This window comes from Syngnathoides biaculeatus, chromosome 4, assembly GCF_019802595.1.
Source record: "Syngnathoides biaculeatus isolate LvHL_M chromosome 4, ASM1980259v1, whole genome shotgun sequence".
NCBI classification, from domain to species: domain Eukaryota; kingdom Metazoa; phylum Chordata; class Actinopteri; order Syngnathiformes; family Syngnathidae; genus Syngnathoides; species Syngnathoides biaculeatus.
The window spans coordinates 17,451,562-17,739,919 of NC_084643.1; the positions used below are offsets into that span (position 1 = coordinate 17,451,562).

The window sequence follows — 288,358 nt, forward strand, 5'->3', positions numbered from 1 at the left end:
TCATAATTATCATACATTTGCTTCCAATAAAGAAATGCTTTGCTGTGCCCTAGATAACGTGGCAGCCTCCTAGCCGGAGATAGCAAGAACAAAAACATCTAATCATCAGAACTGTTAGAACTGCTGCCTGTTAAAGAAATGACGACCACACATGTATTCAGCAATCTTCCACACATGCACATGCACATGAACAAATATTTACACCTTGTTTCAAACTGTTTTGCTTGTCGTCTCCTTTTTGTAACATTCATGTAAATAAGGGGCGTCTCAAAACTAAATAAATAGAGATGCCGAGGAGAGGATAATCAGAGAGTGCAGTGGTGAATTGTACGAGACAGTTCCTCTCCTCTCTCCTCGTGAGACTTGAACTGGTGTCTTTGCTTCCTTTTTTGTCCTGTTTAATGAATGTCTGATTGGTGAACCTGACATTTAATTGGTCCTTCGAGCCGGATCTCAAGATACCTGAGGTTTCCAGGGGCCGAGTCGACGTCCAGGCAAAGACCGTGGTGGTAGGTGAACCACGGACTCCAACAGGGGAAAAACAAATAGCAAAATAGTTGATAAATAGCAAAATAGTTGAAACACAACATCTGGAAAAAAATAATAATAATTATGTGTAAGGACTAGAAGTTTGTAGAAAGCAAATGTCCTACTAAAACAAAACATCTAAATTTGTGGATAACACAATATGACTTTGCTGGCCAGCTCAACATACACACGAAAAATATATAGAGTTAATCTGCAGGATAAAATAAGAGAAACACACACACACACAAAAAAACAAAAAAAAACCAAACAACAACAAACGAAAAAAAAGCTGGACTCAAGATGATGTGAAAACGGCCATAAAAGGTATCACATCTCATAAATTTGATGTAACATAATTCGTCCAGGGAACGGAAGACTTGAGAAAATCTTACCACTTAAATGATGTGAAAGTACAACAAATTTGGATGACAGCAAAGTACTACAAATTTGGATGACAACAAAGTACTTTCTCAAAGCAGCAGGGAGTTCAAGGGTTAATATCGCGCACTTCTACAAGATTTAAAAAAAAAAAGAAGCAATTTTTTCTGCCATTGGAAGAGCAAAATAAAACAATGAAACATTTGAAGAATATAGAATTGGAATAAATGCATGTTTTGAAGCAAATAGTGGCATTCCTGAAGATCACACTCCAGGGAGTGTGTATCAAAGGGCAATTAAAAAAATACTTGCATGTGAATTCAAATAATCCTATAAAACAATGGATTAAAAAACATCGGGTTGACAAAGCGACTGGCAACCTGTAACAATATGTTAACCAAGCACTACACGCAGAAAGAGTGCTACAAAATAAGAAAAAGAAAATTGACACCTTTCTGACAGAAAAAGGAGAAATTTATGGAGCTTTATGCGAAACATTTAATAATTGTGGCAGCAGATGAGGAAGAGAGCAGCCATCTCCCCATCAAAAATGTCAACTAATTCTCCCAAAATGCAACTTTTTAATTTGTCCCATACGTTTTTTGGGAAGAGATGGCTTGCTGGAACTAGGACTGCGCTTAATTCCCTCTCTGACAGGAAAAATAGAAGTAAAAAGAAAAAAAAGGAAATACTGGGAGGACAGTTAAATATCTTACAAAATAGGATTCCAGCGCTCTATTATTACACCTTAAATATTCCAAACAAACCTCCCACAAGAACAGGAGATTTCTTGCTCCAAACAGCTCAAGACGTGATTGAACAACCACAAAATGACATAGGAAGTGACTCATTGCATGTGACAATGTAGTATAAGATAAACTTATAACAGCCCACACCAGACAAAATCATGATTATCTGTACTCAGTTGGAATATCAGTCGTAGTGACAGGAACAAGACTGAATGACAAACTAAATGCACTACACAAGGAATGGACACCACCACACACCCCATTACAACAGGAGTGGGAGAGTTTGGGACAATTTGTTTTGGTAGTACGAAATGTCCCTGATTGGACAGAAAAAGAACCAGATTTGGATTGGGACGACTGAACTGTACAGACAATATATTATTGGACAGTCTTAAACAATAGGAGACCAGATGCTGCTGGATTCACGGTGGTATCACAATCTACACAAACAATACTGGAAAAATAGAGGAATAGCGACAACTACAGGGAACACATATGACATATGCAGAGCTACTACAAAATTTGCTCATAGCAGTTCAATTACCAAAAGAAATAGCCATATGTAAATGTGCAGTACACACATCAAATACAGACAAAGAATCATTAGGAAATGGATTTACAGATAAAACAGCAAAAGAAGCAGCAAAACCTTTATGGGATTAGCTGACCATGTAACAAATGAAGACATACTTTGAGATGATGTGTTAAACAAAATGCAACAACAAAGCTTACCAGCAGAACTAAAAATGAGGAAAAAATAAGGTACTACATTACAAAATGGGAATTATGTCAGCACAGATACAAAAAAAATTCTACCAAAAACATTTTTTAAGTGGGCGGCAATCTTGAGCCATGGGAAGTCTCAGGTCTCAACTGGGGGAATGGTAGCCCTGATACAAAGGCTTTTCATGATCCATGGATTTAACTTGTATGCAAAAAACTTTTTTTGTCGGGCTTGTTTGATCTGCGTGCGACATAATCCACAAGGGAATGTGTATACAAAATGTGGTCAGTTTCCTCAAGATACACATCCATTCATCCCTCCATCCATTTCTTAGCCGCTTATCCTCACAAGGGTCGCGCGGAGGGCTGGAGCCTATCCCAGCTGTCAACGGTGAGGAGGCCAGGTACACCCTGACCTGGTTGCCAGCCAATTGCAGGTCACATGGAGACAAACAGCCGCACTCACAATCACACGTAGGGGCAATTTGGACACAATGATAGATTTAGTCAAACTATACATACATTACAAGCACATAAGGGTCTCATTCCATTCAAAACACTGTTTGCGAGACCATACAAATTACCAATAATTTCCACACAATGAGAGATAGACGAATGATCAAGAAAAAAAAAACACAAGTGGGTCCCTTTCAGGAGTTATTAAGAACCCCAAACAGCTTAAAAAAATTGCAAAAAAGTGTACTTGAATTCATTTGTTGATTGTAGGAAAGTTATTGCTTTTGAAACCATTGTTAACACAAACAAAACTAATTTGTTTTTATTGGCCACTTGTATGATAGCTGTTCTCATTCCCACTGCCAAGCCATGTAACCGGACTACAGCGAAGTCCGGTTACACATGGGAGTGAGACTGCTGTCATAATGGAGACTAAACAGTGAAATTTTGCTGTTGGGTGTTGGATGAAAACGCTATCCATTATTTTCATTTTTCTGTTCGAGTGGTACCTGTGGGAACCACTCAAGGTCCCACCCCCCAAAAATAAATAAATAAATAAATAAATAAATAATAAATAAATAAAACAAATTGGATAACTACATACAAAAAACGTGTCCAAAAGATTGTAGTGTTTGCACAGATCCAGAGATAATACCAATGCTATTAATTGATAACGAATGCAAAAAAAAAAAAAAAAAAGTTGTGGGATTCTGTGTATCCATTAACTTCTTTTGAAAAACTAAAAAAACATTGTTTTCCAATGGCGTGTCACTAGGAAATTTCACATGCATCAATTCGTTAAGACTAGAAACAAATTGGGAATTTTATCAGCATTGATGTGTGAAGCCATTTTTGTGCCCCTGTCATGGTGGTGCGGCAGTAACTGTCTTTTTGATTTTTTTTTTACGCCGGATGCCTTTCCTGACGCAACACTTCTGCATTTATTCGGAGAGAGAGCTGAAGCCAATCCCAGCTAACTTCGGGCAGCGGCAGACTACACGCCGAATTGGTCGCCAGCCAGGACAGTGCAGATGTCGACACCATCACTGAGCGGGAATCGATCCCACACTGCTTTCACTCGAAATGTCCCTCTGAGGCAAACCCGAACTACAACGTGGCCTGCAAGAGAAATGAGTTTGACATCCCTGCACTACATCAAAAAAAAAAAAGTAACAAGTTACTGTGCTTTAATAACTTTCTTACTGTCATTTGTTTATTCATCCTATGTCTGTTTACGAATTAACATCTACTGTACATGCAGTTTTATCCGAACACTGGCATAGACTGAGCAAGAGCTGAATGACATGGACAAAATAGCAGAAAGAAACACGTGGATACACCTTACACACTGTAAAAGGTCATCTCAGCTGAGTCACCCAAGGGGAAAGGTGAGCAAAGACCAGCATACGGTGGGTGCAGATTTATAGTATCTGAAAATACCTGAAGGCTGGTGAAGATTTAAAAGACACTTGACTCATTTAGGGGTGACTTGGTCAACATGACTTCAAAATGGCTAAATAATATGATAGCATGTTGGGCTGCAACATTGACAGCCGTAATAATATTTTTCTTCATATGCTACTTTTGGACACCTGTAAAGCTGACAAAAATACATAACAACAGAACCAATAATTATACTCAGTCAACTATGCCTACCACCCGATAAAGAGGCGCAACCTCATTTCAAATAACTTTGGTAAACAACTATGCGGGAGGCATGAGGCATGAGAGGAGGACTCCATGTGTGCCTCCCAGTGAATCAGTTCAGCACTTTTTCAATTCCTTGGCAGAGTCTAATTGCTGGGGATTCCATCTTTGGGCTTATGCTAAATGAAACCCCCACTTTCTTCTCACCATTTGCCAATTTAATGCTACCTTAAACCTGAATGCCATACAAAAGAGTACGCATACTATGGAGGGAGTATTTTAACCGAAAAAGCCTGAGGAACATTTTTTCATTATTATGATTATCTTTTTTTTTTTTTTTTTTTTTTACAAATAGGAAACAAAACTGGTTGTTATTAATGTAGAATGCAGCTAACAAGGTAAACTATAGTTACATCACATGCATGGGCCCTAGGCCACTAATGCGTGTCATTCCAACAGAAATCCCAACACAATGTACCCTGGAGGTAATGACTAAAACAACTCCTAACACCACTTGTCAGAAATGGAAAAGTGTTTATCACACAACTAAGGCAGTAAATGATAAACTAATATTTTCTACTAATGTTGGAAGTCTCAACAAAACATGGTGTCATGATATCCATCTGCAATCTGCCCCACTGCTCCCACTGCTCCCATGCAGCGATTTGTTGTGGTGGTGTGTTGGTCAAAAATTGTATGACACACTGATAAATGCAGCAGGCACGTGTACACTGGTATCATTGCTCTTATCTGTGACTGTGTTTCCATCCAAAGCAGAGGATATACACTTGGCCGCATCCATTTTTGGACCTCCCCTTGGGTTCTCCCGAAGGTGAAGGTCCTCTTGGAAAGATGGAGATCTGACATACATTGATGCAAATGGCATCCCAATTGCATACCAGATGAGTATAAATTGGTTAACGAGATTGCTGCAGGATGGGAATCCATCTTGTTATGGATAACTATGAATAAAAACGTTGACAGAATCAACTACATACATTACAATGTACAGAAACTAGGTAATTATACGGAAGCAGGCTTTATTGCCATAAGGGAACAACCAGCTGCAACCTCATTCATGACGTTCCAGAACCGCATAGCGGTCGACATGCTCCCGGCCAGTGTTGTTTATTCCAAATATCACAGCACCTGATGGGTCACGCACAAGGGCCATTGCAGCCCTCCGCACCCTGAACCACAAGATGAAGGAGCACTCTGATGTAGACACATCAGCCAGGTCTGAGTGGTGGAAAAAAAAAAAAAAAAAAAAGTTTGGCAAATCTAAAAATTTGGTGTTCTCTGTCCTAGTTTCTATCCCTGTTTGCAGCTATTCTTGCATTGTGTGGATGTTGTTGTATTCCCTGCATAAAGGCATCACTTAACCAACTTATAACCACTGCTATTGCCCCGACAAATTCAAAATTGGCAGAAATATATCCACTATTGGCACAACAGGGTAATGACAGTGATCTTGTTGACCACGATGATGATGTTATGACTTCTCTTCCAGACCTGTTCTCTGATCCAGAAGATCACAAGTAATTAGTGCTATATTTTCCTCCGAGTGTAAGCCAAAAGGGTGAGCAATTAGATGATTTAAGGATTTGAGCAAATGTAGGATAAACAGGAGGTTAATGTAGAAATAATTCTAAATAGTATTAAGTAACTGCTTCTGACTGCAATGAAGAATACTTTGCTCTGCTCCAATTCAGTTACTGCTCTGCCTGCAATGAAGAAATGCCTTGCTCTGCTCCAATTCAGTTGCTGTTTCTGCCTGCAATGAAGAAATGCTTTGCTCTGCTCCAATTCAGTTACTGTTTCTGCCTGCAATGAAGAAATGCTTTGCTCTGCTCCAATTCAGTTACTGCCTCTGCCTGCAATGAAGAATGCTTTGCTCTGCTCTAGAAAACGTGGTAGCAAATGTGGGATAAACAGGGGGGAAATGTAGGAATAACTGCGATCATAATTATCATACATTTGCCTCCAATAAAGAAATGCTTTGCACTGCCCTAGATAACGATGCAGCCTCCTAGCAGGAGATAGCAAGAACAAAAACATCTAATCATCAGAACTGTTAGAACTGCTGCCTGTTAAAGAAATGACGACCACACATGTATTCAGCAATCTTCCACACATGCACACGCACATGAACAAATATTTACACCTTGTTTCAAACTGTTTTGCTTGTCGTCTCCTTTTTGTAACATCCATGTAAATAAGGGGCGTCTCAAAACTAAATAAATAGAGGTGCCGAGGAGAGGATAATCAGAGAGTGCAGTGGTGAATTGTACGAGACAGTTCCTCTCCTCGCGAGACTTGAACTGGTGTCTTTGCTTCCTTTTTTGTCCTGTTTAATGAATGTCTGATTGGTGAACCTGACATAAAGGCATGGGGTAAAGATTGCTGCAAGCGGTGCTTCACTGCCCGGGAGGACGGGAGGATCCAAGTCGCACCGCTACGGCTAGAAGAACTGAGAACCGTCTCGGAGCTAACCACGGTGCCCTCCTGCTATCATGACTCGAAGGACTTGTTCTCGGAAACTAAGGCGAAATCCCTGCCCCCGCATCGGTCGTATGACTGCGCCATTGAGCTTCTCCCAGACACTTCACCTCCTGAGGGAAATTATTTTCGTTAACAGGACCGGACTACCAGGCCATGAGGGAGTACGCCGAGGAGTCGCTGGCCACCGGTCTCATTTGCCCGTCGTCCTCACCAGCCGGTGCAGGGTTCTTCTTCGTCAAGAAAAAGGACACTACGCTACGGCCCTGGATCGACAACAGAGGACTTAATGACATCACAGTTAAAAACAGGTGTCCTCTGCCTCTGATCGCTACGACATTTGAACTTCTTCAGGGAGCCCGGATCTTCACCAAGTTGGACCTGCGCAGTGCTTACCATCTGGTGCGGATCTGGGAGGGAGACAAATGGAAGACGGCGTTCAACACCCCCACTGGACACTATGGGTATCTGGTGATGCCATTCGGACTGTCAAATGACCCGGCCCTCTTTCAGAACTTTATCAACGACGTACTTCGGGAGTTTCTGAATAAATGTCGATGACATCCTGATCTTTTCGTCAGACCTGACCTCCCACATCCGACAGGTTAGAGAGGTGCTCCAGCGTCTGATGCAACATCAGCTGTTTGTTAGGATGAAAAAATGTGAATTCTATCGAGCTTCCGTGTCCTTCCTGGGCTTCATCCTGGCGCAGGGGAAGATACAAATGGATCCCCGGAAGGTCGACGCGGTGCTGCGGTGGCCCACTCCCGCCAGCAGGAAGGACGTGCAAAGGTTCATCGGCTTTGGGAACTTCTACAGGAAGTTTATACGAAACTTTAGTTCCATTGCCCCCCCCCCCCCTCTGCACGCTCTTACATCCCCACACATCACCTTCGAGTGGACCAGGACCTGTCAGGAGGCTTTCGACAAGCTCAAGGCAAGTTTCACCGCTGCGCCTGTCCTCATAGTGCCGGACCCGGATCACCAGTTCGTGGTCGAGGTAGACGCATCGGACTCAGGGATCGGAGCCATCTTATCGTGAAGGAGCCCCAAGGACGGAAGGATCCACCCATGCACCTTCCTGTCAAAGAAGCTGACCCCGGCAGAACGGAACTATTATGTAGGAGACCGCGAGCTGCTGGCGGTCAAGACGGCAATGGAGGAGTGGCGGCAGTGGCTGGAGGGTTCGCAAGTCGTGTTCGTGGTCCTCACCGATCATAAGAACCTCGAATACCTGAGGACCGCGAAGCGCCTGAACACCCGTCAGGCCAGGTGGGCCCTATTCTTCACCCGTTTCCATTTCACCTTGTCTTTCTGCCCAGGCTCCAAGAATTGGAAGCCGGACGCTCTCTTGCGGATCCACGAGGGGGATCGCGCGGAATCTGCAGCCGCCTTGATCCTATCAGAGGCGTGCTTCGTGTCTGGCTTGACTTGGGTGGTCGAGACTCGGGTGAAGGAGGCACTGAGGAAGACGCCGGGCCCCGCTGGTTGTCCGTCCGATCGCCTCTTCGTCGTGCCATCACTGCGGGGAGGCATCATCAACTGGGTTCACACCAACAGGACGGTATGCAACCCGGGCATGGTGAAGACGCGCTCTGTAATCGAACAATGGTTCTGGTGGCCCAACCTAAGTAAGGACGTCAACGCCTGCCAGGTGTGTGCGGCCAATAAGACGTCTCGCTTGCGGCCTGTTGGAGAGTTGCGGCCTCTGTCCATTCCATCCCGCCTGTGGTCGCATATTGCACTGGACTTCGTCACCAGGTTACCGCCCTTGTAAGGGAACACAGTGGTTCTGTCCATAGTGGGCCGGTTCTCGAAAATGGTCCACTTCGTGCAGGCCCTGAAGATCCTATCGGCTAAGCAGACTGCCCAGTTGTTGCTAGACGAGGTCGTTCATTACCAAAGGTTTCCACGGGACATCGTTTTGGACAGAGGTCCGCAATTCGTCGCCCGGTTCTGGAAAGAATTCTGCGCCCTCATCGGCGCCTTGTCAAGTCTGACATCGGGCCATCACCCAGAGTCCAACGGCCAGACAGAGAGGGTCAATCAAGTCCTGGAGACTGGGCTTCGCTGCTTGGGGTCCAGGGACCAGAGCACTTGGAGCCAGCACCTCAAATGGGTGAAGTACGCTCACAACTCTCTGCCCTCCACCTCTACAGGTATGGCTCGATTTCACATCATGCACGGCTATCCTCCCTCTCTGTTTTCTTCATTGGCCACAGACTCTGCGGTGCCATCACCCCTGGCTGTTGTACGACGCTGTAAATGGACCTGGGAGGCAGCACGGAGGACGCTGCTGCGCATGGGCAGCGCCTACAAGTCCGCAGCGGGACAGCGAGTGTGGTTCTCCACCAAAGATCTCCCGCTGCGCATGGAATCTCGCAAACTTGCTCCCAAGTTCGTTGGTCCATTCCCGGTCAGCAAAATTGTTAACCCTGTCGCCGTGTCACTTAAATTACCCAGGTCATTGAGGGTTCACCCAACCCGACTCGCCCATCTCCACCGGTTCCTGCGGCCAAGCCCCCCCCGCATGGTGGACGGCGGCCCGCTGTATACTGTGCGCCGGCTGCTGTCTTCTCGCTGCAGAGGAAGGGGGGTCCAGTACTTGGTAGACTGGGAGGGATATGGCCCGGAGGAGCGCTCCTGGATCCCTTCCTGCTTCATTATGGACCCTACCACATCAGGGACTTCCACGCGGCCCATCCTGACGCTCTTGGGCCGTCAGGAGCCAGCCGTTAAGGGGTGGGGGTGGGGTGGATACTGTCATGCTGCTGGATTCCAGGCTGGGCTGGACGTGGCCAGCTAATCAGAAGCCGCACACCTGCGCCTCATGACCACTGATTAGACCCAGTACATATGGGACCCGGGGGACGACTAGTCCTTCGCCAGATCGTTGCCTCTCATGCCTCATTCCCGCACTACCGTATGCCTGACGTCTACCTTCCGTGTACCGACCCACGCCTGTTCCCCGACCAACCTCGTAAGCCTGCCGCTACTGCTACTTCTGCTTGTTTGGCCTGACTCACTGATTACCGACCTTGGAACGAATCAAGGCTTCCTCTGTACTGCCTGCTTGCCTCTGGAGTCGTGCTTTTGGGTCCGCCCTCGAGTCTCGTTCGTGACACAATTGTAGTTTTGGAAATATCCAAAAACAACTGGAATTTGATTACAGGTCAGACGGCATTCCAGTCACCAAAACATTGCTTGAGTCCAGAAAATAACTCTTACTGTCCGGAAGGTAACTCTTACTGTTTTTCCTCCTCTACTTAAATTACTTATCTTCGTTTCACCTGTGGAGTCTATTTTGAATATTTGAGAGGTGAGGAGCTTTGTTTTGAAGGCTTTGTGAGTGTCTTTGAACGCAACTCACATTTTAAGCATGGCAACAATGCCTGCCTACACTAAATTGAATGCTCAATATAACGTTGAGCGCTCATCTGAGATGTTACGCTGTGGCGACCCCTAACAGGACAAGCCGAAAGAAATTTACTATCTTCAGACATGTGAATGTTTGTGTTTCCTTGTGCACTTTTTGGACTGTTTATTGTGCTAGTTTAACTTCATCAACTTTTGGTGGATTGAGCAACAGGGGAACACAGGAAGTTTTGCTTTTGGTCCTTAACTCAGTTTCTGTTTCACAGGTGTGACTATCTGAATGATCCCCCATGCTGAAAAATCTCCTTGTGATTAATGCGCATGCGTTCTTAACAGGGGAATTGTGGGTATGTAGTGAACACGTACTGGGAAATCCCCCAGTCTCATAGATCCCCTTCTCCTACATAGAGGGAGCTAACACATTATCTCCTAACTCTAACTCTAACATTAACCTAACCTTAAAACATGGTTGATAAAAAGATATACACATATACTGTATATACGTGTGGGTTTTATGTTCCTTGAAGTAATACACACACACACACACACACCACACACACACACACACACACACACACACACACACATAGAAAATAAAATTTTCGAATTTATTTCTGAATTCTGTCATTCGCTATGTTTGTAATTCTGAGACGTCCATAGCGAAATTGAATACGCACAGACAAGATGCCGAATGGCCATGTTTAAGAAGCATAGATGGGGATGTTTCAGACTGCCCGGAAGTTTACAAAATATACGCTGTTGGGATTTGCGAGTTTGGACCTTACGCGTGTTCACGGATCAAGAAATGAAAGGACCAATGATTAAACAAAGTTAGCATGAAATGAATTTATTAAAAAGGAACGTGCAATACAAACATCCGGGTCTTATCTAGGTATCTGCCGCACACGAGATGTGTGTCTTCTGGCAGGATAGCCCAAAGAAGAAGACAAGAGCTGCCCGGTAACACAAGGTTTTGATATGTATGGGTCCATGGTAAAACTGGCTGCCCCCCGCAGTCTGGTCCTGGGCCGAGATAGTAACTTTCCGCTCCTTATCTGGTGTCGTTTGTCTCCACAGCAACGCCTGGGAGAGGAGGATGCCACCAGCCAGTTTTCTGGGCACAAAGATCAAGGACAGCCACCGTGCTCCACAACACGTCTGATTAGCAAATGGACAACACTTTATCTGTTGATTAAATGTATAAGGTCATATTGAAGCAAATAATGAAAGTACAATAAAAGTAAAACAGTCTTCATGCGCATTAATCATAAGGAGATTTTTCAGCACCGGGGTTGTTCAGACCGTCACACTGGCACTAAATTCGATCGCCAAATATAGCATTTATACACCGACATAGCAATGTTAGTGTACCTTTCAGCACTTTTTGGACAGTTTCTTGTGCTCGTTCAATTTTACGCTATTTTGAATTATGCGACGGGATTCGGGACGCCTTCACTGCTGAATGATCTAACTAGGCAAGGTTTTTGCCATATTTCAATATTTTCTGATACTCTCTCCATTACATTAACGCTTCACGCTAATTAACACGAGCCTGCTGAAGAAATGTCATGAATGCTGTCTCTCCTGTTAAAACCAAGATCATGTTGACACGACCTAAAACACCATGGAGGAGCACAATGATTCCACCAATTGCAGAAATACTCATTATAAAGGTGATTAATCATCCCTTCCTATATCAAATGCAATACCAATTGGTAATAGTAAAAGGAACAAATAATTGACTGAATTAATATTTATAAAGTTGATATGGTAGAACATCAGGTTAGAGCATTGGCCGCCTCACAGTTCTGAGGACTGGGGTTTGAATCCCAGGCCCACCAGTGTGGAGTTTGCATGTTCTCCCCATGACAATGTGGATTTTTTCCAGGCACTCCATTTTCATCCCACATCCTAAAAACGAGCATTATTTGGAGACAAAATTGCCCCTGGATGTGATTGGGAATGCGACTCTTCTCTTTCTCAATGTGCCCTGTAATTGGCTGGCAAGCAGTTTAGGGCGTACCCTGCCTCCTGCTCGATGACAGCTGAGATAGACACCAGCACTCCCGTGACCATCGTGAGGATCAGCGGCTCAGAAAATGGATGGATGGATGGATGTGTCTTCCCAGCGATTTAAATTAGCCTTTGTGCTCATTAACACTCTCTGGGTAGTGCAAGGCTCCAGAAAGGAAACTCAATTTAACATCTCACTTTCATTCTAATCTAACAGGCCATCTGATGTCACAGATGTGCGTCAGCATTGCAAATTTGGTCTCACTGAGCAGAATTTAATTACATGCCCCGAAATGTCTGGAGGCAAAATGCCCAGCACCAGGTGCAAGGATTTTATTATGTGACTTTTTATGATGGATTTTTGTTGGGCTACTGCCTTTTGAAGACTGCTGATAGTTGGTTGATGAACGGACATTTTGCATTATATTTAATTGAGTCCTAACCAGTATTTACAATATATACTTTCAAGGCTTTTCTTACTGAAGCCAAATGTTATGCAAATTTACATCTATGCTTTATTTCATATAAAAGAACATATACATTTTACTTTTTTTGTAATAATTGTTGGGTCTCTAGAATACCTGCCCACACTTTGTGTGAAAGTACACAGCCAAGTAAATTTGTCCTATCATTTTTGTGTGTGTGTGTGGGTCTATGAGTCCACTGTTCAGACCTTGTGCCTTATTGTTACCTAATAGTGGGGCTAATTAATCTATGCACGTATTTATGTATGGTGATGTCAAGGATATGATTTAAGAGCAAGGTAAGCAGAGGTACATGCAGTATTGATGAATTCACATTGGCTTTAGCTTCTCCAACCAGTTCAAGGTGTAGCCCGCCTCCTGCCCGATGAAAGCTGGAATAGGGTCCAGTACTACTGTGACTCTTGTGAGGATAAACATCTCAGAAATGTATGGATGGCTTTTCCAAAGCTTTTTCAAACTGCCATGTAACAATGAATAAAATATAAAACTGTAACAAAGGACATATGCACTTTGTTCTAAAAAAAAAAAACAACTCATGCCGATTGCAGTTTAAATTAAGCACGTACCATCATGATTTTGTTTTCAATAGAGTATGCATTTTTTTACACTGCTTTTAATGCAGTGTGGGTGGTATTCATACTAGCTATTGGGGAGCCATCAGCTCTGGTGTAAAATAATTGTTGGAATCAGCCCACAGCATTCTTCAAAGTCTGAAAAATGATTGGAGCATGACACAAGTTGTAATGCAGTCCTACTAATCTCACACTACACATGCAGAGTAGATGACGTTCAACATTTTGACATGAGTTGGATTAACGCAATTGGTGATGCCACTCAACTGTGAATAATTTTATAATAATCGAAACAAAGGCAGACAGAAGAGGACAGGAAACATGAACACCAAGGGTCCAAAAGATGGACTAATGTATTGATGGGTAATTGAATTCAGGGCTTCTTTATGTCAGAGACTAAACAGATTACTTGGCACATTGATTGAGTCCCTGCAGAAAAACGTGCCTTGTCGTCACATGTCTGATGTCTCGACAAATGATAATACTTGACCATGTGGTCAAACCGGAGGGAATAACGACTTCAGCTGTGCAATGACCCACTTATCTGTATGACCTGTTTTTATTATACATTGGAAATAGTGGCACAAAGGGCTAGAGACTCTTAGAGGACAGCTAAGAAGTGCCAAGATAAAATGACAAAAAAAAAAAAATACTTTGAAATAGAAGTAGATGAGTGACACTGACTGAATCTTTAATTTGTCCAAGGGCAAGTTGGATTTAGAGTTAGGTCCGAAAGGGTTAAGAGAATGACAGCAAACAGAATATGGTCTTTAAACTGTATAACACAGCAATATACCACCCCAATTCCAATTTAGTTGGGGTGTTGAGTTAAGCAAAAATGAAAAGAGAATACAATGAGTTGCAAATCACATTTAACCTATATTTAATTTAATACACTACAAAAACAAGAGATTTAATGTTCAAACTGAAACCATATTTTTCGCAAATCATGAACTTAACTTAATGAATTCCTAAGGGGGTCACAAGCCAGTGCAATTTGCAGGCCGGTCACAAGACCAAATAAATGCAGAGGGTTGCGTCAATCGAGGAGGCTCTGACCTGCAAGACCGTGCAATAAATAATTCCTCCGTAATTTGGACCAAATGTTGTGAATACTCGACGTAGGACGCCCCTGGTGATGACTCCTGTGAACTAAAACCACCATCTGTGTGATTTCAATGGACATGTTGGCGAAGGAAACAAGGGTGATGAAGAAGTCATGGGTGAGTACAGCATTCAGCAAAGGAACTTTGAAGTTCGGGAAACGCTCGAATGACGCTCAATGGACGCCAAATGACATTCGTTTCACTTTGGTTACACGCTGTGTGCGCTAGGGAATTGTTCAGTGGCCGTTGACAGGTCGCCAGTGAGTCGTTCACTGCAAATCAAACGATTAAGTAACAACCAAGTAAAGCTAGAGTTATGACTGACAAATGATAGCCAAACGCGTGCGACGCTCGGCGAACCTGAGTAAAACGTTCCACGGAGGTTCTTGAATTTTCTGCAGCGTTTAAAATTAAACGTTGATGAACGCTGGTCTCGGTGAGAACTTTTGTGCATGTTCAAAACTTTTTTTCCGGACCGGCGTTCTCCGCCGATTCCAAGCGATCATTGACGTTCACTAGCGTTCAAACAATGCTCTTCTGGAGCTATCCTGGCTACTATGGGCGACTACCAACGTTTCCTCAAACGCTATAGAACGCTCACCAGAACGCCATGGTGTGACGGGGCCATAAGGGAGAAGTTAGAAAGGCACTGAACAGAATGAAAAATGGAAAGACAGTAAGTCCTGATGACATACCAGCAGAGGTATGGAAGCAATTTGGAGAGGTGGCTGTGGAGTTTTTGACCAACTTACTCAATAGAACAGTGATTCACAAACAGTGTGACGGGAGCGGTCTTCATTGGCCATGGTAAGTTATCCAATTTTATGTAATTGCTAAAAAAAAAAAAAACATTTATTTCCAAGAAATGTATCTTTATTCATCTATGTAGGCGAGTGAGCCACAGTGACAGACAGAACAAAAAAATCCTCTTCTATTAGATGGCAGGAAGTACATACAGTAATTAATCTATCCATTTTTGGTGACATTTACTTTTGTTGGTGTGCCGTGGGATTTTTTAATTGTAAAATATGTGCGTTGGCTCTAGGTTGGAAATCACTGCAATAGAATACTGACGGGAGAGAAGATGGCAGAAGAATGGAGGAAAAGTGTGCTAGTCCACATTTTTAAGAACAAAGGCAATATTCAGAACTGCGGAAACAACAGAGGAATAAAGATGATGAGCCTAACAATGTATGGGAAAGAGTAGTGGAGGCTAGAATCAACACAGAAGTAAGTATCTGGGAGCAACAGTATGGTTTCATGCTTAGAAAGAGTACCAGAGATACATTATTTGCCATGAGGATGCTCGTGGAAAAGTACAGAGAAGGTCAGAAGGAGCTACATTGTGTTTTTGGAGACCTAGAGAAAGCCTATGACAGAGTACCAAGAGAGGAACTGTGGCACTGCATGCGCAAGTCTGGTGTGGTGGAGAAATATGCTAGAAAAGTACAGGACATGTATGAGGGAAGCAGAACAGCGGTGATATGTGCCATAGGTGTGTCAGAAGAAGTTAAGGTGGAAGTGGGACTGCATCAGGGATCCGCGCTGAGCTCCTTCCTGAACTGGAATCCCCTCGGGCCATTATGTTCGCAGATGATATCGTGATCTGCAGTGAAAGCAGGGAGCAGGCGGAGGAACAATTAGAAAGATGGAGGTACGCACTGAAAAGGAGATGAATGAAGATTAGCTGAAGTTAAACAGAATATATGTGCGTGAATGAGAGGGGCGGAGGAGGAAGAGTGAAGCTCCAGGGAGAAGAGATGGGAAAGCTGGATGACTTCAAATACTTGGGGTCAACAATACAGAGCAATGGTGAGTGTGGTAAGGAAGTGAAGAAACAGGTACAAGCGGGATGGAACAGTAGGCGGAAGGTGTTTGGTGTTCTATGTGACAGAAGAGTCTCCGCTAGGATGAAGGGCAAAGTTTATAAAAGAGTAATGAGGCCGGCCATGATGTACGGATTAGAGACGATGGCTCTGAAGAAACAACAGGAAGCAGAACTAGAGGTAGCAGAAATGAAGATGTTGAGGTTCTCGCTTGGAATGAGCAGGTTGGATAGGATTAGAATTGAGCTCATTAGAAAGCCAAAGTTGGATGTTTTGGAGACAAGGTTAGAGAGAGCAGATTTCGATGGTTTGGACATGTTCAGAGGCGAGAGAGTGAGTGTATTGGTAGAAGGGTGCTGAGGATGGAGCTTACAGGCAAAAGAGCGAGGGGAAGACCAAAGAAAAGGTTGATGGATGTTGTGAGGTAGGACATAAGGACAGTGGGTGTTAGAGAAGAGGATGCACAAGATAGGCTTAGATGGAAAACGATGACACACTGTGGCAACCCCTTATGGGACAAGCCGAAAGAAAAAGAGGAAGGTTGCATCAGGAAGGGCATCCACCTTAAAACTTTGCCAAACAAATCTGAGCATTCATCTAAAGAATCCTATCTTAGATTGGTTGCGGCCCGGGTTAACAATGCATGCCCCCGGCACCTTTCATCTTCAGGGCATTGGTGGAAATTCAGCGACTGTGGGTCGAACACAAAGAAGAGGAGGAGAGCGGATTCGGGGAATGAACAGAGCCTACAACTGAGTGTAGGGATTTTGAATGTTGGGACTATGACAGGAAAAGCTCAGGAATGGTTGACATGATGATTAGGAATAAAGTTGATATTGATACACAGTAATCCTTTATTTCGCGCTTTATCTATTGCGGCTTCAGTCCACCGCAAGTCTCCCCCATCACCACCACCCCCTCCAAAAATGCCAGTTCAGCTTTTATAGCTGATTGGGCTGCACATCATTGAAGCCCCACCCAGCAACTCTCTCTCTCCCTCCCTCATCCCTCCCTCTCTGCCATTTTCTACACTTTTAGAGTGTGTGCGTGACAACCTCTCTCATTAACAATACCTCCAAAGGGCTGTGGTTGATGTTAAAGCTGTCCCTGAAGAACCCAAGCCAATGAGGAACATGTAAAATAAGAGCATCGTTCAAAAAGGGACCTGCGTTCACTTTGTGGACAGCAGATTGCAGAAAAACGGCCCGGTGACTGATGAAGAGGAAAATGACGATCAGCAAAAAAGTCAAACTTTTGGATATGATCAAAGATGGCAGAAGTTACACTTTCGTGGCGCTATTATGGCATGAATGAATTAGTGACACACTACATAAAGAATGATGTGGTAAAAAACCGCAAAACCGCTTCAATAACTTTTCATTAGGAAGCAAAATGTGTGATGAACGTCAAGCTGCAATGAGGGATTCACCCCACGACGACGAGGCTTTTCGGCAAGCAAAGGTTGGTTTGAAAAATTTCAAAAGCATGCCACAATATGGCACAAGCTATCGAGTTTAGCGATTGTGTTTATGAGGTTATGTCCTTGTACACGGTGTTGGATTAAATGGATTAATTGTGCATAACGTTCTCATATTTGCTCTCATGTTCTGCTTTTAATGGGATGCCTCTTAGCTCAGTGGTAAGAGCATTGGTTTGGTAAACCAGAGGTCGTGATTTCGTATCTCACTGGGGCTTCTATTCCCTCAGAAGGGTTGCATCAGGAAGGACATCCGCCGTAAAAACTGTGCCAAACAAATATGAGCATTCATCTGAGATGTTACGCTGTGGCGACCCCTAACAGGACATGCTGAAAGTAACTTACTTACTTTTTGCTTTTAATGCTCTTTTGATATGCTTAATATGCTTAGGTTGGAGTGGAATCCCCTTGGACCATGACGTTCGCAGATGACATTGTAATCTGCAGTGAAAGCAGGGAGCAGGTGGAGGAACAATTAGAAAGATGGAGGCATGCACTGGAAAGGTGAGGAATGGAGATTAGCCGAAGTAAAACAGAATATCTGTGCATGAATGAGAGGGGCGGAGGGAGAAGAGTCTACGGACATCGTGTATGGATTAGAGATGGTGGCGCTGAAGAGACAACAGGAAGCAGAACTGGAGAAATGAAATGAAGATGTTGAGATTCTTGCTTGGAGTGAGCAGATTGGATAGGATTAGAAATGAGCTCATTAGAGGGACAGCCAAAGTCGGATGTTTTGGAGACAGGGTTCGAGGGAGCAGAGTTCGATGGTTTGGATATGTCCAGAGGAGAGAGAGTGAGTATATTGGTAGGAGAGTGCTGAGGATGGAGCTGCCAGGCAAAAGAGCAAGAGGAAGACCAAAGAAAAGGTTGATGTGAGGGAGGACATGAGGACAGTGGGTGTTAGAGAGGAAGATGCACGAGATAGGCTTAGATGGAAAAAGATGACACACTGTGGCGACCCCTAACGGGACAAGCTGAAAGGAAAAGAAGAACAAGAAGAAAAATGTTGAATATATGGCATGGTAATATTTTTTATTTTAATCAGATAAGGAAAATCATCCTAACAACAAAATATTCTTAAACTGTAAAGGAGATAAGTGGTGCCACAAAAGCCAACTCACAATTTATCCATACATTTTTCTGTACTGCTTATCCTCACTAAGGTTGAAAGCATGCTGGAGCCTATCCCAGCTGACTCTCTACGAGAGGCTGTGTACACCCTCAACTGGTTGCCACATCAATCGCAGGGTGCATAAACAACCATTCGCAGTTACATTCACACTTATGGGCAATTTAGTCTTCAGTCAACCTACAATGCATCAGAATCAGGATAACTGTTTTGCCCAGTGTGTCAAAAACACACGAGAAACTTGTTTCCAGTAATTGGAGTTGCTCTGGTATGACAACAATTAGAGACATAAAGACATTGTGAGAACAGTCACAGAGCAATAAAAGGTTGTTATTAATCTGGCAATGACAATACACTTTTGTTTGGGGCTGTGGGAGGAAACCGGAGTGCCTGGAGAAAACCCACACAGGCACAGAGAATGTACAATCTCCACACAGGCAAGGTTGGATTTGAGCCTTAGCCCTCAGAACTCTGAGGCAGATGTGCTAACCAGTCCCCCACCATGCCACCTCAAACAATTCAATTAAATGTAAATGTGCACATTAGAATTCCAAATGAGCCTGCTGGCATGAACAACACACATTCAAAATGTTGACATCTGCGGCTTTATCTAATCAGATGGTTTCATCTCAAATTAAAAATGAAAGTGCAACCAGCAAATCCACAGTAAAATGTCTCACTCTGAACAATGCACTGGTGGTATTTACTCTCTCTTCAATACAAAGAGCCCTTGTCTCAGATGTTTCTTGAGGTTTCATGATACTGAATGTCAGCAGAACACTGAAGCATAAGCAAAGGCTGTTGGAAAACATTTTCTGAGAACTATATAGGAAATGGCAATTAGGCCCAGAATTCCACTTTTAAAGAGAGAATGTTGAAATAATTTCCTGGCGTCGCATGTTGATGTACGTTCAGAACAGCCGCAGCTGTCTTATCAAGGCTCTCAACAGGGAGATGCTTTCATATAATGTCACCCACACTTTCTACAAAGCCTCAAGCATTTAACAATAATTGAACATCGAAAGACAGGGCAAGGTAGTGAAATTTGATGGCTCAGAGTCCTGCTTTGAAAGCAGTAGACACGATGAAAAATTTCTCATCATTCATTTTAGCACGTCTTAAAATAATATACCCATGTTTTCAAAACATGCAAATAAAGCGAAGAAAATAGGTATTTGAACACTGTGCTATACTGCAAGTTCCCCCACTTTGAAATCATAGAGGGGTCTGAAATTAACACCGTAGGTGAATGTCCACTGTGAGAGAGATTATCTAAAAAGAAAAATCCAGAAATTGCAATGTATGATTTGTGTTACAGCTGCAAATAAGTATTTGAACACTGTCGGTCAGCTAGAATTCTGACTCTCAAAGACCTGTTAGTCCGCCTTTAAGAGTCCACCTCCACTCCATGTATTATTCTGAATCAGATGCACCTGTGTGAGGTCGTTAGTTGCATAAAGACACCTGCCCATCTCATATAATCAGTAAGACTCGAACTTGTAACATGGCCAAGACCAAAGAGCTGTCCAAGGACACCAGAGACAAAATTGTACAACTCCACACAGCTGCAAAGGGCTATGGAGAAATTGCCAAAAAAAAGTTCCACTGTTGGAGCAATCATTAGAAAATGGAAAAAGCTAAACATGACGGTGAATCCCAATCTAAGTGGAGCCCCATGCAAGATATCATCTCGTGGGGTCTCAATGATCCTTAGAAAGGTCAGGAATCAGCCCAGGACTACACGACAGGACTTGGTGAATGACCTGAAAAGAGCTGGGGCCACAGTTTCCAACTTGACTGTTGGTAATACACTAAAACATCATGGTTTAAAATCATGCATGGCACAGAAGGTTCCCCTGCTTAAACCAGGACGTGTCAAGGCCTGTCTTAAGTTTGCCACAGACCATTTGGATGATACAGAGGAATCATGGGAGAAGATTTTGTGGTCAGATGAGACCAAAATTGAACTTTTTGGTCATAATTCCACTAACTGTGTTTGGAGGAAGACGAATGATGAGTTCCATCCCAAGAACACCATCCCTACTGCGAAGCATGGGGGTGGTATCATCATGCGTTGGGGGTGTTTTTCTCCACATGGGACAGGACGACTGCACTGTATTAAGGAGAGGATGACTGCGGCCATGTATTGTGAGATGTTGGGGAACAACCTCTTTCCTTCAGTCAGAGCATTGAAAATGGGTCATGGCTGGGTCTTTCAACATGACAATGACCAGAAGCACAGAGCCAGGAAAACCAAGGAGTGGTTCCGTAAGAAGAAGGTCAAGATTCTGGCATTGCCTAAGCCAGTTTGCAGACCTAAACCCCATAGAAAATCTTTGGAGGGAGCTGAAACTCTGTGTTTCTCAGCGACAGCCCAGAAACCTGTCTGATCTGGAGAAGATCTGTGTGGAAGAGTGGGCCAAAATCCCTTCTGCAGTGTGTGTGTGTGTGTGCAACCTGGTGAACAACGACAGGAAATGTTTGACCTCTGTAATTGCAAACAAAGGCTACTGTACCAAATATTAACATTGGGATTTTTCAGGTGTTATTTGCAGCTGTATCACACAAATAAATCATTAAAAAAAAATCATACATTGTCATTTCTGGATTTTTCTTTTTAGATTATCTCTCACAGTGGACATGCACCTACAATGAAAATGTCAGACCCCTCCATGATTGTTAAGTAGGAGAACTTGCAATATAGCAGGGTGTTCAAATACTTATTTTCTTCACTGTATGTACATCTATCCATTTTCTTAGCTGCTTATCCTCACAAGGGTCGCGGGGAGTGCTGGAGCCTATACCACCTATCAACCACACTGGTCCACCTCAAGCTAAGAATTGACAACCTAATGAACCCGTCTGCAGAGGCTCTGTCCTGGATGGCCACGTGATGTCGTAGAAGCCTGTCAACCAGGACAGCCCCAAATCATCCAAAGATCACTAATCACCTGTGTTCCGGCTTGCTCTCAAGTGAATTGTTTTGAAAAGCTAAAACAGTGATCTATATTTTGAGCAAGAATAATCGGACCTACCTTGTTAAGGTGAAGGCCCTTTCCCCTAATCAAGATGGGAGTCTTCTAGAATGAAGGCCAATTACCTACAAACTCCAGTCCCTAGTCGCTGCAGAAGCTTGCCTGCCACCGGTGAAGTGAGCATAATTTGTAGAACCTCGCATCATTGCCTCTCATAGGCAAGGTGCCAGAGACAATTACTAAATGCCGACATCTGCTTTAGATAAGTCCTGGCTATGCTCCTCTTTGTAATCTCTGATTGCCTCATTCTTGTATCCATCCATCCATTTCCTTCACCACTTATTCTCACAAGGGTGGTGGGGAGTGCTGGAGCCTATCCCAGCTGTCAACGGGCAGGAGGCGAGGTACACCCTGAACTGGTTGGCAGTCAATCGCAGGGCACATAGAGACAAACAGCCACATATCAAGGGGCAATTTAGAGTGTCCAATTAATGTTGCATGTTTTTGGGCTGTGGAAGGAAATCGGAGTGCTTGGAGAAAACCCACGCAGGCACGGGGAGAACATGCAAACTCCACACAGGCGGGTCCGGGATTGAACTGGGGGACCTCAGAACTGTGAGGCCACCCAGCTGAGCCACCGTAGCCGACCATCCTTGTATCATTATAGCCAATATGTATCATTATATCAGAGTAGCTAATGTTATTAGTCCTACGCTGGTGTCTAGCCCTACTGTGAACCAGGTCCCTGAAGTTAGCTTCAATATCGTATGCCGTTGTCCCAGAAATACACATTACAGAGGCTACATTTTTAAGGTGGATGTTGTGTGTGATGGAGTCACCTATGACAAATATACAAGAGGCAGTGGACTAAGTAGGAATAGGACTAGCTAAAGGAGTGAATCTCATATGCATCTGAACAGGTTTGGTGTGTTTATCGAGCCGCTTGGGGCTAATGCTTACAGGGTGGTGCAGCTGTGGCTAGAAGCCTTGAAAATGGGGGTACTCTGCTGTCAAATTTTCAAAATAGAATAGAGGGAGAACATGCAAACTCCAAAAGCAAAAGTAAAATGCAAAAATATAAATAGATCGGGGTGCGGCAAAGTGGATCATCTGGAAAGCTTTGGCCTCACAGCTTTGAGGTCCTGGATTCGATCCCGGACCCGCCGGTATGGAGTTTGCATGTGCCTGTGTGGGTTTTCTCCAGGCACTTGGGTTTCCTCCCACATCACAAAAACATGCAACATTAATTGGACACTCTAAATTGCCCCTAGATGTGACTGTGAGTGTGGCTGTTTGTCTCTATGTGCCCTGCGATTGGCTGGCAACCAGTTCAGGGTGTACCCAGCCTCATGCCCATTGACAGCTGGGATAGGTTCCTTCACTCCCGCAACCCTCGTGAGCATAAGCGGCTAAGAAAATGGATGGATGGATAAGTAAATGGGGGTGAATGTGTTAAGAGTTTGTCTCTCAGATACAGACAGTGTCGCATAACTGGAGGAGCATCTGTAGCAGCGTCTGACATCTTGTCCTCCACAGATTCGAGATACCTGTACCAGATGTAACAAAGCAGCCCCACAACATAACATAGGCCTCTCTATTTTTTTTCACAGGAGACAGTGTCCTTTTCTTGGTATGCTTCTTTTTTTGTGTTTGAACATGGAGGTGATTTGCTTTGCCAAGTTCCAGTTTTTTGTTGTATGTCCAAAGGATATTACCCCAGCAGCTTTGTGACTCATTATTTGTCAACAGGCATATCTCCAAATTCCAGTCTCGCTTTTTTTTATTCTTGATTTTGACTGTTGTGATGTCCTCCTTAGTTGTCTCCTACAAAGTCTGTGCTCCCAGTATGTTTTGAGAGCTCCTATCATGCTTTGCAGCATTACAAAGGATAAATAATGTTTAAAGTGCATGTTTTGTGTCAATTCCTTCAGTCATCCTTTAGTTTTATTATTTGCTAGTTATGATATTCTGTTTGCTGTGGCGTGATCATTTGAATTATGATGTGACACCGTCTGAACAACATTGACTAATGACTTGCCAACACTGTCAGTGTGTTGAGGAATGTAAGCTTCTTCTGCTCACAAATGTAATGTTGAAATTGTTCCTCACTGCCTCATGAGTGCCATCATATGGTAGCCTTCATGCACGCTGAAACACACGCTAGCATGCGTGCTAACAATGCGATGAGCACATGTTGGGTTGTATTTCATTGGAGTAGTCTCACAACCTTGACAGATATTGGAACTTTGTGTGCACACACAGCACACAGAAGGTGCCCCATCTATTTAGGAGAAATTTTAAGACTTTTAAGTACAACTTATCACCGTGAAAATATGGTACATTGTGAAGAGGGGAGGACAACAATTTTGATAGCAAAATCTGTGACTATCGGGAGGAGGGACACAAACAGTGAACCGCGAATGGGCAAGCACATACTGTACCATCATTTTTGTTTGGTTCAAGATTATTTTACCAATCCCATTGAAGCCCAATTCAAAACCATTGTCTAATTTTCATTGGTTAATTTCTATTACATTTTTATTTTTTGTTGTGCTATTGTCAGATTCGAGTTATTTATCTGACTACCGTGGGTTTTTCTTTCACTACCGGATGGGTAACAACAATTTTATCCACGTTTGGATGTACCCATTCATCCAAAATAACATTTGTGAGGTCAGAAGTGGTCTATTTTAAATTCCTGTAGTAACTGTCCTTCATATCCATTCTTGACTGTTGGTCATCTCCAGGTAAGCTCGAGCCTATGCCAAATATAACATACACTGTTAGCTACAAGAAAAACTTTCAAGTGTATATTACTAGTTCTCTTTTGGGAGTGATCTTTACAGCAAAGTACTCATTAATTCAGGTTATTTACATTTCCTATGTGATATTTTTGTGGAAATGTGAAAGCAGCCACTGTTTTCTGACTGTTTTTTTTTCCACTGCCTGCATGTTGACAGAAACCGTGGTTGTCGCTCCTCCACCCACCACATTTTACTTTGCTTTTCATACCTGCCTTTCAACAGTATGCAACAAGGAGTGCTATGAACGAGAAAGTATTTGCCTAAAATTTGATATTGTAATATTGCTGGAGAGAAAAGGTTTCAGGTGAGCCCTTGCATAATTTATTACTTGTGAGTCATCATCCAATTTTGACTTTGAAACAGCAAATACTTTTTGGAGTATAATACAATATAGAAAAGATATTAATTAACATGGGAATGCACTTGGTGTTATATATTCAAATAGTAAATGTACATTTTCTTGCCAACTGCTTTTAACACTGCAATATTAAATTAATATTAAATGTAGACAAAAATAGAATATTGTGTAACTTGGCACAATATGGTCAGGCTTTCATTTTTGGTGTCTTACTCTGTCGGTATGCTTTAGTATTGACCTTTACATAGAACAAAGTCTTAATTACAAATTCTTGTGTCTAGCTGACGGGAAATTTGAAGCAAGTGAAGTACTTCTCACAGTTACATGTTTAGTGTCCTCAGACTTTCTGAAGGAAGTTGAAACAAACTGAACAGATAACTCAAGGCATAATGTATGACTTGAGTCTGAATAGGTCACAAGTTCTCATGGTGCTAGTGGCTCAGTGTCACCATATCAAACACTATTGTGATGTAAACACAGAGCGACCAAAAGGAGCAATCTCTTTTTTTCCAACTGATCTCTGTCGCTCTAAGTAAGTTAATGTTATGTGCATATGATACTACAGAAGAGATGGAACGCTCCTGTGTGAACTGCCTAAAAAACCTGATGGTGTTTCTTAACTTCCTGTGTTGGGTAAGTGTCAAAGATGGCAAGTTAATCTTCTGATACACATCAACGGGGTGCAAAACCCAGCATTGTACAGCCAGAATGATAATACAAGGTGTTGTGTCCCGTCTGTGCTGGAGCTGTGTGGTGCGTTTGTCGTTGCCTTTGGGATATTTCAGGGCATACACTCCAAGTTTGCGTCGCTCATCACAACTTTCTGGCCCATCTACCCAGCCAACACTTTGGTGGTCACTGGTACCCTTGTTACATGTGTGTGTTATCTGGGTGTGCTTGGAGCAATGAAGGAAAATCGTTGCCTACTCATCAGCGTAAGTATGAATCCTGATGACATAACCACACTAATCACAATATAGGGTGCATTTTCACGAACACAAGATTCAACATAAAATATACTTTACAAAAGTGCAGTCACTCACATTTGAAAAATGTACGGGTGTGGTCAGTAATGCCCGCAGATATAAAGTTACGGGTGTGGTCCACCAGTCAAGCCCGCAGATATAAAGTTGCAGGTGTGATTAGGAATGGAATCTCAAGACCTTAAAATAACTTACTGAGTTTTTATACCCCAGTATGTAGTTGTTACCTAATACAATAATCAAAATTTAATGGCACTCCACAGAGTGAGACAGACATTTTTAAAGAGGTCAATAAACTCATTATGTTGATGACTTTCGACGTAAATGCTCTCGCAATACATAAAGCAGCTTGGAACATGTGCTTTTGGCATCACTTCCAAACATGCTCAGTACGGTTAACTTGCATTTCCTGTTTCCGGGTGAATACTGATTGTTTAGGATCAGTGTACATTAGTAACAAAACATGTTACTAATGTTTATGAAGTAAACACATAAATTAATGTCGAGAATCACACAAAATAAGCAACGTCTTTCAATATCTATTTTTTCTACTTGTAACAAATTTTACGCATGAGATTTTTCGTGCTCGACTGTGCAGATTTGCGAGTGCAATGGCGCGTGAGCGTGATCACGCCCATCGAATGTGAGTGACTGAAAGTGATAAGACATAATTTTGAAAATGTCATTGAGATATTGATGCAGGAATATGGGCATTATTGTGTTGATTGGTTGCATCCAAGAATGTTTTGATGATGGCTATTCTCTTGATTGGCAGATGTTGTAGGTTTTGATGTATAGTGTATGCTTAAAAAAATAATTTGATTTATTTCTAAATGCTTATATTATAGTGTAATTTTTTTGAATTACAGTTTTTTGTCCTGCTGTTCATCCTGATGCTGGTAGAGCTGGCTATGGCGTGTGTGTTCCTGGTTTACAGCAGAGAAGTAATAAAGTGTTTCTATTGCACCTCTGCAAACATGCATACCTCAGCTTGACTGACTGTAGCCTATCATCGTGAAGATTAACGTGCATCACGCATGATTTATTTTATTTTTCTGGTGATAAAGGTCCATGATGTTGTCAAGTAGCAATTGTATTACTTAGGGCTATAGACTATCTTTGTCTGTTCACTGTCCAAGACCTTGGGATATTGCAGATGAAAGAGTTTCTGTCCATTATACAGCTTGACACATTTTTTGGCAAAGACCTGAATAAAAGTTTGGAAATCTACAGACAGTCGGGTACCAGAGAGAACGAGATCATTAAAGATGATTTTGATGCTGTCCAGCACTTGGTAAATAATGCCATTCATTTATTCACTTACATTTTTATCACATTTTCTCTATTCTTGTCGACGTTAAATATCAAGTTCCCTTTGCCTGAATCAGTGGTGTTGCTCAGCATTAGATTTTATACTTTTTTTTTCTCTCCAGTTTAGGTGCTGTGGAGTACATGGCGAGGCAGACTGGATGGGTAAAGTTCCCATTTCTTGTTGTGTACAAGATCCCTGCACCTCCCCCATCCACACCAACTGGAAAGAGGTGACCCACTCTCAAAAGAATTTTGTAATCTGCACTATCCCATTTTACTTTACGAAACATGTACATTAACCACTGAGCTCAGATATTGACTAGACTACTTTGGAAAAGCCTCGATATGAAGTAACTTTGTTTCAAGTATCGGGTTTTGAATTTAGACTCAAAATGACACATTACCTGAATGTTTCAGGACTCCAAAACACAATAGCCAATCTTTTCACAGAAGGATGAGACATTTGAATGCCTCTTTGCTAAGATATGTGATGGTGGGTCTCGATAATGAGGGTGCCCAAGGAACACCTTGATAAGACAGACTGATGAATATTTCCAAGATTCATGCACATCCTCCCTGACCTGAATCCACTTATTCATTCCTAAATTTTGACATTATCATTCATATCTTGGAATGGTTGTGAAGTCCCTCACACATACACACCAAGCCCTGCCACAAATTGCAAAAAATGCAAAGAAATGACCCTCAAACCCCTCCCCAATATTTTTGTTCAAATAATTACACCGAGGCACGGTAGACAAGTGGTTGGCAAAACAAACCAAAGCAAATTTATTTGTATAGCGCATTTCATACACAAGGTAACTCAATGTGCTTTACAAGATTAAAGACATTTGAAAACAAAGAGATAAACCATTTAAAACAGCACAAAAACAATAGAAATGACAAACAAAATATTAAACAGAAGAATTAAAACCGCATACAGTGCAAGTAACATGATCAAAAAGTGTATATTCTAAAATGCATGAGATAAGAAGAATTTTCAACCTGGATTTAAAAACATTTATACTTGGGGCTGACGTCACCTCTGTTGCAACTTATTCCATTTGTGTGCAGCATAATAGCTAAATACTGCGTCACCATATTTGCTTTGGACTCTGTGCTCCACGATTTGACCTGAGTCAGTCGATCTCAGAGCTCTGGTGGGTTGTATTCCGTAAGCATTTCTTTCATGTATTCAGGACCTAAATCATTTAGTGATTTATAGACCAGTAGCAGAACTTTAAAATCTATTCTAAAGTTGACTGGGAGCCAGTGCAAGGACTTTAGGATTGGAGTTATATCCTTTGACCGCTTTGTTTTGGTCAGAACGCGAGCTGCAGCATTCTGAATGAGCTGCAGCTGTTTAATAATCTTTTTTGGGAGTCCAGTCAGAATACCATTGCAGTAGTCATGTCTACTTGATATAAAAGCATGGATGAGCTTTTCCTGGTCTGCTTGACACATACAAGATTTCACTCTAGATATGTTCTTCAAATGGTAGAAGGCAGTTTTTGTGATTTAATATGACTGTTGAAAGTCAGGTCGGAATCAATCAGAACACCAAGGTTTCGGATTTTGTCGTTGGTTTTTAAAGATAGAGAGTCCATGTATTTACTAACAGCAATTCTTTTTTTTTTATTGCCAAAAACAATTGTCTCAGTTTTGTTGTGATTTAGTTGAAGAAAATGTTGGCTCATCCAGTTATTTATCTGATTTAGACAGTGGCACAATAACTCAATTGAACTGTAGTCATCTGAAGACACTGCTAAATATAACTATGTGACATCTGCATAGCTATGGTAGTCAAAATAAAAGTTTTGAAGAATTTGACCCAAGGGTAGCATATACAGGCTGAACAGGAGAGGTCCAAGAACTAACCCTTGAGGGACCCCATAGGTCATTGCCTTTCGCTGAGACCGAGCACCTCCAATAGTCACAAAGTAGCTCCTTTCCTCCAGGCAGGACCTAAACCATTTAAGGACCGTAAAATTTAGTCCTACCCACGTTTCCAACCTGTTTACCAGAATATTGTGATCTACTATATCAAAAGCCGCACTGAGATCTAACAAGACCAAAATTGACACCTTTCCTGAGTCAGTATTCAACCTTATATCATTTAGCACTTTGATAAGAGCAGATTCTGTACTGTGATGAGTTCGGAAACCTGTTTGAAATTTGCAAAAAAGTCCATTTAAATTCAAGAAATTGCTGAGTTGATTAAAAATAACTTTCTCAAGAATCTTGGCTAAGAACAGGAGATTTGAGATGAGTCTATAGCTTGCTAACATGGAATTGTCCAGTGCTCTGTTTTTTAGAAGAGGCTTAACAGCAGCTACTTTAAGCGCTTTGGGAAACTCGCCAGACTGAAGTGAGCAATTGATTATTTGCTTCAAATCAGGTAGCACTGACTTCAAAATAGTTTTGAAAAAGTCAGATGGTATTGAGTCGAGACAGCTTATTGATGGTTTCAACTAGTGAACAGTTTTTCTCTACAGTTTTTTGGTCAAGTGTGTCGAATTCTGACACGTTAATAGAGTTTTCCCTGAGTGGCTTCAAATGTAAGCTCATTCTATCTTTTTGCTGATTTGTGCTGACCTGATGGATTGTATTTTTTTCACTAAAATAACAGGCAAAGTTATTACATTTGCCAGGTGTTACAAGTTCTGGATCTATCTGATTTGGGGGGGGGGGTTGTAAGGTTGTCAACCACAGAAAATAGAGCATGAGTATTGTTGTGGTTCCTACTGATGATTTGTTGCTGTCTAGCTCTAAAACTTAGTTAGTGGTTAGTATATCTTTCTCATAGTTAGCTTGTGTGGAGTCTACATGGACTTCGTGTGCCAACGTTGTTTTTGTTTGTTTGTTTTTTATATGGGTACTCCCTCCCTTCCCTCCCCCACATTCCAAAAATATGTGTGGTAGATTGGAGACTCTAAATTGCCTGTGGTGTGAATGTGAATGTTTGATTATTTCTATATGGTCTACGATTGGCTGCCAATCAGTTTAGGGCATACCCCACGATCTGCTTGAAAGTAGCTGAGATAGTCTCCAGCACTCCTGTGACCCTTATGAGGATAAGCAGTTAGGAAAATCTGTGGATATCTTCATCCAGAGATAAATCCATAAATACACCACAAGGCAAAATATTTTATCATTTTTGCCTGTTACAGAGGGCCACAAAATTCACAGATTCTGAAAATAGGTGAGTTTTTAGGTCCCCCTGCCCCAAAAAAAAAATCATCAGGGTTTAATCCATCAATCCATTTTCTGAGCCGCTTATTCTTACTGTACTTAAAATGTAATTACTGCTTTAATCGGGAAAACAGATCACACTGGGTCTTTAGGCTTGGGTGTCCTCTGGGCCTGCTGCTCTTGGGTTGGATGCCTTGGGTTCACATGTAGGACTGCACAGGTAGACATGGACAGTGTTTTGGTTTTTTGGAGGGGTGCACATCTAAACAGTATAAGGGCAGTATTTCCAGGAAAAACAATATAAAACACGAGCCTAGAAATTACATGACATTTAAATAATTTATGTAAACGTACCAGCATTTAGTTGGTGACCATGCCAGACCATACACGGCCTTTCCCCTTTATCAGCTGTGATAGCCTCCAACTCACCGTCAAACTATTGAGAACAAGGGGTAAAGGCAAATCGATGGTTGGATGTAATCATTTGGGCAAGAAACTCACCAGGTTGTCAGATGCTCTCATACTTTTGCTGGCATTAAAATGGGTGGGTTTAACAAAAGGTTTTCTCTCTCTCTCTCTCTCTCTTTCTCTCGACACACATATACTGTATGTATGTGTGGATGGAAAGTATGTGTGTGTGTGTATATAATTTAGGCATACAGTAATTATATAATTGTATATGATCATTTCATTGTATTCAGTTCTTTAAATCCTTAAGCCAGGTTGTGGAGGTTAAGGGTTTCACGGTTTTCTGTTATTTCAGGGTTGTCTCATTAAACTGAAGAACTGGTTTGAAGGAAATTATCGGAGCACTGGGGCAGGCGTCGTCACACTCTTTATCATACAGGTGAAGTGACTTCAGGTTTTACTGACCACGACAAACTTTGCTGCACTTTAACTAAAATGTCTGTTTAAACATCATACATTTCAGACAGATCCCTTTTCTCATGAATTACTGAAATTAGTGATACAGTTATTAAAAACAAGTTTTTCTTTTATTTCATGTTTTTTAATGTCATTGAATGTTTTATACAAGCCAATTGTGTCATGTGTCTCATTTTCTTTCAGTTCGCTTGTCTGTGTTTCAACATCCCTCTGTTTTGCCACTTCAGTAGAAACGGACTGGGATACTTGTGAAAATTATATCGCCAGTCACAATTACCTTCTGGATCTTATCAACATACCAGTCATGAACAAATGTTTGTAAATGTTTCAAGAGGTATTTTTTTCTGTTCAAGCTGTGTTCACACTAATTCTTTCACTTTTGAGTCACATAACTTTTAATTTATAACATTCTAAATTCATCATTTCTCTATTTGATTGCATATTTTTTTTCTTGTATGTTATTATTGACCGTTGATTTACTTTTCCAAATGCAGAAAACATGCTGATCAATGTTCCATAATTCAAACTGAATATATAAATTTGAATTAAGTTGGGATGTGTTAAATAAAAATAGAATACAATGATTTTTAAATTATGTTCAACCTATATTTGAATGCACTACAAAAACAAGATACTTAGTTTTCAAACTGATAAACTTTGTTTTAAGAAAATAATCATTCACGTACAATTTTATGGCTGCAACACAATCCAAAAAAAGCTGGGGAAGGTGGCAAAAAAGATTGAGAAAGTTGAGGAATGCTCACCAAACACCCATTTGGAAGATCGCACAGGTGAGCAGGGTAATTGGGAACAGGTGGGTGCCATGATTAGGTATAAAAGGAGCATCCCTGAATTGCTGTCATTCCCAAGCAAAGGTGGGGGGAGGTTCACCTCTTAGTGAACAAATGCGTAAGAAAATAGTCAAACGGTTTAAGGACAATGTTCTTCAATATACATTTGCAAGGAATTTAGGGATTTAATTATCTACAGCCCATAATATCATCAAAAGTTCAGGGAATCTGGAGAAATCACTTCATGTAAGTGGGAAAACCAAAAACCAACATTTAATGCCTGTGAACTTCGATCCCTCAGGCAGCACTCCATCAAAACTGACATCACTATAAAAAAGGATACCGCCACACGGGCTCAGGAACATTTCAGAAAACCAATGTCAGTAAATAGAGTTCGGCGCTACATCCATGAATGGAACGTAAAATTCTAAGCAAAGCAAAAGTCATTTATCAACAACAACGAAAAACACCGCTGGCTTCTCTGAGCCCAAGCTCATCTAAGATGGAGTGATGCAAAGTGGAAAAGTGTTCTGTGGTTCGACGAGTTTATAAAGTTCCTAAAAAATACTTTAGGAAAGTTTTTCATGGGCTTAAAGTATCTGTGTTTTTTTCTCCTACTTTTCTAAATGCAGTTTTGCAATCCTTACCCTGTACCGTAATTTCTCGTGGATAATGCACAAAATTGTCCAAAAATATTTTCAAAAAGTAAATAGAGTGCATTATATTTAGGTATAGATTAAAAATAAAAAGAAAATCACATTGTATAGTCGTATACATGTAGATAGGGTGGTAAAAATAAAAAAGAAGTATACATTTACATTTGGGATTGAATATCTTATGTTACACATTGCCACCACGGTGGCGCAGCTGTAGAGTATTGGCCTGGGTAAAAATCCCGGCTCCCCCTCTGTGGAGTTTGCATGTTCTTCCCGTGCCTGTGTGGGTTTTCACCGAGCACTCGGGTTTCCTCCCACATCCTTAAAACGTGTTCATTGGAGACTCTAAATTGCTCCTAGGTGCGATTGTGAGTGGGACTGTTTCCATGTGCCCTCCAATTGGATGGCAACAAGTTCAGGGTGTACCCCCTTCTTGACCGTTGACAGCTGGAATTAGCTCCAGCACTCCGATGACCCTTGTGAGGATAAGGGTGTAGAAAATGGATGGATGGATAGTGTAGCATATTTGTTACTACTTCACCAAATATCAGAAACGGCTGCCCATGAGTTTGTTTTAGCTTCAACTAAGATAAAAAAAAATGTTGACTATAAGGCCCAGTTATGCAGCCACTTTTAAAAGAAGTCTCATCACCCCTGCCAAAGGAGTGGGCAACCCTGTAGCAGGTTGCAGTTTAAAACAACGAGCTCAAACTACGTAGAAATGAGCGTAATAGGCACATTAAAAAAAAAAAAAACAGGGCGCACACAATTAAAATGCTCGCTTTTTTAAAAATTATTGTAGACGAACGTAGGGCAAGAGCCTTAGCTATCAGCACTGTTGATTCCAAAAATGTTTCCTCATGTCATGATCCTGCCGCTTCAGCACGAGCTGTGCGGGTGTCCGCGCAGGTGCGTTGATTGGAGGGTGCACACCTGCGCCTCATGCAGCCTGATTATGCTGTGGATTTATATGACCGCGATGACAACTGGCCGGGGCCAGTTCGTATGATCTTCATGTCCCGTTCGTGTGCTCCGGTATCCCTGATCGAACCTGTGTGTACCGACCTTCGTCCGTTTTCCGACCAACCTTGTAAGCCTGAATCCTTTGATACTTCTGCCTGCGTTGATTGTTCTCCCGTGTACCGACTCCTGCTGCACCGGACTGCCTGCTCGATCCCCGACCTCGGCATATAATAAACGCGTCTCTTCTTGAACTACCTTGCGTCTTCCGAGTTCCTGCATTTGGGTCCTACTCTCGTTCCGATGGGACGTGACAGAACGAACTGGCCATCACAGGACCCAGCAGGAAAGACCTGGCGTTGCCGGGACCGACGCAAGGTAGACCGTCTGCCGGAGAACCAAGCCTGTCCGATCCGGGTAGGCTCCCTGATGTCCTCCACTTCTGTGTCTTACGCTCCACCAGCGAGGTATGAATTCGTCCCGAACACGTCGCCTTCGGCTACTCATATTCTTCTGGACTCTGACTTTTCGGAATATGAGGAGGACCGTGATTTGTATGACCGGCTGCCTGAGTACGACTCCGATGACTTTGATTTTGAATCTCTTTGCCCGGCTTTTCATCCCAGTCAGTTTGTTTCACCTCCCCGCGTTTCCAGCACCCGAGCGACTTCGCCCTGTAGGTCCAAGTACACCAATCTGTATGAGGGAACCCGCTTGGCCATCTACCCGGGACCTGGTGCTTGGCGTCCGGGTCGTCCTCCTGACCTGTCCACCCGGACGCCTTGTGTTTGGTGGCCTGGATGGGCACCAGACTGGGGTTCGGGGGGGGGGAGCGTGCCCTCCTCCGGACACCCTTCCGCCCACCCCTGCCTGTGTTAATTATTGTCTGTTTTTTCGTTTAGGCACGTCTGGGAGCCGTGCCTTTGAGTGGGGGGGGGGGGTACTGTCATGATCCTGCCGCTTCAGCACGAGCTGTGCGGGTGTCCGCGCAGGTGCGCTGATTGGAGGGTGCACACCTGCGCCTCATGCAGCCTGATTATGCTGTGGATTTATATGACCGCGATGACAACTGGCCGGGGCCAGTTCGTATGATCTTCATGTCCCATTCGTGTGCTCCGGTATCCCTGATCGAACCTGTGTGTACCGACCTTCGTCCGTTCTCCGACCAACCTTGTAAGCCTGACTCCTTTGATACTTCTGCCTGCGTTGATTGTTCTCCCGTGTACCGACTCCTGCCTGCCCGCTCACCTACTCTCTTCGCCCGACGTCCCAACTACCGCTGCTGCACCGGACTGCCTGCTCGATCCCCCGACCTCGGCATATAATAAACGCGTCTCTTCTTGAACTACCTTGCGTCTTCAGAGTTCCTGCATTTGGGTCCTACTCTTGTTCCGATGGGACGTGACACCTCACATATGCCATGGATGGCACAGACGATGCCATGTTGTAGAGCAAGATGGGATCACTATTCATGATGCAATGCATGAGGCACTGGAACTGGACCATCAATGTTCCACAGCGATGCACCAAAGGTGGCTACCATGGATCTTTTTGAGATTGGAAATGAGTCAGATGCTGCTTTTGAAGGCTTGGCCCAAGGATGTGTAATGCAGTGGACAAACTGCACTATGCAAAAATATTTAATGCAAAAAAATGTTCCTTCACAAAGTTCAACTTAAAGTGTTAAATTGTTTATTCATGCAAGACTGTAATCCATGTTATCAACAGTATTAATAAAATGTTATACCATCATTGAGCATTTATTTTCGTTGAGTTGGTTGAGGTGTTCTGTTCTGACAATTACAAGGACCAGGACAAGCGTGTCCCGTGGCCTGTTCCGAGATATATATTGCCGCTACAAGTTGGATGTCCTATTGACCCTTGTATTATGTTGAAAAGAAACCAGACAAGATATCATGAGAAATGTCTCCAGAGACATCATGACTTGAAATATTTGCCTTTCATTCCCTTCATTATGTAGACTTGACATTGCTTCTACCTTTGACCTGTATGCTCCAGCTAATAACAGAATTCCAGTACACACATGCAAGTCAGTCAGATCGAGTGGATTCAATTTCTCTTGAAATACAACACCTCTCTTATAAGTTGGTCATGTCCAGTAGGGTATTACTTTATTGGTGGCCATATGAAGAGTTTAAGTACTGATTGAAACTGACTAAATTGTGTGATCGGAAATCTTCTTGGACCAAGAGTCATTTTGATGAGATTGGAAGATGACTTGGCTTTGGTTTGGTGACGGTGACCATTTTATATTACCGGTACATATTTTATGTTTCCATCTTGATGATTGCTGCATTCCTTGGTTTTCATCTGATGGCAAGATAAAGGCAGAGTCCTCCTTTGAATCTTCCTCCTCATAAGACTTCTCATCATGGGAAAATCGATAACATAGATCATAAACAACATTGTCCTATGCCTCTGAAAGATCCTTTGTCTGTGACATATCTTCATCTGCATCATTATCACCATTCAAATCTGTGAGAAAGCTTTTTCAGATGTAAAACCTCTAGAGCTAATTTTTAGTGTGTACGTCAAAGGTGACATGAGAACAGTGACAAGGCAGGGGAGAGAAAGTTCCTCCTTTACACACACCTGGGTCTGAATGGGTATGTAGAGGTAATCTAAATAAAGTGCCATAATTTCTCGAGTATAATGTGTCCTGAAGTATAACGCGCACCCACAAAGTTGACGTAAAAAAAAAAAAAAAAAAAAATCAGGAAAACCCTTCTACCAATGAATAATGCGCACCACTAATTTGCTGCAATCCATTTACTCAAAATATTAGGAATTATCTGTACTTTTATTTTGCTAGGTTTGGACTTTTTGTTTATTCTTGTATTGTTCTTCAAAAAATCGTCTGCACAACAATCATTAATAATAATCGTTGTGCATGTACTGACACAGTGGTAATATATATCTTGGGACAGCCACAGGACACGCTTGTCCTGGTCCCTGCAATTGTTATAACAGAATCCCTAAACCAACCAACCAAAATAAATGCTCAACGGTCTCATAACATTTTATTAATACTGTTGATAACCTCCTTACAGTCTTAAATAAACTATTTTACAGTTCAACTTAAACATTTTTTTCCATTACATATTTCTACTTAACTATATATACTATACTTAAAAAGAAGCATCTGACTCATCTCTACTCTGAAAAATATCCATTGCCCTTCCTCTCTACCTATTCTACCTTTGTGCATCACTGTGAAACTCCTCATTGATGAATTGGTCCACTTATGATGCCTCCTGCATTCATGAACAGTGATCCCATCTTCCTGCCATAGCATGTCATCTTCTGTGCCATCCACGGCGTTGGTGAGGAAACATTTTTTGAATCCCAAGAGTTTTGGTTCCTTTTATTCCTCCTTATTGTCAGCGCTTTGAGGCGAAGATCCACCGTGCTAACACTTTTAAAAATGAGAGCATTTAAATTGTGTGCGCTATTTTGTTCAAATGATCATACTACGTAGTTTCATCTCATGTTGTTTTGCTTCCGGTTTGGTTGCATCATAGGCTGGAGTGATGACATTTCTTTTAAAAGTGGCTACAAAACTAGCCCTTGTAGTCAACATTTTTTGTCTTCGTTTAAGTTAAAACAAACTCACAGGGTGTCATTTCTGATTTTTGGTGCAGTAGCAACAAGTATGCGGACTAACGATCGTAAAATGCAAAGGTCCCCCCCAGAGTTCAGGTTGCTGGCGCACATTACCGTAACATATAAATGCGTAACAAGACATCGAATATTTTATCAAAATCTATATTATACCTTCTTTTTTTAACCACTCTATGTACCTGTATGCAACTATACAATGTGAAAGTATTTTTTTCTTTTTCATCCATACCTAAAAATAATGCGGTCTACTGACTTTTTGAAAATATTTTTGGAAAAAATTGCGCATTATTTTGGATCTCAACAAGTACTTTCTTTACATTAAAGTATGCAGGTCAGAATGACATACAACATCATCTTTGCATACAGACATTCCAGTACACATCACGGTGTCCAGATTTTGTACACTAACTCATTACTCAAGATGGGGAAAAGTCACGAAATACCATGAACGATAGCCACTTTGGCCCACAAAAAAAATGGAAAAGGGTCAAATTGACCCAGAACATAACATAAGGGTTAAGAAGAGGGAGGGTGTCGCTCTCACATCTGAATCAGTTGTCAACCTTAGCACTAGTCCAAACATTAACTTTAAAACATATTAAGCTTGTGTTATGCCACGTACAATACCATTTCTGTTTATCTTGCAGTTATCTACTGCCCCGTGGGCAGAACTGGGTACTTACTGATTTTTTTTATAGATGAATTCTCAGAATTTATCACGGACAATATATAAATAACGTGTGACTTTAATATTTTTATGAAATGCCTGTCAGGACCTCTTAGTACAGCATCTCAGAAAATAATTGCGCTTTTGGTTTTGTGCAATTAATCAACAAACCGAACCATAACAATATTTTAGATGTTTGTTTTACCCGAAGCATTACGACCTCAAATGTAACGCTAATTCCCAAGACCACTGGTATGTCGGATCTGCACTTGCTGGGCTATTAGCCTCATTTCATTCATAGTCTCAAAAGCAGCCTACATTCAACAGCTCCTCCTTTCCAGCTCCTGATTTTATGGAATGTTTACTAAAAAAAAAAACATCATTCGGAATGAGGGTTAGGTTGTCTCTGATGTCTTTGGACAGCTCTTTGGTCTTGGCCATGATACAAGTTTGAGTCTTACTGATTGTATGGGGTGGAGAGGTGTCTTTATGCAGCTAACGACCTCACACAGGTGCATCTGATTCAGGATAATACATGGAGTGGAGGTGGACTTTTAAAGACGGACTAACAGGTCTTTGAGGGTCAGAATTGTAGCTGATAAGTGTTCAAATACTGATTTGCAGCTCGATCACACAAATCGTTAACAAAAAAATCATACATTGTGATTTCTAGATTTTTCTTTTTAGATTATCTCTCTTACAGTGGACATGTACCTACGATAAAAATTTCAGACCCCTCCATGATTTCTAAGTGGGAGAACTAGCAATATAGCATGGTGCTCAAATACTGATTTTCTTCACTGTATTGACCAGTAAATTGAGATCCTCGCCTTTCAACTTACCTTCTTCTTCACCACAGCTGACAGATACAAAATCCGTATCAATGCAAACACTGCACTGATACACGTGTTTATTTTTTGTTCCATTATTCCCTCACTTGTGAATAACCCCTAAGATAATCCTCCACTTGGGGCAGGATATCCTCCCCAGTCTGGAGAGGCCATGCTACTATTTTCTAATTCAGGACCATGTCTCAGATTTGGAGGTGCTTATTCTCATCCCAGCTCCAAATATTTTCAGCAAGAGTTGGAGATCATGGCTCGATGAAGCCAATAGAACCACATCATCTGCAAAAGGCAGGGATGCAATACTGAGGACATCAAACTGGACGCCCTCTATGTCTTGGCTGTGCCTCGAAATTCTGTCCATAAAATTTATGGTCAGAGTGAATCAGCGACAAAGGGCAGCCCTGAAATTATCCAACCCTAGCGACAAATAAGTATAACTTAGTGCCAGCAATGTAGACGATTCTAACACCGATCATACAGGTTATACAGCCCTTATCAGGGAGTTCGGTACCCCGTACTCCCGAAGCACCCCCGACAGGACTCTCCTAGGAATACGGTCAAATGCCTTCTCCAAGTCCACAATCAGTCACTGATATTTGAAAAATGTACAGGTGTGGTCAGTAATTCCTGCAGATATAAACTTGTGGGTGTGATTATGGATGGAATTCCAGTTTTATGAAAGAAATCATTCATGAGTTCTTATTTCGTAAATCGTTGGTTACACATCACCACCTAGCTTGTACCTTTGAACTTATTGCCTTGGAACAGATGTCATCAATCAGACAGATGTAATCAACCTGACAGATGTAATCAGTCACACTCACACTCTCATCATGTGACTTACGTGAATAAAAATAAGCTGCAACGGGACACGAGTTGGAGTTGATTGGTAGCAGGGAGAGGCTCTGGTCGCTTCCCTTGCAGCAAGTAAAACTTGAAGCCTTGTCTGTTCGCCTTTATTTAATAGAGAGTTACACTCTTAAACCAGGGCAGCGCGGTGGATCAGCTGGTAAAGCGTTGGCCTCAAAGTTCTGAGGACCTAGGTTCGATCTCAGCCCTCCCTGTGTGACGTTTGCATTTTCTCCCCGTGGCTGCGTGGGTTTCCTCCGGGCGCTCTGTTTTCCTCCCATATTCCAAAACCATTAATTGGACACTCTAAATTGCCACTAGGTGTGATTCTGAGTGCGGCTGTTTGTCTCAATGTGTCCTGCGATTGGCTGGCAACCAGTTCAAGGGTGTACCCCGCCTTCTGCCGGTTGACAGCTGGGATAGGCTCCAGCACTCCCTGCGACCCTCGGGAGGATAAGTGGTGAAAAAAATGGATGGATGGACTCTTAAACCTGACAAGTATATTGCTAAATTGGGGGGAAAAAAACATCATTTTAAAACTTCTTGTTACCAGATTAATATAACATAACTGTAAATTAAAAATAAAATAAACAAATACATAACTAAAATGGAAAACAACAATTTCAAACTCAGAAATTATCATTTCCAATTTCAACTGATATTAGTAGAACATGATACAAAATGGTATTTAACATTTTTCGTCAATAAAAATTCTTTATCTGACAAACTTAATCTGAAGAAAAGTTAAATACACTGGCCTGTCAAGGAGTAAACACGAACGGTCTATACCCGCAAAGTTTTGAAAATGCTGAAAGATAATTTCAACATAATCGGTGTTAGTGGCAACAAACTACCGATGCATTGAAACAAACATTCCTGTCGACAATCGTGATGTATTGTTATCATCTAGCGTAATTTACGGTGGTATCTATTGTAAATCCACTGATGAAAGCTCGCAGTAGATGATCTATATCTTCCTGAAGCATGTTGAGGGGAAAAGTTTTAAACTTCAAGATAACGTGGTACCATGGGAGAAAATGACCGTTCGCATTTAGATATATGGACAGACTAGTCTAACTTTAGAAGTTAGATCAAGTCAAAGTAAATCACAATCTCATACTGATTTTAGTTAGTGAAACATCACCTGTGTTATATCCCAGAAATATTTTCAGTGTAAGTGAATTTCCTTTGACATGGCTCATGATGTTAATGACTTTCGACGTAAATGCACTACGTGAAGAAGCTCGGAACATGCCTTTGGCATAACTTCCGAACATGCTCAGTACAGTTAACTTGCATTTCCTGTTTCTGGGTGAATACTGATTGTTTAGGATCAGGCTTGTTTTGTTGTTGGATTTTTTGTTCAGTGGTTTTGAGTTCAACAAAATGTCAGTACAAATCAGCAAAAAGATAGAATGATCTTACATATGAAGGCACCCAGAGAAAACTCGATTAACTTGACAGAATTTGATACGATTGACCAAAAAACTGTAGAGAAAACTGTTCAGCAATTGAAAACATCAACGAACTGTCTTGACTCAATACCATCTGACTTTTTCAAAACTATTGTGAAGTCAGTGCTAGCTGATTTGTAGCAAATAATCTATTTCTCACTTCAGTCTGGCGAGTTTCCCAAAGCTCTTAAAGTAGCTGCTGTTAAGCCTCTTGTAAAAAACAGAGTACTGGATGATTCCATGTTAGCTAGCCATAGACCCATCCCAAATCTCCCGTTCATAGCCAAGATTCTTGAGAAAGTTATTTTTAATCAACTCAGCAATTTCTTGAATTTATATGGACTTTTTGGCAGATTTCAAACAGGTTTCCGAACTCATCACAGTACAGAATCTGCTCTTATCAAAAGGCTAAATGATATAAGGTTGAATACTGTCTCAGGAAAGGTGTCAATTTGGTCTTGTTAGATCTCAGTGCGGCTTTTGATATGATAGATCATAATATACTGCTATACAGGTGGGAAACGTGGGTAGGTCTAAATGGAACGGTCCTTAAATGGTTTAGTTCCTACCTGGAGGAAAGGAGCTACTTTGTGACCATTGGAGGTGGTCGGACTCAGCGAATGGCAATGACCTATGGGGTCCCCTCAAGGGTCAGTTTTTGGACCTCTCCTGTTTACCCTGTATATACTACACTGCGAGCCTTTTTTCACCACCGCCGTGGTATTAACAGTTCAGGTGAGTTTGTCTGTGATGTAGGCTCCCAGAAATTTGAAGGAGTGGACACTGTCCACACAACTCCCCATTGATAAGCACTGGGCCCGTGTCCATGCCGCACTTCGAGAAGTCCAGGGTGATTTCTTTCATCTTTGTGGTGTTCAGTGTGAGGTTGTTTGCAGAACACCACTTTGACGATTTTCCAATCTCGTCTCTGTAGGCAGACTCATCTCTCCTTTTGAGATGAGTCCGATCACGGTGGTACTATCAGCAAACTTGATGATGGAGTTGCTGGGTTGGGCTGGTATGCAGTCATATGTTTACAGAGAGTATAGCAGAGGGCTCAGTACACAACTTTGGGTGGACACAACTCCCATGTCAAGTATTAAGACTGAGGTTAGAACAAAACACTGCAGCAAGACTTTGACAAGGATGAGAAAGTGCAATCATATTTCCCCCCATTCTGACCAACTTCCATTGGCTCCTGGTCTACTTAAGGTGTGATTTATTTTTTAAAGGTTCTCTTACTTATGAAATATGACATGAGTTAGCTTCCTCTTACAGTAGCTCATTGACTGTGCTGTACCTCATCTTCCGTCCAGAACCCTACATTCGCAAGGCCCTACTCTTTAGGCGACTCCAGCAGCCAGAAAAAAGCCTGCATGCTCTTGAACATTTTCCATTAAGGCTCCAGTACTCTGGAATGACATACTCTGTGGTATTAGACCTGCTGACTCAATAATGTTCCTACTTAAGACTTACGGTATTTGTACTTTTTGACGTTTAGCTATATGGTACATGGAAGGCTGTTATACTGCTGTTTGTCCTTTCTCCTCCCCTTCTCATCTGCTCGAAGTGAGAGCTAAGTGACATTGACCGAATCTGAGGCTGTTGCTGTTTGGTGGACCTTCGTCATTGCCAGTGGGGAAGCTGCTCCGACCAACCGGTCCAGGACCTTAGGTAGAACTACCGAAGGAGTCTACCCTGCAGCACATTTTTTTTCTGTAAATGGACTCCTACGCAATGTTCATTAACATTGTACAACACCAGGTTGTAATAAAAAGACCTCTCGACATCCAAAACAGCCTTGTCATTCAAGAAGTGTGAGCCAAAAACCTGCTGAGGTGCCAACTCATGGAGTTACAAAAATCATTTTATTGCATTGATTGTCTTAAAAAGTTGTGGAACAAAATATTAAGATACTATCATTTCTGTCCAAGACTGAGTATTTAAAGAAAACATAATTCTGTCAAACCATTTTTCTAAATTACTTTTGTTAGATTCCAGTTATTTTGAGGACAACTGTGTTTTTCTTTTGTTAACATAGTGGTACCAGCTATTTTATCATGCACAAAACCCTACTGACAAACAAAAGTGCTGTTGTAACAGATTACAATATAGTTTGACAGATCAACATGAACCTTTTACACTTGTTCAGTTCCATGATTTTATTACACCATTGTGACAGTTTATAAAGACTGAAAATGGAAAAAAGTGCACAGAATTTGAAATATCACCACAAAATTGAAGTGCAAACCATAGCATGGTAAATCTTTTCATGATACACACTACAATTTCACATGATACCAACTGCACATACTGTGCTACAGAATAGTGGTGCGCTTTTCACTATTGTCCGGCAGAGAGCACCATTTTAACAGCTGAGTAATTGAGTCTCTTAATCATAGCATTAGGAAAGCTGAATCTGACATTCTGGTGGAAATTGACCCACTAAATCAGAGCTCTTTGTTGTTCAACAATAATAAACATCCTTCATATGGTTAATTTTTTCAGTGTGAGTTAACAGTACAAAAAAAAAAAAACAAAGGTAAATCAAGTTATTTGCTTGTTCTCCCTAATTAAATCAATATAAACATACAAACGTTGTGGTGGAATTATCAAATTTGTATCCTTTTAGATGAATCGACAAGTCAATTAAGTATTACAATAGTTATAAGGATGCCAACTGCAATGTGTGGATTAAGTCGGGTATACCAATGCCACGAAGAGATTAATCTGCATTAGAATACAAGAGTTGGTTTAAAAAAAAAAAAAAGACCTTTACAACATTGTATGTCAACAATTAGGGCTGTATAATATAGAAACAGTTCCTTAAATGTCTTACTGATTGAAGCTAGAGACACAGTCTACCATAATGTCCGGACTATAAACCACGACTTTTGTCACACGCTTTCAACCCTGTGGTTTATGCGGTGATGTGGCTAACATGATTTTTTTTCCCCCAACAGCTTCAAGGGGGTGATTGAGCAGAAAAGGTAAGCGTGAGACAAGTGGAATATATGTGCAGAGGAAGACGCAAGTTAATGTTTTTGCTTTGTGTATGAATAAAATTTGCATAAACAGACCCTCATCATGGCAAATGCAAGAAGAAATCCATATGACGCAGCTTTCAAGTTAAAAGCAATCGAGTTGGCCGATAAAGAAGGAAACAGAGCTGCTGCTTGTGAAATTGGCATGAATGAATAAATGGTGAGACGCTGGAAACGGCAGCGGCAGGAAAAACTGGAGCAATGTAAAAAGATGAAAAAACCTTTCAGAGATAATAAAAGCAGGTGGCCCGAACTAGAAAATATTCTTGAAGACTTGGTGAACACACAGAGAGCAGATGGCTGAAGTGTTTCCTCTGTGCAGATCAGACTGAAAGCAAAAACAATCACCACCAGAAAGAAAAATTCAGGATTTCAAAGGAGGACCATCGTGCCAGTGACATTTACCGGTATGTTTTTTTTTTTTTCCCACCAGCTCTGTTAGCGCTGTGCTAGCGTGTTGCTGCTGCGTCACAGGCACTGTTTGGAAAGAAAAGCAAGGTATGCTTTTCAAACTTTGAAAACTCTCTGTGTACCGTCTTTCTTTGTAAATATCTCATGTTTCTATGTGGACACATGTGGCTTTTACACAGGTGTGGCTTATGTATGTACAAAATAGTTTTTCCTTTAAAAATGTACTGGGTGAGGCTTATAATCAGGTGCGCTCTTTTGTCTGGATTCACCGTCTATAAAAAAATTATTTGTGAAACACTCCTATAAGTCTGATCATCAGCATTAGTTACTAATATTTGAATCATAGATATTAATTAGTTCTTGTAATGGCCAAGTAAACATTGTGAAAAGTCTTAAAGATTAAACAAGACTGGCCTGTAGTACTTACAGAAGCAGTACCAGGTTAAACTGGAAAAAAAAAAAAACATGTAGTCAACATTTAAAAAAAAAAAAATGGTTCCCACACAAAATAATTGATCCCAACTACATCAAAAATCAATGGAAAGTTCTCACATAATCATTACCAATCAGTTTGAAAGATTACAAAAAAATAAAAAACAAACGAATCCCTGAAAGTTTAAAGCCAGGGGGCTCATCCTTGGTCATTTAGGATATTAGGATTCCAAGGTTTCATCCTAAATAGAATATAATGTATAGAAAATGGACAGTGCAGAATGAGGATGCAGTTTTTGCAAGGAACTTCAAGTATACGTTTCATGGAATTGTCCGTGTATGCTACAATACATGTTTGCTTTTACATTCAAATTCAAGGATGACTGGTAGACAAAAAGCATTGACAAGAAGGGTCTATAAACAAGGTGGACATTTTTTTTTTTTGTCTATGACACGCTGTGGGAACCCCTAACTGGAAAAGCCGAAAGGAAAAGAAGAAGATCCTTGTTGGGCCACAATGTCTGTGATGATTGGCTTATGAGGAATATAATTCTGATGTGTACAGCAAGTGGAGGAGGGAAACATTTCCCAATGCAGCAGTAGCTCATTTCTGCCAGCCAAAACAGTAACAAGCATTCACAGAAACCAAATAGATTAGAGGGGGTCCCCCATTTTCAACAGGCATATGTTTTCAGGTTACGATTGTTTTCATTCTAATGGTCTGAAATTGTTTTTATTCAGACTTCTTACTTTATGACTTTACTATTGCATTAGCATAGGTAAAATGATAGACTATGGCACATGCCATTGTACGTACAAATTCGGGTTACGATTCCACTGTAAGAACGTAACTGTCAAACTGTGGAACCCCTGTACATACTGTACCTTAAATGTAAAATACATAATGGCAATAATACACAGCTGGTGTTACACTAAGTTTAAGACAATATAAAAAGGTTCCAAAGAAAACTGAGTGGAAGAGTAGTGTGACAATGTAAAAAAAAAACAAAAACAAAAATTTCCAAATACTAAGGACAAATTACATTTAATTTGAGCTCGGCTAAAATCACTCGCATGTGCTTAGTGTTCAAAATAGCAGTAGTATTCAAAATACCAGTCCAACGTGACGAACCAGATCAATCCACGTTTTCAGTATATTTTTTGTCGCTGCATGTCAATCAAGTTAGCAGTAGGTGCAATAGATTCTCCGAAAACCCAGCATTGATGATATCCTAGAAACAAAAGTATATGCAAAATAGTTTTGAGTTTGTAAAGGCAATGGCAGACTATTTTTTTTAAACACATCCCATTCAACAAATTACCCAATTACACAGCCTTAAGCACGGTAGCTTGCAAGTGCAATAGAAGAAAAACAAAAGATGAAACACAACAACAAAACACAAAAACTAACATTTCTCAAAACACAAAAACACAGGGATGAGAATGCCAAATGAGAAAAAAGTCTGAAAATTAGCCAGGGGTCTGGGGGCCGCGAAGCCCCCGGAAGCTAAACGATTTTAGCAATTTGTTAGCCCCAAAACCATTAATTTCAACACTGAATTTAACTGTATTTGTGGAAAAAATGTTCCTTGTTTGGTGCTCTACCAGTACAACAAAAATTGAAATATCAGTTTAATTTCTTCAATGCTTGAATTATTGTATTTATTTGAAGCACATTATATATGAGTTTCATCATTTGCCAAACTTCAGAATTAATTTTCAATCTCTTTCACTATTTAATATGGATACACCATTATATTTTCTTTTTGATATGCAGTCAGTTATTCATAGAATTAGTATAGAGATGAAGCTCAAGTTTTTAGAACAATATGAATAAAAATTACCTTACCACATATGTGCTGTAGGCTGCTTTATCCATATTTCTCTTCAATAATTTAATCAATTCAAAGTTTTTATTATTTCAATGAATAGTTCGCTTGATCTTCATCCTTTTTTTCCAACACTTTCGCCATCGTATAACTTTGAACACTGTCACTCAGTTCGCGCTAAGTCCCACGCGCCATTACTTGGCTAACTAACAAGTCACACTGTGATTTCTGAGAACCGAGAACACATGTACATGGCAATGGTGAAACTCGATTAACCACTAACACAATTGTATCGTTATACTGTATAACTCTATTGTCCAATCGAGTAATCTGCCGCAAACAAGTTTTAATGTTTATGTCGCAAAACACAAATATTTACACTACCGAGCAAGTTAGAACGGGATATGATAGTCGTACTTGTGCTAGCACTAAGCTGAACTAGCAGCTTGAAGCCCACCATCGAGAGGCAGGCGCACGATATCCCCCTGAAATTTTCTCAACGAATTTGCGTTTATCTCGAGAATGGTCATTTTGGTCTGAAAAAGTCGGAAATCCGCCGATCGGCGGAAAATTCTCATCCCTGAAAACAAAACAGGAAACAAAAAAACAAACAGGCAAGACGACACCAAAAAAGAAATCATTCCCAACATTTCACGAAACTCAAAACACCGGAACAACCGGAAAGGGAGGTTCCTATTTTGAACTACCAGACACCGGGAAAGGGCTCGTTTGTTTCAGGATAAAAACCTTTTATATTATATAACCGAATCATGGACTTCAGAAGCTAAAAGTCAAAAGAACGACAGTTGTTTATCTTTGAACGAAAAGAAACCAAAAGATTTCAAGGTAAGGGGTTAAAAAAAAGTCAAGGTAAAGACTATGACAGTAAGTAAGTTTCTTTCGGCTTGTCCCTTTCGGGGTCGCCACAGCGTGTCATCTCAGATGAACGCACATATGTTTGGCACAATTTTTACGATGACAGTACTATTAGTTTAATGTACTGTTAGTTTAATGCACATGTTGAACTCAAGGCCCGCAGGCAAAATGTGGCCAGGTTTGTCATTTTATGTGGCCCATGAGAGCTTGAAAGGCCTGAATGTCCAAAAATAAATAGTTTAAAAGCATGCTTAGAACTAAAACTACATTTCCCACAATGTATCCCTGTAATCCCTGACGACTGTTACTTGCGAGGTGGCGGCTCAGCGACACCATGTGTCAGTGTTTCCACATCAATGCTAATGAGTGGAATCGGGAGAAAATAATGACCCCAAAATGTCAAAGAAGAGAAATGTTGATGCAGACGGAAGAAAGTTATGAGTTAAGATATTGCTCTCAAATTAATGTGACAACATTTTAAACGGATTTCGTTCATTAAAATCTTTGTGAAATTATACCAACTTAAACTGTGAACTATGCTATCAGCTTCCGTGCGTTTCAGTGCAATAATAAGCAAACCTTGAGCCCACAAAATAGTTGTTGCGGTTGCCGCGTACCAATTTACTAAATACACGGCATTTGCATAATTTTAAAACAGGACCGAAAACTTCGAATATACATTCAGGATATCGAAGCATTTACAAATTATCAGTTTATGACTAAATAAAACACAAATGCTTATCAGTCTTTGTTTGCAAAACGAGCCATCTCCTCCCTGCGTCTGACAGATGCAGGGAGGAGATGCCTACATCGGCACCTTCATCGCCAACTATTCCGTCTGCATTCAAACAAGTGTGCTGTCTAACTGGCTCAAATTGACAACCTTTATTTATTTATAAAGCTTGTATTCTTTACCGTCTTCATGGGACCCTTCAGAATAGTGTTAATCGTTCAAAATATCGGAAAGTTCGTCGCTCTTAGAATGGATTCCTATGGCCGTCATGATGTTGTCGTCGTCACGTCGCTCCTCAGGTTTTTCCGCTTCGTTTCCGTCTTTTTCCGGCAAATCCAGCAATGTGGGATCATTTTTTTGCCGATAATCGAAAAATAAAAATGTTTCTTTCATAAAAAAACTGTATAATATTAGCAAAGGGTGCATTGAAGACCTTACATACACTAAAAAAAAAAAAAATTGAATCATTATTTTAATGACTGATACATATATTCCACTAATTGACTTTGTTAACCAGTCAGCTCTGATGTAATGTTAAGAAATTTTGTTTTAGGAGAAGATGTTTCCTCAGACTTTTAAGGTAAGTATGCTGACTACCATCTTTTTTCATATATACTGTTACAAAATTACTGTCAAACTCAACTGTAATATACAGCCTTTTGTGAGAATGAACAGTAAAATGTTTTTCATTATTTCAGCCTGCTTTGCTAATTTTCAGCAAATTGTCACATTTGTCTTTCACATTTAAATGAATACAGTGCAGACTCCGTAAATTCCACCACAATGTTGAAGCTGTTCTACTAAAACACAACCATCTTCACCACTTTGGAGCAATCTGGCCTTACATTCATCACGATTGCCTGTGCAGAATTCTGGACTTTTCCAAGGCAAGAGAACTTGACATCTCACTGCTGGTTTTATGAATTTAGGGACAAGTATGCTGACTACTGTCTTTTTTGTTATGTACTGTCATGTTTTTGTTATGTATTTGATGTCAAAATGTATCAAATAAGAAATAATAATAGGGTAGTAAGGCCTATCAAGCTCAAATGATGTGAGAATGATTTGGAAGGGGTTTTTTTTTTTGCCTGCTTTTCAGCAAATTGTCACATTTGTCTTTCAGATTTAAATCAATCCAGTGCAGATTCTGTAAATTCCACGACAGTGTTGAAGCGGTCCTACTGAAATACTACCGTCGTCACCATTCTGCAGCAACTTGGCCTTCCATCCATCACCACTGCCTCTGCAGGTTACGAACCCTTGGTGCTTTAAAGTCACACCTTACATGATCTCATAGGACTGTTCCAAGGCAAGAGAATTTGACATTCCACTGCTGGTTGTGTGAATTTAAGGGCATTTGCTGCAAGAGAAAAATATTAATTCATTTGCACTATCACCTGAGAACAAGAGAGACGGTGCATGGTCCATTCTCGGGTTGTAACTTTTAAACCAACCACCTTAACAGCTTTTCAGGTCATACAACTAAGAACGATAAAAATCATACATTGACAGATTTGGTGATGTCAATGGTAGAAGTGAGTGATTATCAGTCGAGAGTCAAACTTGTGACAACGTGGCAAGAACTGAATCGTCCCTCACAAGTAGTCCTAGTTTAGATTCTTCATAAAAAAAAAAACGAAACTGACTGTGCAGTCATTGTTGATTCTTAAATACTCAAGCACAGATTACCTTTGTTTATTCGTCATATGCAAAGTCTATTACATGTTTCAAAACATGCAATACAGACAATCCTAGAAGGTTTTAACAATATTTTGTCCCTTTCCCAGGTTCACACGTCTGCAGCTCTTTAAGAGGTCCTTCAAAAACACAATATTGATATCAAAGATGTTGTTCAAGAGTTAGTCACGTGTTTAAAAATAATCAATTCTTTGTTGTGACATCAGAAAAAGGTGCATTATCCACTGATTACAGAAGAAATAAGTATTTTAAGGAGCATTTCTCCATAATTTAACCAGTTGAGTTCTTCCATTCATCCATTTCCTTGCCCGCTTGTCCTCACGAGGGTCACGGGGAGTGCTGGAGGCTATCCCAGCTGTCAATGGACAGGAGGCGGGGTACACCCTGAACTGGTTTCCAGCCAATCACAGGGCACATAGAGCCACACTCACAATGATATCTAGGGGCAATTTAGAGTGTCCATTTAATGTTGCATGTTTTTGAGATGTGAGAGGAAAGCAGAGTGCCCGGAGATAACCCACGCAGGCACGGGTAGAACTTGCAAACTCCACGCAGTTGGGTCTGGGATCGAACCTGGGTTCTCAGAACTGTGAGGCCAATGCTTTACCAGCTGATCCACCGTGCTGCCACAGTTGAGTTCTTATATGACCAACATTAAAAAAAATAATAATAAAAAAAAAGAAAAAAAAATCAAAACTTTGTGAATCAGGTTATTGAGCTTTTACTGAACAGAGTTGAGTTTCTGGAGAAGCTTGTTTTCAGGGAAGAGTCCATTCCTGAGGTTTACAAAACCTTTCAGGACAGTTAGTATTTTAAAGAGAACAAAACTTTTGGAGATCATAACCCTTGTATTTTTTTGGAGCTTTACGTCAATGATTTTGAACTGTGTAACCTCTTAAAGAAAATTAATAGAATTACTTCAGTGTATTGGTTGATTCTTAACTTGCCCTCGAAGTTTAGTTCACTTTATATTCAATTCATTTAGCTGTCCTCAGTAAGAGTTATAATGCAAAGCAGTTTGATTATGACAAGTTTCTAGGTCCTTTAATCAAAGATTTAAAGTCACTGGAGCAAATGGGTGTTTATGTTCAAGCTCTTGATAGCTATATAGTTTTGTTTTTTGTGTCAGTCCAGACATTTAGGAGCTCATTCACTTGCTGGATTTCAGGAAAGTTTCATTGTAAATAATTTCTGTATATTTTGTCTAACTAGTTGTGGTGAAATTGCAACTATTGCATTATCTCATTTTCAGTTAAGGTCCAGAGAACAGCATATTTCTTTTACGACTTCAAAATGAAAATGTTCAACGTGTATGGTGTAAGAGCTGATTGTGCATTGAGTAAGCACTTGTCATATTTTCACCCTGTCACTGGATTTCCTCCAGATATATTACATGACTTCTTTGAAGGCATTATTTCTACCGATTTTTTTGTTTGAAAAAGTTCATTTCAGAAGGCTATATTACTTTGGAAAGACTGAATAGCTTAATTACTTAATTTCCATACAAATACCTAGACTATTTCAAAAGCAGGTCTTTCAAAGGGCAGTATAGGTGGCAATGGCCATGAAAACTGGACTCTTTTACGATTCCTTCTGCTTATTATTGGAAGGGGGCTACAAGAAAAATAACCTGCATAGGAGATTCTGATGAACTTGAAAGAAATTGTTGTATTACCTGTTTATTCTGAGCAAACATTGCATTACCGAGAGACCAAGTTGTATAAGCACAGAAGGCTGCTCACAGACACTTTTCCTGATTTTAATCTGTGACCCAAGCACCACTTTCCTCAACATTATCCTCACCTTCTACGCTGCTTTGGTCCTTTGGTGGAGTTATGGATGATGAGGTTCGAATCGAAACATACCTTTTTTAAAAAAAGACCATGCATGATGTTCAGAACTTTAAAAAATGTGCTCCTTGCACTGTCATTGAGGCACCAGCAGATGATGGCTTGCCAATTTGATAGCCAAAGTCTTTTTAAGCCTAAGTTACATGTGGAGAAAGTAACTGGCATCAAAATCTACTTGTTGGATACTCCTCTTCATGCAGTAATTAAGAAAACTTATCCAAATCTGGCAACTGCATCAGTCTCTAAAGAAATTTATTTGCTTGGGATTCAGTATGCATAGGGTATGATTCTGTCAGATGGACAATACAGTGTTTTGCCAGAATTCCATAAGATAGTTTTTTCTGATATTAGTGGCTAATTTGCACATGAGCAGCATAGTTCTCGTGATTTAATAATGCTACAAAGATAGAACTTCCACAGAATATATAACCTTGGTTCATAGTTTACAAATTAAAATGTCAGGAATGTGTGTTCTTGTGCATCCTAACTTTTTTATCCTTTTTTATATTTTTCTGTGTAATACTGGCCGGATTGCTACTGCTGGTTAAAATTTCTTCAAGACAATCCCATAAAGTTTTGGTTCCTGAGGTTCTTGAATCTGCTGAACACTTGCAAACCATCCATAAGGAAATTGTTCAACCAATATGAAGACACAGACTTTAAAGCCCAAGTGTCATCCCTATAAACATTCTAAAATAGATATTGTAATGAAAAATACATATAACATTATTCACTTCAATGTCCATACGAAAAAATAAATGTGAGTGAAGAGCGCGTCATCCATGCGCAAAGTTGCAGAAGTGTCATTCTACAATATCCAAGTGGTCACCATATTGGCTGCATCCTCCGTCTGTGACGTCACCCAGACATTCGCCAATGAAAACACGCAGTGCACCCAACTATGGGAGACGAACACGCCCCTTCTGACACGGAAGCTCTTTTCGAAACGGAGAACACCACACAACCGAGCGAAGTTACCGGGGCAATATTACCCTATTGTTTCTAGCCATATTCAGATGATATGCGATCACGGCCAAACCGCATCCCCGTCAGATCCACTTCCGCGGCGGAGATGAGTCATCGCGGCTCATCGCAGCTGGCCGGTGTGGCTTATGACGGAGCCAAGCCATGCTGCTTTAGGAGGTTGTTCACAGCCGCCGCAGTACACGATGAGCACCACTGCGCGCACGCGGCTGAGTGAGGCATTCTCGGCTGGGTTCTTCAGAGTCGCGCCCATCCGCAAAGCCCAACACGCAGCCTTCGCAGAACCCGTGACCGCCGAACGCGGCGCCTCAGCCGGTGTGGCTGATTTTCAGTGCCGTGGTGGCATATAATGGAGCCGAGCCATGCTGCTTTTCGGGGGATGTTCATAGCCACCGCAGTACTCGATGAGCACCATCGAGCCGGGGCGCGTTACTACGTGCACGCGGCTGAGTTAGGCATTCATGACGCTGTCGGAACCGCACATCGACATATTTCGTATGTGGATCTTTTATGTTATGTTATGAGAGACCGATTACGTGGTCCGCCCCAAACTATTATTTATTTTTAGTAGCTGTATACACATCTACCTGTCATTGGAACCCACAAAGCTTTTGTCCTCTGCACCCGTGCAATCCATTTTTCACATTTTTCACTCTTGCAAACTTATGAAGGGTAAATCCATTCTCCTGTGTGATCAAGCAATGTCCAGCAATGCAATGAGCCGGCATTTTGGCTAACACGAAGGAACAACGAGCTACCTTACCGGAGGTAAAACTAATGGAAACAAACGAGTTCACTTGGGAGTGCCGCTGTCCTTTACGTCACTTCCTGCTTATTCTCGAAAACAAATCCCTCAAGAGGATTTTCCTGGCGGGAGTTACAAAAAGCTGTATACGTCAAAATCATGTTTTGTGGTGAAAAAACACGTGGGCCCATATTGGCTGATGTTTTTTTATTAATAACATACTAAAAATCATCCATTTCATGACAGTAGCCCTTTAATAATGCATTCTGTAATTTGATATTGATATATTTGATATTGAATTTCGTGCCACCTGAACGTGCAATCTTACATATTCTCTGGGATGAGCCACCTATAATCTGCCTGCAAGAGTTGGATTCTTTGGATTCAGGTTCTTCCCTGGCCATTGTGTCCACCAGAGAGCTGCCTCTGAGTTCCTCAGTTTTACTAAGGAACTATCTGCGAAGTGTAACAGAGTGCCTCTCACCGTTTCCAATTCCATTTTTTTCTTATGCTGTAGAGCTGAGGCTACGTAACGGAAATGAGGAATATGAAAAAAGTCAAAAAGGTATCAACATAAGAGACATGAAGATGGACATTTTGGACAAGATTGCTTGGGCAGTGTTTGAAGTGAAAGCCTATCCTGATCAAGACCAGATTGTGTCAATTGCTTCTGCTCTCATCAGCACACATTCCTGCTTTCGAGAACCAGGCAGTAGAACATGGTATGATGGCTGGAAAATGAGCATAAAATATAAACTTGGCAATTACAGGTCCAAACTACATCAGGCAGGATGTAATGAGGTTAGCATTAACCGAAAGAGCGGGAGCCATGGCTATGATGTTGCAAGTCCTGTATGTGAAAAGAGCAAAGTGAGGGGAGATTAATCATGTCCCTGACTATCCATCTAACATAGTGTAGACTCTTTGTAGGATGAAAGAGTGACTTTAGTCGATTAGTTCAAGAATAAGCATAAAGATATTGGACTCATAGGACAAAATAGGAAGCTGACCTTTTCCCTGAGGCGTAAGGAGATTGTGGAGATACAGCCTATGGTGTCAGAGGTTCTGGAACAGTAGCCTGGTCTGTTTTGGGAGGCAGAGGAAGCCAGCTGAGCAAAGGATATATGTCTTATATGTATTTATACATGTATTATATATGTTGTGTTTCAGATTTGACCTTTTATAACATCAGAATCTAGAGTGATTTATCTGTTGGTTAAATTGCATCCATGAAGATGGTGTTGTTTCATCAAGGACCTAAAATTACTGTTAAAATTTGTCAACAGATCAGGGAAGAGTTTCAATGCATCACCAACAAGAATCTAATGGGCCACTTCAGAGCAGGCATTAGTCACCACACTTCAGGGCTCATTAAACTCTATCAGCCAAGAAGGACTGTTTTTCCACCAGAGATAGATCAACTTTTTAACAGACTGGATGAGGAGGTGAGTCTTTGTTGTAGAATCATATGGCAGCTTTTTCTGGATGTACAAAAGGGGTTGGTCACCTCAGGGCTAAGGTCTGTTGTTGTAGGAATCTTTTTAATGTCACACACTTGGTATAACAATCGGAGCCTGTCAGTGGCACAGAAAAGCACTTCAGTCAGCAGTTTTCAGAGGGTCCAGGTTGAACAATGCCAGTTATCCTTCAAATATAGTAAATATGACCTCCATTCAAAAGATGCTTTAGGATACAGAAGAAAAAAGTGTTTGCCCTCAGCTTACTGTATGTCAGTGTCAGTATTCGCCATCACAGCACACTGCCAAACTGCAGCCTTGAAGGTCCTTCCCTCGTATTTTCGTGAAAGTCATGACAAGCTCTTCAGAAACTGTCTTGTAAGTGGGTAGAGAATGTAAAAAACCTGGCTATGCTGGGCATGACTTTGTTTCCAATTACATTTGTAAGTTAAACGTCCAGCTGTAGGGGATAGGATGTGAGTATTTAATTTGGCATTCTAGTTGAAAAAAAAAAACAGTAAATGGGTTTATTTGGAATTTTTACAGACTAAATAGTTTATGCCAAGTCATTTTATGATTAATGTGTTGCCCATCTGTCTTTCCATTCTTCTGTTGTTTGTCTGTCATGACAAGGCCACTGACACAGAAGACGAACAGACCAAAGGCCTCATTGATGGTATCCTCACAGTAATGGAGGATGATCGTGCTGCAGTTTCTGGAAATGTCCTGAGTGTTTCTGTTGTTCTGGAAGAAAGGGTCAGATCCCTGAAAAATAAACTTCTTCAGCGAGTTCACTGAGCCAACTAATGATGTTGGATCTGGCATAGATGACCTCTAAATCAGACTCTCTACTCTGTCCAGCCAACAGCATGTATGGGACAAGGACCAAGTACCTTCCCATGTTGTCCCGCTCTCTTCCTGGGGAGCCTTACGAACCCTGGTCTCTCACTCTGACTCGCGCTGTGGGAGGCGCCCTTTTCCCTGTGACTTTGCTTTGATCACCTGTACAGCCTGCCAACAGGGGTTTCCACAGGACCCGCTCCAGCCAGACCCGATATTCAAAGGGACTTCAAGGCTTTGTTTGCAGTTTCTGCTCGGGTTCTCCCCTTCTAGAACCGGTGGCACAGCGTGGTCACAGCGCCCCCTCTACCTTCATATCTATCACCCTGTCATTCTTTGCTCTCGACATTCTCTCGTCATATTCTTCTACTTCTTCTTCTCTACGGAGGACTACGGAGACTCCCACATGCGAGCCTGGCAGTTCTGAGGACCATCCTCAGGCGCCTCGTGTAACTCCACAACAATCAACAGCATGTTGGTTTTACCCCCTCCGAACTCACTCAGTTTTTTCCTGCTTAATTCTTTTTTTAGTCTTCCTCCCTTCTTATTCCAAGTTCACACAATCTTACACGTTGTCTTCCTAAACACATTACATGTGATTTTGTGTTGATCCTTTACAAAGAACTTTAAGCAATGTTGAAAAAGCATTTAATATTGAGGCTTAACCATTGCTTATTGTGGCATTGTTAAAAATGTTATTGATCAATAGATTTATATCTTTATCATTGTTCCATTTGGTGTTCTGTACACGAAAAGTTGAATGTTTTTACAGAGAAGAAGATAGCAATGTATGCTACAATACCATGCTACTGCAAAATGTTACTTCTATGATTGGGAAGGGCAGGTATGCATGTAGAGTTACAATAAAGCACAAGTTCGTAATATAGATGATACCTCTGTAATTATTTTCATCTTTTATGGGTAATTATTGATAGATTATTATTTTTAGTGACTGTGACTAATTCATAATTTTTAATTGCAGGGTGTATTATTCTTAAATCAAACTACCAGTTATAGTGAATTGAATTTATTGCTGTTCTTCTTGCAGAACAACTTTTTTTTTACAGTGCAACTGGCCCTTTGAAGACAGCCTTTTTACTGATGTGGCCCTCGGTGAAAATGAGTTTGACACCCCGAGTTTAGTGGTTTAGCGACTTAATACCTCTGCAATGGAGTTACATTTATTGTTAATAAAACAGACATTTTTTTCATTGGTTTTGCTGTACTGTACAGCAGTTTTGTCATGATAAAATATTTGGTGTGCACAGACTTTGGCTCACTATATTGTTGTTTGTTCCACATTTTCAAATAATCTTAACTTTTTTCCCCCCAAATAAACATTGGACTGATGATTCCATATAGAAATGTGTTAAAACCTCAGAGGAATAACACTGCGATTACTTTTAGACCCACATGTGACGGCACTTAATTTGCAGAAACAAGCTGTCCAGAACTATTCTTTAAACTATCCGCATCAACTGTAATAAATCTGTGGGTTTACCCGACACTGTGGTGCATTGTTTATTTTAATATTTTATTTTTTAATATAAACCAACTGGTATGTTGCGGTCACTAATTTAGAGAAGCCTTGCTATTATTTAAGTTTATAGTTACTGTTAGATGGAGACAATGATCTTCAGTCCTGAAAGGGCCACTATCATGAAATGGATGATTTTTAGTATGTTATTAATGAAAAAACGGCAGCCAATATCGGCCCAGCCGTTGTTTCACCGCAAAACATTATTTTGACATATACAGCTTTTTGTAACTCCCGCCATGAAAATCCTCTCGAGGGATTTGTTTTCGAGAAGAAGCAGGAAGTGACGTAGAGGACAGACGCGCCCCCAAGTGGACTCGTTTGTTTCCATTAGTTTTACCTCCGGGAAGGTAGCTCGTTGTTCCTTCGTATTAGCCAAAATGCCAGCTCGTTGCATTGCTGGATATTGCTTGAACACTCGGGAGAATGGATTTACCCTTCATATGTATGCAAGAGACCTGGTTCTTCCATTTTGTAATGATTGCGCCAACAGAGGACCTTTTTTCACCAAACTGCTTGGCAATTTCCCTGTAGCCCTTTCCAACCGTGTAGAGTTGTACAATTTTGTCTCTAGTGTTTGGACAGCTCTTTGGTCTTAGCCATGTTACAAGTTTGAGTCTTATTGATTGTATGGGGTGGACAGGTGTCTTTGTGCAGCTAACGACCTCAAACAGGTGCATTTGATTCTGATTCATGGAGTGGAGGAGAACTTTTAAAGGCGGACTAACAGGTCTTTGAGGGTCAGAATTCTAGCTGATAGACAGGTGTTCAAATTCTTCTTTGCAGCTGTATCACACAAATTGTTAAAAAAATAATACATTGTGATTTCTGGATTTTTCTTTTTAGATTATCTCCCTCACAGAGGACATGCACCTACAACGAAAATTTCAGACCCTTCCATAATTTCTAAGTGGGAGAGCTTGCAAAATAGCAGAGTGTTCAAATACTTATTTTCTTCACTGTATTCCTGTGGATTTGTTTTACTCTAGAACAGTTTTGGCATTTAGATTATTTTTATAAAAGTGGTAAATTCTGGACTGTCTGGAATGTGCACCAATCACATTCATCTTTGCAGTGAGGAGACAACCATGACACTGCAGGACATTGTGGTAAACCTGTCATGTCTTATTGACAACACAAAAGTCAGCAGGTTCAATGTCTCAAGGGGTAATTTTGGGGATGGAGCAGTCAAGAGGTTTCAACCGTACAACATACTCTGAAACCTGTGACATGATGGTCAGATTTACTGATGATGCTAGTATTGCTGAGGAGGGCGTCGACGCGGGTGGTCCAAGATGAGAGTTTTTAACTCTGTTAATGAAGCACCTGAAAGACCGGCCAATTTTTGATGGACCAGAGGGATATCTGTTATATAAATTAATTAAAAGCTGTCAGGGAGGATGAATACTACCTCACAGGAACGATGATTGCAGTGTTAGTTGTACATGGTGGTCCAGGACCACATTTCGTGTCTGAAGAGATTGTACATTATCTTGCAGGACAGCATTCATTCAACTCAATGGCTACTTTAATAACGGATGAAGAAATTGTGAAAGATTTGCAAGAGCTGAGAATAGTACAAAGTGACAGTGTGGTAAGGCAGATTTATTTATTGACCAATGTATTTAAAACAATGGTCTTTCAACCCTTCATTTTTTAGCTGGACTCCATAAATACTCAACTTTGCTGGTTCCTGTCCTATGCTACTCCCAGAAGCAATTTAGTAGTTTTGGACTTGAGAGACTCTTTGAGCCTAATCTCAGTCCTTCAAGGGAAAACCAAAGACTTAAAGAAACTCCTTGATTATGAAGGTTTGGAGTTTTTATAACTAGTTAGGATAGGTGAACTCATCATCGGTGTATGTGAACATCTTTCCATTGCAGATGGTTAAGCGTCTGTGTCTTTTGGAGATGTTATGATGTTTGCAACTGGGCTCACACCACTTCCTCCATCTGGTTTGGATCCACCACCAAGAATCGAGTTCTTGGATGACTGTACTCCCAATGGCAACCACATGTTCGAACACACGGAAATCACTACTACTGGAGTCATACATTGTGTCCATGTCACAAATGGACTTTGAGTGACGGAATATTCCAGGATTTCAACATCCATAATGTGTCTTTCATTTTAGAGGCCACATGGCACTCAATAACGCTACGTAACTTTGTGTAAACTTTTTTTTTTAACCTAGTTTATGTTTTGTTTTGGAGGGATGAAAAAGGTAGATCATGTCTGAGATTTTTGACTGTTGTATTTAATATTTAAAGTTCACTTAAGTTGCAACTAAATTGTTAAATGTACTGATCTCCTGGCTTAAGTTCTTTTTAATTATTTTCTTTTCAGTTTAAAATGAAGCTATAGGTGACAGTTTTATTTTGTTTTATTACAAAATAAGACCTTTTATTATTTATTATATACAGACCAGTGTTCCAACAAACAAACAAACATATGTACTCATACAGTTGTGCTCACCATTGTTGGCACCCATGTTTTTTCAGGACTAAATGTGGAATATCTCCTGCAGAAAATAATCTAGGGAAACATTTTTCTGAAGGGAACATGTTTGATATAAAATAGAAAATTATATTTAATGGACATGAGCAGCAGTATGTTCATGGTATGTTTTTTAAGGAAAAGAACACTTTGCCAACAATCAACCATGGTGGAAGATCCATAGTGCTTTAGTGCAGTGTTCTACATCTGGTAGGGAAGCCTTGACTGTATCATAGCTATCATGTAGCGTAAGAAAATTGTGCGATTTTGCAGTGAAATGTCTTACCCAGTGCAAGAAAAACTGGTTTGATTTGAAGATGATCAGTCCTCCAAAAAGTCAATAAAGCACATGATAAAGCACACAGGAATGTTTGGAAAGAGGGAAAAAAAATTGCCAAATGGCCAGCGAAAATTCCTGACCTCAATACAATTCAAAATCTTTGGGGGTAGCTAAAGTCTCCCAGTGGGGTGAAGAATCCTGCAAATATACACACAAATACATGTGCGCAAACACTAAAATTGTTAAATTACATGGGATGGCCAATAAAAAAAGCTCCTGATATATTTTTTGTCAATTTCCATTTATTTCTGAAGGTAGAAATGTAAAGAAAAAAACAGGCAGGCACACAATACCCTACCCCTACGCCCCTGAAATTTTCTCAACGGATTTGCGCTTATCTCGAGAATGGTCATTTTGGGCTGAAAAAGTCGGAAATCCGCCGATCGGCGGAAAATTCTCATCCCTGTAGAGAAGATAACTTCCACTCGAAAATTGATGTTACATACACTTTAAGCTCTCTGAGCAAATTCATCACACAATCCCTTTTACCTCGTAAATTGTACTTTTGTTTAAGAACTTGCCACGTTGTTGGGTAGCCAAACAGCTGTCCAGGTCTGCAATTGAACAGCCCAAATTTGAACATTTTCAGAGGAATAATTATTTCTGCTATAGAACCCAGTTTCGTTCAATTTTCTCTTCAAAGACCTCAAACTATGCCTTCATGTCTTCCTGTCCAGGAATGCAAGATGGGGCGTTACCAGATGGTGCGTTATCGGAAAAGCTATATACAATATACAGGGAGTTCTCTGTTTAAATCTCGACCTAAAACGTTTCAACTTTACAACACTCAAGTCTTGTCCGCCATTATGGCCCCAGCACCATAGTGTTTCTGCTTAACTCATCCATATTGCTTATCTGTGTTTGTGCGCTGGGAGTTTATTTGCCCTTTTCACCCATCTTTTTTACAGATTATGGCCCAAAAGAAGAAAGCTGGGTTCTTGTTTTTTTTTTTGACCGTGGAACCGAAGCTTACCATCATTTAAAAAAAAAAAAAAAAAAAAAAAGAAAAAACGGAAACACCAACGGACATGGTGGACATAAAGACGTGGGCTTCAGTCAGATGACCGTAACAATTATTATTAAGGACAAAGCCCATAATTTAGCGTACATGAAGGGTTTCGTCCTTATGAGGGATACAGTGATTACGAAACAACTGTTTTTGTAAGAAAAAAAAAATAATGAAGCAACGTTCTTTGATTGTTGCCGAGATGGAAAGATTACTTACGTTATGGATCGAGGATCTGAATCAACGTAGGCTTAATATCAGACTCATCTTCATAAAGGGAAAAGGCAAAGCGCATTTTCCTAACTTTGAAAGAGCAGAAATGAGAGGACACATGGGAGGAACTTATTGCTAGCAACGGCTACCTGCAATTGCTTACTTAGCAACAGCTGAGCCCAGCCTCTCTTCCCTAAATAGTAAGTGAAGCAGCAGATATTTTTTACTTTCATGTATTTTAGTTTTTTTTACAGTATACTAAGTACACATACCCACCGATTTTCCGTGCCGCTTATCCACACGAAAGTCGCGTGTGCTGAAGCCTATCCCAGCCGTCATTGTAAATTTTGACTTTAACGGTGAAATCAAACTTAAGTCGAAATTCGATTTAAGTCACGACTGTGGGAACAGAACTCAATCGTAGACCGGGGAATCCCTGTATTTCTTGAGCAGGAGAGTTGCTGAAAAAAACTGTGGGATTTCCAAGAATGTCTGAATAGGAATTCTCCCTTTCCCGGTGTCCGGTAATTAAAAATAGGCCCCATAGCTCAGTGGTTAGAGCAGTGATTTGGTAAACGAGGGATCGTGAGTTCGTATCTCACTGGGGCCTCTACTCCCCAAGAGGGGCTGGGTCGGGAAGGGCACCCGGCAGAAAAATTGTGCGAAACAAATATGAGCGTTCATCTGAGATGTCACGCTGTGGCGACCCCTAACGGGACAAGCCGAAAGGAAAAGAAGTAGATTATCCTTTCATCCTCAATCAGGCTGTGCCAAGGTGGAATTTTAACATTATACACCATCTCATCCTGTACTTTCTACTTTGGCTTCACACGAGACCTTTTTTACTCAAAAAAGAGAAAATATCATCCAGTTTCACCAGTATTTCTTCTATTATTCACGAACTCTGACATTCATTAAAGCAACAGCACTTTTTTTTTTTTTAACTTTTACCATTATTATCGAGAGTAAACATAAGCAGCATGTGTAACTCTCTTTGCTCGACTTTGCCCAGACTGTGGTGCTAACTAAAGAACTGGTGGTGGGCGGCGTTTGTAATTATGAGTGTACCCCTTTAAGAGCAGAGGGAGGCGGTGTCAGGTAAACTAGGAAGAAGTAGTACCCTGAGCAGCAGCTCATTGTTAGAGACCGTGTGCTTCCGTGTTAAAAAAAAAAAAAGGCGTTAGGCTATGGTTCACTTCGCTGGATCAGTTTTCATGTGCGCTAAGTGTCCGACAAGTGCGCCATTGCACATTTGCGCAGCTTAGAGGGAACATTGGTCAAGACTACACAAAATAAGACTTCTTTCAATATCATTGTATTTCTACTCGTAACAAATTTTACATGCGTGATTTTTCATGCTCGACTGTGAAGACTTGAGTACAATGACGCGCGGGCACATACTGGATTCCTGTCTTTTATGTTTTGTCTTTTGTTGTTGTGTTTCGCCTTGTTTTGCACTTACAAGCCACCATACTTAAGAATGTGTGTATCATTAATGCTGTCTTGTTGGTTTTCTGAGAATGTACTGCAGCTAGCACTAACTTGTTTGACATGTAGCAATAAAAAAGTATTCTGAAAATGTGGATTACTCTCATAAATCACATTGGACTGCTATTATTTTAAACACTACTCATAGTTAACAAAAATCCTCTTGTTGCAAAAATAGATCTAGAGCATCAGGAGGCCCCCAAAAATGTAATTTCCTTGAAGTAAACACCGCCAATCCCACAAAGGTTTTATGCTGGCGGTAACCAGTGGTTATGGGAAGGAAGAACATTGGATAGAAAAATACTGCTACATAATTCCACAGAATCTGATTCAGGGTTTTGTTTGGAGTTTTTGTTTTCTATATTGCTGTAGGTGGAAATGTACCACATTGTCAACATCTCACAGGATATCAATTATAGAGCTTTTGCAGTTATCTTCTACAGTTAACACAGCTTCCCCTCAATGCAGTGCTAATCTATACCTTTCATAGCTGATTCATAATTTCACCTGGCACCCATTAATAGCTACAGGGTTCCGACTCATTGTTCATTAGCTTTTATAGTATGGTCAAGTTATGACCGTATTTTGGATTGCGGTCTTGATCAACCACAAAACATCTGCTCTTTAAACTTGTTTGAATGGACTCACTTTTTATCAATAGAAGTGTTTGCGTTTCTTTTGCTTCCAACGCCCAAAAACTATTAACCCAGCCACTGCCAAGATACCCAGGCCCAGGACAGTGAAGAGCAGAGTAAAGAAGAGCTGGACGCCACTCATCCGCTCCTCTTCGATTTCCACTGCCAAGAAAATTAGATCATGCTTATAATAGTGAAATTGGTCGCTGCAAATGTGTTCTTTTAGTCACATTTTGAAATGAAACTGTCTTCCTCTCCATTCATTTGTTAAGTCTACATGTAGTACAACATTCACTATTTGATCTATCTATAAAATGAGGCTGTCCTCTGGAGTCAAAACTACACAATGGCCCATTTCATGTGTATTAATGTAGATTGACTGGCACAGGATTCTCATGACAGAAAATCTCTCTGAGGATAGAGCCCGGTTCTTATACCTTGAAATGGGCCCAAGCTGTGGTCAACCCACGGGATGAGCAGGTCTTCCTCTGGGTCTCGCTTTACTGTCAGCTCATACAACTTCATTGAGATGATGTCATGGTTATCTGTATGAATAGACATATGTCGAATACTATATGCTGACCTCCTGGTGTACCAGCAACGTTTTTATTTTCTGTACCTGAGAGTTCTCCGGTGGCAGCCGAGGCTCCAAGGTAATAGCCTTTAGGCAAATGTAGACCTGAGATGTCGAGACAGTTTTTCTGTTGACCATTGACATCTATTATTACCTATAATTGGGGAAAGGAATCCTCCATATGAATCAGGAATAAAGGGGCATCAGTAAAAGCTCACTTATTTTATTTTTCAATTGAATGTACAGTACATGTAATTGAAACATTTTAGTCACACTGATGGTTGTGCAGCATTAGGAGAAATGAGGGGTTTACTTTAATACAGTAGCGCAGAATATATGTGCGTGAATGAGAAAAGTGGAGGGGGAAGAGTGAGGCTACAGGGAGAAGAGATAGCGAGGGTGGACGACTTCAAATACTTGGGGTCAACAATACAGAGCAATGGAGAGTGTGGTCAGGAAGTGAAGAAACGGGTCCAAGCAGGTTGGAACAGCTGGCGAAAGGTGTCTGGTGTGTTATGTGACAGAACAGTGTCTGCTAGGATGAAGGGCAAAGTTTACAAAACAGTGGTGAGGCCGGCCATGATGTACGGATTAGAGACGGTGGCACTGAAGAAACAACAGGAAGCTGAACTGGAGGTGGCAGAAATGAAGATGTTGAGGTTCTCGCTCGGAGTGACCAGGTTGGATAGGATTAGAAATGAGCTCATTAGAGGGACAGCCAAAGTTGGATGTTTTGGAGATAAGATTCGAGAGAGCAGACTTCGATGGTTTGGACATGTTCAGAGGCGAGAGAGTGAGTATATTGGTAGAAGGATGCTGAGGATGGAGCTCCCAGGCAAAAGAGCGAGAGGAAGACCAAAGACAAGGTTTATGGATGTGGTGAGGGAAGACATGAGGGCAGTTGGGGTTAGAGAGGAAGATACAGGAGATAGGCTAAGATGGCAAAAGATGACACGCTGTGGCGACCCCTAACGGGACTAGCCGAAAGGAAAAGAAAAGAAGAAGACTTTAATACAGTAGCGGCTTTCTTATGTAATAGCCAATACAACAACAACAATAAAATGTAGGCGGTGTGGGACAAATGACACTGAAACAAACAACACCTAATGTGTCCAAGAGACTAGAAAGCAATGCAAAGCAAATTTATGAGTTATACATGATGAAAAGCATTTGAAAACAAAGAGATGAAATATTGAAAACGGGATAAAACCAAAAATGACAGACAAAATATATATATTAAAAAAATGCGCACAGTGCAAGTAATGTGAATAAAATGTGGATATACTCTAAAAGCATGAGAAAAAAAGTTTCAACCTATGGGGTCCCTCAAGGGTCAGCTCTTGGACCTCTCCTGTTCAACCTGTATATGCTACCCTTGGGTCAAATACTTCAAAACGTTAATTTTGACTATTATATTTAGCAGTATCTCGAGATAACTACAGTTCAATTGAGGTATTATGCCACTGTCTAAATTTAGTCCTACTCACGTTTCCAACCTGTTCAGCAGTATATTATGATCTACCATATTAAAAGGCGTGCAGAGCTCCAACAAGACCAAAATGTACACCTTTACAGAGTCAGTATTCAACCTCATATCATTTAGCACTTTGATAAGAGCAGGTTCTCTACTGTGATGAGTTCGGAAACCTGATTGAAATTTGTCAAAAACTCCATTTAAATTCAAGAAATTGCTGAGTTGATTAAAAATAATATGAATGGGAGTTTTGAGATGACTATAGCTTGCTAACATGGAGTCTTCCAGTACTGTTTTTTTAGAAGAGGCTTAACAGCAGCTACTTCAAGAGCTTTGGAAAACTCGCCAGATTCCTTGGTAATCTCTTGGTGCTGGTGTGTCTTCCTTTTTGAATGTCACATATTTTTGGACTTTGCTCCCAGTAAATTCCAGGGAGAACTGCTGGGGGGTCCATTATCCTTTCCACAGTTCACGTCAGTCCTCGTTGTTGAGCTCGGTGGGTGCCTGTTAGCACACCTCTGCTCACCATTTTGAGACATCTCTAGAGTGGTTTCATTCCCCGACTGTCCATTTACATCCACATAGACTTCAAGACGGCAGATTTTCGATTCCAGAATTGACATACTCTGCAGTAGTCCATGATAGTCCCCAGTAGAGAAGTGAGGCATCTTGACGGCTGGTCTTGTTGCTAATCAGCAGGCCACACTCACGTAATAATGAAAAAACTGATTATCCACAAAAAAAGAAAAATACAGTCCCACAGATTTAAAATTATCCAGGAGTTGCTGCTTCTAAAAAAAAATAAAATTAGAAGAAAAACAAGCTTATCAGCAAGAAAAAAAGTCAACAGAGGCAAAGCAAGCAGAGCAAGAGCAAACGCAAAGAAAAAAGCATCTACAAGACAAATTCGGCATTTCACGATTGCATGATGTCAGACCACTACAACAATTCCAATGAAATTGGGACATGTAAAATAAAAACAAAATACTGTACAATTATTTGCAAATCATGTTAAATGTTGAATTGAATACACCACAAAGACAAGATATTTCATGTTCAAACTGATAGTTGCAATAAATTATTCTTCTTTTCCTTTCGGCTTGTACCGTTAGGTGTTGCCACAGCGTGTCATCTTTTTCCATTTTTTCCCCATCTCCTGCAGCTTCCTCTCTAACCCGAACTGCCCTGATGTCTTCCCTCACAACGTCCATCAACCTTCCCGTTGGTCTTCCTCTCACTTTTTTGACCGGCAGCGCCATCTTCAGCACCCTTCTACCAACATACTCACTTTCTCGCCTCTGGACAGGTCCAAACCATCGAAGTCTGCTCTCTCGAACCCTGTCTCCAAAACATCCAACTTTTGCTGTCCCTCTAATGAGCTCATTTCTAATCCTATCCAACCTGCTCACTAAAATAAAATAAAAATAAACAAATAAAAGGTTTGCATCCATCCATCCATTTTCTTATCTGCTTATCCTCACAAGGGTCGCGGGAGTGCTGAATCCTATCCCAGCTGTCAATGGGCAAGAGGGAGGGTACACAGTGTCCTGGTTGCCAGCCAATCGCAAGGCACATAAAGTCAAACAGTCGCACTCACATTCACATCTACAGTGCCTTGTGAGTATTTGGCCCGCTTGAACTTTTCAAACTTTCGCCACATTTCAGCCTTCAAACAAAGATATAAAATTAAAAACATTTTTGTTAAGGATCAACAACAAGTGGGACAACAATTGTCAAGTGGAACAAAATTTATTGGATATTTTAAATCTAAAAATAAAAATAAAAACCTGAAAAGTGGGGCGTGCAATATTACTCGGCCCCGTGGCGCCTTCAGCAGCAGCAATCTGTTCAGGTGTTAGAACTGGCTGTATGGTAGGCACTGACCCAGGTTTTAACAGTTTTTTTACATCAGATATGAGTCCTCCACCAGTAAAAGTGTACGGGGTGAAATGTTTATTGCATATGACAGACTGCTGGCCGGGTTTGGAAAAATGAGCCCTCTTCGTTGGCACAAACCTTACCCACTTTCTTCTGAGGCTTGGGTCTTTTGGAAAACAATGTCAACTGTGACCAGAATAAGTCAAATTGCTACAAACCCGAACCACACACGTGTTCCCCATTTTTACGAATTGGTATTAGTTTACAATCACTGAGGAATTCTCGAAACGAATGGGTTTTTCTTCGGCTTAAACCAGCGAGGCTCCATGTTTATGCTCATCACACAACAGAATGTTTATCTTAAGTGACGTCAGAGGTCAACCACATGAAAGGAGGCTTTTTTTTTAAACATTGGAAACTCGGTCAAAGTTTCCGGACTTCAGTTCATAAACATTTTTTGGTAAAACATCGAAAAGGTGATGCATTTTATGGTACAGTTGAACATATATTGTCATCTAGAGAAGATAATTTGCGTTAGAAATGAGACATTCCATATACTTTACTCTGTCTCAGTGCAATTATGAAATCAATAAGAAACCAGTCAGATATAAAAATAATATACATCTTAACTTCGTAATGAATTTGGTAGTATGTAAATAATTTCTCATCAAATTACACTTAAGCACATAATTACTCAAGTATTAAATAAAAAAATATATACAACTACCCGTACTAAATGATATTTATCAAAACTAATCACCCTATAGTCTGTTCTGTTACCAACAACGGTCTTGTCAGTTTTTAATTAGTCTATGGTTTGACCAGGCAGGGGGTTAAGGATGCTGACAAGAGAGCCTGGTTAGGTGCAGCTCACACTGCAGACCGTCCGCTGACCGGAGCAGACTGCACCGCAGACTGTCGGGCGTCTAGCCAGGCTCTGCTTCTTATACTTTAAAACCAATCCACTAATATGTTTCACTCTCGAGTTCTGCAGATGTTGAATGTGCCTAAGTGTTAGCTCAACAATATAGAATAGTAGCAAAACTTAAAATGAAGAAATTAACTATTTACGCAACCACAATAGCGAGATATTTTTCAAAGTTACTGAAGATGCACTCGTATGAAGTCAGTGCACACAAACCGTTGTTAAAATTAAAGATTATACCAACCAACCAAAAGACACTTACTCCCTTAGCATCCTTCCATGACGCCGTAAGATTCGGCTCAAGTTTCATCAGTGACCGATATGCTGCTTTGTTCATTGTTTAAAGCACTCTGGTCACTTAGTGCAATGCAGCAAATAAAAAAATGAATTCAGGAAATTTAGATGTTCATTCTAAAATCATTGAATCAGATGGAGGGGATGGTTATACTTGCATGACAGACAGCTCAGGGTAACGCAGCACTGCCACATGAGACATGCGTTTTTCAACAAAGAAAGTGAAGTTAGTTGAACGACTTACGCCCGTAATATTAAACTGTAGCCCAAAAACACAAGTTTGAATGACTCAAAGTATTTTAAAGAAAGTAATTAACTTGTTTTGCTGGGATAACTGAATTTTACAATTTAAATTACATTAATTTATATTTTTATATAAGTCTGTGGATATTGCTTTAGGCCAAAAAATGGGAGTTAGCTTTTTTACAGTGTAATTGTACCTTAAAGCCCAAGTGTCATCCCTATAAACATTCTAAAATAGATATTGTAATGAAAAATACATAACATTATTCACTTCAATGTCTATACGAAAAAATAAATGTGAGCCGAGAGCGCGTCATCCATGCGCAAAGTTGCAGAAGTGTCATTCTACGATATCTAAGTGGTCGCCATATTGGCTGCATCCTCCGTCCGTGACGTCACCCGGACATTTGCCAATGAAAACACACGGTGCACCCTAACTATGGGAGACAAACGCACCCCTTCTGACACGGAAACTCTTTTCAAAAACTAGAACACCACACAACCGAGTGAAGTTACCGGGGCAATATGACACTATTGTTTCGAGCCCTCGGGGCAATATTACACTATTGTTTCGAGCCATATTCAGATGATATGCGATCACGGCCAAACTGCATCCCCGTCCGGTCCACTTCCGCGGCAGAGATGAGCCATCGTGGATGAGCCGGCCGGTGTGGCTTATGACAGAGCCGAGCCGTTCTGCTTTAGGGGGGTGTTCACATACGCCGCAGTACTGAGCAACACAGTCGAGCCCGGGCGCTTTATGCGCACACGCGGCTGAGTGAGGCATTCTCGGCTGGGTTCTTCAGAGCCACCCCCGTCGGCAAAGCCCGACTCGCAGCCTTCGCAGAAGCAGTGACCGACAAACGCGGCGCCTCACCCAGTGTGGCTGATTTTCGGCGCCGTGGTGGTATATAATGGAGCCGAGCCATGCTCCTTTTAGGGGGATGTTCAAAGCCCCCACCGTACTTACTATGAGCTCATTTCTAATCCTTTCAAACCTGCTTACTCCGCGCGAGGACCTCAACATCTTCATTTCTGCTCCCTCCAGTTCTGCTTCCTGTTTCTTCAGTGCCACCATCTCTAATGTGTACATCATGGCCGGCCTCACTACTCTTTTATCCACTATCCCCTTCATCCTAGCGGAGACTCTTCTGTCGCATAGACACCTTCCGCCAACTGTTCCCTCCTGCTTGGACCAGTTTCTTCACTTCCTTACCACACTCACCATTGCTCTGGATTGTTGGCCCCAAGTATTTGAAGTCGTCCACCCTCACTATCTCTTCTCCTGGAGCCTCACTCTTCCCCCTCCATCTCTCTCATTCACGCACTTAATTCTGTTTGACTTTGGCTAATCTTCAGTTTTTCGTTTCCAGTACATGCCTCCATCTTTATAATTTTTCCTCCACCTGCTCCCTGCTTTCACTGCATATCACGATATTATCTGCGAACATCATGGTCCAAGGGGATTGCCATCTAACGTCATCTGTCAGAATATCTATTACTACAGTAAACAGGAAGTGGCTCGGAGCTGATCCCTGATGCAGTCCCACCTCCACCTTAAATTCTTCTCTCACATGTATGGCACACCTCACCATTGTTCTGCTGCCATCATACATGTCCTGTACCATTCTAACATATTTCTCCGCCACACCAGACTTACGCATGCAGTACCCAGTTCCTCTCTTTGTACTCTGTCATAGGCTTTCTCTAGAGCCACAAAAACACAATGTCGCTCCTTCTGACCTTCTCTGTACTTTTCCACTATTATCCTCAAGGCAAATAATGCATATGTAGTACTCTTTCTAGGCATGAAACCATACTGTCCCTAATAGAAATAGAGGTTGTCTGAACTTTTGGAAGATTCTGTAATTCAAGCTACTTACTTCTGTCCTGAGTCTAGCCTCTGCTACTGTAGGAATAATTGTGATCATAATTATCATAAATCTGCTTCCAATAATGAAATGCTTTGCTCTGCTCTAGATAATGTGGCAGCCTCCTCGCAGGAGATAGCAAGAACAAAAACATCTAATCATCAGAACTGTTAGAACTGCTGCCTGTTAAAGAAATGATGACCACACATGTATTCAGCAATCTCACACACACACACATGAACAAACATGTACAGCTTATTTTCAACTGTTTTGCTTGTCGCCTCCTTTTTGTAACATCCATGTAAATAAGGGGCGTCTTAAAACTAATGAATAGAGGTGCTGAGTAGAGGATAATCAGAGAGTGCAGTGGTGAATTGTATGAGACAGTTCCTCTCCTCTCTCCTCGCGAGACTTGAACTGGTGTCTTTGGTTCCTTTTTTGTCCTGTTTAATGAATGTCTGATTGGTGAACCTGACATTTACTTGGTCCTTCGAGCCGGATCTCAAGATACCGGAGGTTTCAAGGGGCCGAGTCGACGTCCAGGCAAAGACCGTGGCCACGGCACTTGAGACCCTTTCCGGGACTGGGCCTCGACTTTGCGTCTGGAGGCTGAGGGTTGACGAGAAGCCGAAGGAAGTGAAGACATCTCTGGTGAGTAGGAAACGTGTGCATGTGTAAAAGTGTTAGAGGAGGTTGGCTACCTCATTTGAACAGGAAATTGAGTGACAACTGTTTGAGGATGCAGAGGTAAGAATTATCCGCCACTTGTGGTAGAAGCCTGAGAATTACCTCAAACGGAATGTAATTGTTACCCTGTTCAGGGGAAGTCAGTTTAGTCACCCTAGGTGAACCGCTGACTTCAACATGGGAAAATCATCCAGCAAAATAGTTGACACAGAGGATCTTAGACAAAAATTACCATGTAAGGACTGGAAGTTTGTAGAAATCCAATGTCCTAAAATAAAATATCTAGATTTATGGATAACAAAATATGGCTTTGCTGGCCAGCTCAATACGCAAAAAATAGTTAACCTGCAGGATAAAATAAGAAACACACATAAAAATGATTTGAAAAAAAGAGTAAAGATGGCTATGACGATACAGATTTTGGATGTTAATAGCCACAAAAAGAAAAGAGGGGAAAAAAGGATAGAAAAGGAAGAACAGGAAAAAATAGACAAGAAGAAAGAGGAATCAATTATGTTTCATAGAAAGGAAGATGATGAGACAGGACCAGTAGGAGTAAGGCAGGAAGAGAGGCAGGGAGTTACACACCCACACACCACCACCCCAGTTATAACGCCAACTGCTCCGGGGTATCCAGTGCTGTATCCGCCTTTACCCCCTTTACCTCCCCCACACTATGGAGGAACAAATAAAAGAGTAACTAGATCAGGAGGAGCAGAAATGGAATGGTCAAAAACATGGGGAAAGACTTTCTCTCCTGTGCCAAAAATAGACCAGTCCGACGAAAGCATTGAAGAAACATATCCCATGATAGAAGTGGCAAATCCTAATATTCAAGATGATCAACTACCCACCATTTTGACACATAGAACCTGGACTCAAGATGATGTGAAAAGGGCCATAGAAGGTATCACATCTCATAAAGTTGATGTAACAGAATTCATCCAGGGAATGGAAGACTTAAGAAAGTCTTACCACTTAAATGGTGTGGAAGAACAACAAATTTGGATGACAGCAAAGAAGGGAGATTTGCACAGTATCAGAGGAGATTGGAAACCAAAAGATAAGAACGAATTACTTCCTCACCACAGTCGGGAACTTAATCATCGCGTTAAAGGATTAATAGAACGCACTTCTGCTAGATTCAGACAAAGAGCTAATTATACTGCCATTGGAAGAGCAAAACAAAAAGAAGATGAAACATTTGAAGAATATAGAATCAGAATGACTGCATGTTTTAAAGCAAACAGCAGCATTCCTGAAGATCACACTCCAGGGAGTGTGTATCAAGAGCACTTAAAAAATGCTCTCCATGCTAATTCAAATAGTTCTATAAAACAATGGATTGAAAAACATTGGGTTGACAAACCAACTGGAACCCTGGAACAATACATTAACCAAGCACTACATGCAGAAAGAGTGCTACAAAATAAGAAAAAGAAAGTTGACACCTTTCTGACAGAGGAAGGAGAAATTTATGGAGCTTTATGCGAAATATTTAATAATCGTGGCCTCAGACGAGGAAGAGGCTGGGGAGGAATAATGGGGAGGAGGCGTGAATTTGATCAAAAATAAATTATTTGCTGGTGTTGTGGAGAAAAAGGTCACATTTCACGTAACTGCCCTAGAAACAAAATTCCCCACCGCCACATGACTAGAGCAGCCACCTTCCCATCAAAATGTCACCACCGATGCTCAAGAAGCAGATATTGAATTAAATTTACAGGAAATTCTTGCATTAGACGTGGATAGACCTGAGGTGGAACTGATCGTGAACAGGAAGTCAATGAAATTTTTCTGTGACACAGGGGCATGGAAAACAGCATGTAGAGAGAGCATTCCAGGATGCACCATGTCAGGCAGGGAAGTGTTTTTCAGAACAACTCAGGGAAGGCTCTCTGTAGTCACTGAAATGAATCCTGTATGGGTGTTAGACCCCCTGGGAGAGTCGTGTAAATTGTCAATGCTCATGGTCCCAGATTGCCCTGTATATTTGTTGGGAAGAGATGGCTTGCTCAAACTAGGACTGGGCTTAGTGCCCTCTCCAACAGGAATTATAGAAGTAAAAAGAAAAACAGAATTACTGGGAGGACAGTTGAATGTCTTACAAAATAGAAACCCAACACCCTATTATTGCACCTTAGACATTCCAAACAAACTTCCCACAAGAACAGGAGATCTCTTGCTGCAAACAGCTCGAGACATAATTGAACAACCACAAGCGACTCACTGCATGTGACTATGTGGTACAAAAATACAGAAGGGTCTGATAAACAGTACAAGATAAAATTATTACAGAACACACCAGCCAACATCACTATTGATTATCTGTACTCAGATGGTATATCGGTAGTGGTGGCAGGAGCAAGACTGACTGACAAACTAATTGCATATTACAAGGAATTGACACCCCCACATATATCATTCTACAAACAAACTGTGCAGGATTGGAAGATTTTGGGACAATTTGTACAGGTAGCACGAAATGTTTCTGATTGGACAGAAATAGAACCAGGCTTAGTTTATAGTGTGGGGACTGAACTGTACAGAAAACTACTTCATTGGACAATGCAAATACAAATGGGGATACACTCATACTGACCAGATGAAACAAATTTAACCCTTTTCGGCCTCACTGAGGATGAGGAGGATTTGTTAAAAGGTTTGCCTGATAAATTATGGTCACAAGGACCATCAGACGTAGGACTCATAAAAAGAGCATTACCGATACAAATCAGACCCAAAACTGAGTACAGACCCTGTGTGCGACAATATCCACTGAAACAAGATGCACTAGAGAGAGTAAAACCAGTACTCGATGACTTGCTGAAGGCAGGAGTGAGAGTGGAGTGTAATGACTCACCATGCAACACACCCATATTTCCTGTAAAAAAGGCCCCTCCTTCGGAGGGATGGACGATGGTCCAGGATTTACAAGCAGTAAATTCAACAGTAATACAAAGAGCTCCTTGTGTCCCTGACCCACACACATTATTAAACAATTTGAGACCAGATGCTGCTGTACTCACAGTGGTTGACATAAGTAATGCATTTTTCTCAGTCCCAGTAGACAAAGACAGCCAGTTTTGGTTTGCATTCACGTTCAGAGGGAAAAAATATACATTCACAAGATTGCCCCAAGGGTATTGTGAAAGTCCAACAATCTATTCACAAGTAATGACAGCAAGCATGTCCAAGTTTCAACCGCCAGGGGGCAGTCAAATTATACTTCATACGATATATTCTACGTAGATGATGTGCTTGTAGTTTCACCTGATCTGGAAACCTGTAGACAAGATACGATAGCATTACTCAAGCATTTGGCAGAAGAGGGTCACAAAATAAGCAAGAAGAAACTGCAAATGTGTAGGAAACAAGTAAAGTATCTTATTCACAGTTTGAGTAAGGGGGGATGAACAATTTTGGAAGATAGGAAGACAACAATTCTACAAGCTCCCAGACGATTAATCAAAAAAAAAAAGATGCCATTTTTAGGCCTTACAAATTACTGCCGAGCTTGGAGACCGAATTTTGCTGAAATAACGGCACCGTTATCAAAAATAATGCATGAGGAAAATTTAAAAATGACATCCCAAATAAAATGGACAGCTGGGGCAGAGCGGGCCTTTTGTGAGATAAAGCAAGTTTTGGTGTCAAGTACAGCCTTAGCATTACCTGACTATTCAAAACCGTTTGTTCAAATGGTAGATTGCAAAGGAGAATATATGACATCAGTACTGACTCAAACCTATGGAGAAAAAATGCGACCAGTGGCATATTTCTCATCCAAATTGGATAGTGTAGCATGTGCACTTCCTCATTGCGTCAGGGCTGTGGTTGCAGCCTCAATGGTTGTTGAGTAGTTTCTCCATCGTGCTTTTTCACCCACTAACATTAAGGGTGCCCCATGCCGTGTCAGCCCTACTGCTACAGACCAATATGACCTTTTTGTCCCAGCTAGACATCTATCATGCATGGCCATATTGCTATCTCAGCCACACCTCACACTGGAAATATGTACCGTTTTAAACCCAGCTACCCTTCAACCACTCCCTGACGAGGGGGAACAACATGACTGCCAAGAATTATCTGAACAAACTACTAAATGCAGACCAGATTTAAAAGACCAACTATTAGAAACAGGAGAAATCCTTTTTGTAGATGAAGAGTTTGTTTTCAAAACGAGACATAGGCATTTTTTTTAGATTTACGAAACTCGCGGCAAAATTATCCATTCGGAGCTGGATAATTTTGGCGCGAGTTTCGTAAATCTGAAAAAAATGCCTATGTCTCGTTTTGAAAACAAACTCTTCAGATGGATCATCAAAAAACAATAATTTTGGAAAAACACAAACGGGATATGCTGTAGTAACAGAAACACATATCTTAAAAGCTGAACCGTTGCCATCACACTATTCATAACAAGCTGCAGAATTAGTGGCACTAACTGAGGCATGTAAATTAATGAAAGAAAAATGTGTTACAATCTACACAGACAGCCAATATGCTTTTGCTACATGTCAGATATTTGCAGAATACTGGAAAAACAGAGGAATGGTGACATCCACAGGGAAACCAGTGACACACGCAGAGCTACTACAAAATTTGCTCATAGCAGTTCAATAACCAAAAGAAATAGCCATATGTAAATGTGCAGCACACACATCAAATACAGACAAAGTATCATTAGGAAACACACTTGCAGATAAAACAGCAAAAAAGTAGCAGCCAAAACCTTTATGGGATTAGCTGACCTTCCAACAAATGAAGACATACTTTCAAATGATGTGTTAAACAAAAAGCAACAACAAAGCTTGCTAGCAGAACTAAAAATGTGGAAAAATAAAAGGTGCCACATTACAAAATGGGACTTATGTCAGCACAGATACAAAACCCATTCTACCAAAAAATCTTTTTAAGTGGGCGGCAATATTGAGCCACTGGAAGTCTCATGTCTCAACAGGGGGAATGGTAGCCTTGGTACAAAGGCATTATACAACCTATGGATTTAACTTGTATGCAAAAAACTTTTGCAGGGCTTGTTTGACCTGTGCTCGACATAATCCACAAGGGAATGTGCGTCCAAAACGTGGTCAGTTAGCATGGTAAACTATAGTAGCATCACCTGCACCTATGTGTCATTCCAACAGCAATCCCACCACAGTGCACCCTGGAAGTAATGACAAAAACAACTCTTAACACCACTTGTCAGAAATGGAATAGTGTTTATCCGACAACTAAAGCAGTAAATGACAAACCGATATTTTCTACTCATGTTGCATTAGCTAATTTCTCCTGTATTAACTTTACTCAACAAAACGTGGTGTCATGTTATCCATCGGCAAAATGCCCCTCTGCTCCTACGCAGTGATGTGTGGTGGTGGTGCGGTGGCCAAAAGTTGTATGACAGATTGATAAATGCATCAGGAACATGTGCACTGGTATCACTGCTCCTACCTGTGACTGTGTTTCCATCCACAGCAGAGGATATACAATTGGCTGCATCCATCTTTGGACCGCCACTCGTTTTTTCCCGAAGGCGAAGGTCCTCTTGGAAAGATGGCGATCCGACATACATCGATGCAATCGGCATCCACGAGGCGTACCAGATGTGTATAAGTTGGTTAACCAGATTGCTGAAGGATGGGAATCCATATTGTTATGGATAACCCCGAATAAAAATGTTGACAGAATCAACTACATACATTAGAATGTACAGAAACTAGGTAACTATACGGAAGCAGGCTTTATTGCCATAAAAGAGCAAATAGCTGCAACCTCACTCATGGCGTTCCAGAACCGCATAGCGGTCAACATGCTCTTGGCCGAGAAGGGTGGTGTCTGCGCAATGTTCGGTGACCAGTGTTGTACGTTTATTCCAAATAACACAGCACCTGATGGGTCACTCACAAGGGCCATTCAAGGCCTCCGCACCCTGAACCACAAGATGAAGGAGCACTCTGACGTGAGCACATCAGCCTAGTCTGAGTGGTGAAGACCGCTCCCGGCACACTATTTGGGAATCACTGTATTCTTTTGCCTCTCCTCAATCCTCTCACTGTCCCACTTCTTCACTAATCTCTTTCCTTCTATGACATCTTGTATTTTGGGGGTCCATCACCAAGTCTCCTTCTCCCCTTTCCTACCAGAAGACACCAAGTACTCTAATGCCCGTTTCTCTGATCACCTTGGCTGTAGTAGTTAAGTCTTCTGGGACTTCCTCCTGTCCATTGAGAGTCTGTCTAACCTCTTTCCGAAACGCCGCACAACATTCTTCCTTTCTTAGCTTCCACCACATGGTTCTCTGCTCTACCTTTGTCTTCTTAATCTTCCTACCCACCACCAGAGTGATTCTACACACCACCATCCTATGCTGTCGAGCTACATTGTCCCCTACCACTACTTTACAGTTAGTAACCTCCTTCAGATTACATCGTCTGCACAAAATATAATCCACCTGCATGCTTCTACATCCACTCTGGTAGGTCACTCTATGTTACTGCCTCTTCTGGAAAAAAGTGTTCACTACAGCCATTTTTATCCTTTTTGCAAAGACCACCCCCATCTGTTCCTCAAAGTTCCTTTCCTGGATGCTGTACTTACCCATCACTTCTTCATTGCTCCGGTTTCCTTCACCGACATGTCCATTACAATCTGCACCAATCACAACTCTCTCTCTGTCTGAGATGCTCAGAACTACTTCATCTAGTTCCTTCCAGAATTTCTCTTTAAGCTCTAGGTCACGTCATACCTGTGGGGCATAGCTGATAATCACATTATACATAACACCCTCAAATTCAAATTTCAGCCTCATCACTATCTGATACTCTTTTCACCTCCAAAAGATTCTTAGCCAGCGCTTTCTTTAAAATAACCCAGACTCCATTTCTCTTCCCATCTACTCCATGGTAAAATAATTTAAACCTTGTTTCTAAACTTCTAGCCTTACTACCTTTCCACCTGCTCTCTAGAATGCACAATATATCAACCTTTCTCCGAATTATCATGTCAACCAACTCCTGAGGTTTTCCTGTCATCGTCCCAACATTCAAAGTCCCTACACTCAGTTGTAGACTCTGTGCATTCCTCTTTTTCTTCTTCTGCCAACAAATCCAGTTTCCTTCTCTTCTTTGTCTTTGACCCACAGTAGCTGAATTTCCACCAACGCCCTGCACGTTAACAGTGCCGGGGCGGGCGTTGTTAATCTAGCCCACCACCGATCCAGTATGGGATTCCTTAGATGAACGCTCATATTTGTCTGGCACAGTTTTACGCTGGATGCCCTTCCTGACGCAACCCTGTGCATTTATCCGGTCTTGGGACGAGCCTACAGATTACACTGGCTTGTGCCCCCATAGGGCTGCATTGTTTTTACCAATTATTAACATGTAATTTTATGGCTGCAAGACATTCCAAAAAAGCCAGGACAGGTGGCTAAAAAGTGTTTTAAGGAATGCTCATCAAACACCTGTTTGGCAGGTAAGCAGGCTAATTGGGAACAGGTGGATGCCATGATTGGGAGAAAAAAGTAGCTTTATAAGGCAAGACGAGGGGAGGATCAACTCTGTGAACAAGTGCATGAGAAAATAGTCGAACAATTTCAGGACAACATTCCTCAATGTAGAATTGCAAGGTATTTAAAGATTTCATCATCTATAGTCAATATAATCTTCAAAAGGTACATAGAATCTGGATAAATCACTGCATGCAAGGCTGAAAACCAACATTGAATGTTCATGGTACTGTAAAACTGGTGTTTGAAAAAAGGCATTTCTTACCTTCAGTCTGTTTTGGGTGTATTTGATTAGCAGAAATGTGTCTTCTCTTGCATTTCGGACTTTAGTTGAGCAGCCTCCAAGTTCAGTGGGCCGTCCATCATTATCATGGTCATAAGACAGAGTCCCATTACCCAACATCACTGACACATGGGGGAAAACCCTCTGTGAGTGAGGGGGAGAGAGGAAACTTCAACATAAAACAGTTTTTCGATTAAATATAATTTAACCAATTGAACCAGTGCTGATACATTCCAATCAGACTTGCAGCAGTCATATCAAATTAAGCAATAAAACAGCCTTCCACCAGATGAACAACATATCCAGATTGAAGTCTAGCATGAGCCAAGTAGACCAGTGGAAGTTCATTAATGCTTTTATCTCATGTAGGCTTCACTATTGTAATGGTCTCCTTATTGGACAACCCCCAAAAGACCATGAAACGTGCAGCTCATTCAGAAAGCTGTTGCTCGAGTTCTGACCAGAACAAAGACATCTGAACATATGATGCCAATTCTGTGATCTGTAAACTAACGCCCCATCAGTTTTAGATTTGAATTTTGGGGGTTTTGCTGTTGGTCTGTAAATCACTAATAGATGGGTCCTCAGTGATAAATAGATCAGGGTCATGGTTCTCCTTGGCCACGCACGCACTCACAGCGCGACCCATGCGACGCTGCTGCGTCGGGTGTTTGACAGCAGCCGCAGTGGGCGGCAGCATGGCCGTGTGCCATTTCCTTGTGCGAGCTGATTACGTTGTGTATTTAAGCCTTGTTTTTCATGCAACTCTTAGCCAGATTGTTATAGGTATATGCATGTGTTCACGAGTGTCAGCTAGCGTAACTGCCCCGTCCCATTATCATAGAGTTACTAAGGCATATCAAGTCAAGTTACGTTATCATGTTTTGGCATGTTGACTTTTGAGATCGTTTCATGTTTTTGGACCAAGCCATCATTGAGAGAGAGAGAGCCTGAATTAACAAGCACTGACAAGAAAATGGGGGCACCATGTGCTAGAAACGGAGAAAAAATATTTTGTCAAAAAAAAAAAAAAAAAAAAAATACCTAGTTCTGCAATGTAGGAAATCGGAACGACAACATTTTTGGGGGGGAGCCTAATTGATGGCTTACGAAAGGCCTCATTGGCAAGGTATGTCTTGATGGGTAAGAGCAAAAAGCTGTCTCAAGACCATCGCAAACCAACTGTTGAAAAACACAATGATGGCATTTGTTCCAGGCATATATCAAATTTCGAAACGTTTCAATGAGCTCAGTTAGGGTCATAATACACAAGTGGAAATTCAATCGTGCCACCATGACTTTGCCTCGATGAGGTGCTCCTCACAAGATTTCTGACAGAATGCAAAACATAATTAGAAGTGTTGTCCAAGAGCCATGGAACACCTTCAAAAAAACCTGGCAGGTAGCAGGCACTATTGTCATAAGAAAAAACAGTAATGTACTGCGTCGCCATGGCCTGTATGCAGACTCACCATGCAAGACCCCATTGCTGAGGGGGAAAAAAATAAAATAAACATCTACACTCGTTTCAAGTTTGCTTAACATTTGGACGAGCCACTTCAACACTAGAAGAATATAGTCTGGTCAGATGAGAACAAAATCAAACTATTTGGACTAAATAATACACAGCATGTTTGGAGGAGAAATGGCACTGCGCACCATCCTAAAACCACCATACTAATGGTGAAATTCAGAGGTGGGAATCTGATTTGTGGGGCTGCTTTTCAGCAAATGGTACTGGTAAACATCACATGACTGAAAGAAGGATGAATCTGCAAATGTACAGATATTCTTGACAAAAATCTGCGGCCATCTATGAATATGTTTAAAATTAATGTTGGTGGACATTTCACATGGATAATTTTCCAAAGCATGTGAGTGAAAATTAAACCGAACGAATATGCTGGCAAATAAAAAAAAAAAAACATGAATGTTGTATTGAGGGTAATTTAACAATGAACTTTCTGGCCCATTACAAAAATCTCAATCCTATATTACATACCTGCAACATTAAACAACCAAAAACAAAGAAGAAACAAGCACTCACATCATTCTTGTTTCCAGTATTGGGATAAGTATCCACAAATACTCCAAGGCCAGTGAACTCATTTCTGCTGCCAAAAACAGGCCCTGAAGGCAAAAAAAAACAGATTAACTTTATTTTTGTACCAAACTCCAATAAAAACATGCAGTTTCAAAAGAATGTATAAATGTTATAAATTTGACAATTTTACTGCACTATAACCCTCACTACTACAAATGTACAACCAGTTGATTTTGAGTAGTTCTGAGTGTAGCATATAAATCGTTCATGACCACGTCCCCTACCTTCCTGCATGCGCTCTTTGGTTAACCAGATGGCAAGACCGTCTCCATTCATTTTCTTCGACTGCCCATGGATTTTGAAGTGCACCTTAAGCTCCCAGTCAAGTAAAAGCAAAGGCTAGAAATGAACCCAAATGAGGACCAACAAGTTATTCATGTACAGTGTTCCCTCGCTACAACGCGGTTCACTATATGCGGCGTTGCTGTTACACTGATTTTTTTTTGTGTGCAAGTTTTTACAGTGTAGCATTTTTTTTTTCATTACAACATATGAATGCACATTGTGTTCTGTTATAGTGATTGGCAAAGGGAAAACCCGCATTGTGTTCTGCGTCCCGATTAGCTAAGGGATTGTAGACTTTTGTCGATCAATCTGCTCCATGCCATGTGTCCTGTATTGTACGGAATGCGTTCGGCTTGCCTACATTACATAACTGTTCAACGCTGGCACTATGGCTCTTCAGTGCTAGATGTTTAAAAGTTTTCTTCTCCCAGACAATCTCAAAATGTTCCGAACTGATGAAGTCCTGGCAGCGATGACAAAGCCAGCAAGCGAGGATGAGGGAGACGAGGAATAAAAGGACAAGTGTGAAGAAAGACGAGGAAGATGAGACTATGACTTAATCGGTTCACAATGGCCAATGAACTTCAGTGAGCTGCATGAGAATGGGACCCTTTGTAGTAATGCTCATTAAAGTTCTCAAACATAACCGAATGTGGGATGTCTGTTTATAAGAATTCTTGCCCGGACATCTTCATAAATTGTTCACTAAATGCAAATCTAAATTAAATTAAATCTATTTCTAAAAGCTATCATGATTTTCTTTTTATTGGAAATTGTTTATACCCAGTCCTGGATAAAGATAAAGAAAATGGATGGAGGAAGATTTATATATTTATTTCTCAAATAAATGTTTTAGCCTAAAACAGGTTTTGATCTTTGGTTTCATTCTAGAATACAGTTGTGTACTTTGTTTTTAACGTATAAAGGTTTGAACTTTGAGTGTTTAAATGAGAGACGTGAGAAAATGTTAATGCTTGTCTGAGAAAAGTTTGTAACGTGTGCGGTTAGGGGGGTTACAGCCTTAAAACACAGAGAGATGAAAAAAATACAGTAAATTAAAAAAATATCCCTTAAAAAACGTCCTGTAAATGAGAATTACAGTATATAATCAACGAAAAAAAACAATGAAAAAAAGATCTACTTTTACGACACAGATGTCTCTTAACGCGGGTATTTTTTGGACTGTAACCCACCGCGTTAAACGAGAGAACGCTGTATCTCGGAAAAAAATTGTTACCACAATGTTTAGAGCTGGCAGAACTTGTCTTTGGGCTTGATAAACAGATTTGAAAGTTTAGTTGTGATTTGGCTTCAAATGCATGTCATGGATTTAAAGATTGGTACAGCAGACTTACAATACGACTCCAAATAGCGCCCTGTCTACCTGGGTGGTCCGGTGTAAGCCTCACATGATCAGCTGTCACTAAAGCTGTACCCTTCAGATCCCACAGTGAAGAGCTTGACAAGCCCAACCCTGCAAAACAGAGGCATATATTTTTCCCAGCCTTGCTAATAGTGTATCTGCTAGAAGATTTTCAAGCTAATACCAGCCGAAGTCAGCTACATAAACAAACATACGGATTACATGCTCTCATCATGAGTATATGACAATTTAAGGTTCTATTTAGTGACAGTATGGATCAATTACAACAATCATTTTTAAACCCGACAAAATTTGATGTTCTTTAAATCAACGTGGGGAAAAAAAATTATATGCAGGCTACACACATATATCAGGTGCTGAAGGTTCAAGAATGTGTTTTAATTTGACAAAACCAAGCCCTATTTGCCTTAACAATTTTCAGACCAGCCCAAGCAATTCTCAGAGCAGCCCTAGCAATTATTGCTACTGATCACAATTGACATCAGGTGGTAATCTGTTTCACCAGCATAAAAAACATATTTGCAATACTCAGAGTCCAATGAGCCTTATTAAAAATAGTAAATAATTTAGACGTTAGTTATGTTTTTGGGAGCAATTTCTAAACAACAGTTTCCAGATCACAAGGCTACACGATATTTTGTTTAAACATTGCCATTGTGATGTATGCGTGTAATTTATCCAACAGTGGTCTATCAGGTTGAGGACAGAACTCTGCAGGCCAGTCAAGTTCATCCAAACAAAATTCCATCATCCATGTCTTTATAGACCTTGCTTTGTGCACTGGTGTTTTAACAGACATGTTGGAACAGGAAGCGACAATCCCCAAACTGTTTGTCCAAAATCTTAGTAAAATGAAGCATTTATGTTTCCTGTCACTGGATCTCACAAGATAATTTGGCCGAACATTGTGGGAACAGTTTAGAGATGAGCCCTTCCTCTACCAACATGACTGTGAATGAGTGCATAAATTATGGTTCATAAAGACATGGATCAGAGAGTGTGATGTGGATGAATTTGAATGGCCTGCAAAATCATGACCTCAACCCTATAAACACTTCTGAATAAGACCAAAGTCACTCTCTCATCCAACATTAGTGTGTAACTTTTGTATAAAAATAGTAAAAATACCCATAAAATACACTTCTGTACCTTGTGAAAAAACTTCCCAGAAGAGTTTCATATTGTATAACTGCAGAGGAGACCGCAATGTCAATTTTAATCTGATGGATTAAGAAAGGGATGTAATTTAATATCAAAGTCGACGGCGTTGGGCAAATACTTTTGTCAATATACTGTCGTTTACTGCAGGTGTCACTATCTAATTTTTGCCAATATTGTGCTTACAAGTTGCTTGGATGTGTCAGTTGTTTGCTATGATCTGTATGAAGACGCAAACTGTTGCCCTCAACTCAGATGAAAGGATATGGAAAAAAAGACAGGAAGCTGCGAGGCACAAGACACCAATTTGCTGTAAACTGTCAGGATACTAGTTGTCACTATGAAGTCAGTTTGACTTTGCTATTTACAGAGGGATACTGACAAAGAAAGTAGCCCCTGCTCAATTATTGACACCTTCAAGATCATCTTACAAGACAAACACTGATCTGTTTGGCCGAAATGATGAGCGGTTTGGAGGGGGTCAACGTGAGGCTTTCAAAACTAAAACATCATGCCCTGGCACTATTTTGCTGATTGTGGTACACCACGGAAAATGTATCCATCCACCCATCCATCTCCTACCGCTTTTCTGGGTAAGGTCACGGGGGCAGTAGCTTTAGCAGGGATGTCCAGACTTCCCTTTCCACAGCCACATCATTCAGCTCTTTCGGACAGATCCTGAGGCATTCCCAGGACAGCCGATAGACATAGTCTCTCCAGCATGTGGGACGGTAACAGCACGCCTCATTAGGGAGGTGTCCGAGAGGCATCCAAATCAGATTCCCCAGCCATCTAATGTAGCTCATCTCAGTGCAGAGAAGCAGCGGATCGACACTGAGCCCCTCCCGGATGACCAAGCTTCTCATCCTATCTCTATGGGAGATCCCAGACACCCTGCAGAGGAAACTAATTTTGGTCGCTTGTATCCGGAATCCTGTTCTTTCGGTCACGAACCACAATCGTGACCAGAGCTCCGCTTAGTAACGTAGATCGACTCGTAAATTCAGAGGTTTGCCTTAGGTCCTTTTTACTACAACGGACGGATTCAAAATCTGCATCACTCCAAAGGCTGAATCGATCCCCCTGTTGATTTCACGCTCTATTCTTCCCTCACTCGTGAAGAAAACCCCAAGATACTTGAATCCCTCCACTTGATAGAGGATCACATCCCCGACCTGTAGTAGGGACGTTACCCTTTTGTGACTGAGGCCCATGTTCTCAGATTTGGAGGTGCTGATTCTCAGCCCAGCTGCTGCAAATTGCTCCAGTGAGAGTTGGAGATCACGTCTTGATGAAGTCAACAGAACCCCATCAACTGCAAAAAGAGAAATGCAGTACTGAGGCCATCTATGTACCAGCTGCGGTTAGAAATTTTGTCCATTAAAGTTATGAACACAATCTGTGACAAAGGGCAGCCTTAGTGGAGTCCAACCCTGACTGGAAACGAGTCAGACTTACTTCCGGCAATGCAAACCATACTGTGACAATGGTCGTACAGGGAACAAACGGCCCGTATCAGGGGCGTCAGTACCCCAAACTCCCAAAGAACCTCACCCCCCCAACAAACTGCCTGAGGGACATGGTTGAAGACCTTCTCCAAATCCACCAAACAAATGTACACTGGTTGCGCAAACTCCCATGCACCGTTGAGGACCCTGCTATGGGACTAAACCTGGTCCACTCTTCCACAGCCGTGACAAAAAAAACCACCTTGTTCCCCCCAATTCTGCCATTCAAATTACCGATTGACCCTCTTCTTCAGCACTCCTGAATTGACCTTACTGGGGAGGGTGAGGAGTCAGATCCCCTTGTAGTTGGAACACAACCTCCTGTTCCCATTCTTAAAAAATGGGACCACCACCACAGTCTATAAATCCAGAGGCACTGTCCACGATTTCCATACGATGTTGCAGAGGTGTGTCAACCAGGACACCCCCACAACATCCAGAGCCTTGAGGAATTCCGGGCGGATCTCATTCACTTCCGGGTCCTTGCCACTGAGGAGCTTTTTAACCACCTCAGTGACCTCAACCCCAGAACTTAGTGTACCTCGCCTCATGGAATCCAGACTCTGCTTTCTTCCTGGAAAGGAGTGTCGACGGAATTGAGATCTTCGAAGTATTCTCCCTACAGACTCACAAAATCCCGAGTCGCAGACAGCAACGCCTTATCCTTTATACATTGTTGATGGAGCACTGCTTCCCCCTTGAGACGGTGGATGGTGGACCAGAATTTCCTCAAAGCCTTCTGCAAGTATTTCTCCGTGGCCTCACTGAACTGCTTCCATGCCCCAGTTTTTGCTACAGCGACCACCAAAGCTGCATTCTGCTTGGCCAACCGGTAACTATCAGCTACTTCAAGAGTCCCACAGGTCAAAAAAGCCTGATAAGACGACTTCTTCTGCTTGACGGCATCCCTCATCGTTTGTGTCCACCAACATGTTTGGGGATTTGCCCGACAACAAGCACCTACCACCTTACGTCTACAGCTCTGGTCGGCTGCCTCAATGGAGGCACAGAACATCATCCACTTAGACTCAAAGTCCTCCACTTTCCTTGGAACATGGGGGGTTACATGCACGGATCGCCGTAAATAGTCATTTCCCCGGCTGGTGAATGAGCCTCAACTGTGACAGCCACATCTTTCTCCTGTCAGGTTAACCCCACGGGAGGTTAAAGAAGGATAAATTTGGGTGCATTTTCTCAGTTTTGTTGCACAACACGTCGGCATCTTGGCTTAGCTAGAACAAATGGTCTGTAATGCTAAGCACCAGTGATGTCAAGGGGCGGGGTCAAGGATGTTTATTCCGTGTTTGGCTGTGAAAGTTGGCACACATCCAGGTTTTGCTTGGATTTAAAAAATTTTCTTTACTTTCCATTTTTTTTATATATGTCCAAAATATATGTAATAATATTTCACATTGGAGGGTTTATTGTACATATGAATTTTGGGGAGAGTCTTCCTTTAAACGTCCTTCTGACAGGGAATTCTGCCAGCCATTCGCACCAGACCCTTACGATACATTTGGGCCTGCCACCTTGGACTGGTATCTTCCCCCACCATCGGAGCCAACTCACAACTCCGTGGTGACTACTTGACAGCTCTGCCTCTCACAGAGTGTCCAAGGCAGACGGCCGCAAAACCGATAACGTGACCACAAAGGTGATCATCAAAATCCGTCCTGGTACCAAATGCACGTGTGGACACCCTGATGCTTGAACCTGGTGTTCGTTATGAGGACAGAAGTCCAATCACAAAACACTGCTCGGGTTATGATTGGACACATGGAAATGGGGACCCACATTACCCTTTCGGGCTGTGCCCCCCACCCCCAATCCCTGGTCCCTGGACCGTCGACCAGACTCTCACCTTCTAAATTCCAGCAACACATCGAGGCAGCATTTTGGCTAACATGCAGAAAAAACAGGTAATTTCTCGCCAGTACAAGAGGTAAAGACACTCGACTACACTGCTGTAGGTGTCTGCAAAATACGTAATTTCTGGCTTCATCTCCAACCCAAAACCGTCTACAGATTTTTCAGGGCGGGACACGGGAAGAGGAAAAAAAAAAAAAAAAAAAAAAAAAAAAAAAAAAAAAATCAATATACGGCTACATTCTGACATGCTGTGAACAAACGGATGAATCCATTGCGGCTGATTTTTTTTTTTTTTTCCTCTGGTTAACAACATACTAAATTCCATGTTTTAGGTGTCAGTGGCACTTTACGGACAATATTGCTCAATGTACAGTTGCCATCTTTGGTCCATAATATTATCAAAAGGTTCCAAGAATGGTGGTTCAGCTGGAAAGCTTTAGCCGCTCAGTTCTGAGGTTCCGGGTTCAATCCCGGACCCGCCTGTGTGGAGTTTGCATGTTCTTCCCGTGCATGTGTGGTTTTTCTCCGGCCACTCCGGTTGGATACTCTAAATTGCCCCTTGGTGTGATTGTGAGTGCGACTGCTGTCTGTCTCCATGTGCCCTGCGATTGGCTGGCAACCAATTCATGGTGTACCTTCCCTCCTGCCTGTTGACAGCTGGGAAAGTCTCCAGCACTCCCGCAACCCTCGTGAGGATAAGCGGCTAAGAACATGGATGGATGGAAGGGTTTCAAGAATCTGGAGAAATCCCTGCATCTTCGGGGCAACTGACAATGTGTAAAGGATAATCACCACAGGGAGCTGCTGGCGAGTCGCAAATCACTCCCGCCCCAGCCTACATGCTGGCTGCTCATTGGTCTTTTGCCGATTTTTCAGAAGTGAGTGAGTGAACACGACAACAGTTCAGTTTCCGGCGACTCGTTTGTCTTACACCAGTGGCCAAGTAAAAAGAACGAATCATTTCATAAACTGATCCGGTTCAGTTCGTTCACGAAAAAAATTTCTTCTTCAACACTAAGCTACATCCATAAGTGTAACTTTAAAATGCTGAAAGGTACAAACAGGTTTTGGAGAAACATATCCTGCAATCCAGGCAATGTCTTTTTATGGACACACAATCTTATTTCAGTATGACAATCCCAAACCACGTTCACAGTTACAACAGTGTGGCTTCGTAGTAAAAGAGTGCAGGTACTAGACTGGCCTGCCTACATTGCAGACCTGTCTCTCATTGAAAATGCGTTGCACATTATGAAGCATAAAATGACAACGAAGACCCCGGATTGTTGAACAGCAGAACCTCTAAATTAAGCAAGAACAGGAAAGAATTCCACCTACAAAGCTTCAACAATTAGTGTCCTCAGTTCTCAAATATTTATTGAATGTTGTCAAAAGAAAAAGGTAATGTAACACAGTGGTAGACATGACACTGTCCCAGATTTTTTGGAACATGTTGCAGCCAGCGGCACAGTGGGTCAGCTGGTAAAGCCTTGGCCTCACAGTTCTGAGCTCCCGGGTTCAATCCCGGACCCACCTGTGTGGAGTTTGCATGTTCTCCCCGTGCCTGTGTGGGATTCCTCCCACATTCCAAAAACATGCAACGTTAATTGAACACTCTAAATTGCCCCTAGGTGTGATTTTGAGTGCGGCTGTTTGTCTCAAAGTACCCTGCGATTGGCTGGCAACCAGTTCAGGGTGTACCCCGCCTCCTGACCGTTGACAGCTGGGATAGCCTGCAGCACTCCCCGCGATCCTCGTGAGGATAAGCGGTGAAGAAAATGGATAGATGGATGTTGCAGCCATAAAATTCTAATACCATGATTATTTGCTTCCAACAGTCCAACATTCCAAAGTCTATCAATTTGAACATTGAAAAGCTTGTCTTTGTTGTGAATCCAATTAAATATCGGCTGAACATGATTTGGAAATAATTGTATTCTCTTGTTATTCATGTTTAACATAACATCCCAACTCCAATGGAATTGGGTTTGTTCTTCCTGCCATCTAGTAGAACAGTATTGGTTCTGAGGATGAGGGTTCAAATCCTAGCCCCACCTGTGTGGCGTTTGTATGTTCGACCTGTGCTGAGGGTTGTGTTTTCTTCAGGCACTCTGGTTTCCTCTCACATCCCAAAAACAAGCATTAATTGGAGAATCTAAAATGCCCGTTGGTGTGAATGTGTGTGTGCCTGGCTGGCAGTACCAGTTCAGGGTGTACCCCGCCTCCTGCCAGAAGATCGTTAGGACAGGCTCCAGCGCTCGATCCCGTGACCCTTGTGAGGATAAGGGACTTAGATATGAAACAGATGAATAGTTCTATCACAATTCATCATTGGCATAGCTCGATAAACAAAGATACATTATTTCTTGTAAATAATTTGTTGAGCAATTACGTAAAATTGTATAATTTCCCAGGCACACTTGATGGCACTCGCAGCACTTCAACTAAGATACCATGCATGTTTTTGGAATGTTGAACCCACCCACAGAAATCCACGCCGGCACGGGGAGACCATACAAACGCCTGTGTGGGATTTTTCAGCACCGGGATCGTTCAGACCGTCTCACCGGGATGTGCATCCCAGTCCTAAAAACTGTGACGCAGATTACCTTGATTGAGTGGGGACAAAACACCCATGCATATGGCGTCACAGTATTTAAACAAGTTAAGGTTATTTTGTTGGGATACTTAACATTACTTTGTAATCACGAGACCTTATGACAATCATGACTGTGCTCTGCCTGATTAGTCAACATGATTTTCAATAACACTCACGGTCACATAAAGTTACTGGCACATCATAGAGAAGGAGTAGGACGTTCAATTACTTTTAGATATCAGTGGACAACTTCGGTACTTTTGCTGAGGAATGTTGGAAACATTAGTTATGAAAGATAAAGGTGAGGCATTACAGTAAGTGAAGTACTCCGCAGTATTAAATGGTCATCACAAATATGAGCTACATCTACGTCAGTTCATTACTACACCTGTTAGCTTTCTAGTTGACGCCGTTTAAACTCACCACGGTAAGGAGTTACCAGAGAATATTCCCGTTTTAAAAAGTCCTCCATAATATCCTGGTCTTCTGCCATTGACAAGGTTAGAGTACAAATAAGGGCTAACGAACATGTTAATTCGCGAATGTTTTTCACAATAAACACAGAATACATAGCGGAGGGAAAAAATCCCAAACAACCAACACTTGTATCTGATACACCAGCAATCTTTTTTACGCCGAACTCCCGCTTCTTCTTTTTGTTGTTTGAGTGTGAAACCACCGTCAAAGTTCATTACCGCCACTTATTGGACTGGAGTATCAATCCGGAGAAAAACGCCACAAATGGAATCAGGTATGTAATCACAAAAACAGTTCAACTTTCATTGCTGTTCATTTGTACATGAACGTCAACGTCCTCTCTCATTTTATACAGTAAATATGTATGATGTATGATATTGTATTATATGTGATATATTTCAAACAGTAATGTGTTGTTTATGTATATGTTTCATGCTTTCATTGGTGAGTGGGGCAATGGTGAAAGCCTGGAATGTTTTTGAAAGCACACAATGTGTCGGAATTATTTAATCTCAGAATATACAATGTACAAATAAACACCACTTTACATTTCCATCATTTGAGACCTAAATTGCCTATCATAGTGAAGAAAGAGCTGAGCCAAAAGGCAAAGCTCTCAATACCAGGTCGATCTACGTTCTTACCCTCATCTATGGTGATGAGCTAAGGGTCAGGACCAAAATAATAACATCAAGGATACAAACAGCCAAAATCAGTTTCCTCTCCAGGATGTCTTGGCTCTCTCTTGGAGATCATCTGAGAAGCTCATTCATCCAGGACAGGCTCGGAGTCGAGCCACGGATCCTGAGCATTGAAAAGAGCCAGATGAGGTGGCTCAGCCATCAGTCTAGGATCTTTCCCACTGTAGAAAATTACTGTTTGGCCATTGACGATGAAGATTTCGGATTTTAAAAAAAAAGTATTGTCATCAAAACACATCTGCCCCTCCTTTTTTGCCAGGGATAATGGGCGGGGCAAGCCATCCTATCCATCCATTTACAGTATGTTCTGAGCCACTCACCCTCACGAGGGTCATAGGAGATCTGTAGATAATCCCCCTGTCATCGGGAAGAAGGCTGGGTACACCCTGAACTGGTTACCAGCCCATTGCAGCAATTATTTTTTTTTAATAGCTCTATACACACGTACCTGTCACTTGGAACCCACAAAGCTCTCTTCCTTTGCACCTGTGCAATCCATTTTTCACGATGAACAGGGTCTTTTGGCAACGTGTGAAGATTGAATCCATCCTCCCGAGTGTTCGAGCAATATCCAGCAATGCAATGAGACAGCATTTTGGCTAACATGCAGGAAAAAAGAGTTACTTTTTCACGCCAGAAAATCTGGTACAAACACACGATCCCGCCAGTGTGGGCATCTGGACAAAACATCACTTCCTGCTTCTTCTCCAAAACGAATCCCTTAAGAGGATTTTCATGAAATACAAAAATCCATATACGACAACATCATGACGTGAGGTGAAACAACGGATGGGTCCATTATGGCTGCCTTTTTTTTTTTTGTAATTGAAAAAATACTACAAATCATGCCATATGTGTCGGTAGACCTTTAAAACAACCCCTGCTCAATTTCTATTCCCATCTACACAATGGTAAAATAATTTAAACTTTGCCTCTATACTTCTAGCCTTACTACCTTTCCATCTGCTCTCTTAGATGCACAATATATCAACCTTTCTCTAATCATCATGTCAACCAACTCCATCGTTCTACCAAGAAATCCAAGATCTCTCCTCTGTATGTGTACAAACAAAGTGTTCCTACTCTAACTTTTGTCCCCAAATTAAAAATAATAAGGGTGACTCTTTTTAAAAAAAATACATTCTTCTTTCGTCTTACAGCTTGGAAAATTGCATGCAACAATTGCAGTCTGGTCTTTTTACAACCTTCCAAACTGGTCCATCAGCATTGTAGCTGTAGGCAGTGATAGTGGATCATCGGTAAAATAGTTTGGGCTTGTAAAATGGCTGTTCAAGACATGACCTGAATACTAGGAGAGATCCCCCAGGGGCAAAACACAACAGCTCTTGATGATTCTGGACAAAGGAATATAACAACTGGACTGTTTACTAGAAAGATGTTGAACGGGTTATTGAGACTGATACTAGTACTAAACCTTAGTGGCTCCAGGATGCTGCCCATTAATCATGTGGGCATTTCTGTCAGTGGAGAAATTAAGGACTGTCTGTTATTTTTCTAAAGCTATGTAAGGGTACGGTGGATCAGCTGGAAAGTTTTGGCTTTACTGTTCTGAGGACCAAGGTGGAGTTTGCATCTTCTCCCCATGCCGGGGTGGTTTTACTCCGGGTGCTCCAGTTTACTCACACATCCCAAAAACATGCAACATTAATTGGGCACTCTAAATCGCTCCTAGGTGTGATTGCGTGTGCGGCTGTTTGTCTCTATGTGCCCTGCAATTGGCTGTCAACCAGTTCAGGGTGTACCCTGCCTCCTGGCTGTAGACAACTGAGATAGGGTCCAGCACTCCCGCATTCATTCTGCTGGGGGACTTCAATGCCCATGTGGGCAATGACAGTGAGACCTCGAACACCATAATTGGGAACAATGGCCTCCCTGATTGGAACCCGAGTGGTGTTCTGTTACTGGGCTTCAGTGCTCATCATGGATTGTCCATAACAAACACCATTTTTGGGCATAAGGGAGTCCACATGTGGACTTGAGACCAGGACACACTAGGTCGCAGTTCGATGATCAACTTTTTGGTCATGTCATGGATTTGAGGCAACATGACTTGGACACTTGGGTGAAGAGAGGGGTGGAGCTGTCAAGTGAACACCACCTGGTAGGCCCAAAAGGTATTGTGAGGGTCTGCTGGGAACAGCTGACAGATTCCTCTTTCAGAAGGAATTTCAACTATCACCGCCGAAAGAACTTTGCTCATGTTCCGTGAGAGGAGGGACACATTGAGTCCAAGTGGACGATGTTCTGCGCCTCCAATGCTGAGGCAGCCGACCAGAGCTGTGGCCGTAAGGTGGTTGGTGCCTATCATGGCGGCAACCCTCGAGCACATTGGTGGACACCAACAGTGTGGCTTGCAGTTAAGCTGAAGAAGGAGTTCTATCGGGCATTTCTGGCCTGTCGGACTCCCAAGACAGCTGATAGGCTGGTCAGGCAGAATGGTCACTGAGGCAAGAACTCGGGCATGGGAGGAGTTGAGTGAGGCTATGGAGAATGACTCCAGGACTGCTGACCTCAACTCGAGACGTTGTGAGTCGGTGTGGAGAACACTTTGAAAAGTTCAACTCCACCGACACGCCTTCCCATGAGGTAACAGAGTGTGGGTTTTCTTAGGCGCGTTCTTCTATCTCTCGGGTTTAGGTCACCAAGGTGATTAAAATGCTTCTCGGTGGCAGGGCCCCGGCGTTGGATGAGATTTGCCCAGAGTTCCGAAAGGCTCTGGATGTTGTGGGCCTGTCCTCATTGACATGCCTCTGCAACATCACATGGACATCAGGGACAGTGCCACTGGATTGGCAGACTGGGTTGGTGGTCCCCCTTTTTAAGACAGGAGACCAGAGGGTGTGTTCCAAGTACAGGAGGATCACATTCTTCAGCCTCCTTGGTAAGGTTTATTTAGGGGTGCTGTAGAGGAGGGTCCATCATGAAGTCAAATCTGAGATTAAGGAGGAGCAATGTGGTTTTCATCCACCCGTGGAACAGTGGACCAGCTCTACACCCTCGGGAGGATCCTCGATGGTGCATGGGAGTTCGCCCAACCAGTCTACATGTTTTTGGGACTTAGAGAAGGCGTTTGATCGTGTCCTGTGTGGGGTTCTTTGGCAGTATGGGGTACTTGCCCCGTGATACAGGCTGTTCGGTCCCTGTACGACCAGTGTCAGAGTTTGGTCCGCATTGCCGGCAATAAGTTGAACTCGTTTCCGGTGAGAGTTTGACTCCACTAGCGCTGCCCATTGTCACCAATTTTGTGGACAGAATTTCTAGGCGGAGTGGAGGCATAGTGGGTGTTCGGATTGGTGGCCTCAGCAATGCATCCCTGCTCTTTGCAGATGATGTGGTTGTGTTGGCTTCTTAAAACCGTGATCTCCAAGATTCACTGGAGCAGTTTGCAGCCGAGTGTGAAGCCCCGGGGATGAGAATCAGCACCTCCAAATTTGAAACCCTAATCTCAGTCAGAGGTGGGTGGTGTGTCCTCTTTGGGTCGGGGATGAGATCCTGCCCCATCTGGAGGAGTTCAAGTATCTTGGGGTCTTGTTCACAAATGAGGGAAGAATGGAGCGGCAGATCAACAGGAAGATCAGTGCAGTGCAGACTTTGTATCAGTCCGTTGTGGTAAAGAAGGAGCTAATCGAAAGGCGATGCTCTCAATTTACCAGTCGATCTACGTTCCTACCCTCACCTATGGTCACAAACTGTGGGTCGTGACCCGAAAAAACAAGTTCCTGGATACAAGCGGCCAAAATGAGTTTCCTCCGCAGGGTGTTGGGGCTCTCCCTTAGAGACAGGGTGAGACACTCAGACATCCGGGAGAGCCTCGGTATCGAGCTACTGCTGCTCTGTATTGAGAAGAGCCAGATGAGGTGGCTGGGGCATTTGATCGGGATGCCTCCCGAGTGCCTCCCTGGTGAAGTGTACTGGGCATGTCCCACCGGAAAGAGACCCCAGAGACAACCAAGGACATGCTGGTGAGACTACGTCCCTTAGCCAGCCAAGGAGAGCCTCAGGATCCCTCCAGAAGTGCTGGATGAAGTGGCTGGGGATAGGGTAGTCTGGATATCCCTGCTAAAGCTCTTACCCCTGCAACCCAAAAAGTGGTAGAAGATTGATGCATGGATGGTTGGATGGATGGAAACATGCTTTTTACACATTTGTAGGTTGTTTAAAAAGGAACTTTGAGGAACTCTCTAATTCTACAAACACATAGACTCAAATTGCAACTAAAGGTTAATTTGTCTTTTTTTTTTAGCCCACCCTCAACTCGATGCACAAAAATCAACCAAGATTTCATGTAGTGAATGCTAATAAGATCCTGAAGCTTCAATACAGCACCTTTCGCACTTGCGTGTCTGAGACAGAGTTCATCACGGTAACAGCTTATCAGTATGACTTAAAAAAATGTTGAAAAGGTAATGTTAACATTTTTCATCCACCAGATGACGACATTAAGTGTGATTTTATTATACTTCTCGCCAATCCTTCAGATCATGCAGCTGAAAATAGACAATCCTTTCTCAAAGGGTTTTTGTGACACAGAAAATGATAAAAGAGAAAAGAGGCAAGTTATTAAAAAACGTCTGTTATTAAGAGTGTGAAATACTTCATTGTCCCCATCCTGTTCAGATTTAATGTCAATTTGGCTTCTGAATACTGTAACTACAATAAATATCTGTATTTATAAAACACTGTATGCTCTGGTATCACCTTCCCTTGGACGCTGATTATTTCATAACCCAATTGCTTGTGCTGAATCCATGGTTACAAATATCTCAATGCTTTTCTACAATGCACAGGATACTGTATTTTTCAATTTATTTCCCAAGTCATTTGCATTTTTCTTTGAAATACATATTCATTTTTTGCAGTATTCACTCATTTTGAGTTACTTAAATTAAGGAAACATATTTACCATTGTATGTCATTTCAAAAAGAATCTGGTTACTGTGAAGTCACTGAAGGTGTCGTGGTACGCATGCCTGACTTTGGTGTGGGCAGCGTGGAATCTATTCCCGCTCAGTGATTGGGTTTTCTGCCCTGCAACTGACAGGTGACCAATTCAGGGTGGAGATGCCTTTTGCCTAAAGTTAGCTGGGTTAGGCTCCAGCACTCCTGCAACTCTTGTGAGGGTAAGCATCTCAGAAATTGGATAGGTAGATGTTGTTATTGTCAGTGAAATTGATCATTTTCTGAGAATCTTTGAAGTTCTATAAATAATGTCAACTTATTGATAAAACTCTTTGAATGTTCCTTCATTTTATTGCATTTCTCCTAAAGATAAATGGAAGGGTTTTTTTTTTCCAGGTCAGTTCATTCCATTCGATAATCTCATCGTTCTGGATGCTGCTGGTCAGCCCCCACCTCCATTTTTTTCTCATTTAGTCTTTTTTTGTCACATTTTCTCTGTTCTGATCCCTGAGTCTGAGCGCGGCTCATTTCCCTCTGCCCTTTACTTGGGCTGCAGTTTGGCCATCTACACTGGATCGCGACATTGTGGCCAACAGAGGCGCCTAAATAAAGGTTGAGGTTTATGTCGTTCAGCATTCAACTTTCTAAGTCTTGTCATTTTTCATCCTTTCCACACCTCATCTCACGCCTACAACCATGTCACGTCTGTTCAAACCTGTCGCCAAATCGCCATATTCCATGCTTATGTCATCGCACCACCTGTGTTCTCCACTCTTTTTGTACAGGTTTACCTTGTTGTTTCACTTTATTAATTATGTATTTTCCTTCTGTCAGGGTTGCTGCATTGTCACTTCTCAAATGTCATTTGTCTTAGCCCATGTTTCCATATTATTATTTTTTTGGTTTCTTGGTTAATTTGATATATTTTTCCACTTACATTGTTTGCCTTCCCTCATTCAAACACCTTAAACCTCAGTGGGGTACAAAAATGTTTGGAGGGGGGTTTCATATTGTAATCCTTTTGTGTTGCTATACATACATACAATACGTACAAAAATGAAAATCCTAACAGAACAAGCTTATCAGAATGGGAAACGTTGATTGACGATGTCACCAAATGAAGGAGGGTAGTGTGCAAAGAATTCCAGAAGGGGGCAGTCATGTCATTGAACTACATCAGTAGGCCTCATTTCATTCTAAAAAAGAAGAAATCATACACAAACAGACATGGAACCCCCTAATGATGATGTCTTTTGGTGCGAGTGACCGGACCTTATGTGTTACTTTGACGGTGATCATGATTTCTGTCAGCTATATTCTGCTATGTGGACAGTTGCTCTTATTAGTTACAGTAATTCTTTTACAATGTTTGGAAGGCATCCAGTCTCAAAACTCGTCGACCACTGATACAGCTACCACATCCCCTAGTCCTGGCTCGACGCTGCCTCCTTTCTCCTACCAGACCTCCGAAACTGTAAAATATGAAATCCCAGTGGAAAGTACGAATTATACAGATGCATTCGAGTACAAGGCTATGTCACCTGTCGTCCTCTGCAGTTATTTGTAAGTAGAATCACTAAAAGATGCTAATACTGTCACTGAAACGACGTTAGCTAAGGCGATGAAACACGTTGACTCGTTGTAGTTAATACAAGAGATATGGTACGTATCAAATTCTGCTTTTGTAATCACTTATAGTTGTAAAGATCATATACAGTCCAAATTGGTACACAAAACTGTACTTTGAAGTATTTGATCATTATATTTAAGGTGACTGCAGTTATCCACTGTAATGGAAATACGCAAAAGTAATCCATTTTCTGAGACGCTTATCCTCACGACAATCGCGGGAATGCTGGACCCTTTCCCAGCTGTCATCGGACAGGACGCAGCGTACACCCTGAGCTGGTTGCCAGCCAATCGCAGGCCACATTGGATACAATTGCACTCATAATTCACAATCACAGTTAGGGGCAGTTTAGAGTCTCCGATTTATGCTTGTTTTTAAGGATGTGGGAGGAAACCGGAGTGCCCGAAGAAAACCCACACAGGCACGGGGAGAACATGCCAACTCCACGGGCCCGGGATTCAAACCCCGTTCCCCAGAACTGTGCGGCCAACACTCTACAGCTGCACCACATGCGTTAATTGGAGACTCTAAATTACCCCTAATTGTGATTGTGAGTGTGACTGTTGTCTGTCTCTATGTGCCCTGGCAACCAGTTCAAGGTATACAGTGCCTCCTGCTTGATGACAGCTGGTGTAGGCTTCAACACTCCTGGGACCCTTGTGAGGATAAGTGGCTCGGAAAATGGATGGATGGATGGATATATCAGACAAAACGTTGTCAACTTCTGTTCTTCACAATATGCATTCCTCTCATGTTTTTACTTGAAGGCCAGAGGAGTTCATCTACTGTCAGGACCCTGTGGATCATGCTGGAAATCATAGCGCTTTACTGGAGATGGGCCATGGGTGTGTTGGGGTAAGTAGAATTTGCCATACATGGTTGTGGTTGCATGTTTACATATTCTCTTTGTGGGAAAGAATAACATATATTTACTGATCATTTTATTTATTTTAAAGCTTAGTGAAGTTAGCCGGGATAAACTCCGGCACTTCTGCGACTGTTGTGACGATAAGCGGCGTGGAAAATGCATTTTAAAATACATGTATTTACTCTCATAAAAAAGCAATGAGAGAAGATGATCAGAATGGACTCTAGGTGGGGCTCCAGACTGTGACCAAAATGGTTGAACGTGCTACACTTTTTTTCAGTGTGGAAATTAAAATTTCATGCGGTTGCATTTTCACAACTCGTGTACACCACACTGCTGGATTAAGATCTGCCCAGCACTTACATTTCGCAACACATTCATTAATCAGTCACTCACATTTGAAAAATGTACGGCTGTGGTCAGTCATGCCCGCAGATACAGTATAAAGCTATGGGTGTGGTCCACCAGTATAAAGATATAAAGTTGCAGGTGTGTCTTCTAATTGACCCCTCCGTACAGGGCACTTAAACACGCCTCCTGAAGTGACGTCACCCCACGTGGGCCTACGTCAGACAAACAATTAGCAAAAAGGGTGGCGCAGCAAGAAAAGAACTGTCCGATTTACCGGCTGATTTCTCACTCGCATTCTTAGCTAACAGTGAAATATCGTTGAAAAGCAGACAGCAGGGCTTCAAATATTTCACCGAGGGGTATTTCAATGGTATTTACATGCATATCGACGGAGAAACCATTGATATTTGCGCGAGATCTTTCCGGAGTCAGAGAAAGACCGAGATGCCACATAATATAATATATTATAAGCCAAAGACGAATTCGTCATTGACAGTTTCCTATTTTCGTGTTACATATCACACTTGTGTGCAGAATCTGTATATGTATCTGTATAGCTGTTTGTGAACCACCGTATGAAGAAAAAGAAGGCGAGGCTTGATTTACCAGTTGTTTCTCTCGTTTTCTTTGTGTAACGTCACGTGCTCCCCTCAATAATTATTCTTGAATTAGTGCCGAACCTACGTAAGTCCCGACCGAGTACGACAATCACTACTTTAGTGTCCTCAAACATCCTTCCTTCAGTCTTGGTGTCTCGGTGCACGTCGAAGGCTTTTAGGACCGCTAGTCCGGTTTAGCTTAGCTCACCGCCGAACAGAGACACGTTTGTGCAGTCATATCATCGCAAAATATCGCTCAACACAGATCAAGTGTGACAATCATTCACACGTAGCTATATTATGCAAGCAAAGAACTGCTAATTCATTTATATGAGACATGTATTGAAAATCAAATATAAGGCATACCTTCGTGCTAACAAAGTCCGGTTTAGCTTAGCTTGGGACCCGCCAAACAGAGACACGTTTGTGCAGTCAGATCATCGCAAAATATCGCTCAACACAGATGAAGTGTGTCAATCATTCACACATAGCTATATTATGCAAGCGAAGAACTGCTAATTCATTTATATGAGACATGTATTGAAAATCAAATACAGGGCTTACCTTTGTGTAAACATATCTGTTCCGGTTAATGGATTCAGTTGATCATGCGGTCTTCCACAAAGTTTTATCCGTCAAAGACATTTTTCGTACTTGGTCTTCTGTTCCGGTTGATTTTAGATGGATTCAGTTGATGATGCGGTCTTCCACAAAGTTTGATCCATCAAAGACATTTTTTGTAATGGGTCTTCGGTTTTGGAAAGGGTACGAATTGAACTCCACCAACTAGCCTTTCAGGATACCTGTCGTCACTATTATAAAGTCCGTGACTACACCTCTTAACCATATCTATTGTTAAAGAACCCAAATACGCGATAAAACGCTACCAAAAGCTATACTGGACCATAAACATTATATGAGAAAACTGTGGATCCAAAAAAGGGGCGTGGTTTATGCAGATCTCTGGCCTCTGATTGGTCAGCGACGTGGATGACGCAATTTCTATGGAGGGGTCAATTGACGTGAATATAATTATTATTTTTATAATTATTATTATTATTATAATTATAATGCAAGAGCGCTTTTTGTGTGATCCGTCGTCCAAAATTTATAACTTGACTGGAAGCATTTCCTGCTAAAAGTAAGTTTCTTTCGGCTTTTCCATTAGAGGTTGCCACAGCGTGTCATCTCAGATGAAACGCTCATATTTGTTTGGCACAGTTTTACGCTGGTGTGACGGTCTGAGCCCTCACCCGTGCTGAAAAGTCTCCTTGTGATGAATGCGCATGCGTTACTAACAGGGGAACTCTGGGTACGTAGCAGACGCTTACTGGGAAATCTCCTGGTCTTATAGTTACCCTTCTTCTCCATAGAGGGAGCTAACATACGTTATACCCTAACCTAACTTTAAAACAAAAATTAATAAAGATATACACAAATATGTACGTTCACTGTGTTCGTCTTTCTGTGACGTCCATTGCAAACATGAACACTCGGCGACAAGTTGTCAAATGGCACATGTTGAAACATGGATGGGGATGTTTCAGAACTCTAAGCTTGCTATTTTACTTGGAGCCTTGATGAAGCAACTTCATTCGGTGGACATTGGCTTGAACAGGGTAAACAAAGTGAAATTCCGAGCATCGATTGCTGACAAATGGCAAACACAACATTATTAAGGGCAAGTTACGCCACAATTTGGGAATGGATTGTGGATGCTTGGGATAACATGTCTGCTTCCACTATTGTTCGAAAAGCCGGCATCATATGTGAAGAGTGGCACGGTAATGAGACTGCCAATGACAATGACGAGAGGGAACCATCTAAACAGTGAGTTCGGTTATACTTTAAGTATGGAACAATGTATGTATTGATACTAGTTTAAAGCATACGTAGCATAGCATGCATGCACGCTATTCAAAAAGCCACGCTGAGGAAAACTGGGTTTGGTTGTACTTAAAAGGGCCTTTGACACCTAAAACATAATTTTTTTTTATGTTTTTAACCAGAAATGATCATCCGGAATGGACCCATCCATTTTGTGTCAATTATTTCTTCGCTCATTGTTTTGTTGTCTGCTGGTCGGGCTGTTCTGTTTGCTGTGGTGAAAAGATTTTAGTTTAGTGGGCACCGTATGGATGGTGTGTTGACTGGTGACTCGCTTGACTGCCCCTTGACAGCTGGGATAGGCTCCTGAACTCCTGCGACCATCGTGCAGCTAAGTAAATGGATGTATGGATACATACGTGTAAGCACACAACACTTCCCGGTTACTATTTACGGCGATGCCTGCATGCAACCCTGGTAGGAAAAGGGAGAAGGAGAATTTGGTGGTGGAACCCCAAAATTCAGGAAGTCATCCAAGGAAAGAGATTAGTGAAGAAAAAGTGGGACACGGAGAGGCGTAAGAAATACATTGAGATGCTTTTGTAGGTCAAAGATAGAGGTGGCAAAGGCTAAACAAGAGGCATATGACGACATGTACTCCAGGTTGGATACGAAAGGAGAAAAGAAGCTTTACAGGTTAGCCAGACAGAGGGATAGATGGGAAGGATATGCAGCAAGTAAAGGTGATTAAGAATAGCGATGGAAATATGTTGACTGGTGCCAGTAGTGTGCTAAGTAGATGGAAAGAGTACTTGGAGAAGCTAATGAATGAAGAAAATGGGAGAGAAGGTAGAGGAGAAGAAGAAAGTGTGAATGACCGGGATGTAGCAATGATTAGTAAGGGGGAAGTTAAAAAGGCACTGAACAGAATGAAAAATGGAAAGACGGTTGGACCTGATGACATACCAGTGGAGGTATGGAAGTAATTTGGTAAGGTGGCTGTGGAGTTTTTGACCAACTTATTTAATAGAATACTAGAGGGAGAGAAGATGCCAGAAGAATGGAGGAAAAGTGTGCTAGTCCCCATTTTTGAGAACAAAGGCAATGTTCAGAACTGTAGAAACTACAGAGGAATAAGATGATGAGCCACACAATGAAGTTATGGGAAAGAGTAGTGGAGGCTAGACTCAGGACGGAAGTAAATATCTGCGAGCAACAGTATGGTTTTATGCCTAGAAAGAGTACCACAGATGCATTATTTGCCTTGAGGATGCTCACGGAAAAGTACAGGGAATGTCAGAAGGAGCTACATTGTATCTTTGTAGACCTAGAGAAAGCATATGACAGAGTACCAAGAGAAGAACTGTGGTACTTCATCGCGCAAGTCTGGTGTGGCGGAGAAATATGTCACAATAGTTCAGGACATGTATATTGAGTATATTGGTAGAAGGATGCTGAGGATGGAGCTGACAGGCAAAAGAGCGAGAGGAATATTGTACCAAAGAAAAGGTGGATGGATGTTGTCAGGGAGGACATGAGGACAGTGGGTGTTAGAGAGGGGGATGCATAAGATAGGCTTGGATGGAAAAAGATGACACGCTGTGGCTACCCCCAACGGGACAAACCGAAAGAAAAAGAAGTTAGTGCCATGCCCCCTCTTCAACATGTCAAGTTCCGGCTGTGTGTATTCTGGCTCAAGCGCACAAGCTTGAACATTGTACATCATGCTATTTTTGTTTTGTTTGTTTGTAAATATTTTTCACAAAAATTGCCCACAAAATGCCAGGCAGTGGACGTTCTCTGTTTGGTGAAACGTATCCACGAGCAATGGGGGGGTCAGAACAGCAAGCACTGCAGGCGTAGCAAACGCTGATTGGCTGTCAGTTTTCCAGCCGGGCTCATTGGAATGTCTCTGCAAGAGAGGAATTTCGATAATACTTTTCCAATTTAGAGATGTTTCTTAATGAAATCTCTGGATAACACTAAACCCTCATCTACTAACATGAGATGTGATATTTCCGTTTACAGATGGAATTCCGTCTTTTTAAGTTGCATCGCTAAAAGCATAAAAATCTGTTTTTCTACAATATTCCGACCGTAACCCGTGCCAGAATCCAGAATCATTTTGCAAGCGATTGGATGGAATGAGAAATCGTCGATACCGTTGGAAAGAAGGAAGTTACCACTGAAAATCCACCGAAACAACCAACCCCAGTTGCAGACAGGGTTGTCAATAACGAGGTGACAGTTCAGAAGCAATTACTTGTAAATATGTCTGTATTATTTACTGATAACGAAACATGACGTTAATAATTGTGGTCAAATTCATGCTTCTCAATCATTTACAAAAACAAGAAATTTAAACATTTTTGAATGGATACGATATACACATTATGAAAGCACGCTTGCATGTCATGATGCAAATCTGAATTCAATTTACTTTCACTTCTAGTAGTTTACTTAGTTGAATTTGAATTTGTAATTTTTTGGAGGTAAATGTATGCACCTAAATAATGAACAATCATGTTGTGTACATTTTTAAAACAAAATAGCATTTATTTATAGATGTACTAGATATATTTCATTTATAATCTTTTTCTTTCGACTTGTCCCATTAGGGGTCACCACTGCATGTCATCTTTTTCCATCTAAGCCTATCTCATGTATTTCTTTGGTCTTCTCGCTCTTTTGCCTAGCAGCTCCATCCACAGCAACCATCTACCAATATACTCACTGTCTCGCCTCTAAACATGTCCAAACCATTGAAGTCTGCTCTCTCTAACCTTGTCTCCAAAACATCCAACTTTGGCTGTCCCTCTAATGAGCTAATTTCTAATTCTATCCAACCTGTTCACTCCAAGAGAGAACCTCAGCATCTTCATTTCTGCCACTTCTGCTTCCTGTTGTTTCTTCAGTGCCACCGTCTCTAATCCGTACATCATGGCCGGCCTCACCACTGTTTTTATAAACTTTGCCCATCATCCTACAGTGAAGAAAATAAGTATTTAAACACCCTGGTATATTGCAAGTTCTCCCACTTAGAAATCATGGAGAAGTCTGAAGTTTTCATCGTAGGTGCATGTCCACTGTGAGAGAGATAATCCAAAAACAAAAATCCAGAAATCACAATCTATGATTTTTTTTTTTAACGATTTATTTGTGTGATATAGCTGCAAATGGGTATCTGAACAACTGTCTTATCAGCTAGAATTCTGACCACCCTCAAAGACATATTAGTCCGCCTTTAAAAGTCCACCTCCACTCCATGAATTATACTGAATCAGATGCTTTTGTGTGAGGTCGTTAGCTGCATAAAGACACCTGTTCTTCCCATACAATCAGTAAGACTCAAACTTGTAACATGGCCAAGACCAAAGAGCTGTCCAAAGACACCAGAGACAAAATTGTATGATTCCACATGGCTGGAAAGGGCTACGGAGAAATTGCCAAGCAGCTTGGTGAGAAAAGGTCCACTGTTGGAGCAATCATTAGAAAATGGAATAAGCTAAACATGATGGTCCATTTCGGAGTAGAGTAGTGCAAGATTTCACCTCTAAGAACAGTGAGGAATCAGTCCAGGACTACACGACAGGACTTGGTCAATGACCTGAAAAGAGCTGTGGCCACTGTTTCCAAGGTGACTGGTAATACACGAAGACGTCATGGTTTGAAATCATGCATGGCACGGAAGATTCCTCTGCTTAAACCAGCGTATGTCAAGGCCCGTCTTAAGTTTGCCAATGACCATTTGGATGCTACAGAGGAGTCATGGGAGAAAGTTTTGTGGTCAGATCAGACCAAAAAGGAACTTATTGGTCATAATTCCACTAACTGTTTTTGGAGAAAGACGAATGATGAGTTCCATCCCAAGAACACCATCCCTACTGTGAAGCATGGGCGTGGTAGCATGATGCTTTGGGTGTATTTTTCTGCACATGGGACAGGATGACTGCACTATATTAAGGAGAGGATGACCATGGCCATGTATTGTGAGATTTTGTCAAACAACCTCTTTCCCTTACTCAGAGCATTGAAGATGGGTCTTGGCTGGGTCTTTCAACATGACAATAACCCGAAGCATACAGCCAAAAAAAACAAGGAGTGGCTCTGTAAGAAGCATATCCAGGTTCAGGCGTGGCCTATAGAAAAGCTTTGGCGGGAGTTGAAACTCTGTGTTTCTCAGCAGAAACCTGTCTGATCTTGAGAAGATTTGTTTGGAGTGGGCCAAAATCCCTCCTGCAGTGTGTGCAAACATGGTGAACAACAACAGGAAACGTTTGACCTCTGTATTTGCAAACAAAGGCTACTGTACCAAATATTAACATTGGTTTTCTCAGGTGTTAAATACTTTTTTGTAGCTGTATCACACAAATAAATCGTTAAAAGATCATACATTGTGATTTCTGGATTCTTCTTTTTAGATTATCGCTCTCACAGTGGACATGTACCGATGATGAAAATTTCAGACGCCTCCATGATTTCTAAGTGGGAGAACTTGCAATATAGTGGGGTTTTTAAAAACTTTTTTTCTTCACTGTAACTGAGACTCTTCTGTCACATAGAACGCCAGACACCTTCCCCCAACTGTTCCATCCCGCTTGGATCCCTTTCTTCACTTCCTTACAACACACCATTGCACTGTATTGTTGAAAGCAAGTATTTGAAGTTGTCCACCCTCTCTCTTTTCTCTTGAGCTTCACTCTTCCTCCTCCGCCCCTCTCATTCATGCACATATATTCTGTTTTACTTTGACTAATCTTCATTACTCTCCATTCCAGTGCGTACCCCCATCTTTCTAATTGTTCCTCCGCCTGCTCCCTGCTTTCACTGCAGATCACAATATCTGCCAACTTCATGGTCCAAGGGGATTCCCACCTAACCTCGTCTGTCAGTCTTTCCATTACTACCGCGAACAGGACAGGGCTCAGCGCGGATCCCTGATGCAGTCGCACCTCCACCTTTAAATTCTTCTGACACACCTATGGCACATATCACCGCTGTTCTGCTTCCCTCATACATGTCCCGTACTTTTCTAGCATATTTCTCTGCCACACCAGACCTGCGCAAGCAGTACCACAATTTATAAAACTTGCACATTAAAATTTGTGATCATTCTTTGAATAAGCTTGCAGCCCCCACATCCCCAGCTATTTTCTGTCTTTTTTCATCCAGTCAAATCACAAGCCTGTAACTTTTAGCGTGTGCTCCCATTCCTATAATTTTGTGGAGAGTCTTTCTTTAATGTCAATTGTGGTGGACTTATTTTCATATTAGTGAGTAAGCATTGCAATGTTGGATCATTGATGTAGTCTGAAGTGAAGTCTGACTGAATGTGAAGTCCACATTCAGCCCTTTCCTCTTACCATACTTGTCTGTAACTTTTTTGGAGGACCTTGCACTTGACACTGGAGCAACTGAGTGAGATCTTCTTTCCCACCACTTCTATGTATCACCTGGCTTTAAATGTATGAATGAAATGTTGGCACACTGCAATATTTTTGTCTGTTTTTGTCTGTCTGTGGTTTTGAAATATAATGGTTTGGTCACAGATTCCGTTGAATATAAATCCCTGACAACAACTTTAACATTTGGTTTGATTGTTTTATGTTAACAGGACCTAATTTGTTTTTCTTCTTGGTAGTGGGGAGGACAGACTCAAAAAGAAGTGAACCACACACCAGTTGTCTGTACTGCGCTTGAAGACATCGAATGTGCTGGCCCCAGAGAATTCCTGAGAGGGAGAGTTCCTTGCATCAAGTAAGGCCCAATACACAACAAGCCAACCTGTCTGTTTTTGTGCTGATTTTGCCCCTTCCCGACCAGCCACACCAAATATCTTATCAAATTAAAGTCATAAGATTATTCTTTCAAATTGTATTTAGGTCTGATGTGAGTTAAAAGTAGATTTATCCTGATTTAAGGTCCAAAACAGGTCGGGGGCAACAATGTTAAATAAGGGCTGTGTTCAATATTTATAATTAAAACTCGTGAGTTGCAGTCACTGTGATTTGACGGGCGCGTATACGCCCGCACGCCATCGCACTCACAAATCTGCACAGTCAAGCACGAAAAATCACGCGCATAAAATTTGTTACAAGTAGAAATACATAGCTATTTAAAGACATCGCTTATTTTGTGTCGTTTTGACCAATGTTCCCTCTAAGCTGCGCAATTGGGCACTTGTCGCACATGAAAAACGATCCAGCCCAGTGAACCACAGCCTGTCCTTTATTTATTTATTTTAAACACAGAAACACACGATCTCAAACAACGAGCTGCTGCTCAGCCTACTTCTACTTCCTAGTTTACCTGACACCCCACCCCCACCCCCTCCACTCTTAAAGCGGTACACTCATAATTACAAAAACCGCCCACCACCAGTGCTTTAGTTAGCAACACAGTCTGGGCAACGTAGATCAAAGATAGACATGCTGCTTATGTTTACTTTCGATAATAATGGCCAAAGTATTTAAAAAAAGGTGCTATTGCTTTAATGAATGTCGGGGTATATGAATAATGAGAGAGTACTTAGTTCCTATCTTTTGGATTCCAATCACCACTGATGCTGTGCCAATCTCCCTTTATTGCGCCCACCACCAGTGCTTTAGTTAGCAACACAGTCTGGGCAACGTAGATCAAAGATAGACATGCTGCTTATGTTTACTTTCGATAATAATGGCCAAAGTATTTAAAAAAAGGTGCTATTGCTTTAATGAATGTCGGGGTATATGAATAATGAGAGAGTACTTAGTTCCTATCTTTTGGATTCCAATCCCCACTGATGCTGTGCCAATCTCCCTTTATTGGTGTCATCTAAATGTGTTGTACTTCTACACCATTTAAGTCGTAAGACTTTAAGTCTTCCATTCCCTGGACGAATTGTGTTACATCAACTTTATGAGATGTGATACTTTCTATGGCATTTTTCACATCATCTTGAGTCCACGTTCTGTGTACCAAAATGGTAGGTAGTTGATCATCTTGAATATTAGGATTTGCCATTTCTATCCAGTGATGAAAGTCCTCCGGATTTTCCCAGAATTCCAGTTTTTCAAATTTTCATGAAAATTCCTCCGCAAAATTGCCTAGAATTAATCCCAATATTAGTTGACAACATTGAACAAACACCCGTTTGAGTTCGTTGTTTTCCTTTCACGAGCATAGTCATGTTGAGGCACTAACACCAGTAACAGTAACGCGCCTCCCCTCGCATTCTCATGACCTTGCCATATCTCAGAGATTTCGAAATTTCGGCGAGAACGGAAGGGTGCACAAGTGCACACAAAAGGCAGATTAATCACTGAATGTTGAGTATTTCAATAGCATTTTGTGTAAACTAATTCATGCGTGAACGGCCAGGTACGGCCCTAGTGCAATGTTCAAACAAGGTAGACAGGCAAGCTGACATGCGTGCAACAGACGCGAGTGTTAGGAACACGTTCAAGTGGTCATGGCTTGAAGAAAAAGGACTTGAACAGAGATTTTTTTGTTTGACTACATTAGAAAGGTCGACAAACCTGGTAAGTCAGTTAAAATCATATTTAAGTGTAAATCGTAAGTTCAGTTGTACTTTAAGTATTTAACTATGTAGCTACACAGTATAGCTGTATAGAGATACTAGCCGAAACCATACGGTAGCGTGTATGCACGCTTTTTAAATACTTCAATAAAGTACAACCAAGTTCACAGTTGGCAATGTTGAATACTTCATGAATGTACAACTGAACTCAGGTTTTCCTCCGGGTGCCTTTTTAAATAGCGTGCATGCATGCTAACGTATGCTTTAAGATAGTATCGCTATATAGTATAGCTACATTATTAAATACGTTAATAAAGTACAACTAAACTCACTGCGTATATGGTATATCCCACGTTGCTCGAAACTTCACTTTGCTTACCCTGTTCACGTCAATGTCCAGCGAATGTTGTTGTTTTTCTTTCATGGCGATTGTTTGTTCTTTGTCAATTAATCCATGACTGGTATTGTTTTTCCAATTTGGGCCACCTCATCTTGTTTCCATGAAAATTCAACTTGGTCTTCTCGACTTGGCAAAGCTCGTTTTCCTACTTCCCCAAGTGGAAGCAGACACATTTGCCCAAGCATCCACAATCCTTTCAGAAACTGTGGCGTAACTCGCCTCTTAATAACGTTGTGTTCGCCATTTGTCATCCATCGCTCACAATTTCACTTTATTTTGTTCACGGCGATGTCCAGTGAGTGAAGTTGTTTCGTTTTGTTTTTTTCCACGGCGATTGTTTGTTCTTTAATCCATTGCTTGTGTTGTTCTTCCATTTTGGTACACCTCATCTTGTTTCCATGGAAATTCAACTTGGTCTTCTCGACTTGGCAAAGCTCGTTTTCCTACTTCCCCAAGTGGAAGCAGACACATTTGCCCAAGCATCCACAATCCTTTCAGAAACTGTGGCGTAACTCGCCTCTTAATAACGCTGTGTTCGCCATTTGTCATCCATCGTTCCCAACTTCACTTTTATTTTGTTCACGGCGATATCCAGTGAGTGAAGTTGTTTCGTTTTATTTTTTTCCACGGCGATTGTTTGTTCTTTAATCCATTGCTTGTGTTGTTCTTCCATTTTGGTACACCTCATCTTGTTTCCATGGAAATTCAACTTGGTCTTCTCGACTTGGCAAAGCTCGTTTTCCTACTTCCCCAAGTGGAAGCAGACACATTTGCCCAAGCATCCACAATCCTTTCAGAAACTGTGGCGTAACTCGCCTCTTAATAACGTTGTGTTCGCCATTTGTCATCCATCGCTCACAATTTCACTTTATTTTGTTCACGGCGATGTCCAGTGAGTGAAGTTGTTTCGTTTTGTTTTTTTCCACGGCGATTGTTTGTTCTTTAATCCATTGCTTGTGTTGTTCTTCCATTTTGGTACACCTCATCTTGTTTCCATGGAAATTCAACTTGGTCTTCTCGACTTGGCAAAGCTCGTTTTCCTACTTCCCCAAGTGGAAGCAGACACATTTGCCCAAGCATCCACAATCCTTTCAGAAACTGTGGCGTAACTCGCCTCTTAATAACGCTGTGTTCGCCATTTGTCATCCATCGTTCCCAACTTCACTTTTATTTTGTTCACGACGATGTCCAGCGAATGAAGTTGGTTCCTTGTTTTTTTTTTTTTTTTCGTGGCGATCGTTTGTTCTTTGATAGTTAATCTATTGCTCGTGTTGTTCTTCCAATTTGGGCCACCTCACCTTGTAGGCTCCCAGTATAACAGCAAGCTCCGAGTTCATTAGCTGCGCTTGTTTATTCACGCCGGTTCTTTGTAAGCATATCTCTTTGTTGGTGCCATTTTTGGGTGACATTAGCCAAAGCTATGTTGTTTAGCACAAAACGCATACCGGCGTCATGTACCTTCTGTGGGGGCGTACCTTTAGCGTCCTCTCCACGCCCACACTTTCTCCTGTAACTTCCACATGCTGCAATACATCATGATGAAATAAAATGATTATATGAATATTTAGTTTTGAAATTGAATGTCTAGTGACCTCCTTAAAAATGTCTGTCTGTGCAGTGTCAATAAATTACGATTATGGTATTAGGTAACAACTACATACCCTGGTGTAACAACTTAGTAAGTTATTTTAAGGTCTTGAGATTCCGTCCCGAATGACACCCGCAACTTTATATCTGCGGGTATGACTGATAGACCACACCTGTACGTTTTTCCAAATGTGAGTGACTGGTGTTGTGAACGCCGACTTCATGATACTGAGAATGGTGATGTGGAAGAACCCAAGACTGTTGAATATGGAAACGGCTGTAAATTAAAACAGAAATATCTATTCCTGATGTCATTTTATCTTAGTGACAGACAGCAAGAAGTATTTTTCCAAGGAAAGTCTTTTTTTTTTTTTTTTTTTTTTTTTTTTTTTTTTTTTTAATCATTTTTAAAGGTTCCCGGCTCCAACAACCTTCGAAAACACTGGGAAAACATCACCGGTTATCAGGAAGTGTTTTTTCTGCGGTTTTGTGAGATCACGTGTGGTCACGCAAGACTTCAAGATTGGTGGTACAACAGAATCTTTGTGTACAGTGTGGTCTGCTTTGTTTAAATTCTCAGATCACACAACACACAAAGGCCAAAACTATTGAATTCCCGATTTAAAAATAAAATAATCTTTGCTCAGAGTATCTATCATGTTAAAAAGAAATCTTTGAAGAGTGGAAAATATCTGTGTACCAGGCAATGCTGGTAGACAAAAAACTATAGACTATATAGAGTGAAGAAAATAAGTATTTGAACACCCTGCTACATTGCAAGTTCTCCCACTTAGAAATCATGGAGGGCTCTTGAATTTTCATCGTCTGTGAATGTCCATTGTGAGAGAAATAATCTAAAAAGAAAAATCCAGAAATCACAATGTATGATTTTTTTTTTTTTAATGATTTATTTGTGTGATACAGCTGCAATTAAGTATTTCAACACCCGAGAAAACCAATCCACACAGATCTTCTCTAGAGCAGACAGGTTTCTTACGGAGCCACTCCTTGGTTTTCCTGGCTGTGTGTTTCGGTTCATTGTCATGTTGAAAGACCCAGCCACGACCCATCTTCAATGCTCTGACTGAGGGAAAGAGGTTGTTCCCCAAAATCTCACCATACATGGGCGCGGTCATCCTCTCCTTAATACAGTGCAGTCGTTCTGTCCCATGTGCAGAAAAACTCCTCCAAAGTATGATGCTACCACCCCATGCTTCAACAGTAGGGATGATGTTCTTGGTATGGAACTCATCATTCATCTTCCTCCAAACACGGTTAGTGGAGTTATGACCAAAAAGTTCAATTTTGGTCTCATCTGACCACAAAACTTTCTCCCATGACTCCTCTGTATCATCCAAATGGTCATTGGCACACCTAAGATGGGCCTTGACTTGTACTGGTTTAAGCAGGGGAACCTTCCGTGCCATGCATGATTTCAAACCACGACGTCTTAGTGTATTACCAAAAGTCGCCTAGGAAACGGTGGTTTCAGCTCTTTTCAGGTCATTGACCAAGTCCTGAAGTGTAGTCCTGGACTGATTCCTCAACTTTCTAAGCATCATTGCGACCCCACGAGGTGATATCTTGCATGCGGCTCTACTACGATTGAGATTGACCGTCATATTTAACTTCTTCCATTTTCTAGTGGACCTTTTTTTCACCAAGCTGCTTGGCAATTTCTCCATAGCCCTTTGAAGCTGTGTGGAGTTGTACAATTTTGTCTCTGGTGTCTTTGGACAGCTCTTTGGTCTTTGCCATGTTACAAATTTCAGTCTTACTGATTGTATGGGGTGAACAGGTGTTTTTATGCAGCTAACGACCTCACACAGGTGCATCTGAATGAGGATAATACATGGGGTGGAGGTGAACCTTTAAAGGCGGACTAACAGGTCTTTGAGGGTCAGAATTCTAGCTGATAAGCAGGTGTTCAAATATTTATTTGCAGCTGTATCACACAAATTAATCGTTAAAAAATCATACATTGTGATTTCTGGATTTTTCTTTTTAGATTATCTCTCTTACAGTGGACATGTACCTACGATGAAAATTTCAGACCCCTCCATGATTTCTAAGTGGGACAACTTGCAATATAGCAGGGTGTTAAAATACTTATTTTCTTCACTGTATGTAGCAGTGTCTCTATGTGCCACTGTCTAAAGCCGATAAATACACTAACGATAAATAACATTTTCATTCAACAAAACCACAACAAAACAGAATTGTTTTCACCAGTAAAGGCGAAAGGATTGCTGTTCATAATTAAATGGACTCACGATCTTTAAAAACGAAAGACCAAGTCAGCTGCAACTCATTCAGAATGCTGCAGCCCAGGTTTTGACCAGAACAAAGCTGGCACGCCATATAACTCCAATTCTAAAGTCCTTGCAGTGTCTTCCAGTCAGCTTTAGAATAGATTTTAAAGTTCTGCTACTGGTCTACAAATCACTAAATGGTTTAGGTCCTGAGTGCATGAAAGAACTGGTCATGGATTACAAACCAGTAGGGCTCTGAGATCAACTGACTCTGGTCAAATAGTAGAATGCAGAGTTCAGAACAAACATGGTGAAGCGGCATTTAGTTATGCTGCACACAAATGTAATAAGTTTCAAACAGGTCATGTCAGCCCCAAGTGTGAATGTTTTCCAGATTCAAAACTCTTCTTTTTTGTCATTTATTTACTATCGACTATTTGAGTACTATCAATTTTCAAGGATATTTCTTGCACTCAGAGCTGTTTTAATTGTACATTTTATTTTCAAATGTTTTTGTATTTGAATGTTCTTAATCATGTTTAGCACATTGAGTTACTTTGTGTATGAAAGGCGCTATACAAATAAATTTGCCTTGATTTCCTATCTTTTGGAATAATGTTAGAGATAAAAATGTATTGACCAGAATGATTGGCATTTTTATATCCACACCAGAATAACATCTGGACAGTCACTATTATGGTAGTCCCTGAAGCTATTTTCAAATTTACATTTGTTTCTTCCACAGATACACCGGACACTATTTCATCACCACTCTGCTCTACTCCTTCTTCCTTGGTTGTTTTGGGGTTGATCGTTTCTGCCTGGGCCACACAGGGACAGCGGTGGGGAAATTGCTCACACTTGGAGGTCTGGGAATCTGGTGGTTCGTGGACTTGATCCTGCTAATTACTGGTGGCTTGATGCCTAGTGATTACAGCAACTGGTGCACTTACTACTGACCAGGAGAGTAAAACCTAAATTTGGACACTTTCCCATTATGTATAGTGCATGTTTAAGAGAACTCCAGACATCAAGGGATCTCGGGCTTCCCTACCCAGCAGAGATCCTGCAAGCTTTCCTGGGATAAATAAAAAAATACCTCTGTACTACTGTTTCTCTTACCAGAAAACAAATTAAAAAAAGAACATTGAATCCATCCCTGCCTTCACATAATTTGAAAGTTGAACTAAAGAAACTATTTTCTATACTGCTATTTATGCCTTCTTAAGGTAAACAAAATGAAAAAAGTCATGAAATCAGGCTTCAAAATTGTCACCAATTGAGGCTTTTTTTTTTTTTCGCTAGAAATACTGTGGGTGTGTTACTTTTAACTGTCAATAGAGTATGTGCTCCTAAGCGGGGAGAGGAGGATCCCAACAAAGAACTTTGCACATGCTCTTCTGGGCTATAGCCTCTGAGTTGGCATAATGACTGTCAGCCATGCTGCCAAGACACTTGTTTTTTTCCTTTTGTAGTTCATCAGGATAGTGTGCTGGTGTGACCTCTGAAGTGTTGACCACAATCGTCCATAGTAGCGCGACGCATACCAATCCCCTTGGAGGATTTATTATTTTATTTTCCCCATCCTCCTCCCTGTCACGACATGAGACAAGACGGGAAACTTTGAGGCTGACGGCCCTAATGCTATTGTGACTATGTCAGACCTCCATTGGCTACTGTAACAGCTGTCGGGTCTGGCAAGTGGCCACAGGGTGCACCGTTTTTACGGCGCCATATTGCCGGTCAAACAAAGCTGCTCGGTAGTAGGGGACTCATTGCACCGGAGCAGATTTTTCAAATTGCCCGATACTTGTTGTGCTGTTGGTTGTCACAATAGACGAGACAGTTGTACAAACGTATCATTCTATAGAATACCAGCTGAAAAGACGAGAAAAGATCGATGGATTTCGGTAATTAAACGAGATGGATCGTACCCAACGAAATACACACGCCTGTGTACCAATTATTTCATTTCAGGTAGGAATTATTCTTCTCAATCTCAAATTATCAAAACATATCAGTCAGTTTACACTTCTGTCTAAATCTCGACGACTTATTCACCAGATACATGTGTATATCCAGTTGTCCAAGACAAGCGGAAGCAAATTAACAAATTTCTTATTGGCGAAAACTTGACTTCAGCATTAAATATGGATCCTCTCTGCCAAATGTCTCCAATTTTTCCATGTACCTTTGTTTATTATCACCTTCTAAATGTTTAACGGTATCAAAAAAAAAAAACCGCTGGGTGTCATGCTATCAGAAATATTTTCGTGTCGTCTTAACGGAATTAACTTGGCGACATAAACAAAAATCCCGTGATTTTTATGACGTAGGTGCACAATCTCTATAGATCATGTTATAATGTATATAGTGGGGGAGGGCTTCATGCGAGAGAAAAAAAATATGCCCCAGGCCGCCATCATCATTGGTCTAGCTTTTTGCCCCACTCTCCAAAAAATAAAAATAAAAAATCAGGCCACCTGATGCTATATCGAGAATTCAGTACGACAAGCCCAATTCCAATGAATGTCTGTTGTCCCAATTGGGATGTTGTGTTAAACAAACAAACAAACAAAAAAAAAAACAATCCAGTGATTTGCAAATCACAACCTATATTTTTCATCACATGGGCTCAGGAACACTTCAAAAAACATCCATCCATTTTCTGAGGTGCTTATCCTCAAGAGGGTCACAGAAATGCTGGAGGAGGGGTATTCCCTCAACTGGTTGCCAGCCAATTGCAGACTTCAGAAAACCAATGTCAGTAAATACAGTTCGGCACTGCAGACGTATAGTGAAGAAAATGAGTATTTGAACACCCTGCTATATTGCAAGTTGTCCCACTTAGAAATCATGAAGGGGTCTAAAATATCCTTCGTAGATGCATGTCCACTGTGAGAGAGATAATCTAAAAAGAAAAATCCAGAAATCACAATGTATGATTTTTTTTTTTTTTTACTATTTGTTTGATAGGGCTGCAAATAAAGATTTGAACACTTGTCTATCAGCAAGAATTCTGACCCTCAAAGACCTTTTAGTCCACCTTTAAAAGTCCACCACCCTTCTATGTATTATCTTGAATCAGATGCACCTGTGACGTCGGTAGCTGCATAAAGACAACTGTCCCATACAATCAGTAAGACTCAAACTTGTAACATGGCCAAGACCAAAGAACTGTCCAAAGACACCAGAGACAAAATTGTATGAATCCACACGGCTGGAAAGGACTACGGAGAAATTGCCAAGCAGCTTGGTGAAAAAAGGTCCACTGTTGGAGCAATCATTAGAAAATGGAAGAAGTTAAACATGACGGTCAATCTCAATCGGAGTAGAGCCCCATGCAAGATATCACCTCGTGGGGTCGCAATGATCCTTAGAAAGTTGAGGAATCTGTCCAGGACTACACGACAGGACTTGGTCAATGACCTGAAAAGAGCTGAGACCACCGTTTCCAAGGTGACTGTTGGTAATACACTAAGACATCATGGTTTGAAATCATACATGGCACGGAAGGTTCCCCTGCTTAAACCAGTACAAGTCAAGGCCCATCTTAAGTGTGCCAATGACCGTTTGGATGATACAGAGGAGTGATGGGAGAAAGTTTTGTGGTCAGATGAGACAAAAATTGAACTTTTTGGTCATAATTCCACTAACCGTGTTTGGAGGAAGACAAATGATGAGTTCCATCCCAAGAACACTATCCCTACTGTGAAGCATGGGGATGGTAGCATCATGCTTTGGGGGTGTTTTTCTCCACATAGGAGAGGACGACTGCACTCTATTAAGGAGAGGATGACCATGGCAAGGTATTGTGAGATTTGGGGGAACAACCTCTTTCCCTCACTCAGAGCATTGAAGATGGGTCGTGGCTGGGTCTTTCAACATGACAATGAACCGAAGCACACAGCCAGGAAAACTAACGAGTGGCTCGATAAGAAGCATATACAGATTCTGGCGTGGCCTAGCCAGTCTCCAGACCTAAACCCAATAGAAAATCTTTGGAGGGAGCTGAAACTAGGTTTGGATCTTACTCTCAAACGTTTAATGTATTTAGAAACAGAACACGATAATGACTGGTTCATCTGTATCTTCCGTCATTTTTGTTTGTGTCCATTATTTTAAAAATGAATACACAATTAACATTATGTGGGCTACTTGTTAACAGGGCCATCAAGACATTAAATGCAGTTCAGCACGAAACTTTAAAGTAAAACAGTCAACATTTATCAGCAACAATGCATTTCTTTTCTATTTTGCTTAATCAATCATTTGCAATATTTTACAACATATTTTGTATGTCGTTTTTTAAACTTGAGTTGTTAAAACATCTTATAACCAAGTGGGAAAATATTTTCTGGCTAAGGTGTGTTATTGAGCTGGAAAAATGTGGTGTACATATAATGAGAAAATCATGGATAAAATGTTCTTAGAAGAACTACCTTTACACAGCATCTATAATAAAGGACGTGCAGTTTTATTCCTTCTCATTGCAACTTCTCCAAAAAGACTACTGCTAAAAAAAATAATGTTCCTTGTTTTATTGTTATATATGTGGCATGATGGGTCACTGGTTAGCACATCTGCCTCACAGTTCTGAGTCCACCATACTCTTGCCCGTTCGCGCTTCACCGTCGGCGGCTTTGCATATTCATAGATTTTGCTCTCAAAGTGTGGTTATTTTTTTTTTTCCAATATCTACCATATTTTCACAGCCATAAGGTGCATTTAATTCTTAAATTTTCTCCCAAATAGATAGGGCACCTTATAGTGTGCGCCTTGTGTGCTCACCAAGTTTCAGAATTTCTAAGTGTTGTGTGACTACTCCAATGAAGTACAACCGTAACATCATATTGTTAGGTTGCCTGTTAACGTGTATTTCAGCATGCATGGAAGCTGCTGTACTCTACCGTACAGGAGCGTCTCCCAGCATGTATTGCACCACTAAGGATGTAAATAGCATTTGAAGTGCATGTTTTGTGCCAATTATTTCTTCAGTCATTGTTTACCTATTTAATTATTTGCCAGTTATACTATTCTGTTTGTAGTGATGTGATAAGATATTTGCTTATACTGTCAGTGTGTGGAGGAATGTAAACTTCTTTTGCTTACAGATGTAAAATTGTTTCTCAGTGCCTTGTGAGCCCCACCAGCATGCATGCTAACACATACACTACCGGTAGTTTGCATCATGGATGCTATGTACCCAGTGTGTTTGGTTGTAGTTAATTGAAATAGTCAATTGAAAAAACATTTACAGATTTTGGAACTTTGTGCACACATAAAGCATGTAGTATTATAATGTGCCCTGTCCATTTGGGAGAAAATTCAAGACTATTAAGTGCACCTTATGGTCGTGAAAATATAGTGTATGTGGGTATTTTGGCATTGGCATGGGCATTTTAGAACAGCATCAATTATTCGAAGATTTTCAGGTTTCACCGGGGGCGAAGGAACATAACCCCCGTGAATAATGAGGGAACACTATATCCGGATTCAAATCCAGCCTGCCCTGCATAGGGTTTGCATGTCCTTCAGTACCTGTGTGGGTTTTCTCCTGATACTCTTGTTTCACGACACATACCAAAAAACATTTTCATGATAGGTTGACGGAAGATTAAATTGTCCGCAGGTGTGTGTGTGTGTGTGTGTGTGTGTGTGTGTGTGTGTGTGTGTTAGTGCAGCTGGTTGTTTGTCTTATGTGAACGTTAAGGTCAAAATTCCTTTGTTTTTTCTATTTATTAAAGAGATATGGATTTCAGATCAAAAAATGAATACGAGACAAATGTCAGAATTCCAGCTTTTATTTCATGTCAGTTACATTGAGATGTTGAAACAACTCTGGACAGGGAACTTTTGTTTGAAGCCACCTACTTTTCAAATGAGCAAAAGCGTTGGTACATAACTTTCTCAGGCCTTTTATATTGATCGCTTTATACATTAGACTCTGCTTGTTTTTGTGTTTCAACTCCGAAAACTGTATTTGCTGTTCAGCAAACAGGAAGACAGGAGAGATGTCTATGGGGAAAAAGATAACCTTTGTGAAGCTGAAAGAAGAGGGAAAGTCAATCGGACCTATTTCACAAATATTGGATACAGCCAGTTCAACAATTTGGAATGTCCTGAAAAAGAAACTATTGGTATACAGAGCAACAGACACCAAACTGGTCGACTAAGGGTATCAACAGCAAATGATGACAGAAATCTTGCGAGAGCTGCGAAGAAACACCCAAAGACAACATTGAGTGACATCACTGCCAACCTCCATTGGGAAAAGGTGAAGGTATCACAATCCATTGTGCAATGTAGATTCACCACATAATGCAACCCACTCATCAGCAAAAAGATTGGATTTAGCAAAGGACAGAGTTGAGACTCCAAAGCTGGGGGACTGTATAGGTACTGTGTGATTGGCCTGCTGTCCAGCTGTCATGACCAGAACACGGAGTTGACCGCAAATTCACGACTCACAAGACTCAGGAGCAGTTTGGGAAGTGTCTTTATTCAGTCCGATGTCAAAATACCAGCAGGCAGTCCACGGGGGCAGCAGTAGTAGAATCAACAGGCGTAAGAAGCAGGTCAGGAGGGAGTTGGGAGTCGGTACAAGGTGACATTGTTGGCCATACATATATTACTTCTTAACTATTTATTGACATGGTCTTGCCGGTCCCAGCCCTGGCTGTGCAGGTCCCCTACACACCTGCGTTGATTAGGAAGCGTACATCTGCGTCTCATTGGTGATAATGAACCCTAGAATAGGACCCAACGAACGGTCTGGCTTTGCCAGATCGTTGCCATCCATGCCTCGTTCCAGCCCTTCCTTGTTCCTGATCCTGAATCACTGTGTACCGACCTCCACCTGTCCTTCGACTAACCCCATAAGCTTGACGCTCGTGATACTGCTGGTCTCTCTAACCAACTCTCTGGCTTACGACCTTGGAACGAATAAAGACCTTCCTTTAACTGCCTCCCTGTCTACCAAGTTGTGCATTTGGGTCCACACTCGAGTTCTCGCTATGACAGAACGATCTGGCCATTACAAGACCCAGCAGGAAAGACTCGGCGTCGCCGGGAACGACGCCAGGCAAACCGCCTGCCAGAGGACCAAGCATATCCTATCTGGGTAGCCTCCATGATGTCATCCTCTTCTTCCTTGTCACACGCAGCACCGCCTGTGTGTCATGATTACGTCCCAACCACGACCCACTCACCACCTTATATTTTCTTGGACTCTGATTTTTTTTTTTTTTTTGAGCTTGAGGAAGACTTAAATTTATATGACCGTCTTCCTGACTGCGATTTGGATATGGACTGTGAATTTTCTCTCCCTATCTTTAGTCCCAGTCAATTTGTTTCACCTCCCTGTGTTTCCAGCTCCCGAGTGCCTTCGCCCGGTAGGTCCAAGTCCTCTTCCTCCAATCCTTTTTTGGGAGCCTGCTTGGCCATCTACCCGGGTCCTCCGTGTGGCGGCCAGACGAGACGCCCAAGCAGGGTGCCTCCTAGTGCCTCCCGCTGTGCGGAAACCAAGACACCGCCATCATCCAGCCACTCCTCACCGGCAACGACCAAGCCAACAGACCTGGAGCGGATTTCGAAACTTCCAGCCCAGAGCGAGGAGGCGTATGCAAATCCCAAGGTGCAGCAACTTGAGAGTTCCCAGGTCTTCTATCACAAAATGCGGGCGGAAATAGAGCGGCAGAGTGCCAAACTTGCGGCCCTCACGGCCCAGGTTCGGCGGTGATTAGATAACCGGCCGAGCTATGCCGACGTCGTGGTTGCAACAGACTCGCTGCTTACCCACGCTCATAGTGCGATGGCAACTGACCCTCTATCGAGCCAAGTCCATGTTGCGGTGGCAATAGACCCACTGCCACGCCAACGTCGCGGTGGCGACTGACTTCTTGACAAATCACGCTCACGCCGCAGTACCAACGGACCCGCGACTGAGCCAAGTTCACGTTGCTGTGGAAACGTATCCGCCGCCTCGCCATGCCCATGTCGCGGTTTCAACAGATGCGCTGCTGACCCATTCTCATGCCACGGTATCCATCGACAACCTTCCGAACTTAGCTCACGTCGCTGGTGGCAACAGATCCGCTGGCGCGTCACACCCACGTTGCAGTGGCGACAGACTTCCGGGCGAGCGTCGAAGTAAAAGGGTGGAATTGGCGATCGAAGATAAGCCTGTCTGAGCGCCTCCAATGTGTGTTTTCCCAAAAAACAAAACACAGAAACGAATTGCAGAGGGCTTCAGTTCAGGGGATGGAATGAATTCAGATAAAGATGAGGCAAACTATTTTCCTCCAGTTAAGAGGCGGAGGACTTTATCATTCCTGTCGCTCCATGTTGTTCCCAAGAATGATCTTTTCATGCCCCCTAGTTTCTGCCAGTTCTCCTTCAGGATCCCTGTCTCTGAGCCAGTCGGATTCCGTCTGAAGCAGTCAACTCTTGTTCATGGGCAAGCACCCAGTTCAGGTGTGCAAAGTCAAACACCGAAAGAGCAACAATGCAGCATTCTGCGGGCTGTGGGTTTTTAGAAGCCACTCTCCAAATCCGCAAATGGCTCCGCAACCGCCTCATGTTCCTGTCCAGGTGGCGGCGACAGCTCGTCGGCATCCTCACGTTCTTGTCCAGCAGGCATTGACGGTATGACGGTCCCCTTCGTTCCAGTACCAGCGGCGACCGACCCACGGTCGCCCTACGCTCCTGCTTCGACGGCGACTGGCACGCGGCCGTTCCACACCCGTCTCGACCACAGATATTCTTGCGTCTCCCGTCTCGACACCGACAGGTATACAGCCACCCCACGCCCGTCTCGATGGTTGCCACCTCCCTCTCCTGCTTCAATGGCGACTGGTCCGTGGCCGTCGGAGGGCCATGCCACGACGACCACCGATCTTTGGCTGCCCCCGGTCCTAGCCTCGGCAGCGACCGATTTCAGGCCGCCTCACGATGAAGCCTCGGCAGCGCCCGGCCCCTGGCCACCCCACGACCTAGCCTTGGTGGCGACCGGCCCCTGGCCGCCTCACGACCTAGCCTCGGTGGTGACCGATCCACGGCTGTCTCCCGACTGAGCCTCAGCGGCGATCAATCCCCAGTCGCCTCGCAACCACGTCCTGGGGGGGTCTTCGTCCGGAGCAGTCGCATGCTTCCGTCTGGTTCGTGGTTCGCTGTTGGGTTCCTCTTTGAGGACGTCCACCCGAATCACCCCGTGGGGACCCTGGTGCTTAGCGTCCAGGTCGACCTCCTGACCTGCCCCGCCGGACGCCTCGCTTTTGGTGGCCTGGACAGCCACCAGGCAGACTGGAGTTGGGGGAGTGCCCTCCCCCGGAACCCTTCCACCCGCCCCTGGACATGTTTTTTTTGTGTGTGCATGAGTGTGTGTTTCTTTTGTTTAGGCATGTCTGGGATCCCGCGCCTTAAAGGAGGGGTACTGTCGAAGGGCCTGCCGGCCCCCGCCCTGGCTGTGAAGGTCCCCTACACACCTGCGTTAATTAGGAGGCGCACACCTGCGCCTCATCGGTGATAATGAACCCTAGTATGTATAGGACCCAGCGGACGGTCTGGCTTTGCCAGATCGTTGCCATCCATGCCTCGTTCTAGCACTTCCTTATTCCTGATCCTGAATCCCGGTTTATCGACCTCTACCTGTCCTCCGACCAACCCCGTAAGCTTAATGTCGTTGATACTACTACACTCTCTGACTGATCACCCGTGTACCGATCCCCAGTTGCCCTCTACGCCTGACATCCTGGTTACCGCTGCTCCAGTTGACTGCCTGCCTGAATCCCAACCTTGGAATGAATATACACTTTTTCCGAACTGCCTCGGCGTCTACGGACTCCTGCATTTGGGTCCTCCCCCGCACCGATGGGTCGTGACATTTATAAACATTTTTATAATATTTATGTACATTACTTTTTCTAAATTTACCACGCTGGTGTGCTTGGCCAGAGTGGCATTGACGAGCAGTACTAATCACCTGTTTTCATGAGCCGCAGAGGAATTGGTTCCTTAATTCCTAATTTAAAATCCATAGCCCAAAGTGTACAGCTTGCCGAAAAAAAGATACTGTACCTAAAATAGCATGTCCCAGACTTGAAAGAGCTATGCCACTCTCTTGCTCTCTGCATATTAGATAAAACCCATCATCACATGGCCACCACTTCAATGCCCCACATTCAACATGGTTACCACGTGGGCACTAAATTTAATTTTTTGGAATTCCATCTAGTCCTCTTGTATATCTGTGACCCAGAATTTAACCTGCTCTATTCTTCTGCAACTGACAAGCTTTGTCAACAGCATTTTGAGTGACAAATGGAAACTATTTTTAGACATTGTTCAAACCCAGCGATCCATTTGATCTGATATCCGTTATACTGGGGTCTATTTTATTCAGATTCCAGTGTGTGTGTGTATGTGTGTGTGTGTATATACATACATTCATTCATCCATCCATTTTCTTAGCCACTAATCCTCACAAAGGTCACAGGAGTGCTGGAGCTAATCCCAGCTGTCAATGGGTAGGATGCAGCGTACACCCTGAACTGGTTGCCAGCCAATCGCAGGGCACATGGAGACAGACAGCAGTCACACTCACAATCACACCTAGGGGCAATTTAGAGTGTCCAATTAATGCATGTTTTGGGGATATGGGAGAAACCGGAAACCGCAGTGCCCGGAGAAAAACCACACAGGCATGGAGAGAACATGCAAATTCGTCACAGGATTGAACCCTGGTCTGGTCAGAGACTGTTGATGGGCCAGATGCGGCTGTATGACAGAGTTTGTCCAAGGCTTCATTAAAATAAAAAAATAAATGAAATTTCCAATATCCAGTATGTTACAGTGTTTTTGTGCCAAATCTATTCATTTACCAGGAATTAACTTTTTTAAAAAAATAAAGTAACTGTTTATATTAAGACATCAACCAAAATCTCATCATGTAGTGACTTTGAAGATTCAGGTTTTAGCATATTTTATTCATACTTCCCCCTCCATAAATGTAAATTGCAGCTATGGGATATCATTTTTGGACTTATGTTAAAAATATACATTAGTGGTTGAATGATTGGAATCAATCCATTATCCTTGAATTCAAAGTTGCACCCTCCTGTTTTTCAAAGTGTATTAAGGTGATTAATAATGCAATTACTGTACATTATATATTAATGAAGAGAAAATCCATAACTAGCAACAATAAACAGACTCGCAGTTCCATTTAATTCGTTCTCTCCATGTGAATCAAATGGTTGTTACTGCAAAAAAATGAGGACATAAAGATATCTAATGTAAGGTGGCCTGGAAGTGCAAATACTAACATTATATAAATATATTTCAAAATTTGAGTGACTGCAGCGATAATCATAGCTTTTAAAAATTTCCACCAGCAACCTTCAATATATCCTTTTTTTTAAACACAAAAAAACACACTATCATTTATCATCTATCATCATCTGTTGCATTTTACTCTTAAATGACGGGCATTCTGAGTAACAAATAATGAAGTGCGTTCTTACATCCAGGAAATTAATTAAATTACAGTTACTGAATCACACTATCAAGAGATGCTTTCAATGGGTTGTTTTTACGTGACGTGCCTCGAACGGCAGCCATTTTCGATCCCTGAGTTCCGTTACTCATACATACAGAAGGTGAATGACATTGTTTCTAACTGCATTTATTGAAGACGCGACCCACAGCACATCAAGCCCAGACTGTCTATTAGGCACACACACATCATGGAACTCAGGACTACGTCACAAAGGTGCAGTATTGTGCCCTTGATCTTTTACTCTATGTGACAGAATCCATGAAGGAGCATTTACCTGTATGCTAACACGGAAAACGAAAGGCGGTGGAATATTTTTTTTTTTTAATATCGGGGCAAACTCCATTTATTCATTTTTTTTTCTAAAAGTAAAACCTGAGCAAAGCGAAACGTTTATTATTTGTTTAAAATTTGATGTCAATGACAGAAAGACAAAAGAATAAATAAATCCAGTATTTCACAAAATTCTCGAATCTTTCAATTGACTAACAAAAAAGGATCTTAACTGTAATGTTGGCCTTCTGAAAAGAGTATCGATTAAGCTTCTTAGCTCGGCGATACATCATCACGATGGAGGTTGAGATCGAGCAGCACGATAGCAGCGTCGTGCAATCGTCCACAAAGCCAAGTCTCCATGAAGCATAGAGCCTCAGAATGTCCAATGTCTTTCGTCGGATGCGTTAGACAATGTCCCCGCTCACGCAGCCAGACTTGTGTACTGGATCTGGAGGCTTTGAAGAGCACACTGACTCCCAACTCTGGAAAAAGCTTCAGCGAATTGGCGAGAATTGTCGAAGAAAAGTCAGAAGAAGGCTGTCTGATGGTTAGAAAGCCCTCTCTTGTGTACTTGAGTCTCGAGACGCCCGTGAAACACAAAAACACAAACAGTAATGGGGACCATCCACAGGCTACAACACTGGTACGCGTTTGGTAGAGAGGTTAAATGGCGGTGCGCAGTGGTGTGTGCGTAATTCAGCAAAAAATGTGACGTTGGCGAAACCAACCCATTCAACACTGACTCTTTTCAAGAAATCATGTGTAGGTAATCATAGATGGAGCATAAACATTCATGTAATCTCGTCACTTGCTAGATTAGATTACTAGATTTACAAGTCCTAGTCAGTGTTTGTCAGGCCTCTCTGTATCTGCCCCCCAGGAATTTAAGTCCAAATCCTTTCCCTATGACCTTTGTGGGGGCACCCATTTGGCCATTTATCCAGGACCCCCATGGGGTGGCCAGTGGGGGCGCCCAAGCAGAGCTCAGTTTTTGTCCTCCCGTTCCATTCCACAAAAGTCACATCAACCCAAACCATCTCCCGGGTCACCTAGCTCTCTACCACCCATGTTTCCTAGTTCGCCTTCTCAAGTCCCTGTGCACTCTACCCCCTTCTATCCACTCCTACCAAGCCTCACTGGCAGCAGGGAAAGAGGCAATTGCAGTCCCCGTGCTGGCTTCCCAGAAGGTCACCATGGAGCTGCCACCTCCAGATCATGTTCCAGCGGAGCTCGACCAGCAGCTGCCACCTCCATCTTCTGTGTCGGCGGCACCCGACCAGCAGCCACCAAGTTCAGGTTCTGCTCTGGCGGCACTTGACAAACGGCTGCCACCCTCAGTTCCTGTGGCGGTGCTCAACCATCTGCCGCCCGGTTTCCCAGTTGCCTGGCTCCTGTTTGCCATTGGCTGTGTGATAGTAGACATCTGCCTGAATGGTCCCATAGAGACCCTGGAGGTTGGCATCCTTGCCGGCCTCCTTAACTGTCTAGCAAAGCACCTCACTTTGGGTGGCCTGTGAGGCCACTGGACTGACCCTGATGGTAACTCTTTGCCCTTTTCTGGATCCCCTCCTGCCCACCCCAGGTTGGTGACTTTGTTTTGGGACATCTGGGATGCATTCCTTGAGGGTGGGGGTAGGGGGGGGTTACTGTCATGTTCTCAGTTCATTGGGTTGGGTTGGTTTTGTTTTTCCTGTGTTGCATGTCTGTGTGCTGATTTTGTCGGTTATGTCCACCTGTTCATGTTTGCCCTCCTCCCTTGTGTTGACCAATAATCTCCCCCCAGTCACTCATGTCTTGTCCAATGTTGTCATCAAGCTTTATTTATCTTGGTCTTCTTTCAGTTCTTATTGGTTTATTGTCCTTGTCATGGGTTGCTTGTTTCTCATTGCATTTTTGAAAGTCATGTCAATTTTCTCATTTAGATTTAAGATATACTTTGTTACTTTGAATATTTGTGGTTATTACGTTAAGTTTTTAGAATTAAAGCTTTTAGAGATCCCGCTACTTCTCCCTTGACTCCCAGCTTCCCTACATTTGGGTCCTTCACACCTTCCCGTACCTTCCTCACTCTTTCACTAGCCCTGACGCTACAATACCAAAGTAACTTATAGGTTTCAGTTAGCACTCAGCTATAAATAATAAAATGTTTACCTTATGTACATGTATATATTTTGCTGTGTTGTGAATCCATGTAGAATAATACATGATTTTCATTTTTTGTAATTCCTCTTAAATAAACTGAGTTTTCCGCAATTAATTTCAGATGCACCTGTATGCCTGCATTTTTTCTTTTTTTTTTTTGGCACATCATGTTGTCTTTCTCATCTCTACTTAGCACTGAGATCGACGAGGTGATGCTGGTAAGCCAGGGAATTTCCCTTGAAGCTGGCAGCCACCAGAATGTCTTTGTTGTCGACTGACACCAAGCTGAAGGCCCTTGGAGCTCTGATGTTAAGTTCCTGGAAGGGCTGAAAGCGCTGAGTGAGATCATCCCACAAGTACACTCTGGAAAAGGAGAAATCACTCCCAAGGATAAGATACTGACGAAGAGATACTGTAAAAGGATACACTACCATCGAGCCACGAGAGGGAAGAGTTTGGATTTCAATGAAACGCTGACCTTCCCAGCGGAGAATCTTTGAGTCACCAATGAAGCGAGTAAGACAAAGGTAAAGCGCCTTTCTAATCCGAAAGTGCTTGACCATCTGCACGTCAGCTTGCTCTGTGATTTGAGAGAAGAAATCAAATTGCTTCTGGCCTCGGTTCCACTGGTAAACCACTGGTGGCTGAGTCGCACTGGATAGAATGAGGTGAGGCATTCCTCCAACATCAAGGAACTCCACATGGGTATCACGGTGCCAAGGATGGAGGGACTGGTGGGAGTAAAAACCATTGCTGTTCCATCGATAAATGCTGGTTGAACCAGCCTTCGAACTGTCTGCTACTACAAAATACCATTCAGCATCCAAATGGAAGGTCTCCACAAAGTTGGGCTTCTTCACTCGAACTGTGTCAATATCTTGGATCTTCACAAAACGAAGGGGGTCCTCTTCCCATCTGCAATTTTAAGAAAACCTACAGGTTGTCAGATAAGCTCCTGCTAATCACACCAATTACGCATACGGTATTTCTCATGACAAATTCTCTGTGACAAATTGTAGTATGTCACCTGTCTTCTTTTGAGACTCTTACTGCCCCACAAAAGGTCAGGAAACATATTTAAAAAGTGAGGAAAAAAAACAATATAGAACTTCCACATGGCAGCCGCAGTTTGAAGAGCTTACTTGTAGATGTGAGATCCACCAAAAAGTTGGGCCACAACTATATAAAGTATGTTGTCTATCACCACTGGTTTGCAGTACACCGCTGAATGAGCTGTACACACATAGAACAGGTAAATGACTGTCAAACAGAAGGATGTAATCTGTACATATTTGTCGCTATAACTTACATGTAATATTATGAAATTTCCGAAAGGCCGTTTCTACATGATCCCACACATAAAGAGTGCAGAAACCTGATTCAGGTTGAGCAAAGGCAACAAACTGATCTCCACAAAACTCATAAGACTCCACAGACACGGACTGGAAAGTAAATCTTTTATAAACAGCGAAATCTATAAAAAGACAATACAGAGAAGGATAGCCAATCATGAACTAAGAACTTGTCAGGATATTGCTCTTAAAAAAGATCACGAAGTTGAAACCTCCACTGATGCAGTTGAAGTCTCTCGGGGCAAGGTCATGGAATCTGCGACCCTGGAATTCAAAGGGACTTGCACAGTAAATGGGAGGAACTGAAGTATTGGTCTTTTCCATCCAGTCAACCAACCACTTGATCTTACAGTCACAGTGGAACGCGTTTCCTCGAAGGTCTCTGAAATCAATGAATAAAGACTGAATCAATGTTTGTCTCACTGATTCAGCAAGTCAGCTTCGTGGCCTGGGTGTGGTAGTGCATCAAACCCCACACAGAGAGCTGCATGACAGGTTCATTGCCAGCTCCAACACTGATACGAATCAACACTTACAAGTCTGTGAGGAGATCCAGATGTTTAAATAGATCCCTAGGCAGCTGTTGCAGGTTGTTGTTTGAGAGGGATCTGAAAAAGTTCAATTGTTTATTAAATGATATATTTGTTTGCACAGCACTGCTTAATTCTAGATTGGAAATATCAGATGATATCACAAATGCTGTTGTTACATTTACAGGTTGTCAGTTGTCTCCTTCCTACATATGGCAGTAATTTAAAACTCGGTCTGTTCTATCAGTGATTTACGCTAAAGCAATGGTAAAAGTCATTATTTCATTGAATATACAATGAAAAACACTTCTCCATAAATAGAAAACAAGTAGCCGAATAACTGCATGTCTATCTTCTTCCTTGTCACACATGACAACATATTCTTACGTCACATCCTATTCCAAACCTCAATATGTCATATACCAGGACCAAGGTACCTGTATTACAAAAAGAGCTACTTTATAGTGCCAAATGCCAGGAAAGATGACGTATACTCACAGATGCGTCAGAGATTTTAGTCCTCGGAAGGCATACTTGGAGAGAGTTTGTACTTCATTATTCTCAATGAACCTGGGATAGAAAAACAAGTCACTTTTATGGCACATGAGATCAGCGTAGACCAAATGACAAAAAGCAACTTTTAGGAGCTTGTTAAAAAAATGAGTTATTATTACCTACAAAAAACTCAGCTTGCTGTGAGGAATGACTAAATTGGTCAAAATGTAGCTTGTGAAGACAAATGGAAACATTAAAAAAAAAAACTCCTGATTGATACAATGTTATCTGTGAACTTTCACAGATTGATTTGGCAAATCAAACAAATGACAGCATGTAATGCAACATTTCATCCCCTGGTATCCTTGCTTTGCCTTTTGGCGAGGCTATACACAGACTATACAGTATGCTGTGGATTAATTTGGTTGTAGTATTTGGATTTCTGTGAAAATAGAATGAAAATTCACAGCAAGGAGCATTAATGATAACTAATTGTGGCTTGTTGACTTTTGTTTGCAGTCATTCAAAGACTAATCAGTGTCATCTTGTAAGTGGCCTCCAAAATTAAATAGCGTAATCAAAACGCCACATTTGTCATGCATACTGGATGTCTGTCACCACAGGTATTATGATTTATTCTTGGCAACTCATCATTTACTGATTCATCCATCCAACCATCCATTTTCCTAGCCACTTATCCTCACAAGGGTCCTGGGGACAGCTGGAGCCTATCCCATCTGTCAACGGGTAGGAGGCAAAGTACACCCTCAACTGGTTGCCAGCCACAGGGCAGATCGAAACAAACGGCTGCACACACAATCACACCTACGGGCAATTTAGAATGTCCAATTATTGTTGCATGTTTTTTGGGATGTGGGAAGAAACTGGACTGCCCGGAGAAAACCCACGCAGGCACGACGAGAACATGCAAACTCCACACAAGCGGGTCCGGGATCGAACCCGGGACCTCAGAACTGCGAGGCCAACCCTTTCCAGCTGTACCACCATGCCATCTTACTGATTCAGTAAATTATAAATAAAGTTTATAAATAAATCGAAGACAACTTGTTGAGAAAAGATTGCAAGTGCTTTGTCTCATATTGATAATACATGTCAAAATCACAATAAAATAGTTAGAATGCAATGCACCAGTAACACGTCAAGAATAGTCAGTCTGAGATGATGTCAACAATTGTACCGAAACATATACAATTCTCAAAGTCTGCAGTTGTTTTAAAATCATTGTAATTTACTCACAGGTACTGCAGATGAGACAGGCCAGCAAAAGCATCATCCGAAATTGTGGAGAATGTGTTTGAGTTCAAGAGTCTGCAGGAATAATAACAATTGTGAATGAGAAGCAATACCGAATGAATAAAATACAGCAGTACAAAGTAGTTTATACAGTACATTGGAAAAACATGCAATTAACTCCAGTACATTTTACTGAACAGGAAACAGTGAAGTCCATACAACACCTAAATTTTGTTGTCAAAGTCCAGACTTTAGAGAGCCCCTGTATATTGTGTAATTCAGTACGGTGGTGTTAAGTGTAATTTAATGCTAAATTTTAAAAAAAGGAAAAAAAAGTGTATTTCTAATGTCATTGTAGTCAAGAAGTATTGTAATGTTCATTCATATTAAATCGTATAATGCCATCACTCAATATAAAAAAAAGAGATGTTGGCGCAAACAAATGCAGACTTACACACAATAGTAAGGCAAACACTCATGGCTGGATATGACAAATCAGCCTTTGTCAGGACACAATTGAGGCACTCAGTCATCAGGGATGACACAGATACAGAAACATTACCCCTATTCCTGCTATGGCACCACTGTTGTCACCACTGTCAAACGCCATTCATTTCAAGTGGTTGGAGTCTTTTCCGTGTCACAGAGAGGTAAAAGATAGATGTACAGTACCTTGTGAAAGTATTCGGTCCCCTTAAATTTTTAAACCTTTCGCCACATTTCAGGCTTCAAACATAACGATATCATTTTTTTTTGTCAAGAATCAACAAGTGGGACACAATTGTAAAGTGGAATGAAATTTATTGGATATTTATTTTTTTTAACAAACAAAAACCTAAAAAGTTGGGCGTGCAATATTAACACCCCCCACCCCCTCCTTGCATTAACACTTTGTAGTGCCACCTTTTGCTGCAATTACAGCTGCAAGTCTCTTCAGGTATGTCTCTATCAGTTTTGCACATCGAGAGACTGAAATTCTGGCCCAGTCTTCCTTGCAAAACAGCTCAAGCTCACTGAGGTTAGATGGAGAGCCTTTGTGAACAGCAGTCTTCAGTTCTGCCTACAGATTCTCGATTGGATTCAAGTCTGGACTTTGACTTGGCCATTCTAACACCAGGATATGTTTATTTATGAACCAATCCATTGTAGGTTTGGCTTTATGTTTTGGATAATTGTCCTGTTGGAAGATATATCTCCGTCCCAGTCTCAGGTCTATTGCAGACTCCAACAGGTTTTCTTCCAGAATGGTCCTGTATTTAGCTCCATTCATCTTCCCATCAATTGTAACCATCTTCCCTGTCCCTGCTGAAGAAAAGCAGGCCCAAACCTTGAGGCTGCCACCACCATGTTTGACAGTGGGGATGGTGTGTTCAGGGTGATGAGCTGTGTTGCTTTTACGCCAAACATATCATTTTGGATTGTGGCCAAAAAGTTTGTTTTCAGTTTCATCTGACCAGAGCACCTATTTCCACATGTTTGGTGTGTCTCCCAGGTGACTTATGGCAAACTTTAAACAAGACTTTTTATGGATATCATTGAGAAATGGTTTTCTTCTTGCCGCACTTCCATGAAGGCCAGATTTGTGCAGTGTGCGACTAATTGTTGTCCTATGGACAGACTCTCCCACCTCAGCTGTAGATCTCTATAGTTCATCCAGAGATATCAGGGGCAACTTGGCTACATCCCTGATCATTCTTCTTGTTCGAAGTGAAATTTTAGTGGGACGGGCAGGTCTTAGTAGATTTCTAGTGGTCTGATACTCCTTCCATTTCAATATGATTGCTTGCACAGTGCTCTTTGAGATGTTTAAAGTTTGGGAAATCTTTTTGTATCCAAATCCAGGTTTAAACTTCTCCACAACAGTATCTCGGACCTGCCTGGCGTGTTCCTTGGTCTTCATGATGCTCTCCGCACTTTAAACAGAACCCTGAGATTATCTCAGAGCAGGTGCATTTATACAGAGACTTGATTACACACAGGTGGATTCTATTTATCGTCATCAGTCAACATTGGATCATTCAGAGATCCTCACTGAACCTCTGGAGTGAGTTTGCTGCACTTTTCAATTTTTTATTTGTTCAAAAAGTATAAAATATCCAATAAATTTCATTCCACTTTAGGATTGTGTCCCACTTGTTGATTCTTGATTAAAAAAAAATAATAATAATAATAATAATTTATCTTTGTTTGAAGCCTGAAATGTGGTGAAATATTGAAAAGTTCAAGGGGCTAAATACTTTCACAAGGCACTAAGCTATGAAGAATTATTTTGCCCTCTTCGATTTTATTTCCTCTTAGTCTCCCCACTTTAATATTTGAGCTCATCAAACACTCGTAAATGTCAGACAAGGACATCCCAAGTAAACAAAGTTCTGTTTCAAAATGGCAATTGATTTTATTAAGGACAATAAGTATTTAAAGCCAGTTAGACCTGTGTGAAAAAGTACTATCTATCTTATACCATATTTTGGAAAGCTGGGTTTATTTTCACTGCTCTCACCCAAATCTCATTACCTTCAGAACTGTTCAATCAAGAAATCGTAATCTAAAACCTGTTTGATCAACAAAGCCGGCCAAAGGCTCTCAAATGGTACTGACAAAATGCTACAATTCCACCCCAAAATAATTCAGTAACAGATGACAAGGTAATTGGCAACTATCAGTCTGGAATAGGTTTGCAGAAGCCATTCTAAAGCTCGAGGATTTCGATGAAAAAAATGTAAGCGTGATTATCCGAAAATGACGAAAACAATGGTGAACTTTTCCAGGGGTAGCCAGTATGCAAAAATTATCCTGAGAGCACAGAACCGACTCATGTAGGTCACAAAGGAATTTAGGACAAGATCTAGAGAACTGCAGCTACACTTTGCCTCAAGGTTAGTGTTTATGATCTAAAAATCCAACATGCTGATGGTAGTGAGAGGGTCTGGGGTAGCATTCAACTAAAAGATCTGGACGACTTGCTGTGATTTATGCGACCATGAATTCTCCTCTTTACCAGAAAATCCTGAAGGAGACTGTTTAGTCACTGGTTCATAACCTCAAGCTGAAGTGAACAACAATCCAAAACACACCAGCATGTCACTTTCTGAATGGCCATAAAAAACAAAATGAAGGCTTTGGAGTGACATAATCAAAATTCAGACTTGAATCTGACTGAAATGCTGTAGAATGACCTTATAGAGCTTATTCATTATGAAAAACCCTCCATTGTATCTGAATTCAAACAATTCTGCAAGGGAGTGTAGCCTCAAATATCTCATCAGAGGTGTGAAAGACTTGTCAGTTATAGAAAATGCTTGATTTCAGTTGTTACTGCTTAAAGTGGACCAACCAATTTTTAGGTTTCAGGGCCTTTAGTTTTTCACGCACAGTCAGGTAACTGAATATTCATTTTTCCTTAAAAAAAACTGAATGTAATATTTACTGGTGTTATTTTTCTCTATTTACATTTGTTTGATGATCTTATTAAGTGAGGAAACTATGCAACAAAATGAGAATTTCAGAAGGGGGCAAATACATTTTCAAGACACAGTGTCATGAACTTAGAGGAGTTGAACCCAAGAGCAGGCAGGCAGATATAATATGAGGAAGAGTCTATTGATGGAATGTAAAGGAGGTTGTCCTGGATGTGTTGGCAGGTGGGGGCGTGTGTGGATGGCAGGCAGTAGACTGAATGGATGGCTGCCTGTGTGGCAGGAATGATGTGGGTCAGGAACACAGGGAAGCAGTAGGAACAAGGAGACACAAGAGTTAATGAGGAAACGAGGAGTTGCAGGACTTACTGAGTAGGTGGGCTGAGGTACCACTCGGAGAGTCTGCAATACTTTGGCGAGCATCTCAGTAAACAGGCTGACTGCTATACATCAGTGGTAATGAGGCAATTGATGACAGATGTGACGAACGGAGAGGCGAGAGAGGACGCGCCCTCCAGGCTCCAAATATGGAACTGCACCGCAGAACATAACAGTAACACTCCCACATGAGCCGCATAGAAGTCATCCAGGAGAATGGGGTTGAGGGTAAGCTCTCGATAAATCCAGGACCTTCTCCTCTGGCCCATACCACTCCCGGTCAACAAAATACTGGGATCCCCTCCGTGTAGGCTGCACGTTGAGGATGTGTGACACAGAGAAGGCTGGACAGATCGGCCTATGGGCTCAGGGTGAAGGTGCAGACAGGTTTCAGCAATGAGATGTGGAAAGTGGGATGAATTTACAAAGACTGAGGTAGTTTCAACTGGACGGAAGTGGGATTGATGATTTTGGTAATGGGGAAAGGACCAATGTAATGCAGAGTGAGTTTACGGGACTCAGTCTGAAGTGAAAGGTCTTGGAAGGAAAGCCAGATGGACTGACCCACCTTGTATTCGGGGGTAGGAGAGCAATGTCAGTCAGTGAGCTGTTTGTTGTGTGCCACATATCGGCTCAACGCTGCCTGAACTTCTTTTCACACTGCACTGACTCTCTGGAGTTGATGTTGAACGGTAACAACTGCTTCCGCCTGATCCATTAGATTGAAAAGTGGGGGTTGGAAATCATAGTAAGCCATGAACGGGGACATACAGATCAGGTGAGGAATGTGCTCCATGAGGATAGGTTGTACGCAGATACACAGTGAAAAGACAACTCCAGGGATTGATTAGATCACTCTATCTGGCCATTGGTCTGTGGATGTAACCCTGAATACAGACTGGTCGCTGCACCCACCGCCTTGCAGAATTCCCACCCAGACCTGCTAAGAAAAGTGTGGACCTTGATTGGAGACATTGTCAATGGGTATTTCATGGAATCTGAAGACATGCGCAAGCAGATTAGCAGTTTCCAGGCCAGAAGGGAGTTTAGAGAGGGCTAAATTGTGGAGATACTTGTAAAAGCGATCAACGATTGTGAGAATAACTGTTACCTTTTGAGGGGGGCAAGCAAATTGGGAAGCCCATGCCGATTTGAGACCAGGGCCAGCTGGGAATTGGCAAGGGGTGCAGAAGATCAACTGGGGGCAGTCTTCCTTCGGGCGCAGACATTGCATGTTTGGACGACTTAATGGGAGTCTTGGATGAGACCTGGCCACCAGAAGTTCTGTTGAATGAACTGGGTGTTTGGGAGATGCCAAAGTTTCAGGTTAACTAAGAATCACTGGCCCACCAGAGGACTTCTTAATATCCGGAGTCCAGCACGAACAGGTGATCAGGAGTCCTGGTCTTGAGATCTGGTTGGTTCTTTTGGGCCTCCTTGACCACCTGCTCGATCTCCCATGCGGCTATACCAGTAAAACACGAGGGCGGAAGAATGGTTTAGGTTTCTGCTGCACTGGAGGGGTATGAGTGGATACGGGAGAGGGCATATCCTTTGGTGTTCTGGAAACTGGGACAGAAGGAGAGACTGAAGTGGAACCAGCTCAGCAATATTGCCCAGTAAGCTTGTCAGGGGTTGAGTTGTTAGCTGTACAAAGGTCAGCAAAGTTTCTGTGGTCAGTCCAAACAACGAAGGGCTATTCAATCCCCTCTAGCCATTGCCTCCAACTCCCAGTGCCCAGATTATAGCCACGTTAATGATTGGTGATGCTGTAAATTTGCTCTGCGGGGAATAGTTGATGGGAGAAAAAAACACACAGATGTAGTTTTTGAGTTGTGGGGTCCCGCTGCAAGAGGACAGCGCCACCACCAGAGTCCAAGGTGTCGACCTCTTTCATGAACTGAAGTCAGGGTGATGCAGAATGTGAGTATTGGTAAACAGTGATTTGAGGTACTCAAATGCTTGATAGGCTGCTGGGATCCACTGAATGGGAACGTGGATAGATGTGAGGCTGGTAAGGGATAAGGGCGACCTTGCTGTAGTTGCGGATTAGTCAATGGTAAAAATTGACAAATCCAAGGAAGTGTTGCAAAGCTTTTGGGTTTATGGGAATGGGACAGTCGATGATTGCGTGAATCTTGGCGGGGTCTGGTTGTAATTAAATTTTCTGAAGATAGGTGGAATTCACATTTTTCCGGTTTAACGTATAGCCTGTTCTCGAGAAAGTGCTGAAGGACTCACCATACATGGGTGTGGTGTTCCGTCAGGGGAGTGGGAAAAAATAAGGATGTTGTCAAAGTACACAAACACAAGCTGTTTAACATGTCTTGGAGGACAGCTGTAATCAAAGTTTGAAAAATGGCAAGGGCAGTGGTTAACCAAATTGACTGTGAGGGGTACTGAAGGCAGTTTTCCATTCATCCCCTTCTCAGATATGAAGGAGGTGATAAGCATTACGGAGGTCTAGTTTGGTGAAAATCTGAGCATCACACAGGGGCTCAAACGAAGGGTCAATGAGTGGAAGTGGAGAATTGCTTTTCACAGTCATGTCATTTAGATCTTGGTAGTCAATGCACGACCAGAGAGCAACATCTTTTTTTTTTCCATGAAGAAGAATCCAGCGCGTTCGGTGATCAAGAGCACTGTATGAGGCTAGCAGTTAGGGAGTCTTGGGTGTAATCCTCCATTGCTTTCTTCTCCAGATGGGTGAGTTTGGAGAGTCAGATGGTGGGGTGGGTGGGAAGTGGAGCTCCTTGCAAGAGGTCAATGGCACCGTTCTACACGTGCTGGGGGAGGAGCGTGTAGAGAGATTGCTAAATCCTTGCTGAATGCTGGTGAGAGATATCATGATATTCAGGTGGAATTTATGAAAGGTCCAGTGTGGCAGCAGAAGGTCATAGGTCTCGAGGGTGTAACGTCGGAAAGCAGACAGTGAGAATGACAATGAGGACTACATCCTATGACTGATAAATGGGTCCAGTCAGTGGTGGGTTTGTGAATCTGGAGCCAGGGAATGCCAAGAATCAAGGGGGCCTGAGGGGAAGGAATAACACAGAGGGAAATCCTTTCACAGAAATTGTTGGAAATTGCAGGAGGCAGACCTCGAGGGAAGAGGGAAGAGAGGTTTAGCTCATCACGATACTCTGGAGTCATGGTGAGCCTGGTCTTTTGGTCAGAGAGGGTACAAGGAATTAAAAGGTTCAGGTTGACCGCAACAAATGCATAGCCGCTGTGCATTTGCTGTGGAAAACCGCTGTTTTTGCAATTTGTATGGGTTCCTCGGATTTATGGAGTGTGATGAAAGTGCGGAGGGCGACAGAGGAGGCGGATGCGCAGCTGACGATGTGATCCTTAGTGTGGGAGAGTGTTTTCGCGAGTGGACCCCCTGCTCACTGATTCTCTCACAGAGCCTATTATTGAAGCAGATGGCAGGGACAATTAGAGCCTCGAGAGAGAGGAAGGCTCATCCCGGAGAGCGAGCTTGTCTTTAATTTGGTCAGTGAGGCCATTAGGGAAAATTCCTCTATGCGTTGCATCATCCCACTCGCATTTGCCAGCAAGAATAGTCGGCGACGGACTTAGCACCCCGAGAGAGCGAGAGAAGACGATGGATGGCTGCTTTGCCCTTGGCAGCTGGATCAAACACATTGCGGAGTTCATCGGAAAATGAGTTGAAAGAATGAAGGACCGAGGAGGAGTTATGCCATACTACAGTAGACCATTTTGCTGCTTAACTGCAGAGAAGATTCGTGATATATGGTACTTTGAAATGTTCAGTGGTATAAGGGATAAGATCTGAATTTCACAGATGACACCACGGTAATCGGCCCCATCAAAGACGGCGACGATTCTGTGTATCAACAGGAAGTGGCAAGAATGGAGCTTTGGTGTGCTAGTGTTGAACACCCTAAAGACTAGAGATGATTGTGAACTTCATGAGGCATCCTTCACCGCAACTACTCCTGATGCTGTCCAATTGTCTCGTGTCAACCGTTGAGACCTTCAAGTTCTTGGGAATTACAGTCTCAAAGGAACTGAAGTGGAAGATGAACATCAATTCCATCCCCAAAAAAGCCCAGCAAAGGATGTACTTCTGAGGAAGCACAGCCTGTCACAAGAGCTGTACAGACAGTTATACACAGCGGTCATCCAATCAGTACTGTATACCTACATCACAGTCTGGTTTGGGCCCACCACAAAGAAGGACAAACTCCGACTGCACCACTCTACCCACTATTGAATGAAGATTTGCATGCAACTCGAACTAGGTCCAGAGGGGGTAGGATCCTTTTGGACCCTTTACATCCTGGCCTCCAATTCTTCCAGCTCCTTCTGTCAGGAAACCACTACCGATCAATGCAAGTCAAAACTAGCAGGTGTTTGAACATTTTTTCCCCTCTGGCAATTAAGTCATTAAATTTTTGATCAGCGAACCTTTTTTTTTTTTTTCTGCTTTGTACCATTGTTGGGACACACCCTCACATCCTGATGGTCCAATCAGTATTCATATTAGTAATATACTTTGTAGACTATCGCACGATTCGTCACTTTAAACTACTCCCTTTGAACAATTGTCATTGCACTGCTCTATAACTAGAACCGCAAACAGGTAAAGGCACTCTGTACAAGGGTAACCCAATGTGAGACATTGACACACACTTATCTCTTACCTGTTTTAAATAAGATTTTACAACTTACACTTCTTCTGTGACTCTTATAAGGAATAGTTCCGATAAACAGAAATGTCTCTTGTTCTTTGTTCTGAATACCGGAGAAAAATACCTTGTGTGTTTTTACACACATGGCCAATCAAGCTGATTCTGATAACTGTATGTTTGGAGATCAAACACTAGAATTTCAATAAAAACTGGCTAAATGGACCAAGGTCCCCAGAGTAGGACTTGGGACCTCATGTCTAACCCTGGATATGAAGTTCTTGTACAGAATGCGAGGTGGTTCAGAGGCTGCGAGCTCAGGAGGACTACGTAGAAGAGGTGGGTCGGTTTTCAAGCAGGAAGAAAGAAGGATATCTGTTGCCTGAGGGAGTGTAATGATTCCATGAGTTCCTGGAGGGTCCATTCTCGTTTATTCAATTCATACACTTACAGGAACTGAAGTAGGTGAAGTTGTGAGAAAGTTCCTTCTGGGATTGTCGTAAATGCTGCATTCACTATCGTCCTGTGTAGACAAACAAGGACATACATTAAACTGGGTTTTTTTTGGGGGGTCTTTTGCATCTGAGGTACTCAATAACGGAAATAATATGAGCCACTGAATTTCTTTTTGAAAATCAATTCATTTTACTGTTATTTGAATTCTTGGGCATTCATATCCATCAAAAAGTAACTTTTTATTGGAAAAAATATTCTAAAACAATATTTTTAACTTGAAATGCCAAAATATCTTAACCTATAAGAGTCTGAAATGAAGTTTCATGTTTTCTGAAGATTACATAATTTGATTTAGAGGATTTTCCTGCTTCCTTGCTTAAACTGCCTTTTCCATGAAAATGGGTTTATTGATTCATTGGGATATACAGTAGTGTTCAAAATAATAGCAGTACAATGTGACCAGATTAATCCACATTTTCAGTACACTTTTTCTTGCTACATGTCAAACAAAGTTACCAATAGGGTCAGTAGATTCTTAGAAAACCAACAAAACCCAGAATTCATGCTATACACACTCTTAATGCTGTGCAATTTGTTTAAAGGGTGTGTTAAAAAGTAGCAATAGGTCAGTCAACCAGTGAGGTCATCAATTTTGTAAAAAGCACGTGTGAATCAGGTGGCCTCTATTTAAGGATGAAAGCAGCACCTGTTGAACATGCATTTCTCCTTGAAAGCCTGGGAAAAATGGGTTGTTCAACACATCATTCAGAAGAACAGCGTACTTTGATTAAAAATTTGACTGGAAAGTGGAAACCTTATGAAGAGAGACGCTATTCAGCTAAAATGATCTTGAATGCTTTAAAATGGAGAACAAAACCAGAGACACGTGACACAGACCAACCATCAAAATGGATCACAGAATAACAGGAATGGCAAAGGCTCAGCCAATGATCAGCTCCAGGATGGTCAAAAACAAGCTGAAGTTACCTGTAAGTACTGCGACAATGAGAAAACGTGTGTGTAAAGTTAATCTACTTGCAAGAATCCCACACAAAGTCCCACTGTGGAAAAAAAAAGACATGGGCAGAAGAGGCAACAATTTGCCAAAAATTGGCAACTGGGGAGAGAAATGGAGGAACATTTTGTGGACTGATGAGAGCAAAATTGTTATTTTGCGGTCCAGGGTTAAACAAGACAGACAGTTTGTGAGATGGCTCCCAAACTCAGAATTCCAGCCACAATACACAGTGAAGAGAGTGAACCATAGTGGTGCAAGCATCATGATATGGGCATGTTTCTCCTACTACGGTGTTGGACCTATAAATCCCATAGCAGGGATCATGGATCGGTTTGGATATATCAAAATACTTGAAGTGGTCCTGTTGCCTTATGCTGAAGAGGACATGCCCTTGAAATGGGTGTTTCAACAGGACAATGACCCCAAACACTAGTAAACATGCAAACTCTTGCTTCCAAACTAACAAAGTTAATGTCTTGGAGTGCCCAACCAAATCCCCAGACCTTAATTAAATCGGAACTTGTGGGGTGACATCAAAAATTTTGTTTCTGAAGCAAAACCAAGAAATGTAAATGAATTGTGGAACGTTGTTAAGGAATCTTGGAAGTGGAATAACAGCTGAAAGGTACCACAAGTTGGTTGACCCCATGCCACCCAGATGTGAAGCAGTTATTTAAAAAAAAAAAAAAACTGTGGTCTTTCAACTAAATATTAGTTTAGTCTTTCAAAGGATTGGTAAATCCTAGAAACAAAAAAGTTTGCACAAAATAATTTTGAATTTGTCAACTACGTTTATTTTTTTTTTTAACACAACCCTTGAAACAAATTGCCCAATTGCACAGCCTTAAGAGTGTGTATATCATGAATGCTGGGTCTTCTTGGTTTTCTGAGAATCTACTGCATCTAAAGGTAGGTTGTTTGACACGAAACAATAAAAGATATACTGAAAACGTGAATTAATTTGGTCAGTCACATAGAAGTGCTATTATATTGAACACCACTGTATATGCACTTGTATTCGCAAAGTTTGAAATGCAATACATGTGTGCAATTGTGCCACTCACAATTTTTGTGACGCTGTTCATATCTGTACCATTCTGCACTTTCGTCTTTAAAGTGGTTAAATGAATCGTTTCAACAGATCATGACCTATTGCTCAGTCAATAAGGATTTCCTTTATTATTAATGCAAACATTTTTTAAATCTCTTTCTATTTAATCAGACTGTAAGCATGGCTGTTTAAGACTGAAAGTCATTCACCCATGTAAAAGCAAGGTTGCATAAAATAGTGCTATTTATTTTTTCTTTTATAAGTATTTTTTCTGTTATTGATCCAACTAAATGATAATCACCCACTTAATGGGGGTAGATTTTACAGGCAGGGTCACTGTTCACAAGTGTGATCTCATGTTGTTAGGTTTGATTCCCAAATGATTACCCTTTTTTTCTAAAGACACGTTATGTCCTTCAGTTTGGAATGTCAAGAAGGATTACATATTTTCCCAACAGGCACATAGAACTTAATTTCTTACTTCTGTGTTGAACAATGAGGTCACCTTCTGTCCTCTTTTGAAATCCTTGTGTACCACTGGCGTCGACATCACATGAACATGTAAGCTTTCAACAAATCCAGCCCCTTCCCCTTGCAACAAGGCTCAAGTCTTGTTTCATTACATTGAGTGAATCTTGGAGGAAAGGATCTATTTCGAAGTGCATTAAGATTTATGACTGCGTTCCATATTCAGCACATGGCAGGAATGTTGGCATTATTATACACAATAATAAGTATTACACAATGTAATAAAATAGAATGCTTTGTTTTCTCAGCTTGCGCAAACACAGTGCATGCCTTTAACTCCTCAGGCCATAAAGCAGGATGACATCACCGATGTAGTTGTATACAGGTGTGACTTCATACAAGTGCAGGAAGAATATGGTTTCAACTCACAAAGAAATGATCCCAGGTGGGAAGCTCTTTGGTATTGCCTTTGTATCCACACAGAAGGCACTGTCTTTGGTGCACGAACAGGTCGCAGGACAGCGGGGTATCTTGATGACCTTTTTTGTGTTTGTGTCTCCTGGCAGGCAAAGACACAGACACAGAACCGACAAGTAGATCACATTGAAGCACCTTGGTCCAAGCTCCATCATACTTGAGCAGAAGGAGAAGGGGAAATTCCGTGAAGAGGAATCAGGTCCTGTGTTGGGAGACAATGCCGAGCAACCCAGCACTAACACTGAGTGCAGAGTTGAGACAGAGAGAAAGGGGAGGGGGGGTGACCGAGGGGGATTCCTGTGTCTCCTTCGTGGGTGTGGGTCCGTTGCAGTTTCCCTAGATCCATCTTCTATGCTGTGAGAGTCTGTGCAGCATGAATGATGAGAAATGATGCTTTATTCTACTGGGACTTGAAGACAGTCACACTGAATTATTTAGTTTCACTCAAAAGTACAAAACAGTGCTGAAGGCAATCTTATGCAAGGAAAATACATTTGCAGACATCCATCCATCCATCCATCCATCCATTTTTTGTTGTTCTTAGGGTTCTGGGTGAACCAAACCGATTCTCACGTGACTTTGGGTGAGAGGGAGAGTACTCCCTGGAGTGGCTGCCAGTCAATTGCAGGGCACATACAGACAAACATCTGTCCACACTTCTATTCATACCTAAGAACAATGCTGAATCTACAATTCATCCAACCGGCTTATGAAATATGGGGAGCTGCAGTTCTCAGAATGTCAAAGCTGAGATTGCTCTGAATCAATTACAAAACCCAATCAAATGGTTGCAGTACAATGTGGAGCATCATTCTTGGCTGGAATTGGAACAAATGCGACTGAAACACCCTTAACTCTCAAAATTCCCATTTATTTCCATAAATCTTGAATGCCATAAATGCTTCCAGAACTGAATAACTGCATCCATCTTAACAGTTTTATGGCAAATTTTAGAATCTTTTTGGATCAGAACTAGCGCCCAGTATTCTCTCCACAATATGAAATAATCTGGATTTTGAAATTAATTATATACGCCTTCATTTTAGTATATAGGAACAACGTTTAATTGACCACTTACAACAACTAGTGAACAATAATGTTTTAGGAAGAAGAATTTCAAATACTAGGTGAAAACTTTCAACAATGTAATAAATTAAAAGCGACACTAAAAAAAAATTTAAAAAAATACCAACACTCCAGATCAGCCTCAAACTGCTGGAGTTTGTCAAGCAAATAGTGAAGCTTATTTTGTAAAGTAGAATTGTATATTCATTTCATGGATGAAATCAATGCACTTACCAATCACTAAATTAGAAGAAGCTCTTTCCACGTTTGCTGTCCACAACAACTTGACGCAGTTATGTAACAATACATTTAGAATGACAACCCCCCCCCCACACACATTTACAGTTTATACAATATAAAGTGCTCCATAGAACACACTTTACACAGTACACTATGGATAAAATGGGCTTCTCTCCATCTAATATATGGACACAATGCACCAAAAATACCCTAAACCTGCAGGAGCCACACCTCATCACTTAGCACACACTCATCCCACTCACTCTATATACAATATTTTTCTCACTAGTCACAACTAGGCCCAAATTGTATACAGAGCCAGGACTTCTTGGGGGACTGGTATGGGGTCAGTTAGGCGTGGGTGTTGGACAGTGTTTTAGCACATCTATGCTGTTTCCTGGTCCGACACCCACGACTTCGCGACCCCATATTCGTCCCCCCAAGTGTCCTGTCCCTCTGTATTTTAATGCATCACACACACTCATCCCCATGTTTGTAATGCACCAGATACACAAATCTCTGGGTGATAATCGGTCTTGGGTGGGAGAGATTTGGCTGTTTGGCAGCAGTGCCTGGCAGCCCTGTAAAGATTTCAATTCACTACACCACTTGGAGGGACACTGATACACGGGGTTGTGTGGGGTGGTGGTGGAGTGTGGTAGGGGGTGGTATTGGGTGTGTGCTGCCTCCTCCAGGTAGCCAGTTGTTAGGCGCCTCCATGGGACCGGGGGATTGCCCTGTGTCCCTAAGTGTGCGTAGTTTCTGGCTGCTCTCGGATGGACCCATGGGCAGATACCGCTAATCAATTGATTGGGTATAGAATAAACATTATCGGGGAAGGTGAGGAGTCTCATCCCCTGTGGTTGGAACACAATCTCCTGTCCCCCTTTTCAAAAGCGGGACCACCACCCCAGTCTGCCAATCCAGAGGCACTGTCCCTGATATCCATGCAATGTTGCACAGGTGTGTCAACCAGCCGCACAACATCCCCGAGCCTGTAGGAACTCTGGGCAGATGTCATTCACCCCCGAGACCTTGCCACCAAGGAGCTTTATAATCACTTCTTTAATCTCATCCCCAGAGATTGGAGAGCCCATAGGCCAAAAAGCCGATAGGGCTCCTTTTTCAGCTTGAAGGTATCCCTCACAGTTTGTGTCCACCATGTTTGAGGCATTGACCACTTTATGGCCACAGCTCCAATTAGCCACCTCAGTAATGGAGGCGCAGAACATCGTCCACTCATACTTGATGTCCCTCGCCTCCCCCAGAACATGAGCAAAGTCAGAGGTGGGAGTTGAAGCTCCTTCTGACAGGGGAATCTGCGAGCTGGTTCCAACAGACCCTCAGAATATGTTTGGGCTTGTTACATCAAACCGATCTTCCCCCGCCATCGGAGCCAACTCACCACCGGGTGGTGATCTATTGACAGCTCCGGCCATCTCTTTACATGAATATCCAAGACATGCGGCCGCAAGTCTAATGAACTGTGATTTAGGTTGTCCTCGTGCCAAGTGTATGTGTGGAAACCCTTATGCTTGACATGGTGTTTGTTATGGACAATCCATGATGAGCACCAAAGTCCAATAACAGAACACTGCTTGGGTTCTGATGGGTAGGGCATTCCTCCCAATCACGCCCTTCCAGGTGTCACTGTCCTCCCACATGTGAGCATTAAAGTACCCCACGTGAACAATGGAGTCCCCAGCCGGTGCAGACTCTAGCACCTCCTCTAAGGACTCCAAAATGGTCATGGGTACTCTGTACTGCTGTCTGGTGCATTGGCACAAACAATAGTCAGGACCCATCCCCCAACCCGAAGGCAGAGGGAGGATACGCTCTCGTTCACTTGGGTGAACCACAATGTACAGGCATCGAGCTGGGCGACAATCAGTGTACCCACACCTGCTTGGCACCTCTCACTGTGGGCAATTCCATAGTGTAACATAGTCCAACCTCTCTCAACATTTTTGCTACCAGAGTCAAAGGTGTGTGTAGAGGCAAGTCCGTCTATTTCTAGTCAGAACTTCTCAACCTCACACACCAGCTCAGGCTCCTTCTCTGCCAGAGAGATAGCGTTCCATGTACGTGGAACCATCTTCTGTAGCTGGGGATTGGATGTCCAAGGTTCCTCCCTTCGGCCACTGCCCTGCTTACATTGCACCCGACCCCTATGGCGCCTCCCACAGGTGGTGAGCGCATGGGAAGTGGGACCCACGTTACCTTTTTGGGCTGTGCCCAGCCGGACTTCATGGGTGCAGGCCTGACCGCCAGATGCTTGCCTTTGAGCCCCACCTCCAGGCCTGGCTCATCAAAGTGGGCTGCAACAAGATTTTCTCTGACCATCTGGATAATAAATGATAATGGCGGAGTGCATGAAGGCTGCATCTTTTGTCTCTCCCTATCAGTGCTACATTTCATATTTGTCCTTTTTTTTTTTTTTTTTGTTACTTTGCTTGTGTATCCTTTGGCATTACACTGCTACACATGCTAGGAACTTTTTGACTTCAGATTCCGACACAAAACAGTAGTCTCAAATAATTTTCCAGATGAACTAGTGAGACCGCTGGGCTCACCGTGGATTTTTGTCGGGCCAGCAAAGAGGCGGAGGAGAGAGAGGAAAGAAAAGCAGGGCCATTAGTCCGGCCGCCTGTTCAGGCTAAAGAACAACCCCACGGACCATGTCTTTAAAGCCTGTGTCTCACCAATGGCAGATCCATCTCCAACAACAGGGCCGCCAATATCCCTTCAGGTTGGGTGACGGAGCTCTTTACAGCATGGCTCAAGCTGAACTGACAAAAGTGATCAATACCACCAAAAAGGAGTACAAGAGGTGGATGGAGTTCCATCTTGCCAGCAACAGAGCTTGGAAGGTGTCGCAGGGTCTAGAGAGCCTCACAAATTTTAGAGGCTGGGATGTGACACCTGGAGGCACAAGTGAGTCTTTGGCAAAGGAGCACAAGAGTTTCCATGCTCGCTTTAAAACATCTCGGCGAATCTCAGCTTGTTCATTGGTCCCCTCACTGCGACCAGGTGCCAGTAACTCTCCACTTACAGCACAAATGTGAGGTGTGTGCTCCTTGCCATGAACTCTAGGAACACTGCAGGCCGAACGGAGTACCAGGCAAGGTGGTCAGAGCATGTGCCCACCAGCTGTCCAGCATCTTCAACCTCTCCCTGTTTGAAATCCTCTGCAATCATTCCCATCCTGAAAAAGAAATCCTGAGCTAGCCTCAGTGACTATCGATCGATGTCAAAGGGAGACAAGGCACTCTACAGAGAGGAGATCCAAAAGCTCACAACTTATGCCTACCTACCTACCTAAACCCACCTACCCACCTACCTACCTACCCACCCCAATCCCCTTACCTTACTTTGAAGAACATTGTCCACAAAGAGGTGAACCTTGCCCCATCTTTGCCTGTGAATGACTGAGCAGTACAGGGAAGCTCTTTTTATACCCAATAATGACACCCAATTAGCCTACCTGTAGGATGTAGGATTATTTACCAAAAACAAAAGTTTATCAGCTTGAGCATTAAATATCTTGTCTTTGTAGTGTATTCAATTAAATAGAGCTTAAACATGATTTGCAAGTCCCAAGGAGGCCCCATAGCTCAGTGGTTAGAGCACTGGTTTGGTTTGGTAAACCAGAGATTGTGGATTCGTATCCCACTGGGGCTGCTACTCCCTGAGAAGGGTTGCGTCAGGAAGGGCATCCGGTGTAAAAATTGTGCCAAACATATATGTGCGTTCATTTGAGATGACATGCTGTGGTGACCCCTAAAGGGACAAGCCGAAAGAAACTTCTAACCCTAGAGAACCCAAGACATCCAAATCTTGTCTTAAATACGTGACCCCATGGGTTCTCTCGAGTTGATTGGGTTTGTACATCTTTACTATGATTTTGAAACCTATGGTTTTAGACAAGAACCGTGGAGCCGGAAGTGCTGTGAGTCGTCTGACATTTGAGGGAGAGAGAGAGAGAGAGAGAGAGAGAGAGAGAGAGAGAGAGAGAGAGAGAGAGAGAGAGAGAAGAGAGAGAGAGAGAGAGAAGGGGTGGGGAGAAACCTCAACTGGGCATGCCGATCCATCTATCCACTTTCTGTTATAGTTATCATCACAAGGGACGCAGGTGAACTCGAGCATATCCCAACCCCAACTATCTTCGCCTCCAATCCACATCAAATACTGTATGTGCATGACTGTGATTTTCTTGAAACGATGTGCATCAAATTATGTTCTTTGTAAATACAGCAAATTCATCTACAAATGTGCACATGTGCAGTTCAAAACAAGTTTGTGAAGTTACTTGGGAAATGGGTTTGAGCCCGGGTAAAAATAGTTGGGTTACATCAAACAAACAACTAGCTGCAGCGGAGACCCCTGACAGGGACTAGATGAAAGTCACAGACTAATGCTAATCCATTGTTTGTGTTTTCAGATTTTTATGGCAAGCTACCGAGGAGCCATTATCTCACATAACTTCTGTTTCAAAATTCTCAGATCAGATTCTCAGATCTTATCACCAGGTTCTTTAATTTCTTGTTTTGAAACAGCAAACCGAACAATCTGTATGATCTACTGTTCCATGTATAAAAGCTACATCATCTCACAATTAGCATTTAACTTTTGTACTGTATGTTCACAAGCTCAACTAGTCTTTTGTGGCTGCTAGCAGGATGCGAAGCAGCAGGGGGAGCCATCAACCTAGAAAGTCAGAGGCACTTTCAGCCAACCATAAGACTTGACCTCATCCACCCTCCTTGTGCTTAGAAAACGAGTCAGTCAATCTGAGAGACCATTAAAATGTCAGTGGGGCTGCCACAGCGGATTTTAACACATAGGGAAGGTCACTAAACGGCAACATTTGCAAAAGCCATTTTACAGGTTGATGTTTATTTTCCATTTGGCGTTCAAATTTTAATGAAGTGTTTCCATGGTGCCAAAACCTACATGTTCTGTTTTTGGATGACTTTGCAAAAGTACTGTGCTACATATGTCAATGGTGAGGGGGAAAACAAAATATGTTGCTAAGAAATCATGGAGAGAATATGCCATGTCAATTTGACATGGAAGAAGAAAGTTAAAAAGAAAGCCTGGCAATACATTGGTTGGTCTTTCTATTTTTACTAAAACAGATGGGGGGAGGGAGAGGATCTCAGTGTAATTGAATTCCACTTCAGTAAGAAACACATGTAGATGTTGGAGGCAAATACTTTCCCTTCCCGACAACGCAGTGCACACAAATACAAACACCGACAGAAACAGCTCTCTTAAAACTGAGAGACTTTCATTGGGTCGGCCGGTGGGTGGTGTTTCCAAACTTCCTTCTAAACCACATCCAGTGCAGTGACTGGATGGGTGCCAGGACACATCTGGAGCTCATTGCAGCTGACGCCACACAACACTAGGAGATGGGGTGTTGGGGGGCAGATGGGGCAGTATTGGGGTTGTTTTAGCTCAGAAGTCTTTGCCAAGAGAGCTGTTTACGCACAGTGAGGAGTTCTTCCGCACACACACAGCCGAGCAGCACGATCATCCGTCTTAAATGAGTGAGTGGGCAACTTCTCACCTCAATCTCTACCTTGTGCATTCAACATTCATAAAGTAATGAACCTGTCACTGGAGGTATGTTTAAAAGCAGAATGTAAAACATGGCATGTTCAAATAGAATTGTATTCTTTCAACGTTGTTTCTGTGAAACAGCTGTTTTTAACTTCTCTTCATCTGTTGACAAGTTTGCTCTTTGCTACGATGCAAATGAAAAGGTGTGATGTTTATGCCTTTATCTTTTTCAGAGCTTTCACATCGGGTGGAGATGGAGGGAGGACTTCACAAGATGAGAAATTTGGATTCCAGCTCTGTTTAGTCAGATTTATTTGGAACCCAATGAAACTTCCTGGCCAGGAACCCACTTCCACCATAATAAGCCCAAGTTTAAGTAGGAATGGATGTTATTTTCATCCAAAATAAATGGTGGTCTGTTGGCAACGCTTAGGTGGATTAGAACTTGTCTGTTTTTTGTTGGGGGTTTTTCTGGGCTTTGTTTGCTTTTTTTTTTTAAACCTGTCTATATATTTTTACAGTTTTAAGATTAAAATCTGATTTTAGTAGTTTGTGTAACTACAAAGTCTCTGTACTTTTCCACTCACCTTGTGTTCTGTGACACAAAAACGGTCTGTTTCTTATCTTTTCAGTGCTCAATGTATGCTATTCTTGAGCTTTCTAGCTACCCTGGCAGAGGAGGACCTGCCTTTGCTGGCCTGAAGCATTCACTAAAAAGGCTGGAAAATGAGTACAGAGTCAGGGTTCACTATCAGAGTCTGGCATTGAGGTCTATCCCATGCATGCTTCTGCAATAGAGAAGTGGTGGGAGTCTGGGTGTTGGTTTGTATGGATGTAATCAAATTTGCGTGAGCTGCTTCTCCGAGAGATGATGCATAATCCAATTTGGATCCACTCCCTTTTGAAGTATCACGTTATCTCCAGGTTGAAGTGTTATTGCATGTCTTCCACTTGCCAAGTAAGCAGGTGAAAAGAACCATAAGTCCAGAGACTGCCGAGTCGATCTTGCAAAATATTCAAGTGGAAACTCTCCCTTGCATCCTCATGTGGGCTAAAATGGCAACCAGGATGTACACAAAATAGTTTGAACCACAGCCGAAACGTTCTTCACAAACGGGTTTCTTCAGGAATAAATCTGCAATCAACATGCCAGTGTTCTTTATTGTGGGCATGTTTGAGAGGATTTTATTTTTCTATTCACTTTTCACATTGGGCTGATTGCTTGAGTTAATGGTTTGTTTTTATTGATTATTGAGATGTAATCTCCTCAAAAGCAGAGCCAGACAAGTCATAAACTATACCATATGAGTCATAGGACAATAATGAGGCTTGCGGGATCCTATATCGACATCTTAGCACAGCAGATGGCTGTTTGGGAAAAAAAAAATGCTTTCTAAATCTAACAAACTTTCCAGAAGTGTTTTACTTACAATGTAGTAATTTGTACTTCTATTCAAACATTTTGTACACATTTTTATTTTCCATGTCCATAATATAATTTGATGTTTTAGGCGCTCCATGTGCATAGAGCAGATGGGAACATGTTGAGTTTGTAGTACATAAGACTGGGTCATTTGAGGGCTCTCTCAAATTAAATAAAATAAAATAAACCAGAACCTTTTGTTTTAAAGCCTAACCTATCACACAGCTTTCAGTGTTTAATGACTTGCAACATTCAGCTTCAAGGCCCCTTTCAATGTGGAGAAACCTCAAATAAAATTATAGCTTTGCTTTTGATCCCAATTTCCATTTTTTTGTTTCATTATAAAGTGATGTGGAAGAAGTGTGTTGGTGGAACTTGAGGAGCAATGCATGCAGATGAGTGAACTATCATTACCATCCATTGAAATTTATAACTGTTTAAGCAAACAACAAGACTTCACACACATTCATTATCATATCCTCCATTTTCTTATGTTCTCATAAACATTAGTGGACCGATAACAGTCCTACTGTTTAAGGCCTATTTAGGGATTTGTTGAAAATCTTCACCCTTTACAGAGTGTAGAATTCCTTGTGAATTGACCTCGTCATTAAGGGCGCTTTACATGGCTGCAACAGCAGTGAAAAATGTTTAATCTTTCTAATCAAGTTTGCAGAATACACCGACGGGATGTGAGATTCTATGAGAAGTTAAATTACATAGAATGCAGTCCTCCACGATGACGCAACTGCTCGAGAGACCATGATACTGCTCAATAAAACACTGACATCCAACCAGGAGTTCAGCACATTACTAAACGAGAAAATTGCAATTAATACTTACGTGATTGTTAATCTTTTAACAGTCAATCAGTAGATTTTAATGCCCATCTCTAGTCGATTTAATTAATGGTGTTAAAACTACCAATGTCAAGGACAATACAGTACTTAGATGAGTGGGAATAACAAATGACACCGCACGTATACGTAATTGAACAAGTTGGTTACGCTTTATGCAGAAGAACTATACAGGCGCTTCGTACCTCAATCAGCAGGTGCCCGACGCACACTGGTCTAATCATATGCGCATTCTTATCTCTTCACTCGCAGCCCAGCTGGTTCCTCCTGGCCACTCAGGACAGGGGTGGACACACACAAAGGGTCCTCAATCTGTCTCAGACAACAAGCAGCATAAAGACCCGGAAAACCACACAGTATCGTGTCAAAGACCAAGCTGGGGGTGGTGAGCCAAGCTGTGTAGGACAGGGCCACTGCTGATGGATGGATGAGGGTTGAACTCAAGCCATGCATTGGAAGGACAAGGTAGAGGCTTTGTGCATAAAAGGAGGACATTTGTAACTGCCCATTAACAATAAAATGCAAACATAAGGAAGAACAATGAGGCATCCTTTTGGGGTGATGAGGAAGCTTCTAGGAAAATGATGATGCAAAGCATCCCAAGGACAGAATATTGTTCTCACGACCTGTTACGTGATTCTCCGGCTACTCCCATGGTGATCCACGGTCAAATTTGCCTCTGGTTTACTTTTGCATAAAGTCCTTTTGGGTTTTAACAGTGACTGATGTACAGTATTTCACAGGACTGAATAGAAGTAAGCGCTGACTAAGAAATGCCGCACCTTGTCTTGAAAGAGACTGTGTTGAAAGAGAGCTTTTCTTGGTAAAGCAGAAGTTGGGATGACTTCACCTCTGCCTCACCACTGTCTCAATGTTTAGTAAAATTTACAACTAACTTTTGAAACGTGAAATGGTGGCACGGTGGAGCAGCTGAAAAGTGTTGGCCTCACAGTTTGCAGGTCCCGAGTTCAATCCCGGACTCGCTTGTGTGGAGTTTGCATGTTCTCCCCATGCCTGGGTGGGTTTTCTGCGGGCACTCTGGTTTCCTCCCAAAAACATGCAATATTAATTGGACACTCTAAATTGACCCCTCCGTACAATACATTGTTAACTGAGACAGACGCCATGCTTCTGATTTGATTCAAATCAACGATATATTATAGATTCTAAATACAATACATTCTGAACTGAGAGAGACGCCATGCTTCTGATTTCATTCAATCATTCACACGTAGCAATGCTATGCTAGCGAAGAACGTCTCATTCATTTATACGAGACGTGTATTAAAAATCAAATTTAGGGCATATCTTCGTGCAAACACAGTCTGGTTAAGCTTCGGCCGGGAGCCAGCAAGAAAGCGACACGTTTTTGCAGTCCGATCATCGCTAAATATCGCTCGACAAAGAATAAGTGTGTTAATCGTTCACACGTAGCGGTGTTATGCTAGCGAAGAACGTTTCATTCATTTATACGAGACGTGTATTAAAAATCAAATTTAGGGCATATCTTCGTGCAAACACAGTCTGGTTAAGCTTCGGCCACGAGCCAGCAAGAAAGCGACACGTTTGTGCAGTCCGATCATCGCTAAATATCGCTCAAGAAAGAATAAGTGTGTCAATCGTTCACACGCAGCAGTGTTATGCTAGCAAAGAACTTCGAATTCATTTACACGAGACATGTATTGAAAATCAAATATAGGGCATACCTTCGTGCAAACATATCTGTTCCGGTTGATATTAGATGGATTTAGTTGATGATGCGGTCTTCCACAAAGTTTGATCCATCAAAGGCATTTTTCGTACTGGGTCTTCGGTTTTGGAAAGGGTACGAATCGAACTCCACCAACTAGCCTTTCAGGATACCTGTCGTCACTATTACAAAGTCCGTGACTACACCTCTTAACCATATTTTTTGTTAAATAACCCAAATACGCGATAAAACGCTAACAAAACCTATACTGGACCATGCAATGTTGTCTGAGAAAATGGCGGGAGCAAAAACGGGCTTTGGTTTATGCAGATCTCAGGCCTCTGATTGGTCAATGACGCAGATTGGGCAATATCCACGGAGGGGTCAATTCCCCCTAGGTGTGATTGTGAATGCGGCTGTTTGTCTCGATGTGCCCTGCAATTGGCTGGCAACCAGTTCAGGGTCTACCCCGCCTCCTGCCTGTTGACAGCTGGGTAGGCTCTTGCACTCCCCGTGATCCTTGTGAGGATAAACAGCTAAGAAAATGGATTGCTGCATGGAAAAGTGCAAATGGGTCTGTGTCTGGTAGCTCCAATTGTTAACTTTTTGTCTGCCTTTAAAATGCCAAAAGACTTGCTGCAGAAGTCAAGCAGTCTGTTGCAATAAAAAAAAAAATACTACACCTTGCCTGCTGGTTTCTTTCACCATTGTGTGATCATGTGAATCAGAGATCTTAGTGTTCCTGATATACCGAATTTCCACATTTCGAATAATACATGAAAGGGTGGTCCAATATAAATGATAACCCCAACCCCCCAAAAAATATATTCTTTCTTCTACGTCTACGAAGGGAAATGTTGTCATTTTACAATGTCTGGAACCAGAGCGTCGGAGCCATTTTGTTTTCTGAAGTTGTAAGATGTGGCGGCACGCACAAAGTGTACAAATGTTGCTCTCATTCTCATTTGTAACACCAATAAACTCCCACTGTAGTAGCCGATGGTTAACTGCACAGTTTGAACTCAAAAGAATGTTTGACAATAAAAGAAATTGTCAGAGAGGACAAAAAGTATGCCTCTGAGCAGTCACAAATCAACAAAAACAATATCTATTATTTCAGACTTCTGTCATGCAGATGTTTTAGGGTGGTTCTTTTACTTGAGAAAGTCCAACACTCAGCAACATTTAATCACCATACATGAAAGGAAATATAATCATGTTGCAATATTTTATAGCCAGTTGCATTAACTTCCTGGTAATCACTGGCTGACGTTGAGGAAAGAAATCTGCTCCGAAACATACAACTCCTACCTATGAAAGGCTTTTAAAAATTGAATACTGCACCGGTGGTAGTAATCCCATTTTATTCCAACCATATTTGACATTCTTGAAAGGTCTGAAAGAACTTATTGTAGAATTTCTTGGCTGAGAGCCAAAATCAAAGACCGCCAGAGTTGAATTGTATAAACTGCCATGAAAAAAATATTTGCCCCTTTCTCAAAGTCTTACTTAAATGTTTGGCTATGATTCTAAACATCCCAAACAAATCAGACAAAGATAACACAAGTATATATAAATCACAGTTTTTAAATGGTGATTTCATTTATAATGGGGGTTGGGAAGGGGTTAAAAGCCATAAAGTATCTGCCACTATGTAGAAAAAGTAAACAAAACTGGTTGTGCAACCTTCAGCAGTTATGAACAAGGTCAATATTTTTTTTAAAATAATCAATCACTCCTTGCAGAATTCTAAATGCAATGGGACAGTTTTTTTGAGCACCAATGACCTTTGTATGCCAGTGGTGGGTAGATGGATCCAAATATCAACTGTATCACAAACAAGTCTGTATCTCTATCAGATCAATACAAGGTTCATGAGAGCGATATTGTGACTTCTGTCACAACCCTAATAGGCACACTTTGCACCTCCTCCCCCTTCTTATGCTTCGATGTTGTCCTGTTACATACAGAAAAATGGCGAAGAGGAGGTGGTGATATTTTCAGGCTGAATATAACACAATAACAAGTACAACATGGAAGAAAAAAAAAACGCTGGAAGGTACAGTAAAAGCAGATTTATACAAGAAAAATCATGCAACAAAAAACACTGACAAAACATCACTGAAAAAAACAACTTTGACAAAAAAGAATGTTCTATTTACTCATTAACTTTGTACTAATTCTGTTCTGGGTTTTAATGACTTAATAATGTTAAAGGAAACACAAAATCACTTAAAGGTCTATCCATCCATCCATCCATCCATTTTCTGCGCCACTTATCCTCACAAGGGTCATGGGAGTGCTGGAGCCTATCCCACCTATCAACGGGCAGGAGACAGGGTACAGTATATTAAAAATAAAAAGCATAATATACTCTATATACAATATGTATGTATGTATATATATCCATCCATTCCAATGAATGGATGTTTTTAGTTTGTGGGATGTACCCATAGAAAACCCATGCAGGCACAGGGAGAAAATTCAAACTCCACACAGGTGGGGCCAGGATTTGAACCCTGGTCCTCAGTATCATGAGGCCAACGCTCCAGCAGCTAGCCAGTTGCTTCACCGTCGTGTCCCATTGAAAGGTCAGGAAAATTAATTGAGATTGAGTAATTCGATGATGAGTAATTATTGAAAATCACAGGTAACAGTATTGTCGATACTGACCCTGTATTTACTTGGTATCAAATTGATACCAAAATATCCAGTATTCTACACCACTCAGTCATGCCACTGCATTTCAATCAATTCCAGTCCAGACTTTGACAAGGCGAATCCAAAACATTTTTTATTTTAGCTTTTAAAGGTCCTGTATTTTCTCTATTTACTGTAAAACTCCACAAAGCAACTCTCTAACATAGGCTTAATTTAAAAGTGTCAATATCATTTCAAAAAACACCTTAGTTTGTCATGAGTGTTCAGAGAAGACCCTCTGACAGCAACGTCTGTATGATATTCAGTTCAAGACCGCCCCCACTCCACTGATTGGTTGCCTTTGTGTTGTCAGCCTCGGGTGTGGTCAGTGAAAATAAAATCAACTTCCCAAAAACTGTAATCCGCCACAGTCACTTCATGAATCAACAACTGGGGAATTTTTTTTTTTTTTTACTCAAGGCTAGGTAGCTTTGAATACCCCCACTCCCTTTGTAATTAAAATAACTTCACAACTGCATTATATGTTTAATTAAGTTATCTTTTGCACATATTTTCATTGTTTTCATTGTCTTAAAAATCAAATTGGGAAAACAGCAAAAGGATAATTAAGAATTTGAGAAGGGGCAAACACTTTTTCACGGCACTGTAATAAAATCTCTAATATCCAATCTTGACCAAAACTAAACATTAAGGTCAATTTACAGATGCCCTCAAGATGACAAGAATGTTGCAGATGAAAGGGCAAAAAGCTGCCACGTGTGAAAATCCACATCTTTTCCATAATGTGACTACACTATTAAGTAGGACTTCATTTGTTTTTCAGGAATCAGTCATTTATAATCTGTGACATCTGTGTCAATGGCTTTCAAAGGCATCAGTCAAAGGTTTGCTTCTGATCAGTCTGTGCTGACTTAGTAGCTACAGTACAGTTTAGTATACACTTGTGATCGTCTGAAATTATGCCAGAGCAAGAAAGATGTACTGTTGCACTGAATAGGAAGTTTATCAAAATGTAGTGAATTCGTGCGGGTGAAAGACATTCCTCAAAAATATTTACACCAATGCTCATATTCTGTGAAGATTCATTTTAACATGTACTTACACTTACGACTTACAGTTACCCTTACCATATTACATCTATAACTGTCAATCTAATTCTCAAAGCCTTCTGGCATTAAACAGTTCACTTGGACTATAAAGATGTGCAGTGTATTCGCCGCACTGTAATATTTATTATTATAATTATTATTATTATCCATCTTTTACTGCTTTTCCAGGTCAGGTTGCAGGAGCAGTAGCTTTAGCAGGGATGCGCGCCCAGACTTCCCTTTCCCCAGCCACTTAGTCCAGCTCTTCCAGATGGATTCTGAGGAGACATAATCTTTCCAGTGTGGCGTCTGAGAGGCAACCTGATCAGATGCCTCAGCCACCTTATCTGGCTCCTCTCAATGTGGAGGAGCAGCGGCTCAACAGTGACCTGATCTCAGATGACCAAGCTTCCCACCCTATCTCTAAGGGAGAGCCCGGACACCCTGCGGAGGAAACTCATTTTGGCCGCTTGTCCAGGATCTTGTTCTTAGGGTCATGACCCACAGCTCGTGACTATATGTGAGGGCAGGAATGTAGATTCACTGGTACATTGAGAGCTTCGCCTTTCGACTTAGCTCCCTCCTTATCACAATGGACCGATGCAAAGTCTGCATCACTGCAGACACTGCACCAATCTGCCTGTCAACAAATTCTTCCCTCACTCGTGAGCCTTCTCCAAGTCCACAAAATACATGTAGATTGGTTGTGCACACTCCCTCGAGGATTCTGCCATGGGTAGAGAGCTGGTCCATTGTTCCATGGCCAAAACCAAAATGCGACTTCCCGGTTGACCCTCCTCTCCACCACCCCTAAATATACCATGGAGGCTGAGGATGGTGATTCCCAAGTAGTTGGAACATACCCTCTGGTCCCTCTTCTTAAAAAGGTTGGGCCATCCCAGTCCGCAATCCAGAGGCACTGTCCTCAACGTCAATGCAATGTTGCAGAGATGTGTCAACCAGGACAGCCGCACTAAAATCCAGAGCCTTGAGGAACTCCAGGTGAATGTCATCCACCACAACCCTAATGTCTTGCCACAGAAGAAGAGGTAGTTAAAACCTCGGTGACCAAACCCCCAGACATAGGAGAGCCCACCTAAGAAAACCCAGACTTTGCTTCCTCATGGGAAGACATCTCAGTGGAATTGAAGAGGTCTTTTTATTGCCACCGACTCACAACGTCCCAAGTCGAGGTCGAGCAGCGCCCCATCCTCTTATACACAGTATTGATGGTGCACTGCTTGCCCCACCTGAAATGGCAGATGGTGGACCAGAATTTTCCTTGAAGCTGTCTTTCTCCATGACTACACCAAACTCCTCCTTCCATGCCCGTTTTTGCTTCAGTAAACACCAAAACTGCATTCTGATTGGTGAGATGGTACCCATCACGTCCCTCAGGATGAGGCCCCATAGCTCAGTGGTTAGAGCATTGATTGTAAACCAGGGGTCTTGAGTTCTTATCTCACTGGAGCCTCTACTCCCCAAGAGGGGTTGTGTCAAGAAGGGCATCCGGTGTAAAGACTATGCCAAGGAAATATGAGTGTTCATCTGAGATGTAACGCTGTGGCAACCCCTAACGGGACAAGCTGAGGGAAACTTCTTTGTTTATTAAGGCAAAAGGCATGGCGTACTTTCCTAAGGTTTTTTTTTTTTTAATAAATATGAAGGTGATATTAAGGTTAGGGTTAGGGTTAATTCTAATCCTCGATCCATAACAATAGTAATCTTTCTATTTTGGCAACAATCAGAGAATGTTGCTTGCTTTTTTTTTTCTTCACCCAAAAAGTTGCTTCGTGATCACTGTATACTTCATACAGGAGAAACCTTCACGTACACTAAAATATGGGTTTTGTCCTTGATATTGATTGCCATGGTCAACTGACTGAAGCCCAAGTCTTTCCCGATGTTCGTCGGTTGAAATGTCGTAGGTTGAGGATGTTGGAACCGGAGGACACTCTGTACTGTACTTCGGTGTGAGTCACTATTACTGTACAGACTTTTTTGAATACTGCAGTCTAAACCAGTGGTTTGCACTTGTTGTCACCCTGCAAACCACACACTCCTATTTTTGCTAAGTTGTGACCCACCTTCATCCATCCAGACATTTTCTTCCAAGTATTCAATGTTGGGTTGCGGGGGCAGTCGTTTTAGCAGGGAAGCCCAGATTTCCCTTTCCCCAAGCACTTCATCCAGCTCCATCGAGAGAGAGCCCAGCTGAGAGACATGGTCACTCCAGCATGTCCTGGATCGTTCCTGGGGTCTCCCCCCAGTGGGACGTGCCCCAGAACATCTCACCAGAGAGAGACCATTGAGGAATCCTAATCAGATGCCTGAGCCACCTCATCAGGTTTCTCTCAATGCGAAAGAAGAGCGGGTCTATTCTGAGCCCATCTCGGATGACCGACCCTCTCACCCTATCTGTAAGGGAGAGCCCAGATACCCAGTGGAGGAATTTCATTTCAACTCACGATCCACAGAGTATAGTGAGTATAGGTGTGGGTAAGAACATAGATTGATTGGTAAATGGAGAGTTTTTTTTTTTTTTTTTTTTTTTTTCAAAACAACGGACTGATACAAAGTGCGCATCACTGCAGACGCTGCACCAATCTGCCTGCCAATCTCCCCTTCCATTCTTCCCTCACGAGTGAGAAAGACCTCAAGATAATTGAACTCCTCCACTTGGGACAGGATGTCATCCCCAACACAGAGAAGACACTCTACCCTTTTCCGATTGAGGACCATAGTCTCAGATTTGGAAGTGTGTATTCTAATCCCGGTTGCTTCACACTCAGCTGCGAACTGCTCCAGTGAGAGTTTGTGACCACGGCTTGATGAATCCAAGAGAACCCCATCATCCGCAAAAGTAAAAAAATCCAATAAGCCATCAAACCGGACCCCCTCTACCATTGGCTGTGCAATTAAATTCTGTCAGGGAATTTTATGCAGAGAATTGGTGACAAAAGCCTGGCTTGGCAGAGTCCAACCCACAGCGGAAATTAATTCAATTTACTGCCGGCAATGCGGACTGAACTCTGACTGACACTGGTCTTCCAGGCTTGATGAAGCCAACTGAACCACATCATCTACAAAAAGCCTGTATGCACTACTGAGGCCACCAAACTGGACCCTCATTCCACCTCAGCTGTCCCTATGAATTCCTTCAATAAAACTATGAACAGAATCTGTGAAACAGGGCAGCTTTGAATGAGTCCAACCCTGACCATAAACGAGTCCTACTTACTGCCGACAATGCAGACCATACACTGACACCGGTCGTAACGTCGAACGAACGAACACGTTTGGCACCCCATACTCCGGAAGTACCCCCCAAAGGACACCTCGAAGCACACTATCGAGTGCCGTCTCGAAGTCTACAAAACACATAAAGACAAGTTAGGCAAACCACCATGCAGCCTTGAGGACTGTGGTGAGGGTGTAGAGCTGCTCCGCTGTTCCACAGGCAGGATGAAACCACACTGTTTCTCCTGAATGTGAGATTCCTCTTGTCCACCAGGGTGAAACCCAACGGACAGACACTGAACTGAGGGCAATAAGTTTACTCACCTTTCATGGTAGGCAACTACAGGACAGATAGGACTCCAACCCCTCTGAAGAGAAATGTAGATTTTAAAATGCTAATTCAATAGGCCAAAGGCATTTTGCTTGCAACCATGTCTGGCAAGAATTGGCTGAGCTGCATTGTATTTGTTTACAGAGTAAATGAGAGGCTGAAGAGCAAGACAGTCCCATTTCTTGTTATATTTCCTCTATGGATTTAGTACGTTTCTATACATTACCGAAAAAAAGCAAAATAGGAATAACGTTTTTACCATTTTTCTCTCAAGGATCATTCATGCTTTTATTTGGAAACTATGGACCGGAAGTTATCAGTGTCCCGTTTTGTCACTTGCCGCTTGGCTGCGCATCGACTAGTCAGAAAATAAAGGGGGAGCTTAGGTGTTGCGCGGATTCCCGTTCTTGGACATTTTTCTTCCACTAGGAATTTTTCACAATCTGGCGGGGTGCCCTTTCTACGCGAGGATATAATACAAACATCAATCGACTGAAGGACCCCCCCCCTTTTTTTTTTCTTTTTCAACTGAGATAACTGCGTTTCATCGTGAGTGAAGACAAGCGAACCATTGAAGTGAATCAGCAGCGTTCGTGTTAGCGGAAAGAAAACGTTTTTCAAGTTTCATTCTGCGGAAAGTTTTGGTTCTGATTTTGCCTGTTGGTCTTGAATTTGCCATGCGCGCTCTATTTCCTGGCCAGGTTTTGGGGGAAATACTACAGCTTGTTGGCTTAACTTCCAAACTTCCAGCTCCTTCATCACGACTAGATCGAAACTGTTCTCCTTTTTAGGGGCAAGGGGGAACTTTTTTTTACTGCCTCCAAACCTTGCTCCGTATTGTTCTTATCAAAAGCAACGCTGGCCGGTTGCCAGTGAGGTGAGTCGCTCCTTTTCTTATTTCCCAAACTCGTTTTTTCCCTCATTTTTTTTGTTGACTTGCTGGATGACATTTTGCTCACTGAAGAAATATTTTTGTATGTTGTATACATATTAAAAAATACACGAACTCTCAAGAACACTTTTTTTTTTAAAAAAAAAAAACGTTTTTAACTTTCCCGACATATGTCGTATCGTTGCAAACATTACGTGCAGAACAAAATGCTAGAAAGTGCATGTAACATTTAAACCTCACCTTGCATACGTCATAAAATCTAAAAGTTATATTTCATCAATAATAATAATAATGAAAAAAATCCACACACAGAAGGTGACAGCCAAGAATTGAACCACCAACTACAGAACTGTGAGGCAAATCTGATGAAGAATCAGTCCACAATTCTGCCTACTATCTATTAATAAAATATCAAAGTCCAAAACTTTCCATTTAGAAATTTAAACCCTATGCATTGAAGTCACCTTGAAGGTCACTTTGGATATGCATATGGACCAAATGGCCATGTGTCACACAACTTGACACCGACTGTTTTTACATTTAAGTGTGATCTCATGGCATGCTGATCTTGATTGTGAGTTGGTCAGAGAAGATTTCTTTTTTTGTACATTTGTAGTGGATACCTGAGCCTCGGTGAAATTGGCTGGTACTTTGTAGCTGAGGAATTTTGTGCACGGATGCCAGTGAACAGCAATTATGGGGAAGGCCATCTTGTATTGGGTTAGAGCTGAAACTTTTATCTTTGTTAAATTATAGATTACCGCTCTTTGCATTTTATAATCTCTGAACAGAAAAAAAATTCCTCAGTTTTTGTAAGAAAAAGATTCCTTGCAGGCATAATGGATGGCTGGCATGCCTCGCCCAAGTTGAATTTGCATGTTCCCACCTATGTGGGTTTTCTCCAGGTACTCCAGTTTCCTCCCACATCCCCAAAACATGTATGGTTGCTTGAGTGGAGATTAAATTGGTAGTATGTGTGAATGTGAGTCCGAATGGTTGTTTTTACAATGGATAGAGAAGGTTTTCAGACCCCCTTCAATTATTCACTTTTTTTATACTGGAAGCAGTGTCTAAAATCATTAATTTTTTTTTTCACAAATCCTCAGATTGACAGAAAAAAATGGGGATTGTTGAAATTTTTCAAAAAAAGAAAAACTGAAAAACCACACAGCCATAAGTATTTAAAATCTTTGCTCAGTATTTAATAGATGCACACCTTTGAGCGAATAGAGCCATGAGTCATTTTGGGAATGATGGAAGTTTCTCACACCTGGATTTGGGGATGCTCTGCCTTTCCCCCTTGGTGAATGCCAGTGGACAACCATTTTCAGGTCTCTCCAGAGATGCTCTTTGATGCTGTTTGAGTCTGGGCACTGGCTGCACCATTCAAGAACAATCATGGAGTTGTTTTGAAGGCACTCCTTCATTATTTTAGCTGTGTGCATGGTGACAATATCTTGTTGGAAGTGGAATTTCTGGCCCAGTGTGCAGTTCTGAGCACAGTGGAGTGGGTATTCGTCCAGGATATCCCTGTACTTGGCCGTATTCATCATTCCTTTGATTGCATCTGTGGTCTCACGCACCCCCACAGCATGATAGTACCACCATCGTGCTTCACTGTTGCGACTGTATTGTACAGGTGATGAGCAGTGCCTGTTTTTTTTCTCCACACACGTACTATTAAGGCCAAAAAGTTCCATCTTGGTCTTTTCAGACCAAAAAATCTCATTTGTCTCATTCATGAAGCTCTTCGGGTGTTTTTATTTTTTACCCAAACTGCAAGAGAGTTTTTATGTCTTGTGCACACGGATGAGAGGCTTCAGTCGAGCCACTCTGACATAAAGCCCCGACTGGTGGAGGGCTGCAGTAATGGTGGACTTTCCAGAAGTTTGTCCCATCTCCCGCCCGACTAAGTCTCTGGAGCTCAGCTCTTCAGGCTATTCCTTTGACCTCATTATTCTCATTTGCTCTGACATTCACTGTGAGCTGTAAGGTATGTGGCTTTCCTAATCTCGTCCAATCAGTGTACAGTATTTAAATACAGTTGTACTCCAATGAAGGTTAGAACCATCTTAGAGGTGATCAGAAGAAATGGACAGCACCTGAGTTAAATAAACGCGTGTCCAAACAAAGGGTTAGAATTTTTATAGCTGTGATATTTTTTTGAATATTCAAAAATTCCATCAATTCTCTTTTTTTCCGTCAACGTGGGGTGCTGTGTGTATATTTAAAGCCCGGGTGTCATCCCTGTAAACATTATAAAATAGATATTGTTATGAAAAATACATATAACAGTATTCACTTCAATGTCTATACGAAGGAAAAAAAAGTGAGCGGAGAGTGCACAAAGTAGCGCAATTGAGTGTCCATCGACATCAAATTAGTCACCATATTAGTCGCGTCCTCTGTCCTTGACGTCATCCTCACTTCCGCCGTTGAAAACGCGCAGTGCCTGCTACTATGGAAGCCGAACAACAGAGATATTTGCATTTTTCCGACGCCCCTTCTGTCACTGAAGCTCTTTTCGAAAAGGACAACACCACACAACCGAGTGAAGTTAAGGGGCAATATTACACTATTGTTTCGAGCCCTCAGGGCAATATTACACTATTGTTTCGAGCCATATTCAGATGATATCCGATCGCAGCCATACCGCATCCCGTCCGATCCACTCCCGTGCCGGAGTTGAGCCATCGCAGTTCATCGCAGCCGGCTGGTGTGGCTTATGACAGAGCCGAGTGATGCTGCTTTAGGGGGGTGCTGGCAGTCGAGCCGGGGCGCTTTATGCGCGCACGCGACTGAGTAATGCATTCTCGGCTGGGTTCTTCAGAGCCGCCCCTGTCGCAATGCCCGACGCGCAGCCTTCGCAGAAGCTGTGACTGCCGAACACAGCGCCTCAGCCGGTGTGGCTGAGTTTCGGCGCCCATGGTGGCATATAGGGAGGAGGTGGAGCCTAGCTATGTTGCTTTTAGGGGTATGTTCTAGTACTCGATGAACACTATCGAGACATTGTTGGCTGGGCGACGCGCACATCGACACATTTCATACGCGGATCTTTTGTTACGTTATGAGAGAGACCGATTACGTGGTCTGCCCCAAACTTTTTTTTTTTGGAGCTGTATACACACCTACCTGTTATTTGGAACCCACAAAGCTCTCGTACTCTGCACCCATGCAATCAATTTTTCACAATGAACAGGGTCACTTTCAAACTTATGAAGGGTAATTCCTTCTCCCGAGTGTTCAAGCAATGTCCAGCAATGCAGTGAGCCTGCATTTTGGCTAACACGAAGGAACAACGAGCTACCTTTCTGGAGGTAGAACTAATGGAACCAAACGAGTCCACTAGGGGCGACTCTGTCCAGTACGTCACTTCCTTCTTCTTCTTGAAAACAAATCCCTCGAGAGGATTTTCATGGCGGGAGTTAGAAAAAGCTGTATACGTCAAAATCATGATTTGTGGTGGAAAAAAAACACATGGGGCCATATTGGCTGTGGGTTTTTCATTAATAATATACCAACAATCATGTGTTTGACGACACTTGGCCTTTAAGGAGAAAAAAATGAACTTCAATGTTTTAATAATTGGCCGGAATATATAAGAGTGAAAATTTCAAGGGAGTCTGAAACTGTATATGTGCCCTTCAATTGGCTAGTGACCAGTTGAAGGTGTACCATGTCTCCCGCTCGAAAATAGGTGGGATAGGCTCTAGTACACCTGTGACCAGTCTCAGAATAAGCGGGACAGAAAATGGATGGATGAAGAATCCTAGGAATGCTATACTTGCATTGATCTTATTGAGGAGGGACTGTACATTAATCTGTATTGTTTTCGTGATACACTTCTTCTTCTTTTCCTTTTGGCTTGTCCCGTTAGGGGTCGCCAGAGTGTGTCATCTTTTTCCATCGTAACCTATCTCCTGCATCTTCCTCTCTAACTCCAACTGCCATCATGTCTTCCCTCACCACATCCATCAACCTTCTCTTTGGTCTTCCTCTCGCTCTTTTCCCTGGCAGCTCCATCCTCAGCACCCTTCTACTAATATACTCACTCTCTCGCCTCTGGACATGAGCATCGAAGTCTGCACTCTCTAACCTTGTCTCCAAAACATCCAACTTTGGCTGTCCCTCTAATGAGCTCATTTCTAATCCTATCCAACCTGAACCTCAACATCTTAATTTCTGCTACCTCCAGTTCTGCTTCCTGTTGTTTTTTCACTGCCACCGTCTCTAATCCGTACATCATGGCCGGCCTTACCACTGCTTTATAAACTTTGCCCTTCATCCTAGCAGAGACTCTTCTCTCACAAAAAACACACCAGACACTTTCCAGCAGCTGTTCCAACCTGCTTGGACCCGTTTCTTCACTTCCTTACTACACCCACCATTGCTCTACATTGTTGACCCCAAGTATTTGAAGTCGTCCACCCTCGCTATCTCTTCTCCCTGGAGCTTCACTCTTCCTCCTCTGCCCCTCTCATTCACGCACATATAGTGTGTTTTCCTGATACACGATACTGCCAATAGTAATTCCTCACCATTCGCTCACCATTAAAGTGACATAAATTTTTTTAATGCGTAGTATTTAATATGATATCGGGAGGCCCCATGGCTCAGTGGTTCGAGGATTGGTTTGGTAAACCAGGGGTCTTTAGTTCGTATCTCCCTGGGGCCTCTACTCCCCAAGAGGGGTTGCCTCAGGAAGGGCATCCGGCGTGAAAACTGTGCCAAACAAATATGAGCGTTCATCTGAGATGTTAATTTATATCGGGCCAACCTCTTCAGTTTGAACATCTTAAATTCTGCTGGGAAGATTTTCCATAAACAAAAACAATATAAACCATGAGTGTGTGGTGCTCAATTTAACATTTATGGCCTGCAAAGTATGGTCTGATTTCTTCATAGTATTCAGATTGTTTTTTTGAATAGCGTAATTGGTGGGTTTTATTATCTAGAAACTCAAATTATCTACAAAAACAACAAATAGATGGGCCATATTTGATGACCATTTTTGGGGCCGATCAGTGAGTTTAAAATAAAACGATAACCAATCACCGATTACAAGAAGGACCAATGTATCTATTTAAGTGACCTGTTCTTTCACTGTATAGACTTCTGTACTTGCTACAAAAAATTGAGTTACAATGTGAGCATAAGCGGCTTGGAAGATGGATGTCTGTGGTCACCTGTGAGTCATAGTGACTGACAAAACAAATCAATGGTCGTCTTTTAAATGTCAGGAAGTATATATAGTAATTGTGTCTACTTTTTGTTTTGTGATGGTGTGCCATGAGCTTTTACAATTGTAAAATACTGTATGTGTTTGAAATCATTGTTCAACATGACCGATTGGCCAATACAGATCAGGCTGATCAGATATGTGTAAAGCATACAAATAAATACTTGAAATTGTTTAAGTTGTGAACCCCAAGTCTATAATCTCTGGATGTTTTTGAATGGAATTATGAAAATAAATGTTTTCATTATATTTAATTTTTTAGGGGGGGCGGTGTGCGTTTGTCCTTAATGGTTTGGTTACAGCATTAGCCCCATCCCTGCGATTAGTTTTCTTTGGGCACTATGGAGTAAACCCACACAGGCACAGGGAGAACATGCAAACTCTACTTAGGGTTTGTGAGGCCAACCTCTACAGCTGCACCACTGTGCTGCGCACTTTTTATATATATTTTTAAAATTAGTAAAAAGAAAACCAAATAGCATGTTATAATGTGATTTATGAAAGAATGCTCTGGGTAAAATTATTAAAAAATATCAATCATGGGTCCATCCATTTTCTGAGCTGAGGCCATCCATAAAAATATTTTGGTTTGCAGTAACAAGAGTGGAAAAAAATTGAGTAGGTAGGTAGGTAGGTAATATTTTATTTAATTTTTTTTCCCCAAAGGAACAACATAGACACTTTTTGCCAACCACATTAATGTTATTAGAATGAATGTTGTTAATCATCCAGGTAAGTGGTTTAGCAAAAACTGAGAATAAATATGGTCCTGTGGATTGTAGGTATTTATTGTGACTGACGTTGCGTCACTATTATTATTATTATATTCTGCAAATATTTTGGCCCATATACTACCAATAAATGTATTCAGTGTTAATGTAACTTAAGTTTTAGCTACACATTATTTAAATATTTATTTGTTCAGGCGGCACTGTGGCTCAGATGGTAAAAGCATGGCCCTCACAGTTCTGAGGTCCCGGGTTAAATCCCAGACCTGCCTATGTGGAGTTTGCATGTTCTCCCAGTGCCTGTGTGGGTTTTCTCCGGGCACTCCGGTTTCCTCCCACATCCCAAAAGCATGCAACATTAATCTAAATTGCCCCTAGGTGTGATTGTGAGTTCGGCTGTTTGTCTCAATTTGCAATGATTGGCTGGCAACCAGTTCAGGGTGTACCCTGCCTCCTGCCCGTTTACAGCTGGAATAGGCTCCAGCATTCCCCACGACCCTCGTGAGGATAAGCGGCAAAGAAAATGGTTACTTCCCTTGTCCAGACTTAAGTCCCCTTTGTGTTGGGGGGGGGAAAAAATGCAGACTTTGGCAATTTTATTTGCTCTTGAATATTTCCGGTTGGTCGGATTACGGGAAATCTAAATATTTTTATGAATGGCCTTATTATCCTCACAAGGGTTGTGGTGCTGCAACCATCTTCGGGCAGGAGACCGGGTACACCCCTGAAGTGTTTGCCAGCCAATTGTGGGGCACATATAAACAAAAAGCCATTCACACTCACGTTCACACCTCCAGGCAATTTAGTTTTCAAGTAAGTTACCATCCAAACACAACACAGAAAGTGCTTGGATTTGAACCCTGGTCCTAATTATTGTGAGGCAAAGTTTGGAACCAGTCGTTCACCGTGCTACAATTCAGTGTCCATTGGTACAAATTATGACCTTCTCATTGTCACTGGGGGAGGCATGGTGGCTCAGCTGCAAAGCGTTGGCCTCAAAGTTCTGAGGACCACAGAACTGTGAGGCAGAGGCACTAATCAGTCACACACCCTGCTGCCCATTTGTAACCAAACAGACACATACACACACACACACACACACACACACACACACACACACAAAATCTCAAACAGAATATAATATGGTGACACGGTTTAGCAACTGGTTCCAACATTGCCCCCACAGTTCTAGAAACTGGGGTTAAAATCCCAGCCCCGCTTGTGTGGAGTTTGCATGTTCTCCCTGTGCCTATCTGGGTTTTCTCCGGACACTCCGGTCTCCTCCCACATCCCAAAAACATGCAACGTCAATTGGACACTCTAAATTGCCCATAGGTTTGATTGTGAGTGCGACTGTTTGTCTCTATGTGCCCTACGATTGGCTGGCAACAAGTTCAGGGTGTACCATGCCTCCTGCCCATTGATAGGTAGGATAGGCTCCCTCACCCCAGCGACACTTGTGTGGTTAAGCAGCAAAGAAATTGGATGGATGGATGGATGGATCGTTATTGCTGTAATATACTATACAACATCTCGTGAAATTAGTTAATAATAATTCTGTTCAGAGCCAAGTGAGTGTTGGTAAACCAAGTCGACGAGCCTGTGCTGTGTGTGTGCATAGTAAAACACAGTTTAGTTTGGCTGGCGCTCACATGGGCGCTGAGGATGACAGTGCATTGCGTCATCGTGGGGACAATCAACTTCTTGCTCCTTGCTGACTGGCCATCGTGGTGCCAAGGGAGCAAGGGAACATGCGGTCTTGCCGGAGAAACACTTTCTTGGAGTCATCCCAAAGAGTGAGTCACTTCTTACGAAGCTGTTATGACAAAGCCTCTTTGTCACCCTTGGATCCCCCTGGCACAATTTAGCTGCTGGAATGGTGAAGTGTTCTCGGAAAGTGCAAATGAATTAGTTTAGGGGGAAACGGAGTGCTTTTTTTTTCAGAGATAAATGCTCATTGGTGATTAATTCTTTAATGAAAAAACATATCCTTGAGAACATTGCTCTGGGTGAACCAATAAAAACAATTAGTTTTAACCCACACGTAACATTTATTTTATTACTAACTTACTAAACTCCTCGCAGCACAATTAATCCCAAATTGTTTCCAGCATTGTGCTATTGTTAGACAACCTCACAAATTGTGAGACCAAGCAGTGGAAAGGACCAAATGGTTGTTGAGCCTCTTGTGCTTGGGCCAAAACCAAATGTTAGGTGATAGATCTCAAAGTGTGGAAATGATGTCTCTCTACAATGGTGTCACATAACACGCAGTAGTTTTTGGTTTTTAACAGATTCCTCAAGGAAGTTTGGGGGCTAGTGTTCAGTGAGGCCAGATCCTCGGAGGTGCTGATGCAAGTAGATGTGCGTATGTGTGGGTCACTCGCAGTGTTCCATTAAAATCAACAAATAAAAGAGAGAAGCTTAAGAAAATGATGAGAACCTTCATGAGTTCATATAAAAGTTACTCAAAGGTCTTAAATCGTTTCATTTTATTTTGGTCTGCAATATGTGCCTGTGCTAAGACTGTCGTTAGTGTCCATGAATAAATGTCCCATTCTATCAAAATCTAATATTTCTTATTTTACGCATAACCTGGTGCCACGTTTGTGCAGCTGTAGAGTGTTGGTCTCACATTTCAGAAGACCGGGGTTCAAGTCCCAATCCCTGCCCATGTGGCGTTTGCATGTTCTCCTCGTGCCTGCGTGAGTTTTCTCCGGACAATCTGTTTTCCTCCCATGTCCCCAAAACATGCATTAATTGGAAACTCTAAATTGCCCCTGGGTGTGATTGTGAGTGTGACTGTTGTCTTTGTCCATGTACTCTGCAATAGGCTGGTAACCAGTTCAGGGTGTACCCTGCCTCCTGCTCAATAAAAGCATGGATTGGCTCCAGCACTCCTGCGGCCTTCGCGAGGATAAGCAGCTCAGAAAATGGATGGATGGATATGCATAACATACAGTAGTGTTCAAAATAATAGCAGTTCAATGTGACTAACTAGATTAATCCACGTTTTCAGTATTTATTTTATTTATTGCTAGAGGTCAAACACTTTACCATTAGATGGAGTAGTTTCTCAGAAAACAGACAAGACTCAGCATTCATGATATACACACTCTTAAGGATGTTCAATTGGACAATTTTTTTGAAAGGGGTGTGTTAAAAAAATAGCAATGTGGCATTCAATCAGTGAGTTCTTCAGTTTTGTGAGAAACAGGTGTGAATCAGGTGGCCCCTATTTCAGGATGAAGCCAGCACCTGTCGAACATGCATTTCTCCTTGAAAGCCACAGGAAAATGGGTCGTTCAACACATTGTTCAGAAGAACAGCATAGTTTGATTTAAAAGTTTGATTGGAGAGTGGAAACCTAGTAATGAGGTTCAAAGATTTATAGGCTATTCAGCTAAAATAATCTCTAATGCCTTAAAATGGAGAGCAAAACCAGAGACACGTGGCAACAAGACAACCATCAAAATCGATCGCAGAATGGCAAAGGTTCAGCCAATGATCAGCTCCAGGATGATCAAAGAGAGTCTGGAGTTACCTCTAACTACTGTGACAGTGAGAAGATGTCTGTGTGAAACAAATTTATTTAGAAGAATCCCCGCAATGGTTAGCCAAAGAACACATCAACTGGCCTGAAGAGAAATGGAGGAATATATTGTGGAGTGCTGAGAGTAAAATCGTTTGTTTTGGGTCCAGAGGCTGCAGACAGTTTTTGAGATGATCCCCAAACTTTGAATTCAGGCCACAGTACACAGTGAAGACAGTGAAGCATGGTGGCACAAGCAGCATGATAAGAGCATGTTTCTCCTACTTTGGCAGGGGTGTCAAACTCATTTTTCTCGTGGGCCACATTGTTGTTCCGGTTTCCCTCAGAGGGCTGTTTTGACTGTGGAACAAAAATATTTAATCATCTCTTCATCTTTACATCACCAATTCATGAACTAGTTTTGGAATCAGAAATCAAGGGTAATGTGTTTTTCAACTATCCACGTTTGGTAACATAAAAAATGCTTGTGATATCGCAACTTTATGATTCATAATATATGACAACTTGAAATTTTGGAATAGATTTTTACAAGAATCATGGAAATTGACACTAGATCTGGCTTTGCGGGCCACATAAAATCCAGTGGCGGGCCAGATCTGGCCCCCGGGCCTTGAGTTTGACACCCGTGTACTATGGTGTTGGGGCTATTTTTCGCCTACCAAGGATCATGGATTGGTTTGCATATGTCAAAATACTTGATGCGGTCATGTTGCCTTATGCTGAAGAGTACATGCCCTTCAAATGGATGTTACAACAGGACAAAGACCCCTAACACAATAGTAAACAGGCAAAGTCTTGATTCCAAACCAACAATGTTAATATCATGGAGTGGCCATCCCAATCCCCGGACCTTAATCTTGTCGAGAACCCTTGGGGTGAAATCAAAAATGTTGTTTCTGAAGCAAAACCGAGAAATGTAAATGAATTCTGGAATGTCGTTAATGTCGTGGAAAAGGAGCTGAAAGGTGCCACAAGTTGGTTGACTCCATGCCACACAGATGTGAAGCAGTTTAAAAATCATACAACTAAATATTAGATTAGTGATTCAAAGGATTGGTAAATCCTAGAAACAACACGTTTGTACAAAATATTTTTCAGTTTGTAATGTCAATGAGTGACTGCTATTTTTTTTTAAGACATACTTTCAACAAATTGCCCAATTGCCTTAAAAGTCACCACCGCGGTGCCTGCGGGCACATGTTTGCCCTCGAAGACCACTCTAGGCGCACGCGAGGCATGTTTAAAAATAGCACAGGTCAGAAATTATTTGTGCTTTAAGTTGCAAATCAGACTTGCTTACATTCATGTAATTTTTTAAATGTTGTATAATATAAAAAAAATAAAACAAAAATTATTTTATATATACTGAACTCTGTTTGGTGCAAACAGACCATGTAGCCCTTCATATGAACTAGCCCTCAGCCTCAAAAAGGTTGGTGACCTCTGCTGAACTTGTCTATATGGTGAATGCTGGGTCTTGTTGGTTTTCAGAGAATTTACATCTACTGGTAACTCTTGTTTGACATGTAGCAATCAAAAATATACTAAAAATGTGGATTTAATCTGGTTAGTCATGTGGGACTGCTATTATATTGAACACTAGTGTAGGTCAAAATGAGTCTGTGACATTTGTCTTTTTACATCTATATGGGTTTTCAGTTGAATACAAACTCCAATAAACCTCAAAGGCTTGCAAAATGCATGGATTTGAAAGTGCTGTTGTGGCGCCGTTTCATCAATTAGTATTCAAGTGCATGCCCACTTTGTGGTTGATACTCATCTGCTAGGCTTCGTAAAAATGGCTGCGAGACAACGCTGCATTTTGTGCAAACCTTTACATCACATGCGAAAATCTGATGAGTCGAGGAGTCAATGGTTATTTATTTTGGGAGAAATCCCTAAGCAACTAAGAACCAGAATTGTCTTGCGTTCGTGTCCATCTTTTGAAGGATGACTTTGTAAGCATTAGCTTTCACACACTGCTGGAAGTGCATTTCCAGGGTTTTGAAAAGGTGAACAGTCCAGCGCCTGCCACCAAAACATGCAAACCATTGGAACGTTGCTACTCACGTTCACTAATGGTAGGCAAACAATCCAACGCTTTGTGTATTCTGGATCATAATTAGAGTTGGACATCATTTGAATTTGAGGGATTCCAGTCCTGATTCCGGTTTGTCATTTCGATTGTAATTCCAAACGATTTTCGATTCAGATTCTTTTAGGGAGGTGGGTCAAAAATGTACATGGTTAAAATAAAGGGGTGTCCAAATTATGAACATCTGTTTTCTTAGAAGCCCGTACCATAGACTAAAATGAACATTTAACTTGGGGTTTTAGTAAGTCTATAAAAGCCAATGTATGTGTAAGTAACGCAATTGACTTAATCTTCATTAATTGTTCCGCTTAGTAGTTTAATATAACATTTGTAAATTGGTTATGTGACTGTTTCATCATGTCGAAAGCTTTATGTGTGAGTTTTGAATTGACTTCTTTTAGGCTTGGAGCCTTTTATTTTTTAAGGGTATGCACTGGAATTCAACATTCTGGCACGAAATGGAACGTCACACAATACCATTTAATTTTGAAAACAAAAGTGACGCTAAACATTAAGAAAAAGATTAAGAAATTGATCAATATTTATGTGTCTTTTGTCCACATTCATGATGCTGCTACAGTGGGACCACTACTTACGAATGTCTCTTGTAATTAAAAGTTCAGGTTACGAAACGCCTCTTTGTGGGAAAATGGTTGTTTGTTATGAAGGAAAATTGAGGATATGAAAGGCAAAAATAGGGGCTGCTATTTGCAGCCCCCAGATTCCACTGAACATAAACATCATGTATCTTGGTATTAAATTGACTCGATAGAGCTGCTCTCCCATTGGCTATCACAGAGCATCTTCTTGGTATCCTACTGGCTAGGAAAGACCTCCATCTTTACTCATGATGCTAGTTTCCTTTCGACACTCTAGCATCACCGGATTACATGCTAGCGCTTCGACACAGCGTTTTTCACACACTAGTGCACGTTTGTAAATTACAACTTTTTCCCGAGTTTTTTGTTTGTCTCTATTCACATTTATTTATCCTTCTTGGGCTTCAAGAAATTTTTGTAGAACTAAGTTGTGTCTGTCCATACATTTGTACCTACGTTTTCTCTCAGCTATCAAACGTTTGCCTCCTCCTCCGTCCCCCACGATGTCTTTTGCTTCTCACTCACCCTTCTTTTCCTATAGTCGCCCAACAGCAAACAGAAATCAACATAGTTTTTATTCTTCTTCACATTTTGTACTTTCAATTTTTTTCTTATGCTTTTTTGGGGGGTGTTGGCTTGGAATGGATTAGGCCATTTACATGTAAAAAGCGCTTCTACTTATGAAAAAAAAAAATCACGTGAAACGAGTTCTGGAGTGAATGAATTTCGTAAGTAGTGCCACTGTAATTTGACGTAAAGGTACCACTGTAGTTTGACCTAAAGGCTTTAGCTCAGTGTTAAACTTTTTTTCTGTTGTCTCTTACGTTGGTTTGAAAAGTAAATTAATTGCCAAAAGCCACCATTTAACTTGTTAGCTGTTTCAACGTCAGCATATACGCATTTTATTGTTTTACTCACCCAATTTGAATTGACTGACATTCCATGTGGTGTAGGCTGAGGCTCAGAGCGGGAGGGAGCATGTCAGACATCTACACACTGTGAAAGCCTCCTTTGTACTATATCATCTTATCCAAGTGTTGCTCTAAGGTGACTAGTCATTTATTTTAACATTGAAGACACTTTTGTTCACTGCAACTGATCCAATCAGTTGCTTGATGTCCAACCCTAATCACAATGATAGTGAGACCTCACATAGAATGATCCATCGTAAACATTTGAACGCTTGGCTGCCAGGATTTCACCAATGACCAATCATAGCAATGTTGTTTTCCATGTTTAAAATGATAAGCGCAGCAAAACAATCACTGCAAAGCATATTTAAATGGGAATATTAATGAGAAGTCCAGACCTCTTAACTGCCTGGTGAAATGTCAAACTAGAATACATTGAAAAAGGCAATCCTGGTCATTTAAAGCTTAAATTATTTTATAAACCTGATAAAAGGACACCAGAGATGATAAAAAGGGAATTTGTGCTTCTGTTTTCAATAGATCAGCAAATGACCCGCTGCTGATGCCCCAAAGTTCTGAATGGAGTTCCAGTCGCAGAAAAGCCAACAATTGTAGCTCCCTCAACAGGATGCTGATGAGGCCAGGCGTGCTTCTGTTTCTTGCCCAAATTTTAACGACACAGTGCCGCCCTGCCATTCCTGATGAAGGTAAGTTTGTGCGATAAACTTTTTCCTTGTCTCCCCCAACCCCCCCCCCCTTGGTTTTTGAATTTTCATACTGAATTGAATTTTTAATCTATTTTATCTTTACTCCTGATAGTCCATAAATCAGCAAAGCAATGTTGTTTGAACTAGAATTAATTTTAAATACCGTATTCTATGGACGACCGTACTCACTGATTGATATGCCGCGCCCACTCCTTGTGGCGTCCCCCCCCATACACGAGCTGTATGCGCCACAGATATATTCCAAAGGTGTCAGTACATTGTGAACTTAATAAATCCATAAACACACACACAGACTTTGTAACATAAACATTTATTTAAATACCTTGTTTGACTGAAACACTGCAGTAAAGTGGCTCAAACACAGGAAAGTCATTGTTTGTATTCATCCTCCTGTTCACTGAATCTGCTAAAGTCCACGTCTTCCATATCGGAATTGAAGAGGCACATAATGTCTGCGTCACGGCATTTTTGTCATTCTCTGTCACCCTCGTTATTTTCATCTCATGGCACAATTACCAATGAAGTTTATTGATCTCCTTTGGTAGCAGTCCCGCCTTTCTAAATGCGTTGATGATTGTATTATTTAAAATACACTAGCCAACCTCAGAGAAGGATGATCTTCGCATGCGACCATTTTTTGAAAAAGACTTCTTGCCACTGCTCATCCTAGCCGACCACTCACTGCGGGGCGCTGCTTTTAAAGCAGGATTCACGCGGATGTCCAATGGCAACAAAAACGTACCTCCGGGAATCACAGCTGGAATGGAGTTTGATCTCTTGATGGCTGTTTTCACGAAATCTGTTATGTGGGTCTTCATAATGTCCAAAATAAGCAACACTTTTTTTCTCCCCCATAGATTTATCCTCCCAGGAGCCTACTATAACACTCCATCAGCCATTTAGTCATTAAAGCCCAAGTGTCATCCCTATAAACATTCTAAAATATATATTGTAATGAAAAATACATATAACATTATTCACTTCAATGTCTATAGGAAAAAATAAATGTGAGCGGAGAGCGCGTCATCCATGCGCAAAGTTGCAGAAGTGTCATTCTACGATATCGATGTGGTCGCCATATTTACTGCATACTCCGTCTATGGCGTCACCCGGACATTCCCCAATGACAACACGCGGTGCACCCTAACTATGGGAGATAAACGCGGCCCTTCTGACACGGAAGCTCTTTTTGAAAAGGAGAACACCACACAACCGAGTGAAGTTACCGGGGCAATATTACACTATTGTTTTGAGCCCTCGGGGCAATATTACACTGTTTCGAGCCATATTCAGATGATATGCGATCACGGCCCAACCCCATCCCCGTCCGATCCACTTTCGCGGCGGTGATAAGCTATCGCGGCTTATCGCAGCCGGCCGGTGTGGCTTATGACAGAGCTGAGCCGTGCTGCTTTAGGGGTTTTTTCATAGACGCCACATTTGCGATGAAAAACACAATCGAGCCACGGCGCTTTACTGCGCCCACACGGCTCTATGAGCCATTTTCGGCTGGGTTCTTCAGAGCCGCCCCCGTTGCAATGTCCGACGCGCAGCCTTTGCAGAAGCCGTGACCACCGACCGCGGTGCCTCGGCCGGTGTGGCTGATTTTCGGCGCCGTGGTGGCATATAATGGAGCCGAGCCTTCCTGTTTTAGTGGGGTGTTCACAGACACCGCAATATGCGATGGACAACACAGTCAAGCTGGGGCGCTTTACTATGCGCATGCGGCTGAGTGAGGCATTCTCAGCTGGGTTCTTCAGAGCCGCCCCTGTCCCCTTCCGCAAAGCCTGACGCGCAGCCTTTGCGTAAGTCGTGACCGCCGAACACAGCGCCGTGGTGGTATATAATGGAGCCGAGCCGTGCTGCTTTTAGGGGGATGTTCATAGCCGCCGCACTACTCGATGAACGCCGTTGAGCCGGGGTGCATTACTGCACGCACGCGGCTGAGTGAGGCATTCTTGGCTGAGTTCTTCAGATTAACTGCCGTCTGCGCAGCAGCCCGACACCGTCCGACGCGCACATCAACTTATTTTGTACGTGGATCTTTTGTTATGTTATGAGAGACCGATTACGTGGTCCGCCCCAAACTTATTTTTTTTTTGTAGCTGTATACACACCTACCTGTTATTCAGAACCCACAAAGGTCTCGTCCTCTGCACCCTTGCAATCCATTTTTCACAACGACCCGGGTCTCTTGGAAACTTATGAAGGGTAAATCCATTCTCCCGAGTGTTCAAGCAATATCCAGCAATGCAATGAGCCAGCATTTTGGCTAACACGAAGGAATAACGAGCTACCTTCTCGGAGGTAAAACTAATGGAAACAAACGAGTCCACTTGAGGGCGCCGCTGTCCTTTACGTCACTTTCTGCTTCTTCCCGAAAACAAATCCCTCGAGAGGATTTTAATGGCGGGAGTTACAATGAGGTGTACAAAACTTTACAGGGAATGGCCATGTTTAAGCATTACGTTCTAACAAGTTTTTATTGTATGTTTATTGATAGCCACTATTGGGGGGGAAAAAACCCAATCCAATCAAAGAATAGCATGATAATACTTCAAATGCTTCTCCAGCAAATTGAATATTTACTGCATACATCACTTAGTTGTAACATAACACATATACACAGACGAAAGTATTTAAAAGACATTTTCTTATATGGTGTCACAAGCAGTTAATGGGCTTGCACTGCAAGATAAAGCGTCGTCCAATGGCCTGTCTTGCATATTACACTCAGTTTAGACAGTCTGAATAAGAATCGATCTCAGAGCATTGTCAGGTGTAAGTGAAAATTTTTATTGGGTTCTTGATCTATAAATGTACCTCATTCAGTTATTTTCTCAACTTCTCAAATTGCGGTGCTTCCAAATAAAGTAGTTTGCACCTATAATGTATCAGTGTAACGCACAAACTGTTAAACTGATTTTGTTGGGGCATGGATCATTAGCCAATGAAGAAATCCTTAAATTTTGATGGGTATTGTAGGGATTTGTGAGTTTTGACCCTACCCGTGTTCACGAATCGAGGAAGATATGACCAATGATTAGAAAAAGTTAACAGCAAATGGATTTATTACAAAAGAATGTGCAGTACAGGTCTTATCTAGGTATCTGCCGCACACGAGACGTGTGTCCTCTGGCAGGATAGCCAAAGAAGAAGACAAAAGCTGCCCAGTAACACAAGGTTTTTATATGTGTGGCTGCCCCCCCCCCCCTCCCCACACACACACACACACCCGCAGTCTGGTCCTGGGCTGGGATGGTAACTTTCCGCTCCTTATCTGGTGTCGTTCGCCTCCATGGCAACGCCTGGGATAGCAGGATGACACCAGCCGGTTTTCTCCGTACAAAGATCAAGGACAACCACCGGCTCCACAACACATCCTTGTCTGATTAGCAAATGGGCAACACTTTATCTGTTGATTAAACGTATAAGGTCATATTGAAGCAAATAATGAAATTGCAATAAAAGTAAAATAATCTTTATTATGTGGGTGGTAGGTCCATTAATTATATTGAAATTTGTGATTGTGAAAACTATATTCTTGGGAGATGTCAAAAATGTCTTCTGGCAGTTTTTGACCACTTTTTTTTTTCACTTGTACCACTCCTCTCTGCAGCATTGTACTGCAAAATATGTGCTCCAGAAAACAACTCGAGTACTGGACCTTACTAAGAAGCTCTTTAACATGCTAGTTCTGGAGAACATTTAGTCCTTAAACCGAAAAGTTGAATAGTGGGACTTCTGGCTCAACTCATTCACTTCCATATAAGGATTGAAGACGTGATGAAACAGAAGTTCTATAAATGCTCCTTTTGACTAGAGACCATCACTGTAATGGCTGCCTAAACCTGTGGGTGTTGACAGACCATAGTCGGAAGTGTGAAGCGGCAGAGGGATATAATCTCATTTTAATCATGATAATCGAGCGGGAGGAAGTTTTTGGGGTCTCTTGGGGGCTAAAATAAACTCACAAAGGTTGCAGTTGAACCAACGGTGGGACAGGCATGTAAATGAATGTCATCTGTGGATCAAGGGCATTCACTAAAGGTTTAAGGGTTACTTGTCTTTTTCTCTTATTTTTCTTAGTTTTCTTTTGTGGAAGTGTGAAGTGAAGGAAAAAATGATTCATTCATACTTTAAAAGAAAGAACGAGGCTGTGGTACTCTGGGTCATTGTTAAAAAAGGTTTATGGAGAATGATTGTCTTCAAGGTGAGCTCTAAATTATTATTTGCATAGGGGAGTGGGAGACTCTTCTAAGTCCTTATCCAGCAAATGGCCAGGTTTTATCTATGCGCCTCTTTGCTTCCCTTCCCGCTCCCCCACTGACTTCAGTTTAGGAATGCTTCACTTTTCCCCACTTCCCTGCTGGGTGACGGATTGCTTCAGCTGTCGACAAACAATCACAGAAGCAGCATTGGGTTTCATTGCTTTTGTATTGAGCAGGGAAACAAAATAGTTATGGAAATTATCGAGTACCTTATGCATGTTTTTGTCGTCTTGAGGCTTCATGTTGTGTGTTACGCCCATACGAAAAGACTTCACTGATCAAATTAAATGCATTGATTCCCGCAGAGGCCACTTGTACACACATTCATTGATTCCAGATCATAGGAAATGTACTTTGCTTGAACATTTTCAAGGTTTCTTTGACATTTTTTCTTCACGTACAGTATTTGTCCCCATTTCTTCTAATACTGTGCACGATATGCTGTTTAAATGTTGCAATACAGAGCATAGGTACTTCATGTAGTAGTTGTACTTTTTAACTTGTGAGTCTGAGTATTCTGTGTACAGTGCTATCAAGTCTGCTGCAGAAGTGTTTTGTTACCGCATCTTTAACAGTCTAGCCAATACCATCCATAGCGACACCCCCGACTTGGAGGAGAACTGCAGTACATTTTCAAAATTGAGCACGTGGGTTGCATCAGAGAATAAAGATGAACTGCGTGCGGCATAAGGTAGCTGTAGTGACATCACCGACCACACGAGTATAAAGAAGCATTTACCCTCACTAGCGTCGCAGGTATGCTGCAGCCTATCTCAGCTAACTGCAGGCAGGAGGTGGGCCACATACAAATTTTATATATATTTGATAAGGTAAAATCCTGTTCAATACGAATTTCACCCTGTGTGTGTGTGTGTGTATGTATATATGTATGTATGTATATATGTATGTATATTTCTATCTATGGATATATGTATGGATATATGTATATATGTATGTGTATGTATCTGTGTATATGTATGTGTGTGTGTGTATAGATGTATGTATATACATGTGTATATGTATAAATGTGTGCGTGGATTTGTATGTGTATATGTGTGCGTGTGTATATATGTGTATATGCGAGTATATATGTGTGTGTGTATATGTGTACGTATGTGTATGTATACGTATATATGTATACATGTACGCATGTGTATATGTATGCGCGTGTGTGTGTATGTATGCACGTGTGTGTGTATATATGCGTTGTGCGTGTATATATAGTGTGTTGTGTATATAATATATATAGGATATATATATTATATCTATAAGATATATATATATTATATATATATATATATATATATATATATGTATTGTGTGTGTGTGTGTGTATATATATATATGTGTGGTGTGTGTGTGTGGTATATATAATATGTATGTGGTGGGTGTGTAATCTATAGTATATATATATGTATGTGTGGGCGTGTTATATATATCTATTTTATATATATATATATAATATGCACAACACACACACACATACATATATATATACACAACACACCACACACACATAAATATATATATACACACACACACCACACCATACATATATATATACACACACGACACACACACATACACATATATATACACAAAACACCACACACATACAGATATATATATATATATGTTTTGGGTTTTTGTGTGTGTGTATATATATATGTGGGTGGGTGGTTATATATATATGTGTGTTGTTGTGTGGTGTGTTGTGTATATATATTATATGTGTGGTGTGTGTGTGTGTGTGTATTATATAATATGTGTGTGTGTGCTGTAGTGTGTATAATATTATATATTATGTGTGTGTGTGTGGTGTGTGTATATATATATATATTATATATGTGTGTGTGTGTGTGTATATATATAGTCTTATATATGTGTGTGTGTGTGTGTATATATAATATATATATATGTGTGGTGTGTAATCTAATAGATATATATATATATGTGTGTGTGTGTTGTGTTGTATATATATATATATGTGTTGTGTGTGTGTGTATATATATATATATGTGTGTGTGTGTTGTTATATATATATATTAATTGTGTGTGTGTGTGTGTTATATATAGATATGTATATGGTATATATATATTGTATATATATATAATATGTATGTATATATATACGTGTATATGTTATATTTATATATATGTATATTATAATATGTCTATATAATATGTCTATGTATATATGTATATGTTATATATATATATGTTATATATATATATGTATATGTAGATATATCTATGTATTAGATATATATGTATATGTATATATATTATGAATGTTATATATGTGTAATATATATATGTATATGGTTATATATGTTGTATATGTATACGCATAGTATATGATCTATGTATCTATGTATCTGTATTATATATAGGTATATATATGTGTATTAAATGGTATATTATATGTATATTATTATTATATGTATTATCTAGGTATATGTATATGTTATATATATATGTATATATATAGATGTATATTTATATCTGTTATATATATATGTATTATTATATATGTATATATGTTATTATGCGGATATAATATATGTATATGTATATATGTATATGTATATCGGTTATGTGTTTTATATATGTATAATATATATATATATATGTATATGTATTATATGTATAATGTTATGTCTATATATATATAATGTATATGTCTTATATATATAGTATATGTATATATTATATATTGTATAGTATATATATATATGTGTAGATTGGTATAGATATATATGTGTATATGTATATATGTATGTATGTGGATCTGTATATATGGATATATGTGGATATGTATTATATAATATATGTGTATATGTATATATTGTATTATATATATATGTGATATGATATATATGTATATGGTATATGTATAGTATATATATGTGTGTGTATATGATGTGAATATGTATATATATATATATGTGTATATGTGTGTATATGTATATATATATATGTGTATATGTATGTATGTGTATATATATGTATATATATGTATATATATATAAGGTGTATATGATATATATGTGCTATATATATGTATTATATGTATGATATTATATATATGTATATGTAGTATATATGTATATATATGTATATATATGTATATATATATATATATATGTATATATTATATATGTATATAGATATGTATATATATAATGTATATATTATAGATGATAGATATATATGTATTATATATATATATATATATATGTAGTATATATATATGTATATATATAGTGTATATATATATATGTATATATATATATGTGTTATAATATATGTATATATCTATGTATATATATATAATGTATATATCTATATATATATTATGTATAATGGTATGTATATAAGATATAATGTATATGATATATATGTGTGTAATATATGTTGTATATATATGTGTATGTATAATTATATATGTATATATGGTATATAGTGTGTATGTATATATATATGTAATATGTGTATATATATGTGTAGTATAATTATATAAGTGTTATATACGTTGTGTATATATATCTATAGTGTTATATATGGTATGTATGATATAGTATGTATATATGTGTATATTACGTGTGTATATATATATGTGTTCTATGGTATATAGTGTATCTATACTGTGTGTGTGTATATATACGTGTATGATATATATGTGTATATATATACGTGTATGTATATATATGTGTATATAATTGTATATGTTTGTATGTATATACGTGTATATATATACGTGATGTTATACGTGTAATATATATACGTGTATGTATATATGTGTATATTATATACGTGGTATGGTATATATATGTAATATATATATACGTGTATTGTATATATGTGTATTATATATATACGTGTATGTAATATGTGTATATTATATTACGTGTATGTAATATGTGTATATATCTATAGTGTATGTATAAATGTGTATAATATGTTGTATATGTATGTATACGATGTATGTATATGTATGATATGTATACGTATACGTATGTATGTATATGTATGTATAGTATACGTATACGTATATATATATATATGTACGTATATGTATATATATATATATATCTATACGTATATATATATATACATATAACGTATATATACGTATATGGATATATATATATGTATATATGCGTATACGTATATGTATATATATATATACGTATATATATATATATATATATATATATATATATATTATATATATATATATATATATATATACGATGTATGTATTAGGATGTATATGTATATATATATACGTATGTATTGTATGTAGGTATGTATATGTGTATATATATATATATTATATATATATATATATATATATATATATAATATATACGTTGTATGTTGATGCTGTATATGTGTATATATAATAATATATTATATTATATCTATATATATATATATACATATATACGTATGTATGTATGTATGCATGCAGGTGTGTGTGTATATATATATGTGTGTATGCAGGTTGTGTGTATATATATGTGTGTATGCAGGTGTGTGTATATATAAATGTGTGTATGCAGGTGTGTAATATATATATACGTGTATGTGTGTATGTATGTTTGTATATATGTGTATGTATATGTCTGTGTGTATGTGTGTGTGTGTGTATACATGTGTTTGGTATACATGTGTATGTGTGTGTGTGTGTGTTGTATACATGTGTACGTGTGTGTGTGTGTGTATACATGTGTATGTGTGTGTGTGTGTGTATGTGTGTTGTGTGTGTATGTATGGTGTATGTGTGTGTGTGTGTATGTATGTGTGTATGTATGTGTGTGTGTGTTGTATACATGTGTACGGTGTTGTGTTGTGTGTGTGTGTGTATGTATGTGTGTGTGTGTGTATGTATGTGTGTATGTAACGTGTGTGTGTTGTATACGTGTGTGTGTATACATGTGTATACGTGTGTGTGTGTATAATGTGTATACGTGTGTGTGTGTGTATGTATATATGTGTGTGTGTGTGTGTGTGTATGTATGTATATATGTGTGTGATGTATGTATGTATGTATGTATATATGTATATATATATATTATATTTATGTTGTATATGATATGTATGTATATGTATATATATATGTATATGTATGTATATGTATCTGTATATGTATGTATATGTATCTATATTGTATATGTATGTATATGTATATATATATGTATATGTATGTATATGTATATATATATGTATATGTATGTATAGTATATATATATATATATATAGGTATGTATAGGTATATATATAATATATAGGTATGTATATTATATATATATAGATATAGCGGATGTAGATATATAGATATATATATGAGGTATGGGAATATCATATATATATAGGTATGTATATATATATAATCGTATAGGTATTGTATATATATCTTATCTATAGGTATGTATATATATATATAATATATAGGTATGTATATGCATATATATATAGGTATGTATATATGCATATATATATATAGGTATGTATATATGCATATATATATATAGGTATGTATATATGCATATATATTATAGGTATGTATATATGCATATATATATATAGGTATGTATATATATATATATATAGGTATGTATATATATATATATATAGGTATGAATATATGTGTATATATATAGGTCTGTATATAGATAGGTATTGGAATATTGACATAGGTGTATATCTAGGTTATGTTATCTATGTATTATATATAGGTATGTATATCTGTATCTCTCTACGGTCTGTTTTCTGTATCGTCCTAGGTATTGTCTATCTGTGTAATGATATATAGGTATGTATATATGGTTTATGTATATAGCGTATGTAGTATTGAGTATACTATGTATGTTCTATGTAATATGTACCTGTCTCGATTAGATCTCTGGCTCTGGTATCTCTGTTATCTCTGTCCCTCTTACTCGATATATCGTATATAGGTATGTATATCTGTTATATAGATCTAGGTCTGTCTCTAATTATCTTATATCTAGGTATGTATTATTCTATCTCTATGTATTGTATATAATATATATGTAGGTATGTATATTATTATGTAGGTATGTATATATATATATATGTAGGTATGTATTATATATATATATAGGTATGTATCTATATATATTATATAGGTATGTATATATGTTGTATATATATAGGTATGTATATATATATATAGGTATGATATATGTGTATATATATAGTTCTGTATATATGTATAATATATAGGTATGTATATATTATATATATAGGTATGATATTGTATATATATAGGTATGTATATATGTTATATATATAGGATGTATATATGTGTATATATATAGGTATTGTAGTATATGTATATATATAGGTATGTATATATGTATTATATGTATGTATATATATTATATAGGTATGATATATGTATATCTGTATATATATATATATTATTAGGTATGTATATATGTATATATATATATATAGGTATGTATATATATATATATATATCTATAGGTATGTATATTATATATCTAGGTATGTATATATATATATGTAGGTATGTATATATATATATGTAGGTATGTATATATATATATGTAGGTATGTATATATCTATATGTAGGTATGTATATATATATTATATATATAGGTATGTATATATATATAGGTATGTATATATATAGGTAGTATGTATAATATATAGGTATGTATATATATATAGGTATGTATATATATATAGGTATGTATATATATATAGGTATGTATATATATATATATAGGTATGTATATATATATATATGTAGGTATGTATATATATATATAGGTATGTATATATTATATGTAGTATGTATATATATATGTATATGTATATATAATGTAGGTATATGTAGGTATGTATATGTAGGTATATGTAGGTATGTATATATATGTAGGTATGTATATATATCGGTATATATATATAGGTATATTATATATGTATACATAGTATATATGTGTGTGTGTATATATGTGTATGTATTATGTGTGTGTATATGCATATACGTGTATATATACGTATATATGCGTATACGTGTATATATACATATATGTGTATATATGTGTATATATACGTGTACGTGTATATATACGTATACGTGTATATATACGTATATATACGTATATACACATATATACGTATATACACGTGTATATGTATATACGTGTGTATATATGTATGCATCAAACGTAGGCATTGGTGATGCAATCAACACATCGAGCTGACAAAACCTGTTTATACATGCAGAAATTAATGTGCAAGCACTTGCATTACCATGTGGGATGATGTGACTATCATCTTTCAATTATATGTTTTCTTTAAAAACTTAATAAAAATGACTACTGAGTACATTTTGGAGGAAAGTGTTCCATATGTATTTTTGTTGCACTGGTGCGATTCCCCCCTCCCCTCTTGAGCTGCCCATTTAAAGTTGTGGTGCGAAACCAAATGTTGCTTTTTTCATTCCAATGATATTGGAATACCTTACATCTAATTTTGCCCTACGCAGTAATCCTAGTTACTCCCAACTGTTAATGCATGCTAATTGTCTCTACTGCTCATTTAGCAGTGAAAAGGTGTGGAGTGGAAGGAGTGCTTTCAAGAGAGTTCGTTGTTGAATTTTTGGGGATTTGCTAATAGTCATCGTGGTAATCTTGTGCTTCCTGCACGTCCTGCCTTTTGTTTGCAATCAATCCCCTCTATACATAGCCCACCTGTTCAAGATCTTGTGGTTGCTTAACTACAGAACCTCGACCAACCATCAGATTTTGCTGCATTCAGCCATCACTTCAGTGGGAACAGGAAATCCCAGAAGTCATTCATGCAGCATATTGCTTCCTAGTTTGTGTTTCAACGACTGGCGCCAACTCTTCCTTTCACACCAGTGATCTTTTTTTATGCCCCTCATTGTAAACATGTCGGCGGGCTAAACACTTCACATGGATTCCTTTAAAGATTTCTGTTGTTAGTTTGATTTTAAATCATGTCAATCATTGTCAATCCACATAATTGGAGGAAAGCTCCAGATGGGCGGGGAGAATCTTTACTCCAGTGTAATCCAATCATAGGGGCAAGAGGCTTCACTGAGATCAAACATCCTGATATTCAGATGAATTGTTTATACTTGATTTATGGTGAAGAGTTGAAAGAGAATTTGTGTCCACTCCTCATCATTAAATTCACACATTAATACACTGTAACAGTCTCCCCCAAGCACAGGTTTTGTGGACTGTGGTCTACAATAAAAAACAACGAGGAATTTGTTACAACTTTTCTGGGCGTTTTATGTCTGCCGCAAGATTAACAGAGGGGATGTTGACAGAGCTTTATCTGTGACATCGCTGTTTAGAGGGCAGGAACAGAAACTCACTGACTGGTCCTCACACCGAGCAAGAGGGTTTCCTTGTACTTAGGATTGCATCCAGGTTGGATTACTATACAGTGTAACTGTCTCTTCTGCTTTGGACCCTTAAATTGTTTCTGAGGAGAAAGTTGATCCTACCCGACGGCCCCTTTTCCTGCTGAGATTAAGGGCCTGTCAGACATATACAATCCAGGAAATACCTTTTACTAGGCCTAAGTGGGGTCACCATAGCAACTGGTAGTAGAACCCTTGCTGCAAGCCCTCACTTGTGCGCTCATGTGCACATGCTAACTGTCTGGCTTCTTGGCTGCTATTGTGTGGTGAGCTTCATTGTGATTTGTATTAAATTTATGTTCTTTTGGTGCTTGCTGTTGTGATGTGTATTTTCTACAAATTATTTTGTGATGTCTACTTGTCTTTCATTCTTTTCAAACGTTGTAAAAATGACATGTGCTAATGTATACAAAAAATACAACTAATTCTAAATATAACTCAAAAGTGACCCTCACTGCTTCTTTTTGTAGTATAAATTGAGCATCAATATAATAAAAGTTGGCCGGTGATGTATTTCCTACCTTTTGTAACCCCACAAATAACACCATTCACTCTGTGTCAAAATAATTTGGTTACTTCCTCCCTCTTGGGCTATGTAGTAATTTAGACCTGGGCGGGGGGGCTCAGGTGTCCTGTTCTGTGACACTTCCCTGGTCGTCATTCCTATAATCAAATTTCACCTTCATTTTCACAAGTAGCTCCTTGCCTATTTGCTGATTGAGCCCCATTTAGGATGCAATTTAATTTGGAGAAGCAGCACAGCAGGCACTGTGCCATGAGGAAATCAAGGAAGATATTTTTTATTGTCTCCTGGTCATCGCTGTATGATGAAAGTACATTTTTCAAATGCACAACCTAATTTTTGTGTCATCTGACTGGTTTATAAAGTCACCAATAGTTTTCATTTTTTCTATCTGTAATTTATATTCTCTATATGTGGATTTGGAAAAGATTTCGTTGTTGTAGTTATTTTATTGTGTATGTTTGGAAATAACATTATTTGAACTGTTAAATAAATAAACCATTTCTCACTATTGCTTTTAGTCTCCGTGGAAACACAAGCAGAACTTTTCACCCTCTATCTTGGGGATCGTCTGGACCTAAGTTGCTTCATTAAAGACTCCCTGCATACTGTCAACTGGACCAAAGACCATGTGGTTGTAGTGGATGGAGAACACACACGAATTCGCAATGGCCAGCTAGAGATTGAGACAGTAGAGCTGGCAGACTCTGGCTTGTACGCATGCATGACGTTTGGCAACCATAGTGTCTTTTTCAACGTCACAGGTATTTTAATGAAACACGAACCACTGACTGTTATGAAATCATGTCACTACAGTAAAATGTCCATTATATAACACTCTATTTTAAACAGTTGACATGCTGGCTTCGTCTGAGGATGATGATGAGGATGAGGAATCTTCTTCAGAGGAAGCAAAATTATTAGGCAGTCAAAAACTACTCCGTGAGTGATCCCTGATCCCTTTTGACTTACTAGTGCTGCTGTTTCGGATCTTCATGTTTCGAATCTAAAATAACTAACAGACTTTATACAATCTGGATTTTTGTGGCTGATTATCGAGTTAAAAAAACATAACCAATCACATGATGGTGATCCAAACACAAGATGGAGCAATGAATCTACTTAAAGGTCAAGTGTCATCCCTATAAACATTCTAAAATAGATATTGTAATGAAAAATTCATATAGCATTATTCTCTTCTGTCTATACGAAAAAATAAATATGAGGGGAGAGCGCGTCATCCATGCGCAAAGTTGCAGATGTCATTTGACATCCAAGTGGTCGCCATATTGGCTGCATCTTCTGTCCGTAACGTCACGCTGGGACGTTCACCATTGAAAACACACTGTCTACCTACTATGGGAGAAAAACACACCTCTTCTAACACGGAAGCTCTTTTTAAAGAAGAGAAGATCTCATAACCGAGTGAAGTGACCGGGGCAATATTACCCTATCGTTTCGAGCCATATTTAGATTATATGCGGATCACGGCCAAACCACCTCCCCGCCCGATCCACCTCCGCGCTGGGGAGACAAAAATGCCGCGACCCGAGCAAAGCCAACGCTGTGGCCAAACCAACTCCCCATCCGATCCACCTCCGCAGGGCGGTGATAAAAACAACGCCGCCCGCGAGCGTCGACTATGCTGCAGCCAAAACGCCTCCCTGTCAAATGCACCTCTGCGCAGTGGTGATTAAAAACAGCTCCACCCACGAGCAACTACGACACCGTGGCCAAACCGCCTCCCCATCCAATCCACCTCAGCAGCGGAGATGAGCCACCACGGCCCGGCGCCGCGACGAGCCACCCTGGCCAAAGCAGTGTTGTCAAGGCCAGCAGCAATCCACAAGGCCGGCTCGGGCGTGTCGACAAGGCCGGCGCGGGCGTGTCGACAAGGCCGGAGGCCGTCCTTCAGTGGCTGCTGCATGGAAGCCTTCCAATGTGCACATCGACACATATAGCACCCCTGATTTACAGATTACGCCCCCCCCCCCCTTTTTTTTTTTTTGGAGCTGTGTACACACCTACCTGTCATTTGGAACCCACGAAGCTCTCGTCTTTTCAACTGTGTGATACATTTTTCACGACAAACTGGGTCCATCCTCCTGAGTCTTCAAGCAATATCCAGCAATACAACGAGCCGGCATTTTGGCTAACATGAAGGAACAATGAGCTACCTTCCAGCAGGTAAAACTAGTATAAACGGACAAGACCGCTTGAGTGTGCAACTGCCCTGTACGTCACTTCCTGTTTCTTCTCAAAAACCAATCCCTTAAGAGGATTTTCATGGCAGGAGTTACAAAAAGCTATATATGTCATGTTTTGTGGTGGGGAAAAAATGGCTGTGTCCATACCGGCTGCGGTTTTTTCATTAATAACAACGTAAAAATCATCCATTTCATGACAACAGACCTTTAAATGATCTGTTTGTTTACTCTATATAATTGTGTAATTAATTGCTCAAAAATATATACTGTATTTATTTGGACATGCCCACCCTGCCCATCAATGTTGTTGATCAGATCCGCAAATTATGACACTGCCAATCAGCATAAAATGCTCGTTATCGGTTGATACTGATATCACTGATCAAATGGCTATAAAGTTTAGTCAGTAATTGTCTTAAGGGTTCAAGGATCAAAGATTTTGTGCGTGTTTTGCGTGACAGTTTCTGAATCACTCCAAAATGCTGACCTCTGTCAGATTCAGTCCAATCTTTAGCTGTACCTGAAAACCCACCACATTTAAAGAAAACAATATAAAAATCAAATGTTTTAAATATTCATTGATTTTCTGTCTTTCTTTGGTGTAGCAATGGCTCCACAGTGGGCCCATCCAGAAAAAATGGAGAAAAAGCTACATGCTGTCCCTGCCAGCAAGACTGTCAAGTTCCGCTGTCAGGCCAGTGGGAACCCCACACCCACATTGAAATGGTACAAGAATGGAAAGGAGTTCAAAAGAGACCATCGAATTGGGGGGTTCAAGGTCAGGAATATTTGTCTTTTTAAAGTCACTTAATATTCTTCTAATATCTCCAACCATCACCTTCTTCAACATGTTGTTAACTTGTTATGGTACAAATGCAAATGTATCCTCATCTTCTCAGGGCATCACCAACCATCCCTCTGGACTAAGTATTGTGTGTTTTGTAATGTAGTGAAAATTAGATGCATATCACAGTGACACGGATCTTATGCTGCACAGTGCAAAGACTAAACACACCCTCTATCCAAACAATCTGAATGGGAGATTGCAACATTCAAGATAAGACAATGTCTCCAGTAACTGAGGCAAATTTTTGAGCAGATGTTTGCCAGATATTTACTAGATTTCTTTTGTCATGGCTTCTATGCCACACAAATTTTAATCACAAAGGATGAATTAAATCAACTGACTTCTCAAGACCATCAGTCATTTTCTTTTGTGCTGCATGTTTTTTTGTTTCACTTTGTTGTTTTTTTGTAATAACCTCCCGCTTCTAAAGTCACAAGGGGATGTGGTGCATTTATTTGCACATTTTGAAAAAAAGAAAGACAACCCTCTGCTTCTCCTTCTCCACCTCCTCAATTTTTGCTATTTCTATCAAGGTACAATAATGGCTAGTTTAGCCTGGTCTCATACGTCTCAACGTCGTCTTCATTCCCAGCTGGGGCACATTTTAGGAGTTTCCTCCCAGCTGCCTGTTCCCTCCCTCCGCCAGGCAGCACACTTTACCATCTGGCTGCCGTTCTCCCCTACCCCCTTCGTTCACAGTGCAAAGGTCTCCATTGGCGGCTCAGGATGTCTGTCATCTCACTCACGCTTGCTTTTATGGCCAGTCCTCTATTGTTCATGTTCTATATCTCGTCTGCATAGATCCGTGCAGGAAAAAAAGAATAATGTAGACCACATGTATGAAGTCGAGCACAACACATCTGGCAGCAGGCAGTTGGAGTACCCCTTGTGTTGGCTAAATGAGGGAAAACATATTGCTCAGTCTCTGTAGATGCATGTTTGATGTTGCCATTGCCTTAAAGGTCTGTTGGCTAATCACTGAGTCCTGGTCTTGGAAGATTTGCGGAATTATAACGTGAAACAAACCAGTCATCTGTTGACGCTAATTAAGACAGGTTGGTGCAGGTATATGAAACATGTACACAATTTTCCTTTGGGTTGAATATAAATCTGCTGCTTGAAAGTTGTTTCCAACAGGAAATTAGAATAGTGTTGGACCTTGTTACCATCACATTCCACTTAATTTACCACAATATTAGCTGTTCATTAGCAAAAAGCAGATGCAAACAATACCTGGGCGGCACGGTGAACAAATTTAGAGCATCTGCCTCACAGTTCTGAGGACCAGGGTTCAATGAAAATACGCGGTCAGAAAATGGCTGGATGGAAAAAGTACCATTTTCACATGGTTGCCATGAGGCGAATTTATTACATGAGCACTCAGATTTTCCTTGTGATGCAGTTAGGCTCAAAACAATTCCTGTAATCTTACACAGGTATATACATTTTTTTTACAGCTATGGGAGGCCCGGGGCCTAAGTAGGAAATGGGTGGCATGATTGCTGCAGCTCAGGGTTGAGTTCCTACTCAAAGTGGAGGAGTTCAGGTGTCTTATTTACAAGTGAGGGAAGAATTCAGTGGGAGATCCACAGACGGGTCATCTATAGTGATGCAGACTGTATTTTTCTGTGGTGGTGATGAGAGAGCTGAGCCAAAAGCTCTATTTACCAGTGAATTTACGTTCTGACCCTCACCTGTGATCACAAGATGTGGGTTATGACCAAAAGAAAAAGATGTGGGTTTCCTCCGCAGGGTGTCCGGGCTCCGGGCTGAGAGTGTGTGAGAAGCTTGATCATCCAAGAGGGGCTCAGAGTCGAGCAGTGGCTCGCCCTCATTGAGAGGAGCCAGATGAGGTGTCTCGGGCATCTGGTTAAGGTACCTCCTGGACTCACTTTGGTGAGGTGTTCTTGGCACATCCCTGGGAGGAGATGCCATGGGTGACCCAGAAAATAACGAAGTGATTAGGTATCCAAGGCTGGCCTGGAAATCCCATGCAGTCCCCCTCAGAAGATCTGGAACGAGTGGCTGGGGAGAGGGATTTCCCTGCTCTAGGTTTCACTGCTTAAGCTGCTGCCCCTGCAATCTGACTTTGGATCAGCTAAAGACACTGGATGGATGGATAATCATTTTTACAAATCTTCAAACTGGCTTTAGAAAAGTTTAGATTTTGCTGGCAGTCGGGTAATATCGGTTTTATTTAGAATATCCTCATTAAACGAATGGTAAAGAATCTCTGAATATTTTCACGCTTCTCTTAACTAACCTTCCCAACATGTTTTATGGACTTTTGATTTTGACTTGATGAATGGGCCACTGACAGCTCAATATACATTTTAAAATAGATATTGTTATGAAAAGTACATAATATTATTCACTTCACTGTCTATACAAAAAAAAAAATAAGAGTAGAGCGTATCATTAATGCGCAAAGTCGCAGAAGTCTCTCGACATCACAGTGGCGGCCATATTGCCTGCAACGTCATTTGCCGATGTCACACTGGGAAAGTTGCCATAGGAAACGCATAATGGCACCTGCTATGGGGGAGGTTAGGGACAAGGACAAGGGACATTTGCAGATTTTTCTGATGCCCCTTCTGACACAGAAGCTCTTTTCAAAGAAGTGAACATCTCACAATCGAGTGAAGTGAGCGGGGCAAGATTACCCAATTATTTTGAGCCGTATTTAGATGATATGCAAATCAATTCTAACTAACAACAAACTCCCCGACAGTATGTATAACAGTATGTAGCGTACTCAGGAGGACCCGTGCCGGGCGAAGTAACTACTTTAGAAGTGCCCAGACACCGGTGGCTGGTGGGGGGGGGGGGGGCCAAACAACCTCGCTACCCGATCCACCATTCCGTCGTCAACCGATAGCGGCCCCGGCGACGGTGACACATTTAGCGCTCCTGACTTACGTACTTTAAGTTGTTATTCTGTTGTGATGTTCTGAGAGAAGGGTTATGTCTTCGGCTCCCCAACTATTATTTTTTTTAATAGCTCTATACATACCTACCTATCATTTAGTACCTATGAAGCTCTCGTCCTTTGCACCTGTGCAATCCATTTATCACGACAAACCTGGTCTTTTGGATACATATGAAGGGTGAATCCATCCTCCTGAGTTTTCCAGCAAAATCCAACAATACAATGAGCTGACATTTTGGCTAACACGGAGAAAAAACATCTTATCTCTTGCAGGTAGAATAGGTGTAAATATGCGACCTCACCACTGGAGGCGTCTGCAAAAAAACTTCACTTCCTGGTTCTTGTTCAACACAAAGTCCGAGAGAGACTTTCCCTGGCGGGAGATGAAACAAACAATGTACGGCAACATTCAGACTTGCCGTGAAATAACAGAATAAACCATTCCAGATGATTATTTTCTATTAAAAACATGTGAAATTTTAGGTTTTAGGTGTCAGTGGCCCTTTAAGTTACATCGAATGTTGTACAGGCCAGTGAAATTTTTTTGTCCCCTGCTTAGGTACGTGACCATGTTTGGACCATCATCATGGAATCTGTAGTGCCCTCCGACAAGGGAAACTATACATGTGTGGTGGAAAACCAGTATGGGAGCATCAATCACACCTACCAGCTGGATGTTGTCGGTAGGTGGTGACTCTGAAAAATGATTTTCAGTTGAACTCCAACTGCATGTTTTAGATTTTTCCAACTAGAATTTCAGTTAACGTTAAATGCAGTAGTTTACTATTCATTCAAAACGGGCTATCATTGCTCTAGAGTGAAGAAAATATGTATAGTGATACCTCGGTTTTTCAATGTCTGAAAATTTCAAGATTTTTTTGCTTTGATTTTCGAACGAAAATCAGTCTTTGAACGCCCCAACCAGGTGACCCACGACAATTTGTTATTGTGCTTTCGAGCGCACCCCTGAAAAAAACCCGGAAACAAAGTAACGTGTAAACAGTTGACCCACACATTCCTCTGCAAACGGACATGTCCGGTAGTGACTTTTTTTCTTCCAATTGAGCAATATAAACCACCAATCATGGCTACAAAGAAGCCAAGTGGACTGCCGGTGCTGAAAAAAGGAAAGTGGTGCGTGAAATTGCCGATTTCAAGAAGGATTTGATAGCCGAATACGAATCTCCTGTGTGTGTTTTGGAGCTATTGAAGAAATATGACATGCCGAAATTGACAATCAGCGGTTTTCATCCAGCCTTCTGGAACCGATTGTGTTCGAGAACCAGGGCACCACTGTATTTGAACACCCTGCTTTATTGCAAGTTCTCCCACTTAGAAATCATGGAGGTGTCTGAAATGTTCATTGTTGGTGCATGTCGGCTGTAAGAGAGATAATCGAAAAAGAAAAATCCAGAAATCACAATGTATGATTTTTTTTGATAATTTATTTGTGTGATACAGCAGAAAATAAGTATTCGAACACCTGTGTATCAGCTAGAATTCTGACCCTTAATAATAATAATAATACAACCAGTAAGACTCAAACTTGTAACATGGCCAAGACCAAAGAGCTGTCCAAAGACACCAGAGACAAATTTGAACAACTCCACACAGCTAGAAAGCACTACGGAGAAATTGCCAAGCAGCTTAGTGAAAAAAGGTCCACTGTTGGAGCAATCATTAGAAAATGGAAGAAGCTAAACATGACAATCAATCTCAATCAAAGTGGAGCCCCATGCAAGTTATCACCTCCTGGGGTTTCAGTGATCCTTAGAAAGGTGAGGAATCAGCCCAGGACTACACGACAGGACTTAGTCAATGACCTGAAAAGAGCTGGGACCACCGTTTTCAAGGTGACTGTTAGTAATACAATAAGACATCATGGTTTGAAATCATGCATGGCACGAAAGGCTCCTCTGCTCAAACCAGCACATGTCAAGGCCCGTCTTAAGTTTGCCAATGACAATTTGGATGATACAGAGGAGTCATGGGAGAAGGTTTGTGGTCAGATGAGACCAAAATGGAACTTTTTGGTCATAATTCCACTTACTGTGTTTGGAGGAAGACGAATGATGAGTTCCATCCCAAGAACACCATCCCTACTGTGAAGCATGGGGGTGGTAGCATCATGCTTTGGGGGTGTTTTTCTTCACATGGGACAGAACGACTGTACTGTATTAGGGAGAGGATGACCGCGCCCATGTATTGTGAGATTTTGGGGAACAACCTCTTTCCCTCACTCAGAGCATTGAAGATGGGTCATGGCTGGGACTTTCAACATGACAATGACCTGAAGAACACAGCCAGGAAAACCAATGAGTGACTCCGTAAAAAGCATATCAAGGCTCTGGTGAAAACCCATGAGAAAATCTTTGGAGGGAGCTGAAACTCCATGTTTCTCAGCGACAGCCCAGAAACCTGTCTGAGCTAGAGAAGATGTGTGTGCGGAGTGCGTCAAAATTCCTCCTGCAGTGTGTGCAAACCTGGTGAACAACTACAGGAAATGTTTGACCTCTGTAATTGCAAACAATGTCTACTGTACCAAATATTAACAATTGGTTTTCTCAGGTGTTCAAATAGCTTTATCACACAAATTGTTAAAAAAGTGCTACATTATGATTTCTAGATTTTTCTTTTTAGATTATTTCTCTCACAGTGGACATGCACCTACGATGAAAATTTCAGACCCCTCCATAATTTCCAAGTGGGAGAACTCGCAATATCGCAGGGTGTTCAAATACTTATTTTCTTCACTGTATCAGATTGATAGTTTATGCCCCCCGTTTCCTATTTGTGTCAACATTTATGCTATATAGTTGACAATTATCCAACAGCTACTGTATATAAGAATGAGTTATGTGTTATGATAACGTGGTTAATTAAAAATGCGTAGGAATGCAAATTTGGCTGGCTAGTATTTATATTCAATACTTTTTAACAATTCCCCTTGTTCACTGCACAAGGTAACATACTAAATCTGTCCCTTATTTGGTATACATGGCTTTAGTTCCACAGAGGAGAATACTGATGGCGCATCACACTCCTGTCCTGACATGCTTTCTTTCAGGTGGTATGAATAACATTCCCCATGACTATGTTTCATGGGCCCAGCAACACTTCAATCTGGCCCATAACCCTGACAAGAAGTCTGTGCTCCAGGGACAGAAATATTGTTGTACTTCATTGAATAAATTCCAAATTTTAATCTATGGAACTACGCTTTCATAGAACATTCAACAATAAAGTTTCTCTGTCCAATATGAGGTTTTATCTCAAATGTTTTTGAATGTTTGTGCTTAATTTTGAACATCAAAGTAGTAAATAAATGTACAGTGTTTGTACATGTATGTTATGTTGTGTTGCAGAGCGCTGTCCCCACAGGCCCATACTGCAGGCTGGCCTGCCTGCTAATCGCACTGCAGTGGTGGGTAGTGATGTGGAGTTTGAGTGCAAAGTATTTAGTGACCCTCAGCCTCACATCCAGTGGTTAAAACACATTGAGGTCAATGGAAGTCGCGTTGGTGCAGACGGCTTACCGTATGTCCGTATCCTCAAGGTAGGAGCTCGCTTTTTACCGCTACAATCATCCCCGCTGCTGTTAGAATTTTGATATGAAAAAGTGATTTTGATCGCTTTTCTCAAAAGACATGCAACTTCTTCTCTGTTTGAGCTGCACATGGCATTCTTTTATTTCCAGCATTCTGGGGTCAATAGTTCGGACGCTCAATTGTTGACCCTCTTCAATGTCACAGAGGAGGACAGTGGAGAATATATATGTAAAGTGTCCAATTATATAGGGGAGGCCAATCAGTCGGCTTGGCTGAGTGTCACCAGATTTGAGCCCACAGGTAAACGTCACGCAGCTGTACAGGACTACACAGTGGAAACACTCTCAAGACCACCTGGAAAAACTAGGACCGTATAACAGAGGACGCCCTCAGCTGTTTCTCTCCTCCCACCTTCTCTCCATTTTCTCCCTCCCTCTCTCCTGCCTCAGTGATCCTGACTGTAAATGACTCTATGGAAAACTCCCAGCAGAACAGTTGAAAGTGTTTAGTCTCATGTTTTCATTAGTCATGTTCTCAATAATCTATCTTTCCTCTGCCCTGTCATTCTACCTTTTGTCTATCTGCCATTGTCTTTCATGAAATTTGCTCCCTCTTTTCTTGACATGCTCATATTCTTTATACTTTGTCTGGAATTCCCCCCCCAACCCGCCAGCCCGATACAACCTCATCTGTCACGGACGTCCTGTTATTTGTATGCTGCTCACTTTTCAGACACAGGATTGTGAGATGTGCCCTGTTCTGCTGTGGAGTTTTCCATGTTTCTTATCTTGTGCATGTGGAGATGAGACTGAGGTATTCAACATGGTGATGGGATGTCCACTGTTGGGTTTAGTCAGCCCGATGCAACCTAAGTAGCTATTCCACTAACACAGTTTTTGTGAAGGGGACTCTCCCTGACAGGTCCTCAGCTGTAGCTCGTATCTTTTTGGGTAAATGGTGTTTGATGTAGGAAGAGGAAAACTCTCCTGTCACTTTTCTCTTTAAGAATTCTTTACTCATGGTTCCTTTCTTTCTATTGGGCCTGTTGTTGGGTCTGCTTCCTTTCTTTTCTAGACCGTTGGCCTTAACACCACGGACAAGGAAATGGAAGTCCTGCAACTGAGAAATGTGTCTTTTGATGACGCTGGGGAGTATACCTGCTTGGCGGGCAATTCTATCGGGTTCTCTCATCACTCTGCATGGTTGACCGTATTTGAAGGTATCTAAAGATCCTAATTCCTATCATGTTTCTTTATAATAGTCTATCTGCCTTCAAATCTGTTAGATTTTGAAATAATTAAATTCTGTCAGTATGTGAAAAGGCAAGTCGTAGTACTTAATTTCTTTTCTCTCAGCATGGCTATGAGGGCCTTGCTACGCATATGTGAAGTGTGGGAATGCCAAACAAGTCCCGACCTGCCTTAAAGCTATTCTGGAAAAAATTTGCATAGTAAATGAAGAAACAAAATCTGATAATGGGCTTGAAAAAACATTCTTTATAGCATTCACCAGATTTATTTTGAAATTAGCTGTTTGGCATCCCTGTTCAGATTTCACTTTGAACTGTTCAAACGTTTCTGCTCTTGAAATGTTTGCATTTAATTTGCCTTGATTTTCTTTGACGAGTGCTTTAAATGACATGTATTCCTCATGTCATTTCCCTCTGGGAGTCATCCGGCCGGCTCTGATAATTGGCTGTTTGTCCTTTTTTGTCTCATTCCTTTGGGTTTGAATGGGCATTTGTCCAATTCTCAAGCTGCTTGTCAGTCAGCCTCTTAACACAAGTGCAGCTCACTTGTGCACTGCTGGTGTTGGTGATGTGGGTAGCAGCACACTTGGTTTGGGATGGAAGGACCCATGATATAGGGCTGTTAGACAGAATCCTAATCTTTATTACACGCACGTGAACACACATACCCACACATAATCCCCAAAAGTATTTGATTACCTGCCTTGACTCACATACAGTATGAACTGGTGAAATCCACTTCTTAATCAGTATGGTTTAATATTACACCGGTCCACCTTTTACAGCTTTAACTCTTCTGAAAAGGTTTTCCATACGGTTCAGGAATGTGTATAGGGAATTTTTGACAATTTATGCACATTTATCCGGTTACACACTGTTGAACAAGAGGGCCTGGCTCTGTGTCCATTCTAATTCATCCCAAATGTGTTATATCAGGATGGTGTGGAGACCGGTCAAGTTCATCCACACCATACTTTTTCAAGAGTATCTTTATGGACCTTTCGTTGTTCATTAATGCATAGTTATGTTGGAATGAGAAGGGTGTATCTCCAAACTGTTTCCACAACGTTGGGAGCAATGAATTGTCCAACAGCTCGTGGTCTGCTGAATCCTTCAGATTCCCATCCAGTGGAACTAAAGAGCCAATATTTTTGGACAATTCAATACTCACAAATTTGTGGGACAGGTTCTTCCATTTATTAACATGGGTGCACCAGTGCAGAAAGCAAGATCCAAAAAAGACATGGATAACGATGCCTGGTGTAGATAAACTTGACTATCATGCACAGAGTCCTGACCTCAATCTGATAGTGCATATTTGGGATCAATTTGAGCAAAGACTGAGACCCAGGCTCTCTCCTTCAACATCCATATATGGCCTCACAAAAGGAATTCTGTGAGAATGGTCAAAATTTCCTATGAACACACTCCTAAACTTTGAGAACAGCCTTCCCAGAAAAGCTGAAACTGTTTTTACTGCAGGTGAAAAGAGTGGACTGACATCGTATTTAACCCGATCGATTACAAGTTCAGATGTGAGTCAAAGCAAGTGAGCGAATACTTTTGCCAATGTAAATAATGTGTGTGTGTGTGCGTGCATGCATGCGTGTATCTACATACATTCATCGATTCATCCATTTCCCAACGCTTTTCCAAGGTCAGGTCACAGGGGCAATAGCTTAAGCAGGGACGCCCGGAATTCCCTCTCCCAAACCAGTTCATTCAGCTCTTCCGGGGTATCCAAAGGCATTCCCAGGCTGGCCAAGAGATTTAATCTCTCCAGTGTGTCCTTGGCTGTCGCCTCGGTCTCCTCCCAGTGGGACTTGCCCAGAATACCTCACCACGGAGGTGTACAGAAAGTATCCGAATCGGGTGTCCCAGCCATCTCATCTGGCTCCTGTCAATGCGGAGGAGCAGTGGCTCTACTCTGACTTCCTTTCGGATGACAGAGCTTCTCCTCATATCTTTATGGGAGAGCCCATATAAATTACCATAAGGTGTGATTGAGTGTGAATGGCTGGTTTTCTTTGTGCCCTGCAATTGGCTGGCAACCAGTCCAGGGTGTACCCCTGCACCCTGCCTGATCACAGCTGGGATAGGCTCCAGCACTCCCGTGACCCTTGTCAGGATGACCGGTAAAGACAATGGATGGATGGATGAATGACCTCAACATATCAGAATCAAATTCTGAAGCATCCAATATCATATCACTCTCCCATCCCAAGCAAACGTGTGCCCTAATGTGGTGTCCATTGCACGCAACTACTAGTGATAACTTACACTAATGTTGGTCTTTTTTTTTTTAATCAAATGGGAGGATAAAAACAAAGTCTGATTTTGTTTGTTCTCCAGTAAACTTAGTTTAATGCCATGCTTATGTTGTCTCTAAAGATTTGTGTAATATGTGCTTTTGATTTGGTTTGATTTGTTACACGTGTATCGCTACCACCAAAACACGTCACATTTGGTTACAATTAAAACCACTTGAGCTTTTGCCTTGTGGCGCTAGAACATTAAAAGTTAAAAAATAAAAGGCACATGTGTGTGAGTGTGTGTGTGAGTGTAAGTTTGTGCTCGTGTATGAGAGATGGGGAGCTGAGCGTTGTATGACAACCATATCCTTGACACAATTATAGCCATTGTCTTGAAATGAGATTGAATTATACTGTAAATGTGCTGAAATTAAAATGTTGGCCTCATAAAGCCATTCACACATAGAACATTCACTTGTTTATGTTCAGTATCTGTGGTTTCACATGCTGTGACAACTATCATGGTAATATGAAGCTTTTAATTTTTTGTCAGAGGGTCTGGTTTTAGACACAGTAGCTTAGTTGTACAGTAAGTACGGAAAGTATTAAGAACCCATTAAAATGGTCACTGTTTTATACAGCTTTTTGGTAAAATAATCTAAATTCATTTTGTCCCCGCAATGGATACACAGCATCCTATGTTGGAAAATGAAAGAGAACTGTTGAAATGTTTGCAGATAATTGAGGTATTGTTTTTAATAGTGTCTTATGAAAGTATTTGCTCCCCTTGAACTTTTCAACCATTTGCCATATTTCAGGCTTCAAACATATAAAATAATGTTTTTGTCAAGAATCAACAACAAGTGGGACACAATTGTGAAGTGGAACAAAATTTATTGGATATGTTATACTTTTTTAACAAATGAAAACCTGAAAAGTGAGGCGTGCATCATTATTCGGCCCCTTGCATTAATACTTTGTAGCCCCACCTTTTGCTGCAATTACACCTACAAGTTGTTTGTGGTATGTCTCTATCAGTTTTGCACATCAAGAGACTGAGATTCTTGCCCATTCTTCCTTGCAAGCTCAAGCTCAGTGAGGCTGGATGGATATTTGTGAAGCATTCCATTGTAGATTTGGCTTTATGTTTTGGATCATTGTCCTGTTGGAAGATAAATCTCCATCCCAGTCTCAGGTCTTTTGCAGACTCCAACAGGTTTTCTTCCAGAATGGTCCTGTATTTGGCTCCATTTGTCTTCCCATCAATTTTAACGATCTTCCCTTTCCCTACTGAAGAAAAGCAGGCCCAAATCATGAGGCTCCCACCACCATTTTTGACAGTAGGGATGGTGTTTTCAGGGTGATGAGCTGTGTTGATTTTATGCCAAACATATCGTTTTGCATTGTGGCCAAAAAGTTGGATTTTGGTTTTTTTTGACCAGAGCACCTTCTTCCACATGTTTTGGTGTGTCTCCCAGGTGGCTTGTGGCAAACTTTAAACAAGACTTTTTATGGATATCTTTGAGAAATGGCTTTCTTCTTGCCACACTTCCATAAAGGCCAGATTTGTGCAGTGTACGACTGATTGTTGTCCTATGGATAGACTCTTCCGCCTCAGCTGTAGATCTCTGCAGATCATCCAGATTGACCATGGGCCTCTTGGCTGCATCTCTGATCAGTCTTCTCCTTGTTCGAGGTGAAAGTCTAGAAGGGACGGTTGGGTCCTGGGAGATTTGCAGTGGTCTGATACTCCTTCCATTTCAATATGATTGCTTGCACAGTGCTCCTTGAGATGTTTAAAGCTTGGGAAATCTTTTTGTATCCAAATCTGACTTTAAAGTTCTCAACAATATCTCTGACCTTGGACAAAGTTGCGCAGCACACTAATCTTCAAGTAGTTCCTTTGGCCTTGTGAATCTTTGACATGTACTGTAAGCTATAAGGTCTTTTATAGACAGGTGTGTGGTCTTTCATCTACATATGGCGGCACGGTGGAACAACTGTTAAGAATGTTGACCTCATAGTTCTGAGGACCATGGTTCAAATCTCAACCCCGCCTGTGCCTATGGGGGTTTTCTCCCAACACTCTGGTATCCTCTCACATCCCCAAAACATATATATCCATCCATTTTTTGAGCTGCTTTTCCTGACGTTGGTCGCGGGAGTGCTGGAGCCTATCCCAGCTATCATCTGGCAGGAGGCAGGGTACACCCTGAACTGGTCGCCAGCCAATCGCAAGGGACATATAGACAGACAACAGTAGCACTCACAATCACACGTTGGGATAATTTAGACTTTCCAATTAATGTATGTTTTTAGGACGTGGAAGGAAATTGGAGTGCCCGGAGAAAACCCACGCAGGCACAGGAAGAATACGAAAACTCCACACTGGCAGGGCTGGGATTTAAACCCTATTCCTCAGAACTGTGAGGCCAATGCTCTACAGCTGCTCCACCGTGCCTCCAACGAAAGTCACACAGACAGGTGTGTGGCTTTCAAGTCCAGTTAGTGTACTCAAACACAGTTGCACTGGAGTGAATGTGTAAAATCATCTCAAGGATAAGCAGAAGAAATGGACACTGTGTTAAATATGAGTGTCATAGCAAAGGTTCTGAATGGTTATTGGTTTGTGATATTTTAGCGTTTCCTTTTTAATAAATTTCTAAATTTTCAATGATTAATTTTTTTCTGTCGATTTGGGGTATTGTATATATATTGAGGAAAAAAAAATATTAATTTCAAAGATTTCAAATAGTTGCAAGATAAGGAGTGAAAATTTTAAGGAGGTCTGTATACTTTCTGTACTCACTGTATGTATGTGGATCCTGTTTTTTTTTGTTTTTTTCTTGATTGATAGCTGCAAGGGAGCATGGGTGTATTTCGTTATGCTTACCTGTGTCCAGTTCATTTGTAACAGCCGATTCAACCCCCCTGCCCCTTTTACCATGCCACCCCTTCCATTTAGCTGTCCCACACTATCCTCCGGCCAACCACACTTATCTGGAGGTGGTCATATACTGTGTGGGCTTCTTCTTCATCGCAGTCATGGTTGCTATCGTAATTATTGTGAAGATTCGCACCTCATCCAAGAAGAGTGACTTCAACAGTCAGCTGGCTGTCCACAAACTGGCTAAAAGCATCCCTCTACGCAGACAGGTAACAGAAAGTAGATAGGGGGTTTGGAGCATTTTTACCCTTTACTCTCCTTTCTCTCAAAATTCCCCTTTTGCTCTTATCAGTATGAGTGTCTATTGACTCTTTAATTCTACTAAAAAGCATGCTTCCATAGAGATTGTGAAGAGTCCAAGTCTTGTATTGGGTAGGTATAGTGTTCTTCCTGAGCCCAATATTCCAGTTTATTTCAATATGAGCTAGATAATTTTTTTCCACTGTTCTTGGCTTAGTTTAAGATGTTATCTGTGTCCATTTCATTATGAGGGGAATAATGTCAGAGTTCTTTATCTCAGGTATCTGTGGACTCAAGTTCCTCCATCCACTCTGGTGTGATGTTGGTTCGGCCTTCTCGCCTTTCCTCCAGCGGTTCGCCAATGTTGACAGGGGTGTCTGAATATGAACTACCTCAAGACCCCCGCTGGGAGCTTCCACGAGATCGGTATATACTAAAGAAATTTATCTTTTTTGTCATTAAAGCTGTAAAATCCCCTTTCCACCAAGCTGCACTGTCAGTTTGATTTGGTACGGTACTTCTTTTTTATAGCCTTCCATTCCAAAGGGTCTTAAAATATCCAACCGATATTGTGCCACTTTTCAGCATCCTTTCAAAGGGGGTCACAATTCTTCGCAGTGAAGCACAGTGTTGGTTTGAGAAACTGTTATGTGTACACTGTTTCAATTCATTAAACCTATGCTATTGTTGTATGTTTTCCAAATGAATCAATAAAATTTGACTGTTTTTTTTCTGATTATCAAAAATTATATTGTAAATAATGATGGTGGCTGAACAACGCAACAATGATGGTTCGCTCAACTGCTTAACAGTTCTGAGGTTTGAGGATTTAATTACCCATAGGGATGAACGCAAGTGTGAATTGTAGAATTATGGGTTGTCTATACAAGTCCTGCCCTCTGGCCTTTTTCAGTAGTACCTTCATGTTCTCAACCATGTCAGTCCATGAATTTTTCTTTGTCTGAGGATGCAAGAATTTGCATCCAAGAGTCATTGATGTAAGACATAGTGAAGTCCAGGTTCATAGCTTTTTAGAATGCTTCACAAGTTCTAAGTGAGCTTGGTAAGGGACTCCATGAATCAGAGTGGTTTGAAAGGAAAGTATAGCGTTTTAAAATATCGATGTTATTGCAGCACTGGCATGTAGAGCATTGTTTTTGTGCCTTGCTTCCAGACTCATTCTTGGGAAGCCCCTGGGCGAAGGCTGCTTTGGTCAGGTGGTGATGGGAGAGGCTCTGGGTCTCGACAAAGAGAAGCCAAATCGTGTGACAAAAGTTGCTGTGAAGATGTTGAAGTGTAAGTAATCCCTCTTATATTTGATTTTATTTAAGGATAATCCCTTGAGATGTAGCATCTCATCAAAGTACAATACAAATACAACATAGAGAACATAAAGAGTTACAGAATTAGAAAATGTGTTACAGACAAAAAAGCAAATTAGCTTTGTCAGCCAATCCCACCCACTTTTGCTCCCTTATGACACAACACAATTGGAAACAGTGAGCCAAACACTTGATATATTCATCATAATAGCCTGAACAGTGAGTTGATCTGTGTGACAGTGACATGATCATTCAGTGACAGTGCAAAATATTTCAAAGGAGGAACAAAGAAATTCAAAACACGATACAGCAATAAATACACTAAAACAATGGAAATAGCTAATTGGTTACTCTGAGTCAGGGAGATTATTCCAATTAGATGGAGCATTGTAATTTAATTATCTGCAACCAATTTATTTTAAAATTCTGGGAATGGTAAAATAACAGAACTGGAAATGTCGAATGGAATTAATAAAGGGGGAGTAACTCTGCTTGGAACCAGTGATTCTTGAAAGGAGGACAATCAAAGTGAAAACATTTAAAGACTCATTGCAGCCAGTAAAAGGGACATCCTAAATATGCTTGTAGCCAGTTTAGTGGACCATACAGATGACAGTGATGGGTTTTAAAAGGAAAATGTAAAATAAATATGAATAGGATCAGAAAAATGATCAGTGTCGCAAAAATCATTGAGAATGATGCACAACTTGGCTCACCTACGTATCTATGCGAAGGCTCGGATTAAGTTGTCTCAAATTACAGTTTGTGGATCAAAATTTCCATTTTGTGCACCAAAATATATTGAAAAGCAAAACTGCAAATTGGGTTTACCACAAAAACGGAAGCAAGAAGTGACTTATTAGAGACAACACAGATGAATGGACGTGAACTGTTTGAGTGATGAGTGGGAAGGCAGCAGTTGCAAAATGCAACGCTGAATTGAGAAGAGAGGGAGAGAAAAGACATGACGAAAGTGTTGTGGCAAAAAAAAGTTTTGATGCCGATAGTCCGGTGACCATGAAGAAGAAAGTGGCATAAACCAATGAAGAATATGCATGAAGACGTGCTTGTGCCCAACAGTTGCGGCGAATAAAAGTGTCTTAACAATTTAAATAAATGACCAGTCAGCTCATTGCAACAGTTCGATTAAGATTATACTGTGCAGAGGAGGCTTTCACAATCGACACTTCCCCCCACGCCAGACCTCAGCCTAAATTCCGCGGATTTTCAGAGAAGTCAATTGGGTGAATGAAACAATAAAATAGGTCGGTTAACTCACATGTGAAATGGTACGAACCGAAACAAATTAACCGAATAGCCCCAACACACTGTAGCGATGTAACTTCCTTTGTGTGTTAAGGCAACCCCCCTCCTTCAAAAAGAGGAACTTTTGGGGATGTGTCTCTCTCTTTCTGGTCAGATCTCCATGAATCCTCATGTTTTATTTCCTTAAGGTGGTCCGAAATGTAACAAACAGCAAACGTGATAAAGCAACCATGATTCAATAAATAAAGCAACCGTAAGCAAACAAAGCAAATGCAAGTAAATGTAAGCATACACGTGTTAAGCATAGCAAAAGAGCATTAAAAGTAAAACAAGAGAGCAAATATGAGATAACTTCATCAGAATCAGCTTTATTGGCTAATTGTGTAACAACACACGAGGAATTTTTCCCCGGCAGTCAGTGCCACCCTAGTACAACATTCAGATCAAAGAACAAACAAACTAGAACAAAGAACAAGAGACATTCAGTTAATAGGAACGATTCCTTAGAAGAGTCACGGATGTGTTAGATGCTGAGTCTTCTTCATTTAGAACAGGGAAGACATCAGTGTGTCAACGGCCCACATCGTGTTAAGCTTGCACAGAGTGCCTTTACCCGTTCGCGGTTCCCGTTATAGACCTGTGCAATGACAATTGTGCAAAAGTGATGAATCGTGCGATAATCTACAAAATATTGGCAGTCCCATCCTCGGCACCCTTCTACCAACGTACTCACTCTCTCACCTCTGGACATGTCCAAAACATCGAAGACTGCTCTCTCGAACCTTGTTTCCAAAACATCCAACTTTGCTGTCCCTCTAATGATCTTATTTCTAATCCTATCTAACGTGCTCACTCCCAGAGAGAACCTCAACATCTTAATCACCGCAATCTCTGGTTCTGCTTCCTGTTGTCTCTTCAGTGCCACTGTCTGTAATCCGTACATCATGGCTGGCCTCACCACTGCTTTATAAACTTGGCCTGCATCCGAGCAGAGTCTTCTGTCACATAACACAACAGACACCTTCCGCCAGCTATTCCAACCTGCTGGGACCCATTTATTCACTTCCTTATCACACTCACTATTGCTCTGGATTGCTGACCCGAAGTATTTGAAGTCATCCACCCTCGCTATCTCTTCTCCCCGGAGCCTCACTCTTCCCCCTCCACCTCTCTAATTCACGCACATATATTGTTTTACTTCAGCTAATCTTTATTTCTCTCCTTTCCGGTGAATGCCTCCATCTTTCTAATTGACCCTCCACCTGCTCCCTGCTTTCACTGCATATCACAATATCATAGTCCAAGGTGATTCCAGTCTAACCTCATCTGTCAGCCTATCCATGACCATAGCAAACAGGAAGGTACTCAGAGCTGATCCTTGATGCAGTCCCACCTCCACCTTAAATTCTTCTGTCACACCTAGAGCACATCTCACCATTATTCTGCTGCGATCATACATATCCTGTACTACTATTCTAACATATTTCTCCCCCACACCAGACTTATGCATGCAGTACCACAGTTCCACTCTTGGTACTCTGTCATAGGGTTTCTCTAGATCCAAAAAGACACATTCTAGCTCCTTCTGAGCTTCTCTGTACTTCTCCACTAGCATCCTCAAGGCAAATAATGCATCTGTGGTACTCTTTCTAGGCATGAAACCATACTGTTGCTCGCAGATAATTCTGTCCCGAGTCTCGCCTCTACTACTCTTTCCCATAACTTAATTCTGTGGCTAATCATCTTTATTCCTCTATAGTTCCCACAGCTCTGAACATCGCCTTTGTTCTTAAAAATGGGAACTCGCACACTCCCCCCTGGCTATAGTATTCTGTTGAATAAGTTGGTCAAAACTCCACAGCCACCTCCCCAAATTGCTTCTATACCTCCACAGGTACGTCATCAGGACCAACTGCCTTTCTATTTGTCATTCATTGTAGTCGCTTTCTAACTTCCCCTTACTAATCATTGTCTCTTCCTGGCCCTTCACATGTGCCTCTTCTAGTCTTCCTTCTTTCTCTTTCCTCATTCATCAACTTCTCGAAGTATTCTTTCCATCTATTTAGTACACTACTGGCACCAGTCAACACATTTCCATCTCTATCCTTAATCACCCTTACCTCCTGCACATCCTTCCCATATCTATCCCTCTGTATGGCCAATATTTAGAGATCCTTTTCTTCATCTTTCGTGTCCAACCTCATGTACATGTCATCATATGCCTCTTGTTTAGTCTTTCCCACCTCTACCTTTGCCCTACGTCGCATCTCATTGTATTCCTTTCACCTCTCCTCAGTCCTCTTAGTGTCCCACTTCTTCTTCGCTAACGTCTTTCCTTGCATGACTTCCTGTATTTTGGGGCTCCACCAAGTCTCCTTATCCCCTTTCTTGCCAGAAGACACACCAAGTACTCTTCTGGGTGTCTCTCTGATTACCTTGGCTGTAGTAGTCCAGTCTTCCAGGAGCTCCTCCTGTCCATTGAGAGTCTGTCTCACCTCTTTCCGAAAAGCCGCACACCATTCTTCCTTTGTCAGCTTCCACCACCTGGTTCTCTGATCTTCCTTTGTCATCTTAATCTTCTTACCCACCACCATAGTCATCCGACACACCACCATCCTACGCTGTCAAGATACACTATCCCCTACCACTACTTTACAGTCAGTAACCTCCTTCAGATTACATCATCTGCACAAAATATAATCCAAGTGCGTGCTTCTACCTCCTTATAGGTCACTCTATGTTCCTGCCTCTTCTGGAAAATAAGTGTTCACTACAGCCATTTCCATCCTTTTTGCAAACTCCACCACCATCTGTCCCTCAAACTTCCTTTCCTGGATGCCGTACTTACCCATCACGTCTTCATCGCCCCTGTTTCCTTCACCAACATGTCCATTACAATCTGCACCAATCACAACTCTCTCTCTCTCTGTGTGGGATGCTCAGAAGTACTTCATCTACTTCCTTCCAGAATTTTTCTTCAAACTCTGTCACATCCTACCTGTGGGGCATAGCTGCTAATCTCATTCTACATAATACCCTCAATTTCAAACTTCAGCCTCATCACTCTATCTGATACACTTCTTACCTCCAAGACATTCTTAGCCAGCTCTTCCTTTTAAAATAACCCCAACTCCATTTCTCTTCCCATCTACTCCATGGTAAGATAATTTAAACCCTGCTCCTGAACTTTTAGCCTTACTACCTTTCGACCTGATCTCTTGGATGCACAATATATCACCCTTTCTCCTAATCATCATCTCAACCAACTCTTGAGCTTTTCTCATCATAGTCCCAACATTGAAAGTCCCTACACTCAGTTGTCGGCTCTGTGCATTCCTCTTCTTCTTGTGCCAACGAATCCGATTTCCTCCTCTTCTTGACCCACAGTAGCTGAATTCCTACCAACGCCCTGCAGGTTAGCAGTGCCGGGGGGGTGTTGTTAATCCGGGCCATGACCGATCCGGTATGGGATTCTTTAGATGAACGCTCATATTTGTTTTGGCACAGTTTTACACTGGATGCCCTTTCTGACGCAACCCTCAGCATTTATCCGGGCTTGGGACCGGCCTACAGATTGCACTGGCTTGTGCCACTATAGGGCTGCATTGTCCCCCCTACGATATGCAATCTCTTTGGCCTGGCGGAGTTGCCCAAGTTTAGCTGAAAACCACGGCTTGTTGTTATTGAACGAGTGAAAAATTTTTGTTCGTACACACACTTCCTCACAGAAACTGACATATGCAGTAACAATATCCGTGAATTCATCTAGGCTGCGTGCTGAATTCTCAAGACACTCCAGTCTGTGCAGTCAAAGCAGCCAAAGGCTTTGCACACTTAAAGTGGTTGCCTCTATGTAGGTATTAAGTAGAGCAAGCAGTGATCAGAGGAGCAAATGGGTGCACGGGGAATTGCACAATATGCAGTGGTCTAGAGTGTTATTTACCCTCGTCGGACAATATACGTGCTGCTTACATTTAAGGAGTTTGTGGTTAAGTTTAGTTGTGGTAAAATCTCCTCAGATAATGAGCAGTGAATCTGGGTGTTTTTTCTCAATTTTGTTTACCTGCTCGGCGAGCATTAGTGCTGCGTTCATCCTAGCTTGAGGTGGAATGTAAACCTATCCTACCCACTTACGAGAATGAAAGAATGAAACTGCTCACAGTTCAAAAATGACTCTAAAAGTGGGCTGCAGTGTGTGCTGAGTGGAACGTCCCTGCACCATTTTTCATTGATCGTCCACAAAGCCAAGTCTCGGTGAAGCACAGGGCAGCAGAACATTCAAAGTCTTTACAGGCTTTGATCAGAAGCTAAAGTTCATCCATTTTTTTTGGATAGGGAGCATTTGTTCGCAAGATAAATGGACTGAAGCGCTCGTCGATGTCCCCTCTTCTGCAATTGAACTTGTGTACCACCTCAGGTCCCCCTCCGTCGCCATTGACGAGAAACTTTGAAGTGCGCGCCAATGAGTAACTCCAGAAAAAGATTTGGTGACTTGGTGAGAGTTGTCAAGACTATGATGGTTAGCAAGTCCTCTCTTGTGTACTGGAGTCCCGAGACGACCAGAAAAACACACAAACGTAAACACTACCAGGGAGAAAGTGCTGCAGGCTGCCACACTGGTAGGCACCATCTTGATGACGTACAATTAATCTATTTTATCCAACACCCTGTACAAGGACATAACACCGTCAACACAATTGTTCAACTTGACAGCTCGTACCATATTGTTGCACATTTCTGAGGGTGTAATGCTTTGGAAATTTTTCAAACCAACCTTTGTTTGCCGAAAGGCCTCATCCTTGAGGGGGAGAATCCCTCATTGCAGCTTGACGTTCATCATCAGGCATTCCGCTTCCTTATTAAAAGTTATTGAAGTGGTTTTATGGATGTTTACCACATAATTTCTGATGTAGCACACCGCTGATTCATTCACGCAAACATGACGCCACAAAAGCAGAACTTCTGCCGTCTTTGATCATATCCAAAAGTTGTACTTTTCCGCCTATCGTCATCTTCGTTTTGCTCATTGTCACCAGGCCATTTTTCTGCAATCAGTTTTCCACAAAGCGAACGTAGCTCCCATTTCAAATAATCCTCTCATTTCCCATCTTCCTCATCTACTTGCGTGCTTCGGGGGAAGTTTTAACATCAGCACAGCGCTTTGGTGGCATTGTGAACTAGAGAGGCTATTGAGCACACAGTATAACAGCATAGAAAATGGTGGCTAGAAAGGACAAGGGAGGGCGAGAGAGTTGCTGGGTGGGGCTTCAACGATGCACAGCCAATCAGCTTCAAAAAGCCGATCTGAATTTCCTTTTTTTTTTTTTTTTTTATTTTTATTTTGCTTCATTGGTCCAGATGTCACGGCGGGGATGTCACCTTGTATCAATGCGCCTTCCCGTAATATAGTAAATACTGTAAGCTGATTTGGCTTTTTTTTGGGGGGGGGGGCTTGAAAGAAAACGTAATGCAGTGAAGCGCAAAAGAATTACTGTGTATTTATATTGCAGGGAGCTAACAAAGTGGATATTTATCATTTGAACACACTTTATTTAAACCATGCAAACTTTTTTTTTGACCCAGCTCCTTAAAAGAGCTGAAGTGCTTTAGCGAATCATTCTCCAGTAAAAGCACGAGTCATATGTTTGTGCCAGCTAATCAGGAGCCAATCATTTCATAAATACAATGGACATGAGACTTTTTTTTTTTTTTTTACCCAGACTCGATCAGTTTTCATTATGGCACCATAGAAACAAACAGCTGGGACATTTTAGGGACATGAGAGAGAGAGAGAGAGAGAGAGAGAGAGAGAGAGAGAGAGAGAGAGAGAGCTTGTGACTTAAATTGAAGATGGAGAAACAGACAATGGGAGAGAAAATTTGGAACAAATGGCTCTTAAAATGGAACAGGCAGTCATTTTTGTTTGTACTTCTCAGCTGTGGTGTGCAAGTTCCCAGCGCGAGCGCTTATTAAAAGTCCATATATTACACCATTAAGAATCAAGTAAAAGGTTTTGAACAAACGTATTCTCTAAAACGTGTAAACTTGACACGTCACTGTTGTGTCAAGATTGCCAACTCAGACCTAATTTTCATCAGATCAGCACTTATTTGAACATGTACATTTACTTGCTCTTATTGTGAAATGCAGCCCTACTTTTATTTAGTAAATGAAAGAATGTTAACCAATTGTGCTCATACGTTAGATTATCGGCAGAATTTGTAAAATGTCTTCATTATCCTTTGTTTTCATTGTATCAGTGGCATAAAAAAAACAGCTACTTTTTTAACAACTCTTTTGGAAATAATGTATTTGAAAAATTTGCTCTCATGGTAAGACAATCTCTTGAGAGAGCAAGAGCATGAGATAATAATATTGTAGAAACAGGAAAAAGGTGAAAGAGTAACAACTGGAATAAAAATCTGCATTTCAGTGGGATTGTGATGCAAGAATCACGATGTAGCAGAGGATTACTGCGCTGTATCTGGATTTAGTTTCAGGGATTCTCTGTTACAGGGCTGGGACTCATTTCCATGATGTGCATCCCAGGACTCTGTCTCAAATGTGAAATGATCGATGGTTCCTCAAGTGGAGCCTTGTGGGACACCATTTTTTTAACAACCAAATAATCTTTAAAAAAAAAAAAAAGAAAGAAAGAAAAAAAAAAAAAAAAAAAACTTGATAAACGCACTGATGTCATTGTGGAGATAAGCATATAGCCAAAGTAGAGCATGACTAGACAAATAGCAAATACAGTAATGTTTACCATTTTGTATTGTCTGTAACAGAGGTTAGGTTGAACATGTCCTGTTGCCTGTAGAATCACAAACTATAAAAGGTTCAAATGGTAATAATGGGGATTTAACTAAAACAGAATTCCTTGTCTTGAATAAGATCTTGAATTGTCAGATGATGTGTAATAAACTGTATGCTTGGTTCAGAAAATGTTAATTATTTTCTAAGTGGTACATGGATTGATCCCTTACGTTATGTACTGTATTTGTGATATGCATACAGCTGACGCCACAGAGAAAGACCTGTCGGACCTGATTTCAGAGATGGAAATGATGAAGATCATTGGGAAACACAAGAATATCATAAATCTGCTGGGAGCCTGCACACAGGATGGTAAGTCTCTCGCTAACATGCAAGAGTTACTGAGCTGTTCTGGCAAAAAAAATTATCTTGAGTAAAAGTTGGCATGTACAATAGCAATTCATGTCATTTTTAACCACCCCTGCCAAAAGGTAAAATTTATCTTCATTTTCCTGAATGTCACTGGAGAGATTGTAAACATTATACTGTACGTGTACTACTGTGCTGTACTTATACTTACAAAAGGGTTCTAATTTGTGTAACTTATTGTGCACTCTACAGCAGATGTTCAAGTTAACTTAAATGATGTTGATATATATATATAAACAAATATTTTTGTATTCCACACATTACGATGCCCATTTTTCTGTAGGTCCTTTGCATGTGATTGTGGAGTATGCATCCAAGGGCAATTTGAGGGAGTTCTTGCGTGCACGGCGCCCTCCAGGCATGGAGTACTGTTACAATCCAGACCAGGTTCCTGTTGAGAACATGTCCATCAAAGACCTGGTGTCCTGTGCCTATCAAGTGGCCCGGGGCATGGAGTACCTGGCTTCCAAGAAGGTATCACAACCAGACCAGACTGCAAAAACAGTATTTCACTGAACTGCTTTAGAAATGTTTATTTTCAATAACCCCCCCTACACTCCATCCATACAGTGCATCCACAGAGATCTTGCTGCTCGTAATGTTTTGGTAACTGAGGACAATGTAATGAAAATAGCTGATTTTGGCCTGGCTAGAGACATACACCACATTGACTACTACAAGAAGACCACCAATGTGAGTAGTTTTGTCTTTTTGGAGAATTACTTCAGTGAATGAATGAATTTGATGTGCATGAACAGCTTTGAAAGGTCCAAGTGTTATCCCTATAAACATTCAAAAACGATATTGTAATGAAAAATACATATAACATTATTCACTTCAATGTCTATACGAAAAAATAAAGATGAGCGGAGAGCGCGTCATCCATGCGCAAAGTTGCGGAAATGTCATTTGACAACATCCAAGTGGTCGGCATATTGGCTTCATTCCCTGTCCGTGGCGTCACCCCAGATATTCGTCATTGAAAACACGTTGTGGCCCCAACTGTAGGACACGCCCCTTCAGACACGGAAGCACTTTTCAAAGAAGAGAACATCACACAACCGAGTGAGGTTACCAGGGCAATATTACCCTAATGTTTTGAGCCATATTCAGATGATATGTGATCACAGCCAAACCACCTCCCCGTCTGATCCACTTCCGTGGCGGAGATAAGATATCGCGGCTCATCGCAGCCGGCCGGGGTGGCTCATTTTCGGAGCCGAGGTGGCTTACCTCAGACCCAAGCCAGGCTGCTTTAGCGCGTTGTTCATAGCTGCCGCAGTATGTGATTAACAACACCGTCTAGCCGGGGCGCTTTACTGCGTTGTCGTCGCACGCGGCTGAGTGCGGCATTGTCAGCAGCGTTCTTCAGAGCCGCCGCTGTCCGCGAGCCTGACGCGCACATCAACACATTTAGCACGCCTGTCATACGGACGCGGATCTTTTATTATGTTATGAGAGAACGATTACGTGGTCCGCCCCAAACTATTATTTTTTTTGTACCTGTATACACACCTACCTGTCATTTGGAATCCACGAAGCTCTCGTCCTCTCCACCCGTGCACCCGGGTCTCTTGCAAACTTATGAAGGCTAAATCCATTCTCCCGAGTGTTCAAGCAATGTCCAGCAATGCAATGAGCCGGCATTTTCGCTAATACGAAGGAACAACGAGCTACCTTCCTGGAGCTAAAACTAATGTAAACAAACGAGTCCACTTGAGGGCGGTCCCGCCGTGTACGTCACTTCCTTCTTCTTCTCAAAAACGAATCCCTTGAGAGGATTTTCATGGCAGGAGTTACAGAAAGCTGTATACGTCAAAATCATGTTTTGTGGTGAAAAAACGCATGGACCCATGTCGGCTGCCGTTTTTTCATTAATAACATTCTAAAAATCATGCATTTCATAACAGTGGCCCTTTCAGGACATACTTTTTCGCCCACAGGGCCGTTTACCAGTCAAATGGATGGCTCCTGAAGCATTATTTGACCGAATATACACTCACCAAAGTGATGTGTGAGTATCATATCAAAGACTTTTTTGTTTTTTTTAAATTCCATCCAGATGGAGTATGGCGAAAACTGCAAATTTTTTGGTGCTTTTTCACAGCTGGTCATTTGGCGTTCTGCTTTGGGAAATCTTTACCTTGGGAGGCTCTCCTTACCCTGGCGTCCCTGTGGAAGAACTGTTTAAGCTGCTGAAGGAGGGTCACCGCATGGACAAGCCTTCCACATGCACTCATGAGCTGTAAGGATATAATGACTTCATCTGGCATTTTCCCCATGAATGTCTGCAACAAATCCAAAAACAGTGGAGACCATTTTCTACCTTCTCGGGTCACCTGAAGTTTATGTATTGATCTCTGTTAGTTAGATCACAAAGTAACTGCGAGTGTGCGAAAAAAAAAAAAAAAAAACTGTTCAGGATATACAGCATTCATTTATTGTTGCATTTTAGGATAAAGGTGCACATTTGAGAAATGTATTACTTCAAAACACTACAAAACAGCCCAGCCCTTAATGAAAATGGCACTGTACATCCATCATTCTCAGGTCATCCTCCATGAAAGAAGGAATTGTCTTTTACCGAGCCAACAGATTAACAAACTTGTTTTTTTCTTCAAAATTTGTTCTGCTCTAGTGTGAGTGAGGTGTTCATTAATTGCTACAGTATACGCTGCATTGAAAATTCTCATTGTTTTGGAAACATCAGTTAGCATTTTTCAATGCAAAAATATTTGGATCACACATGGACGTGGACTTTCAGCTGTAAACATGGGCAAAATGGATTCAATGTCACTCAAAAGCTATTTCACTGTTTCCCTTTGAGCCAATTATTTTACTGTAATCTGATGTGTTTTTCCATGAAATTAACACGCCAAGATGACTGTTTGTGGTAAATCTCACCAATTTGACATCATGCAGGTACATGATGATGAGAGACTGCTGGCATGCTGTGCCCTCCCACAGGCCCACATTCAAGCAGCTTGTTGAGGACCTGGACCGGTGTTTGGCCATGACATCCAACCAGGTCAGTCCTTTCTTCATCACAAAGCAGCAGCCATGCATGTTCATAAATTTTGTCTTTCCTCCATACAGGAGTATTTGGAGCTATCTGTGCCCTTGGATCAATACTCTCCCAACTACCCTGAGACTCGCAGCTCCACTTGCTCTTCAGGCGAGGACTCGGTCTTCTCCCATGATGCCGGTGCTGAGGAGCCTTGTCTTCCAAAGCTCCCTCCCCATTCTAACGGGGCAGCCATCAAGAAACGCTGATACCTCATCTCCACAGAGACACACGTTGACATTTCCTCTGCTCCCTGCTTCCTGGGGTTGTGGACTCTTCCCCTACATTCCCAGAGATGAAGCTAAGGACCATTGCTGCTTGATGAGATAGGAGCTTGGAGACGCCCCAGAGTACTTGTTGGATTGAAAGGACTGCAGTGTGCAGCCACTTCCCGGTTCTTGGTGGAATTAAGTTTACAGGAGACTTTCTGTTATAAGGCATAGAAGTTTGTCATGATGTCAGAAATGGGTCTCCCATTCCCATGCAGCACAGGAGACTCAAGAATTGACTTGGATTGTGTCGGGCCTTTTTTTTTTTTTTTTTTTAATTCATTTAGTTCATCGGGACAGCATTTTGCTTTACAGACCAAATCCAGAGCAAATACTACCAAGGAACATGCAGGACCATGGTACACTGCATCATTTACTATATATTTGTGTAAATACTGCTAGGAAAAAAGAAATATATACCAATATATATATATTTACACTATACTCTTATTTTTATCACCATAATAGATTTTTCTCCTTTAGAAGGATATTTGTTGGATCCATTCTTGAGTATAATCTGTAGGGGTGCTATCACATGACAGTTTTTACTTTCCAAGTTTGATTGCCTGCTTTAATATCATAACCAACACTAGAAAACAAACCGTACAGGATATTTCCCCCTTTTTTTTAATATGCGTTTTCAAACTACATCATGCATATCAGTGTAACTCGATATTTAAGGGTATTGGCCCGCACCATAATATGTATGATAGTATGAATGTTTGTGTGAGTGAAAATGAAATTGTACACATCTCTTCCAGTAACAGTAAACGCATGGTTCATGTCCATTTTCCAAGTTGCCTATCTTCACAGTGGTTCCATGTTATTTTAAAATGCCCTAATTAGCTTCAGTCAATGTCATGCAGGTCCACGGTGCATGTAAGTCATGTGATAAACCTTCTATTGTACATGCTTCAACAGGAGTTAATCCGCTCCCAAATAACTTCTGATAAAAGAGTTTGGGGACACAGCTATCTTCATAAATGGATAACATTCAATAAAATGCTTTAAAACAGAACAAAAATGACCAAATAGTTTCCGTCTTGATCTGAAGTCCTTGAATGAGTTTAGAAGTATTAAGTATTTCATGTACTGTGTATAGAATATTTTTACTGCCAACTACATATCCCAGCCTCCGGTTGCTGGGGGCTGATTAGATATGATAATGTGATGATGTCTGACATCTGAAGATGTGTTGGTGATCGCCGGCAGTAAACAAATGAATTATGGCTGTTTGAATGGCTCGACAGGTGCTAGCGGTACACCTTCCATTAAGCGGGCCAACCTTAATGCCTATATCTGATTCTGGCTTTCTGCCACTGACTGATGCATTACCTGGCTTGCAATCTTTGCGTAGCGAGTTAGACCATAAGGGTTTGACCTTTTTTTTTAAAAGTCAGTTCTTAAACAGGCACAGTGTAGATGGTCCTTGTTGTATGTTTTAGCACTTATTCAAGTTATGAACACTGAGCTCTGTAACTTGATTTTGCTTTGAAATCAGCTGTACATGTCACGGTACATCAACACTACCAGTGGACACTTGGAGTCAGACAAACATATGACTTCATTGTTTTTAGGGGTGACATTTTTTTTACGCCTGGAAACAGGGACCAATAAAAGTGTGCATTTTGTGGTTGAGGTGGTTCCACAGAGCCTTTTATAAGAATAGGAATGGCTGACGAAATCTTGCTTTATGAGCTGCTAATGGGGCGCGGATGCTATTAGGTGAAGGGTGTTATCACTTCGCACAGATGGCACAGGAAGAATTTGGATCGTCAGACAGCATCCAGCACAGCAACAGTTAAACTGTCGAGTTAGTTGACTACCATAATCCACGTATCTGTACTTTATTTACTTATTTCTTTAGAAAACAAAGTTGCAGAATCTTAGTGTTATCAGTAACGGATGTTTGAGATTGTGACAGAAACTAATTCTGCTTTATTAGTCCGTTTTGGCTGTGTGACACAGTTGAATTGAAATACTGTACTAAAAAATTATTCTCTGACGTGCGTCTGACCACCACTGTTTGTTACATTAATACACTAGAAAACTACTTTAGAGGCAAGATCTTAACCTGTGTTTTGCTAATCAGCCATACGAAAATTACCAGACATTTTAAAATGTATAAATGTGTTTTACAAAATATGCCGATTGAAGCGTTATGATATATATAAATGGTCATCAGATAGGTATTTCAAGTCATAACTTGGCATGTTTCCTTTGAGGTGTTTGGTTTATGACAGATTTGGACAATTGATTTCTGAGAAATCTCTTGCTTTAATGAGTGATGAATGAGGCACGGTTCAACTCTTAGTCACCTCTATAAAAAAACAATTGGTTGGTCAGAGATGAATCCTCAGACACAGTAATGAGAGGAGTGTTTGAGTGTGTGCGTGTGCCCAAGTGCGTGCGCGCGTGTGTGGGTGTGGGTCTGTCAGCCAGTGGAACAGGAGACTTGGGCAGTTTTACGCAATCCACGCGAAAACAGAGTTTAAGTCCCCAGTTTTTCGTGCTTCAAATCAGGCTACAATCATATCTGAGATGTACAGTTGATTTTTTTTCTTTTTTTTTTTTTGCGTAATGGTCTTTTCACACTGCACTTGCTCAGTGTGGTTTTTACTTTTAAAGTACGCCAAAATGGCACTCAGAAAATCAGCCAACCCAACTCCCATTGGAGGAGGTTTTGGATATCATCCCTTCAACACTTCAGAACAGAATTTTTTTTTTAATTTAATTTCTATCCGATGATGTGACACTCAGGGTCACATCAAAACACAGTAATACCCCCTCAGCACAATGAATGGGAAAGTCATGGCCGTCAGACATTTTGCCAAATGCTGTGTGAAAAGACATTAAAAGAGCATCCGGCTGATGGCCACGCAAGTCCACAGTGGTTGCAGAGAGATCTTTATAACTCCGCATGGTCACTATAGAGCAGTGGTGCCCAGACTTTTTTTTACCCTCAGATCTACTTTTCAAGCAGCCAGCCTCTTGCAAGGTACAGACGACGATATGAGGGAATGATGATGATGCTCCCAAATCGTTTTAGAGTTAATGTTATGTTGCCTCCTATATTTAAAATACAGAATTAGCTTTTTGTGCGTTGTACTGTTTGTGCTTTCATCCTGGATCAGGCTGTGCCAACTTGGAATTTTAAAATTACACACCTGAATTACATCCTGAATTTTCTGCTTTGGCTTCAGACCAGACCTTTCCCACTCGGAAATGAAAAAAATCTCATCCATTATAAAACACATTGATGGGCTGCGTAAGTATTGTAATATTTCTAATTATGACTGTACGTCTTTAACAGGGGGGACGGGGGGGTATAAGATAAACTAGGAAAAGAGTATAGCGGAGCAGCGGTCGTTGTTAGAGAAAGTTCCATGTGCTGTCTAAAAGAAACTAGTGGCTTCTTTTCATTTTTTACAGTATGCGAATTGTGCCATTGGATGTAACAGTCATAACTCACTCATTGAATCACATTGCAAAATGCCACAAACTGAATAGCTGTATGTTATACTTTCATTTTGCATTGGATTTATTTATTTTTTCTGTGCGCACAACGCACAGAAACAGTTATCTGCGAGATTGCATCGGCGGTGCACAATTGCGCACGCCCGCAGTTTAGAGGGACCGTTGGCTGATGTTTTTGATCGACCAAGACTGCCTCGCGATCGACGCATTGAGCACCCCTGCTATAGAGAAAATCCTTAATTGTAAAAAAATGTTTACCTTAACTTAATGTCACGAATCTGCAGTCAATATTTAGCAAAATGTATGCAGACATCTCTACTCATAAGTTTGCAGGAGAGGACTTATAGGGATGATTGTGTTAAATGCAGAGCTGAAGTCCACAAACAGGATCCTTGCATAGGTACCCTCGTTTTTGAGTTCAAGCATGAAGTGCAGACCCATTTTGACGGCATCATCCGCAGACCTATCAGCTCGATAGGCAAACTGCAGTGGGGCCCGCTGGGGACCTGTGGTGCTCTTCAGGTGGTCAACCCCAAGGAGGTTCAAAGGACTTCATGACCACAGATGTCAAGGCAGCAGGCCTGTAGTCATTTTGACCTGAGACTACTGCTTTTTTGGGGACCACTATGATGGTGGAGCATTCAAAGCAGGTTAATACTTCACACAATTCCAGAGACCTGTTTAAGATCTTGCAGTTGAAACAGCTTTGAAGTTCTCATTTTACCTCATTGATCCACTTTTTCACTGATTTTACCAAAGGCTTAACAATTAACCAGTGACCACAGGGGCCTAAGGTAGTGCAGGGAATAGCACGATATGTGCTTTTGATTGTGGTATTGTAGTGGGCTTACAGCCATACTACCCTGAGAACGCCCGATCTCGTCAGATGTCAGAAGCGAAGTGCGTCTTTCACAGTTGACCTTGTTTACCAGCTTGCGAGCCTCTGTGCCTTTGATGCGAAGCTTTGTTGTGAGCACAGACGAGTAACTCCGTAAAAAGGTTCAGTGAATTGGCGAGAGTTGTCGAAAAAAAGTCAGAAAAAGACTTTCTGATGGTTAGCAAGTAATTTACTGTGTACTTAAATACCAAGAAAATGACCGAAAGACGTAAACAATACCAGGGAGAACGTACTGGAGGCTGCCACACTGGTAGGTGCCATCTTCTTGTCAGTTGTCAAAACTACAATGATTTGTCACCCAGATTTAGGTGGACAATTCTAATAATGCCCATTAAAACCTCCAAAAATACCAGAGCAATTGCCCCAATATTTTGGACTTAATGGATGTTAAAGAGTTTTCCTCATAGAACCTTTCCAGTGTCTGGTGCGCTGGCAGTGTTGAGCACACACAAAATGTTCTTTTTTTTTTTTTTTTTTTTTAAATTCATAACTATTTTTAGAATATATCCACCCTTATGTGGGCCTATATCAGCAACTTACATGTGAAGTGGTTGTCACGTTTTCTGGAACCGTCTCCCAGAAATCTTCCTGGTGAGAGCAAAAGCAATATTTTAGTCACCCTGACTGATCCAGCAGTCTCGGCGATGTCACCACCAGTGAGATAGGCCCAACTGACTCCTCTGTTGTGTGAATAGCTTGCAGCCATAGAAATTCCTTTGATAGTAGTAGGGCTATTCATCAAACAGTGTAATGTATTGGGGGGGGGGGGGGTTCAATTTTAGGTGCTTAAGTTTCGTTCTGGACAATGTATGAAGATAAAAAGAGAGAAAGAACAGGGTTAGGGTTAGGTTAAATTACATCTCCAAAGTAGCAATAAATGATTTATTGTCTTAATGTAGCAAGATTTCACTTTTACATTTGTTTGTGAAGCTATGTGCAAACTTGTGCACATTGACTTTGCCAACTGCAGGAAGTTTGTAAATATTAAAAGTGCTTTATAGGGAAAAACGTCAATTTTCGTGGAGTTGGTGTGGAGACTTAATATGGGGGACCCAAGTGGAAGGGCAGCAACCCAGGAGTCCCATAAAAGTATTTAAGTTCATCATTTGTGGAGTTTTTGACCAACTTATTCAACAGAATACTAGTGGGTGAGAAGATTCCTGAAGAATGGAGGAAAGGTGTGCTAGTTCCCATTTGTAAGCACAAAGACAATGTTCAGAGCTGTGGAAACTATAAAGGAATACAGTTGATGGGCCACACAATGAAGTTATGGAAAAGAGTATTGGAGGCTAGACTCAGGACAGAAGTATCTGCGAGCAACAGTATGGTTTCATACCTAAAAAGAGCACCATAGATGCATTATTTGCCTTGAGGATGCTAGTGGAGAAGGTCAGCAGGAGCTACGTTGTGTGTGTGAATCTAAAGAAAGCCTATGACTCAACTGTGGTGCTGCATACGGAAGTCTGGTGTGACGGAGAAATATGTTAGAAGCGTACAGGACATGTATGAGAGCAGCAGAACAGTGGTGAGGTGTGCCGTAGGCGTAACAGAAGAATTTAATGTGAAGGTGGGATTGCATCAGGGATCAGCTCTGAGCTCCTTCCTGTTCACTGTGGTAATGGATAGGCTGCCAGATAAGGATAGACTGGAATCCCCTTGGACCATGATGTTCGCAGATGATATTGTGATCTGCAGTGAAAGCTGGGAGCAGGTGGAGGAATAATTAGAAAGATGGAGGCATGAATTGGAAAGGAGAGGAATGAAGATTAGCCGAAGTAAAACAGAATATACAGTATGTGTGTGAATGAGAGGGGTGGAGGGGAAGAGTGAGGCTCCAGGTAGAAGAGATAACGAGGGTGGACGACTTCAAATATGTAGGGTCAACAATCCAGAGCAATGGTGACTGGGGTAAGGAAGTGAAGAAACTGGTCCAAGCAGGCGGAAGGTGTCTGAAAAGTGGTGAGAATAGTGATGAGGCTGGCCGTGATGTACAGACGAGAGACTGTGGCACTGAAGAAACAACAGGAAGAAAAACTGGAGGTGGTAAAAATGAAGATGTTGAGGTTTTCGCTAGGAGGAGGTTGGATAGGATTAGAAATTAGCTAATTCGAGGCAGAGCCAAAACTGGGTGTTTTGGAGACAAGGTTCGAGAGAGCAGACTTCGATGTTTTCCGGAGGCGAGAGAGTGAATATAATGGTGCTGAGGATGGAGCTGCCAGGCAAAACAGCGAGAGGAAGACCAAAGAGAAGGTTGATGGATATTGTGAGGGAAGACATGAGGGCAGTTGGTGTTAGAGAGGAAGAGGCAGGAGATAGGCTTAGATGGAAAAAAGATGACACGCTGTGGTGACACCTAATGGGACATGCAAAGAAGTTCATTATCAAAAAAGGCAAACAAGGATCATGGTTCCAAACACTAAATTAACAAAATAAAAATTCAAAGAAATGGGAAAAGAAACACTCAACACTAAGAAATGTGACAGAAATAGGGAAGAAATGTGACAGAAATAGGGAAGCATGATATGATGACAATGGGCCAACCCAGACTGACAGAAAACGGGACTAAATACAAGCAAACCCACAAGACACATGCGGGGAAAAACATGACAAAATTAAGGTTAATCCAAACAAATTAAACAAAAACACAGATCACAACTAAAATGTTGAGTTACGTAAAATGTGGAGTGTGACAGTTGGCAATTTGCTACGGGGCCTCTAATTTATCGAAGAAAGGATTTTAAAAATAATTTATTCTCCCTGCAGCCGGCAAAAGAGCAATGTGCCAGGGATTTTGAATAAACCTAAAAATTCAGAGGCAAGTACAAAAAATATATTGTCAGTGCACTATAATTATCAGCAAGCTGGAGGGTCTGGGGCCATGTCGGAAAGCCAAGGGAACTCCCAAATGACACGGGCCCCCCTTCCTTTTTTTGTGTGCGTGTGGCCTGTTCGGCTGTTAGATCAAGCAGAATGGAGAATCGGCATTCCCTTTCAACTGGAACAGTTTAAATGTGTCACAGTGGAGTTTTTTGAGGTTCCTCTGTACTTTCTTTGTATTTTAATTGAAGTTTTATTGAGGACCAGAGTCAAACAATCGAACATAACAGAATTTCTAGAGGGATAAGAGAAACAAAAAAGACCAAGACAAAGTGCCAACTGTAAACAAAATGAGAAAACTAAACCATTCCATATTTACAACAACAACAAAAAAAAAGCTATTTAAGACTGATTGTGAACAAAGAACAGGAGAAGAAGCATGCAAGGATCGTGAACCGATCGTGAAGGTCTATACTGTAGAGCAAAAACCCAAGTTGTTTGATACATTGTTCATTGCAATAAGTGAGAAGATGCACACGCAGTTAAAAAAAAAACATGGTTGTGTGCCTACAAATACATGGAAGTGAAATTAAACCACCGTGAGTACGAAAACATGACAGAAATGTCTTATAATTGCTGTGTCCGCAATGTGGAGAAGGCAATGCATATTACACAATCAATTGACCCCTCCGTAGAAATTGCATCATCCGCGTCGCTGACCAATCAGAGGGCAGAGATCTGCATAAACCACGCCCCCTTTTTTGCACCCGCCGTTCCCTCAGACAACGTTGCATGGTCCAGTATAGCTTTTGTTAGCATTTTATCGCGTATTTGGGTTCTTTAACAATAGATATGGTTAAGAGGTGTAGTCACGGACTTTATAATAGGGACGACAGGTATCCTGAAAGGCTAGTTGGTGGAGTTCAATTCGTACCCTTTCCAAAACCGAAGACCCAGCACGAAAAATGTCTTCGATTGATCAAACTTTGTGGAAGATCGTATGATCAACTGAATCCATCTAAAATCAACCGGAACAGATATGTTTGCACGAAGGTATTTGATTTTCAATACGTCTCATATAAATGAATTAGCAGTTCTTCGCTTGCATAACATACATGTGAATGATTGACACACTTGATCTGTGTTGAGCGATATTTTGCGATGATCTGACTGCACAAACGTGTATCTTTGTTGCCGGCTACGGTAAACCGGACTGTGTTTGCACGAAGGTATGCCCTATATTTGATTTTCAATACATGTCTCATATAAATGAATTAGCAGTTCTTTGTTTGCATAATATAGCTACGTGTGAATGATTGACACACTTGATCTGTGTTGAGCGATATTTTGCGATTATCTGACTGCACAAACGTGTCTCTTTGTTAGCGGTGAGCTAAGCTAAACCGGACTAGCAGTCCTAAAAGCCTTCGACGTGCACCGAGACACCAAGACTGAAGGAAGGATGTTTGAGGACACTAAAGTAGTGATTGTCGTACTCGGTCGGGACTTACGTAGGTTCGGCACTAATTGAAGAATAATTATTGAGGGGAGCGCGTGACGTTACACAAAGAAAACGAGAGAAACAACTCGTGAATAGAGCCTCGCCTTCTTTTCCTTCATATGGCGGTTCACAAACTGCTATATAGATTCTGCACAGAAGTGTGATATGTAACACAAAAATAGGAAAGTGTCAATGACGAATTCGTCTTTGGGTTATAATATATCATATTATGTGGCTTCTCGGTCTTCCTCTGACTCCGGAAAGATCTTGCGCTAATATCGATGGTTTCTCCGTCTCCTCGATATGCATGTAAATACCATTGAAATACCCCTCGCTGAAATACTTGAAGCCCTACTGTCTGCTTTTCAACGATATTTCACTGTTGGCTAAGAATGCGAGTGAGAAATCAGGTGGTAAATTGGACAGTTTCGCTCTAGTCTTTTCTTGCTGCTCCGCCATTTTTGCTAATTGTTTGTCTGAGGTTAGCACACGTCGGGTGACGTAACTTCAGGAGGCGTGGTTTAGTGCCCTGTACGGAGGGGTCAATTGAGGACAGAAACCGGGACCAGGGGTTCACCCGAGAACAACCCTGTGGACAGGACACATCCAACGTCAAGGGACCCAGGGTGGTCAACAGGCCCCAACAACTGACCACCGGGGATTGGGGACATGGACCCACCACTGCCCCACACACCCTGCCACCCACAGGAAATAAGGAAGCTCCCCCAACCCGCAGGCCCCAAGATGTGAGCAGTCCCAGCCCAGTCTGAGGATTGAATAAATTCCCTTATTTTTTGGAACTGGAGGGCGGATAGGAGCACCCGATAAGAGAACGATGAGGGTGGGAACCCAAGCAGCAGCCACAGGTCATGAGAAGGGAGCCCCCATGCCAAGCACCTGTCCAGCCCAGGGGGGGTGGCCTAAGGTACGCCACCATGTGGATGAGTGTAAAACCACCTCCTCCCTGTCACGATTACTGCTAGGTCGCCGACTGGCAGTCATTAGCCCTACCTGGTGAATCAGTCCTCCCACCCCCAACCCCATCCGAGTGGTGTGGGGAATTTAAAATCTAGAGGGCCAGAGAACCGAGAGGGGGCAAGGCAGGGCTGCCAGGTACTACTGCCTAACAGCCAAACCCCACAACCCACTGCCCCCCAGAGATGGGTGTATGTGGTGCATTAAATGAATAAAGAAAACAGGCTCCCTTGACAGTAAATTGACCACAACTGTGCCCCCTGTAAGACGCTCCACCATTGGCCAACCCCACAACCAAGTGGAGGGGGGGAGTGAGGGGTGGCAGGTGCTGCCTATGCAATGCTGGTGGAAGGAATACTGTTCCTAAACTACGCGCCCATTGCGACGCTTTGAAAATGCACAACCCTCAACTCATCGTCAACAGGGTGGACCGCAGTAGTTGGAGTCTTGCCCCCGAGAGAATGCCACAGTGGGTGACTGCCGATACCGCCCATATCAGAAACCAACCCTGCCTTGCAGGTCCATAAGTACAACAAAAGTTAATGCTCATTTAATCTTATAAATCCAGTGTTCTTAAATGTTAATATTTGTGTCATAGAAAACATGGTATAAATCTGATATTGTGCATCTTCCTCTCCTCACAAATGAAGCAATCATTCACGAGACAGGGGGGAGTAATCATTTGGCAAAGACGATTGAGAGTAGGCTGACTGCAGTGTACAGCTGGAGCCATGGATAGCATCCTCATTCATGTACAAGGTGCTGTATATGTCTCCTTCTTTGGCCCTTTCGCAAATTGGGTGTGCACATAGCTACTGTAATGGCAGGATTCGCCTCACTAGTTTGGGTGATATAAATGCCTACCTTTATCATCACTTATCACAAGTGTCCGCTATGCTGTACATAAAAAAAAAAAAAAAATAGAAAATAGGAACACAAGTACTATCATATGGAGACATAAAGCAGATTTCGTGATTTGGTTTAGGCATGGTCTGTAAGTGGGCAGAGCTGCTATTGCAGAAAGGGTCTTGCGACAAGGTCCCTAATTTTGTGATCATTCAAGAACAACAGAATTCACTGTAAATAAAGTGTGCCAAGTGTGACAAAACATTGTACATTGTAGACTGTTTCTCTGCAACAAGCACCACTGTTCATTTTTTAGAAGAAAGACCAGAAAACTTGAAAACATGTTTTCTTTGTTTGAAAATTCTCCGTTGACCTCTTGAGGCAGGGATGACAATACCACAGTGGATTTCTTTGTTTGTGGCATTTTGCTCAATTGTTGATGGCTCTGTCTCCACTGACAGTCTGTTGTTTGTGGGATAGCTGTCAAGGCCTCAATGCCCTGCTGCCTCTGTTGAACTCACATGACAGAGGGGGTGAGCTTGGGGTGCAATCCGTCAATCACATTTGGCTACAAGGTATCACCATTTCTTCTTTTTAGCACATAAAAAAAGCTTTAAAAAAAAAAATGAGTTCAGGCATCACACAAATCTGAAAATTAAATGCAATTACGTAGTCTATTGCGATCCATTCATGAGAAATAGGAATGAACACGAGATGATAACATCTAATAATGGTGTTAAAATAAGCTTTGTTCATAGTACCATCAAGTGGTGAGATGAAAACAAGTGAACATTTTTTCTTGTTTATGACTTACTTGCTGGCTTTCTGGTAATATCATTGCAAAAGAGCTGTTCTTTCTCAACTAGTCTTTTACCTGGTTAAACAAATCCTTCCATTTTCTGATTTGTTTATCCTCACAAGGGTCATGAGAGTGCTGGAACCTATCTCAGCTATCATTGGGCACAACGCCGGGTAGACCTTGAACTGGTTGCCAGCCAATCGCAGGACACATGGAAACAGACAACAGTCACAGTCACAATCACACCAAGGGGCGATTTCGAGTCTCTGATTGATGCATGTTTTTGGGATGTGCCTGGGGAAGAGCCACACAGGCACGAGGAGAACATGCGAACTCCACACCACCATGGCCGAGATTTGAAGCCCGGTCCTCAGAACTGTGAGGCCAATATTCTACAGCTGTTCCACCGTGCCGCCGATTTTATCAAATGTTAAATGAAATATTTATTTATTTTTTAATTTAATAGGGCAAATGCTTCCCCTCAGCACCACTTCACTCACAACAGAATAAATCACTTTGCACACAGGTGCACTCCTGTGGGCTAAGCTATGTGGACACAAAAAGTGAAGTTGAATCATTGTGGGCATGTTTCTGCATGCTCTGAAAAAGAAAAAACGTCTGTCAATCAAATATGTGATAAAATATAAGATGAAGGTGAAGGGCTAAGGGACAGAATTGAGATCGATCCTAAGTCTCTGGGGCTAGTGGACTATCTCATGGTCTCCACACGAAGTTAAACATGGTTCTTTTGTGTAAAAATATATCTTTAAAATCCTTTCATGGACTAAGTTTAGTTATGAACGATTCCACAAAGAATGTGTCAATGTTGGAAATTAGCTCTATGAAACGCTCAAAACGTCTCTCAGGGAGAGGTTTACCGAAGTTTAACATGTGGCCGATACACGTTTCTGTGTATGTATTTTTTTTTTAACGCATTGTTCTCAAATAAGCCAACTTTGCATTTTAAATACTTCTTGGGAATTTGAGATTGAGAAGAATAATTCCTACCTGAAATGAAGTGATCGCTACACAGTCGTGTGTATTTGGTTGGGCACCATGCATTACGTTTAATTGCCGAAATCCATCTATCTTTTCTCATCTTTTCATTTGGTATTCCATAGAATGATCTCTTTGAATATCTGTCTCGTCTGTTGTAACAACCAACAGCACAACAAGTCTCGGGCATTGTGTATATTCTGCTCCGGTTCAATGTCCCCCACACTGTAGAGCAGCTCTTTTTGACCGGCAATATGGCGTCGTGAAAATGGTGACGTCACGTGCACTAGCTCTATTGCCACATGGATGCCAAAAGCAACAAAGTGCAAACAATTTTGTGGTGGGAACAGGTAATTTTAAGGTTGAGCCAGTAAAGTACCACCAGAATTCCCAAAGCCATCAAAAGAGCGCAATAATTTAATCTGCTAAGACAGGTCGTGTCAAAGAGAACCTTTCTGGGAAAAGCCTCGGCTTGATAAAGACATCTGAGTTGGAAAAGATGCCCCTACAATTCCAAAAATGCCCACACCACTGGAAAAAAAAGGGCAGACTTTTGGATGATTGTCTGAAAAGTGAAGTAATGTGACTATTTCCATGTTTTAAAATGTTAGAGGTAAGAAAAGAAAGACTGGTACCGGCCTGGGTGTAGCCTGGTGACCATTTCAACTTCAAATAACTCGCTTTTATTGTGGTCGAGGTGATTCTTCAATGATTAACAAGTTCATTGAAAGGAAACCTTGTCATCTCAGTTGGGAGAGAATGAAACTCTAAATTGGTGACGTGTGTTCAAGCCCATCGGGCCATTGTTTCTTGATTGAGGGAGGTTTTTTTTTAGTCTGGTCTGCTTGAAAACTGTGGCTGTCTAAGCATATCCCTGAACATTTCGTGAAATTAATTTCCAACACTGATATTCGTGTTGAGTAGCTGTTCGGAATACACTAATAATTTTATTCTCTATTCTTATTTTTTCTATTTCTATTTTATGTATTCTTGCTTTCTCCAAGATTCACTGAAGCTGTAGTGGTACACATACCTGACTTTTGTGTGGACTGTGTGGGTTCAATTCCTGCTCAGTGATGGTGTCTATGTACCCTGCGACTGACTGTTGACCAGTTCAGGGTGTAGTCTGCCTTTTACCCTAAGTTAGCTGGGATAAGCTCTGGCCCGGCAGTGACCCTTGGTCAAAGATGGCACCTAATTGCCTGCCTGCCTTCAGTACGTGAGCCCAAGTACTGATTATATTTGTGTTTTTCGGTCGTCTCTGGACTCTAGTCCACAAGAAATGACTTGCTGGCCATCAGAAAGTCTTCCCTGGACTTTTTTTCGACAACTCTCGCCAGTCTTTTCCCTGCGTTACACATTGGTGCACTCTACAGAGCGTGGGGAGAAAAAGACGCCTTAGGGGGACACAAGGCGGAATCCAAGTAAAACTTCGCAGGAGAGGACAGAGATTGGTGCTCCCGTCAATTCATCTCTCAAATCTACGCTCCCTTCCCAACAAAATGGACAAACTTCATCTTCTGATGAAGACCTCCAGACTTTGAACATTCTGCTGTCCTTTGCTTCACAGAGACTTGACTTTATAGAGACGTTCCCATGGAGGCGTAATGCTACCCAGCTTTCATCTTCACCAGGTGGATCACATCGCGGAACTAGCGGAGAAAACTAAAGGTGGTGGAATATGGTTCTATATCAATGAGAAATGCTGCACAGACACGACACAGCTCACTACACACCGCAGCACATTTTGGAGTCTGTGTTCTTGATCTGTAAGCCATTTCACTCACCTTCTGAGTTTGCCACCTACATCTTTGTTGGTGTCTACAGTCTGCATCAAGCATACATGAACACAGCACTGCTAATGCTCGCTGAAAAAAAAAAACACTCAGACTCACACCACGTTATCCTGGGAGAGTTTAACAAAGCTAAACTTAACCACAACCCCCCGAAATACAAGCAGCATGTAAAATGTTCGAGGGAAAAAAAACAGTGGCTCACTGCTGTACCACAATAAAAAACACATACCGTGCCATCCCCCCGCACTGCCCTAGGCTCTTCTGATCACTGCCGAATCGTGAAAAGTGAACCAATGAGGTAAAATGAGAACTTCAAACCTGCTTCAACTGCATGGACTGGAATATCTTTGAAAATTCAGCAAGAAGCCTGGATGAATACACGGATGCTCTTATGTCTGTGTGGAGGTTTGTGTACCAATGAAAATTTTTCGTACGTTCAACAACAACAAGCTCTGGTTTAAAGCCAGACTTGGGCAACTCCACCAGACTAAAGAGGAGAATAGGGCCCCATCTGACGAAAGAAATTAAGACTGCAAAGAGGGATTATGCAGCAAAAATTGAAAAAATCTTAGCACTAATGACTCCAAATCAGTCTGGCACAGATTATAATGGCTAACTAATACAAGCGATGATCCGCCAGTAGACAACCATAGTGGGCTAGCCGACGACCTGAACAGATAAACTGCAGATTTGAAAAGGACACTTTGACTCTACACACCCACAAAGTCACACCACTGACCACTTTAACATCTCCGACTCCTTCGTTGACCATCCATGAAGAAGACATGAGAGAGATCTTCAAACACCAAAAGATCAACAGAGCAGCAGGGCCAGACCTTGTGTCCCAATCCTGCCTTAAAGTCCAACTTGCTCCAGTCTTCATAAAGATTTTCAACAGGTCTCGAGAACTGTGTGAAGTACCAACCTACTTCAAACACTCCACCAACATTCTGGTCCCCAAGAAACCAGCAATCTCAGATCTAAATGACTACAAGCCTGGTGCCTTGATATTTGTGGTCATGAAGTACCTTGAACACCTTGGGCTGGACCACCTCATGAGTGTCACAGGACAGCTCGAACCACTGTGTTTTGCCTACTGAGCTACAGGTATGGATATGTTACAGTCAACGTGGGTCTGCAATTCTTCCTTGACCACCTCAACAGCTAGGGAACCTTGAGAACCTGTTTGTGGACTTCAGTTCTTGGTTCAACGCCAAGCTCCTCTCTTTAAAGTATCTCCAGCTCAGCATCTCACCTGCCTTCTACCCAAGGATCTACAACTTCCTGAAAGGCAGGACACAGGAGGTGAGACTGGGTGACACCACCTCTTCCAAACACACCACCAACACCGGGATGCCCCAAGATTCTGTCCTCTCCCTAGTGCTCTTCGCTCTACACAAATGACTGCACCTCGAGGCACCCGACTGTCAAACTCCTGAAGTACGCAGATGACATCAAACTCATTGGCCTCATTAAAAATGGCAATGAGTCTGCATATTGGCAAGAAGTGGCAAGACTGGAGCTTTGGTGTGGCCAACACAACCTGGGATTGAACACTCTAAAGACTGTAGAGATGATTGTAGACTTCAAGAGGCATCCTTTACCACATCTGTCCCTGACACTCTCCAACTGTCTTGTGTCAACTGTCGAGACCTTCACGTTCTTGAGAATTACGGTCTCACAGGACCAAAAGTGGGAGACGAACATCAACTCCATCATCAAAAAACCCCAGCAAAGGATGGACAGTACTTGCTGTGGCTTCTGTGGAAGCACGGCCTGTCACAAGAGCTGCTGAGACAGTTCTACACAGCGGTCATCCAGTCAGTACTGTGTACCTCCATCACAGTCTCGTTTGGAGCTGCCACAAAAAAGGACAAACTCCGACTGCAACGGACAATGAAAACCACTGAACGGATTGTCGACACCACTCTACCCACTATTGAACACTTGCACGCAACTCGATCTAGGTCCAGAGTGGGCAGAATCCTGGCGGATCCTCCACATCCTTGCCACCAGCTCTTCCAGCTCCTTCCGTCGGGAAAGCCCTACCGACCAATGCTAGTCAAAACTAGCAGACATGGAAACCGTTTTTTTTCCTCTGGCAATGAAGTCATTAAATTCTTTATCAGCAAACCTACTATTTTCCGCCTTGTGCTATTGTTGGGACACACCCTAACATCCAGCTGGTTCTATCAGTATTAGTAATATATTTTGTAGACTGTCGCACGATTCATCACTTTAAAACTGCTCCCTTTGCATAATTGTCATTTCACTGGTCTATAAAGGGAACCGCGAACAGGTAAAGGCATTCTGTACAAGCTTAACACAATGTGGGTCGTTGACACACTCTTATCTCATACCTGTTTTAAATGAAGAAGACTTTACATATTGCACATCTCTGACTCATAAGGAATAGTTCCTGTATACAGAAATGCTTCTTGTAATTTGCTCTTGTTACCTGTTGTTCTTTGTTCTGAATGTCGTACCAAGGCAGTACCGACTCCCGGATTAAAATTCCTTGTGCGTTTTCACACACTTGCCCAATAAAGCTGATTCTGATAAAGTTCTCATATTTGCTCTCTTGTTTTGCTTTTAATGCTCTATTGCTATGCTCAACACATGTGTATGCTTACATTGACTTGCATTTTCTTCATTTGCTTACGGTTGCTTTGTTTATTGACTCACCGTTGCTTTATTTATCGCACTTGCTGTGTTTGTTACATTTGGGACCGCCCTAAAGAAATGAAAAAAGACAATTTGTGGCGATCTGCCCAGAATGGGCTTGAGATGGTGAGAGAGAAACATCCCAAAAGTTCCTCTTTTTGAAGGAGGAGCGGCCCTAACACGAAATGGAAGCGACATCACACCAGCGAAGTGAAAGTGGTGTAACAGTGGCACGACGGGAGTGACGTCACAAGTGCGTCGGGGGCATTCGGTTCTCTACATGAGTAGACATCACGCATTTACTTTGTTTGGGACTTTCTGTATTGCACTAAACATATATATATATATATATATATATATATATATATATATATATATATATATATATATATTTTATTGTTATTCTTAAACTAGACAATTGTAATTTCTGTCTCAAGTATGCAGAATATAAATGCTGTATTGTTGATTAAACATTCTGGTACCTACCCAGCGCCTCCAGGAGAAGTCTCCGAGTGATGAATGGTGATGGTAACTATGCAGTCATATAATACAATTAAATCGGTAGGTATTACCTTTGGTGAAGTTTCAGCTCAATGTTAAGCTTGCAATGTGATTGTTCGATTTTGCTGCTGTGATTTTTTTCAGAAATAATTTAAAATGTTTGTGTTTAATGAATACAATTTTATTTTCTGAAACATGGATGACTGCATGGATTTCATAAGCAACACAGTATTTTACAAGTGTAAACATATATATAGATACGTATACATTCTTTAGAGAGTGTATGGACACATAAAAAAATATATATAAAAGCTAACATCTTTTTCTTGTTCAGATGTCAAGAAGTGTTTGCGGCTCCCAGTGGTATCTTTTCCGTGGAATGGCTCGTTCGTGTTAAAGGTTGCTGACTTCTGGCCTAGATGAACATAAGCAAACGCAGAAAGATGGTTTGGAGCTGAGCTTGCTGTACACAAAGGTGTTTTTTTTTTTAACCTCCCCACTTTTCCTACTTTGAAATACACAACCACAACACATATAGTGCTTTGGTGAAAGTTTGAATGATTGTGAACCTAAAGGATGGGTAATTAACTGAATAAGGAAGCACTTGAATTATTTTATGAACAAGAAAGCAACGATTTGGTGTACAAATCTTTTGAACAAATCTTTTTAGGGAACTGATTTGAGCGATTCAGTAGACTCACAAGAACTCTCATGCCTGTTACTATACTAGGGCCTTTAGGCCAGTTGTGGCGACTCCGGAGTTCTCTCGCTGTATGCGGCGGTTTACCCATTTTCATGTGGCTCTTGTGAAGGCACAAAAACCTATTGAAATTGTTTTTTTTTTTTCTTGTGTGTGCGCACATGCTTTCCTTTAGTTCATTACGGTACGCGAGCATGCTTTGGTTGCGTTTATTACAGTATTTGCGTGCAGACTTTGCTTGAGATAATTATGAGTGTTATAGATAATGTAACAACAAGCTCAGTGGGTGTGGGCATGTGTGTTTGTGTGAGTGGGACTGGACTGTGGAGGCGTGTGCAGCAGGAGGATAAGAATGGAAAAAAAAGTACTGTACAGATGTGAGGTGGGGGGGGAGAACGTGGGGCAGGTGTGAGTGGAAAAAAGCAACACGGGGCAGGGGAGAGTGGAAAGACTAAGGACACTTTGATGTCGAATGTGCAGAGAAGCCAATAAAGCCATTTGAGGAGAAAATCAGCGGTTGCTGACTTTATTGTTCCTGCCACCCAGCTCAGCTGTGCAACAAGAGAAGGGAGTTAACCCCCGAGGAGAACAACCTCGGCCCCGGAGAAGACGTCGCCCCTGTGTCTCCCGACTACAGTCAAGTGACCAGAGCAGGAAGGGTTAACACAGTATTTTCACAAAACGAGCATGTGCATTGAATGAAAATAGCCTGAAGTTTCCCAGTCAGATTGTGATCTTTGGAGAAAACAATTTATCAGATTTGCTCTCAAAATGGCTGAGGAAGATGCACACGTAAATTAAAATATGTGGACATTTTCACCAGAATGGGACTGATCTTTTATGTTGTTGTTGTTGAGTGCAACAGCCAACCACGCTGTCTTTTGTATCAGATGTCTTTATTGCATTTCACAGCTTCAAATCTTCACTTCAGCACACTCCACGCTAACATGGACCTGGAATTTCCAAAAGGGACTGAAGTTCACACTAACAAGTTAATCACTTTGAAAAAGCAGATGCAGCTAAAAATAAAAATGAAGCAGCCAGAGACTAACCCTTGCATCATGTCAACTGGCTTGGAACATTTGAAGGGCCAAAAAGCAATACAAGGAAGCGGTATTTATTTAAAAAAAAAATATATCTCAGTGACGTTGCTGAAATCTTGTGTCCTGAAAACAACAATTTTAAACAAATGTTATCAAACTGTGGCATAGTGGGGTAACTGGTTGGAGCTTTGACCTCATATTTCTGAGGACCGAGGTTCAAATCCTGGCCCCGCCTGTGTGGAATATGCATGTTCTCCCCACGCCTGCATGAGTTTTATCTGGGCACTCCAGTTTCCTTTCACATCCCAAAAACATGCATTAATTGGAGACTCTAAATTGCCCCTAGGTGTGATTGTGAGTGGATGGATGGATTTGTAAACCAGTAGCAGAACTTTAAAGTCAAATCGAAAGCTGGGTGGGATTCAGGGTAGAGATTTTATCTCCAATAGTCAGATGACAATAACTTGGGTGAGTGAGCAGGAGCCCTGGGTGGTAGATGGAATTCGGTGATGAATCTTTTAAAGAACTGATTCAAGTCATTCAGTACCCTACCGCGCCCATTTCTATTGTAAATGCTTTGGGCAGTGTGATAAAGATAGGTAAAGTGCTATATACTCTAAATGCAGTCCATTTACCATTTACAACACGGTACATCAAATTAAAAAAAAAGTCATATCAAATTAGGGTGGGACGGTTGCGCGACTGGTGAGAGCATCTACTTCACAGTTCCAAGGACCAGGGTTAATATCCCAGAATCCCCTGTGTGGAGTTTGCATGTTCTCCCCGTGCCTGTGTGGGTTTTGTCTGGACACTCGAGTTTCCTCCCACATCCCCAAAACACTTGTTTATTGTTGACTCTAAATTACCCTTAGGTGTGAATGGTTGTCTCTTTGTGCCCTACAATTGACCCCTCCGTAGAAATTGCGTAATCTCCGCGTCGCTGACCAATCAGAGGCCAGAGATCTGCATAAACCACGCCCCTTTTTGCACCCGCCGTTCCCTCAGACAATGTTGCATGGTCTGGTATAGCTTTTGTTTGCGTTTTATCGGGTATTTGGGTTCTTTAACAATAGATATGGTTAAGAGGTGTAGTCACTGACTTTATAATAGTGACGACAGGTATCCTGAAAGGCTAGTTGGTGGAGTTCAATTCGTACCCTTTCCAAAACCGAAGACCCAGCACGAAAAATGTCTTTGATTGATCAAACTTTGTGGAAGACGGCATGATCAACTGAATCCATCTAAAATCAACCGGAACAGAAGCTCGAGTACGAAAAATGTCTTCAATGGATCAAACTTTGTGGAAGACCGCATGATCAACTGAATCCATCAACCGGAACAGATATGTTTGCACGAAGGTAAGCCCTATATTTGATTTTCAATACATGTCTCATATAAATGAATTAGCAGTTCTTCGCTTGCATAACATAGCTACGTGTGAATGATTGACACACTTGATCTGTGTTGAGCGATACTTTGCGAGGACCTGACTGCACAAACGTGTCTCTTTGTTGGCAGCTAGCGAGCTAAGCTAAACCAGACTAGCGAGTCCTAAAAGCCTTCGACGTGCACCGAGACACCAAGACTGAAGGAAGGATGTTTGAGGACACTAAAGTAGTGATTGTCGTACTCGGTCGGGACTTACGGAGGTTCGGCACTAATTCAAGAATAATTATTGAGGGGAGTGTGTGACGTTACACAAAGAAAACGGGAGAAACAACTCATAAATGGAGCCTCGCCTTTTTCTTTTCCTTCATACGGCGGTTCACAAACGGCTATACAGATACACATACAGATTCTGCACACAAGTGTGATAGGTAACACGAAAATAGGAAACTGTCAATGACGAATTCGTCTTTGGGTTGTAACATATTATGTGGCTTCTCGGTCTTCCTCTGACTCCGGAAAGATCTCGCGCTAATATCAATGGTTTCTCCGTCGATATGCATGTAAATACCATTGAAATACCCCTCGCTGAAATACTTGAAGCCCTGCTGTCTGCTCTTCAACGATATTTCACTATTTGGTAAGAATGCGAGTGAAAAATCAGCTGGTAAATCGGATAATTTTGCTCTCGTCTTTTCTTCCTGCGACGCCATTTTTGCTAATTGTTTGTCTGAGGTTAGCAAGCGTGGGGTAACGTAACTTCAGGAGGCGTGGTTAAGTGCCCTGAAATTCATGAACTCGTTTTGGAATCAGAAATCGAGGGTAATGGGTTTTTCAACTATTCATGTTTGGTCACACAAAAATGCTTGTAATATCTAAATGCTATCATTTACGATATATGACAATTTGAAAATTTGGTACAGCTTTTCACAAGAATCATGGAAGTTGACACTAGATTTGCCTTCGCGGGCCACATAAAAGCATGAGGCAGGGCAGATCTGGCCCCCCAGGCCTTGAGTTTGACACCTGTGCTCTCAGTCATCTCCACAACACACAACATAGTTCATATAAAACTCAACCTGCCTAAATGGCTCATGGAAGAGACAAAGATACCAGGATGAGCCACTGCTGGAATCCACCGGCATTTGGCTAGTTGGGCAATGTTAACATAAAGCACTGATTTTAGCGTATTTGAAGTGCGCACATTTACTGGTCATATTCATTTTCAGTGTAATGACAGTACGGATCAGGGCTGCCTGCTGATACATGCCGTATTACAAAAAGAAAAAAAAACAGGCTCTTGTGAAGAAGCTTAAAAGTCAAGTGTCATCCCTATAAACAATCTAAAATAGATATTGAAATGAAAAATACAAATAACTTTATTCACTTCAATGTCTATACGAGAAAATAAATATGAGCGGAGAACGCCTCATCCATGCGCAAAGTTGTGGAAGTGCCATTCGACATCCAAGTGGTTGCCATATTGGCTGCATCTCCTGTCCATAACGTCACCCCAGACATTCACCATTGGAAACACGTTGTGGGCCCTACTGTGGGAGACGAACATGCTCCTTCTGACACGGAAGTTCATTTCGAAGAAAAGAACATCTCACAACCAAGTGAAATTACTGAAATTACTATTGTTTCAAGCCATATTTAGATGATGTGCGGATCACGGTCAAACCATCACCCCGTCCGATCTACCTCTGCGCAGGAGTGATAAAAACAACGCGGCCCGCATGCGACGACGACGCTGTGGCCAAACCGCCTCCCCATCCGATCCACTTCCGTGGTGGGTATGATCCACCGTAGCCCAACAGCAGCGAGCCACCCCTGCCGACAAGGCCGGCAGCCGGCTCGGCCTTGTCGACAAGGCTGTTGGCGATCCACAAGGCCTGCGGAGGCCGTCCTTCAGCGGCTGCTGCAAGGGAAGCCTTCCAATGCGCAAATCGACACATTTAGCACCCCTGATTTATGGATTACGTCTCCCCCCAACTAATGTTTTTTTTTAGTACCTGTATACACACCTACCTGTCATTTGGAACCCACGAGGCTCTCATCATTTGCACCCGTGCAATCCATTTTTCAAGACGAACTGGATCTTTTGGAAAAGTATGAAAAGGAATCTATCCTCCCAAGTGTTCGAGGAATATCCAGCAATGCAACGAGCCAGCATTTTGGCTAGTACGAAAGAACTACAAGTTACCTTCCCGCAGGTAAAATTAATAGAAACAAATGAGTTCGCTTGAGAACGCTACTGCCTCCATCGTCACTTCCTGCTTCTCGTCGAAAACAAATCCCTCAAGAGGATTTTCATGGCGGGAGTTAAAAAAAGCCATATACGTCAAAATCATGTTTTGTGGTGAAAAACGGATTGGTCCATACCGGCTGCCGTTTTTTCATTAATAACTTACTAAAAATCATCCATTTCATGACAGTGGCACATTAACACTGGTAAGACTTTCATAGCTGAACAAATTTGGTGTTTTGGAAAAATATTTCTGCGGTGTTTGGTGACACAGGTGTGGTCACTGAAATGAGATGGTTTTGTTTCTTTGTCAGAGGAGAGGGTTTCTTCTGTTGTAGAGGATTTCAGTTTGAGTTGACATCTCCCCCTCCCTGCCCCCCGCAAAAAAAAAAAAAAAAATGCCTCCAGGTATGGCCAGGCCTCTTTCTCACCAGATCGACTTTCGTCACTCCAAGCCTAGGACACAGACACCTCCAGGGTCCGACATATAATGTGGGCCTGGACAAACAGGATGAATGGACCTTCCTCCACAGTGCTTAGAGGCAGCAAGATACCTGCAAGCACATTCCTCCGATACATCCCTGTACAAGGGGCATATCACCTGTCTTTTATAACAGTTTGGCTTGAGAGTGGGGCAAGGGAGAGGTGGAATACAGTCCCTCCTTTACATCATCATGCTGAAAAGAAAAAAAATGCCCTTTCATTCAGGGACGTTATCCTTATCTGGAATCTTAAAAAAAAAATTATTCTGCAGATGTAATGGAAATTAGTCATTTGAACAGATGAATGCACACTGATTATAAAGACAGCAATGATAGTGACGGTCACGGACAATATTCCTGCTTGACTAGCTAATTTTAGCTCCTTCAAAGCTTGAAGCCCTAGTGTAGATGGAGACCTGATAAGAGAGGGAATGGATCAAAGCAACAGTCTAAATCTACACAACCCTTTAATCATATCACTTGCACCAAAGTGCTAATTAATTGAACTGAGCCTGAGATAACATTGGAGGGGATACCATCCTGTGAGTGAGCTACTATGAATGAGCAAGGCCATTTACAAGGGTAATTTAAGATAGTCACTTTGCAAAAAAGGCCTACAGCAACAGCTTGTACACCACCTTTGTTTTGCAGGTCAAAAGGTTGACCAAGACTTATATCTTCTATTGTGAATTCTTTGTACATACTTCCAATCAGTGGCGGCTGGTGGTGTTTTCGCCGGTGAGGATAAGCTACAAACCAATAAAACAAAATGAGCATCGACATAAAATGAGAGGCTGGAAGGACAGGACAGGGTGTGGGACAATAGCAAGGCAGTGTTACTGATGAGTGGTGTGGTGGAATGCTTTTCGTAGTGTCAAAACACTTGTAAGAACCTGTGAGTAGTCTATAACCTGTTATTATTAGTGGTCTCAACACAAGCAATTAGCATATAATATGTCTATGGAACTTAAGTGAATGAACACCATACTAACATATATCTTGGTTAACTGGTGTATGGGGTTGCTGTGTTGGCATATTGGGGAAGCTTGGGCTCCAGGCAACCTCCACTCAGAAGATCAGCCAAGCCAGTGACCACATCCAGCAGGGAACCCAGCCAGGGGAACATCCCACAATCCCCAGGACCCAGGGGGGTCCCGAACCCCAACCTAGTGCTTCAATTAGTCCCAAAGGGAGGGGTAAGGATACTGGACCACCACCCACTACCTTCGACACAGCTCACCCACCCCTGGAGAGCATGGCTGCTGCAGCCACCAACAAGGGCCTAATGCAGGAGTCAACTGAAAATGGTCACACCCGGCCAAAACTGAGCCCAAGTTAAGTGTTTGTCATGCGTAATGACAGGTGAAGACGCCTGGAGAGGGGAGAGGAAGGGAGACCCCCATCTACCCACAGTCCAACAACCGAATTGGGGTGGAAGTGCAGACCCCAGGAGTTAAGCCAAGAGAAATATTACTGTTGTTAGTTATCCCTGTGTACTATGATGGTGTGTGGTTAAAATTTGGAAGACTGGTGGGTGTTAGGTGAGACCCCCCCCCACAGCCAGAGCGAGAGAGGGGCGACAGCATCAGCAGAGTGCCTTGGGGAAAGGGAAGAGGAGACCACTGGCCTGGGACATAGCAGCAACCTCCACCCGGAGACTAGGACAAGGTCCTCTGAGTGGGGCCAAGAAGAAATTCCCGGGCACCCAGGGACCAAGAGTAGCGCTGGGTTGCTCCTCGGAATGGCAACAAGGATTCAACTAGACCTAAGAGGAGGAGGGGGAAACAGGTCCAGCCTTTCCAGAGGCCCACACCATAGGCCCAGAAGAATAGTGGTACAAGTGCACGCAAGTGACCTCATGGGTTGCACAGAAGCCTAAAAATCAGAAGATAAGATTTGGTCAACATTATATTACACTGATATTAAACTACATTTCTGCATGAGATTCTTTCCCTGGTAAACTAGAATCAAGCTTCAAGATTCACCATTATGTTGAAAGACAATGAGGTTTTCTTAAAATTTTCCATTTGGTTACTACATTTAGCTTTTATACTCTATGACAAGATTTTGCCACTGGTGAATGTTGATAGCTGATTTATCTTTCCAGTTTAACAATATTGTTTTTTATGATTAGTAAGTACTCGTTGAGCATGATTATTTGGAAGACCTATGTCAAATATTTTAATTTTTTTTTCTCATTTATTATATTATTTATTATTAAGGTTGAAACTCAGTTAACAAATAGGGCAGCACTCTTATTGACCAGTCACCACTGCTTTCAAATTCAAATGAATTAAAAATGACAAATTAGTGTCAGGTGGCCTCCCAGTTCTGAGGACCGGGGTTCAAATCATGGCCCCGCCTGTGTGGAGTAAGCATGTTTTCCCTCTGCCTGTGTGAGTTTACTCTGGACACTCCGGTTTCCTCCCACATCCCAAAAACATGCATTAATTGGAGACTCTAAATTGCCCCTAGGTGTGATTGTGAGTGATACTGTTGTCTGTCTCCATGTACCCTGCAATTGGCTGGCAACCAATTCAGGTGGTACCCCACATCCTGCCCGATGGCAGCTGGGATTGGCTCCAGCACACCCGCGACCCTTGTGAGGATAAGCGGCTCAGAATATGGATGGATGAAATGAGTGCCCAGCTATGCTTTTCAATAAAAACATTTATCTAATTGAATTTCATGGTCATGCGTGAATGCATCATTACCGCTCAAAAGGACATTTGCTATGACCTCATCTTCAGTGTTGACCACATGTATTCCAACCATTTTTCAGTTAGTGGCCTCATGAAGTTGAGTGATGATTTAATGCTTCTGAATCCCCCATTTATGTGTCCTTGTAAACATCTTTTCATCAGTACATGCTGAACTCTAGTTGTTGCCAGACATGGTGCCGTGAATTCTCGTACGTGTGTAAGCGTGTGTGTGCGTGCATGTGTGTGTCTTTGCATATCTGAAATCTTCACACTTTTGCAGCTCTTGTCTGAAATGCTTTGCCTGGAGCAGCTGGGATTTTCCCAGGAAAAGAAGGTAGGTAAAACAGATTTAGGCTTTCTTGTTTTGCTTTTCTTGTTTCCTGTGCAGCCAGGAGGCCAAACCATGAATGAAACCAGTGGAAACAAAGGGTTCTTTTCAGCCTCTTTGGCCCATAACCACTATGGGATGTGGGTTTAAACCCGAGGACCACAGAACTGGCACTAATTTGGAGAATTCCATTTTAACATCATCACATATAATTAAGAAGGATTATTTCTGTGGTAACTTTGGATTTTTAAAGTTGGTCCAAATCTAAAAGTAGCAACAATAGTAACCAATAGTGGATGATATAATAAGATTTGGGCACAAGATCATTTGTTGCTCTTTGACTACCATGTAGTGAACTACCTACTGGATATGCTTAAGTTGCACAAGCTAAAATCCATACATTCATTTTCTGAGTCGATTATCTTCACAAGGTTCGCAGGAGTGCTAGAGCCAATCCCAGCTGTCATCGGGCAGGAGGCAGGGTACCCCCTGAACTGGTTGCCAGCCATATCGCAGGGCACATAGAAACAATCAGACTTCAGGGCGATTTACAGTCATCAATTAATGCATGTTTTGGGGGTATGGGGGAAGAAACCGGATTGCCCAGAGAAAACTCACACAGGGAGAACATGCAAACGCCACACAGGCGGGGCCACGATTTCAACCACAGTCCTCAGCACTGTGGCAGACACTCCACTGTGCCAGTGAAGTTAAATTCCTTTATTTGCAACCTTCTCTGTTCTCTATCCTCTGTCTACATTAGGTCACCTCACTAGAGATCCATTAGGGCAGGGGTGTCCAGAGTTTTTTACCCCAAGATCTACTTCTCAAGCTTCCAGCCTCTCACGAACAACGGGGGCGGTTTTTTTTTTTTTTAATGACCAATGATGAAATAGAATGACCAAGTCACAAAAGATCTTCCCACAACAAAAATGCGAAACATATTTATTTTCAAGTATATTGAGGATTCTTTATGTGTAAATGGGTATGTTTGTGTGCCTTACATAACTGCATGAGCCAATATTACACAACATAATTAACTTCAAACATTTTTGTAACTATCTGAGTTGACGTTGAACAACGGGGGCGTTTTTTTTTTTTTGAATGACCAATGATGAAATAGAATGACCAAGTCACAAAAGATCTACCCACAACAAAAATGCGAAACATATTTATTTTAAAGTATATTGAGGATTATTTATGTGTAAATGGGTATGTTTGTGTGCCTTAAATAACTGAATGAGCCAATATTACACAACATAATTAACTTTAAACAATTTTGTAACTATCTGAGTTCACGTTGATCACTAAACACCATACGAATGAAAATGGACACCTGGGCTGTGTAACTCACGTCTGCGGATTCGTCCAACTGCAGTGAGAGACACTCACCATCCCCGATGTCCTTCCAAACATCAGCCATGGCTTCACACCACCGTGTAATTGTACTCCTTTACAGCTGCAGAGATTTTATTCAAGATAATATTCCCGCCTTAGTTTTAAAAGATCGGAACAACGAGTCAGCTATGCCTCTTTATGTGTGGTGTGACGAACCCGGAAACGATGCTAAGGTGACTGCTGTGCGGCCAATTGGGATTTTAGTTTGTTTACTTTTCTCTGCAGCTTGCTTTTCGGCAGAATGTCGGTGTCGTATTTTCCATAAACAGTTTGAAAATGCCGCTCCACATTTTACTACACTGGCAGCTGAGGCAAACGCACTTCGGAAATGACATCGTGAAAAAGTTGCCCGCCTCCCATTCCGTATGAAAGTGATACGTTTTTGTCTTCTTTACTGCAGCATCCATACTCATGTTTGTTAAGATTTCTTAAGCGAGATCTTAAAATTGAGGGGGGTAACCTCACTGACAGCGTGTTTTCCTGTACTGTCGATTTTTGCACATGCGCGGTGATCTCAAGTAAAAAGAAAAAAATACGACTGTCTTTTCTTTTCTTTTTTTCCCTCGGCAAACTGTTGAGATCGACCGAGACCGAAACTGCCTCATTGAGCACCCCTGCATTAGGGAGATGAAAACAATAGTGGAGCGAGGAGGGACAAATGTTTGGAGAAGTGAGATGTCCCCAAAGTAAAACGGACACTCAGCAAAGAGCAGTGAACCCTCATTTATCACAGGGGTTACTTTCAGGCAAACCCCAGCAATAGACGAAATCTGCGAAGGAACAACCAATCATTTACTCTACTAAAGGAAATGTATAAAAGTTAATCAACAAGGCGATGTATTTGCAATACTGCCTAATGTGTGAAAGTCTGTGGATGAAAAGTTGCAGTGTGAGAATGTGGCAAGAAAGTGATTACAGCAGATAGTGTGCTAGAACGGAGTGTTCTCGACGGTTGGTGGTGACCACAATCAGGTGTGGGGTGACGCATGACCCATAGGGAGCCGGGAGCAACAAACATCAACAACCGCAGGCGGGAGGAGTCGCCACACCATCCTGCAGACAAAGAAAAACCAATGAGAGAGCGCTAAGGATAACTGCAGAGGACACATAACCAATAGTGAATTAGTAGACTGTACTTTTAAATGGTCCTGGGCAACTCGGATGTAGAGTACGTCGGCTGGAGGGAACGGAGACCTCCTATGGTTGTATTGAGGGGGACCCGAGATCCAGGTATTTGTACTAGTTTTGTAGGAATAAATCCACTCGCGTGTGAAAACGCCGGCTTCCTGGTCATTTCTCTTGCAGAATGAGCCCGCAAATTGTTGGATGAGTGGTGGTCGGGTAAGGTCACAATTTGGAGTCAGATGATTAACGGACTTTTGTTTTGATCTAAAATCAAATCCAACAGTACCATTCACATAAATGTATATCTACAATTCAGTGTCAGTAAGTGATACTTTAGAAAGGTTCAGGTATTCTACTTGGCCATTTAAGGATCCCATTCACATAGTCTACACACCTATAAAAGTGGGTGCGCTCTGTTTCAGTAACCTGAAAACAACCAGTTCCCCAAACTCCTCCCTAAAAATCATGAGGGACTTTTAGTCAAGGAAAGTTCTGGCGTGCAGGCGGCAGAAAGCATCAGGTCTGCCAGACCCTGCAACTGCCCAGAGCTGAGGCAGAGACTTTGTTCTGTGGCTTTTAACCACTGTATAGTACTCTAGTTGGAGAAAATAAGGTTGAACGCTTAAATCAAAAGTACATACCAGTTTTGAAAATGTGCTGCAGTTCTTCTCCAAGTCAACAGTGTTGCTATGGCTGTTATTGGCTAGGAGGCCACAGTGTAGTTTCCTCAGCACTTTTTGGTTATTTCCAGTAGCCATTTCTACTTTTCTTTCCGTAACAAGGAAAAAAGCAACAACAATGGTGACCTTGGGACAGCATCTGCTTGGACAAATAGACCTAAATGACCATATGAGGCATTTAATTGTGCTGCAAAATAGATCAAGAAGGCAGTGGTGTAAGTGGTATGCGGAATCGTGAGAAACGGTGAGTACGTCATCACAGCATGTGATTAAAACGAGGTAATTACGAGAAATGATTTTTGCAGCTTTCTCCATGCAGTTTTTTTTTCTTTTTGGGACATACGCACTGGAAGCTACACAGAAGTGCTGCACAGGTCAACGCACAGGTCACATGATGCAATGCACGCGTTGTCGACTACACAAGTGTGGGATTATATAGAGGCCGTTATACCGTTTATTGCCTGTTGCATTCAATTGACAGTCAACACGGATGTCAAACTTAAACCATGTAAGACTCATTTGACCAAAGGTAAACATAAAGCAGTATCCATCCATCCATTTTTGAGCCACTTATCCTCACGAGGGTCGCCGCTTTCCCAGCTGCCATTGGGCAGGAGGCGGACTACACCCAGAACTGGTTGCCAGCCAATCACAGGGCACATGGAGACAGACAACAGTATCACTCACAATCACACCTCGGGGCAATTTAGAGTCTCCAATTACTGTATATTTTTGGAATGTGGGAGGAAAGTGGACTGGAGAGAAACCCCATGCAGGCACGGGGGAAACATGCAAACTTCACACAGGTAGGGCCGGGATTTGAACCCCAGTCCTCAGAACTGTGAGTCCAACAGCTGCGTCACCGTGCCACCACATAAAGCAATAGACAAAATTATTTTTTTTGGCATAGGACATTTCAAAGTGTGTGTTAGTATGGTGCTGAGTATTGAATGATGATAATGGATCTTTTGCAACACTTCTTATTTTTTTTGTCCTCTCATGAGGTCATGTTGAGCCTGCCAGCTGCTCTTTCAAGCGCTGTTGTCACTGCCAGTCTATTTATGGTCGCTCCCAGCAGAAGTGGAATTGGGTGGAGCTAGGCAGAGTAATTTTCAGGAATTAATATTCCACACTGAGCATAATTTACACCCACTTTCACTGGAGTTGTTGAGGACCCGTAGCTCAGTGGTTACAGCACTGGTTTTGTAACCCAGGGGTTGTGGGTTCGTATCCCACTGGGGCCTCCACTCCCTGAGAAGGGTTGCGTCAGGAAGGGCATCCAGTGTAAAAATTGTGCCGAACATATATGTGCGTTCATCTCAGATGACACGCTGTGGCGACCCCGAAAGGGACAAGCTGAAAGAAACCTCCACACTGGAGTTGTTAAAAGCATGGCAAAATCTAATACTTTGAACCCACTCACAAAGGAAAATAAACCATAGAAACAGTGGCTTTTCAGGAAATAGCAGTCCCTAACTGCATAAGGCACCGCCCATAATTTTGTTAACTAACATTTGAGTTCCCTCTCAGTGTAAATGAACTGTACATTCGAGTGATATGACATCAATCTTGAGGGATAATTGCTCAAATAACTTTGGAACAAGCCCTCCGATTAACATCGAACAACAGCAAAGCAAAACAAACCTGAAACAGTTTACATATTAAACCACTGAAGTCTTTCTAAAACATTTTTTTAAAGCATAATCTTTATTCCTGCTGATTGAAGAGTGTTTGCATGTTGTAGAGAAGATGTTCCTATGACTCAGAAATAAAAAGTACTTTACATTTCACAGTTAGTCGTCAGATAATTACCATTTTGCTTATCTCATTCTTTGGGATTACTTTCAAGACAGGGGACACTGTGTTTGGTGTGAAACTAATGCTGACTGATCTTGTGAGCACTCTTTGCGTTTGATTGTGACAACTAAGTCCTCGTGAGTATGAGTGTATGTGTTCCTGGCACAGCCCAAGAGCAACATACTGTAAAGCTCTTTTGATGCTTCTGTGGACCATTTTATGGGAATCAGCGCCCTCTTGTGTCTTTTTCCCTTTTCCTTAAACGTACATTTAATCATATCAGAGGGCCCGTATCTCGGTGGTTAGAGCATTGGTTTGGTAAACCAGGGGTTGTGGGTTCGTATCCCACTGGGTTCTCCACTCCCTTAGAAAGGTTGCGTCAGGAAGGGCATCTGGTGTTAAAAACAAACAAATAAATAATAAAAATAAAAAAAATTGTGCCATACACTGTGGCGACGCCGAAAGAAACTTTTTACATTGAATTATGTCCATACATTTCTGTGTACAACACAGTAGTGCTTTTACGCCATCATGGGTGTCAAACTCATTTTATTTCACTGGCCACATTCACCCCCATTTGATCTCAAGTGGACTAGACCAGTATATCCATGGTCTTATGCACTTTAAATTAAAAAAATTGATTAATTAAAGCATTTTTTTGGGTGCACATAATTACAACTATATTTAGGATAATGTTAACATTTGTTATTGTCTTATTTCAAATCAGTCAAATCTTATCAGCTCAAATGTAATAATATTTTGTGCAATGTCAACAATATTAAGAATCAGTGTTTTCATTTACGGTTATCATTTACAGATTGAAGTAGATCGATAAACTATGAACATTTTATAAAACAAGTTATGTAGAAATCATCCATCCATCCATTTTCTTAGCTGCCTATCCTCATGACTGTAATATTAACATTTGTTATTGTCTTATTTCAAATCAGTCAAATCTTATCAGCTCAAATGTAATAATATTTTGTGCAATGTCAACAATATTAAGAATCAATGTTTTCATTTACGGTTATCATTTACAGATTGAAGTAGATCGATAAACTATGAACATTTTATAAAACAAGTTATGTAGAAATCATCCATCCATCCATTTTCTTAGCTGCCTATCCTCATGACTGTCGCGGGAGTGCCGGAGCCTATCCCAGGCGTCAACGGGCAGGACGCAAGGGTACACCCTGAACTGGTTGCCACCCAATCGGAGGGCACATGGAGACAGACAACAGTCACACTCACAATCACACCTAGGGGCAATTTAGAGTGTCCAATTAATGCATGCTTTTGGGATGTGGGAAGAGACCGGAGTACCCGGAGAAAATCCACACAGGCACGGGAGAACACACAAACTCCACACAGGCGAGGCTGGGATTGAATGCAGGTCCATGAAACTGAGGCCAAGGCTTTACAGCTGGGCCATCGTGCCTATACAAAACAACTGAGACAAAACAAGTGAGACTAAATAATGATATTAGCTATCTCTTAGGACATCCACATCTACAGTATGTTAAAAATACAAACTTCATAATAAAGGGAAGGTGAATTTACAGCGAGGTACTGATCATAACAAATGTTGTCTTCACTTAAGTGTTTAGGGAACTGGCCAGTTCAAGACCTGCTCACCAGTTCAAGACATACAAAAAAAAAACAGAGATAAGGGCAATCAGTACTGGTTTCTGGGTTACTGCAAGTTCCTCAACTACCTGTGCGTTATTACAGGAATCGTTTTAGGAGCTTCCGTAAATGTTCCTGAGAGGCCATATGGTAGGGCAACTGTAGCCTCTTGTTCTTCTGGCTGCAAAGTGTGGGACAGACCTCAAGAAGAAGCACACACACTTTTTCGTGACCTTGTTCTGCAGCCTGAACCAAACATTTTCCCAGAAAAGAAGAGTTGAAACATAGTCAGATGTTTTTGTGTTATCACCGGGCAATGGTGTAGTATTCATTATTTTGGAAATATACCTTGTGTAGAGGCGTGGCACCATCATCATCAGAGGCCATTGGATCAGCTTTATGGCGCAGCAGCAATCTTACGATATCCACATGGCCACAGAATGCTGCCCGATGGAGGGGAGTGCCACCACCTGGCGTCCGAGGAGATACACAAGCACCATACTCGAGGAGAAACTCAGATACAGTCAGATGGCCGTTGCGACTTGCATAGTGCTGAAACAAAATGAAAAAAAAAAAAAAACACTTTTCATTCGTGGAATTGGAACAATGAATACAATGATCGCATGCAGTAAACCTACTAGAGCTGTGTAGCCAGCTGAGTCCCTGAGGTTTGCATTGATGCCTTTTTGGATCATTGACTGGACCCTCTTCAAGTCTCCATCAATGGCGGCAGACCAGATACCTGCATACAAGATAAGAACCTCACCCCAACAGACAATGTGTACTTTCATGTTGATAGTGAAACAATGCAAACCTCGTTGAAAATCCATCTCATTCACTGTCTGGTAAACACCGGGAGAGAGTGGAGTGGTGCAGCACGAGCAACAATGTTCTCCATCAGAAGCCATTATGTTCGCCTGCACTGGCAATTACAAGTTAATCACTATTCAAGCATTTAAATTACTAACAAACACAAACGATTGCTACTTGTAAGTATGTTTAAAAAAAAAAAAAACAACAACTAACAGTACTGCATTAACGGGTCGGCTCTCTCGATTTAAATAAAATAGAAAATAACGCAGATAATAAAGTTTACGTAAAATAGAGCATATAGTAATGAACTAGTCGAGAGAACTGTTTGAAATCTAGACCAATACTTGGACCAGTACAGTAATTATTCTTATTTGGAAATGGTGAAAACAAGACCGACAAGATTCACTGTCGCTTTCTCGTACGTCAAAAACACTTGAAGAACGTGATGACGTATTCCAGTTTAGCCAATCGTGGAGTGGGTAGACAAAAGATAGCTTCAATGCACTCGAAAACGGTTTTTATTTTGAGTAATTTATATTTAAGTAATTACTGTACTTTATGATTGATTTTGATATTAATCAAGATTCAAGACTTAAAAATGCGGACCATTTAAAAATATAAATGTTTTAAACAGACTATCTTAACTCTATCTTAATGTTTGCATTATTTCCAGATGACCTTGAATGCACCGTCAGTTTTATTCTACGTCATTGGATTTATCGCTAGCTGCGAGCAAGGTTGAAATACGAACCTTGCATGTTAGCTGGCAGCCAGTAAGTTTTATTTTTAAAAAATTAAACTAAGTACTTGGTGCTAAAGAGAAATAATGAGAAGAGTTACGTTATTTGTTAACGGGACGTCTAAAAATGGCAAGGTAGGTAACAACTCTGTTGTGTGCGGACGCCTAGTATGTAACCTAGCTGCAGCTCGATCAGTCAGCCCTGCATCAAGACTGACGAGCCATCTTGATAAAAAGTTGACAAGACAAATATAAAGAATCGATTTTCTTTGTTTAGGTTGTAGCAGTGTATGGGACCTTGTCGGATTTACTTTCTGTAGCCAGCAACAAATTGGGCATCAAAGCATGCAGTTTATACAATGGAAAAGGAGGTCTCATCGATGACATTGCCCTAATCAGGTGAAAACACTCAACAAAAATGTCAACGTAATCATATTGACTTGTTTCTAAATTTTCTCGCTTTGGCTATAATAGAGATGACGACGTACTGTATGTCTCAGAAGGGGATCCATTTATTGGTGAGTTGTGTCAAGTTTGCAGCGTTCAACTTCCATTGACTGAACCGGACTATCTATTGTAATTGCTCTCAGAATTTCAAAATGATGTCAATGTTGAATCGTATCAACAAGGCGCTCACACTGACTGGTTGACCCTGAATATTGGTGGTCGTCTCTTTACCACTACCAGGTATGCAACGCTCTTAATTGCTAATTATCGCAATGCATATTCCCCTACTAAGTATACCCTAATGCGTCACACTTGTTTGTATCGGGGTCATTTTCATATAATTTAAACACTAACTGTAAAGACAAAATAAAACAAAAAAAAATCTAATTTTGTAACTTTTTAAGCCATGGTCAAACAGAAACTCTTTAAATCAACTAAAAGTTATTGATTTTAAAATTGTAGGTATTCATAATACGTAAAGGCAATCCTGAATGACAGCAAATGGAGGTGGCTGAATATTACAAGAGTAAAGAAAAATGTGTATAACTAGGTCAAACAGCTTCATACACATTTTTGAGTTGCAAAATTTATGTGGTCCTTCAAACTCCAGATAATGTGCATAAATGACCCTCTCCCCTGTTTCTGACGACTTATGATACACATTACATTATTGTCTTTATACAATCCTACCACACATAATCATTCATATCTCTTCAACAACACCATTAAATTGGCTGTCTCCTTTCGTGTAAATGCAGGATGGCTGCCTTTTCAAGCCAGCTAACAGATCCCTCTGGTGTATTGCAACAACACAATGAGGCTCAATAACAGTAGAGACAGTTTGTGTGACAAAGAAAGTTTTCATTGCACAGTTTTGTATAATGACAAAAATGGCATTAATTCAATCAAAATCCTAAGAGTAAAAAAATAGGATCTCTGAAGACACTAATATGCATGTGTGTTAGTTTTCATGGAAAAAGCATTTGAGGGGAAAAAAAAAAATCTTTGTAACCAAAAATGCAATTTGCATCTTCAAAAAACCTTGAAAATGTTCAAACTTCACCTTAATTCACCTCTAAATATGAAGGGATTATGGCATTTAAAGATTGAAAATTATTTCTTTAGAAAATGTTATTGTGATAAAACGCTTTTGATATTTTGAGCGATAACAACTATCGGTAATTCAAATACTTATATCAAGATTTTCAAAAGAAAATTAAATCGGCCATGTCTACCATTATTGATGAAATGATATGAACATAACCCATGATTTCTTTTTAAATTTTTTTTTTTAGAAGCACCCTGGTCAGCAAAGAGCCTGAGAGTATGCTAGCTCATATGTTTGGAGAGAGAGGTACAAATTTGGGACACTGAAAGCTTTTTCGCATCATGTACTTTCCAAATAAGTTTCTGGTTGAACTCATTGATTAACGTAAGTCTCTTGGCTCCAGATGTGTGGGGAAACAAGCAAGATGAGCATGGGGCCTACCTCATCGACCGCAGCCCAGAATACTTTGAGCCTATTCTTAACTACTTGAGACATGGGCAACTCATTATCAATGAGGGCATAAATATAAGAGGTAAGGATTAGTTTGTAATCATTAAATGCATATCAGTAATGTAAGCATATAAGTGGACATGAACAGTGGCGAAAACTGTCTTCCAGGCGTTCTTGAGGAGGCTCGTTTTTTTGGAATTGAAAAACTTGCTGATCAGTTGGAATTGGTCATCAAGGTAACGTTTCATGCGATCAGAAGCATCACGAGGTCCCATCTGTGTGTGCTCATGTCATTTATGCACAGAACACACAGCCGCCTGAAGACCATTCTCCCATTTCCCGTAAGGAGTTTGTGCGTTTTCTTTTGGCTACACCCACCAAGTCTGAGTTACGTTGCCAGGTAATGAGAGTTTATAAAAAAAAAAAAAAAGCAAAAACTTATATTACTGTATCATATGGCACATCAAATACATATTACATTTGTTGGAGTAAGAGTATCTGTCTCTCTCAGAGCTGCAATTTAAAGTACTGCTCACTATTAAGGGCACCCATTAAGTTTAAGCCCTTGAAGAAAATGAATCAAGTGAAATTACACTAATCTATAGAGAACTTTTTGATACCAAAGAGCAAATGAAAAAAGAACATTTTATGAATACATAAAGCAAAAATGGAGGTTTTTGGCAATGTATATACCATTAGAGGGCGCAATGAAACATTTAAGGAAAAGGACTCCCTGAACAGTCAACCATGGTGGAGGATCCATAGTGCTGTGGACCTGCTTTGCTTCATCTGATGGCCTTAACTGTACCACAGGTACTATGGAACCAGGAAACTATCAAGAGGTTTCAGAGTGAAATATATTATCTAGTGTAAGAAAACCTGGTTAGAGGTGAAGATTGTTTCCTCCACTGAGATAAAGACCCAAAGCTCACATACAATGGCACATGGGAATCGTTGAAAAGGAAACATATTGTTTAAAATGGCCAGCACTCAGTCGTGATGTCAATCAAATTGAAATCTTCTGGGGGCGGGGGTGGTCGGAAATCTGCCACTGAGGGGGAACCCCCCCCCTGCAAATGTTCAAGAGCCTTAAACTGCAAGAGAAGAATAGGAGAAAATGCCACTGAAGAGGTGCAACAAGCTAATGGATGGATGGAAGAAATGTTTGGAGGCTGTCGTTGCTGCCAAAGGTGTTGACTGTTTTTTATTTTTTTAAATTACAATATTTAAGTTTTGAGAAAAAACATTTTTGTTTGTTAAATTACTTTGGACCCCCAATTAAAATATCCTTATGATAAAATTTCGGTGTTTTTTAAAGATACTATACAGGTTATAGTGTTGCCGATAATGGTTAGCAGGACTGTACTCACACTTTTAAGATCGTCGTACAGCAAGCTCCAACATGAGTATTCACAGCAAAGTACCATTACTTAATACACAGTTGAGCGACTGCATTATGAGCACTTGAACAATACAAAATCTGTATAAAATATTCTGCCTTTTCAAAGATATATTAAGGTGTGGTTTTTGTTGAGATTGTCAAGAATGTATTACTTTAACTCATTGCTGTGGTTGTATTTTGTAGTGATGTAGAACTTCATCATAGTGAATGCTGTTCCTATATATTAACAAAGGGTTGTTTTCGCGTGACATCACCCGTTGTGCTTCCTCGGAGGGCGGCCATTTTTTTATCCCTGAGCTCGCTACTCATACATATGCAAGGTGGACAACATTATGTTTCTAACTGCATTTATTGAAGACGTGACTAACAGCGCATCAAGCTCAAGACCGTGTCACAAAGGTGCAGTATTGTGCCCTTGATCTTTTACTCTATGTGACAGAAATCACGAAGGCGGAGCAGTGGGATCGGACACTTGTCTGCTCAAGACACTTTCCAAATGGTTTGTTCAGTCTTATTTTTTATAGTTAGCTTGTTGTAGCTAACGAAAATTGCTGCAGTGTTTGCTGAACTCTGTAATGTTTGTGCACCATTCCTCGTTGATATAAAAGCATATTCCACCGCCTTTCGTTTTCCGTGTAAGCATACAGGTAAGTGCCCATATGAGAAAATATATATGGGCACTTACCTGTATGCTTACATGGAAAACAAAAGGCGGTAGAATATTATTTTTTTAATATTGAGGCAATATTAATAATAACAGTATTTCACAAAATTCTCGAATATTTCAAGTGACTAACAAAAAAGTATCTTAACTGTATGTTGGCCTTCTGAAAAGAGTATCAATTCAGATTGTTAGCTCGGCGATATAATCAGCACGATGGAGGTTGAAGCCGGGCAGCATGATAGCAGCGTCAGGCACTTGTCCACAAAGCCAAGTCTCTGTGAAGCACAGAGCCGCATAACGTCTTTCGTCAGAAGTGTTCCCCGCTTTCGAAGGTGGAGTTGTATCCCGGATCGCAAGCCTGTTCATCATCGCAAGGCTTTGAAGAGCATGCACCGACTACCAACTCTGGAAAAGGCTTCAGCGAATTGCCGAAAGTTGTCGAAAAAAAGTCAGAAGAAGGCTCTCTGATGGTTAGAAAGTCCTCTCTTGTGTACTTGAGTCTCGAGACGCCTCTGAAACACAAAAACTCAAACAGTAACGGAGAGCATTCCACAGGCTTCAACGCTGGTAGGCGTTATGTAGGGAGGTTAAATGGCGGCGCGCAGTGGTGTATGGGTAATTCAGCAAAAAATGTGACATCAGCGAAAACAACCCATAACAATAATGTATAATGTCTCTGACTCGTGTATTGTTGAAGTATCCAAAATAGTATGTGGTCATCATTCTGTGTATTGGCAGATTTAATACAGTTTTTGTATTGCCTCTCATTGTATTGTGGAAATGGTTGAAAGGTTTTAGCTTGTTGATCGAGATTGTAACTGGTTATTAAAATTACCAAATCATGAATACGAATTGAAAGAGTCTTTACACATGCTATTTAATTGTGCACTTAAGTTAGATGAATAAACTGCATGAAAGATATGATTAAAACTTCTAGGATGTGTGTACGATCCTCTTGTTTCCTATTTTAGGGTCTTAATTTCAGTGGTGCTGATCTTTCCCGTCTTGATTTGCGCTACATAAATTTCAAGATGGCAAATCTCAGCCGCTGCAATCTGACACAAGCTAATTTGTGTTGTTCTAACCTGGAGCGGGCTGATCTATCCGGAGCTAACTTGGATGTGAGTCAGTCTGTTTTACCTTCTTACATGATGTTCACCGTGCGTAATCTGTGATTTCATCTCAATAGTTTGACACATAGTCGTGAGTTTCCCTGTAGTGGACCTTTTCAACTGGCAATCTTCAGCGCCACCCCCCCTTAGCTATAGTTGCCATGCCCCACAATCTTCCAAAATGGCGACTGAATATAACAGGTTTGAACTGGATTCTCTGTGTCAGGCTTGTCCAAGAGAATACTACGTAGAGGTCTCAACTATTTCACACAAGGATATCTACACGGAATTAAGATTTTGGACGGAGCAGGACGTAATGTCAGTTACAAAGAATCGTTGGCAATCGATGGAAAAAAAGTTCGACGTCTCACAAACTTCATATTGAAATCCAACAGGATAAAATTGTGGAATCGTACTGCGCATGTAAAGCAGGAAGAGGACTTTTTACTTGGAAAGATCACAAGTAATATCATTGTAGTCTTTTTAAGTCCGATGTGATACAAATGGGCAAATAGTCTGATGCGATACAAATAAGCAAATAGACATTTCTCTTGCATGACATCGTGCATTTACATATCACTAACCCGACTCTTTGGCATAAAACATTACACACTTCATTTAGTCAGTCACTGATACACTAACAAACTGAAAGTTGGTCTCCTGCAATCTATAAAGCACATAATGAAATCAAACTCAAGAGAAGATACTTCTCCCTCACTTACCTTCGAACATACAGCCTTGTATTTATTGATATTGTCCAGACTTAGTTGTATGCGTGCTCTTCCGCGAGCCTTAATCCATAGTAGACACTTCCTCAACTGTGTTTTAGGCTTTGGGAAATGAATCAACCGGGCCCCTTGTAACCTAGCAGGATATCTTTCATCAGGATTGCACGTTCCCCAAGCACATCTGAGGACCATTTTCTTCGTAACATTAACTTTTACAAGCGCACGCGACCGATAACCAGCATTGCTTGTGGGACATGACGACAACAGAGTTGGGTCAAGCCAGGGGTTAAGACAATGCGTCTATCTGAATGGCTATTATTTTACGAGTGATTGACAGGTCGGAAAGGTCCATTGGCTGGTGACCAGGTATATCCCACTTCTCGCCCAGCTCACACAAAAAAATAGATGCAGAAAATAAGAGTGATGGGATATTTGGTACTCCCACTGGTGAACAACAGTCCAAAAAAGGTCTACTTCACACACCTCTTGCCCCCTCAATCATGTGAAGACAGGGCTGTTCTGTCTACATTTCCACCCACAAATTCTACCCAGCTAAGAATATAAGGAGCACAAACCTGTGTGAACTAATCTTTACATTTGCAGTAACATTTCATGCTTCGTCTTTCAAAGGGCGCTAACTTACAAGGTGTGAAGATGCTGTGCTCCAATGCAGAAGCAGCCTCTCTTAAAGCATGCAACTTTGAAGATCCCTCTGGGCTCAAGGCCAACCTGGAAGGTAAATCCATCACACATCTTAACTAAGGCTGCAGTGCTCTCCTTTATGTGGTTTTCTTACGAGTTGATATGGTTGCGAATAGGTGCGAACCTGAAAGGGGTTGACATGGAAGGAAGTCAAATGACTGGCATTAACCTGCGGGTGGCCACTTTGAAAAATGCAAGGCTGAAAAACTGCAACCTGCGGGGCGCCACTTTAGCAGGGACAGATCTTGAGGTAAGAAGAAGCCACCAGAAGCGATTAACAAAGAAATTGCTGGTGGAACCAGATTTGTTTTCAAGCGATACTCAAACTCTGTTTTTAACAATGGCCCATTCCAAGGTCTAAGCTTTTATCAGTGATGAAAGTCCTCTGGATTTTCCCGGAATTCCGGATTTTTGAATTTTCATGAAAATTGTTCCGGAAAATTGAGGGAAACTTGCCTAAAATTGATTCTGGTGTTAGTTGACAACATTGAACGAACATGCGTTTGAGTTCGTTGTTTTGCTTTCACGAGCGTAGCCACGTTGAGGCACTAACACTAGTAACAGTCAAGACGTTGCTTTTTTTTGTGTGGTCTTGACATTAACTTAGGTGTTTATTTCAGGCAGTGTGACGGCATGCCCCCCCCCCCAAAAAAAAAAAATTAAACGTTAGACTATCATCCACCTCGTCGCTTGATTTGGGTGTGGCCAATACGTCGAGCACATGCACATAAAGGCGCGTTCTAGCAAGCCGGCCTCCTATTAACGGCAGTTCTGCGATGCGTGCTCCCCCCCACAACAATACGTCAGCATTGCCGACCGGAATGTTTGTTCCGATGTATCGTTAGCTTGCTGCCATGAACGCTGATTATGTTGAACTAAACTTTCAGCATTTTCAAAATATTGCAAGTATAGACTGTTCGTGTTTATTCCTTGACAGGCCAGTGCATTTAACTTTTCTTCAGATATTTTGTCACAAAGAATTTTTGATGAAAATTTTTAAATACCGTTTTATATCATGTTCTAGTAATATCAGTTGAAATTGGAAATTATCTTTGAGTTTTACATTTTTCTATTTGTTATGTATTTGTTTATTATTTTAATTTACAGTTATTAATCCAGTAAGTTATTTTAAGGCCATCCCTAATCACACACCCAACTTTATCTGCGAGCATGACTGACCACACAGATAAATTTCTTTAACATGTTTTGCTCTACGGTGTAGAAATTCTAGGATATATTTTTGTGTATATATCTATACTATATGTATAATGTGGGGAAAAGGACAATTTTAGATGTATTTTTACTGAATAGTTCACTTAATTCATTTGTCTTGAGATAAGGTAGCATATTTTAATGCAAATGTAATTTTGTGCTATCCATTGATAGGGAGCTGAGGGGCAAAAAAATTCTGGGCTCGGCCCTTGGGGAACTTCTGCCCAATTTTTTTTTTTTTTTGGTCAGGACTTAAAAATTTCACTTTCAATTTTTGTCAGAGTTTTGTTCGCAGAAATCGCCAGAATGCACCACAGCCATCCATTTTTTTCAAAAATTTCCTGGGGGAGCATGCCCCCGAAGTCCGCAAGTTCTCACATTTGTATTTTCAGGAATTTTCATGAAAGTTCACTTTCATCTCTACTTTATCAACTGCATAGGCAATTTTAAGTAACTTTTGAACATCTTCACCTTCCTGTGTGTGTAAAAAAAATCTAACTTCATCAATATATAATATGTGGTCAGTGGGCAGCACGGTGGAACAGCTGTAGAGCGTTGGCTTCACCGTTCTGAGAAGCGGGGTTCAAATCCCTGCCTCTCTCTGTTTGGAGTTTACATGCTCTCCCCGTGCCTGCATGGGTTTTCTCCGGGCACTCTGGTTTCCTCCCACATCCCAAAAAACATGCATTAATTGGAGACTCTAAATTGGCCCTAGGTGTGATTGTGAGTTCAACTGGTTGTTTGTCTCTATGTGCCCTGCGACTGGCTGGCAACCAGTTCAAGGTGTACCCCTCCTCTTGCCCATTGATAGCGACCCTCGTGAGGATAAGCGGCAAAGAAAATGGATAGATGGATTGAGTCACTGATGGTGTATTGGTAGCGTGGGGTCGATTCCCGCTCAGTCATGGTGTCAATATCTGTGCTTCAACTGACTGGCGACGAGTTCAGGCTGTAGTCTGCCATTCAGCCAAAGCTAACTGGGATAGGCTCCAGCTCTCCCTTGACGGACTTCTACAATTCATTGTGTTGTAACGTTTCTAGTTTGATCTTTGGTGAAGTTCTGGCTCAATGTGAAAATGTTTTTTTGTCATCGGTTCTTAGGTTAAATTGAAAATTCAAATAAAGACTAAAAACTATTTGTGAAAAGTGGATCCAATCGATTGTTAGTTGCCTCAATGCTGACAGACTTATTGTTTCACTCACCCATTAACTTCACTGAAGTTCTGCGCAATGTAGGGTGAAGCTCCGAGCAGGAGGGACCATGTCAGACGTGTACACATCATGAAAGCTTCTTTTACTTCATTTCCTTTTGGGGTCGCCACAGCGTGTCATCTTTTTCCATCTAAGCCTATCTTGTCCATCCTCCTCTCTAACACCAACAGTCTTCATGTCCTCCCTCACAACATCCATCAACCTTTTCTTTGGTCTTCCTCTTGCTCTTTTCATCCTCAGCACATTTCTACCAATATACTCACTCTCTCGCCTCTGGAAATGTCCAAACCATCGAAGTCTGCTCTCTCGAACCTTGTCTCCAAAACATCCAACTTTGACTGTCCCTCAAATGAGCTCATTTCTAATCCTATCCAAATTGCTCAGTCCAAGCGAGAACCTCAACCTCTTCATTTCTGCCACCTCCAGTTCTGCTTCCTGTTGTCTCTTCAGTGCCACTGTCTCTAATCCATACATCATGGCCGACCTCAAGATTGTTTGTTAAACTTTGCCCTTCATCTTAGTAGAGACTCTTCTGTCACACAACACACCAGACAACTTCCGCCAGCTGTTCCAACCTGCTTGGACCCGTTTCTTCACTTCCTTACCACACTCACCATTGCTCTGGATTGTTGACCCCAATTATTTGAAGTCATTGACCCTCGCTATCTCTTCTCCCTCTAGCCTCCCTCTTCCCCCTCCACCCCTCTCATTCACGCGCATACAGTGCCTTGTGAAAGTATTCGGCCCCTTGAACTTTTCAACCTTTTGTCACATTTCAGGCTTCAAACATAAAGATATCAAATTTTCATTTTTTGTCAAGAATCAACAAGTGGGACACAATCATGAAGTGGAATGAAATTAATTGGATATTTTAAACTTTTTTTTAACAAATGAAAGCCACCTGGGAGACACACCAAATGTGGAAGAAGATGCTCTGGTCAGATGGGTTTTTGGCCACAATGCAAAACGATATGTTTGGTGTAAAAGCAACGCAGCTCATCACCCTTAACACACCATCCCCACTGTCAAACATGGTGGTGGCAGCCTCAGGGTTTGGGCTTCCTTTTCTTCAACAGCGACAAGGAAGATGTTTAAAATTGATGGGAAGATGAATGGAGCCAAATAGAGAACCATTCTGGAAGAAAACCTGTTTCAGTCCGCAAAAGAACTGAGACTGGGACGGAGGTTTGTCTTCCAACAGGACAATGATCCAAAACATAAAGCCAAATCTACAATGGAATGGTTCACAAATAAATGTATCCAGGTGTTAGAATGGCCAAGTCAAAGTCCAGACCTGAATCTAATCAAGAATCTGTGGGCAGATCTGAAGACTCCTGTTCACAAATGCTCTCCATCTAACCTCACTGAGCTCGAGCTGTTTTGCAAGGAAGAATGGGAGAGAATTTCAGTCTCCAGATGTGCAAAACTGATAGAGACATACCCCAAGCGACTTGCAGCTGTAACTGCAGCATAAGGTGGCGCTACAAAGTATTAATGCAAGGGGGCCAAATCATATTGCACGCCGCACTTTTCAGGTTTTTATTTTTTTTATTCAGGTTGTTGTTTGCTTCAGTGATGAAGCCGAATGAAAAGTTTTTTTTCCTTTTTTTTTTTTAAAGCTAAATATAGAGATTATTTTTATACATAAGGTTGGTGAGGGCTTAGTGCTGAGGTCTTATACTGTACACGCAGCTCGAACCACTCCAGGGGAAAAAGACCTCAGAACTCTCTAGCCGTGGTCCATCATGGAGTCACTGCGTCTTGTCGTGATGTTACTCAGTTGCTGATACATCCTAGCTTGGGGGCTCGGTGTGTGTTGCTATATTGTGCACATCTTGTATTTGCACAACTAAGTTAATTGGTAAATTTAGATAATGATTAAAAAAAAACGTTTGTAAGAAGAGCTGGGTGTGTATTTGTAATGGAATGTGTCAAATACACATGTTCTATAAGCATGCAGCTAGAAATTTCTGTCAAAAGGGGATGGGACATGAGCCAAGAAAAAAACAATTACATTTGAATTGCCTAGCCGAATCTTTTTTTTCACATCACGGTGTGAGGTTTCCACTTACTTTTGATTCTGATGGTATGTGTGTACCTGCTTCCTTGCTGCAGAACTGCGACCTGTCTGGTTGTGATCTTCAGGAGGCCAACCTGAGGGGGTCTAATGTGAAAGGAGCCATCTTTGAAGAGATGCTGACGCCGCTGCACATGTCACAGAGTGTTAGATAACTGAGCATGTGCATCAACCCAGCCACTACCGGGTCATTTAATCACTCTGCCTCTGACAATATATTCCCTCATATTCAAGCTTTTTTTTTTTTTTCTTACACCCACATTGAGCGCAGGTATGCACTTCTCTTACACTTGTGAGCTTTAAATATTGCGCTATTTATACATCGTTGTTTTCGATGCTTGGATGTATTTTAGTGTCTCATTCGTTGTACAATACTGTATTACAAAACAAAATAATGTCTTTGGTGTGTGTCGAAGTGTCTGGATTCAATCCAGGAATTACAATCATTTGATGTGTGTCACAACAATTTATACTTTTGACCGAGAAATGAGTGTTGCTATACTTTTTTCCACAAGTAACATTGGCCTGGTACAACTCTAGAAATGAAAGCCAAAGCCGCAAGGGAGCAGTAGAAAGCCTCAAAGTGCTGTGAAACCATGCGACTCGCTAGATGTCAACACAGCTCAGGTATGCAAATGCATAATTTACAGCTGTGGCCTTTGTCTCTTGCAATACTCAAATCTTTTGTGCTCAAAAATATTTTACCTGTTCCTGTGCTCTGTGGATCTACCTCTTTATTTTAAATCAATGATCCCTTTGCGTGTATTCAGCTGTGGCGCTGTATCCTAAAATGGTTTTGTCGGTCATATTCACATCTTATGTTTCACAGTCTCTAATTCCTCTTGCTGTGCGTTTTGCGTCAACGTTGTAGTCATGTTCGGTGTCATTGTTGTAATTCTCCACGTATGATCATGTAATCATGTTTTGAACATATTTGCACAAGTATATATGTGTATAGCCTTTCACCCCCCCAAAATATAAATTGTGTATTCTTATGTGTATTGAATCCAGTGCTTCCAAAAACTTCCAAAAAGATTGTAATTGAGGGAAAGATTGTTTTCTCAAGGAACAATCTTCTTCTTCTTGCTGGACTATGTTTGTCTGCATGTGTTTGTCTTTGACTGGTCAAGAACATTTATCTGTATCTTAGTAATGGTCTAATGCAATATTTTTAAAGTTTAACAGAAGGTACCGAGCTTGTGACAGTGATTAATGAAGGCAATGTTTGTGTATGACAACCATGTAAAACTCAAAAGAAGTGATCTCGATTATTTATTTGAAAACATAGTTGTGAATGCAATGTGGAGCAATGGTTGTTTTGTTTAGAACCTGGGGTGCTGTTCCCAATGTCAGTGATGATTGCACTCCTCTGTGGAAATACTTTTCCAATATTTGACTGTTATAAATAAACTCCTTGAAAGAAGAGAAGGTCTGGTTGCCTTTTTTGTATCATAGTTTTTTTTAATTCAAAACTGGAAAATACAGTCCCCTCCAAAAGTATTGGAACGGAAAAGGCAGTTCCTCTGATTTTGTCGTATACTGAAGATATTTGGATTTCAGATCAAAAGATAAATATGAGACAAAATTCTCAATTCCATCTTAATTTTATGGTATTTACATCTAGATGTTTTGACCATGTTAGGACAGGGCACCTTTAGTTTAAGCCAACCACTCATCAAATAAGCAAGATTATTAGAATGTCACTGTTGGGTTTTTTCTTGTTCCTCAAGTGTTGCCTTGTACATTGATCGCTTAAACATTAGATAGTGCTTGTTTCTGGCTTTGGGTTTCACCTGTGAAAGCTGCATTTGCTGTTAAAGCAAACATGAAGACAAGAGCTGCATATCGGAGAAAAGCAAACCATTTTGAAGGTGATAGAGCAGGGAGAATTGATCACAGCTGTTTTACAAACATTGGGTATAGCCAAAACAATTTGGAATGTCCTGAAAAAGAAAGAGAAACTACCAGTGTACTGAGCAGCAGACATCGATCAGGTCAGGTAAGGATATCAACAACAGTAGGCAACAGACACATTGTGAGAGCTGTGAATAAACATCCCAATACAACAGTTAGTGACATCACTGCCAAGCTCCACAGGGCAGGAGTGAATGTATTACATTCCACTGTGTAAAGAAGACTCAGAAGAAAAAAAATATACAGGCCATACGACAACATGCAAACCACTCATCAGCAAAAAGAATTGGAATGCCAGATTGGATTTTGCAAAGGACAGAGTTGAGACTCAAAAGCTTTGGAAACAAATTTTATGGACCGATGACACCAGGCTTAACCTCTACCAAAGTGTTGGAAAGGTTGAACTACAGACAAAGAAAGGATCCTCTTCTGGGAGGTGCAGGTCAAGAAAATAGAATTATTCTTCTTTTCGTTTCGTCTTGTTCCGTTAGGGGTCGCAAACAGCGCGTCATCATTTTCCAGCCAGTTAGCCTATCTCCTGCATCTTCCTCTCTAACCCCAACCGCCCTCATATCTTCCTTCACAACATCCATCAACCTCTTTGGTCTTCCTCTCACTCGTTTGCCTGGCAGCGCCATCCTCAGCACCCTTCTACTAATATACTCACTCTCTCGCCACTGGACATATCCAAACCATCGAAGTCTGCTCTCTCAAACCTTGTCTCCCAAACATCGAACTTTGGCTGTTCCTCTAATGAGCTCATTTATTTTCCTTATCCAACCTGCTCACTCCTAACGAGAACCTCAAACTCTTCATTTCTGCCACCTCCTGTTCTGCTTCCTTTTGTCTCTTCAGTGCCACAGTCTCTAATCCATACATCATGGCTGACCTCACCACTGTTTTATAAACTTTGCCCTTCATCCTAGCAGAGACTCTTCTATCACATAACACACCAGACACTTTCAGCCAGCTGTTCCAACCTGCTTGGACCTGTTTTTTCACTTTGTTACCACACTCACCATTGCTCTGGATTGTTGACCCCAAGTATTTGAAGTGGTCCACCCTCGCTATCTCTTCTCCGTGTAGCCTCACTCTTCCCCCTCCACTCCTATCATTCACACACATATATTCTGTTTTACTTCAGCTAATCTTCATTCCTCTCCTTTCTAGTGCATGCCTCCATCTTTCTAATTCTTCCTCCACCTGGTCCCTCCTTTCACTGCATATCACAATATCATCTGCGAACATCATGGTCCAAGGGGATTCTAGTCGAACGTCATCTGTCAGCATATCCATTACCACTGCAAACAGGAAGGGGCTTACAGCTGATCCCTGAGGTAGTCCCACCTCCACCTTAAATTCTTCTCTCACATGTATGGCACACCTCACCATTGTTCTGCTGCCATCATACATGTCCTGTACTATTCTAACATACTTCTCTGCCACACTAGATGTAAGCATGCAGTAACACAGTTCCTGCATGCAGTACCACAGTTCCAAGGTCAAGAAAATAGAATTTCAGGAGAAAACTGATCATTCCTCTCCATTAATCATGCCATAGGAAGTCCAACCTAATATATGGTGCATCTGACTAAAAAAGCGTTTCAAAGGCTTATTTCTCTCATAATCATTTCAATTGGCTCTTGTGCCAGTCTTATAATGGTCAAGTTGAGGTTTTCATTCACTGTAAAATATAATCATTCAAATTCTTAAATTAATGAAATACCAGATTTCATTGTAGTGAATCTCAGTTTCAGTTTTTGTATCGAACTAAACTGAAAAGAAACATTACATGATATTTGAATTATTGAAATGGATGTGCATGGCTGTTAAGAGCACATCAATCTTTTTTGCTTGCTCTGAAGGTCACGGGTGCTGTTGTCTAATCCCACTTTGAGACCCCCTGCAGTGAACTGGATGGGTTTTGGGAGGAAAGATTCATATATATACCTTGGATGAGACTCTGCAGGGTCCACTCAAGACAGGAGACAACAGAAAGTAGGTTGCGCTAACAAATAAGGTAAAAAGGATTATTCTTTTTTTTATGTAATATGTCTTTGAAACAAAATGTGTGTTATGCTTATATTGACTATTCTATCCTGCACAGTTCAGCGATGAAGTCCTGGGTTCTCTGGCTGCTGATTTTGGCAACATCAATGCAAGTGATCTGTAGTCAGCACTGGTCTTATGGATTGAAACCAGGAGGGAAAAGAGAGCTAGACGCTTTAGAACAGCAAACCAACGTTAGGATCCGCCACTCCTGTGATACTATTGTATTTATTAATTTATTTTCTCCAGATCAATGTGATTTTTTTTTTCCCCCTCTAAAGGTGGCTGGTGGCTTTCAGCAACGGGACAAGCCTTTTACAGTTCTGGAATGTGGAGGTTTCTCACCATTTGCCAAAATTTGCAGTACAAAAGAATTTCATGTAAGTTCTGCATTTGCTGCATCTGAAAATACCCAAAAGACGAATGACGGTAGCTTGGATTTGTATGGGACCTTTCAGTGACCCAAGGATGCTTCACATTAAATCAAGGCGCAATTAAAATGTAAATGTCTGTATGCCTGTATACATTATTACGAAATGTATGTTTTTGGATCAAATGCTTTTGTATCCTTTATCATTTTTTAAACTATAACAAGCCTCTTTTTTTCTTTTTAGGGCATTGTTGCTGGAAGGCACTCTGGACGAAAACATTATAAAACTGAATGATTTGAATGTACAATAAATGCTAATATTGGCATTTCTGCATCATCCTTTGAATTACTAGTCATTTTTGTGTCTTACTGTGTACATGGTGTAAAAACCAAAATTAGCAAAATTTTTGTATCAGTTCTACAAAATTATTAAAGATGGGAAAAGAGCAGTATATCACTGACGCACAAGTAAAGCCTTCATGCCTTTTTAGATATCAACCCTTCCCTCTCATTTATCTTCCTTTATTTTCCCTCTGTGCCTCGCTGCCATTTGTCTTGCCTGATTTCCTCCTTTAATCTCTCTATCGCTTCACTCTCCTTGTTTATCTCCGTTGTAATCCCATCTACCTTTGTTTCCATTCCACTTTGTTTTTGCCAGTCTTGCACTTGTTTGCGTGCACCAGCTTCTTTTCAATCTTATTTTTTTCCAATTACGTCTTTCTTTACCAATCCACTCGAAGTTGATTTGTTCTTTTTCAATCTTTTTATCTTTCATTGATGGCAGATGTAGGGTCATCTCCCATCCATCCTTCTCCACTTCAACCCACCCACTCTTCCCCACCGTATGAAAGGCTATCAAGATGAATGAGCGAGCTAAAGCGGGCGATGAGGTCTTTATTCCACCCTTCGCCATTTCAATTACTCATCTTCTCCTGTTTTATCATCCATTAATTCACACATTATCTGTTGCATTCCCTCTGTGATGTTGGTTTTAACTTCATTTTTCATACAATTTACCTCCCTTTCTTACACACTAGAATTTTCTGGCTGACTTACAAAAACGTTTCAGTCTTTATTTCAATAAAAAGAAGTATCATATTTTTGGGGAATCTAGTTTTTTGTCTTATTAAAGCTCCACAGTATTATCCATCCATTTCCAACACCGCTAATCCTTCTCAGGTTCATGGGGTACTAAGGCCGATCTCAGCCGAAAGACCGACTACACCCTGAACTGGTTGGCGGTCTTTCACAGGGAACATACAACCATTCCCACTCACATTCACACTGTCAGTGACTGGTAAGTGAACCCACGCTGTCCAGACCAGAATCAACCAATTGTACCACGTGACCATCTGTGATCTCTACAGTATTACCAACAACATATTAGACGTAATTTCGTATTCTAGCTTTTTAGCTTTTTATCATCTCAAGCTTTTTTTTTTTAGTTAGTTCTAACTCATTCCTTTATTTTATTTGATGAACTGGTATTTCCTCAAGACAAAAAAATTGCAAGATTTATGGCTTCTATCCTTCCATTTTCTGAGCTGCTTATCCTCATGAGGATCACAGGACTGCTGGAGCCAATCCCTTCCACTGTGCTTCGTTTTACTTTTCTTCTTTGGTGGTTCTTCCATTGCGCAATATGAATAATATACTTGTTTCCTTGTAGAACTTGCTTGTAGACTACCATATTATGCAATGAATACTCCACTCTTTTCAACTAGGAAACACTTGCTGTTATACTCGGTTTATTTGCTTTTTGCACACAACAGTTCCCGATCCCCGTGAATCAACTTTTCTTCTTCTTCTCACTCACGCTTCAACCTCACACGCGCAGTCCGTTTCTCTCTCTCACATCAACACAACCACACACCTGTACAAAACCTGCAACACCAGAAATGAAAGTTTTTTGCTAATATAAATCAACATTTGCCGCTGCGCTAAACATCTTGCCTGCTGCAACAAAAATCTTTGATGCAGGCTACGTTTTGGAATTCCCCAGCTTTGGGTTTACCCCACATTAGATTAGACTAGCACCATTCTGGGCAAAAGCAAATGGAACTACCTGTTGAAAAAAAAAAAAGGACATTTTCGGAATCCGTATGATTTGTGGTATATGGCCGTATATGTAAGATTCACCACAAAATCCATATGAACTACGGCTAATCCGTAGAATTTGACAGGTATGCTTTTATCTGTCTTTAACTTTAACATAGATTAGATAGTATGTGAATTGTGTATCTTATCTGCTGACTTTATTTGATTGCTTGTTTTGACTATCTGCAGCCTGACGGGTGAACAATTCCTGTGCGTCCTGTGGGCCGGTCTCAAGCCCAGATAAATGCAGAGGGTTGCGGCAGGAAGGGCATCCGGCGTAAAGCTGTGCCAAACATATATGAGCGTTCATCAAAAGAATTCAAGAAACAGATAGGTCGTGGCCCGGGCTAACTACGCCCCCGGCACTGTTAATCTGCAAGGTGTAGGTAGAAATTCAGATAGTCTAGGTCGAAGACAAAAAATAGGAGGAAAGTGGCTTAGTCGCCAGAAGAAGAAGAGGCATGCACAGACCCTACAACCCTGTACAGGGACTTTGAATGTTGGGACTATGACAGGAAAATCTTAGGAGTTAGTTGACATGATGATTAGGAGAAAGGTTGATGTATTGTGCACCCAAGAGAGCAAGTGGAAAGGGAGTAAGGCTAGATGTTTAGGAACAGGGTTTAAATTATTTTACCATTAAAGTAGATGGAAAGAGAAATGGAGCAGGGGTTATTTTAAAGGAAGAGCTGGCTAAGAATGTCTTGGAGGTGAAAAGAGTATCAGATTGAGTGATGAGGCTGAAACTTGAAATTGACGGTGTTATCTATAATGTGATTAGCGGCCATGCCCCACAGGTAGGATGTGACCGAGAGATTGAAAGAGAAATTCTGTAAGGAACTAGACAAAGTAGTCCTGAGCATCCCAAAGAGAGAGTTGTGATTGGGGCTGATTTCAATTGACATGTTGGCGAAGGAAACAGGGGCGATGAAGAAGGGATTGGTAAGTACGGCTTTCAGCAAAGGAACTTTGAGGGTCAGATGGTGGTGGACTTCACAAAAAGGATGGAATTGGCAGTGGTGAACAATTATTTCCAGAAAAGACAGGAACATAGAATGACCTACAAGAGCGGAGGTAGAAGCAAGCAAATGGATTATGTTTTGTGCGATGATGTAATCTGAAGAAAGTTACTGATTGTAAAGTAGTGGTGGGGAAGAGTGTAGCTCAATAGCATATGATGGTGGTGTGTAGGATGACGCTGGTAGTGGGTGGGAAGATTAAGAATACAAAGGTAGAGCAGAGAATCAGGAGGTGAAATTTGAGAAAGGAATAATGTTGTGTGGCATTTCGGCTCTAGATGGACAGGAAGAGCTCGCGGAAGACTGGAATACTACAGCCAAGGTACTCAGAGTGGCAGGCAGTAGAGTACTTTGGGTCCCTTCTGGTAGGAAAGTTGGAAGGAGACTTGGTGGTGGAACCCCAAAATACAGGAAGTCATCCAAGGAAAGAGATTAGCGAAGAAGAAGTGGGACATGGAGAGGACTTAGGAGAGGTGGAAGGAATACATTGAGTTGAGACGTAGGTCAAAGGTAGAGGTGGCAAAGGCTAAACAAGAGGCATATGATAACGTACACCAGGATGGATACGAAAGAAGGAGAAAACGATCTCTACAAGTTGGCCAGACAGAGGGATAGAGATGGGAAGGATGTGCAGCATGTAAAGGTGATTAAGGATAGTGATGGAAACGTATTGACTGGTGCCACTAGTGTGCTCAGTAGATGGAAAGAGTACTGTGAGAAGTTAATGAAGAAAATGGGAGAGTAGGTAGAGTAGAAGAGGCAAGCTTTAAAGACCAGGATGTGGCAATGATTAGTAAGGGGGAAGCTAAAAAGGCACTAAACAGGATGAAAAATGGAAAGACAGTTGGTCCTGATGACATACCAGTGGAGGTATAGAAGAAATTTGGAGAGGTGGCTCTGGAAGTTTTGACCAACTTATTCAATAGAATACTAGTGGGAGAGAAGATGCCTGAAGAATGGAGGAAATGTGGGCTAGTTCCCATTTTTAAGAGCAAAGATGATGTTCAGAACTGTGGAAGCTACAGAGGAATAAAGGTGATGAGCCACACAATGAAGTTATGGGAAAGAGTAGTGGAGACTAGACTCAGGACAGAAGTATCTGCAAGCAACAGCATGGTTTCATACCTAGAAAGAGTACCAAAGATGCATTATTTGCCTTGAGGATGCTCGTGGAAAAGTAAAGAGACGATCGGAAGGAGCTCCATTGTGTCTTTGTAGACCGAGAGAAAGCCCATGACAGAGTACTAAGAGAGGAACTGTGGTACTGCATGCGTAAGTCTGATGTGGCGGAGAAATATGTTAGAATAGTACAGGACAGTTATGAGGGCGTGTCAGAAGAATTTAAGGTGGAGGTGGGACCTCATCAGGGATGCGCGCTGTGTCCCTTCCTGTTTGCGGTAGTAATGGATAGGCTGACAGATGAGGTCAGACTGGTATCCCCTTGGACTATGATGTTTGCAGATCATATTGTGATCTGCAGTGAAAGCAGGGAGCAGGCGGAGGAACAATTAGAAAGATGGAGGTACGCACTGGAAAGGAGAGGAATGAAGATTAGCCGAAGTAAAACAGAATATATGTGCATGAATGTGAGGTGCGGAGGACGAAGAGTGAAGCTCCAGGGAGAAGACATAGCGAGGGTGGACGACTTCAAATATTTGGGGTCAACAATACAGAGCAATTCAGAGTGTGGTAAGGAAGTGAAGAAACGGGTCCAAGCAGGGTGTAACAGTTGGTAGAAAGTGTCTGGTGTTCCTCGAGACTCTGCAAGGATGAAGGGCAAAGTTTATAAAACAGTGGTGAGGCCGGCCATGATCAACGGATGGTGGTACTGAAGAAACAACAGGTAGCAGAGTTGGAGGTAGCAGAAATGAAGACGTTGAGGTTCTCGCTCGGAGTGAGCAGGTTGGATAGGATTAGAAATGAGCTCATTAGAGGGACAGCCAAAGTTGAATGGTCACTGTATATACATATATTTTAGATACGGTTTCCCTCAGAGGGCTGTTATGACTGTGAAACTATAAAAATCATTAATAGTCTCATCATATTTATAGCCGAAAGTTGTGAACTAGTCTTGGAATCAGAAATCAAGGGAAGTGTTTTACAATCATTGTTCATGTTTGGTAACACAAAAATGCTTAGATCTCATTGTTATAACTTATGATCTATGACACTTTGAAATTTTGGGACAGATTTTCACAAGAATCGTGGAAGTTCACACACACACACACACACACACACACACACACACACACACACACACACACATATATGTATATCGCAGAATCAGCTTTATCTGCTAAGTATCAACAGGGAATTTTTCTCTGGTAGATGGACAGAAAATTCCATAACTAACTTTTGAAGTCACAGAGATTACATTTGTTTGACTGTTTAGGACATAGGTGTCAAACTCAATCCCCAAGATCGAGCCCGCCACATTATTTTATGTGGCTCGCGCAGCCAAATAATCAGTGTGTACTTCCAGGATTCTTGTAAAATCTGTACCAAAATTCCATCCATGCATCCATCCATCCATCCATCCATCCATCCATCCATCCATCCATCCATCCATCCATCCATCCATCCATCTTTTCCGGGTCGTAGTGGCAGTGGCTTTAGCAGCCTTTAGCCACTTCATGTAGCTCTTCTGGAGGGATCTCGAGGTGTTTCCAGGCCAGCCAAGAGAAATAGTCTCTCCAGCGTGACCTTGGTTGTCTCCGGTGTTTCATTCGAGTGGGACCTGCCCGGAACACCTCACCAGGTAAGGGTCCGGGAGATATCCCGATCAGATGCCTCACCTTATGACTGAGCTTCTAACCCATCTCTAAGGGACAGCCCGGACACCCTGTGGAGGAAACTCATTACAGCCACTTGTATCTGGGATCTGGATGAGTTTAGGAACGTAGATAGATTGGTTAGTTGAGAGCTGCGCCTTTCAATTTAGCTCCCTCTTTTCCACAACGGACCGACTTCCCGACGGAGTCTCCTCTCCAGCACGCCTGAATAGACCTTATCAAGGAGGCTGAGGACTGTGATCCCGCGTAGCTGGAACACACCCTTCAGTCCCCCTTCTTATAAAGTCCCATCCCAGTCTGCCAATCCACAGACACTGTCCTTGATGTCCATGCGATGTTGGAGAAGCGTGTCAACCAGGACAGCACCACAACATCCAGAGACTTTAGGAACTCCGGGCAAATCTCATCCACCCCCAGGGCCCTGCAACCGAGGAGCTTTTTAACCACCTTAGTGACTACAACCTCGAAGATAGAAGAGCCCGTCTCAGAGAACCCAGACTCTGCTTCCTCATGGGAAGTTGGAACATAGCAAGTTGAGGTCAGCAGTGCCCCATCACTATATGCTGTTTTGACAGTGCACTCTTTCCCCTCCTGAGACGCCGGATGGTGGATGAGAATTTCCTCAAAACCATCTTAAAGTCGTTCTCTATGGCCTCACTGAACTCTTTCCACGCCTGAGTTTTTGCCTGAGCGACCACCAACGCTGCATTCTGCTTGGCCAGCCGGTACCTATTAGCTTCTTCAAGAGTCCCACAGGCCAGAAATGCCCGATAGGACTCCTTCTTCAGCTTGACGGAATCCCTCACTGTTGGTGTCCATCAATGCCTTTGGGAGCTGGTGCCACGATAGGCACCGAACACCTTGCGGCCACAGCTCTAATCGGTCGGCTCAGCAAAGGAGGCGTGGAACATTGTCCACTCTGACTCAATGTCCCCTGCCTCCCCGAAACATAAGAAAAGTTATTTCAGAGGTAGGAGTTGAAATTCCCTTTGACAGGGGAATCTGCCACCCGTTCCCAGCAGATCCTCACAATACGTTTGGGCCTTCCACATCAGACCGGCATCTTACCCTATAATCGGAGCAAAATCAACACCTGGTGGTAATCAGTTGACAGTGCCGCCCCTTTCTGCACCCAAGTGTCCGAGACATGCGCCTGCAACACCGATGACACGACCACAAATTCGATCACCAAACTGCGACCTCGGGTGTCCTGGTGCCAAGTGCACATGTGGACACCCTTATTCCTGAACATGGTATTCGTTGTGGACAATCTGTGATGAGCACAGAAGCCCAGTAACAGAACACCACTTGGGTTCTGATTGGTGGGACCGTTCTTCCCGATCATGCCCTCCCAGGTCTCACTGTGATTGCCCATGTAGGCATTGAAGTCCACTCAATGTCCCCTCCATACCCCAGAACATGAGCAAAGCTCATTCCCCTCCTTCTGACAGGGGATTCTGCCAAACATCCCCAGCAGACCCTCACGATACCTTTGGGCCTGCCAAGTCAGACCGGGATTTTCTGACACCACCAAAGCCAAATCATCACCAGGTAGTGATTAGTTGACAGCTCCGCGACTATCTTCACCTGAGTGTCCAAAACAGGCAGTTGCAAATCTGATGACACAACCACAGAGTCAATCATCAAACTGTGACCTAGGGTGTCCTGGTGTCAAGTCCGAGTGTGGACATTCTGATGCTTGAACATGATGTTCTTTATGAGCACAGAAGTCCACTAAGAGGGCAGGTTCTGATCAGGGGGGGGCAGGGGCATGCTTGCCAATCACTCCCTTCTGGGTCTCAGTGTAATTGCCCAAGTCCCCCAGCAAAACAATGGAGTCCCCAGTGACAACATTCTGCAACATTCCCTCTAAAACAGTGATTCCCAGACACAGCAAATAAATCCTCTTCTATTAGATGGCAGATAGTGTATAATTGACTTGTTTATTCATTTTTTGTGACAATATTATTTTTTGGTGTGTTGTGAGATTTAAGATATGTGAGATGTAAAATATGTGACTTGGCTTCATAAAGGTTGGGAGTCACTTCTCAAAACTGCTGTGTTGTTCGGTGCATACAACTGTCAGGACCCGTACCCTCAACCGAAGGTACAGGGAAGCTAGCCTTTCATTCACTTGGGTGAACCCCAACATACAGGTGCCAAATAATATCTATACTCACATCTGCTCGATGCCTCTTACAGTGGGCAACTCCAGAGTAGAAGAGAGTCCAACCCCTCTCAAGAGGACTGGTACCAGAACACAACCCTTGTGTGGAAGCGAGCACGACTATTTCTAGTTGGAACTTCTTGACTTCAAAAATCAGCTTGGACTCCTTTCCTGCCAGAGTTGTGACATTCCATGTCCCTAGAGCCAGCTTCTGTATCTGGGGTTTGGACAGTGATGGAGCCTTTCCCAGCGATCTTAGGGCAGGAGGCAGGGTACACCCTGGACTGGTTTCCAGCCATTCGGTGCGAACATATAAACAAACAACCTGTCACACTCAGTCATACCTATGGGCAATTTAAAGTCTGCAATTAATCCATGTTTTTGGGATATGGGAGGAAACTGGAGTTTGTCTGAAAATGCCACACATTTCCAGTCCAGGCATCTTAATGGCATGATGGTGCGTTAAATTACAAATAATTTTGTCCAGATTTGATTTAATTTTCAGTCATAAAATCTGTTTCAGTGACACTCCAGCATGTGATTCTCTGGTATGGTTGCTTGACAACACTAATCAACAGCTGGCCATTATCTTAATTGATGACTTTCCAAATGCAGATTTAATAAAATGATTATATTGTATGGAAATTACATATAAAATAGACTAAACTGAGCTAATCATCTTGATCGATATTGGCTGATAATTTGCTCATCAGCTTTAATGTAATAATTCACTGATCTGATTAATTACATCATTGATTGGTTCCACTACAGACATTTATGCTGTGTTGCTGCATTGCTACGTAGCTGTTGTCTATAATATATTTGAATCCGAAAGCCTTTTTATCTTTAGGCTCTTGTCACCACGGCAATGACAACAACAATAGAACGTGTGTGTTGGTAAAAAAAAAGAAGACATTTTTTGATTCAAATATTGCTCAAGATGTATTCACATACTTTTAATAAGAGCACTAATGGTTGTATGTAAACATACCGGTGTTCTGGCGAATCATCTAAAGTTCCAGTGTTTGTGAAGTAATTACAATAAAGTAAGGTAATTTCATTGACAGAATGTTAGCACCCATAATTTCTGTCATCTTTAACATCACCTGACGAGGGCCAATCCCAGCTATTGTAGGGCAGGAGGCGGGGTACATCGTGAACTGGTTGCCAGCCAATCGCAGGGTACCTTGAAATAAATAACCATTTGCATTCACAATCACATCGAAGGGCAATTCAGTCTCGAATGGTCAAGCATCAGGTCTTTCAAATGAGTCATCTATGTCACAAGCAAAGATTTCTCTCTTCCCTTTCTACTTTGAAGCAGAGCTCTCAAAATGACAAATGTGTGCTCTCGCGAGAGTTTACTACACAAAGACAACCAATCAAAGGAAAGGGGATGGTCTTCGCAAAATCAGAATAAGAATCATCTTTGTTTTGCTAAATATGTAAAAAAAACTCAAGGAATTTGACTCCGATAGTTGGAGTTGGTCTTGTACAACAACAGTCAATTAATGGAGAATACTTTTGAGATTTAAAGACATTGCAAAAACAGATATGGTGCAACAAAAGGTTGTTAGTAATCTGAAATGACGGTACACTTTTTTTTTTTTTGACAATTGTGCAAAAAGATGAAGAGTCCTGTAGAAATTAGGCCAGATTGAATAGCTAATAGAGCAATTGTCCAATGTAATGACCATTGTCCAAAAGGGGCCAAGACTTCAAGAAATATATGCAGTTTACAGTGACTAGTAGTGCGATAATCTGGGACAACGTTACTCAGTTAGGGGCCGCCGTTCATGCTCGAAAAAGCGATTGACATAGCCTGCTCCCATGAGTTATCAAAAGTGCAGCTAAAGGCTATGGCTAGCGACAGCCACGAGTTTCACATTATCCACGACAAACCTGGAAAGCAAAGTTTCATACAGACAGCCCAAAGACCTGCGTAAAGATATGTAACAAGGGTGGAGGATACCACAGTAAATCAGCAGAATGCCCGGCAAAAGGTTAACAATGCCTGAAGTGTCGAAAAATTCAACCACTATGCAAAAGTATGCAAAACCAAGTCTCACACCCCAGGTAAAATAGTGCACAAAGAAATCCACACAGTTCAAAAACATGATGGGGAAGATGACCCGAAGCTGTTTGTGGACACTGTCACTATAGAGAGGGATGATGAGGAACGTGCATATGCAAACATGGGTTTGGGGTCACAGAAGAGACAATTTACTTTTATGTTAGATACCGGTGCACAAATAAGCACTATACCAGTAAAAGACTTTAATGCGTTGATGCTTAACACACAATTGATGACTACCGACCGCAGGTTAAAAGGGTTATGGCGGACATGCGCTGGAAGTGAATGGCTTCTGTGAACTAACAAGCAGATACAAAGCAAAGCCAACAACAGAGAGTTTCTATATAGTGAAATGCAAAGGTCTGCCAATCCTTGGCTTCAAAGCTTGCAAAGCCCTGGGCCTCATCAAACTGGTGTATGGGGTCAACTTTAGAAAAACAAAGCTGGGGCAGACACCAACCTCTGAGCCGTGCTTAACCGCACTAGAGAGAGAGGCATACGCCTGAACCCACACAAATGCCACATCTGTGTTTCTGAAGTGAGTTACTTTGGCCACAAGCTCACAGCCGACGGTCTGAAACCAGATCCACTCAAGGTGAAAGCCATCAGAGACATGCCACCACCAAATAGTGAGGCAGAGCTCGAAACTATGCTTGCCATGGTTACTTACCTGGCAAGATTTGAACCCAATCTAGCTGATGTGTGCGCACCACTTAGACAACTGCAAGTTCAAGTGGAGCGCGACACATGAAAATGCATTCCAGAAGATGAATCATCACTGCAGAGCCAGGGCCAGTGTTAGCCTACTTTAACCCTGGAAAAGAGGGAACACTACAAGTGGATGCATCAAAACATTGTCTAAGTGCAACCATCATCTAGGGTTAGGGCAGGCCATGCATCCAGGCTGCTCAACAGAACTGAACAAAATTATACACAGTTTGAAAAGGAAATCTATGCAATCCTGTACGGGTGTAAGAGGTTCCATGAATATCTCTACAGGCGAAACATCCGATTACAAACCACTGGAGACCATACTTTGAAAAACCCTAGCTCTTGCACCACCCTGCTTACAGTGCATCATCCTTGCTTTGCAAAAGTACAGCATACAGTGAAGAAAATAAGTATTTGAACACCCTACTATAGTGCAAGTTCTCCCACTTAGAAATCATGGAGGGGTCTGAAATTTTCATCGCAGGTGCATTTCCATTGTGAGAGAGATAATCCAAAAAGAAAAATCCAGAAATCACAATGTATGTTTTTTTTCACAATTTATTTGTGTGATACAGCTTCAAATAAGTATTTGAACACCTGTCTATCAGCTATAATTCTGACCCTCAAAGACTACCTTTGAAAGTCCTGCATAAAGACACCTGTCCACCCCATACAATCAGTCAGACTCAAACGTGTAACATGGCCAAGAAGACCAAAGAGCTGTCCAAAGACACCAGAGACAAAATTGTACAACTCCATATGGCTGGAAAGGGCTACGGAGAAATTGCCAAGCAGCTTGGTGAAAAAAGTTCCACTGTTGGAGCAATCATTAAAAAATGGAAGAAGCTAAACATGACGGTCAATCTCAATCGGGGTAGAGCCCCATGCAAGATATTACCTCGTGGGGTCTCAATGATCCTTAGAAATGTGAGGAATCACCCCAGGACTACACGACAGGACTTGGTCAATGACCTGAAAAGAGCTGGGACCACCATTTCCAAGGGGATTGATGATAAAACACTAATACATCATAGTTTGAAATCATGCATGGCACGGAAGGTTCCCCTGCTTAAACCAGCAAATGTCAAGGCCCGTCTTATGTTTGTCAGTGACCATTTGGATGATACAGAGGAGTTTTGTGGTCAGATGAGACCAAAATGGAACTCTTTGGTCATAATTCCACTAACCATGTTTGGAGGAAGACGAATGATGAGTTCCATCCCAAGAACACCATCCCTACTGTGAAGCATGGGGGTGGTAGCATCATACTTTGGAGGTGTTTTTCTGCGCATGGGACAGGACGACTGCACTGTATTAAGGAGAGGATGACCACGGCCATGTATTGTGAGATTTTGGGGAACAACCTCTTTCCCTCAGTCAGAGCATTGAAGATGGGTCGTGGCTGGGTCTTTCAATATGACAATGGCCCGAAGCACACAGCCAGGAAAATCAAGGAGTGGCTCTGTAAGAAGCATATCAAGGTTCTGGAGTGGCCTAGCCAGTCTACAGAACTAAACCCAATAGAAAATCTTTGGAGGGAGATGAAACTGCATGTTTCTCAGTGACAGCCCAGAAAGCTGTCTGATCTAGAGAAGAGCTGTGTGGAGGAGTGTGCCAAAATCCCTCCTGCAGTGTGTGCAAACCTGGTGAACAACGACAGGAAATGTTTGACCTCTGTAATTCCAAACAAAGGCTACTGTACCAAATATTAACAATTGTTTTTTTCTCAGGTGTTAAAGTACTTATTTGCAGCTGTATCACACAAATAAAATGTTAAAAAATCGTACATTGTGATTTCTGGAGTTTTCTTTTTAGATTATCTTTCTCACAGTGGACATGCACCTACGCTGAAAATTTCAGACCCCTCCATGATTTCTAAATGGGAGAACTTGTAATATATCAGGGTGTTCAAATACTTATTTTCTTTGCCGTAACTCTCATCCACAGATAAAGCAAAGAGATCCTGGTGGCTGACAGACTGTCGAGAAAATCCTTGGATGAAGAGGATGAGTCTGTAACCAAGGCTATGGAGACACAAGTCCACACTGTCATCAGCACACCCCCAGTAAGTGCTGATAGGCTGGATGACATCAGGGCACAGACAGCTCAGGATGAGCAACTCTCCACTCTAAAGCAAGTCATTTGGTCAGGCTGGCCAGAGACCCGAAGACAACGTCACCCACTCATCAGTGAGTACTGGAACCACCGTGATGAGATCACAGAAGCTGATGGGATCCTGCTAAAGGGTCAGAAAATAATCATTCCACACATGCTCAGACCACACATGCTAAAATGCATTCACACAGGACATCTTAGTGTCGAGAAAAGCAAACACAGGGCAAGAGACGTGAAGTTTTGGCCAGGGATGGGACAACAGTTTGAAGAAACAGTGAAAAAGTGTGACATATGTCAACCACACCACAGTTCCAGTATTAGGGAACCTATGCTGCCACATACCATCGCAGAGACCCCATGGGCTACTGTAGGAACTGATCTATTCACATGGAACTCTGAAAAGTACATACAGTAATCATCTGTGATTACCTCAGCAGGTACTTTGAAATAGAGCATCTGCACAACATCACCACAGCTGCTGTTATCCAGAAGATAAAAGTGTCACGATGCGGGGCTCAAGGGTGGACCCAAATGCACGACTCCAGAGACAGCAGACAGTACAGAGGAAACCTTTATTCGGTCCGAGGTCTGAGATCAGGTAGACAGTCCAAACAATTCGTAGTACCAGTACGAATGGGCTTACGAGGGTGGTCAATGAACAGGCGTGGGTCGGTGCACGGAGGTCAGAAGTCGAGAAAGCAGGAGTGCGGGAACGAGGCATGAAGAGCAACGATCTAGCGGAGTATCTGTCGTCCCCCGGGTCCTATATGTACTGGGTCTAATCAAAGGTCATGAGGCGCAGGTGTGCACCTTCAGATTAGCTGGGCACGCCCAGCCCTGGCTGGAATCCAGGAGCATGACAAAAAGCAGTGTTTGCGAGTCATGGAATCGCCCGCCAGGATGTTAGCGACAATGGACCATGTTACAACTCCAGAGAATTCAAGCAGTTTGCAGAGTTGTGGGGCTTCCACCATATTACTTCAAGCCCACATTACCCACAGAGCAATGGGTTGGCAGAAGAAACTGTCCAAACTGCAAAGTGAATCCTCACCAAGGCCAAAGAGGATAAGAAGCAACCATATCTCTGTTTTCTGGAGTATAGAAACACACCTGTCGACGGTTTCAAATCACCAGGCTGTCACGTCCCATCGGAACGGGAGTAGGACCCAAATGCAGGACTCGGACGATGCAAGGTAGTTCAGGGAGAAACGTTTATTATATGCCAAGGTCGGGGATCGAGCAGGCAGTCAGGTGGAGCAGCGGTAGTTGGGACGTCGGGCAAAGAGAGCAGGTGAGCGGGCAGGCAGGAGTCGGTACATGGGAGAACGATCAAAGCAGGCAGAAGTATCAAAGGAGTCAGGCTTACAAGGTTGGTCGGAGAACAGGCGAAGGTCGGTACACACGGGTTGTCGATCAGGGATAGCGGAGCACTCGAACGGGACATGAAGCTCAACGAACTGGCGCCGACCAGTCGTTATAGGGGTCATATAAATACTCAGCATAATCAGGCTGCATGAGGCGCAGGTGTGCACCTCCCAATCAGCGCAACCGCACGGACACCCGCACAGCCCAGGCTGGAGCGGTAGGATCATGACACAGCCCAGATCTTGATGACCCCTAGACTACGTTATATCCTGCCTGCGACAACACAGCAACTCTGATCTCAGGTGGCTCCTGAAGCAACTGTCCGTGCAAGGAGTGAGAACTGTTAGCAGCGCCAGAAGTGACACAATGACAGATCCACTGCGCCGATGTCGACACTACTTGCTGGTGCACCCATCTGTTTCCAGCAGGAAGATAGGGCCTGGAAACCAACGACAGTCACTCGACCAGTTTAGACACCACGAAGCTACCACAGCCAGACCAGTGATTGCCAGTCTTTCAGATGCAACCGGTGACATCTGCTGGACAACTCCAGTTATATGCCAGAGGACCCAGATGCACAACGTCATCACAACGGGTCTGAGTGGGAGCCTAATGATGCTGAGCCTTAGCAACGCACCAGGTTTGGACGTATCATTAAGGCGAGGCAAATCCTCAACTTATAATTGGTTCATTGTAGAGGGTCTATGTGGATCGTTGCTCTTGAGAGGTGAAAAAAAAAGGATTAGTAACAATATTGTATCACGCTCTGAAATTATTGCACTGGGAAAAAAAAATATGGTATGACTTTCAAATGCCATTGAATAGTTTTTCAAATTTTTCTGAGAGCCATTTCCACAAGCACATCTTGTTTATTGTTAAATGGAGATGTAATGTTTTGGCTACGGTTATCATTTGAACCGTTATCTTGAAGGTCCTTTGACAAAGGAACACTGTTACCAGAGGTGATAGATGCACTTGTGCTAGAGTGAGGAATAAAAAGGAAGCCACATGTGAAACTCAAAAGCAAGTATCATCCCGTTATTCTTAGATTGAGCTATAGTACTTCTTGTATATAGTGCTTGTGCACCTATGTCACCGGAATCACATGACTGGCCATATTGCGGGTCAAGCAAAGCATTGTTCAATGCTAAGTCGTTTGGAGACAACACAAAAATACGTCTCCCAGAGTTTTGTCCGACACTGTAAAACATTTAGAAGGTGATAATAAACTAAGGTACGTGGAAAAATTATAGACACTTGGCATAGAGGACACATATTTAATGCCGAAGTCGATGTTTTCACCGATAAGAAAGTGGACTGTTAACCCGCTTTCGCTTGTCTTGGACAGCTAGATCTACATATGTATCTGGTGAGTAAGTAGTTGAGATTTACACAGAAGAGTTTGAAAGCGTATAAAAGTCAGGACGCATACAAATTCTTTATTGCTGGATCTGTTCTCAATCAAGAATAAATCCCACATAGCGATGGAGCAACTCAGACTTTTTCAATACAAATACGAATATTTAAATAAATGAACCCTGGTTTTACACAAACTCGCATTCATTAACTCTGATTGGGGAAGAAAAAAAAAGACAGCGAGTTGGCTCCTCCATACACGGAAGCGTGTTGCGGCCACATGTTAAGCTTTGGTAAACATCTCCGTAACGTTTTTTTTTTTTTAATTCTTCTCAAATGAGTCCATCTATCCATTTTCTTAACCGCTTATCCTCACAAGGGCCGCAGGGAGTGCTGAAACCTATCACAGCTGTCAATGGGCAGGAGGCAGGGTACACCCTGAACTGGTTGCCAGTCAATTGCAAGACACATACAGTAGATACAAACAGTCGCACTCACAATCACACATACGGGCAATTTAGAGTGTCCAAATAATGTTGCAAGTTTTTGGCATGTGGGAGGAAACTGGCGTGCCTGGAGGAAAGCTACATGCATGGGGAGAACATGCAAACTCCACACAGGCGGGTCACACAGGCCAACGCTTTGCCAGGTGATCCACGGTGCCACCCAAATGAGTCCAATGCATATTTAAAAAAAGAAAATAAACTGCTGGGATAGGCTTCGGCCACCGTACACAGAAGTGTGTTGCGGCCACACGTTAACCTACGTAAACCTCTCTGTGACTGATGGTTTATTGTCTTTTTTTAAATATGCATTGGACTCATTTGAGAACAATAGAAAAGTAAGTAAGTATCTTTCGGCTTGTCCCTTTCGGGGTCGCCACAGCGTGTCATCTCAGATGAACTCACATATATGTTTGGCACAATTTTTTTACGCCGGATGCCCTTCCTGACGCAACCCTTCTCAGGGAGTGGAGGCCCCAGTGGGATACAAACCCACAACCCCTGGTTTACCAAACCAGTGCTCTTACCGCTGAGCTACAGGGCCTCCATTTGAGAACAATGCATATTAAAAAAAAAAAAAAAAACTGTCTGGGGGAGAGGTTTACCGAAGTTTAATGTGTAGCCGCAACACACTTCTGCGTACGTTGGAGATGACTCCTTGTCGTTTCTTCTTTTTTTTTTAAATGCATTGTTCTCAAATGAGCTAACTTGGCATTATCAATACTTCTTGGGAATTTGAGATTGAGAAGAATAATTCGTACCTGAAATGAAGTGATCGCTACACAGTCGTGTGTATTTGGGTTAGGGTTAGGGCACCATGGGCACCATGCATTACGTTTAATTGCCGAAATCCATCTATCTTTTCTCGTCTTTTCATTTGGTATTACATAGAATGATCTCTTTGAATATCTGTCTCGTCTGTTGTTACAACCAACAGCACAATAAGTCTCGGCCATTGTGTATATTCCGCTGCGGTTCGATGTCCCCCACACTTTAGAGCAGCTCTTTTTGACCGACAATATGGCGCCGTGAAAATGGTGACATCACGTGCACGAGCTCTATTGCCACATGGATGCCAAAGGCAACAACAAAACAAACAATTTTGTCGTGGGAACAAGTAATTTTAAAGTTGAGCCAGTAAAGTACCACCAGAATCCCCAAAGGCATCAAAGAGAGCAATAAATTAATCTGCCAAGACACGTCGTGTCGAAGAGAACCTTGCTGGGAAAAGCCTCAGCTTGATAAAGACATCGGAGTTGGAAAAGATGCCCCTACAATTCCAAAAATGCCCACACCACCGGAAAAAAAGGGCACACCGTTGCATGATTGTGTGAAAAGTGAATTAATGTGACTATTTCCATGTTTCAGAATTGTGACGTCACGTGCACGAGCTCTATAGCAAGATTATAACAATGACAACAAACACAAGATAATAAATTGGCACCATGTTGCAGTTGAAATTTAAATTATCTGTTTAAGAAGTTAATTTCAAGAGGGAAGAAGCTGTTGGAGGTGGCACGGTGGATCAGCTGGTAAAGTGTTGGCCTCAGAGTTCTGAGAACCTGGGTTCAATCCTGGCCCTGCCTGTGTGGAGTTAACATGTTCTCCCTCTGCCTGCGTGAGTTTTCTCCGGGCACTCCGGTTTCCTCCCACATCCCAAAAACATGGAAAATTAATTGGACACTCTAAATTGCTCTTAGGTGTGATTGTGAGTGCAAGTGTTTGTGTCGTTGTGCCCTGTGATTGGCTGACAACCAGTTCAGTGTCTGTTGACAGCTGGGATAGGCTCCAGCACTCCCCACGACCTTCGTGAGGATAAGCGGCAGAGAAAATGGATGGATGGAAAAAGCTGTTGGAATATCTGCTAGTTTTAGTTTCATTGATCGGTCGTGCCTAACTGAGAGAAGGAGCATGAAGTGCCGGTCACCTGGATGTGGAAGGTCCAAGAGGATTTTCCCTGCTCTTGACTTAGTTCTGGTAGCGTGCAAGTCCTTGAGGGTGACTAGTGGGGTACCGACACTATTTTCAGCAGTTGTGATTATCCGTTGTAGTCAGAGTTTGTACTTTTTCTTGTAGCAGCACCAAACCAGACTGTTTTGGAGGTACACAGTACTGATTCAATGTACTGTAGGTATTAAATGAATTAAGCATTGATCAAAGGAGCCCAGGGCTGCAAGAGGTATAACGCGGTGTGCGTGATGATGAAAGGGGATATAAAACGGTGTCAAAGAAGTAGCTGTTGAAGGGGTCTTTTATGGACAGTCTTTAGACAAAATCAAGGTGTTTTTTAAAATGACAGTGACATTTTTATACTAAGAACAGAATCCCTCTGTCATAGTCTAAATACCCAAAATAGGGGACGAAACCTATTCCACAAGTGCAGACATCTCAATAGACAGAAACGACCTTTGGTATATTCACACGGTGGCTAATTAATTTAATTATTTACCAAATGGATTTCAAATACAATGGCACTCACATGTCCCGGGAAAACTCCACATTCAGAGAATTCTACCCACCAACGTCAGTGAATCAAGCCTCTGAAGTCATTCGACGGGTGTGTCAGACATCATGTGGGGGGGAATTTGCAGATATTCAAAACGCCTCGTAAAATACTGAACAACTGGAGGATATGGCCCATCTCACTTTCACTTAGGTATAACAAAACAAAAAATGCACTTATTGTTGAAAAGTGTTAGAGATGAGAGAGAGGAGCAATATTGAAGCCTCCAGTGACCAGTATAAGGGTTATGGGCTCATAGATGTTGCCATCACAGTGTGCATGATATCACCTGGGAAAGAATCTCCTGAGGAAATTCAGAAAATACCCATTGACTTAAAGCTGGAAGCCTACAGATAGAAATCGAACCCATTTATTCATTGAGTTGAAATGTCAAATCCTGGTACCTACAGTAATTGTACGATCATTAAAAGGTGCCCAAACATTTAATTTCATAAAAACATTTCTCAGCAGTGTTGTTTATTTAAATAAAAGGTTACATTTATTTCATCATGTTAGCATAAGATTAAAGCTGTCAATAAAAATAGCTCGTACAAATGTTCTCTTTCCAACAACGGTGGAACTCACAAAAACATGAGAACACTGAAGCACGACTTTGCCTGGGACCAGTAACTTGCTTAAATCTGCTGGTTGCTTAGCAACTGGTTGTCATGGCACAGGCTGGCAAATGATGCAAATGGCAAATGGCAAGTTGTTGCTTTTACTCAGTTGGTTCAAAACAAATGTTATATCCTACAATGGATTTAGAAGTGATCTGAAGAAGTAGTCTCTCAGCGAGATTGTGTTTGTATGTCACATTGTCAGTCTTCATGTTAAACTAAAACGACAGGCTTCTGGCTGAAGTCAGATTTACACCAACAGCCATGACAGCTGTGTCAACTGGGCAATAGTGTACTAGAACGATACCCACTCATCCCCCCAACCCCCTCCCCAAAAAAAGAGGTAATAAATATATTTAAGAAATTTTGTGTGGTATGCCAGCACAGTGGGTCAGTTGGAAAACGTTAGCCTCACAGTTCTGAGGTCCCAGGTTCAATCCCGGACTTGCCTGTGTGGAGTTTGCTGTGTGGGGTTTCTCCGCGAATGCCAGTTTTCTCCCACATCGCAAAAACATGCAACATTAATTGGACACTCTAAATTGCCCTGAGGTGTGATTGTGAGAGTTACTGTGGTC

General features: G+C 41.6%; 7 protein-coding genes across 25 annotated transcripts; 4 read left to right on the plus strand and 3 right to left on the minus strand.

Moving 5' to 3' along the window:
- Positions 1-11,452: 11,452 nt before the first annotated feature.
- On the minus strand, positions 11,453-91,175 carry LOC133499064 (VIP36-like protein). 9 transcript variants are annotated; one of them, XR_009794535.1, is made up of 10 exons: positions 91,028-91,175; positions 83,442-83,560; positions 82,026-82,140; positions 81,745-81,827; positions 79,680-79,841; positions 64,575-64,683; positions 64,393-64,500; positions 63,969-64,117; positions 44,791-44,862; positions 43,856-44,713 (listed from the first exon to the last, which is right to left on the minus strand). XR_009794535.1 is itself a non-coding variant. In XM_061816567.1 (9 exons), the coding sequence occupies exons 1-8, from the start codon at positions 91,173-91,175 to the stop codon at positions 63,975-63,977; spliced, it is 987 nt and encodes a 328-aa protein (XP_061672551.1). In that variant the 3' UTR covers positions 11,453-11,469; positions 63,969-63,974. The 9 variants fall into 9 exon arrangements, 8 of the variants coding, with proteins under 8 accessions (XP_061672551.1, XP_061672553.1, XP_061672549.1 ...); XM_061816567.1 differs by lacking the exons at positions 43,856-44,713; positions 44,791-44,862 and adding an exon at positions 11,453-11,469; XM_061816565.1 differs by lacking the exons at positions 43,856-44,713; positions 44,791-44,862 and adding an exon at positions 31,009-31,025.
- Positions 24,915-32,106, plus strand: LOC133499066 (leukocyte surface antigen CD53-like). Of its 3 annotated transcripts, XM_061816575.1 has the most exons (8): positions 24,915-25,049; positions 25,669-25,736; positions 25,850-26,038; positions 26,956-27,030; positions 27,270-27,380; positions 27,520-27,627; positions 31,353-31,436; positions 31,658-32,106. In XM_061816575.1, the coding sequence occupies exons 2-8, from the start codon at positions 25,674-25,676 to the stop codon at positions 31,724-31,726; spliced, it is 699 nt and encodes a 232-aa protein (XP_061672559.1). In that variant the 5' UTR covers positions 24,915-25,049; positions 25,669-25,673; the 3' UTR covers positions 31,727-32,106. The 3 variants fall into 3 exon arrangements, with proteins under 3 accessions (XP_061672559.1, XP_061672558.1, XP_061672560.1); XM_061816574.1 differs by lacking the exon at positions 24,915-25,049 and having other exon boundaries at positions 25,277-25,736; XM_061816576.1 differs by lacking the exon at positions 24,915-25,049 and having other exon boundaries at positions 25,277-25,736; positions 25,889-26,038.
- tm2d2 (TM2 domain containing 2) lies at positions 91,147-114,891 on the plus strand. 2 transcript variants are annotated; one of them, XM_061816573.1, is made up of 4 exons: positions 91,147-91,355; positions 99,100-99,187; positions 107,619-107,734; positions 114,481-114,891. In XM_061816573.1, the coding sequence occupies exons 1-4, from the start codon at positions 91,147-91,149 to the stop codon at positions 114,692-114,694; spliced, it is 627 nt and encodes a 208-aa protein (XP_061672557.1). In that variant the 3' UTR covers positions 114,695-114,891. The 2 variants fall into 2 exon arrangements, with proteins under 2 accessions (XP_061672557.1, XP_061672556.1); XM_061816572.1 differs by lacking the exon at positions 91,147-91,355 and adding an exon at positions 97,894-98,265.
- Positions 114,892-127,757: 12,866 nt separating this feature from the next.
- Positions 127,758-143,412, minus strand: lgi3 (leucine-rich repeat LGI family, member 3). The gene is made up of 9 exons (XM_061816562.1): positions 143,210-143,412; positions 140,239-140,310; positions 131,342-131,413; positions 130,088-130,159; positions 129,596-129,667; positions 129,272-129,441; positions 129,017-129,181; positions 128,850-128,940; positions 127,758-128,622 (listed from the first exon to the last, which is right to left on the minus strand). Exons 1-9 carry the CDS (start codon positions 143,410-143,412, stop codon positions 127,893-127,895), a joined length of 1,647 nt encoding a protein of 548 aa, XP_061672546.1. The 3' UTR covers positions 127,758-127,892.
- Positions 143,413-161,773: 18,361 nt separating this feature from the next.
- Positions 161,774-219,539, plus strand: fgfr1a (fibroblast growth factor receptor 1a). 3 transcript variants are annotated; one of them, XM_061816733.1, is made up of 18 exons: positions 161,774-162,294; positions 175,975-176,141; positions 189,937-190,179; positions 190,268-190,357; positions 192,228-192,400; positions 195,958-196,081; positions 198,764-198,954; positions 200,021-200,165; positions 205,413-205,609; positions 205,915-206,060; positions 206,809-206,930; positions 215,240-215,350; positions 215,691-215,881; positions 215,978-216,100; positions 217,351-217,421; positions 217,515-217,652; positions 218,330-218,435; positions 218,504-219,539. In XM_061816733.1, the coding sequence occupies exons 2-18, from the start codon at positions 175,997-175,999 to the stop codon at positions 218,678-218,680; spliced, it is 2,493 nt and encodes an 830-aa protein (XP_061672717.1). In that variant the 5' UTR covers positions 161,774-162,294; positions 175,975-175,996; the 3' UTR covers positions 218,681-219,539. The 3 variants fall into 3 exon arrangements, with proteins under 3 accessions (XP_061672717.1, XP_061672718.1, XP_061672719.1); XM_061816734.1 differs by having other exon boundaries at positions 205,413-205,603; XM_061816735.1 differs by lacking the exons at positions 189,937-190,179; positions 190,268-190,357.
- A 16,491-nt stretch (positions 219,540-236,030) lies between these two features.
- On the minus strand, positions 236,031-252,812 carry ankrd39 (ankyrin repeat domain 39). Of its 5 annotated transcripts, none has more exons than XR_009794585.1 (6): positions 252,340-252,754; positions 252,164-252,267; positions 251,874-252,077; positions 251,615-251,771; positions 246,292-247,350; positions 236,031-236,425 (listed from the first exon to the last, which is right to left on the minus strand). XR_009794585.1 is itself a non-coding variant. In XM_061816908.1 (5 exons), the coding sequence occupies exons 1-4, from the start codon at positions 252,431-252,433 to the stop codon at positions 251,625-251,627; spliced, it is 549 nt and encodes a 182-aa protein (XP_061672892.1). In that variant the 5' UTR covers positions 252,434-252,754; the 3' UTR covers positions 249,350-251,349; positions 251,615-251,624. The 5 variants fall into 5 exon arrangements, 2 of the variants coding, with proteins under 2 accessions (XP_061672892.1, XP_061672890.1); XR_009794587.1 differs by lacking the exon at positions 236,031-236,425 and adding an exon at positions 243,501-243,744; XM_061816908.1 differs by lacking the exons at positions 236,031-236,425; positions 246,292-247,350 and adding an exon at positions 249,350-251,349.
- A 199-nt stretch (positions 252,813-253,011) lies between these two features.
- On the plus strand, positions 253,012-265,559 carry kctd9a (potassium channel tetramerization domain containing 9a). Of its 2 annotated transcripts, XM_061816898.1 has the most exons (13): positions 253,012-253,212; positions 253,355-253,476; positions 253,552-253,595; positions 253,668-253,764; positions 254,820-254,878; positions 254,976-255,104; positions 255,191-255,258; positions 255,327-255,422; positions 256,864-256,923; positions 258,060-258,209; positions 259,559-259,664; positions 259,747-259,880; positions 264,170-265,559. In XM_061816898.1, exons 1-13 carry the CDS (start codon positions 253,165-253,167, stop codon positions 264,284-264,286), a joined length of 1,230 nt encoding a protein of 409 aa, XP_061672882.1. In that variant the 5' UTR covers positions 253,012-253,164; the 3' UTR covers positions 264,287-265,559. The 2 variants fall into 2 exon arrangements, with proteins under 2 accessions (XP_061672882.1, XP_061672883.1); XM_061816899.1 differs by lacking the exon at positions 256,864-256,923 and having other exon boundaries at positions 253,014-253,212.
- The last annotated feature ends 22,799 nt before the right edge of the window (positions 265,560-288,358 follow it).

Excerpts from the sequence above, each read along its gene's own strand:
- LOC133499064 (XM_061816567.1), bottom strand. The coding sequence starts at position 91,175 with ATGTATTCTGTGTTTATTGTGAAAAACATTCGCGAATTAACATGTTCG. Across the intron at positions 64,684-79,679 it reads ACACCCAAAACAGACTGAAG|GTAATAATAGATGTCAATGG; the intron begins GTAAGAAATGCC and ends CCCCAATTATAG. Across the intron at positions 64,501-64,574 it reads TGCCACCGGAGAACTCTCAG|ATAACCATGACATCATCTCA; the intron begins GTACAGAAAATA and ends CTATTCATACAG.
- lgi3 (XM_061816562.1), bottom strand. The coding sequence starts at position 143,412 with ATGATGGAGCTTGGACCAAGGTGCTTCAATGTGATCTACTTGTCGGTT. Across the intron at positions 129,442-129,595 it reads CTGGATCTCCTCACAGACTT|AGACCTTCGAGGAAACGCGT; the intron begins GTAAGTGTTGAT and ends CATTGATTTCAG. Across the intron at positions 128,941-129,016 it reads GAAATTTCATAATATTACAT|CTCATTCAGCGGTGTACTGC; the intron begins GTAAGTTATAGC and ends ATGTGTGTACAG.
- kctd9a (XM_061816898.1), top strand. The coding sequence starts at position 253,165 with ATGAGAAGAGTTACGTTATTTGTTAACGGGACGTCTAAAAATGGCAAG. Across the intron at positions 253,477-253,551 it reads GATGACATTGCCCTAATCAG|AGATGACGACGTACTGTATG; the intron begins GTGAAAACACTC and ends TGGCTATAATAG. Across the intron at positions 255,259-255,326 it reads AGTTGGAATTGGTCATCAAG|AACACACAGCCGCCTGAAGA; the intron begins GTAACGTTTCAT and ends ATTTATGCACAG.
- tm2d2 (XM_061816572.1), top strand. The coding sequence starts at position 97,943 with ATGATGATGTCTTTTGGTGCGAGTGACCGGACCTTATGTGTTACTTTG. Across the intron at positions 99,188-107,618 it reads TGGGCCATGGGTGTGTTGGG|TGGGGAGGACAGACTCAAAA; the intron begins GTAAGTAGAATT and ends TCTTCTTGGTAG. Across the intron at positions 107,735-114,480 it reads GGGAGAGTTCCTTGCATCAA|ATACACCGGACACTATTTCA; the intron begins GTAAGGCCCAAT and ends TTTCTTCCACAG.
- ankrd39 (XM_061816908.1), bottom strand. The coding sequence starts at position 252,433 with ATGGCTTCTGATGGAGAACATTGTTGCTCGTGCTGCACCACTCCACTC. Across the intron at positions 252,078-252,163 it reads CAGCTGGCTACACAGCTCTA|CACTATGCAAGTCGCAACGG; the intron begins GTAGGTTTACTG and ends ATTTTGTTTCAG. Across the intron at positions 251,772-251,873 it reads GTGCCACGCCTCTACACAAG|GCTGCAGAACAAGGTCACGA; the intron begins GTATATTTCCAA and ends TGTTTGGTTCAG.
- LOC133499066 (XM_061816574.1), top strand. The coding sequence starts at position 25,644 with ATGTTATGTGCATATGATACTACAGAAGAGATGGAACGCTCCTGTGTG. Across the intron at positions 26,039-26,955 it reads ATCGTTGCCTACTCATCAGC|TTTTTTGTCCTGCTGTTCAT; the intron begins GTAAGTATGAAT and ends TTTGAATTACAG. Across the intron at positions 27,628-31,352 it reads TCCACACCAACTGGAAAGAG|GGTTGTCTCATTAAACTGAA; the intron begins GTGACCCACTCT and ends CTGTTATTTCAG.
- fgfr1a (XM_061816733.1), top strand. The coding sequence starts at position 175,997 with ATGCCCCAAAGTTCTGAATGGAGTTCCAGTCGCAGAAAAGCCAACAAT. Across the intron at positions 198,955-200,020 it reads CGTATGTCCGTATCCTCAAG|ACCGTTGGCCTTAACACCAC; the intron begins GTAGGAGCTCGC and ends TTTCTTTTCTAG. Across the intron at positions 215,882-215,977 it reads AGTACCTGGCTTCCAAGAAG|TGCATCCACAGAGATCTTGC; the intron begins GTATCACAACCA and ends CCATCCATACAG.